Source organism: Poeciliopsis prolifica, unplaced genomic scaffold (genome assembly GCF_027474105.1).
Source record: "Poeciliopsis prolifica strain line A6 unplaced genomic scaffold, Auburn_PproV2 SCAFFOLD088, whole genome shotgun sequence".
Taxonomy (NCBI): Eukaryota; Metazoa; Chordata; class Actinopteri; order Cyprinodontiformes; family Poeciliidae; genus Poeciliopsis; species Poeciliopsis prolifica.
In genome coordinates, this window is record NW_026562463.1 from 1,075,208 (window position 1) to 1,363,565 (window position 288,358).

Genomic DNA, 288,358 nt, shown 5'->3' on the forward strand with positions numbered 1-288,358 from the left:
GCTCTGCTGACAGATATTGGCCTATTGCTCTAATGGCTCTGTGCTTTTACAGGAGTCTATCCGATAATCTGCATTATTATAGATGAGAAATCATCCTGTGGATAGCAACACAGGCGGTTATGTGTTGAGAAGGTCCAAAGCCGCTGGTAGTTGGATGATATTTCTGAGATAAAAAATGCAGTTGTGAGACTTCAGAAAGGTCTTGATCTTTCTATTCCACACAATATCATAAATAAACAAATCAATGTCGTAAATGTCTGGCTTTTACTTAAGTCAGGAAATGGTCCATGACTTGCATCCAGAGGAAAGTAATCCGATCGGCTCTTCCAATTGATTAATTTAAACAGTCCCATAAATTTCATCTAGTCAGTTAGACACTTTGCTGTCATGCGTTTATCAATTTAGTCAAAAGTTATTTTTTAGGAGTGATGAAAAAAATCCACAGAATTATACAAAACACATTTAGAAATGTACGCTTCAGAAGAAAGTTTAGAATTGGAAATGGTAGGCAAATTGGAGAACTTTGTTCTCCATTTTTTTTAAATGGTAGATTAAAATTGGTATCAATAAACCATATTTCAGTGGTTAATGCTACTTTTTACCATTTAATTTCTAGATGGTTGGTCCCAGGAATGAAATAATCTTGTTTTCCGAGACATTGACACATTAAATTTGATAATAATTGGGTTTATTTCCAATGGGGCTACAAATATAATTTCTCCTTTCTTAGGCTGCAAAAAAAAAATAAATATCAGCCAATTTTACAGGCAGCAGATCAATTTGGCTGTTTTGCAGGGTTTAAAACCAACGTACACTGAATGTTATCAGGATAAAAAGAAGAGATTACGTTACAAAGGAGCAGAAGAGGCATTGTACAAACTGACAATAACAGTGGAATGGATATCAAGCCTTGAGGAACTCCACTTGTTGAACAGGCTTTAAGAGAGAAACTTCTACTCAGAAATAAGAGTCCAAAGGAGAAATGTTCAGCCTAAAAACGCTGTCATCCAAATTCTGCACAAAACAATCTGCAGCATCATCAGCCATTGAAAAGAATAAAAAAAATTCAGCTGATTTTTCCTCAACATTTTCTAAATTACTTGAAGACTAAAAACAGTTCTACAGGCAACATGGAGTCCAGCTTTACAAGTCCTTACAGTACACATAACAGTAACCTTTTCCACCGACGTTTCACATGCAAATACTTTTCAAAAGTTTATTTTTGGCAACACCTTTTGGCCAACATCACTTTGAACGTTGGTCCTTTAAAATCTGTGCCATTTGTGAGCATGAATAGAATGAGTGAGGAAGATGTGTGTCGGAGGTTGGAGATTATGAGTTCCTCCACAATTTTCCACCTCGATTTGCACCCAGCCCGTAAATAAGAATCTTGATTTCCTAATGCAGAAGAACAAACTTTAATAGAAAAAGTTCTTCCTGCGGTTATCATAATGTATTTTCAATTTTAGATACAGACAGAGTATGTTTTGTTTTTCCCCCACCTCTGCCCAATTTCCACTTTGAGTCATCCAGATTGAAATGTTTTGAAATTACTCACAAGAAATAATACTGTGACAATCAGCTATCATGTCTCCAATTAAATTGACTAAGTATTTAACAGTATTTACAGGTTATATTGCTTAGCTTAGTGAGGAGCTTCAGAATTCAATGAATTAAAGGATATTTTAAATTGAGGTGACTGGCTTTCTTAATAAAGAATTAATTTCTTAATGAATTGGAAGAAAATAAGGGTTTACCATTTGAGAAAATATCTTCATTTTTGCATTTAAAACTGTCTGGTTGAGGGAAAAGAGGCCAGGACTAAAGTGCTTGCTAATGGAAATTTAAAAATGAGACTGGAAATCTGCTCAGGACTGTAATAAAAAAAGTAAGCCGCCTGTATTATCTAGTTATATATATGAATGAAGACATGTCTTTGAAGAAATGCCTAACCCAGTTATTCTTACTTGTTCTTCAATTTGGTGGACTAATATGAAGGCAATTACTTTACTATAACTGTTAAGCATATTAAATGAAGCATATTGTGAGTTTGCTGAACTGATAACAGATGGCTGACTTTGATAAAACACAAGATGACAAGCACACAATTTCCTTCCAGACTCGAAGACTTTGATTTCGAGAAAATTTACTGAATTTACCTTAATCTGCATAAGACCCAATATCAATAGGCAAACACTCAGTACTTTGTACTCTCAGCCCTTGTTAGCTGATTTTTTCAGGAGTTTTGCAACTGGAGGAGTGGAACAGTAATATGGATGGATTTGTGTGAACTGTTCTGACTCCAGCTCTGACTGTTGAACGGATTTTTGGTCACAGTTCTCACAAACCTGACTATAAATGTTATTTGTGTGCTTTTTTCCATCCAATCAACCTTTCATTAATATACTTGGATACATCACTATAAGCATGCAGCATTTTTAGTGGTTCACACACCTCCAGAGGGTATTTTTACTGACTTTGTTGTATTGCAGTGTCATAAAAACTGAATTTTGTGTTTTTGTTGAAGCTACAAGCCTTAATCAAACTGAACAGAAATAAAGGTTTTAAAAATATCACTCTGTGCACTGATTCCATTTGAGATTCACTTTTTGAACTGAATTATTAAAACAATCCGCCATTTCTCATTTACAAAAGAGGTGAAGCTTCTTATATTAAGCAGATCGAGTCCTGATGTTCTTTTAAATCCGGGTCTGGACGCTGAAGGATTTATTACGATCAGTCGGTGGAAAGACACATGACGTCACAGATCTCATGGGTTGCACATCTCGATCCCGTCAGTTTCCCCTCAGAGTGGAGGACGGTCCGGATCAGAGACTGTCACTACTTTGTCTTTCCACCTGCTCTCCATGGGAAGATTTTTGAATTATTATTATTTACTTTTTAAGATGTTGGGATATAATTTAAGCGCATTTGATGGACAATTCAAACTTTCTCCAAACCTTCATTAAACTCCGCTTATTGCTTCTCGTTGCACCGACTCTTTTCGCTGTTGTGCTTTTTAGAAACTTTGTTCTCTTCATGCGCCACTCAGTCGGCGCGCCTGGGCAGCTCGGAGTCAGAGCAGGCGGCACAGCGGCGGAGCGCAGTGGGAACAGCCAGTCAGCGCTGATTCATGACTTAGGCTACTTGTTCTGAGGGCTTTGCAGGAAACCAAACGAAACCTCCGGCGGATTCACGAGGCGGTGGTTTTATCCCAGAGTCTGGATTGTCCCTGTCGGATCTAACACGATGCATCGTCACTTCGACACACCTGAGCTGCAACCAGACGGAAAGTGGATCAGTCTGACAAGTTCTTCTCACAGTTTATTTTAATTCCAGCAACAGTTGATTAGATCCCGAAAAACATCCGAAAAGCGCAATGATTTTAACTTTTGTCTTTATTTTATCCATTTGGGGTAAGTAGCCTTTTCTTCCTTTTATTTAGACTCAACATTTCCATTAAATCCATCACATTGATTTAACTTCATTTTCTCGATGTAAATCCTTTTTTTTTTTCTTGTTCTGACTGATCAAGTTTGTAGCGCTCACTGTATTTTTTTTATGCCATCATGTTTTCCTTTTCACGCGCTGGCGCGCGTAAAAAGAGCCTAATGGTTTCCGATTATTCCCAAACCTCACTTGAGTTTCCCCGACTCTCAGATTCGGTGTTCACCTTGAAAGGTGACGGCGGCGCAGCCTCCCGTGCAGCCCGTCTGGACTGTGTGAAGGCCAGCGAGCACTGTCTGAGGGAGTACTCCTGCAGCACCAAGTACCGGATGATGAGGCAGTGCGTGGCGGGGAGGGAGAGCAACTTCAGCGCGGTCACCGGTCCCGAGGCGCAGGGCGAGTGCCGCAGCGCCATAGATGCCATGAAGCAGAGCTCCCTGTACAACTGCAGGTGCAGGAGAGGCATGAAGAAGGAGAAGAACTGCCTTAGGATTTTTTGGAGCATATTTCAGAGTTTACAAGGTGAGCTTTAAACTCCAGGGAAGCATCGTGCAAACAAAAATATGATTCAGGTGACTAAATCTAAATAACAAATGAAACAAATGTTTGCTGTTTTTTTGTTCATTGTAGAATAAGGAAGTTCAGGTTTGACTGTCTAAGTGAATTAGATTTTGAATAGGACATCCTACCAGAATGGAGTGGAGGTGGCAGAAATGCTTTGACTGAGATGCTTGGTCACAGATTTGGGCTAACAATGGTAAATACATCAGGGTAATGAGAGGGAAATTTATTCAAGATTAAATTCTGCAATATTACTCTTGGACACCAACTGGCTTTTCAAAGCAAGAAGAATTGAGCAACATTCAGCTCTGGAAAAAAAAAATTAAGAGACCATTTAAAATGATCAGTGTCTCTCGTTTTACTTTTTTTATGAATATGTTTGAGTAAAATGAACACTTTTGTTTTAGTCTATGAACTACTGACAACATGTCTGAATTTCCAAGCAAAGGTTTATTAGCAAAAAATGAGAAATGGTCAAAATAACCAAAAAGATGCAGTGCTTTCAGAGCTCAAATAATGCAAAGAAAACGAGTTCATTAGTATAGAAACAACAATATACTAATGTTTTAACTCAAGAAGAGTTCAGGAATCAATATTTGGTGGAATAACCAGGAGGTTTACAATGGGGTTCAGTGCAGTTGTTTCTTCTTTTTTTTTCCAGAGCTGTATGTTGGAAATGAAATAAACTGACACCTTTCAGTCTGGCAGGTTGTAGAATACTTAAAGCCTTGGGCACCAACGACTCCACCAGTGTCTGACACCAAGCTTGACAAAAAGGACATATTCATGTGTGATGGTTGCGATTTCATCAGCTGCCTGAATCATACTGACACTGGAAATGACCCACACAATGCTCCGCGATAGTGGAAATGTAATGACTTGAGACTGTGTCATATGAAGTCACGCTTGCCTTGATAAGGTAAAGAACCCAGCAGCCTCAGGATGTTGGGTTAACTTTGTGAGCCATCTTACAGTTTCACAGTTGTTTGTTTTATTATCATTACCCTAAATGTATCGCTCCAGAAACAACTGCAACATCTAATGTTACTGTCTGACTTTAGTCTGTCTTTTGTGTGCTGTACTACTCAAGCTGTTTCCTTCTTGTTGTTGTTTTATTTCTTTTTATAACAATAAAAGACATACTTAACCCTACTCTATATGAGGAACATACACTTTGCAAGTAAAGGTTGAGGTATGTCAGGTGTTAGAACATAAGAAAATAAGGTCATTTTTTCTCTTTTCCTGTAATTTTATGGCATTATTTTACAAAGAAACTCAAACTGTCCCTCATTTAGCTCGTTTCAATTTGATATTTTGTATTTTAAATGAAGCAGAGCTTCTAAAATTGCAGCAACACACATCTGTATTTTCAGCTTTTGAATTGAGAGTCAACTTTTTTATATTTTTCTCATGTCAGATGCACATTTCTTTGAAGTAGCATAACTAATGTAAGTAATATGTAATAATGCATGAGGTTCACAAGGTTATACTGTTGTTTAGAGGTCAGACCCAATACCTACACAAGATGAATTTTGATGTGTGAACTGTGTTGATGTGCATTTATAACCCTCAATCTAAAGTTGAGGACTAAGAAAAGCTGTGCAACAAAGTCAATGATTGTTGCATTCTGTAAATGCAAAAAATAAAACATACATTTAAAAGATACCTGAATAAGAGTCAGTTTCTATTAATACTTTATTATATTATTTCATTTTTAAGTAATATGCAGTACAATCTCATCTTAAACTCTGTTAGTAACATTCAGAGAGTTAAATTCTGGTCTCATCTGACTAAACATCACTGGTATTCCATTTATTCTGTAAATAATTTGCAGAAAACTATTATGCATAGAAGCTTTTGGAGCTGTGTGCATTTCACCTCCAAAGCTCTATATGTGGTCCTTGTCTCTTGGAAAAATCTTTTGATTGTAGTGCTTTTGAATCCTTTGGCAGATTTCCAGCAATAAGTTTCTGGCCGAGGCTTTTTTATGGTGAAATGAAAATATGTCTGTCCCCAATGCCGCCATCGCTGTATTTTGCAACAATACAATCGTGCAGCTCTGTAGAGAATTTTTGTCTTTTAACCATCATGAGTTGCTTCTTACGCAATAATAAAGCTAATAGGAGGAAGCACAACTATGTTCTATATTGCAGGTAATTTCATATACTTTTGTAGCCTCTTCTATTCATATTCCTAATTTTTATGCCCTCTATTACGCATAACTACATTTCTGGAATCATTTGTTTTGTTTTATGTAGATTATTTAGGTTTTTACCAAAGCCTGGTGTGAATTTTATGTAAACAAGAAAAAAAAACATTGAAATATTCAATAGTTGTCAGTCCCTCCATATGTTAAGCAAAATTCTGCTTCACTGATATGTGGACGATAAAATAAACAGAATTGTGCTTCATTTTGGTTGCTTACGAAATGATATGTTACTTGCGAAAACCGTAGGGAATGCACTTTCGTTTCCAAAGATACTGACGTCCCCACAGGATGAAAGTAATGACAAGGCCCTATTATGCCATTAAGACAAACACACTCTGTCTCTCTGTCTTACACACACATGCAATTTCAAGCACACAGTGTTGACAATCTGTTTTGTTCTGCAGGTAACGATTTACTGGAATACTCTCCATATGAACCAGTCAATAGCCGGCTCTCAGACATCTTCCGCTTGGCTCCCATCATAGCTGGTAAGAGTTTTGTTTTCTTAACCTCCTAAAGGTCTCAGTTTGTGCAGTGTTAAGTCACTGTTTATATCCCTGGTATTTCTCAGTTGCACTCCGTATAAGACACCACATCACTGCAACACGTCCGTCACCGTTTCTGACAACCGTTCTTTTTCTGCCGCTGTCTAGTTTTCAGGCTGTAGCTTTCAATGCCCATTATCAATCACTAAAGCTTTTATCTGCCACTGTGACCCATGGTACACAAAGCAGAATAATTCAGTATATTTGAGTTCCTGCGTTCAAAGCGATGATGAGAGGCCTGCGTGTTTTTCTGCTGTCATGGCGCTAATGCTGAACATCACATTTATCTGCTAGTTGTGAAATAATCATCCTTTTAGAGCCGAGTCTGATGTGTCTGAGTTCCAGGAACTCGTTAGAGCTGAATCCCTGGATTTAAAAAAAAAAAGGCTTGTTTGCTTTTGTGAAAATATAAATGTCATACATGTCCACAGTCATCAACAGTGGACCTGTGAGCACACACTTAGGCAAGCCCATATTTAGCTTTGCAGAGGAGCAATTAGCCATCTGTCTGCATTCAATTGCAATGATAGAGGAAGAGCTTTGTGACATGTGCAGAACCCTTTGGCGCTCCGCAGCGTTGGGCTTTCTGGCTGGAGGAATGCATCTGCTGAACTGGCCAGACACTATTTCAGTGGGAAAAAAATTGGCTTTTTTATTTTTTCTTGTTTTTTGTTTCTTGTGCTCTGCCTCCTGCTGTTTCTGGCTCTCGCTGTGGCAGAACCAACTTGCCATATTAGAGTCACTCTGCTCAGCATACTATGACTGAGTGTCTTAATGTATTTCAAACACAGAGTGGAGAAAAGATTATTAAGATCCACATTACTCTCCTGGGAAAATACTGAAATGATGAGGAGGTTTGGTGCCTGCCAAAAGAAATATTCCTTTGAACATTATATATTTTTCATGTTACATCCACAAACATTAATGTATTTTTAATAGGTTTTAATGTCATAGAAAAACAACTTAAAACATAGTTGTGAAATGGAAGGAAATATGCAATCATAGATTATGTATACTAGCTTTTCAAATTCTGAAACATTTCTGCTCATTCTTTGCCATTTTATAGTTGGTCTGGACTTTGACTAAGCCATTCTAAGAAATGAATATTATTTAATCTAATCCATCCTAAGATCTGTGGTACGTTTAGAACTTCTGTGCTTTCCTGTTCCTGCTAAAGAAAACTGCTTCCACCATGACACTATCATCACCATGTCTTAGCATTAAGAGGGGTGGTCCAGGCATATATAAGTTTTTATTTTCCAAAACATATTCTACTTTTTCTACAATGGCAGGCCAAGCAAGTAGAACATTAAGCAGAGAAAGAGAAAGCCAAGATGGCAAATAATGATCCAAAACGTGTGAAAGGGGATCTCTGTCAGGTCATATGATAAAAAAGTCAAATTATTTTCACCTACATGGGTAAATGGCCATGCCTTGGCTCTAACAATCAAAGCAATGCAATATTTTTCTCCTGCTTTACAATAAAATATATTGATGTTTTTGTTTTAAAACACAAAACAGAAAAAACTTCAAGGGTATGTAAATGCTGAAATCAGAATGATAAAAAATATTGTTAAAACTGTTCAAGGTTTACAGAAAATGTGACCAAGAGACATCAATAATCTATATTAATGTAGTACTTTCACTGCACAGCTTCCACTGCACCATTATATGCCTGAAGTAGCTTAGATGAGGCATCTGGCTGCATAAAACTGAAATTATTCCACTGAAGAAATGAGAAATGCTGAAATCTTGATCAAGAGATCATTTGGAAACCTGATACATGCCTAATGTGCTATTCCATCAAAGTCAGTGACTGGGAATATGGAAGTCTGACAGGGTAACTTATCAGCATTATGTGTTATCACAAAAAAAATCATGTATTACCTATATTATATGAGCGTCATAAGCTATGATGTTATGTAGCTGAAGATGAGTAGCAATTTTAACTTCTGGCTGTGTAAACAGCCACAGTGGCCTTAGAAAGAAAAAAACATAATTCACCTAATGGGTTGGATATCACAACTCCATTAACTGTAAGTGACCTCATTCCTGCCTTTTATGCACATATGACTCAAGATAGAACTGAGTTATTGACTGGATGGTTGTTGTTAAACATCCTTCAGTAAAACAAAGGCTCTAGGTGCTTCGACTATTACTTCCTGCTCTGTTTCTCCAAAATTACTTGAAAAGAAAGTACTGTATCACACACTTAAATCAACAATTAGGTATGCACAATTAAGCATTGCATGATATTATTCATGTTGTTTTCAAAAAAATAATGAGAAGTGAAATCCCCATTAAAAGGCAAAATCTGTATATGTAATTAAGGTAAGGTAATTATCTTTTTTTTTTCAATCATGATTTTCACAAACTACATTTTTTTTTATCCCAAACACTGCTGTATTGCACAAAGCTACAACACATATATTAGCATTAGCATGTAGCTTGCTATATCCAAACGGTAGTTTTAGAAATATTCTACTTAAATAAAATTAACTTTTAGTCAACAAGTCATATCTGGATATTTTGAGAAAATAAATATTTCTAAACACCTCAGTGTGTCTTTTTTGTGAGGGAAAAATGCAGTAGCTTTGTTTCAGCCTGCTGAGAGGTAGGCACAGCAACAGGTAGGGGAGGGGCTGTTCTGCTGTAATCTGACAATACAACTTTAAACACATGATTGTTTTCTGAGTTTAACCTCATTAAGGAATGGTCTAACAGAAAATAGTTGCAGTTTCAAAACAATTATGTATAAGACACTGGTCAGCCAGGAAGTGACCAATTTAATATATTTCAATTGTAGTATTAACTTACGACTACATAAAAGTATTACTGTAGTTATGCATAAAATGTATTCAAAATAAAAGCAATCTTCTAGAAGTGTAAAATTGTTTTTTTTTCTACTTTGGGTCTCCTGTAGTCATCACATTAATAATTCAGACCAGCAGGCTTGAAATCCAAACCACTAACTACAAGCATGGTTTCCAGGAACAGATGAAATTAAATGCTTATCTTTTAAAAATCAATAAACACAATCAATCTGTAAAGCTGCCTTTCAGTCACGTAATACTGAAAGACAGCTTTCAGAATTACGGGTTTCCGTAAACTGACAGACTGTTGTGGTTGAAGGTTTACAAAAGATGTCGAGTGCATAACTCTGCATGACTGTTTCAGATCATCAAACTAAATTTAAAACCAGGCTCTTAAATTTATGAGACTACTGTGATTGACCACATTTTGTTGTTTATCATCATTGTCCAGATCCAAACCTGTTTACGGACATACAAGTAGATAATGAAATCACCTAAACTGAACCTGTTTGACAATATGAAGTAGGTCAAACAAATTTATTAAGAAAAGCAATTCATCATACCCCAATCTAAAGAAAATCAAGAATGGTTGAGAGAAAATGATAGTGGCGTGTACCAAACAGGAAAGATTTTAAAAAGGGGGGTTGGACCCCAGTGAACAACAATGAGATTCGTTAAAGAAAGAAACATGGAACATAGAAATAGTAAACCTTCTTCTACACTAAAAATGTTCCCTATCTTATCCAGGAAGTTACAAAAGAAGCGATAAAAAACACACTTCTGACCTCAGTGAAGCTCAGTGTTCTTGATTCAACTCTAAAAAAAAAAAAATGGTGCACAACAGTTTGGAAACCAGCATCACCCACAACATCAATCCAACATGGCTGTGGAAGTGTGGAGGTCTGCTTTGTTTTTTGCTCAGCCTCACTTGATCAGAAGGAGACCAGCTGCCTCATCGTTGAATGATACAAAAAACCTGAATGAAAGTTTTGGAATGGCCTAGTCAAAACCCGGGTTTAAATCCAACTCAGATGCTGTGGCATGACTCCCAAGATAATAATCATTCTCAAAAGCCCTCCAGTGTGAATGGATACAAATAATCTTATTATGGTATTTTTTAACATATAGTTTGTTGTTTTTTCCCTTAATAAATAAAATCATTATTAGAAAACAGGGTTTTGATTCTTTTACTGGTTTCCTAATACTAAAATGTGCTTACTTAAGTGGTTCTAAACTTGTTATATCACATTTTTATAGATATAAGAGTAAATTATGTATTTTACTCATTTGATACCATTTTGTTATAGATGGTTTACCTTTTTAAATCCAATTTCAATAGAGAGAAAAATGCAGTTTTCCCCTTGAGGAAACTACAGAGGTTGACCCAATCATGAACAACGGTGCTTACTTCATATTTCATCTGTAGTCTGAGTTACTGAGCAATAAATGAAGCTCAACTTGATTATCTTTTCAGCAAGCATCTCTAAAATAATCTGGATTTTCTAGTTCCCTGAGGAAAGAGATTTATCCTCCAAAGCATGAGATTTTTATACTGGTCCAGTGTGCATGTGAACTGTGCATAAGTAGATCATTAGTTTAGTTTTTTACGGATAATTTCTCTGATTCGAACCTCTTTTCTCACTTCAATATTAGGACAAGTTAAATGAGCCTCAGAGGTAGAAAACAACTGGTTTGTATGTTCTGACGTTTTAACACTGGAGATGAAATTTCAAACATTGCAGTACATGGTGCTGCTTGTATGAAGCCAATCTTTTTATCTGCCAAATACTTCAGAGGATTGAGCTTAAATTGTGCTTTGTAATCCAAAAACATATTAGAATGCAGAATTTGTTTTTCCAAGAGCTCACCATGAGCTAACACACAAAATGTAGTTAATTTGAGCAAAACTGACTACTTAAAATAAGTCACGCCAAGAACATTATTAAGCAAATACAATTTTTAACATTAACTTCAGCTCGCACACACACTCGCACATGCACATTTGCATACTGGCTCACTAACTTTCACTCTGACATAAATAAATGGTGCTGGAAGACGAAGACTCGATTAAATGGCTTGAAAAACAGAAATTCCTCACCAAGATGAATGTACCTGATGGCCGAGCCATGACAGGCTGAGTACCGAAAGCCAAGTGGGTATGCATTCATTGGAAATGCAGTCATTGGCTAACCATGGCTTAGAAATACAAAACTAAAGTACCATTCACTGTAAGAAATGCACAATAATTTTTTTGGGCAACCATAAACATATTTATGCTAATCAGGTTCTCATATTTGTTACATCTTCTTTGCCAAATTGCCCAATCAGAATGAAGTATCGCCACAAATGAACACTGGACCGTTATAACACAAGTCGGCTTTGATCTACTCCAGCTTCATGTTTAGTGCTCCTGTCCCTTGGGAAAGTAAATCCCTGCCTAAGTGTCAAGTCATTTGCAGCATCCAACAGTCTTTCCTTCAGAACTTCCTGGTTTTTATCTCCATTTTCCCATCAAATCTGACCAGCTTTACTGGTGCTGCTGACGAAAAACGTCCCCAAAGCAGTTCACATGTATCCAAAAATGTTACATTTTGATTTTAACTGATCACTTTCTTCCAAATGGAAATTACTTAAAGCACACATTTAGCATTTTCTAGCCATATCACACAACACAATTTAACACAATAACTCATTTAAAAATGTATGGATTAATAGCTTAGAGTCATGTATCCTGCACAAGGACACTTCAAAGGAAGGGTGGGGGTGGAATCAAATTTACAGCCTTGTGTTTGTCTGACAGCTGCTCTTCCCACTGAGCTACATGTTTGCCATGCCCTTTCCATGGCTTGTGGCCAAATGTAAACAGGATATCTTGTGGTTTTGGATTTCCTTCCACACGTTCTGCACAATGGTTTGTTAAGATTTTCTGCCATTTCGCCAGACAGAACTGGTGGAACTGAGTCAGACTTGTAGCCCGCATGTTTAGCCCTGTCCCCATGTTCCTATTAGACACATTAAGACTTTGTGAGGACCACTCCAAACACGTAAACCTTGTTCTGCTGTTACTTCAATTTTTGTGTTCTTTTCTCATGACGTCATCTATTTTGAGGAGAAAACAAGCGAACATCTGAATTCCTAAATGACCTATTTTATAAATGCGTCAGAAAGTTGCATATCTCAGTGAAAAAGTTTGGCTTGCTCACCCATATACTGCAGTGATGATGCACCATATGTCCATTCAAGCTCACAGTACACCACATCATCACGATTAGTGAGCCAAACCTGAAGCAGAAGCTGTTGTCCCACAATGCGGAGTTCCACCAAGGTAACAAAATATCTGCTTGGCTTTAAAAGCAAGTAATTTATTATCTATAGGTGATTAAATGTTCTACAAAAGGGGAACATTTGGGAAACTTTCGCAGACTTCCACTATTGCTGACAATATTGCTGCGTCTGCTGGGTGCTTCATCCTCGCAAGTAATTTCAGCAAAAATACTATATCATTCCAGAATAAATGACTGACACAAAGATTAAGGAGCAGCGACTGCAGCAGGAGCTAAGAGGGATTTCACTAATTTCTTGGGTGTATGTAATAAATGGGTCTTGAGACTGATCATAAATATTAAGACTCTGGTGGGGATTTATACATGCTAGCTGGAGATTTGACAGAAAGAAGGGCAGCATGAGGGAAAGGCTCTGAGTGCTGGGTCTGTTTTTCTTGAATTGTGAAGGAACAAAAGAGAGCTTTATGGATGCAAAGGTTTAAAAGATTAACTTCCCTCCTCATTCACAGAGTAACATATTGGATAATGATATAGTCTGATTTGAAAGGATTGATTATTTTAATGAGGTATCTTAATTTTTTCATGAGTGCAATGACTGCAGTAGCTGAACAGGGAAAGTTGCATTGAACTTGCAGCATTGAAAAATGTGATCATAAATTCATTCACAAGAGGAAATACTTTTCATTCAATTAGATTATTAAGAATGACATTTTTTCTTTTAAAAAGTAACATAACATAATGATATTTATATTTATATACATAATTTAGTTCTCTCATTTATTATAATGCCTGTAATGCATGATTTGTTAAACTTTGCTGCGTGCAGACGAGATTTCTTCAAATAATCATGATAGAGGTATGTTGGTAGGGAGCTGGGCATTAGCTTGAAATCTTAGTATCCTTTAATCCAATCCTATAAGATTTTATGGTTCTTGTTACTGTGGGATTATTAGTTATAGAAAGAGCTTTAAGGATTATCTTGCAGGTCACTCACACTCTTGAGCTTCTCGAACAATGTCAGGCCTAAATCTTATAAAAAGACAAGAGGGTAAGTCCATAGTTGCATTTTCCTAATGCTCTTATTACACAGTGAAAGATAAGGAAGAGCTTGAGAATGTTCTTGTCGGACTTTCCACAGCTAAACCCTCAGAGAGGGAATATCTTCATTGTGTCCACTCTGGTAGCATCATGTTCTTTTTAAAAGTGGTCTGTGTTTTTCAGGACTTTTTTCAGTTGATGTTTTAAAAGACGTGGTTTTCATCGACTAATAGAATAAGCACAGCTGCAAAGCATAATGCTCCCACCTCCGTGCTACTCTGTGGGAATGTTATTCTTGGGTCACACTCACCATTTCTCTTCCTCTAAACATGGTTGAGGTGATGCTGAAGAGTTCAATGTTCCACGTTGATCTGATCAGGCCACTGCACTTTCTCTAAAGCTTTCTTTGACTTATTTAGAGCTTCACTGCCAAACTTTCACTGTCTGTACCTTCAAGATTTCAGGAAATCACATCACAATGCAACAACAACGGTGTTCTTGGTGAACAAGATCTCAGCTAACTCCAGATTATCAATAATCTCCTTAGGTTTCTCTTAGGTTGACCAATCTCTCGACTTTCTCATCCTCACAATCTTCCACGGAGTTCCAAATAATTTTCATATCTGTTTCCTTCTTCCCACTAATGTTCCTCCTGATGGTCCAGGTTTAACAGTTTTATTATTTGGTCTGTAGCATCTTCTGACAGCACTCTTATCTTGTTGCTGGACAGGTTGGATTGGAAGAAATGAATCTTGTAGGCAGGTATGCTCCATATAAATAATGCATTAAGTCAGGGGTATGTAATCTGTGTTGTGAAATTGATTTAAACTTTTAATTAATGTTTTTTTAGAGACTTTCTTCATATTAAAATGAAACTACCATCTAAATGAGAAACTGTTCATTGTGTTGTAAGTGAGAACACAGCAGGAGGATGAAATAATGATGTCCCCCACTGTAAAAGACAAATACCAGATCCAACTTCTCACTTTGTTAGAAAGCTTTTTAAAAACTGTAGATTGGATAACTGTAATTTTCACGTTGCCCTCGGAGCATTACTGAAATTAATTCCCGCTCCAGGAAATCGTAATTAACAACATGTTGGAACCATATTCAACCCCGACTGACTGACATCATTGGAAAGATCTCTTGTGTCAGCCTATTGAGAGTTGCCTGTAGGGTCAGATTCCTGTTATGTCTGCTGTGGTGGCCTTGCTCAAGGGCAGCAACCTAAGAAGAGTGGCATAGATTTGTTTTTCAAAGATTTTTTCTTTTTTTTTTAATCTATCATCATAACATGCTACAGAGGCACCCACAAATGACTTCTCATTCTTCATGTATTATTGAAACTCTGGGGTTTCACAAATATTAAGACTCTAATAAGCTGGATAACTTTATCAGATACTTTCTGATAAAGTCAGACTCTTGTGCACAGCTATCCATGCAAATCAGAACAACTAGCAACTTTAAAAAAAACCTTTTTATAAAACTAAAGTTGAAAAATAAAGTCAGAAAACAGTGAGCGAGTCAAGCACCTCAGAAGTATCCATCTCTTATTTTCATTTCTCTTCAGATTTTATGACTCTATAACTACATATGATTAAAAAAAAATTTTACAAATAACTGTGGTGTGCATTTGTTTTTTCAGTGCTCTTATATATCTAATGTTTATCTAGTTCGAGTTCTTCAGAAGTGAACTAATTAAAGTCAGAGTTGTTCTTGTCAAATAGAATTAAAATAGAGCTCTTTTTGCTTTTAAACACTAAAGTTGATTTCTGCCTATTCAAAGTTTAGTATTCACAACTTCATTCCAGAAAATTCTATTATTTGAGGAGGGTTTTTTTTTTAGTAAAGTTTGTCTGATAATTTCAATTTAATTTAATTTAATTTAATTTCATATAATTTCTGATAATTGACAGAAAATTCAGCTTGGCAAGATAAAAATCCTAGAATGTCGTGCTATTGGATGGTACTTGCAACAGCCAATCCTGGAGCGCCTTTCATTTCCCTTGGTGCTGATTGGCTGTACCCCCAAAAGCAAAGATAAGCAAAGCTGTGGCTGTGACTTTGTGTATTAGTGTTAAGACAGTTTATACTGTGTGTATTAATGCATATTAAAGTAAAACATCCGGGAGGACAAAACTCTGAACATCCAGCCAGATCAAAGCAAAGCTGAATGACTGAATACTGAATAATTTTTCTGCATGAATGGATGAAAAATGTGGAAAAGTTCAAAAAGCATGAAATCTTTTGCAAGGCACATCATGACATTAAGATGACCTTTTTAAATGCAAAAACACCCCAAAAGAAAATGCTTTGCCTCCATACAAACCTTTACTGTCACCTATATCTTCTGATTTCGCTCTCCTCTCTCTGTTAGCAGTTTGTATACATGTACAGACAAATGTCTTTTCATGATACCTTTTTTTTTTAAATGTCTTTAATTCAACAGCAGTGTGCATTTTGCCTCGGGGGTCACCTTAATTGGAGTAAAGCTGTCACACCTTTGCTCTGAGAGACACAAACAAGAACTCCAGGATCACAGCCCAGATCTCTGAGAACTCGTCATATTTAAGTAATGGATTCTGTAATATATGATTAACCTCAAGGTTCAAGAATGTATTCAGATTTAATCATATCTCATTCTGTGGTGCATTGAAGAGTTCAGTGCGCTTCAATTCCACCTCAAAAAGCAAAATTACAGAGCTCATTCTTCCATGTCGAGGCCGAGGATAGAGTTTGTTCTACTGTGCAGGAGTCAGTGGAGCAGAAAGGGTTTTAACTACGATAAATGAGAAATAAAAGGAAGTGAGAGGCATTCTGTTGACCACACAATGCTCTTTTTAGGAGATGAAAGTAAAGGCATACCAAAATGGAAGCAAATTTGAGTGAGCTTATTTTCATATGAGTTTGTAATATAGAAATGGATAAGAAGAACAAATCACACCATAAAAATGTATAAATGGCTTATTTTGAAGTTTGTGGATATTCTTAGCACTAACTTTCGACGCTTAAGGAACGCTATAAAGACCAGGGGCCTCATGCATAAAAGAGTGCACAGTTTTTACACTAAAATGTTGCGTACGGCGCACAAAAAAAAAAAAAATCGGATGTAAATTAGTATAAATTCCCGGAAATCTGCCACCACTTGAAGCAATAATCATGGCAAAGTCCTTGAAAGAAGCAGTGTAAGTATTTGTGATAATGATAATTGTATATTTTATTCAAAAAGTGCTTTGAGGACCTCACAAAAATAAAAATACATTTTAAAGAAAAACAAAATTCAAATTAAAAATATAAAAAAATAAAGAGATCCTGCAAACTGCCTGTTTGAACAGTAAAACGTTCAGTCGGGATTTAAAGACAGAGAATCACTGAGTGGGGAATGTGGACGTTTATTCTGAATAGTAAAATGCTTTATCAGGCGCATTCACAAAGCGGGCGGCTCGACTGAAGGATGACTGCAGCTGGACCGGTACCGGTACCGCACGGCTCCTTCAGTTTTGCTCAGAGCTCCAGGGTGATCAGTCTGAGCTCATAAACCATCATCAACATCTCCTCAGAGCCAAAGCGCGCCACAATTACGCGGCTCACCTTTGCGCGTCTACGTATGTACGTGTGATTGCACATGCACCTTGATCAGCTTAAAAATAATCAAAGCTATTGATTATTTTTAATCAGCAGATTTCAGTTAATCTGCTGATCCAACCCTGATTTCCCTTTAGTGAGAATGAAATGGCCCCACAGATGCATTTCATGCGCTTCGGACCGATGCGTTACAACTGTATGAGACAAAAACTGAGAAAAAGTACTATTTACATACTTTTATTTTCATTTTCTCTATTTCTTATTGTCTGAGGATAAATGCGGTTCAGTTTCATCGTTTGAGTTTAAACAATAAAATATTAAAATCATGAAAAACATCGGGTTTAATTCGTCTTGGCCTAAATAAATGTAGTCAGATTTCAGTGTATTAAGGTGAGTTTTAACGCTTTGTAGTTTGATATTGTCCACAGAAAAAGTTTTGCGTGGCTGCCGCACATTTTTTGTGCGCACGCACGCTTCATTCGTGAGCCCCGAGAAGCTTAATGGAAGCCTGATTTTTTACATTCCCAAAGTAATTTTGTTGTGTTTGCAATCATTGTCCTGTTGGAACATTCAGATTTCAGCCATTCAGCTGTGAGTTGAGGAAAACAGATATTGTCCTCCTTCATTAATCCATCCATCCACCTTGATCTTGCCTCCACCTTCCTTCACCACTGGTTCTGTTTCTGTTGTTCTTAAACGACCTTATCATTTTTCTTTTGTCTGAATGTCAACATCCACACAATAAAAATTTTGCGTAATAGATTTAAAAACCAAACAAGAGCCAAAAGAAAGGAAGTTGGATTTTTAGAAACTTTTTGAAATTAGCAACAAATGTTGTCATTCCAACCTGAAAAGTAACAATAAATTTACATAATATCCATTCTCCTGATGAATTATGCAAACTTGTGATTAGAATTGAAGTTCTAGTTATGTGGAGTTAGCGATATCCTTAATGAGGCAGAAAAAAATAGGGAGTCAAACTGACCTAACATATTTTTTTGGACTGTAAAAGCCACACATAATAGACTCAAGGCCGGGATGCAAACATAAGACCTTGCTGCAAGGAAACACTACTTGTAACTGTACCACTGGGCAGTCTATCATTTTCCTTTCACTTCAAAATTGTCCACTGCTCTGATGTAGCATGCTTCAAGAAAGCCTAGAATCTTCAGTTCAAAACATTTTTTTTTCTGTCCCAGCTGAGCCTGCATCCACAAAGGAGAACAATTGTCTGAGTGCTGCCAAAGCCTGCAACCTGAACGACACCTGTAAGAAATACCGCTCTGCTTATATCAACCCCTGCACTAGCAGGGTCTCTACTTCTGAGGTCTGCAACAAGCGCAAGTGCCACAAGGCTCTACGACAGTTCTTTGACAAGGTAATTAAGCATGCAGGTTTAAGAGCTTTTACTGTCTTCCATTTTGATGTCTGACGGTCAGCCTAACATTTCTCAAAATGATCAAAAACTTGCTTCTATCACAATTCTAAATGGGATTTCACTTTCAACGCAGTGCCTTTGTAAATATCTCAGCTGGGAAAATCTTGTAGCTCTGTATGCTGCAGTACATTACTAAAAACTGCGGTTTCATGTTGAGACTTTTATATTTTTTGTGTTTGTTCCAAAATCAAGGTTCCACCTAAGCACAGCTATGGGATGCTGTTTTGCTCCTGTCCAGCGGGAGATCAGATGGCTTGTGCAGAACGCAGAAGACAAACCATCGTACCAATTTGCTCCTATGAGGATAAAGACAAGCCCAATTGTCTTTCTCTGCAAAACACATGCAAGACAAACTACATCTGCAGGTAAAACAGAAATCTTTAACAGGGTGTCCAGCCTGTGTTAACTTAATCCTCTTCTGCACCTTGCTGGTTCTGGGTTGGATTTCCTTTTGCCTTCAAACCTGCCTTAATTCTCCATGGCATAGACTTAAGTGTTTACCAGAAGTTGATGTAGATTTGTCAGCTGCACATACACAATGTGAATCTCCTGTTCCACCACAGTTCACTGGTCCTCTGTTGGAATGAGATATGGTCACTGTGAACTCATTGTTCTGTTCAAGCATGGAGAAGATGTTTAAACTGAGATCACAAAGTGACGGGCATAATTTAGGTTGGTTTGCGGCTTTTAAATGATGCTCAACTCTTACTAAAGGAGGCCAATGAGTTTAAAACTCATTGAGCCAGGTTTTTTTGCAATTTGTATTTGTGGGCAGACCAACACACATAGCACCAACAACCTCGTTGTATTCAGTCACTTAACTTCTTCACCATGTGAAGCTTGGTTTGAATTTGACCAAGTTGTCTTCATTAGATGTCTAAATGCTTTGAATTGCTGACATGTGGTTGAACAAGTGTAGCTAATAAAGTGGCTAGTGAATGTATATATACACTTGTAATTGTCGACATCCCCTTCTATTGCCAATTACAAGATTTTCTGTGTTGCTACTCAGAAGTCTGCAACATGATGGAGTATATATATTCCTGAAGAATAAAGCAAACTAGTGTTTGTTTTTTCAGCATCGTTCCCTGCTCTTTCTCTCTGTCATCTTAAATCTTCCGCATGACGTATCCTAATCTTCGACCTTAAAGAGAGTTTTCAGCACAAATATTTTATTCAACACACGGAGGTCAAACTGAGAGTATCATCTCAGCCGTATATACTGTAGCTAAGCACAAAACTGTTTGTTCTCCTGGCAGTTTTAGGCATTCTGTTTGCTCCCTCCATCAGATTCAAGTCAGGGATGAACCACTTCAAAATGACTAGTTCCAGTAAGAAAAATAAAACATGATGGTAAAATTGAAAGATTACGGCTAAATCTGTCAGACATATGAAAATTTTACTGAAAGTTCAAACACCGTAAGAAAAGTTTACTTTATTTGCATTATTTAGAACACATTTTTCTACTTATTGCAAAACTGAATAATTTTTCATCTTCATGACATTTTTTATTGTTAGGGTTATGTGCATGTTTGTGTCTCCTACTTAACCGTCACTTTGCTCTAGATAAGTTGTGAATTTCCCCACTTAGGGGTATGAATAATTTTCAGCTTCACTGTGCAGCAAATCAAATGTTCAATAAAAACTTGTCCAGTTCTGTAGATACAAACATTTAATGAAATTATGTCCACTTTGATCTGATTGATCACTCAGTCTTTGCATTGTATCTTGTTCAAACATGAGCAAACTGATTCTGGTCATGAGCGATTCACCCTAAACTCGAAAGAGCTGTTCTACTAGAACTTTCTTTGAGAGTGATTTCAGAATTAGGACACAAAAAACATTGTTTTAAGAAGCTTTCATTGACAACATGTGTCATGTATCTCTATTGCTGATAGATCGAGGCTGGCAGATTTTCTCAGCAACTGTCAGCCCAAAGCTGGTTCCGTATCTGGCTGTCTTCTAGAGAACTACGCCAACTGCCTGCTCTCCTATTCAGGTCTTATTGGTAAGTTCTTCATAGTCCATGAATGTACTGGACATATTTTTCATCAAGGACCTGTGATCTTACTGAACTGTGCTTTCAATTATTGCCACACCTGTTAAAAATGTGGAACATTGTCTTCTTGTGGAAGCACAACCTCACATTAAACATTTTAGAAGAGCCTAGTATATATTTTTGTACAATGTTTCAGTGTGGCATAAAATAGTATGTACAAAAATACTCTTGTCATCATCAAACAAGAAATCACTGTGTTCCAGGTGTAGCGTTAAAATACATCCACAAGTTAGCCTCCAATTACCTCAAATGTCTTTGTTAACCTATCAGAAGCTTCCAAACCCAATACATCATCATCATCTGGACTTTCCTCCAATGTTTGAAGACATTAAATAAATCTCTGACATGTTCTTTCCCTCAGTATCGAGGCATTGTGTAAATAGAAATCATTTTGGTTATTCTAACTGACCTAGAACAAAAGAAGTTTGGTATGTTTTATCTTTAGATGGTGAGAAAAAACGTGTACAGTAAGTGTTTATTCACTGTATGTAAACTTGTAGTTTAACTCTACAACACAATTATTCACAGTCCTGTTAATACTTATATTAACCCCTTGCTCATAATGTTGAAGCATGCAGAGAGGGGATTTTTATTAAAGTGTGGTATTTGGAAAAAGTCTAAACTCCTGTGCATTTTTGGAAGTTTCTCAGATTCTCCATTAAAACTTTAGAATGGGATCAGAGTGGTTTTACATGCATTTGGCTTTTGATCAATTTTATTCTCACCTGACTAAAACACACAATTTCCAGCTACAGTACCAATAGTTTGTCCGACTCCACATGTTTCTCAGTGATGGTAGGGATGAAAAGTTGTCTTCTAACTGGCATGTAAATGTATCCAGATTGCTGTTATGCAGACATATTAAACCCATTAGTGCCCCTTTGAGATTTGTTTATCTTCTTTAGCTATTTTTCTCTGTGAAAATGAAACTTCATACTTTATTCTTGGGTCTTCACCCTACCTCGTGTTACAACTTTACTTGTTTTAAGCTTGTTTCTTTCTTAGGTTGAGCTATTTTAACCATTTGTAAATCAACACACATATGTCATCTTGCCATGTTCTCTGTTTTTACTCATTGTGAAGAGTAAGGACCCCCAAAGTTAATTTTTATACTCTCTTATCTAATACGTCACTAAAAAGATTGAGACTATTCTTAACAACCACATTATTTGTTTTTTCAACTTCCTCACACAATTGATGCATTCTTCTTCCATTCATATGCAGACTACATACATAAAACAGATCATTTGCAGGTGCTCATTGAAAAGCCAAGCAATTTAGCCTATGTGTATTCTGCAGAGCAAAGGTTAATCTGGCTGATCAGCGAGGCTGGCAAACACCTTATATTACAGCAACGCTGCAGTGCGAACATTTCACTGCAGCTCATTGTGCAGAAACAGATCTTGTTCCAGTCTTCCTTTCATCAGGGGGGTTTCAATACCCAGAAAGGAAAATGACGTCCCACAGAGTTTTTGAAATGAGATTTGAACACAGTGCAATGGAGGCCAATTGCAGTCTCAACAGGCATAAATTTCAATCTACACCACAGATATCATGCTTCACACAGTTTATTCCCTCTAATGCTTCCACCCGACAGGTTCCTGACGCTACACCGCAGAATCTGCTTGTAATTGCAGAAATCGAACCTACTCGGCCTCAAACTCAGTTCAAAAATGCAGACAATTAGTCTTTGCTGGATATTACAGCTTACTAAGGAATTTTGTCTTTTTATCACTCACTGCAATTTCCCTGGATGTTGTAAATGGAGTAAAACACAGAGTGAGCCCACTCTCACTGGCTGACTTGAACAATTTAATTTCGAGTAAAAGGCCGAAAAAAAAGTTCCTGCTACACCACAAGTGCCCTATTAAATGATTTCACCCGAAGTAGTAATGACTAACAGGGGTCCTATTCTGTTTTATGCTACAGGTACAGTGATGACTCCCAATTATGTGCGGTCTTCTGGCATTAGTCTGTCACCGTGGTGTGACTGCAGCAGCAGCGGGAACAGCAAGCCAGACTGTGATAAATTCGCTGAGTTTTTCACCAATAATCGATGTCTCCGTAAGTTCCAGGACTTTGTTTTTCATAACATGTACAATGCTTTGCTACAGTATTTATACTCCCCAAACTTTTACAGATTGAGCCAAGTTAGCATTTTTCTATACATTTCGAGGGATTTTATGTGATAGAGCAACACTAAGTAAGTAGTGAATAATTGGAATGTGATAATGTTCTACAAAAAAATTTGAAAAGTGTGGGATTGATTGGTTCCATTACTTTACTAAAAGTGACAGCTAGAATGTTCCTGCCAACCAGAATCTAAAGAATTTGTGGAAGTCCTTGAAAACTCACATCCAGTCTCACCGAGTTTGGGAGAATTCAATGTTGGAGGGAAGGGGAAAAATTTTAGTGTCCAGATGAGCAGAGCTGGTAGAGACATAAGTCAAAACACTGTTTCTTGTCATGTTTCGGTTTTATGATAGACCCAAACACAGGCAGATCATAAAGTGAAAGCTCCTTTATATTAAAAACACAAAAAGCGACAGAACAGGATCAGCAACCAGTAGAAAAGCAATGGACCAGAAAGGAAAGAGAAAAATCAAGAAGGTAACAGTAGAAACTGAGAGGCTTAAATAGGGGTGAGTTTGATTACAGGTGATTGGAAACAAGGTGCAGCTGTGACAGAAGGAAAACATGGAAACTGACTAAAGAGGAATAATTACACAGAAGGGGCTGAACAGAGAGTAAAACAGATTTAGAACTGAAGGGAAAACGCCTGACAAATCTAAAAGATAAATTCAAAAATGCAAGAAACATGCCAAGAACTTTCTAATGAAACCAAACATAGCAAGACCTGTTCAGCAATCACAGATGATCCAAACACAAATGAAAACAAATTACCTGTTTTTGTTACCAGCTACATATTTTTTATAAGAAAACTTTGAAAACTTCCACTTTACAATTATACACTAGTTTGTCTTTTACGTAGAAGTATACTGAAAGCTTTTGTAACCGTAAAAATTGTGTGAGTACATGCCCTTATTTATCTCTACATACGTTTAGGTAGTCTGTTTTTATTACTTAGACTTTTTAACTATGATACAATTGCATTAATCCATCATATCAAACACAGAGCAGCTGAATGAAAGTCATGCTATTTGTTGTAAATTTGTCCCACATCTGCCATGTTTTCTGTTTCCCTGACATGCTCCATTTATTCTGTCCAGAAAGTCAATAGGATCAATACTTTCTTCTTGTTTAGGTAATGCCATAAAGGCATTTGGTAATGGTACTGATGTTGGAGTATGGCAACCACAAACCCCCCTTCAACCCACTGCAGAGCCAAGCATCACTCGCAGGGGCAAAGCTTGGACAAACAGTGTTGTGGACGTCCTGACAGACGTGAACCAACTGGGCGCCAATAGTGACTCATATCACATTTGTGGACCCTTGCAGGTGAGGTTTGAAAAGACAATCTTAAATTTTGCTCTACAGAAACATTTAAACCTATTTTTGCTGAAATGTTTAATGAAAATAGGACATTGGGAATGTCTTATCAGGTCTTGGTACTTAGCATTCTATTTGCAAAACTTTAGAAACTTCCCCGAACTTGGAAACGGAAATGCCTCATCCCAACTTCAGTCCTTAGGAGGTTACTAAGAAATCCATTCAGAGCTTCAGTCTGACTGTCAGATGTCTGAATCTGTCACTGTGATAGATCAGGGAAGGTTTTATAACGGCATGCACTGAATCCCGCCTCCTGGGCAGAAAGTGGATATGTCAATGTGGAGTCACATTTTTTGAAGCTGTCACGTCAAAGCTAATTGGATGCCTCAGTAACCTCAGAAATGGCCTGGAGCTGCAGTCTGTTTGTGACAATGTTAGTGTGCAGGCGGGAGTTAAAGCCAAAGGGATCTTCCTCATATCCCCCCCCCCCCTCAATACTGGAAGGTCAGTTATTGGAAAGGACACTAGTCTCGAATTTTTTAACTTGTTCTCACTCGTCAGTTCTCTCACATGATCAAATTAAAAGTGTCTCAATTCCCCAAACCCAAATTTTCAGTTGCTATTTAGCACATTTTTAAATTCTAAAAATTCTGAACTGAGTGTAACAGACACAAAGCACCTTTAAAATCTACTTAAATGACTTCATGTTCTTAAGTCGCGAAACAAACAATGCTATGACAAGTGAGTAGCATTTTCTATTTATTTTGCTTGTATCTTGTTTGCAAAGAACTAAAAAACGATAATTGTCATGTTTTATTTTGTGCTAGAAATTTCTTGGTTTGGGTCTTTATTCAGCTTTGTTTGGCATTCAGTTTGTAGGTCATTGTGCAGGTCAAAGTGAAGAAAAAACCTTTCTGTCTGTACAGTGCTGTCATTACCTGCACAGTGCAGCTTTAATACCAAAATGAAGAGGATCTCCAAATATTATGAACACCTCGTTAAATCTGAGTTTCAAGAGATCATGAGAAAAGATTAGACAACGCTGATGTTACAAAAGCTAGAAGATTGTTTTTTCTTCCCAGTACTGGCTGTGTCGTTCATGTGACAGTAATCTCCTGGAACAGGATTCCAAGACAGAAACCTTTGCTTCGTAACATTCAGGCATACAGATGTGTTACAGTCAACAGTTCAACAGTTTTGATTTAAAACCTTCTCTTGGTTGCAAGAAACATGAAGATTTTGCTTTTCAGTGTAACAGTGGGACCAAACATACATCCAAATAAATGTAAACCAGGATAAAATGAAAATTTGGGGGTGGCCTAATCAGAGATTAGAGCTAATTCTGACAGAACATCTGTTGGAGTCACCAGAAGAAAAGACAAGAGTAAGATAGATTTGGAGAACTTTTGTAAGATGGAATGGATGATTATTCCCAATTATTAAGGCGTAATATAGAAGATTGAATACTGAAATTAAGTCCAAAGATGGAGCAAAGTGTTAGTTTAAGGCTATGAATCCTTATGCAACCAGGTGATTGCACCGTTATTCCTTCCAACAGATTTGCATATTTTTCAGTTGAGTTGTACAAGTTTTAATGTCATTTATTCTACGCTTCCAGAACCTGGCATTTTAGCAGAAGCATGTATTTTAAAACCCACTGCATCATGTTCAGACTTTTGTTTGCGTTTCACAAAGATCCAGTTCCCTGAATTCAAAATGCTATGTATATTCACCATTTTTATTTGTACTTAATTTTGCTTCACAGTCTCTGAATCCGCTGCAACTCCTTTGGACAGATTTTGGCCCGATCAACACACTGACAATATCTGCTATTCTCTCCTGATAAATACTTTGGGGCTTTTTTCTTATAAATGAGATCATATCACAGAGTCTCCTCTAACCGAAACAATCTATCATATTGGCTTTTAATAGCGATAATATGATTTATCACCCGTAAAGCATCCTTTAGGGGGAAAGACCTCCAATACAGCAATTAATCATTCTTCTCCATAACCCTGGTTTGGAGGATTTTTCTGCTTAAAAATCACCACATGGAGTGTTTATTCTGTTTCCAAACCACCGCAGATTCCTCTTATCATTTTCTGCACCCAAACACTGTATCTATGAGGTTGTATTTTATTTTGTTTATCTATTTGTATGTGCAAATACAGTTGGTATTTTTTTATATATATATGAATGCAAAGGCTTTGAGGAAACTGAAAAAAGTTTTAATGTAATAAACGGATGTAACCTTGAGCTGGCACGAACAGGCAGAGGGAAAATTACACCAAAAGTTTACACCAACGGAGTTTTGTGGGGATAAAACAGTCTGTGGTTTGTATCGTATCGTTTTTCATTGCCCTCGGTCGGCCTGTGGAGAACTTAATAAAAAACAGAAATCAAATTTAATGTATTTCTACCTCCTCACTCCTGTTTTATTTTCTCCCTTCAAGGTTCAAAATCTGGTCTCAAATCAAACAGCAAAAGCAGCTTTTTGTCCGGTAAGACTCCTTTTATTAAGGGCTTGAAGGTTCTGTGGTTCCCATCTGACCAAACAATCCTGGGTCTATATTTATTAGTTTCAGCTAAAATATTGAGTGTTACGTTTCATTCTCTATTTGTGTCTATGCAGTCTTTTAATTATCATTTGAGCTGCTTTTCCTTCCCCATTAGATCATTATTGTAAAAAAATAAACTGCTCTTAACTCTCCAGGTTAAATAAAAGGTTAAAAAATAACATTTTACATTTTGCTTTTAACTTCTCAACATCTTCGATTACTGCATTTCTTGGTTGACAAAAATATTCTCTAACATCTGTGGGTTTTAAAGGAAAGCTTGATTTTTACTGGGTTCTGTTTCGGTGACTTCATCTGGGTCTGCTGGATTTAATGATGTGTATCAAAGTAAAGGGATTTGATCACCAATTCATGCCAAGATTTTTGAAAACATGAAGTCCCAAGAAAATAGATTGAGCTTTATGATTGTGATGCAGAAAAAATTAAAGTTGTGTAAATACTGCAAAATATTGCAAGTAAATAATAAAACTTTCCACACGACAAAAAACTGACATACCACACTGATTTTTTAATTTTTTTTTTTCCTTCAGAACCACCAACTGGATGAATCTGGCACTTTGAATGCCATCGCTGGAAGTTCACCATCTGAACTGAACTCCTTGCATCGCTCAACTTTAGTCCTCTCACTGGCCTCAACAGCATTACAGCTCAAAGGTTTCCTGTTTCTGTAGGAGCCAAGAACTGGAGGTCAATTTTTCTGGTCTTAAGACGCAATCAATGTCATTTTAATTCAGACACTCACCGAACTGGAACCTCCAGGTTTTTCTGAAATCATAGCCGGTCGTGGGTCAGATTTGTGGACGACTGATGCTGAGATGTCAGCTCATTTGCCTTAGAAAAGCCCTGCGGAAGTCATTTGCAAAGACTCTGCATATTTGAGTGCAGGTGAAAACTGCTTCGAGCATGAAATCATGCATTCTCTACTTGATTTGTTGTAGCTGTGGGCAAGTGAAAAGCTAAACACGTGAGAAGCAAATGGGAAAACCATGGACATACAACACATTTCATAGATTCATTTGCTTATGATTATTGATGAGGTCGTTCAAACGTCCACTTTATCTGAAAATCTAACAACGACAAAGACAAATCTGCCGAAAAAGTCCTCAACGTTTTCTTCTACATGTTTGGCGTTAGGTATAGAGCAGCTCTGTAGATCTGGTCGTCAAGGTGGTCCGTGGCTTTTATCATGTACACACCTCACTTTGTGCATAGAAATATACAGGTGCAAACTCTGTTCCAGTATGCTGCTGTTAGCTTGTAAAGAATATTGTCTGTAACATTTTGAGAGTGTAAATTAGTACAGGTGACTGAGGTCCCTCAGCGTTATCCAGCCTAATTGTGATTTATGAAATGTGATGAGATGTGCTTCTTTTCTCATGTGGTTACAGATTTGACTTTGTTTGTGAATATATTTTGATGGAAAAGTGCATCAGTTCTCTTAGGTATCAAAGTATTTGTAAACACAATTCATCAAATTTACAAAAACATTTTAAAAAAAATGGCAAGGAACACACACTTTTATTTTTTCACATTATTATTTCTTTGTAAAGAGCAAAAGGAACAAGGGTTTGATGAATAAACAATGTGTAAATACCCACAAGCAGAGTTAATGTCAAAAGACAAAAGCCAGCAGACATTAATTGCCTGCAATTAGAGCTGGTCTGAAGGGACGGAAAGATAAAAACACATAGTTAGTTTGTACTAAATGGCTCGAATTAACGCAGACTTTTAAAGAATGTACAACATAATAAAGGCTCATTTCTAAACATCTTTAGCATTTCTAAAAATGCAATGTGTCTGTTGTAATTAATGATGTGTGATCTTTGTTGACAACTGAACAGATGGAGAGCATAAGAGGCTTTTTTGAATAGATTTTTGTTTTGATATGGGAAAAAAAGCATTATTTGTAATAATACAGTGCTTTGAGCTTGTTTACATTTTACCAAGTTGCAACCACAAACTTTTACGAACTTTATTGAGATTTTAAGTGACAGACCAACTAAAAGTAGTTTATTAAGTGAGAAGGAAAAGATTTGTGGTTTTAATATTTTTACAAACAAAACTCTGCCAAGCATATCCGGTATTCAGCACAGCACATTTTTCAGATATTTATTTATACAAGATTTTGATAACAATGAATTCCAGTAACATACATTGAAGGTTGCTGTGATAATAAGGTTCTGCAAGGCACAATTATTTTTAAAATATCTAACAATCAAAAGATGAGATAATATTTAATGTTTGTTAAGCATGACGGTATAACAAAACATCTTGGTTTATAGACTCAATAACAAACATATATCAAGGATCACGTCACTCTTCCTCCCTCCTCCCCAAAAAGCCACTTTATCTCACCTTTCCATATAGAAGAAACTCCTGTAAAGCAGGATTATAAGATGGCACCTGGCAGGCACCCTGCTATTGCCACTTAGATCATATCAGTCCCCGTGAGGAGTGACAGAAGCAGACAAGGACGTAACCTGCAGAGGACAGACTCGTCCCTGGACGGGGCGGGCGATGTGTGCTGTCACCTGTTTTGGGAACAGTGATGGAATGCACGATCTGGAGAGAAAGCCAAAGATTTATTGGACGTCTCGCAGAAACAGAAGGACCAAAATGTCCACCTCATGTTCTGCACAAGAAAGAAACAGTCTGTCCATTTTATCAGATGTTGAAGGAAAGTATAAAGTACTCGGTACGTTTTACATGAAGCACACGAAACTGCAGGATAGTAACTGTAAATTATTGCTTTTATATAGTAGATTGTCTGGGAGCTGCAGGAGCAAGACTATAAAATAAACAACATACATTTAAGATTTTTATTGTTAACCGTCTTAAGTCTTGTAGTACTTTTCTTCCACTTCACTGTTATATACTTTGTGTTGATCCAGAACATTTAATTCCAGTAAATTAACCTGAAGTTTGTGGTTGTAATGTGACAAAATGTGAAAAAGGTCAAGAGAAATACATCTGTGAGGTGCTGTGCATTTCTGTAACTTCAAATACCAAAAATTATATAAGATTTATGTTTTTTGTGTACATTTTTGTCATCTTAAACCAGCTAAATTATTAATGGGATTAAGTTATTCGCTTCTGGGCTAATAAATAAATTATAATTTTTCGTTTTTGTCTTAGTTTCTAAAATAAAATTCCTTCTCTAATAACTTCAACACATCAAATTTCATTTAATGTTGTCTTACTTCAGGTGATTGATGCCTTGAGACAATCAGCTGACATTAAGCCCATTGTAAATATTATTGCTCTCCAGATTTATTGTTCCCCTGTCACTGAGCTCTGAGCTCAGTAGGTTTCAACCCTTCCACACCCATAAAACCACTGCAAATCTTCACCGTCTGCACGCTCACCCTTGGCATGGATTAAAGTGGATCTTGATAAAACAGCACAATTACAGCCATGGCACCTCATATCTAATTACTGCAATGCTGACCTCTCCTGCACCGTTTTTCAGCCAGCCAGAACTTCTCTGTGGATTTCAACCTTTTCTATTAGCCAGGAGAGCAGAGGCAATTTCATTTTATTACTTTTGGGGGTTTTTATTGTGTCCAAATGTCAGTGTGTGTCTGACTTTTCACAGTAAACAACTATGAGTTACGTCAAGATACTTTGCTTCACATCTTTTCAAATTTGTCCAATGGACAGAGATAAGAAACATAAGAATTGATTTGATTAAATTGGGATTTTAGAGGAACAAACATTTTTTTTAAGCTCTAGAAAAGATGGATAAAGAAAACCGATTTAAGACGCCAGATAACGACCTTATGAATGTGTTTTTATCTTGACAGTTCATATTATTATTAGCTTGCAAAATGGTAAAAATAAAAAGTGAGATTCTTTTGAAAAATATAAAAAATAGATATCAAAAACGTTTAACTGCCAAAGCACAATAATTTTGCTGGTAGAAAAGAAAAAGAATTTTTGCACATTTTAATTTCATTAAAATGTGCAAAAATTTAGAAATGTCTTGTGGGGACTGATTTAAACTTTTACTATGTTACCTAGAAATCAGCTAAGTAAAATAGTTCCAGTGAAAAGATCCTCAATTATTAAATTACCAGTTTAAATCCTGGCCACTTGGCAACATTTTATTAATATGTAATTAAAAATAAAGTAGCTTTTGAAGAAATAACTCAAATGCTGAGTTGCATAAAACCCCTCAGCTGATACCGTTTCATCAAACTAATTGTTCCCACTTTAAGTCAGGTAGAACTACCAACATTTTTTCCATAAATACCAAAATATGTAAAGATTTTTTTCCTTTCAAAATCAAAATCTACATGCATTTCTTCATCTTTGGTTTTAGCTTTAAAATGAGAACAAGGTCTAATATTTTTTCTAGTCTTCCACAAGCCTCTGATAAGTTTGCTGTAAATTTGGCCCTTTTGGCCCATAGACTAACTTATATTGATCCATGGCTTTTATACTGTTTCTACAATGTTACCACATTCAGCCCACATCTTCATAAGGTTTTTTGCTTTAATTTGGGGGTTAATATACACATTTCACATCAGAACATGTTTCCTTCCTGAACAGTATGATGGCTAGATGTTGCTAAACCTAAATGAAAAAAATAAAAATACTACCACTACTTGGGTAGTTTCTAAACCTTTTAGTCTCCGACTGACGTTTGATGAAGGTCCTCGGATGGAATTTGCTTCCCACAAATCATATTTCTATGCTTTCAAGGTCAGTCCAGACGATATAAAAGGAAACCGTTTGCATGAGAGTCAAAGATAACAAAGTTTGCTAAATACACAGACTGAACCTATTGTGAAGTTAATACTCCAGTCATATTCCGTCTGTATGGTGTGCACTATCATTTAAGGATCTGCTGCTGGTACTGAACCCTCCTCTGGGGCACTAGAAGCTTTTTTCTCCAAGAGCAGCTGCAGCTAATGGGTACAGAATAAGTGAAGATTTCTTAAAGTAGCACTTTGGCCAACTGCCTACATCCTTGCTCAAACACACAGAAATGCCACTGGAAAAAAAAGAGCATGAACAATCTATAGGGAGTTAATACAATGAAGGACAAACCTCTTAACATCACTTTGAGCCTGGAAAAGATGAATGCAATGCGTTCTATACTTCAAAATAAACACTGAAAGCCCCAAGCTAATAAAAGGTAAAATACACGATCTATTCTTGCTACCAACTGTAAAATAACAAAATGTGAAATAGTCCAAGGGGGAAACCAAAAATCTATACATGTTAAATGCAGCAAAAAATATGTCTGTGGTAATTATTTTTTACTTGAATATACAGCAGTACCTAAAAGTTAAGTCTTGAATTTTAGAAATGATTTGGTGAGATCTGGGCTGCAGTAGCGCCTGTTGAGTTTGTGGAAAGGTTCGGGTCTTGCTGGACTGGAAACACAGGAAGGCTAACATTTTTTTTTAATAATATTGTTTGACTGGTATAAATTTAGACAATGCCACACTGCATTGCTGTTGGCTTGTAATTTCGAAACAAATAAATAATAAGGCGAGTCTTCATTGCTTCCCACATGAAAAAAAAGAGAAAAAGCCAATGGAAGAACACAATTGCTGAATAACCCCATATTTGTGCCTTAAACATTTCTCTCCAGAAAACTTGACTCATTTGTAAGGGCAAAATTGATGAAGAAGCAAATAGATGGTCTTCACCTCCCAACCTACAACCAAATGGCTAGCATTTGGTGCTGACCAATTTTATCCTCAAAGTGCCTAAACTGTCCCAACTAGCAGGCAAGAAACTGGGAAAATGATCAGACAGGCAACACTTGCAGATATTTTAAATTATAACAAAGCTAATGTGAAATCAAACCCGACAACAGACCGGAGGCCAGACCTTGAAGCTAGCAGGAGCACAACTTTTTTGGTCAACTCTTTCCTCTTCCAATGTTTGGTCCGCCTCATCTTCAATACCCCTTGCAAAACTAAATGCAACAAGAAAAAAAAAACATAACTTCAACACAGTGAGAAAGATGGAAGAAAGTTTACTGCAAAAAGCTTTTTTGTTCTGATATTTCTTCTTTTAATTTTCTGGCATGTTGTCCATCTTCCCAATACACTGACGATGACTGATATGCAAGTTTGTCATCTGTTTCACAGAACAGCATGAGCCTGATTCCTGTGCAAAGACACGGTTAAAGGATTACTCTACAAACACAAGATAAAAATAAGAAAAAACACATTAGCTGGCATCATGAAATTTATGACTTTTGTGACACAAAGCAGGACAGTTTATAAAGATGCACAAATAGGAAAAAAAGGGTCTGACATTAGAACAAGTGGTTTGAAGTCAATGAGAATGTGCACGAAAACAGGAATCTGTTAAATACAAAAACATAGGAACAGAAAAGCTCCTCACAAGTGTAGCAAACTGATAATTTATTATAGATATAATAGTATCATGTGACAAGGTCTGAAATTAACAAAAGGTTTTCACCAGTTCCATGAAAACCTGACGAAAAACAAAAACAATTGCGCAAGAAGACGCACATTTGTTCTAATGAGACACTGTACAGCTGTGAAACTCCTTCAGATCTTCATGCTCCCATTTGAGCTGATGAAGAGTAAAGGCATTCTTATTATTAGCACAACTCATTGTACTTAAAAGGTGAAATAAAGTTATAGCTTTTTTTTTTCCATATAAAACTTACAAAACAAACTGGTAAACAGCTAGAAGAGCAGGACTTCTCTGGAGCAGCCTCTTGAAACGTCCACCATCCCTATCTCAGTTCAAAAGCGTCAAAACGTCCAAAACGTTTTATTATAAACTACAGTAACTTCAGTGTTTTTTCTGTTTATTGAACAGTGACTACACCGAGAAAAAAAAATTAACATTACATTTTTCCCAGATAAAATGCATCCAACTTGTTCTAGATTTTCATGCCATAATTCAATGACGAATGATTTGTTCGTGGCTCCTTCACGTCTTCACCTGGCATTTCACGAGAAGGGACTCTCGCCTCTGCAGCATTAGTTCATGTATCCCACAGAAAATACAGACTTTAGCTTTTGCTGGGTGGAGGAGTCTTATGCTAACGAACAATTATGCTTAGAAATTGCAGAAAATGCTCAAGTTGTCATGGTTTGCAATGTAATTATGGGCTGTTAAGTTGAGATCTTTTCAAGTCTAAATCATTTACAACAAAAAAAAAAGACAGGGAAATCTGAATGATTTCTCACCCAAATGTACCACTTAATGGTGTGCAAAAGAAAAGTAAAAAATTATACAGGTTGCACATATTGGACATCTACCAGCCATTTTTGATCATATGAGGAAATTTGGTCAACTTGTGACATTCCCAAATGAGCATTTACATTTCCTTCATGCTTTGCAAATAAAAAAAACCTTCATCAGTCATACTTCAATGAGTCTGGATCTGCCATAATTTGTGGAAAATAGGACAGATGTTCGTTAAATGTAGACGGAGCTGTCCGAGCAAAAGTAAAGAAACTAAAGCCCGTTCTGGATCAGTCGCTGCCATGGGTTTCTGATGTCGGCATATTCGGAAATGAGGGACCGTGCTCACGCAAAGTGGGAGCTGTTGTGGTGAATGTTAGCAGCCAAAATAAATCTCCTACAAGTCACTTAGGCAGGTCAAGTCTGTGGAAAGGCTTCCAGTTGTGGGACCTGGAACATGCTGGAATGACGTGGCGGTCGGTCAGAAACAAAACCGCCGGATGGAGTCAGACGCAGGTCCCTTGGTGAGCTGGAGGAAGGGCTTTTCGGTTCTTTAAAGCTTGGGACTTGTCCTTGAAATCTGAGGGCTTCTGTTGCGAGATGTCTACCAACGCACTGGCGACAATCAGTCCTGTAATAAAGGACAACAGAGAGACGAATGAGATTAGATAGAAAGAAATGTATTTATGTTGATCTGCAACTGAAGAAAACCTAAATAAATGGAAAAGGACAGTATGATTTTGTTTATTTGGTCAGAGGAGAAATTTAATTTGCAACTTATCATAAATGTATAAAATGTTGCTCAATTTGAATACAACAATAGCGCTATCTGTAAATATAGCATTTGCTGCTTTGACATTTCCTTTACCAACTATAAAACTTGCCATGTTCAAACTTTTTACAGTTTCTCTTATGATGTGTTCACTATATGAAGGATTAATTTCGTACTCATAGGAAGAAAGCCTGTTTTTCTGTATTTACTGTATTGTCATTTTTTTCCCAGAGCTGTGTTTTAGTGATATGTCTCATCTGGTTGTGGAAAAACAATACAGAATTTATTTAAAACAAAAACTAAAAACAGTATTTGTAATAGGTGGAATTAAAAAAAATTGTAGTGCAGAGCCTGTGTAGAAGGTTGCAGACTCCTGCTTTGGACCAAAAAGCAACAGACTTTGTCCTTCCACTCAACATTCCAATAATGTGTTTGGATATCTAAGATGACCTTTGGCTCCTTTACTAACTGCCAAATCAGCAGTCTTTCATATGACAGCATATTCATAATAACTTACTTCTCAATTGATGGATCAATTAATAATTATTTCCGATTTTTCTGTCCTCTTTTATTCACTGGTACTGTTATTTTACTGTTTTCTAGTGTTTTATCATCAAGATTTTTTTTATTGGTTTGAAAATATGTTTTACAAAGGAGAAAAGAAATACGACTAATTTAGCAAAAATAATTCCTCTTGATACAGTTCTCTTTTGTGAAGGGCAAGCTGACACCAAATTTCATCAAAGATAAAAGGCTTTGCAAAAATATTTCAGCAAAAACAGTCGACGATGGGCAAAAAAGGATAAAGCAGCTTTTTTTATGAGGGCACATTTGACAACTGCTGCCAAGCCTGACAAGATGCACTGCAGCAATGCTGACAAGCAAATTAGAGCAAGAACTGAAATAAAACACAATCTGAGTGCTGACAATCTAATATTTACTCTGTCAGTGAGGTCATCTACAATTTAAGAATGTGTTTTCTCATAAGGCATCTTTTATAACTGAGTGGTAATGTTTTTGTTTTTACTCAGATGACTCCAGCATCTGGTCAACAATATCTATTTGGCAAGAACAAATAAAAAGCTTGACCAATCTTCCAAGTAAATCCTTTCCCTCTCTCTCTGGCAGGAAATAGCTCATAATTCATTTGTTAGTGCCTCAATTAAAGAGTGAAACAATGTTGCTTCAGGCTGAACTCATTCCCAGTTTGCTTGTCAACAGGTGTAGTACATGAAACACATTTAACTTCTCTATGTTGGATAATTATCCACTTTGATGATTATGACTGTGGTCTTAATTCACATCGCATTCTCTGGGGCTTATGTAAGCGATTTCAGAGAAATGGGATTCGCATGTCAGAGTGAGTTGCTTACCTGACTGTCCAGGTGGAGGCAGGTCAGAAAGTCCAGACGGGAGACGCATGAGGACAGTGAGCACAGCAGCCTTCCCTCCAAAACATGGCTCCATTGCAACTGGTTTTGGCGCACCCTTAAAAACAACAAAAGACACAAATTAACAGAATTTCAGTACTAATCAAGATTTTGTTTTTCTAAATCCGATAATATGGGTAAAACCAAAAACATTTAGTATTTTTGTTCTCGACAGACAGCATCAATAATTGCAATAATGCATTAACAAACAGCTTTCTCTGGTGGATAATACACCCTCGCTTTACCAACTAAGCTGAAATCAATGTTCTTTTCTGCTCTGGTTCAAGTCAAGTGATGCTTTATTTATTTTTTTAAAGGAACCAGCTGACCAAAAGTCACTCATGTCATCTGATGGAGCTGCTGCATTTAAGTCAAGACGCCCTCCTCCTGAGACAAATGGTTTGATTGGTCACACAACAAAAACACTTGTGTCCCTGTCAGACAGTCAGAGTGCCGAGGCGATGACCTACCCCTCAGACGTAATGGCCAGAACTGCTCGTATCAAGCGTGAAAAACATGTCATCCTGATAATGAATGTCAAGGGTTTCACAGCATGCTTTGGATGAAAGGACAGAAATTGTTGAGAAACGATGCGTCTCCGAATAGAAATGCATTTTTTTCCCGCTTTCTCAGCGTGGTGGTGTTTAAAGTAGAAACAGCAAAGTCAGAGTGAAAATAATAATAACTTTTAAGTCCCTATGAGTACTGACATTTTTAAGAAGATTCTTGTGACATTTGTGTCGACAGCCAGATCTTTAGATAATCCAGAGATAAAAGTTGAGAATAAAAGCTAATAAAAAAAGAAATAATTACTATCTGAATTCTTGTCTTTTAATTTCTAGTAAAAGACATACTGCACTTTTGTATCCACCAGACAATTTTAAATGCCATAATCTCAGAAGAACTGCAAGTTTTATCATTTGTTTTTGTCTTTTTAGAGCACAAAATGCAAAATGTTGATCTTTAATAATTTTGATATTTAACAGATCATTACTGCATTGCACATATATTTGTACAGCTAAAAAAAAAAACCCTTAGTGCAAGTCCAATAGGATTTTGAGGATGAACAGCTGTAGTGCTATTTAGTATTTTCAAAATATGAACAGTTGTAAATTTAAGTCAGTTTCCTTTTACTCATACAACCAGTCTTCTTTCTACCACCAATGTGTAAAACATTTTGGTTAGTGAGAATTCTAAGATTATTCAAAGTCTATTTAGATATTTTGCATTTGTAACACGGTCATTCATAACTCCAAAACTCATAAACACTGAAGCACAAACATGCTAATACATGCAAACACACAACTAAACAGTGAGATGAGACCTGGCAGTCTTTCCAGGACTGACAGGTCTCATCAATCAAACTAGCTGTTCATTACTGGTTCCATATGTCGAGTGCCTGCCATTTTGGTCTGCAGTTTGCAGGCCTGAGTCTCTGTCCAGCAGCTGCTGACATCTTGGTCACTAAAAGCGGAGCCCGACTTGGACGTTTAAGCCAAGCAAATGGAAAAAATGGGCAAAAAGGTTGCTGGGATCGTCTCAAACCAGTTGGAAAAGTAGAGATGCTGATGATATATGTGGAGAGATTAGCGCTTGTGGTTCAGTCATACTGGACCTAAATGTTTCAGTAAGTCAGAAACTTTCTGAGAGACTAACATGGTGAGAAATTTTTTCTTGATTGTGTTTTCAACCCATATTCATCTGAAGAAGCAAAATTTAGTAGATAACGCTGAAACAGAGTAGGCGAAATAAAGCCAGTGTCCTCTATGTCATCAAAAAATATTTGCAACAATTAAATGGAAGCAGATGTTGACTTATTAGTTGACACAGAGCAGAATTAGGTTGTTTTGAGAGTTCCCCTCCAGATCATCAATCATCTAATATATCTGTAAGTCATCCAAAAGTCCAATTGAATATTTCAAAATGTGTAAACATTCAACTTTAAATATATTTCTAAAAGACAAAAAAACATGTTAGTTCAAAAGTCACATGAGTTTTGGGATCAATACTTCAACTTTAATGAAAGAAAGAACATATTCTGATGTCTAATTCTTTATTAAGGTTGCAAGCTGTGGAGCTGCTACAACAAATGCATTCCAGTTTACCGCTGCAAATAATGTTTTGGCTTTGCCGTTGGATCAAAATGTCATAAAAATAAATAAATAAATAAATGAAAAATGTTGACATAAACTGAATATTTGTCACAGAATATTTCCTGTTAGCTTTACACAGCTCAGAAAATGTCACTTTGGTGCAAAGGAACACAAAAAGTCCTATGTGATCATAAATCACCAGAGAACAGCAAACTCATACTTTTACATTCTGCCTTCTGTGTTCCTCAAAATTAAGCCATAAAATAAAATGTTAATGAAGTCAGAATCGTCTCTGTCGTAATACTATGAGGAGCATTATTGTGTAAACTCCTTGTTTTGCTAGTAAATAGGTGTGGATTTTTCAAGATTTAAGCATAAAACCTACATCGATTTTGTTTTTCCTAAATGCTCTCTCGTGTCTGGTATATGCCAGTTAATGTGCCTCACAAAAAACACTTGAGATATTTATGAGAAGGTTAGAATAGATCAAACACCATATAGACCTACATTAGAGTGACAAGTATGCAATTAAAAGTACACTTTAATCAAGAAAAACAGGCCGTTTCTAGCCGTGTTCTGATCCAGACGGCATGATGCACTCACAGAGCCGAGAAGCATTGTTTTTCCTCCTCTTTTTCGCTTTACATTGCCCTTCAAAACACCATAATGCTGTGTGAGTACCACTCAGCAGAACGCTCTGCGCTAATGTGTTGCCTCTTTGCAGGTTGCCACAGTGATTTTATTCCTTGCAGGAGCAGGTGACACAGAGCCCGAACCAGGCTGAGAAATCACCACTGGTCTCTCAGATCTTATTTTGGGGACGTATCTCTTCATCTTGCTTTAACCAAGCAATATAGCATGCAGCCTGGAGCCCTATACTGAACTTGGAGCCAGACATTCCCATTTGTTTGAGAAGTATGAACAAAACAGGACTGACTGGACTGGACTGGTTTAATTCTAAGAAGTATATAAGAGAGAAAGCGACAGTAAAAAAATTAATAGAGACCAATTTTAGTGAACCAAGGCAAAAAAAGAAAAAAATTGAAGCAGTTTGAATACCTCAAAGAAATTATCACTGATTTCTTTTTGACATGACAAGTAGAAAAAAATGATTTGGATGACTTCATCATAATAGCTTTTAATTAAATAGAATTAAAGTAATAACATATTTTCTATCTCTTTAAAAAAAAAAAAAGAAGCAATCAAGAAGTCAAGGTTGTATAAGCTGAAAGAATAGTGTTGCTATTTCTACAGTTTGTATTTTGTAAATCGAAGTAAAAAAAGAACACACAATAAAAATGTTGCATGAAATGTGGGCTTTAGACTCACATCAACCAAAGGCTGCAGGACTTCTGTTAGCTCTCCTCTGGCATCCAGCGAAACGGCGACGGATGCAAATGGACGACTGGCCATCTGCTGGCGCTCTCTCATCAGCTGCTGTAGAAACAAACAGATGAAACGTGAACAAAACACAGTAAACATGATATTAAACATTTAACACATGTTCGCTGCCATTAATACAAACACTTCACCAGAGTTATAACACCGGTGCAACATTAGTATGATCGTTTAACAATTTTTCTCCAAAGGCTTCAAGTTAAGATGAAAAACTCTTTTCCAATTAGCGAAGCAAGATCACTGTTAATTGTTTTGTGTTTGTTTTGTAGAATTTAAAAGTAAAACAGATGGATACGAGAAAAACAAACATTTATGCACAAAATTAATTTGCTTGGCAGCTGCTTCTCCTGGAGGAGAAATGAAGGATTCCTACACAGTCTGGAAAAGCATAGGAAATGAAAATATGAGTTTGGAAAATTATTCCTATTTTCACACTATTGTTTTTGTCTAAATGTTGAATCTATCCATCCATCTTGTGTTCTCTAGTTCTTTCCTAGAATCCTTCTTTCCTTATTTTCTAAATCTTTCCTCCCTTGTCACCTTTATTGCTTTCTTGTGTCCCATCTTCTTTCCTTGCATTTTCTCTTTTGCATGTTACTTACGGTATGTTGCTTCTTTCTCTCCTTCCTTCCCAGTGCGCTACCTTCATTCCTTATGTTGTTACCTACATTTCTTCCTTCTATGTACCTGACTTCTCTTCATCTATCTCTAATTTTTTTGTGTTAATCAAAATTTTGATCAAAATAATCAGTCATTCATTCTTTCTCTATCTTGTGTTCAAAGTACAAAGGAAATCTGATGGCCTTCACAGATTCTCGATCTGAATAAATCCTTCGACGGATTTAAAATGAGTTGTGCAATTAAGGTGGCAAAAACCTCAACAGGAGAAAAATTATATATGAAAATCACATGAAAAAGCAGAAGAAAATAGAAAACAAAAATTTTCAACAAAACTCTGCCTTGAAATTTTTTTTAAATTGCCTGGTTTCACACAATATTAACAATACCAATCATTCTCACCAAAATTCTTCCAAACTCCCAAACTTTAGTAGCTACTAAAATTCAAAAGGGACATTAATAAATATGTACTTTTTTTAACCCTCTCAACACACTCAACATATAAAATTAAAACTGAGTAATAACTGATTGGTTAATGAGTCAACAACTACAGGAGAACTGTGATAAGGTATTTGGATCACATGGAGAGGAGACATGAATTCTGTAGATTGAGCAGAAAATGCATTTTTTCCCCCCAACTAATCAATACTGTACAACTAATGCCACACTATCATCAGGAACGCACCGTCTGATCAATATCTAAACAGGCGCCAAGGACATGACTGATTGGTATTGGGTTTGAGATGAGCTTAAGTGTGGCACATTAAGATCTAATTGTATTTCAGATCACAAAAACCCTTTAGTAGGTTTTTTTTTATGATGATTCTCATTCATGGTGCTTCTTCTGGACCTCTCCAAGTATCATGAAGTCCAGCAAACAATTACATTTCAAAGATGAGTAAAGTGAAATTGTACAAAAAAGCGTAACTCTGGAACTATTTTTCCTAAGCAAATGATCAAAAACAGATGCACATTTCATCATATTTTAAGATAACAGATTGCATTCAAACTGGATCTAATCAAAGACCATATAAATGCATTGAATCCTTTGATTGCATATTTATCTACCTAATTTTAACCTCCTTAGCTCTACTCTATAGAGCTAACATAATGCTGAAATTTTCTTAAAATGCGCATTGTTTCCTTGAGGTAAAGTGAAATCTGAAAATGTGGTTAAAAAGCTGAAAGTATCACCACCTACTGTGATGGATTGTGACAGGAAAGTGCTACACATTAATCGTTTTTGCACTTATTTTTTTCTGTAGACAATTCAAATTAATGGCCTACAAATAATGGGTCAACATAAACATTATCTGGTGCCTAAATTAAATTGAAAAAGTCTGATTTAAAACATTTTTCTAGGTTATAAAAAAGGACAAACTGACCTGAAAAATGTGGGGATTCTGTCTAGACAATATTGAAAATATAATATGGGAAACATGTCAGTATTATCAATAAATTTTGCACGGTTAATAGTGATTTATATTTACCATTTCAAACCTTAGATGTTCCTCAGAAATAATACATTCTGTTGGAAAGTTGTGACTCAAAAAGTTTTTCGTGAAGTTTCCCAGACTCAGTATAAATAATAGATCAACTTTAATAAGAATGTGCTTTTTAGGCTCTGTGGTGTCTTATGGTCTCATTCCTGAACACAATGTTCTCCTTGAGGTTGGACTGACCCTGACAATTCTTGTCTCTGGACCCCCAACCTTTAACACGGAGCATAATTTAGTATTCATTGGTCTGGCTGTTAATTAGCAAAAAATATTAAGAGGTCTAGAGAGGTTGACAAGTGAAAAATGAACAAGTGAGAAAGTGACCACTTGAATCAGTGTCTAGGTGTTTATCAAAGACAAATGGCAAAAAGACAAAGTCAGGCTATTATAATGACTCTTTGCAATTCTTCAGTAGCAGCCATAAGTTAGACAGCTTAAGTCATTTTTGGTTTTATATTAAAATACAGATCTGTACTGAAACATTTTAACTCAAAAATACTTTGTTGATCCCAAAGACAAATTAAATGATTAAGAATTCCAAATGCGAACAAAAGCATCACAACCTCAAATATTTTTATGTGTGTTACATTTCTATGCAAAACACCTAAGTTCTTTAGAAATAACTTCTGATGGCTTAAGGGTCTCACATATTTCCTTTGAAGTTTCAAAATCAACTGTCATTGATGGGGATGCTTGAGGAAAATTGTGTCATTTTGTACGCAGAGAGGCAACTACTTACCCAACTTGGGTCTACTATTTCGACAGAGCTCTGTGCAAAGTGTCGTGTGATTGGGTGTGATTGATCAGATGGTTGTTGCCATGTTTTATGCAGAAATGAGCTCAGGCAACCATGTGGATGTTTTGTTTAAACTAGACAGCTTCCAATGTGTGGTTTTTGTATCCAAAGGAGACATGAGAGCAAATAAAAATTACCGAGTTAGTTTTAGTTTATCATGCAATCAATTGATTTAGTGTTTATTTTGGCAGGCCTAAGTAAAAACAATTGGCTAAAACTAATGGATAGAAATCAAGACATTGTTGAACACTGAGAAAGCCATCTGCAGAAAATTGTGGCTCTTTCTCCATGACTGTTTTGTAAAATAAATAAAAAAAACTCCAAATGCGGACGTCCCACTGCCATGTGACTGTGTGTGAACTGTTCAGTTTCGGATGAATGTGATATACGTTACCCTCCAAGTATGGGGTGTGAATGACTATCAAATGACCTTTTTTGTGATTATATAGACTTTAATGTAACATTTAGTTAAAAATGTTATAAGTAAAAATACTTTATTGGTCTTATGCACTTTTAGAATTTGAAGAGTGTTGGATTTTCATTCCAGTACAGGTTAAAATCCTCCAAATAACTGAAAGAAAACGTTGAAATACTATTTTCGTGTGCTGAATCTATAAGAGTTGAACTTTCTAAAAGGAGTCAATGAAATAAATATTTTTACTAATATTCTGGTTTATTTAGATGCACCTATATCTTAAATGTTAAGCCTTAACTTAATCTAATGTGCCAAAAAAAAAGAATTAAAGCATTTCAGAGACCCCACTCAGTGCCGTGGAAACGTATTGGTACATGGTGAATAAGTGGAAAGTGGCACTGCTTTGTTCAATCTGAAAACCTTCCCTCGGGGAGGCAGTGAAAAAAATAACAGCACCCACATGAAATTGACATTGATCACCTGATTGATTTTTCCTTTTTTAAACTTTATATCTGATGCCCGATGTTAAATTGTTGTACATCTCTGCCATTAAACATCAAACCGACAATACAAAACCAATAGATTTGAGCTGCTGGGTCACAATGGGTCAAAATGAAAAATGTTGCCCTTTTCAAAAAAGATAAACGCAGGATGGGGGGGCCCAGAGAGGTTGTTCCAAAACAAGAAAACAGCTCAAGGCTTATTACGGTTTCCAGCACAAAAAGCTTCAAATCCAACAACATTCATCCTAAATGTCAGATAGCAGTAATGTTATTTATCATGTTGCAGAATTCATTTTAACGCAGCAAAGCACAAGATGGGAGCAAGAGCAAAGTCTAGCACCTGCCATCAGAAATGTGCCAAGAAAGCAGCGGTTAAAAAGGGCCAGCACAATACCTGAGAGACTGGAAATGAATGCTAAGTTAACGACAAAAGGCAAGGCTAAACTCTGTAAAACCAATTAACGTTTATGCAATGACAGACTGATTTTGTCTAGAGTACAAGCTGGAGCCATTCACAATTTTGATAAGGGTGGGCTTGCAGTGCATTGCTATGCAACTTGATTAATTTGGCAAGTGAGGGCATGAATTATCTGTCGAGTGAATACAACATTTTGTTCCCTTCATTGGACTGTATGAAGGGGTGGGTGTCATCCCGCCTCTGAGCGCATTTCGCACCAATGCAGGTCACTCTGTCCCTTTCAAAGATCACCGGTTATACCCACAGGCTGGCTCCTTTAAAGTCAAACAATACATAAACATGCAGTCAAATGTACATACACCATTGCTTTCCTCATAGTAAATATGTTGGTGGCAATTTACACCCTGCATGTGGTCGCTTCTTGGACAGTCTGAACACATACTGTTATTAATGGACTAAAGATAACCAGATGAAGATATCCAGTGGTGTCCTGCCACACTTTGCAAAGCTGATATGTCGCTGGAAAGGGGTTGGGCTAAGATATCAAATTCAGGAACAGAATATTAATTAATGGACCCAATTTCAATTGAAAGCGAGGGGCTAAATAGTGAAACAAAACATTTTCAAGGGTAACTTCTGAAGGATCCAAAAAGGTGCTAAATTATTTTGCACTTAAATGTTAATCTTGACAAATAACAACGAGTGATCTAACTTGACACTCAGAAAGGATTAGGAGGGAGATGATTTGAGACCTAATTGTCCTCAGGGGGACATTCAAGCCTGAACTAAAGCAAACACATAAGTAACAAAAATACCTGGATTTGAAGATTTGGGAGTGAAGAGTTTAGACTAGGTGGTTTGTGAAAAAGTATTTTTGGACTAACAGATTTCTTCTGTTTTTGGTGCTTTTATTTTCTTATTTTTCTGACACAGTTAAGACCAAAATTATTCATTCCCAAGTAATCTTTTCACTTGATGAACACCGTTCTTCTGATTAGAAAAAAGAAGACCGGAGAAGAAAACTATGGGACAAAAATGTTCTAAAGATTTCAGCCACAAGAAAACAGTTTCTATGTTCAACTTACAATATATTGATAAGATTTAAAGTAAATGACTCATTTCCATTGCAGATTACGAGTGTCTGAAAAATGCATCCCACTCAGTGCCGTGGAAATGTATGGGTAAATTAACATGAACTCTACCAGATGGCATGGCGGGCAAAGAGGAACGAAAGGACTCCAGTTGAGAAGATAAAAAAGGCGCAAGTATTGACCCCTGAGGCCTCCCACAAGTAAAAAAAGGTGAAAGAGACACAACAAAACCAAGCAACTAAAAATAAAACCACTTAAGAACTATACAGGATACCAACAGAGATGCAAAGACACTTATCAAGTAGAACTGGGGATTTAACAGAGAGCAAGTATTCAAAATATTTAAGATGGGGACAAACAACATGGTGTTTCTGGGGCTTTCAATTCAGGCTTTGAAAGCCCCAGAAATCCAACTAACAATAAAGAAACATCAAGTCCTCTATTAAGACAACCAAAAGGACACAGCAATCCTGAAAGTCATGCTTTTGTAATAATTCTCCACCGATGCATTGATGAGACTATATTAAGTAAACAATAAAGCCTTCGAAAATATAAACGCATCAACACTGAGCGTCACAGTTGATGTTTAAAGGTCTGTCTTCGCATGTGTGTAAAAGACAGAGGAGCTGCATTAGATAAATCCATGTTTGTGTGTGTAACATCTTTGCAGTTCTCTCTTATGAAATGTCAGCACACCCCTCCTTTCTCTTTTCCCCCACAGGTAGCGTCAAAGAGGTCAGCCTTTGTCCTCCTATGTGGCATTTAGAGCTGTTGTGTCTTCCTCCCTGTGGTCCCTGCTTAAAATCCAAGTCCCATCACTTAACTTCAACCAAAATTATCCAAATTAACTGGCGCACCTCTGTTATCATGTCCCTTTAAAAAAATAAAATAAAGCCCTTATCTAATTATTGTTGTGGTGTGGAGGACATCCGGCTCTTTGGAGATAAAAGGTAATTCAAGGAATTGCTGTGTGGTTTCATAAAAGCCTTCAAAATTGTCTTTTATTCACAGCCAATTTTCAGAAACAAAATGTGAAATGACTGCTTGCTTAACTAGAGATCTTTCTAATAAGAATATTACAGGAAAAAAACCCAAAAGAAAATGTGCTTCAAATTCAAGTCAAACACAATCCATAATTACAAACACCTTCAGTCAGTTAAAAAAACATTTCATCAGATGCCCAAATGCCCCATAGCTTCATCACAGTTTCATTATCAGCCCAGCCATTTCTGAAAGCCTCATTAAAACTCATTCATTCCATGTCCTTATAGAAGATGAGGGCTCAAATGGCCCCAGGACGAAACTTTCCATCCCTCATTTCACCAAGACCCATAAATACGAAGACAGTGAAGAAGAATCAGGGAACCATTTAGTTTACAAGTAAAACAAAACTGTCAAGGCTCAATCGACTCATTTATAAACTACGTGGGAATCACCTTCAGCTCATCTATATGTCCGAGTAAGCAGACAAACTGTGCATTCATTTCACTGTAAGCAATTAAACAACAAGCAGATGGCCTGGTTAGCACTAAAACCTCCTCAGATTGACCATCTATTAAATGGACCCTAAAGGGTCCTGAAAGAATCTCTATAAGTGATTTTACAGATTCTTGTATTACGGAAGAGTGGCTTTAAAGATTGCAACACGTGAAGTAGTTGAAAATCTATTTGCAAAGCGAAAGTACAACGTGAGCGGTGAAGGGCATCCTCTAGGCTGCAACAGCTATGAGGAAAAGGTTACCAACACAGATTCTGAATACAATGTTTCTTTAAAAGTAGGCCAACTGAAAATGCCACACCAGAGCTGTAGAAAGCTGTGTGTCTTAGTAAAGTGTTGATGTCAAGGATACAGCTAAGACCAAATTATTCAGATCCCTGGCTCATTTAGACATAAAGTGGTATTTTACTTTTCCCAACATGTCTCTTACGATTAACGTTCTTAGCATTCGAAGGTTAATATGGTAGAGGGTCAATGTGGGAAACTAAAGATTAGGGTGATGGAAAAGAGACCTTACAACCTCTGAGACATTGAACAAAAAACACTTGATTGCTAAGAATTATGTTTTTAGATGTGATATTCTTAAATCAAATTTAGCAAACTCAACCAAAATAAAAATTCAACATTTTTGAAAAACTATAATATGTTTTATTATCCTATTTCATCGGGGAAAATATGGTCTGATTTAAATTCAGACATTAACCATATATGTCTAAATTATGTAAGTAGAGGATTTTTACCAGTAAATATTTTCTATGATCAAACTAAAATCAAAGAAATTTCAGGAATGCTTAAAAAGCTTTCCCAAACTATCACTGCAAGGATAAACTGAAGTTTTGCAACTGTACAAAAAACATTTTCCTCTGAAGAATAAAAATTGTAATGAGAAACAAAAAAGAAGTTATGGTTGATTTAATCCTGATCTAACCAGTTCCAGAGTGATGAGTCCATCTGGGTAAAGAAAAGCTCAAGACGAGGTGTTGAACTCAAAATTAAAAAACTTTTTCTATCAATGTCTCTTTTTCTTACCTCACTGGAAGATGAAAATTCCACAATTCATTGGTCTTAAATTGTGAATGAAGAGTTCAGGGAGCATTAGAGACCATTTTCACACATGGATTCTTCCCCACAAAATCCAGAATTTAATCACTTTTAAAAACCTTTGGCTGTCACTGTAGAGAACTTTATGAAGAAGTTCAACTGAACTGTTTACAAGGCCAACTTTCTGACAAAAGATGTATCTAAATCTGTCATTATGGTGCAACAAAAAAGGGCATAATCAAACGCATTGACATTTTCTTTGACCCAGTAAAGTAAATTGGTTTTTTTGGTCAAGAACAGATCACAGACATGTCCAAAGCAGACACAAAAATAGTGACCATCTGCTGTCATTAAATTTTATTGACTTTAATTTTTTTGGACAGGCATGAGTCAGAGACACAGCAGTAATCATTTTTGTTTATTTTCAATAAATCAATTAGGGGGATATGAAATTCTGATTCGCTAATTATTAATGTCATTCCCAAAGTGGAAATGAATTGTGAGAGCTTCATTAACAGACTACAGGTCATGCAGAGAGATCAAAATTAAATTCCTGCTGTTAAATACCCAACAGCACCCAGGATAATAGCAGATTCAACCCCAAAGAGATGGAAATTACCATCAGTTCAGAAGCAGGAATTTTTTCCAATGCAGTTTTAGATTGAGAGCAGCAAGGTGAATTAGCATTTTTCCTCTCCTTCATATTCAGAACAGAATTCTTATGCCCTACTTTTATAATTTCCACTGCCAATCACCACATCTTTCACATCTTTTCATCCAAATCCTTTTCATTCCACCACTGAATATTAATCATTAATATTTCGGCTTCTTTTTCACCCCTACTGTCTGCTTGGTTCCCATTCCTTTCCACAAAATGTAAACCCACACTAGCCTTGAATAATTATCCACTTTCAATGAAATTATTTGACATCATAATTGATCCAATTGTAGAGCACAAGATTTTGCTGGCAGCTAATCAAAACTTTCTTTAGCAGTGGTCAAAGGCTTTTAATGAGATGTAAGGCCTTTTTAAGACTCAATTGTCCTGGCAGACTAAAACACATGGCTAAAACCATGCTCGCCTCTTTGCTTTAAATATGTTTCAAATCCCAAATGTTAATATCAAACATTTAAGTCTACTTTTTCAATACGGTCGCCATGCATTATGGGTTAACATGGGATACTGGCAAACCTGAATGAATTACACCAGTTCATTTGGAGGAACACAGCAAAATTTTAGCAACTCATGATGAGGATCTTGTGGGAAAACATACATCAAATCTGATCCAAATCATATATTTAAAAGGCAATGCTGCCAAATACCAATAAAACTTCCTAAACATGATGAAAGTTTGTAAAGTTTTTCCTGAAAATGATTTTGCAAATGGAAATATTTTTGGGATCTCACCTAAAACAAGGAGTTCAGTCTGATTTCATGTGGGTCAATAAAAAAAAGTCAGGCTGTTGGCTCAAAAGGGTAAAATTTGTATTATAATATCAACTTTCCAAAAAAAAAGGGGTAGATGAAAAAGATGTCAATTTTAACATTCGTACTATGTCAACTTTAGCTACGATTCCTCACATATTCAGTTCAGCATCCGACTTAAACATAAACGGCCAAGACTGCCAAACACATTTGATAAACTCAGATGGAAAAATACAAATAATTTTAAAATGACTAATATGCAGACTTGCATTCACTCACACGAATTTCATAGAAGTGCCTTAAAGGTAATTACTCAGTTCTGCTTTAAACGTCATGGACTTACTTCTCTGCGTCGTGACGCCCAGCAGGTCTGTTTGATCTTCCACACCACTGCTGCCACCAGGAGCAGAGAGAGAAAGCAACTGGGATGAAAAAAAAGAAGAAAAGACGAGCAGGATTACAACTGAATCAAAATATGTCTCCTTTAACTTATTTAGCCATTTTTCACATAGAAAACTTGGATCCATAATGAAGCAGACTGTAGCTATTGGATGTTTGTTTTTGAACTTCTACCCTTACAGGAGATTTCTTTATGCATTTTTACTGATCAGAAAATGACATGTTAATGAAAGCATGTCATTAACAATATCTGAAAGGAACATAAGGCAAATCCAAATCTGTAAAAATTTACTTTTAACTCTGAGAAACACAATTGGGCAAAATGATTTGAGGAGGTAGAACTTTAAAATATCGTTAGACTGAAATATTTTGGCCGATTACTTCGATTAATAACCCAACACTGTGATCATTAGTCAAGGGAAAGTCAGCAAGATCTAAGCTGATCTGGGAGGAGAAAATTGACTGATTGAGAGCTTCCACTTCATTATCCTTTAGATACATAATGTCAGGATGATTATCCACTAAAGAAGCAGTTTTTAAGAGCTGGCTAGAATGGTGAAGTTTGAGTTTTACATTAAATTTCTCAAAAACAGATTAATATTTTTTTATTATCATTTTGTGGATAAAACTGTCTACATTAGATTTCTGCTATCAAATTCGAATCAATCAAATGTTGTTCATTTAGTAATATAGTAGGTATGGGTTTGAAAAAAATTATGGTATTAAAATCACAAATATTTCTTACAGTTTTTAATAGGAGATCAATAGAATAAAGCCACAATGTTATCATATTCAATAGATTTTATTTAAAACTAACACAAACACATTATGAAATATGGTGGATTATTTTGGCAGCTGGATTATTTCTTCTTTTATTAAAGGCATTGTCTTATTTTTATTTTTTATTTTTTGGACAAATATTGTGAAATCACATTAAATGTCATCATAGATGGAAATATCAAACGAGCCCATGCTTTTACACCGAAACATCTTATTTTTTCCTAATTATCACTGAATAAAAAAAAAGGACAAAATTATTCTGTATGTCCAGAAATGGAGTCTAACAGCTGTCGGCCCAGCACCGTCCTTCTGTCTTAAGAGCCATGCTACACTTTTGTCATTTGCACTCCGATAAAATGAGCAAACATCTCACAGGAGCCAGACAACCATCTCCAATGTTATGAGCCAGTTTTTTGGAATGTAAACTTCAGGTCGCCACGTGTTCTAGATGTGTTTGATCAGATGTTTGAACAAGATGATAACAAAAAAACTGAAGCTTAGATCTGCTGCTTCAGTTAAACATTTTATTTCTGACACCACAAAAAAAGAGAAGCATCTGCTCCTTTAAAGACTGCTTATCAGATGCAAACAATTCAAGAAGTCTCTTAAAATGATAAATCACAAGAAAAAACATTCATGGTATTTGTCTGAGTTATAATGACTCAGTAACAGAATAATTTAAAGATGAAATACGCGTTTTGTGCACACACCCATCCTAAAATGTTTTGATTTTAAAAAATGGGTTGATCTTATTGAAGAAGAAAGAAATGAAAACATTAGAAAAGTTGTGATGTCCGTTCTCTGCTCCTTATCTCTCGTTCAAGGAGCTCTAAAATACCCTGTGGGGTGATTTGACATTTTGTCATCAGGCTGATTATGTTTCCTGCAGGTTCAAGTCTCCCCAAATCTTCCCTCACGTCCACAGACACACTTCGTCACACACACAAAAAACAGCTCATTAGTGAATCAGTGCTTTTTTCCTTTTTTCTTCTTCTTGGGTTTATGGGTCACTGAGAACTGGACAACACTGATACAGACAAAGGCTAAATGGAATTATTATGATCTGCCTACCAAATGGGAAAAACACAAATAGTTCACTGCATTCCTGTGGAACAAAATGCATACGATTAAGTGTGAGAAAATGAAAGAATAAGACTGCGTTCAAAGACTTGAACAGGTGAAGCTTTAAAAATAAAAATATTTGCAGTCTTAAACTGTATGTTTGTTATATAAACACAATGACTGACTAAAATAACATACAAATAAAAATATTTAATCTTTTAAGAATGTTTAGATTTTTTAAATATTGTTGAGTTTTCTGCAACAGAAAAATATAAAGTTGGTTGAACCCGATTTTCTTTGATGCATAAAACATGAGAAAATGAAGATATTAACTTCTTAAGGAATGGGAATTGCTGCATTTGCAGAATTTCATCTGAAGCCTCAAAAAGTTATTATCAAAGCCAATGCTAACTGTAAAGGACATGGCATAAACAAGCCAACCTGTTAACATGTGTCAGTTACTAAAGATCTGTAAACATCTTTTATGTTTTTTTTAATCTACTTTTGCTTAACTTTGGCTTTGTTAATATAACTGGAAACAGATTGGGGCAGACTGCGTGGTTTGGTTGATTTTATCTTTTTGCATTTTTCCCCTGCAAGTCTCCCATGTAGCTTTGAAATACAGTAATCTGTGCAACATTGGATTTTTTGTGCCATTAACTCTTATGAATGCTATGAATATATTATCATTGTAATTGTGTTTTTATTGAACCACTTTCATTCCTTAATGTTGGAATATCTTCTTATTTTTATGCTTTTCATATTCAGTATATTTTCATGTACTGTAACGCAACCAATTTGCATATGTAATGGAAAGAAACGGTTTTGATGCATTTTGATTTTGTATCCAAAATTTTGGCCAATATGGTAGGAGGATCAATTTAATTTGTTTTATGAATTTAATATATTCAATAAACAACTTTCCAAAAAATATGAATAAGTAAAAATCTGAATCAATGTTTCTTACAATTCTTGACAATTGAGGCTCGAATGGCAACCTATCTGTGTTTTGTTCGAATTAATAAATTACTCACCAACTGCTGAAATTTCAGTGAGAAAGTAGGCCCACTGTTAGCAATCACAGATAAGTGGATGCAAGATTTCAATTGTTTTATTTCTTCTCTTCTCAAGCTTCCTGTTGATACAGCACCATCCTGGGAGAAACAGTAACGCTGTATGCAAGAAAGCTGAAGGGCCATCATTGGACTTTCAAATCAATCCAATGTCCTAAGAAAGTTTCATAAAAAGTCATAGAAGATACTAGTTTTGTTACAGTGATGTGATTTAACCGTTTAAGGTGGTTGCAGTATGCCTATTAAACAATAAGTTGAAAGTATTTGTCTATGAGGAGTGGGCAGCAATTGTTAAGGTTCGCTAGCAGAAGCGAGAATCTGGCTATTAATCTGTGGAGTTTGGCTATTAAACTGACTTGAATTTTATTGTTAATGCAGGTCATAACAATAAAAGGGTGCTTTATTGGTAAAGATAGGTTGAATAATCAGACCAAAGTTGTTGTTGAAAGTGGAATTTTGTCTATAATTTGGAGAAACAACCTGCAAAGTAAAATTTGTTCAGATAGTTCATTTGTTCCTCTTTCATTCATTTAGCTTCTAGTTCACACATTTTGCAAATAAAAAACATGGCAAATTTGTTTTCTGATGTCTAACTTTGTAAATCAAGAGAGACTTGCCAATTATTTTCCCCCCTTATTTAACCAGGTAAAATCGCATTGAGACCAGATCTTATTTGCAAAAAGGACCTGGGCAGAAAATCTTCAGGACACAAGTAAAACAAATTAATCCATAATAACAATACTTGAATGAATTATATTCTTGATTTTTAGTAGTTTTTGTTGATGTTTCTTATTATATTCAGTTAAAGTAAACATTTTATTTGATCTAAGATTAAAGAATATTTTCCTCCCCTTCCCACCCCGCAAATAATCCTTCCGACTGATTTTGGTGGTTTATTACATCTAAAACTATTTAGATTTCAGAACTAAATATAAATGTACAAAAAACCTGCATTTTATCCAAGAGGTTTAGTTTTTTTCATATCCGCAGCTGTCCGCCTCAGTTTCACCTTTGAAGGATTCTAGATTCGTTCTGTTCAGACTGTAATATGATCACCTGGAGGCAGCAGCTAACTGACTGTGTGACAGCTTTTCTGGAAACGTATTGTGGATTGGGCGCAGATGGACAGCTGCCTCAGGGAACGGCTCTCCATTATGACAACACACACATGCACATACGCACGCACAATTTAAGCAAACCAGAACTGCACACCTTTAAACGCAAATCAACAAATGTAGAGAAGCCACACAAGACGTGCGTTCTTAATAACACAGGCAACAAACAAATGCTATGACGTTGGAGAGTACAGGTGTATTAAAAGCATGCAGACTTTATATAATTTCTTTTTACAGTATGTAATTGAAAGCATAAGTGCAGAAGTCACAAACGCATCATCTTTATGCACTCAGACATTAATGTGCGTTTCAAACAGCTCAACCTATTCATTAGAAACATTTTAATGATGAAAGACTTCCTTCACAGTTCTGAGCAGGAAAGAAATGATTAAGAGCCCTCATATCCTGATCACCCACGTCTTCTCTTTAGATGCCACTTACAGAGAATTATGCACATTCTTAAAGTGTTAGTGGTAGTTAATGTACCACTTTAAAACACGTATTAGTAATAAGAAACATGGAGAGGAGAATGAAGACATTGTTAATAATCATTTTTGACTGATTAAGGGGATTTAATGCATAGCTTATACAAACAAAGTACAGTTAATGTTTAAGGATCAGACCTTTTGACTCCTTCAAAGAAGTTGTGAGAAATGCTTATCCAAAGTTTTCTCTGGATGTTTTCAGTGATTTTGTGTGAATAAGCTGCTAGTTTGTGTTAAAAATACACTTAAACTAAAGGGATGGAAGGATAGCTGGTTTTTAATTCTGTTCTTAAAACTCTTCAGTGAAAATATTCTAAATATGAGGACAGTTTTCAGGAAGTTGATATGTTTGTTTAAATCATCAATATTTAAAGACAAGCAGTCATCTTTTTTTCCCCCTTATGGGCACGAGGGGAACATCCATAGAGGAATATGGATATTCCTGCAGGATTATCCTTCAAAAAATCTGTAGAACTAATTTTCAAAGCTTTTAAACAAAAACAATGAAAAGATTGTACTGACAAGGTTAATTAGTTTATATCTACTATATTTAATTTGTATCCTTCCAAGAAACATCTAAAGCGATAAGAAGACTGAATTGCTCAATACAGTACTTACCTGAAAAACGTTACAAAGAATTGGACAAGGTCCATAATACTGTTGTGTTGGGAGAAGGCAATCTATTGGAGAAAAACACAAGACAAATTAGGAATTTCTGAGTGATCTAGAAGGAAATTTGCAAAATGTGAGTCATGGTTAACACAATTATATCAAGAAGGGTAAAAACCACAATACAATTAAATTTTTCCATTGCACCAAACCTGCCTTTGAACATCCAAGAACCTCTGACTGATTTGCCCGAGTTGAAATGTGACATAGTGAGGAGGTTAATGTGACGTGGCACACATAGGTCAAGTCAGCGCTAAGAACCAAGCTGGCCTGTTAAAGGTCACTGATTCACTCAAAGACTTGTTATTAAAACCAGCGTTAAAAAAAATAAATAAAAACTCAACAGAAATTGTCTGATGTAATATTGTGGACAGAGATGAGAACAAGGTAGAAGTTTCTGGCAGTTGACATCAAAAGTCATTTGCTCAACTGGATGGATGTGGTGTGAAGGAACGGCCTGACCTGCAGCTAACACAGTCAGGCCACAAACTGCAATTTACTGAAACACATACAAGATAAAACTAGGAATGAACAATACATTTTACAATAAAGGTTATAATTAATGTGAGGTGGAAAGGCATTTTTAGTTAAAAAGGCAGGAACCAACTGGAACAAATTCTGATTACAATTACGTAACAAACACAAAGTGCAGCCTCTCGGCTTTCATGTTTCCATGTTCGGACTGGATGAAGAGTTTAGGAGTTTCAGCTTCTACACATGAGCCACCTTCTCTTTAAAAAGGGACCAAGTGAACAATTGATTCCAACACTATTTCATTTACAATTTCTTTATTATGAAATACACCTATGAATTCCAATGCGTTTAGGTGTTATGTGATCAGCAAACACAAATTGGTACGCATTTCTCTAACAAAATGAAAATGCACCGCTCTTTAAAAATAGTCAAAACTGGAGTTTTGACAAGTTTTACAATTTGTTATCTGATCCCCAGTATTCCAATGTTATTTAATAAATTGAGGGCTATAGCTCATCAAATTATTTAAAAAAAAAAAATAGCAGAATTATGGGAAGCTGGTCAGAGTCGATGGAAAGGCGAATATAGAGCAGAGGATATGAGCAGGACTACAGCTGTTGCTTTTAGAATCTCTTAAAGAGACAGTAACCTTCAACTGAGAACAAAACAATGCACCAACAATTACTGCATCAGTACCGTGTCTTCCGGACTATACTTAAAAGCGGCATCTTTTTCTTTGTGTGGTTTCCATGATGAGGGGGTTTGAGTTTGAAGATATTTCTCCGTCATGCCTACTGCTAGCATGTGCTTGTTCTAAATGAAAATTAGCGCTTTCTCTTTCCAATTTTGGAAATTTGTAAAATTTTACAAGTTAAGGTTTTATTTGTAAAAAAGAAAAAAGAAAATGTAAAAAAAATTATAAATTAATCAAACTATGGCACAATTCTGCACTACTTTCATATAAGTAAAATTCTAATTATACAGATTGAAGTTATTGGCCGTAACATGAAAAATGCAGAGGTTTCAAAGGATTTAATACTTCTGCATTTTGGATTAAACTAGAAGTCAACTAGAAATAAAAGAAGTAGTAAAAAGTGTTCAATATTTTTCAAAAATTTATAAAAACATATGTTTAATATAATTTGACAGAAACTAGCAGCATCTAAGGATATTCGCATATTTTTAAAAAAGCGAATAAGATGGATTGACTTAAAACGGTGTAAAGGAGGAGAAACAAATTCTCAGGATGAAGCCTGGAAACTGCCAGGCGATACAGGCAAGGAATTTTCTTATGGTTGATTTGTGAGCATTTACAGGCTTATCTGTACATAAACTTGAGGCTAGGTTTTAAATGAAAACACTCTAATATGGATTGGTTTTACACTTACAAATAGACATAATAAAAGCATACACAAAGATTAGATTGATAGGAGTCTAACTTTATACGAAACACAATACACCAGTTATTTTGGTGATTTGTGTATTGTTGCCTCAAAGGCAATATGTCCAGTGAATAATGAGTCAGGAATATGGTTCATCTTCATTAAAGGAGAGATTACAGACAGCCCTAGCAGCTAAATCATATATGATAGGCCACATCATGGTGACAAGTCATTATCTACTACAGATGCTTTGCAGCCAGTCTGCCCCGAAAACATTTAGAACCACAAAAACAATGTCATCTGCAGCTGTATTCAGTCTCTGATTGGCAACATGTAGTGCTGGGTAATGGAGCACAATTTTGCTTTTAGAGGTGGACCATTTGCGTCACATTTGTTGCTCTGAATGGCAATTTTGAAAAAAGTGGATGGTACAAAATAGCGAAAAGAAAAAAATAGAGGTTACCACAGGTTGTTAAAACAGAGACAGTTTACCAGCAACCAATAGTGGCATCGCTAATTTATATTTTCCATAACAATGAGCCACTGAAAAGCGACAAACATTATAACATTATTTTTCATTAATAGTGAAAGGGAAGAGAGTCCTTATTTAGGTTGAGAATCTTTAGTAAGCTGTTTTTGGAAAACTCCATTACCCTCTTAAACTTTGTTCACCTTTGGCTTCTCTCTACGTTATTAACAAAAAGATGAGAAGCACTGATCTGAAATGCGATGCTCACTGACACGCCTAACGTGAAAAGTACAAATGATTGTCTGGCTTTTTAATGAGTGGGACTCCTCTGTTATGTGCTTATACAACTCACAGCAATATATGTAGGGTTAATTTAATTTCAGTCTGTTCATCTCAGCCATTCATTTTATATGAAAACTTGATGAATGGTGCGTAAAGCACATGGTTCCCAAATATCTGTGATGGCAAAATCCATGTTTTAATTTTCCAATACAATTATGGCAGATACTTGTCAGGCTTTGAATATTAAGTTAGAACAGATGAAGATCTAATGATAGGAGGAAGAGAAGAAAAGAAAGAAGGAAAATGGATGGATAGATGGAAATAATGTCAGGATATAGAATACAAATATGTTTCAAATTTTTTTCACTTTCTAAACTTCTCCAGGGTTGGAGAATCCTTAAAATCAATCAGGTCATCCAATAACCCTGAAAGCAAATGTCAACTGATGTCACTGAAAAATCTCTGTCCATCCTGATTTACATGAAAACCGCTTATTTTAAAAGCTTAGACCTTACAAAACAAAGACTAATCTCTTCCAGATTTCTGCCTCAGCTCAACTGGGTCTCCAGAACCAGTCCAGCATCACATGGCCTAACCAGGAAAGAAGCCTTATCCTGTAATAGAAGCTATTTGCTTTTATGGCGTGGGCTCGGTCCATAATAAGTAAGTGACTGTCGGCCAGGAAATTTAATAGAAAACTATTACTGGGCCACCTCCACAGATGGACCATCCCCGAAGATGTTATTACCTCAAGGTGGTCTACTCATCTACCATGCGATGTGGTGCGACAGGATATAAAAATCAATATGTGGGAGTGGGCTAATTAACAAAACGGGCACTGTGTGCTATTATTAGTAATCACTACTCCTATCTGGAACTATCGTATTTCTCAGAAAAAGCTTTCCTGTCTTGCTTAAACAAAGACGGTTAGTAATACTAGAAGGGTTTCTTGAGAACTGGTTGATAATTTTGATGTTTTTTAAATAACCTGATGCACATGGTTACATACATTTTATCAGAATGTATCAATGAAATAATTTGTCTACCCATGTAAATTAAGTTGGTGAATCAAAATCAAACTAGCAAAACATAAAGGTAGTAAAATACAATGAAGTAAATTGGCTTAATCATTTATTAGAAACCTGCTAAGCTTAGCTGCTACAACTTTTGAATAAAGAAGTTCTTACATGTTTCAAATTCTCCAATTTTTATATCAAATTGACTATTATTTAGCCATAAATATATATCTTAAGTTTACTTTAATGCATTTGCTAAAGTATTTTTCTCTTACTTTTTATTGGTTAATAGCCAGGGATAATATCTTTCAACATACTAAATTGCAACATTTATCATTACATTCATCATTACTCAATGTGTATGTTGAAGGTAGTAAATTTAATCTATTTCTATACATGTATTTCTCTTTAGAAAATCTTTTGCAACATCTTAGCTCAACAAGCATCAATACATCTGTTTCTAATGCCCTTAATTGTTCATTTGTTTGCATCACACTTCTTTGCAGATTCTTTGCAATCTGCTTACAAATAGCTGTCTCTAATTTTAATTCATAATTAGACGCTGATCCTGAATATTATAATAATGTGGCAACTCACTTTGTGTAATGTTGGATCACTTCCCAAAAATAGATAGAGGATTTTTTTTTTACAGACTAATTGTTTAATTACACTTTCTTTATCTCCTTCCATTTATGCAGACATTTGGGGTTTGAAAACCTGACAGAACTAGCCTTGAAGAAACTTTGCTCTAATTGGACCTTAAGGGACTGCGTAAGTGGATGGCATTTTGTCTGCCATGCTGCCACAGGTTTTTATGCAACTCCAAGACACTTGGAGAGAATAAATACTATTTTTCCAGTGATAATTCCAGACCCGTACTATAATCAAATCCTCTGACTCATCTTTTCAAAGAAAGTACAGAATGCTAGACGGCATCTAAAAATAAGATTGTTTTTCACAAAAAATCTACTGCAAATTCAGCCGTCAGGTGCTTGTTGTTACCTGGATCTTGATGGGCCATGAGAAGTTACTGACGTACACGTAGAAGGTAATGTTAGGGTTGCTTCTGAAGGTGAACTTTTCACAGGAGAAACTGTCCCTGTAGTCCTTAATGTTCGTTTTGGACACAATGGGAACCTCCTCTCCAGAAATGGTCCCAGCTGTTGAAACAAAGTGTTTATTTTCAGTACAAAGCCATTTAGCTTTTAATATAAAAAAAAAAAAAATGAAGCACGCTTACACAGAGATGGAGGTGCTTTAGCTGCAACGTGTTATTATAAATGCATTAACGAGTTTATTTGTCCATTTCAAACAACAGGAGAGCACTCATGTGCAATTACCATTATTTCTTAACTGCATTTAACTTTGTTGTTGTTCAAAAAAACAGTATTGTAGAATTACACATGCCTATTATATTTTATACTAAAATGGATACAATGTGGGTGAAAAGCTCAGCTTGAACGACAAACATCCCTTTTCTGAACTCATGATCCCACTTCTTTATGCATAATGTGATGGCCCAGATTTCCCATTTAGTATTCACAGATTTCTGGTGAGGCACCAAATACATTCAGAATTCATATATGAAACAGTTCCTATAGTTTGAATGTTAGTAATATTGTTTTTGGGTGAGCATTGCATTGCCCATCTTAAAATTAAAGCAATTTTTAAAGAAAAGTGGTAAAAATAGACCATTTTCCATCTGTCTTAATGTTCCAAATCATTTCTTTTTCTTCTTCATGTCAGTGCTTTCTCAGCATTGATATTCCAATCCACAGCTCTAAAACAAAGCACTGAAAATGACAGCTTGAGTGTAGCTACGTGAGCATGTTTATCTTAATTGAAATCACCCCCCACACCGCCTTTTATCCCCCCCAACTAAAGGCGCCTCTTGCTCTTGTCAATTGTGAAGAGGCTTCTATTCCTTCTGAGACAAAACAACTATGCTGGGGAGAAGTGGGGACTCAAATTCAAATATTAACGACGGTGCACTGAAAAAGTTAAGGTTGGCAAAGAGAAGCGTGTGGGGTTAACGTGTTTTAGTGGGGAGAAAATGTCAGTGTTGAAGGAACGGAGAGAGAGCGCCAGACGACTTGGGTGGAAGAAACGCAAGGCGGGAGATAAACAGTGGCACCGGACAACTGCAGTGTCCTTGGGTGTCTTTCCTCAGGGGACGAACAGCAGCAGAGACACCGTAAATGCCAACAGAGGAGGTTTAACATTTGGTTTTGTTGTCTCTCCTTTAAAATATCCAATTATATGTTTCCTATATTGCAAAAATCAACAAAATCCCATACCGTGAGAATTCTAAAACCCAAGAACTCTGAACTAAACTATTTTATAAGGCAAATGACAGAGTAACAACAGAAAACTTGAAAATATTCAAAGCTTTAAAGCCTTTTCATTATTTTTTAAACATACAGATTTTAAAAAGCCCATTTCTGAAACAGACTTTTGGAAACCAAGCATCTCTAAAAGGAATTGCACTTTCATTTAGAGAGTGATGGAATGTTGTCTGAAACCCCAGACTCTCACCATCTGAGTCTGTAAACAGAAAACAGACTTTTCTGTGAACAGAAAACACTTCCTAGACGAAAAACCCCTTTCTAACAGGAATATGTCAGAGTGATCTGTGTCCACTTGTTGAGAAAACAAAAATAGGGAAAGCATTGTGAAAAATGAACAGCAAAAAATATTTTTCAACAACACTATATTCTCTGTGACAATGGAACGATTGTAAAATAAGATCTAAATAAGGAATAAACTAAATCGAGAGAAGAAGACACAGCACTGTTTATGCCACTGATATGACAAATCGCTCCAGCACTGAGTTGACAAACAGGTGATCTTAAGATGACTGTCGTTTGTGAGCTTAAAGTTTCTCAGGTAAAAAAATATATACATTTTGTTTCAGCCTTACGGTTTTTGCATGTGCTCTGTCGAGATATCTGATCAAAATGTTTGTGCCTGTCAGAGGATTGCTTTATAAATCAAAATTGATAATTATTCTGTACAAAAATCTTCCTACAAGCTCACAATAACTAGAGCAGAAAGTCATTTTCTGTGTCTGAGCCAAATGTATGACAGGTTCTAAATTTCTTTGATCAGTATTTTAGCTTCTATTGTAATATCCATAACCTCCTGCCTTTTGTGCCTTTTTCTTATTACTAAAAACATGGACATGGGAATCAATGTTGCAACCACAGGTGACAAGCGAAATGAAAATAAAGGTTGTAAAACTGATATAGAGTATGCCCTTTAATTATATTTCATACATGTATTTCATTCAATGTGAATTGTTTCAGGTGAAATTGGCTTCATTGAATGACCTGAGCTAAACTAAAGATATACAGTCTGCACAATTATGTGCACATAATAATATTTCCATGTTAATAGGAAATAATTGATAGTGTTCCAGTGACTTTTCTGCAAAATGCCATATAGGTAATTATTATTTGCAAAATCTAGTGTTGAATATACCTCAGAAAAAAAATACAAAAATTAATTTAGCTACAGCTAACAATCTATCATCTTTGTTTAAATTGAAAAATTATTAAATTCAAACTAATAGGACTGGAACCATTATGTCTACTTAATTTTAGATTGCATGAAATAAAAATGATGTAAACACAAACGTACCTGTTGAGCCCACGGACCACGTGATGTTGAGGTTAAAGTTATTTGATGCATTGATGGACATGTCTAAGTTCTTGTTTGCCTTAAAATGAAAAACATAAATCCAGGCAGATCTTGTCAGGGAGACAATATGTACAACAGCAAAAAAAAAGCATGTCAACATTTTATTTCAGAAAAGCTAAACATCAACAACTAACTATAATCATTACTTATAAAGATATTTGATCTAAAGATCAAGATCTAGAGCTAAACAACTACAAATATAATCCTAACCCTACCTGCTCAGGTGAGGCCATGAAGTTAATGGCAGTGTAATGCTTGTCATCCTCCTGGATGAGGCTGAATGTGAACTGGTAGTCAATCAGGAGGTTATCTGTTGAAAAGACGAACGTAAGAAATATAAATGTGATTAGCCAGGAAAAAAAAACACAGGAAGCGTTTTGAGTTATTTACAAGTTCTGAAAGTATAGATTCTAAGTTTCCTAATGAATGTGAAACACATAGAAATAAAAAAAAAAACATTTGAATACTGACACTAACAAAATATCCCCATACCCGTTTCATCACATTAAACTGCAAGTTTTAAATGCGTCTCACAAAAGCTCTTCAGTGCTTGCATTATAATCTATTTCTTCAAAGAATAGTAGTTGTGAAGTTCATCACGTGAGAAACTAAAAAGTATTTCTGCAAATATGAATGCCTCTGATCATATCCTGAAGTGTTTTTTTTTTCACCTGTATCTTTATGTTAGATTTTGTCATCTAAGAACCGTACATCTGTTAGCTTCAGAGACGTAATTATTCTAATGTCCTGCCGCCCTCTTTCTGCTGTCAAAGTATCCATCCACGCATTGCACTCTGGAGAAACTTTATGGATGCACAACAGTTCCCTAAGTGGAGAATTTTCTTTTCTTCTGTCACAACATTTACTTATGGATCCACTCCTATGTTAAGCAGCCATGTGTTTGTTTCAAACATGCAGCTCATTGGCCAAAACCAATAACAAAAAGTGTGTGAATAGACAAAACCAAGCCTTGTATGTTAATAAGCTGTACGCTTCTCCACCCAATTAAATGGCACAGATTTACTCAGTAAACAAGTTGAATTCAAACACAAAGTTTACCATTTTAAAATCTCTGAAATTGTTTTTTAAAGTACACAGCTTCTGTGAGTATATATTGCAAAAAAAAAAAAAAAAAACATTATTCAGAAACATTTTTTTCCCCTCAGTTTCTGCTTTGGCGACTTGTTTCTAGTTTTGTCATGGCACATCACTAATTAATCATATTACACTGCACTTGATGTTTGACATAATATATTTGACAAAGAAATGTGCTTAGGATGAGTAGGATCAAGTAGAAATAAAATTTCTAATCAGAATTATTATTTTTGCTGTTAAGTCAATATTATTGTAATATGAATTCAGAGAAACTTGCTGATGATGTCAAATTCATCCAGACCTTGCTGTGAATTTAACTGAGATAATCTTCAAGTTTTTGTAAATGTGTAAGATTTATCTCCAAGACAAACGCATTAAACTGAATTTTCAGTTCCTCCTTTAAATACATGAGTCTGGATAGAATGTCTTTTATGGGGACAAGATAGGATTATCAGTCAGCATGCTTCAAAACTTAACACAAAGCAATCCATTACAGAAAGAGCTCACTAACAAATCCTGAGACAAAGCTGACCACTGTCACACTGAGCATGCTATATTAAATCTGTGCTCAATGGCCTTTTTGACTGCAGGTAGTGTCGTGTTTACAAAGCAGAATAACAAAGCTCAAGGAACTCCGGTGGTGTCCAGAGGTTAAAACAGGCTTCGGGCTTCTAGTTTTCTGTGTCCTCCTTCTCCTCAATGAGCCTGTTGTCAGGCTATGACATTTTAAAAGGGACAAAGCCTTGGCAAAGGCTCTGAAGTCAGTAGCAGAGTGCTGAAAGACATAACAAATTACAAAGTACTGCTGCAGTGTTGTGAAGGACACCCCATCATGCAAATAAACACAGGCAGCAGCATGAGCAGGAACTGAAGCAGACGTGTGCATTGTGCACCTCCATAGATGCTCTTCTTATTTAAAAGTTGCGCTATCCTTTCGTTACCTTTCTAAATGAATAAATGAATAGGTGTGAGATTGAGTGAGTAGACAAGTGGAGAATTTTGACTCCTCTGTCTCCTTGATTAGCTCAATCACTCACTCCCTGTGATGCACTTGACATTTTCACGACAAGTCATTCTGTCATCGAACAAGCGCCCCTGGTGCCAAACTGTTAAGATGTGCCATCTGCCCAGAGCGGAAGAGTGTAAGAAGAGAAGTGGGAAGCAACGAGAGAATAACCCATAAAATGTGGATGTGTGTGTGTGTGTGTGTGTGTGTGTGTGTGTGTGTCCAGTGGAGAATTACTCACAGTAACAGGTTCCTCTGAGTGGATTGCCAAGGTAACGGTTTTCTGAGTCACATCTGCAGCAAATAATACAGGATAGAGAGAAGCAGATGAAGATGAGCACTAACAGATTGAGAGCAAAAAACAACGCCTCTTGTCAGGGGCGGTGTATGCCAAGTGCCAGCGCATTAGCTCCTGCTGTTGGCACCTCATCAAGCCTCTTAACTTCTGACATAAAGGAAACAATCTGACAGCTGATAGAACAGACTTTTTCTCAACTTTGATTAAACTTCAACAGTGACGAGAAACACAGCTCATCTCCCCACAATTGCTAAACAAAAAACGTGGTACAGAAAAAATATAATTTCAACATCAGTTCTCAACTAATTAAGAAACAAAATACTACACTGACATTGGAAAGGGGGTAGAAATTAATTATAGAAATGCCTTGGAAACAGGTGAAACTAAATGTAGGCATACACTATATAAAAAGATGCCCAATCTTCTGCACTAAATGGCGACACATCTGTGGATATCTTTTAAGGCACATCGTTTTGATTTTGTGAGAAATTTTTAAAGAAATTTTAAGAGATTGAAGGAAGAAAGTTTTGGACCAAGTCTGGTTCATTCTTGGATGCAATTTACAAATGTGTGATGGTGATGTATTCTCAAAATAATCACAAACCTAATGGAAACATAGGCCTGTGATTAGCAAACAGATATTTATCTCACAATTCTCAATTTATGTGTTGTTTGGATTTAATCCTGATGTAAAGTTGCAATACATAGATACCAGGAAATATCTGTTTGCTTTTTTTTTACTAAGGAAAAAGCTGCACAGTCAGTGGCAATAACATGGAAGGGGAGAAGCATCGCTTCCTATAGCCAAACACCTATTTCTTTGGATAAAGACAAAACAAAAACTGTCATTATCTTCTGGGCTTAATAGATTTATAATGCTTGATTTTGCAGAGTGATTTTCTACCTTTAAATGCATTTGAAGTTATTAAAAGGTAGAATCCAAATGGGAAGATTACTATTACTTTTTACTAAAATAAAGTGTCCTTAGCAGTCAGTGATGCTGTTGGCTCAAACATCTGCAGTTAGTCAAATTGTGGACTCAGCCAAAACAGGCCAACTTTAAATATGAAGAGCTGCCAAGTAAAAATAATTTGTTTATATCCACAGAGGGACGTCAACAGTTCTGAGAATATGTGTGCACATTAGTGTGTTTTATCAACCTCATGGCTTTCCAAAGCGCTCTAATCAATCCAAGCATATGGTCATGTTCACTGAACTGCATTGCCCTTTATCTTATTTGAATGCATCTCTCCTCTCTGAATCTCGGTTGTTTATGCCCCGAACTCTCAACAATTCACTGTGAAGTGAAGTCTTTCTCCAAAGCATTATCCTATATAAGCCAGAATTGTACAAAAAAAGTGGAAATGGTTCTAAAAATTACCTCTCTCATTGCACCAACTATGCTTCGCAGTTATTTCATCTTTCAGACGACTAATTAAACTTGTTAGAATGTGAAAAATCAGAGGTGGTGGTGAGGAGTCAGAGAGGACGGCAGCGGGCGGGCGGGAGGGAAGCCGACTGAGAGACAACAACGCCGCCGATGATGATGATGATGAGGAGGCGGCTGTGAAGCGGCGTTACATTGTAAAATGATCGACTCCGGTTCTTAAAATAATTCGGCAACACTTCAGGAAAGCTGGGGGGAGTTTTGCGTCACTTCTAAAGACTCCACTTCTTTCGCACGATGAAAGAAGAACTATTCAATATTCTTCAGGAACTTGAATAGTTTTTTGCTGTTCTCGCTGATTGATCCTAAACAGGTAGAATGTTTTGTTCCCTACAACAAAAAAAGAGATGAAGGACAAATGCTGCCACAGGCTACTGGAAGCTTAGAGAACGTTGTTGAGTATTTAAACTTTCTGGCATTTAGAGGGCAAAATCCACACACCCACTTGCTCATCAGTATAATTCAGCTCCTCGACTCATTCAGTATCTTAATTTAATCTACACCGGCATGCAACCATGCACGCGTCCAAACTTCAGGCAGTCCCTCTTCTCTGTATCTTAATTTGATCTAGACTCAGCGTGAACCTTTGTCTGTGCCCGTGCAACCTATAAACGCAGGCTACGTCAGGCACAGAAGCGTTCGCTACCGCCGCTGCCTCCTGCATGAGAAATTTTTCTCATTAAAGTATCCATCTAAATGAGCAAAAAGAAGAAAAACTTTCCCGATGTCTGATCGTCGTAATGCCGCATAGACAAAATCATTATCTTTTCCACCCTCAAAACAATTATTATTCTGCACCAATGCACTCTTTGCTTCATTAGTACAGCTATTATTTCAAGTCTTAATAGCAGCCGTGGCTTCAGTGTAAGCACAGGTGGAAACCTGCATCTGTGTTCTTTGCAGACTTGTGGTTCAGTCTGCTAATCACTGCACTGGACTGCATTTTCTGGAAGAAGAAATCAATGTGGCACTTTGTCGATTGTGCAAAGTGCTATATATTCAGTATTACAGTTGACAGAAAGCAATGAGGATTCACAGAGGTCTTACTCTCCTGCAGCCCCTCTTCATTACCTTCAATACTTCATAGTTTGCCTCAACACTAATAATAACATTAGAAACCACAAAGCAAGATTTAATGACATTGTTTGTTGTTCAAGCATTTCACAAGTGTGAAATTTAGTTGAATTAAAATTATTTGTTCAAAGAACTGGGCAGTAACATTACATGGAGATCTTGGTCATTTTAACCAAGATCTGCCTTGAATCTATCTTGGTTTTATCAGACATAAGCCAAAATGAGAGGACAGTATGATATGCTGAGCTGCTAACATAATGTAACATATTGTTTGTTACTGTTAAAATAATAGCCCTGGTTTGGCTAGAGGGCCTTTTGGTGTCCTTAAAATGCATTTGTTCAGCCCCTCTGACCACAAGTCAAGTCAAAATTTGGCCAACAAATCAGAGTACGATTAATAACCCCGAAGATTTAGAAACTGTCTATTTTTTCCTTCAATTAATGCAACAGTGTGGGACTGTTAATTTAGTTAAAATGGAACTGAAGAAAATACGTATTGTGTTTTAATACATTAATGCTACAAAGACTAAGAACTGTAAAATGATTTTGTTCAGGTTCTATCTCACAGGTATAAGCATTTTAGATTTTAAAATAAATGGCAACGTCAATATTGTACATCAGCATTGCATATCAGCAGCATATCATGATGCTTTAACATTATTCACAAAAAGTTCATGCCTCGTCTTTGACCCAGTCACTGTTTCCTACCTGAATGCCAAAATATTGAAACACAGTTTAAAAGCTTTGGCAGCTTCTTCTATGCAAATTTAGAAGAGGATCTACATTTGCATAGAACTTTCTGACTCAAGAATTATTTCAGAAAAGAAAAATGGTGAACTTTTTTTATAAAACCATATCTAATTACAATACAAAAAAGGAAAAGTTCAAAAAGGCAAAGTCAAAAATGCAACTACATAAGTGTAAAAATGATAAATAGAAATACAGGATAGTGCATGAGATTTAATTTTCAGCCAGGTATTGGCAGCCTTTGTGCAAAATAACTCAGAAGGAAAACGTTTTATGTTAAAAAGCATGAATGCTTGTTCAGCTTTCCCTGTGACCCATCCATAACTCTTATTGCATTATCCTGCTTACAGCTGTAAAATCAAGGCTTAGAGGAAATGGCCCTCCCACACAGCTGGAATCCACCGGATCAGCACAAATCACCCTGAATGTGGACTTTCTGGGCGATAATGCAACCCCCCATCAAATCAGCAGCATCACCGCATCCGGGAATTGTGGTTTCCACAAGAGGAAAGGGGATTGGTTCACAGAGATCTGACATCAACACTCAACACCACGTCAGGAGAGCCATGAATCACCCCGACAGAATTAATCACACACATGAATCTCATTGTGTAATTGAAACAGGGCGGCTGGCAATCAGACGGTCTCAAAATGAGATTTTGTTGGTTTTCTTTGATGCACAAAGAGCTGTTTACATAAACCTGATGGATAGATTTGTTTCTGACCTCAATATACTAACATTAATGCAGAATATTTAATTATTCATTTTCTTATCTAGTCATACAATTAAGTAAGAAGTTTATCTAAAACTGAGGTTTTTGGGGGTTTTTATAGGTGATTTCTCATCTATGTTTTTAAGAATGCCAATTTTAGTCTGTTCAGATTGTAAATGGATAATATAACATTTTATAAAAATTGTATTTAAAAAAGGCTATTCCTGCATAGCTGCGGTGAGCCTTCAACTACTTAAAGGACACAAAGTCAAACTTTGTGTGAGGAAGCAGTTGCTGTGAAACCAGTTTAATAACATTTTAAAAGAAATTACAAAATAACTTGAGAGTATATCATATTTTATTAGCAATTGGTACGGCATAACCACCTATTTTCTCAAATCCAACAGGTTTGTTAAGAGAGGCTAAAAGATCAAAAGGATAGATTAGACCTTAGTAATAGTCTCGATATTTAGTGAAGAAAAACATTCTTATTTTCATATATTGACCATTTCTAACTATGTCGATTTATCCCAAAAGACGCCTTGATGGACGTTGGAAGCGAGGGATGGCAGAATTGAACTGAGCAACTGCGCTTATTTTTCCAATTTGGTTTTGCCAACACTTCTTCTATTTGTTCAAGTCTGTGGAAGCAGCACGCCTAGTTGTGGTTCAAAAACCGTGATAACGAAAACTAAAAAGAACAATGGCAAATGCTGTAATGTTTCCTCATCGAAAGATTTACGATAAAATGACAAGTTTGGGTTTTCATCCTTGTCTGTTTGCGCAGCTGATCGCACAGTACCCTAAAACCATTTTTATAATGAAATTAACTAAATAAAAGCGATATTAGGCTACCCATAATCTCCATATGGAAAAGCTTTACAGGAATTAAGAAATATTGGTTATTTTGACGTCTGTCATGTAGGAGTGGACTTCTTTCTGAAAAGAGTAACAATATGTGCAAACGGCTAGTATCAGCAAAGTAATGGAAACAAGCTTGAGAATATAGGAAAATATCAAATAGAAGGTAATTTTTACATTAATTTCTTTTTAAAAAAGTTAAATTTCAATTATAACCTTTCATTCTTTATCAATATTTTCTAAAAACAGCAACAAGTGTTTTGTTTTAAGCTTTTTGAGAAAATATCGTCAGCCTGTCTTTGGTTTTTATTTGTTATTTTTACCCTGATATTGAGCTGATGTTCATAGAACAAAGTGAGGCTTATTTTGGCCAAAACCAGGATATGGGCTTTCAAAAACTGGAGAGATAAACCAGAGTGTGTGTTTAGATTCAGATTTTTACTGAATTTGTTGTACTCACAGCTGGCACTGGTCTCCTTTGATCCCCTTGGTGGTGCAGAAGCACTTGCCCGTTAACACCTGGCATACGTTTGCATGACCGTTGCACTTACAAGCTGGAACAGGTGAAGAACAGATGGGGGGAAAGATTAATAAGAACGAGCATGAAGAGAGAGAGAGTAGACATCTATAAATAGATTACTGAAAGTTCAAAATAATCTATCCACAAGAAGTTGCTACAAATGTTTGAATTGAAAAATACCTGAGAGAGAATTCACATCCCATCATTCCTACAGCCTTAACATTTGTTCTTTTCTTGGACTGTTTATGCTAAGCTAGGCCCCGGATTCTCGCTGTTGCATCAAACACACGACGGAAATTGATATTGATCCAGGAACGACGGTAAACAAAAGCCTTTCCCAAAAGATTGGGTGAACTTTAAAAATCTGACAGACAATTGAGAACCTTCCCCACACACCTTACCCTCAGCTGTGTATGTTTGAGACTCCGTATGTGTGAGAAATGGAAAAGGTGCAGCAATAGATGGGTGGACTGGCTGCTAAAGTGCTTTGACAGAGGCAGGCTTTTAGGTTAGCATTTGAAGGAAAATGAGAGACCCCTTTATTTTAGTTCACTGAGTTTAAAACACTGAGAAGACAGATTACTGAGGGGTCAGTGGTCCTTCTACCCCCATTCCCAAATTCTAACATGGTGCATATAAATATTTTAGATGACTGGAATGCTTTTAACAAACTTTCTAAGTTCTTGCTTTACGACGTATTCGTATTGACACTGACTGCAACTTAAAGACACCATCCAGATGGGTATTTTTTTCCACCAACTATATGGATAGTATAGATTTTTACTGGAGGGTTTCACAAAAATACAGAAAGGTGTAAAAGTTATACTGAAGGAAAAAATTATGTTTCTGCTTTGAGCGCATCTTGTTTGTTGACATCATAAAAGGCACAATAATCGAGCCACTTAGCTAGCAATGGTAAGTAATATGCAGACCAAATTCATGACAGATTTTTAAATATTAAGAAACTTTTGAGTTGCTAGTATTTAACCCTTAAGCTGTGATAGATTCTGCTGAGTTTGGAGCAACTGGACGAAACTGTGACAAAGATTTCTTTTGGATCTTTAACTTGAACAAATCAGTTTTTCATCTGACTGATTTCTGTGCAGACTGCATGGTGCAGCAGATGGTAGCACTGTTGTCTTTGAGCAAGGAGTTTGTACGTTCTGCCTGTACATGTGTAGATGATCTCCAGGGACTCTGGTTTCCTCAGACAGACCAAAAACTTGAATGTTGGATCAGTTGGTTTTTCTAAATGTTTTTTGTCTTATGAGCTCACCCAAGCAGCTTTGCTTCTTTCTGACTTCTGACAGGAATTTTTGCTCATTTCCTCACATTTTGCTTGTCCAGAATGGATTGCAGCGAAGACTGACAGGATGATTCAAACTTTATTTGAATGCACTATATCATAATATAATTCATCTGTGCTACATTCAAATGATTTTGATTCTGGCAATATAATTCTGTAGAACTGATTTGATGACACATTTCTGTATAAATAAATGTGAGTTTTTCTTAAGTGCCCTTAGATAAAATACATAAACATTCTGAACAGAAGTTGAATTTCCTCTGGTGCTCACTGGAATGTGTATGCACAACAGAGATAACTGAAGAGCTCATTATTAGATAGCGTTGCACAAAGTCAACGATTTAAAGCAAATAAATGGGATTCTCAACATATGAAATGGACATGTTTCTTCTGCCAAAAGCCCGGAAAAGACATTCGTTATGAATTTGTGCAAGGTGAACAAATTAAATAGAATAACAAATGTCTGATTCACTTTTTTTTTTTTATTGAATCAATGATCTGATCAGCAAAACTGATCATTGAAATCTGGGCCAAGAATCTGCAAAGGTTTCTGGAATGCAGACAGTTTTAATTCAGTATGAAGTGAATTAAAATCATGCAAAGAAAGAGGAAAGATACAATAATCCAACTGGATCAACTCAAAAGAGAAAATTATTTCAGTGTCTGAAGAGAAATGTGTGTGTAAACTCCTGTTTTTTAATGTTTTGTTTGGGAGGAAGGAAATCATCAATTTAAACAGTGGAGTCATAGACAGGTTTCAATGACAGGTCTGGATTCACTTCAGAAGAAAATGAACAAATTCCAGAAAATTTTAAAGGTGCTTTGTTTATTTTCACTTTGCAGCTTTACAACTACATTACATGCATCAGAAAATGGTCTCTAGGAATACAGAGCTCCCACGGCAATATGTTTTTGAATGTGAGTGTGCGTGACTCCTGCATGCAATACTTCAAGCAAATGCCTGAGTATAATTTCTCAGGAATTCTTTTTATATTTCATGTCAAAACACATGAGGGGGAAGTAAATCTCATCTTTACAAGGAACCTGCAAAACCGTGGTTCAACCAATGTTCAACTCATTCAGTTGACAGGTGCAGAAAGACATCAGACAGCTTTGCTGTTATTCCTTTGACTTAGTGCCAAATCCTGTGGTGTGACTGTAATAATTCTACACTTTAAATTTAGTAGAGAACACAGTATAATCATTATCTACATTCAAGCAGTCACTCTGTAGAACGTATAGTTTGCAACAACTGAAGAATAATTTTCTTCATTTGGCAACAGGCTTAAGATATAAATCTACTTTTATCCTCACCTGAATAAAAACGTCTTACAAAACAAGGCAAAAACTGAGCACCACACCTAAACAATCGGAAAAGGAATGAAAATGAGGAGCTTTTGTCGAAACTTGTCTCACCGTTTTCAAAGTGACTTTGGATCACTCTGAAAATTATTGTGTACGTTGGAAAAGTATCTGAAAATGTGTAAAACTCACCTCATAAATTACTTACATTTTTCTAATGAAAGTAATTTAAGCAAAGAAATGAACAATGAAACAGATTTCCTACAAATCCTTGATTTTATCATTCCTTACATTTCCAAACTGAAATGTTTTAATTTTCTGTCATTTTTGCAACGTTCTGGACATTTGAATAGAATACATTTCCCATATTGGGTTGGCTTATATGAATGTTCCACAAGCCTCAAAACAACACAATACGAGTGAATCTGTTGACTGTTTATAAAGGCTGCTTCAACCAGCCTGGCTTAGATAATCCCACCCCATAGTTTTTTTTTTTAATAATCAAACTTGAAATGCTTTGTTTGGATTCAAAACTAGACCCAACGTTGGGGCAACATGTCCAGATTATGTTCGCCGGTTCAGAGGAAAATATTCGCAACTGGAAGCACAAAATAAATAAAGTCAAAGGAGACGCAGCACTCACCCTGGCATTTGCCGCCATTGGTCGGGTCTCCGTGGTAACCTGGCATGCAGGTCTCACAGTGTGGACCGGTGGTGAGGTTGCGACACGCCTCGCACACACTGCCGTTCACACACGTGCTGTGGCCGTTACACTGGCATGCTGACAAGAAAAGGAAGTGTTGGTGAGAAACAAGGCGGACAGAAGATGGACGACTTTAAAATGCTTTTCAATACACCTGAGTGTCATGTGGGCGTCGATTTGGAATTAGGCATTTTGCAACAGCGGTTGTCGTTGTTCCCCAGAAATGATAGAAACCTGTTAGTGCTGTCAACAACTTGTGTCTGCAAAGTCCTATCAATTATTTTTTTAATCAGTGCTGTCCTTTGGAATTTGCTTTATTTGAACAACTTTTAATTTAACATCTACAACTGGAATAAATAAAACTTTAGAAAATTAGGTCATTGCCGTTCACTTTAATGCGGAGCTTTCCAATAATCTGCAGCGGAAGCACCATTTAGATGATCAAATTACCACTTTCAAAAGGGTATATTATTATCATCCGCTAATGTATAGAGAAGAAGCGAACAAAGAGGTCACATTAAAAAAGAAATAGTAGCATAAGGTTACACAGAGTCATCAGGGAGGTATTAGTTGCATTCTGCAGCTGAAACAGGATTCCAGTATGGCGATATCATTTTCAAACAAAAATCAAAAACCAAGAATCGATACCCAATAATGCAGCAGATATACTAGAACTTTAACAGGACGGCACAGGGTGTAGCTTACTCACCAGGGCAGTTAATGAAGGCCCACTCGAAGCCTTTGTCTTTGGGGCAGCTGGCGGGCTCCAGGTTCATGTCCTGGGATTGGGTCTGCTGGCCTTGCTTTGCCACTCTTTTCATGGGCCCCCGATAGGAGCCCTCCATGCAGAGGCCCTTCCCTGTGCTGCTGGGGTCCCCACACCAGCCACATTCCGGCTGGTCCAGGCACTGGGAGCACGTCCGCAGTCCAGAACAGTTCTGAGCTGGAGGGGAAAAGAAGCATAAAGTCACTATTTCATATGCTTTAACTCATTGCTGTAATTGATATTCACTGCAAAAATAAGTATTTTTGGTCTACTTTATAGTGCAAGTATCTTAGTGCACTTGAAATGCTTACTTACAAGTAACTTTTCAGCAAGATATAGGGGCTAATTTTAAGTAAATAATTCCTTAACAAAAAATACTTGTTACATTGGCAGATTTCACTTATAATAATAATATTCATCAATATTAAGGAATTATTTACTTATATAAGCTCCTATATCTTGCTGAAAATCTACTTGTAAGTTCACTGTGTCTTATTTCAAGTACAATAAGATATTTTCTCCAGAAACAAAGATTACTAAGACTTTGTGTTTTTGCAGTGTTTTTTTCAACAGTGGATTTTCATTTATAGCTGTCTTGTTAAAGTATTTATATTTTCTGAGTCTATGTACATGTTAACATTACAACCGCAAACCTCAGTACGAATTACAGAACATTAGTCGACAAACAGATTCATGAAATCTGGGGAACACAGTGGGCAGGCCAGAAAGAACATTGTGGAGATGCTTAAACCAAAAGACTCTCTACTTAAATTGCACAAAATATTGACTAGAAAAGAGAGACGGCTCAATATAAATGCACATCACATTTGCCCTACTTAGTGATAAAACACACAAAGATTTGAAATATTGATGTGACACAAATTCAGCTTCAGAATGTCCTTTATTGCCACAGACCTCATCCTACTTGCAAAATTTCATTTAAATTTTTCTAACACTTGAAGTTTCAGAAGACTGAAGTTTAACACAAAAACACAAACTGGTTATAGAGTGAGGCACTAAGAAAACTAATCACAAAGAGATGAGGAGGCCGATGGTGTCCGAACCACAGACAGTCAGACAGATGAGAATGCGTCTGAAAACACTGAAACTTTCACATTTCAGCAAAGTGTCAGAAAAGGGATTAAATGTGCTGCATATCGTGGCACTTTACCCTAACTTTAGAAACCTGAAGGAGAAATGCTGTTCTGGCATCGAAGAGACTCTTAAGGACACTTCGATTGCTTGACAACTTTTCAAAGCCACCACTCGGCCACTCAACAGACACCTCAGCGGAGAAATGCCACCACTATTTTAAGACGACAAACATTGAGTGCTTTTACCTCAGTTTATGTCAAACAAATCTCCAGCTATTCCGCTAATGGGTGTGAAACCATGACAACACAAGAGCAATCAGAACAAAGTAAGGCCATTTAAGTTTGCTTTCACAACAGGCCATAAGAGGAGGATTTCTGCGGAAAATGCTCTCGGAAAAAAAGAAGACGTTTGGATGAGGACTCTTGCTTTGTCACAATATAAAAGCATGTTGGAATACAAAAAGCTCTATTTACACAGATCAAATGTGACGGCTGGAGGAGTCTACAAAAAAAAACAAAAACAAAATAACGTCTTAAAAAGATTAGATAACAAACTCAAGATACAATAAAATAGGCCAATTAACTTTGTGAAAACGGCTTCTTATGTTATTTTCTATTGGTTGAGGACAGAAATGTTAGCTTTTGGTTGCATTACATTTTCATAATGAGTGATTTAAGCTATACATCTTTCAATTCAAAGACAGAGAGCTTAAATTTATTTTGGGGTTTCCAAATTTTAAAATGTCTAAAATCTAATTTCTTTAATGGTTGTTGGTTTAACGTCTTTCAGCCACACTATTAGGAGACCCGTATTGCCTTGTTATGGACAGTCAATTATTTTAAAAAATTAAATAAAATAGTTTTGTACTTGCAAAAACATGCAAGTTATGCATGTTATTTTGTCAGTCCAATAATTATGGGTTCTGCCTTCTATCTATATGTCATAGCCAAACATGAGGGCTGCACAATATATTGTGAATAAATCTCCTGGTCAAGATTTCCTGATGTTGTGCAGCCCTAAAAAAAGAATAACTTGAATACAATCAAAAATTATAGTTGTACTATTCACAAAAGCATAACCTAAGGTGTATGTGTATACATATGTGTGCATATGTGTATATTGATGTATATATTCAATATATATCAGGGTTAGAGGAAAAAAATCACAATATCATTTATTTCCTCAATATCCTACAGTTCTACTATGCACCAAGAAAATCAGTTCCTGACTGGAATCACTCAACTATATGGTTGACAAATCTTGATAGGGGCTGATCCAGTTAGAAAAAGTCTGACTTTCTGCGATCAGATATATTTTTTGTCTTTATTTTTATTTTTTAAACACAGAAGTAGAGACCTAATGGTCTAATTGGGGTGTGATATCACCTCCATTAGTTGCGATCACAAAGCTACCTGAGAGTTTGTAGAAAGCAGCCTACAATTTATATAATTTAAAAATGTTCAGAAAAGAAAACAAATTAATGACACTGTCTGGAGAACTTCTTTTGAAGGTCTTATTTGCATGCACTTTTCTGGAACCACACTGAAATATGCTACAGAAAATATCAACAAGTCATATCAAAACAGAGAGAATAGCAGCATTAGCACAGCACTTCAGTGAACTGTGAACACACCAGCAGGATCAAGACGTGAATTATCAAAGTGAGACAATTAGCTTAGCTTTTTCTCTGTAGCTCCTTTAGAGCTGTTGTTCCTCATTACCATGTTTTTTCAGCATTTTGCAATCAGCACAAGACAAAGATTTAGATGTTGCTGCAGCAAACTTTAGGGAGAGAAGAACAGTGCTCAAACACCATTCCAGTAAATTGAAGCAGGGAAAACACACTGCAGCAAGATAAACTCAATATGGCTTTGCATGTTTGAAATTTACTTTAGTATATTCAGTTTTTTAGAATCCATGTTGATGCAGAAACTACTTTTAGTCTAATTGACTCTGTGATCTGAGGGGGAGCCCAATTTTCCAAGGTCAAAGGAATTTCTTTAGTTGTAAAAAGTTCCATGTTTCTGAAAAACAAATAACTACTTGTCCAAGTAGTCTGCAAAAATAGCATTTTCTCCACTGAAAGCACCAAATGCAACAACTCTTATAAACCACAGTAATCATCTGTGCCACTGCTGCATATTTTTCTCCTGCACTTGTGGTTTCAAATGCGTTTATATACAATACCCAGCCTAAGCAATACATTAAAGCACACACTCAAAATAAAGAAAGAACAAAGAAAGTAAGCACACAAATTCAAAATCGAAACAGCTTTCCGACCTGAGGGGGAAACAAAGGGAATTTTTAGAACAACCTTCCTTGTCCTTCATGCCAACAGAGACTAATTCCTCAAGACAAATATCCACAGCAAACAGAATCTCTGTGTTGCCCAACACCAGCAGACACAAATGAATTTGAGACAGCATTCCTGGGCTCCCTAAATTTGTTACTCGCTAAACTGATCAGAGATTTTTCTCAATGTGACACAACGGTGGAAATAATTCATACATCACGCACCAGCCACCAAACCAAAATGTTTTGTCGACCTTCAGGTGAAGGAGCTCCCCAATCAGCTTACTGCTGGGTAGTCAAAACGTATTTTCTCTTTTGCATGTGTCTGGTATATAATCTGGCTTGTTGCTTTTTCTTTTTTATGGTAGATTCTATGTGTGTAACCTTTGAGTAAGACTAAAGTTTAATTAAATACTCTTTTATTTGTTTATGAAACAGGAGTTTATAACACCACCATAAAGAGAATAAGCGTGCAGATTCAAAAACTCAATCAAAATCAAAGAGCTAATAACTTAGAAATTTGTTAAACTGAGGCTACAAACAAATGTTCTTCTTGAAAGAAGGTTAAGAAAGGACATAGCTAGTTCTGGCTGAGATTTTCTAACCCTGTTAATCTAGTTTTTAAACAATCTAGAGTTTATTTCTTTTAATCTACCCCATCTTATCTCAAGGCAAGTTCATCAAGAATGAGGGTATAGAATTTGCATAATGACTATTGAGAAGTAACAGGGAAAAAGTTACATTCATTAACATTTTTAAAACTAGTGTGCAATAAAACGGTGACATCAAAGTAAAGAATCCAGGAACGTCTGAGGAAATATTTCTGCTCAATGCCTGAAACCAGCCAACACAAAGCTCTTAAATCCTGAGGTAAGGCGCTGGTTTTATAGGTCTCCAAGCTACTGCACTTTCAGCATTTCACCTAAATGAGAAATTGTGGTATAGGAACAATTGTAAACCTTTTTGACCCATGTTTCTAAAACTAGTCAAACTCAATTTTCAATCACTCATCAAAATTTTCATTGGTCTTTTTTACCAGACACTCATTACCTCTTTAAATGAGTCTTTGTATTTTCTGCAGCACTTAACAAAACACAAGTACAGATAAACAACATTCACCTTTGTTAAAACAAAACCATTCACTGTGTCTAGAAAAAAAATCCCCTTTTGCCTACTTTCCATTCCACTCCAGCCACTATTTCATCATACAAGATTACTTAAAGGCATCTTACGGTAAAGAGTCCATCTAAAGCGCAGTCAGCAGGGACACCAGCAGTAGGCCATGAGTTTATATGCAAAAGTAATTGACCATTAAAAGCCAAAACAGCTTCCAAAGTCAATCACAAGAAACTAATGCGATTTTCCCTGTGAATCAAACACCTTCCACTTTAAGCCGTTTTCTTCCCCGTAACCTCTTCTCTCTCTCTCTGTGATGAATATCGACCGATTACAGAAGCCAATCTAGGAGAACTTATTGTCCCTCGCATTAATGTCAGACTTCCAAGATGACTCTCCAAGATTAAATGCATGGTGAGACACTTACCCATACAGTCTGCAGTCTGCCACTCCAAACACTGGCCATAGGGGAAGGAGATCACATATGCATTGGAGTCCACACAGCGCCGTGTGCTGCCACACCACATGCACTCCATTGCTTGGCTTGTACAGTTGGCGCAGTTTGTGTGCAACGAGCAAGGCTTCTTACAAGATCCACGACTACTCTGATTGGGGTTCCCTGCAAAAACACAAAACAGTGAGACCTTAAGAAAACTTCATTTAGGTAAAAACATTTAGTTTCATAGGATCTGACAATACTTATCACTAACCAGTGGCTTTTTCGCAAATGAGGCCATGAGCAGTCGCAGTGCACGGATTGGCCCGGAGGCCTGAAACCTGAGGCTCCTCCAAGTAGGCACAAAAACCAGAGTCACTGGGCTCTCCAGGCAACCAGCGCAAGCTGCCATTGGTGAAGGGGGACATGTCCTCCCAACCCCAGTATGACACGTTGATCTTCCTCAAGCCCACCCAGGGAGACAGTCGCTGTGGGAACAGAGCTGAAAGTTACTGCATATTTAAAAACAAAAATATTCCAAATGCTGTTCAGTCACGCTATTATAAAAAAAATAATAATAATAGGAATAATTGCTCCATTTACACCTGGGAAGCAAAAACGCCATTAAAGGTCCGCTAAACATAATTTCACAGATATGATTACTTATTTGCCTCCAGGATTCAGCTTTTAATATAATGGGAAAATAATGTGGAACAGCACATCAAGGTTCTGCTAGGACCAAACAGCAAAGTTTGAAACTAAGCAGACAGACTGCAATTTAAATCCTCATGAATACAACATGCATGACAAACTCATTAGCGGGGTTTCTCAACTCTTCTTCAGCTGAAAGAAAATGTTGTTGTAAAGTCAAATAAAGAATTTGCAAAATGCCCAAATTTTCATTGGCAATGAAGAGATTTAAAATATAACATTGAGAGATTCAAAAATGAAAAATCTATACATTATATTTGAAGAAAATGTAAAAACGTTGGGTAGAGAAGTTCTCGTTTAGGTAAGTCATGAATATATAATATTAAATACACTCATGGGCGTGATTTAAGGGTGCACCGATCAAAGTGTTCTGGCCGATCACCAATCTTTAAAAAGCTTGTGCTGATGAATCCGACTTTGACCAATGCCAATTTTATTTTGAAACTGACACTGTCTGGTATTATAGGAACAATATACCTTCAACGTTACAGTCTCATTTTATTGAAAAACATCAAAAAGTGCTCTCAAAAATAAATGAAAAGATTAGACATAACCAGGTGGGCCAGCCTGTCAGATCTTTTATTGCAGAGCAAAAAAGGAATGGTGGCTGATTTCCAGACCTATGCAGAGGAAGAAAAAATTGGTCTCTCATGCAAGTATCAGTCAATCACTGATCACCCAAAATTAAGGAAATCCGTGCAATAATTACAATGTAAATAGAGAGATCAATAAATCCTTTCTTAAAACAGAAACTAATCAATCAAACCTTGCAGACTAACATTCAGTTTCTGGAAATGAAAATTTGTGGACATAGCATCACAGCTTTCTGGGAAAAAGAAGCTTGGTGATTACAACAAAAGCATGAGATCATGTTGCTAATGGATTTTTAAGTAAATCTCAGTGGGAGTGCATGTATACATATATACAAGTCTATATGAATAATTTTGGCTGTGCGGATTTGAAACAACCCACAATAAATAGAAATGTATGCAACAGAATTCTTGATGAAACAAAATCAATATTTTATACTATATAATGAAAAAAACTAATTCCTAAATCACTATGAGAATCACCTTTCTTACTCAAACTGTGAATTTTTAATTTTATCTTTACCTTCTCTTGCTGCTGAAGCTTTTTAAGCTCCTCAAGTACAAAGTTGACTTGCTTGGAGGTGGTGAGTGAGGCAATGTTGCCGTTGAGGTTCTTGCAGTAGTGTTGGGCGTTGTCGTAGCTCTCACGGCTGGAGTTGATCCTCAGACAGGCATCTCCCACCTGGCTCCAACCCTCACTGCACTGCTGGGCTAGAAGATAGGAACATAATCAAAATTATCATTCCACTATGATGCTTTACTATCATTTCAGTTCAACATTTGTCCACAAAAAAAGTTGAGCTTCATTTAGTTAGTAAAGTTGAGGGGAAAAATTAACATTAAAGTCTCAATGTGTGCTGTATATTTAATTTTCTAATTTGCATCCATTGGTCTTAGATGGGCTTTTTGTGTGTGTGTGATCGGCAAGTCTCTTTCATGCACGACAAATACGCACACACACGCAGCGCACAAACACACGCACACACACATGTTAAACAGATATTATTTGCAGCTCCCACCGCAGTCCCCCTCAGGCGACAACTCTTCATGAGCTGAAAATTACGGATAAAGTGACAGCACCATTTCTTCAGATTCTGTCGACGTCAACAACAGGGCTGGGTGGGAGGAAGTAGCTGAGAGGTAAACTAAATGCACTGGCAAAGCTGATAAACAACATCAGGATGACAGATTGAAAAACACATTTACAAAAAGACCAAAAAATAAAAATCTCTTCTGCTGTGTTTAAAACATTCACTCCACAGATAGACTTACTTATTCAAGTTACGTGAGCTAAACCCTGACGGCTAAATTCATAGAGTATCTGCCTAAATTACGTATTTAGCAGAGAAAGTCAACGGATCTATTTGTAATTTCCAACAAGGAAAACATCTTTCACTCAAATGTGGGAGAAAAAAAAAAAACATCTGATCAGCATCCCATGCATGCATTAGTGTTCTTTATGCTCCACTGTCAGGCTTACCAGGCAAAGAGTGGCACTGTGAGTGATTCTGCTCCCATTGACAGTCGAGATTCAGCGAGCAGCTCTTGCAGTTGGCGAGCTTGCTGCACACCTGCTCGATGCGCACCGGGCACTCAGTGAAGTTCTTCACGCCCTGGAAGCAGGGCAGAGAGAGGGCAAGGGTGAAAAGAAGAGTGGCTGTAATTTCAAGATAAAATGAGGGAAAGGCTGCATCTGTTTGGTGAAATTAACTCGTTCAACAGTATCGTCCAGCGTCTGCCATCATGTAGTGGATTGGACAGGGGAACGGCTTAGTAAACAGCTATAAATATTCACAACTTGCATGTTCTGTTTGGAAAATCTTGGGGAGGAAAATATGTTGTGTACATGTGTGTTTCAACAAGCTGGATTAAAGTGCTTTGCTGCCCCCTGTTGATACACTTACAGTGGTGCAGTTGCTGGAGGCAGATATACACTTCTTGTCATCACACCACTGGCAGCCTTTGGTGTTTGCCGCACAGCTCCCACAGTCCGAGAACTTATAGCACAATTCATCCACTGTCACTATAAAGAAAACAAATGAATTATTTGGAGTGAGTTTTTTCCTGAATTGACTAAATATTGTGAAAATACGGCGTGATTTGTTGGTCGGTGTTACCTGTTTTATCGGAGCAGAGAGGTACTGGAGAGAAGCTGCCGTTGGGCATGCTGGGCTCCCAGGGGACACAGCGGCCTCTACTCCAGATGCAACGGACCCCCGGGCCGGCTTTCACACACCCCTCCTCTGCCATGAAGGCCTGGCAGCTGGGAGGCCGGTACACGAGCACGTCATTCAGCAGGACACTGGAAAAGCCCCCGAACACATACATAGACCTGACAGAGAAGACAGACCACTTCATTTAATTATACACCAAGATAACCAACACAAACAAGTTTCACAAGCAAAAGGCCAAAACAGAGTTATTAAAAACATTCCACTAAGATTTTATGCCACTTGACATAATGTTTCACACTAATTTAAACTCAAGTAGGTTTAAAATTTGCTTTCACTATGCACAAAAATGTAACAAAACATGATTAAAATAGCATTATGTAATAATCTACGCAGAATTCAATAAAATCCTTGAACGCATTTTGCAATTCATTCTTCCACTTACATAATAACATTATTACATTTGCGCCAAATTGTTGCAGTAAGCTCTTTTTTTTAGAAATGACAATGTAATCATGTGGCGTATTATGAAATAAACAAACTGTACACGTTCATCCTAATCATTATACTAAATAAATTTATAGATTCTATATGCATTCAAACTGAAACCTGTGTCAATAAATGCCAAACTTTTGGTCATTTAGTTACCTTTTCAAACTCTCAGTATTAACCTACATGTCATTCAAGGCAAAATGATTCAAATGTGTTCAAGGATTTTACTACACTTCCATCTACTATGATATAGTGTGGTTTTAATTATGTTTTATAGCATTTTACTCAATTATTACATATTATGGTGTTCCTAATCCTGTCGGCCATGTAGAGAAATGGAGTGAATACATGAGTTTTAGAAACGTACCCGTTGCTAACGACAGCCGAGTGGCCGAAGCGGTTGACATCCCTGTGCAGGTCTGGTTTGGGGAGGACTGTCCACTTGTCACAAGCTGAGGAATAAATACTGGGTCAATTTTCAATAAACGAAAGCATTTTGTGTGTTAAAAAAATTCCTCGTTCCCTAAAACTAAGAGAAATTATTAGACAAAAGGTTAGCTTCTGCTTAGTAAAAACATTTCTTTCAACATATTCCAACATACCGATGTCATATGCAAGGAAGTCAGCAGAGAAACACTTGGCCCCGTTGCTGAGTGATGTGTCATTATGCGTGTTGCCACCAAAGACGAGCAGAGTGCCACTGAGAAGCGCCGCAGAGTGCAGGTACCGTGGAAAGCCGCTTTCTCGCAGAATGAACCTGCGAAATGTGCGTAACAAATCTGTGTCAGGGACAGCTGTGGCAAGAAGCCACTGTGGCACACCGTGTTGCACACGATTATGATGATTTACCATGTCCTCGTGTTCACATCATAGCGGTAGAGGTCATCCACAAGGCCGTACTTGCCAGCTGGGAGAGCTTTATAGCCTCCATGGACATAGACGCTGTTGCTGGAGCTGTCAAGTGTGCTGCTGTGGCCGTAACCTCCCTGAGGGACGGCACCTTTTGTCTCAGGTACCAACCACACTTTGGATCCTGAAAAGAAAACAAATGGAAAGCTTTGAAGAAGAAGAAGAATTTACTGTCAGAAAAAAAATTCAACAAATCCACTGATTACAAAACAGTGACAAGAAAGATATAAAATTGGAAATGCAGGTCAGAGTAGTGGGAAGACTGTTGAAGATAATTATAGGGAAATCCTGATAGAAATCTGTTAAACTCCAAAGACTCAATGGTGTTACAATAAAATTATCTGTCATTGACACTGACAGATAATTTCCAACAGCGTTCACTCAACTTTGCAATCTGTAAATATCTAACTGAAAACCGTAAATCCTACTATTGCAAGCAAGAATACGTTTCAAAATTGAAACTTGAAGAAAAATACATATATATTTCAAAATTACATTTTGAAAAACTATTTATGAAGCACTTCAGAGCATCGAGTCCAAGCTGACCAATACTAATATTGTTTCTAATGTCCACTGAGACAAATAGAAATGTGTCCCAAAAGAGTGAAACAGAACCTGTAAAACTAGTCGAAAGGAATGTAATTAAACAAAATCAACTTTACATACACATAATAAATTATTCTAAAAACATTTTTAATTTAGATGATTTTCAAAGTTTCACTTTTGCAATGCATGTTTTTTTTATTTATTTTACTTTTTGAAACATGTTATATACTTGCAGTAACACTGGAACAAATTTATCTTCATAGAAAATGACTGTGTGTTGGTTTGTTACGTAAAATTCCAATCATGTGGTTGTAACATGACTAAATGTGGAAAAGGTTTTGCCTTGCGAAATGTTTGCAAGGCAATGCAAGACTGAAAACTAACCTGCGTAGTGCAAAAAAAAAAAAAAAAAAAAACAAATAAAAATTCTTTACTGAAGCAATGTATTAACCATAAACAAAATAAGAAAAAAATACAAATCTTAAGACAATATTTGTCTGGATTTAACTGATTGCCATTTATTCTTCATGTCAGCAAGTCGGCAACAGACAGAAACAATTAGTCAGCAATCAGTGAAATAAATATCAGACATGATTAATGCCAGTCGTTTTTCTGTCATCCTAATGTGACATAAACGTTCAAGATGAAATTTTATGCTGTTGATTATTGTAGTTGTTTAGTTAATGCTGTTTTCCACCTTCATGATTATTTTATCAATTGACTGAATCAGAAAAAAGTGACTGTTCCATTACTCTTCACTATTCAGTGTAAGAGCTTTTAAATTAGAAAGCGGAGCCTGGTTTTACCGCGGAGCTGGGACTTACTCAGGTTGTACTCCTGTACGTTGCTGATGTAGCTGTAGATGGGGGAATAACCAAAGATGACCAGCATGATGGTCTCGCCGCTGTCCAGCTGCACGCAATGGGCCGTGTGGCCCTCCACAGCGTAAACATGAGCCTGGGCCGGCGAGCCAACGACGGGGTTTCTGCGTTGCCATGACCGACTTGGTATGTTGAACACCCAAAGCTCGTCTGTCACGTTGCCCAAGCTGGCTTCAAGCTTCCCACCAAACATGTAGATATCATCCTGAAAAGCAGAGAAGCTTGATTGGTTTGTTACAGAATGTATGGGAGGGAGAGGATACGGACTATCAAGGAAGAAAAGATTGTTGCGAGATTTACTCTCAAATGATATTGTTTTTACAATATTCAAAAATATCACAAAATCAAGTTGCCCTGGTACCTACGGTTTTTAGCTATGCAACTCGTATCCGACTTTTTCATGCCCAAAACACCTGAGGTAAAATTTGTTATGTATCTGACAATTTTATGTCATTGAAACGTACATCATAATTCTGCACAGGAAGAAGCCAGACATGGTAAATCTGAATGGCTCAAGTGCCAACACTGGATGGAGTTTTGATAACACTATCAACTCCCATTGTTCGATAACTTTAAAGTCAATGAATCCATCATCATTTATGTATACAGCATCTACATTCATTCTAAATGCAGGTTGCTTTAGGGTTGTAAACCGTTCACACAAAAGTCTAATAGCAATCACAATTTATTAGTAGTATTTCAGCAAAAAAATAAAAATAAAAAATGGACCCACTTTGTGAATGTAGATTTAGTCATTCCTTATATATGATGAATGAAGCTTCCTGTTATGTAACAATTACTGTGATTTAAAGTATGTCAGACCTGTAAAAGCAACTATGCATGGCAGAATGCAACACCTGTGTGTCTGTAGTTGTTTAGATACCTGGAAGGCAGCAAGTGAGTGTCCGTATCTTGGCACAGGGCCACCAGTGATGGGCACCGTATTCCAAACGCCGCTCTCTAGATTGTAGCTGCGCAGAAACAAACGTCACATGTCAACTAACCCTACAACATGTAACAAGAAATCCCATTGAAAATACTTATAAAATCCACCAAAATACATATGCAAATTTGCAGTAAAAGTGACACTTTTACTGCAAGGCTGCACTAAAATAAAAATATAAAAATATAAAACTTTGCACTTTTAGTGCAAAGTTACATTAAATTTTATATTAAAAGTCCATTAAAAGTGTCAACTTTGCATTAAATATGCTATTATTTACCAAATGATACTTCATGACAAGTCAAACATCAAGACTCCTTCATGTTTATTAAAAGTAAAAAATAAAGTGTTACCCCATATTCTAACAATAACAATCAATACCATCTAATAAATGAGTAGTAATATGAGAGATGGTTGCTTTTTTGCTACCAGAACGTACCCAAGTATATGCTTGAATGTGACAGAACTGCTAACATGAGACATTTTGCCTGTGTTTTATTTTTGACCATTATAATTATCAGAAGGTTCCTTGAGATAAAATCTTCCGAGAAAGACCTAGAAGCAGTCTGACAAGTTTCTATGGTATGAAAAGCATCAATACAACCAAAGAACAGAGATGTAACTTAATGTAAACTGCCACAATAAGCACAGAAGGCATAAATAGTCTGCACTTGCAACTAATTTCCAAGAAATTAAAATTGCCTATAGTTTCTAGTAAATAGTTAAAAATCTGGACAAAAGGTACAATGTGAGTTCAGCTTGAAATAAAAGCAAGTAACTCATTTTAAAAGTATTTTTTATTTTGTAATACTTGTATTACAAAATAATACAATTATTCTGTATTATTGTGGTGTTTTTCCAAATGCACCATATTTAATTGTAAGCAATTTTTTTAGGACAACAGATCAGAAATTAAGTCTCTCTCGAGAAGAAGAAGTTCAACTATTATACACGCACCGATAAACCTAGTTTGTCAGATTAAAAGTGATTTCTGAAAATACTTTCTAAGCAGGTAGTGAGCTGAAGTTGCTTTAAACACATATTTTGGTTTCAGACATGTGTTTTATAGGTTTGATTTAATACTCAAATCTTAAACATCTTGTATTCATTAGCTTTAATCAGAAAAATTAACAGAAATAAAAGCTTGAAAACAGCCTGTGTGTAATTAATCTACATAATGCATTTCACTTTCTTAATATAGTGTAAATAAATATTCTTAAACCCTTGAATGATAGGTTGATACATTCAGAATCAATGGAGGCTTTTTTCCATTCATGTTGGTTTGGATTTGGTCACTAGCACATCAACCGATGTTTTATTTGTAAAGAAGTAAACAATGCTTTGGTTCAGCTGCAGGCTCTGCACAGTGATGAGTGCACATAATTTACAGCTTGTGTGCAATAAACAGGAACACCTGGTCACATCAGTGCTCTGTTATTTAAACAAGACAGAGCAGGAACATCAGGAATCATCACACCTGGTGATTAATAAACACTGGGCAGAATGTCAATGACAACAAAAAGCCGTTCAGATGGAAACACAAAGACATTAATGGACCAAAGACCCCAAAGAAGCAGTTTCTACTACAAACTGCCCACACCAACCTCTGCTCTCTCCAAAATAAATCAGAAGAAAATTCAGAGAATAGTGATATTGGCTTCTCTGGCAAGTACCATCAATAACTAGACAAAGATCCAAAGTATTTTTACAGTGTTTTCTATTGCTATTTCTTTAAGCTGCCTAATTTTAAGAAGATAAATGATTAGGTAACTCAAAAAATATGTATTAAATAGAAACTTACTTGAGAATCATCTGGAATGAGCTATAGTTGAATGTGTATCCACCCACTACCCACATGATCTTCTCCTGCACCACAGCCTTATGGGAAGCCCTGGCGAGAGAGGTGCCAAAGGGCTTGACGCTTGGGAGGATCCAGAAGGACTCGGTTGAAGGTACAGTCAGCGAGCAATCTGGGCCTGCAGAGATAAGCAGAGCAGAGAGGTAAGGCATTATAATATACAAGTTAAAAATACAATAACGCAATACAACAAGGTCTTTGTAACACTTTGTAACCTGCGTCTTATTTAATCTCAGCAGAAATACAACCAGCTCTGCAAAGGCCTCGAACAACATCTGAGAACAAACGACATCATGAAGATCACGGAACACAGCAGACAGGTCAGGGATAAAGTTATGAAAGTTTAAAGCAGGGTTAGATAAAAAGAGCATTGTTCAATTTGTCAACTGAAAATGAACACAGTATAGGAGAACTGCGAATCTAACACACCAAAGTTTTTTACTGTAATACAACATAATGTAAAGAAGATCAAGTGATGTCAGTATTTTTCAGAGTATCGTACTTCAAGGCAAAAAAATAAAATACATGCTCCTAAAGTTGACCATTTCTAGATGCAAACTGTACTTGTATGGAAGGAATATTTTCTGCAAGCAACTACAAGCAAGCCAAACCTGAACATAAGCCTGAACTAATCAAATGCAAGAAGATGCCAAACATCAGTATGTGTTACTGAAGGGCATGTTGAATTACTGTCAAGTTCCATCATGCAAAAGCTTTTGCTTCCTTCCAGCTGGAAAAATGTAATAAGGCGCAGTCAAAGGGCTTATCAGCATGATAGCAATCAGCGTTACATTGTGTCATAACACAACACAGCTGTTCCTGCCTTCCCTGGTATCATACTGTTCATGACATCACCAACAATTTAGCACATGATGCAGAAAAATTCTGTCAACATTTTGAAAGAGGGCAGTTATCACAATAGGCTGGCGCCTGAAGATCCAGATCTGGTTCATTTTTAAACAAAATCATAATTTTGTGCTCTATGTACAAAAATACTTTAATTTTATAGAGGAAACCTCATTAGAAATGTGGTAATTAAGATAGCACGAATGACAGTCGATTTTATTCTAAATGTAAGCAGTAAGAAAATGTCTTACTTCTTAGACTTTTTTGTAAATACCATGAGACCTCTGTATTTTTCCTCAAGGTTAGCATATAGTGAAAATCGAAAATCCATACCGGCCTATATCAGCATTCACATACCACCCACTTGCAGAAGTCACTTTGACTTATAAGCATCATCTTCTTCTCTTCCCCCTCGGCTCTCACCTTGCCAGCTGTCGTTGCAGACACACAGCTTCTCGCCGGTGAGGTCGCAGTAGCCGTGGTCGGGGCTCCCGCAGTTGTTCCTGCAGTAGGGGATGTCACACGCCTCGCCCTTCCAGTACTTGTCACATTCACAGTATACTCTGCTGGCGACCGAGTTCCCCGGCGTGCACTTCCCATGACCAGAGCAGTTATTGGGACAAGAGTTTATCCTGGAAATAAAAATAAATGAATAGAAAAGATTGGTTCAAATAATTATCAGATGAAATACAACTTAGCATCAAATACTTACGAGTAGAATATGTTAAATCCTGTCAGATTGTAGGCAGCGTCACTGAAAAAGTGTAGCAGTGCATAGCCTGAAGTCGTCTCAACTTCTGGAACCGTCTCGTTACCTCGTGTCTCTGGTACGATCAGGCCACTGTGAAAATATATGCACAAATTAATTTAGCGTTTTTAAATACTTCTCGAAAAATGTTACAAAAAATGATAAATCTGAAACAGACCAACTGCAAACTAGTAAAAAAGCATTTTCTTGTGACATTTAGATGTGTGCATTTCGACTGATCAATCTGGAGCTTCTCACCTGAAAACAGCAACCAGAGGAGCATAAACAGAGTCCCCATCATAGACGTACATGTGGTCCCAGCTGCATTCTGTAGCAAAGTGGTTGAACCTTAACCGCAGAACTGCATTAGGGCTGAAAGAAAGAAAACAACCAAGCGTTTCTGACTGACAAGTGAGAGTTGGAAGAACGTTTACAGCTTAATTTTGGAAGAAACACACAGCAAAAGATGCAAATAAAAATCTCAAATTGAAAAACTATAACTTTAAAAGTTATGTTATGCACCAGAAATGGGCAACGGCTACAAAAAATACTGACATTTAAATTCATAGGGCATTTAACTGCTGAAGTAGTTTTTATTTATTTACTTCATGAGAGGCCTAAAAACAGAAGCATCAAGTAATTACACTCAGCAATTTGAGTTCGTTATGAAAGAAATCAATTTTGTATTGAATTTACAAAGCAAATATGAAGACTTAATGATTTTGTTTTGGTCTCATAATGCTCTTAGTCCACAAATACATCCCAAGACCAACTGGAAATGAAAATAGCAAGCTAACTTTGGCTAATTATATTTCTAGTTTTAAAAAAGGAAGCTCTAAATGGTGATTTGAGTTGGCATAAAAATTAAAGGTCGCTGAAAGTTTAGAGGTTCTTGATCCTTCATAACAATTATCGTTTATGAAAGAGTAGCAGAAACACAATCACACAGAAACTTTTGCACTTTCTGTTTCATATCATGCCATTTTAGCATCATTTGCTTTTAAAGGATGACTAAAGTTAAGTGGGCACTCCACATTTGTGCCCACATCACTCCACACAAAAAAGAAGCCATGTGTTACAGGAAGTTTTGAAGATTCTTTGTAACCTTGTTTCAATTTAGCCAAAGACTGTCAGAAATTGTTGATTGGAGCCACAGCTGTAAACATATTTTAAGGCCACATCTGGAACTCTTTGCTTTCTTATTTGATACCATGACAAAGTCAGAAAAAGAACTGTGAAGCCCCATAAGTCTGGTTCAAGCTTGGGAAAAATTTAAATGGTTGAATGTGTCACATTTATCTGTACAAATAATTCTATGCAAGTGCAGACATGATGGGAATGTCCAACCATCATACCGCTCAGGAAGGAGATGGGTTTCTGTTTCCCAGACATGATTTTTTTAGCCTGAAATCGGTCAATCAATTCCAGAAAAAAGCCAAAGGCTTTGTGAAAATGCTGGCTAAAGCTAGTAAGACAGTGTCATTATCCACAGCGGCATGTGTCCTGTACTGAAAGGCCATTCAGCTAGGATGAATCCATTATTCCAAAAGAAACAGAAAAAAGCCAGACTTAATTTTCCAAATGCACACAGGAACAAAGACCTTCATTCTTGGAGGCATGTCCTGTTGTGGAACTGTTTGGTTATAATACCCAAACATTACATCTGGAGTAAAAGTATAAGACTGGGCACATCATCCCAACTGTGCAGGATGGGGGAGGCAGCATCATGTGATGGGGCTGTTTTACTGTAGGAGAGATTGTGCACTTCTAAAATAAGATCCATCATGAGGAAAGAACGTTATGTGGAAATATTGAAGTAGCATTACACAGGAAGTTAAAGCTTGAGCACAAATGGGTCTAAACAGAAAATTTTCCTACAATCTACACATACTCTCTGTCTGTTATAAGAACATGTGACTAAAAATCACAAATAATATCTACAGTGAGGAGTTTGGTTGTAAGTGTTTTTGCTTGATCAGGCCCTTTGATAATATTTCATACAAGTTGACCACCGTCCCAGGATTGAGCCTTTTTAAACAAACTAAAACACTGATTAAATACATTTTTAACCACATGGTTTGTTTGTTTACCAGTTGGGATTCATTTGGGATAAAATAGCAGCAGCTGAGTAATAGAAATGACTGCAGCAAAGGGACAAATTGTCTTGAAGCCTTTTTACTGTCAGGGTAAATATCAATAAATTCTCAATTTTGCTGTGACTGCTCAGCTTCAGCGTAATAATCGAACGAAGGACTCACTAGGCCTCAATGAGCCAGGTGCACTTTGTTTTGAACTTGTAGTTGAAGGGCCCATCGGTGAGGTAGCCTGAGGGTTCTGTCAATCTGGAAAATGAAAAACAAAACAACATTAAAAATAAATTGTTTCAGTGGATTGGTATGCACATGGTGGAAAACATATTAATGAAACAATGTAAATGCTTCATCCCCCCTGTGAGAGGATGTGGTGACTCAGCTATGATCAGATTTTGTTGTTATGGTTTTCTCCCCTTAGAGGGAAGGGTGACCGAACATCAAAACATAAGTTCTGTTTATGATCACCTTCCCCCACCCTTGTGATGAAGCATTTCTGACCAGATGGGAGGGGACTCTGCTGTGGGCCCACACACATCCACATGCTTTCCGAGTATGTAGGTTAAAAGAACTGCATTTCTTCACAAAACGTTCAGTTCCATAATTGATTAAAAGGCATAGAAATCACGATCACATTTCTCTGTTTTAATACTAAACCAAAACAGATTTTTTCCAAAAACTTTAAAAAAAACTAAATTGCCCAAAAAGCCTAAATTATAACTTCACAGTGTGCCTTTAGTTCTGCAGATTAAAAAGTCAGCATTAAAGAAGCCCAGTGAGCACAGGAAGAGGCCCAAGCAACCAAAAGATACCATTTACAGTCTTTAGAAAAAGGTCCTTTAATCCTTAGAAAAAGAGCCTTTAAGTGACCACTGACTGCTATGTTTCACAACGACAGAGGACATATAATTAGACACCATCTGTAAGAAAGGAGCCTGAAAATGATTTTCCTCTCTGATGTTTGGAAGCAAATGCATTACAAAAACATGGCAGGCTCATTGAAAAGTAAACACGAGCTGACTGCTGTACTATTAGACCCTCAGAGAGTTTTAAACTAAAGTAGTTTGAAGCTGGGGGGAACAACACCTCGGAAAACTATTAAAGTCCCTAAAACTTTTCAAATTCTTCTATGTTAGGAACTGAAAAATTTGGTGCATTTTCTTCATATTTTATGTCACAAAAAAACACAATATAGTGAAGATTATTGTTTTACAAAGTCTGAAAAACACGTAAAAGTGGAGGACCTGCGACTTTGCTCCAAGTCAGTCAAATATTTTATTTGACAAAACCACAAAAAGTTCCCAGGACATAAATTCTTTTTCAAGATCCTCACACTATATTCCTTAAAAAAGAAAAGGGTTTTACTCTGGCTGCTTCTACTGGAGATGAGATCTTATGAATTAAGCATGCAGCCAGAGAAGACAACATCCTGAGGATGTGTAATTGTCCAAAAGAAAGGATTAATATTTCATGTTGCACCTGAAGGTACAGTGAGAAACACAATCTGTTTGGCAGCCACATCGGTTTACAGAACTGTGACACCACACACACATAAACCTGAATGAAGACAAAATTTCCAAAGCGTTTATTATCTTATACATATGACACATGTTTTGGACATCACAGTTCAAATGTGTCTTGTGTTTTGAAGAGGCATTACTCCACAACATGACTGATGAATACCAGCAACAAAAACATGTAAACACATTAAGTACAATGCTACTTACAGAGATCGAATTACATCTGTGTCACTGAGAGTGGGTAAGCTAAAATGAAAGACCATCATCCCACACCCTTACCAAGCTGGCAGTCATTAAATCTGCCATTGCATCCTATATCTACCATATTTGTTTTGTCTTGTGTCGACACCAAATGTTACATATTCCTTGCTTTTGAGAATTCATCCAAAAAAGCACTGCTGTGAGAGAGGAGAGGTTTATGGAGATTTAAGTAGATTACAGATGTTTCCTCAGAGTGGGTGTTCACTCTTGACACAAAGCCAAACTGATTTATATGTTTGGGGATTTCATTGAGAACTTTTTGGAACTTTGAGTCAAAAAGCCAATGTATAGGAAACTATTATTGGTTTAGAATACGTGCTGTGATGCTGAGAAGAGACAAAAATCTGCTATTTGGAAGATCTGATGACAAAGACCTCTAAACACTAAATCAGGAGAATAGATTTGGTATGAAATAGTGTTCGCATTATCTAACTTACATCTTTTTTATGGCTGAATTTGATGCTTTTCTTTGCAGAGATTTCTAGAGGACCAGAGTCATTTTAGCTTTTATTTTCCAAAACATAATGCAGATGTTTGCTATGTATTTATAAGAGATATTTCTGCAAGACAGAGGGTGGATGAATTAACAACCAGATGGATGATTAATGCATGGACATATGTATGAATGCATGGATGGAGAAACAAAATAATATAAAGAAGCATTGGCAAATGACTTGGACAAAAAGCTGGCTACGATACTGAACAGTGCAAAGAAATAAAAATAAAAAAATAAGACAGTACAAATTAATACACAATGGTGACTGCCCTCACAAACTGCTGAAAAAAAAGTAAACTTCCTTTGAAAAAAAGAAGAAAACTCTGAATGTGATAAGACATATGTCCAACACACAAGTGCCTAAATTCAGTTTGTTCTAGCTTATTACAGCATAAAAATTCTTTTTGGTTTTCTACTTGAGCAGGAAACATGACATTAATTGGTAAACCTCAGATTTTTAAGACGCTAGTAAATAAATTTGACAACTTCTCTGAGCCATTTAATGACTATAAATAATTTTGGCAATACTAACTAAAACAAGAAAAGTTTGGTCTGATTTAAATTTAGACGATGAGAAAATTTGTGTCTTGTTATTCAGTGCAGCTAAACTTTGGTTTCAACTGTAGTTTACAATTATTCCGTACCTTGTGTTGATTTATCACTTAAAGTCCTAATGTAATACCCTGAAGCTTGGGGGCCAATTAAAAATGATAAGCTGGTGTGTTTTGTAGATCACCCATCAGAGCCTGCTATGTTTTTGTGTCGCTGCCAAAATTATTGCGTTGGACTCTGGATCTTGTTGTGCTGTAAACTCAATAACAATAAAAGGCTTTTGACTTTTACGTGATGGAAATAAAAGATTTACAGTTGCTCAGTCAGTGTTTGCTAAAAAAAAACAAAAGTATGAACCCACAATGTTAAAGATAGTACAGCACATCATGTCGGTTTTGAAATGAAGTGTTTGTGTTAATGCTGTGGGATGCATTTGCAGGTCTGCGAACTTTTTCCACAATTACTGGTTTTGAACAGGACTCATCCTATTACGCAGTGAGTCAGCAGGAGTGTTTTTGGTCATTTGCACAAGCAGGGCCCACACATATGTTGTTCCTGTCTCCTGATGACTTTCACTGACACCGATTTCCTAAATTAAACAGCAGCCTCTGGATGCTGCTCACCTACTGATCCCTGCTTCCCATCATCCCTAGAGAAATTACTGAGAGGATTTCGGCCACTTACTTGAACCTCCCCTGGCAGTGCTGGCATTGATCCCCGACCCATCCTCGCTCGCAGACGCAGGATCCGTTGATGCATTTCCCCGAGTTACAGCTCTTGTCACAGGATTTCCCCGGGGAGGCGTGCGTTAACAGCACGAAGGAAAACAAAGCATACACCACCAGATATTTGTGGATTCCCCTCGGATCGCTCCTCGAATCTAGCTTCGGCCCGAATAGAAAATGTCTAGTCTTACATCTTCCTCCAATCTCCATGGTTCCTCTCCTTTCTTCCTCCCCTCCAGGTCGACCAAGCGGGGCCTTCTCAGAGAGAAAGCCTCGACTTCTCAGGACGCTTCAACTACAACAAAGAAGTCCTGCATGTTTGCTGAGTGGTGGGCATTCTCGATTAAGACTTAAAAAGGCCTAAAATAATTGCAATGTGTGTCTGCTAAAGCTGCTCGGTTAACCGCATGCACAGACTTAGGATTGAGAGGAATTCCCTTCACCACGTCTTCCTTGGAAGCGCCTATTTAAAGAAACAATAAACGTTCAATCAAAAGCTGCTGTTGGCTGAATATCCTCATAGGCCAAACTAATACAGTTTGTTAGCCCGAGTAGCTCATTTGCAGTTTTATACGTTGAATTAGAACCAGTCTCTCCCAAACACCATCTCAGCAGCCATTTTAATGCGTTAACAAACCTCCACACTGAAAGCGGATAGTTCCTCTTGCAGCTGGGTCTTCACCTAATCTTTTTTTTTTCCACCCAAATAGTCACATATAAAAACCCAAAAGTGGTTGAAGCCGTTGTAGTCGCCACAGTCAGAGAGCAGGGTTGCCGCAGTGGATGTGCTGTGATGTGGGAACCGTGAGGGCTATTCTTGCCCCTCTGCTGCTGCTGCTGCTGGGGGAGGAGGGAGTATTTTCAGCGAACAGTTTAGCTATTCTCCACCCAAACAGTCGGTTTCCACTGCAGTTCCAGACTTCCTCAACCGTGGCTTTCTGTCGCATTAACGTCTCTTGCCAACTCCTTCATATTCCAGCTGGGGGAGAAAAAATATGTGTCGTTTCTCTCGAAGCGTCACAACAACAGCCAGCGATGCGAAGCTAGGCAGCCAGAGCTTTTCAGGTTGGAGAAAACTAAACAGAGTATGCGCATGCGCACTGCAAACAAGCTCCACTTAAAGACACAGCGCTCAGAAACCGACGCAGTTGGCCAATGCCACAGTCATGTAGGTCAAGGACTTTCCAAAATATAGATGCCTACTTTTCGCCGTTGAAGTAATTTTTATGAAAGCGTTTATTATCTGATAATTATTAGTTGCTTATGTGGACGGTCTGGATTATTTTTTCAGAAACCAGTGATAAAAAAAAGAAAGAAAGAAAATGCATGTTTGACTGGTTTTTAAAATACACGTTTAGTTATAAAACACATTTTTAGTGATCAGAAAATACACACACAAAAAAATATCTTGATTTCCTTCTGATAGGACGAAGAAAACAGTTCTCTTGTGGTAGAGAGAGGAGTGTGTTTTAACCCAGATTTTATACTGTGATAATAGATTATGGCAACTTAAAAAAACACCATAAGTTACTGAAATAGTTACTGTCTCCTTGATTTATACCAACAAAATATTGTGAAATATTCCTGGAAAAAATGTACAAACATAACAAACCAAAATATTGATGTTGAAGCTAAGATTTATAATTGTGGATGTAGTAAATGATTTCCTGTCTAATGTCCAAATAATTTTTACTGTTTACATGACTCAGGGTGGATCAGATAACTGAGAAAAACAAGCTCTGATTATTCTTATAGAAGCAGCACCACAAACTAAGGGTTGTATTATTTTAAATGTGTTCTTGTACAGTTAGGCAACACATAAATACACAGGACAAACAACGATGTGCCCACTTATACCTAGAGGCGAATTAAGAGAGAGCAGTTAACAGTTAGCAGCTATGCTTTTGAATTGTGGGAGGAAGCTGGAGTCCCTGGAGAGAACGTACATATGGGAGAGCAAACACTGACATACAGTGGTTGTTTGATAAAGGCATTACAAATAATAAAATTTACAAGAGCAACTAGTTTCCATTCAGACGGTTATTAATATTAGTTTTATACAAGTGCAGTAATATTCACAGTTAGAATATTATACTTATTTATTGTGCTCTGCAATCATTTTGTTTGTGGGTTTGACATATAAATAGTGTCATCTAACTTATTCTACCAATGGAATCCCTGAGGGGTTTTTCTTAAGACCACTTCCAACTATCCACTGTAAACATATTGGAAGTGGATTTAATACTAGTTTTACAAATTCACCACTTTTCAGCATTCACAAATTGAGTTTTCTGTTCCTTTATTTACCTAAAGCTCTTTTAACTACATTCTGTTTGATTAATACTGAACAGTTAAACTAGTTAAAGGAGCCGAAATTAAGAGGAGAATTTAATCACTTTGTCTCTTTCTCTGTCATATCAAATATTCAGATGTAGAAAATGCACAAACAAACTGAGATTTTATTTTGCAACCAGAGGGATGCTTATGGTTGCATGATTTAGCAAATTCCAAGGAGCTTGGGGTACTCATAATTGTGAAGTTTTAGAACTCACTACCAATGTTATGCTTGTGTTGAATGCTCTGATGCACAGATGTGTTTGAATTCAGAAGGCCAAAGCTGTTCAAGTCTAGTCTTTGAGAACTAGTACACTGCCGTGCAATTTTTGGATGCATTTTGAAATGCCTTGCTGAAATGTGCTATACAAATAAAAATTGATTTTATTTTGATTTGATTTCTTCTGAAGACACCAGAATCAAATGAGTAGCTTGTTAAAAGTCATCTGCAGATTTGAATGACATGCTGATGAGGGTATTTAGCCATTTGATTCAGGTGTGTTGGAGAGGGGCTGAATCTTATAATTTGCAGAATAAAAGCTCCTGAAGGCAGAACTTGGACACCTCTGATGCAACTACACATATCGGGTTTGATTGTTTTTTAGTTCTGTCTCAACTCGTTTCCAACTTGTTCTACTCTCTGTCTTTTTATCCTCCTTTGGTTGAATAAAGTACAAATGTGGAGTTGTTGACTGTTTCACCTGTAGATGGCAATGTTGCACAGTGCCACTAAGGATACCGTCACACTCCATGAAGTAAAAACACCTTAGAAGAAAACAAGAAAAAATATATACTTTTTATTTAATTTAATAATACCGAAATTACATTAATAATACCGAAATTACATCTATGAAATAAGTTTTTTGAAAACAAAAAAGATGCCTAACTTTGTAAAAGTACTTTACCTTAAACTATAAGAGTCTGCTGGGAAGTTTCACTCAGTGCAAACATTTCAGTTGACATTTTATATACAATTCCATGATAGGAAGTTAAATACATTGGTGAAAATAGTTATTTTTTTCCAGGGTGATCATGTTTCATAAGTTAGCATTTGTAGGTGTCAGACCAAACACTGAATTCTGAAGAACCAGTGTTTGTTTTCCACAGAGGCTGCTGTTAACCAGATCACACCTCAACTAAAAATAATATTATCACACTTGACTTAGAAGTCCCCATCTTGAACCACTGGAGTATGTGCAGTTAGTCAGGTATACCCTGTGTATTCTCAGACTAAATGTTATTAGGAATATAAGAAGGTGCTGTAGAGTCAGTGAGTTCTTCTTTTCTGTTGTCGTATTTTTGGGGATGAAGGTGTTTCCACATGAAAGCACATGGTTTGGGCTACATTTATTTGTAATGACAACAGAAATGGGAAGTCTTTGTTTAGGGAAGTAAGAAGCCCCATTGTGTGTCTCTACATCTGTGTGCAAACAAAGCGAAGAGCCTCAAATTAAACAGGGAATGGTGTTATTTTGGAGTTGACCTTTTTCACCTCTGATTCACAGCCGAGGAATGCTTTTTGTCTCATCCTAGAGTACGCGCCTTCAAAAGCTTTGCACACCTCAACTATCTGTGTTGGCCGTTTATCAACACTTAGCAGTCTTTTTTTCTCACCTACTTAGAATTCACTAACAAAAATGTCCTTAAGCCGCCCAATATGAATGTAAAAGATGTCCAAGTTCCAGCCCAGACAGAACTCTGCATGGGACTGCACAAAAGGAATTCCCCTGCTGGATTAACAGGACCGTTCTTCAGCAGTGGGCTCACAGACAAAGAATGAGCAGAGGCAAGAAAGTCCAGACCACCCTGGTTTTCACTTCTTGCTGAGCCATCATCCTGCCTGACTCACACTTGCCTTTCACTCAAGTCTTTAGAAAAAGGAGCAGAAAATCTTGACATCATCTGCTGACCTTCTCAGTCGAAAGGTGAAATCTCCCCAAAGATAAGACTTCAATTAATCCAGAAAAGATAAAAAGATAAAAGAATCTGTGTTTTCAAGCAGCAAATAAAAATCCAGATGGAATCAGCTTGAATGATATAGCTTTGGGCAATATTCAGGTCACAGTATGATATTTAACCAAGATACCTGACAAATCTTTCAAGGATGAGTGAAATGCATGTTTTTTTTACCTTTTCGTCTTTAATTTTCTTTCAAATGATTACATTAGTATGGATCACACACAAAACATCATCCAGTTATATTGGAAACAGACTCTTCAGTATGACCTTGTCATTAAAACAGGCCCTAATGAACTGGAGTGACTGTAAGAATTCCAGCAGAATGAGCATCTTCATTCATTCATGAGTATGAAACTAAACATAATAGTTCATGATGTAGAGCTAAAAATCTAATTTTATTGTGAAGACAAATCAGTAAGTTCACAGGCGAATCCATGATCCTGTTCAACAGCTGTAAAAGCTAAGTGAAGCTATGGCCCAATTTAATGGAGTCAATTTTTTTCTGTTAAAATGTGTACAATGGAAAAAGCAAAGATTTTTCACTTTTGTGGAGGTTAAAAACATCAGTGGGATTGAGCATTTCCACCACATTCTACATTCAAAATCTCTATTTGGCTTAATGTAGAGTTTTGATTTTTCTGGTGTGCAATGGTTCCAACTGTTTGATAATATGCTATATGGACAGAGCTTTCTCGAAGGATCACTAAACCTGGTCTCTAACAGGAAGTTGGAGCTCCTTCTTGTTACACCTTCCAGGTAATACAACTTCTTCTCACAACCGACAAACATGATTTGTGGGTTAACTGGAGATTCTAAAAGGCCATTTAGTTTGAATGTGTTCATAGCTGCCTGTTATCACTTTGACTGTGATGGGCAAGTGATCTGTCCTAGATACACCATGACTATTATCGATATGTAACTAAAGACAGTCAAAGAGACTCTGCAAACACTGTGCTGGTATGTAAAACACAAGATAGCATCGGTGGGTCTGTGTTTATATTCCTCTCTATGGTTCAACAGGTGAGAGGATGGTGAAATGTTTGAAAATGTAATGTCTTTGTGCACACTCTTCAATGATTTCCTGTCTTCTTTCTTGAATTGTCTATTCTTGTTTAGCCACTTCCTCTTGACCTATTTACATGTTTGCTATAGTCATAACTAAAGCCTAAAAAAAACAACAGACAACATTTTGTGTCTTTGTTATTTATTGGCAGGATTTTATGTTGTTTATTTAGAAAAAAAGTCAAGTTTGGAGACTTGTTTCTTTTTCTGAAGACTTCTAACATTTCTTATTAGCTATTGCTACATTAAAACTGTTGGTTTGTTTCTTCTTATTCAGGTTTTGATTGTCTTCTATTTCTTGAATCACGAGTAACACCATCTGTTTTCAGCGCAAACTCAGCAGCTGAGTGTGTCTGTCTTCATCAGAAAGAAAAAACATTTTCATTTGGAATAACTCATGCACCTCTCCTCCTTGAGTCATTAAGTGGCATTAGATTACATCAGATCGTCGGATCTACCTGTGTGTGGCCTTTTTATTTGGGTGTGAGTTCATCATTTGAAACACAGCTATGACCAAACCACAGGAATTATCCTTGTCTGAGCTGCTAAAATTAAAAAGTTAACCACATGTTATGAGTTGGTGTGCACGTGTCCTCTCTCTCCTTAAATACCGGTTACACTGACTGCCTTGTAAAAAAAAAAAGAAAAAAAATAGAGGAAACACTGGGATCCATGTCATGCGTTTTAATCATCCACTGGAGTGTGTTTTGTTGCTTGACATTCCTCTCATACCTCCACCCGGTCACAGTTCTCCCAAAGGGGTGCTGTATTGTGAAGGTACTTCACTTTTCTGTATAAGACAAGGGAAGGGTTTGGAGTCTTTCTTAAAAGACTCATTTTAGATCTGCTGAAGTTGCTATTAGCTGCTTCTAAAGTTCCTAGAAGTCACAGATAACTTGCTTTACTAACTATGTGCAAGTATCTGCAACTTTACTGATGCTTTTTCAGGACACCAAAATGTTGAATGTCATCAGCCAAATGGGTTTATTATATCATAAAATAATTTTTGAAAGTTCAAGTTCAAGTCACATTAAGGCCTCCAACATGAAAAAGCAAGAAACCTGACAACATGAAAGAAATTTCAACGCTTGATCTAAAGAAATTAAAAAACAGGCTAGAAACAGTCATTGATATCTGTCAGTGTGGGAAGGTTTGCAAAACCTTTTCCTTGGTGTTCCTTAGTGATTGCACTGAACCACACTGAGATCTATTTCTAACTAACATAAAAATGACAAGTTGCAAAACTTCCAAGGAGTGGCTACCTACCAAAATAACTTCAAGAGTACATAAACATTTCATCTAGGAGGTCACAAAATAATTCAAAGATAGAGACTGGGCACGCATTGCATCCATGGCAGAGTTCCAAGGCCAAAGAACACAAAGACCCTTCACATTTGCCAAAAGCCACTTGATGATCCCCAAGACCTTTGAAAATAAATATGCTGTGGACTAAGGGGACATAAGTGGAACTTTTGGGGATATGTGGCTTCCACTACGTTCACACTTCAGGAGGAAATTAAAGTGAAAGGGTTACGTAAAATTTAGTGGTAGGGTGATGAATAACTTGACAAATTGGGTGGAAACATTGTACTCTCAAACAGAAACGCTGGAGGAGCTTGGCTCTAGTGCCAAGCAGCAAAACAACGATCCCAAGCACACCAGCAAGACCGCTATCAGCAACAGTTTATAAATGTATAGAATTACATTAACCATGTAAATATATTATAACGTATGCTGAGTTGTGTCAGAGTTTCTGAAATGTCCAGGGCTTAAAATTGCCATCCATGGGAAGCAGTGTTTTGGTTAGTGGAAGGTGCAAACAACTGAGAAAAAGCACAATGGTTGTTAACCAATGTCTTTGGTACAGTTTAACAAAATAACTTCAAAAGTCCTCAAATGAGCATGCCTATCCAGTCTTCCGCCTTCTGCAAATTTGTGTAGCTTTGTTTTAGACGTTTCTTGTGTTGTTTGTTATTGCTGCTGCTATGTTTGATAGCAAACCCACACATCATTGTAATTCAATCCATAACAAAAATTGGCAGCTATATTTTTTTTTCTTTTTTTTTGAGAAATAGTCAGTAAAGAAATGGTCTGCAGACTAAAAAAATATGGTAGCAATGTTGTGAAATTATAATTTTATAGTCCCTTGTGATCATTGTTCCTTTTGTGATGTCATTAATAATTGCTGGCATTTGTCTTCATTGCGTATTATTTAACAAAACCTTGTATCAGACAAGTCGTTAGAAAGCAGTATCTATATTTTGTGCAAGCTCATTATTGAAAAGTGCATCAGGCAGTGTTCCCTTGGAACTGCATTTTTAACGTGAATCGCTCTTTAACACGTTTTTATCAATGAATGCAGTCGATCAAACTTTGGTAAAAACCTGAATGGCTCCGATGAGGATCACCACAGTGAGTGAAACGACCGATCTTTCTGTTTTCTGTCTGGATGGTGCAGACCGGGTGGAGGAGGAGGTGCGGCACAGAAAATGATTAGGAAGAAGTTAGTGGGAAGCGCTTTTCTGCGTCTCAACAGTCTGAGTGCAGTTCAGTCAGTCAGCGTTGTGGGCTGAGCAGCACCGGGAGGTTTCGGGTCCCGTCTTCTCGCTCAGAAACTTTTCGGATTGCTTTTGTTTTTCGTTGCATGTTAGGAGCAAAACGAGGGCGACGTGCGAACGTTTCTGAATGGAGAAGCACAAAGGTAGGTGGCGGTTTTGTGAGTTTGCATGTGAGCGTTGACTTGCTGGACAGTCGCGGACAGAGATTCCTCATCAACTCTGTGTGTTGCACTGGACTCTCCGCGGTTCGGGCTGTAGATTCACTAAAGCAACATGGCATTTTTGTGATTTCAGTGCAGTTGTGTAAAACTGCAGCAGCTGCATTTTTGAAGCATTTTCATGTGCTGATTGTATTTTAATGGACATGTCAGCCAAGCTCCGTTAGTTTGTCATCTGCCAACACCTGTCAGTCAAAGTACTCCACTTTATGGTAAGCCGTTTATGTAAATATTCCAAATCCCAATGAGATGGCCAATTTACTAATAGAAGGGACAACACTACACCAGCCCAGGGGTGTCTAAAGTGTGGCCCGTGGACCATGTGTGGCTCGGGAAATTATTTTGTGCAGCCAGTAAAAGTGAAGAGTTGACCTGTCGGTACATAGGTTTGATGAGGAATGTAAATGTTAAACATAACAGGAAGTATTATACTTAACATGTTAACTGATGTTTTTTAACTTACATTTTAATTTCATAGTAAGTAGGGCCACAATTGTTGTTTTTTTTTCTGATTTGAGTGGGCCCGTTTTAATAATCTTTGGTCAATATTGCAACAGTTTTGAAAGAGAGTGACCTTGATTCTACTTTGTTGATTCGTATAGAAAATTAGGACTCCCCAAAATTGTGGCAAATATTTATTTCTTTTCAAATGGCATACATTCAGGACCTTTTTTAAATATTTTTGCTCTACAATGATTTATGGGCCTATTTTCTAAAAGAATCAAATTATGTCATTTGTTTCCTTAAATTATTGTACTTCATTTAAAAAAATAAAATAAAAACGATTACAATGTAGTAATTTTTGTATTTTATGCCCAATGAATACTTTCAACTTTGTGATTTTGGTCCTTATAGCTGAAGGTTTCTCACACTACTTCAATACTTTTCTATACATGCTAAAACACTCTTGACTTGTATGACATTTTTTGCCAGTTAGTGACATTTTTATCCAACTAGTTGGGGTAAAAGACTTATTAGCAAGTCAATTATTTGACACAAGACCTACTAAATGGGGGTGATTTAATACCACATCGTAAAATGTTGCCCTAATTTACAAATTAGTTCTCTACCGACTTTCAAATATGCAGACTGCTCAACTGGTTTACATGTAAAGTAGTCAGTTTCTAGAACATAAATGCTCACTACTTGATTAGTTATAACCTTTAAGACAAAAATCTAAATTAATATGTATTTTAAATACGTCGTTAACGACTCTAATTAGCATTATCTAGCTTTACTAGTAAGACCAAAAAAGTGTCAACAGGTATCAAAACTTTTATGATGTTAGTTGTCAACTAGTTCAGATTAGTTGACTAGTGCACAAATGTAAGGACCAATAGTGAACTCGGATGCAGAATTTGTATAAACTTGTAGACGTGTTGCCAACTTGTTAACAAGTATGACATGGTCAACAATTACATTGGTCTAGTCATCAACTAGTGTGTCAAAAAGCCCACAACTTGGGACTGGAGCAGCAATTAGGCTTCTACTACTTGCATTAAAATGAGAAGTAATCAAAAGGGTTACCAGTTAGTTCTTTTTTGTTTGTTTGTTTGTTTGTTTTTTTACCAGAACAGATAAATATTAAACCAGTGTATAAAAATGTTCAACTAGTAGAGAAGAAATCAGAAATAGCAGGACAAAATGACTGTCGATGTCAAGGGAACTCAGTATTTGCACAAATGGTTTGCCATACAGTTTCACATCAAACCGTTGTTTCCCTTGGAGTACATTATGCATCTCAGTGGGGTTTGCAAAATGGCTTATATTGTGGCCACTGATGAATTCCAAAAGCTCCCAGATCCATTCTCACAGCATTCCTTAAATTCCTGTGGCTATTTATTCATTAAGGATAAGCAATGGAAATCTAATACTTCCCTATTAACAGTTGAGTTTGGACCAAATGACATTAGAGCCCTTAGTACACTAGTGCATCTGTATATATCTGTACAGGAAAATATTTTGTTATGCTTTGCAGTAATCTCATATGCTTTCTCAATCTCTAAAGTTAAAGGGATCTGTTATGGACCCCCTCCGTGTTCTGGTCCAGATGGGCAGCAGAAGCAACTTCCTCAAACTGGGAACAATAGCCACCAGTCAAACCGAGATGGGATCAGCAAAATTTGAAAGAAAACAGTCTTGCAGCCACATTCTTGTTCACCAGCTGACCAGATTGCTCAGTCTATTTACTCCCACTCTCTCACAGAGTAAATAGTTCATGTTGCAAGAACCCAAAGTCAGAGGGGCTGTGAGTATGTTTTCCTGTGAAAGCTTTTAATTGTCAACACAGGCTCGGTATCGGTCATTGATCTGCTGATCAAATGAGTGAGGAATATAATTTGCTTGGATGAAGAATTTAAGGTTCCTATGAAAAGTTATCATATGGAATTGCTAAGCTAATGGATATTAACCCAATTTGTATTGTGGTTTAGCTATGAACCACTTCTGCATCATCTTTTCATTCTATGATCTACATGTTCTTTACGCCTTGCAAATCAACTGAACATTGAAATAAATCCACCAATATTATACCCCAAGTCCACATCAACAAGTAGTAAAAACCCACAGCCACTATAAACTATAAACCGTTGGAACTAATGGGGGATTGTGGAACAAGTGTGATGTAATAACATGAAACAAATCAAAGGGAGCAAAACCATTGGACAATAATCAGTTGTCTGTCTGATCTGAGAACCCTGTTGGTCAATATAATAATGTGTTGAAGATGGCACACAACAAGTTTTCTTGTTATTAAGGGATTTAATCCACTTAAATACTCTGAATGAACACACAGAGCTCACATGCATCTCACACATCTCGCTCAAGTAATTGCTGCAATTTTTTAGCCACACCCTCGTGTTTTGTAATCCAAGCTGCACAATCAGAAAACAAATAGAGTGTGATCTCTGTGGATTGATTTGAATAGCACAAAAAACTAAGGCACGTATGGTGGGATCGTAACTCCGTTTAATTTTGTTAAATGTATTCATTTTTCCATTTGTTGAATAATTGCTGTATAACAAAGTGGTACTTTAAATCATTCTTCCATTGTCAGTGAAGATTATCTCTGAATTACCACATGCTGCCATCATCACATTTCATTAGAAGATACACTGTAAAAAAAAAAAAATTAAGGAGAGTTTGCCAGTTCACAGTAGTTCTTGATGAGGGAGTACATTCAGTTCAAGTGATGGTGCTTTCATACCATAGTGCTTTTGGTCTTCTTTAAATGGACCAGGGTTTGTCTTGCTAAAGCAGTAGTGGAGAACATCTCAACTTTGGTCTGAACAAAACAAACGACCTTATGTCTGCCTTAATAGTTGGGTCTTGCTTCACTTACAAGTGAACCCTGGTGTGGCTTACATAATGCTAATCAACTATAAAGTAAAACCAAGAAAGAAGGTAAACCAAAGGGATAAACTGTGATTTACGGACACATTGACTTTTAAATCTTTACAAATTGTCTTTTTGTGTCTGGGTCACTACAGCAGCAAGTAAGAGTGTTTTTCTGAACTGCTGCATCATCCCTTTCTAAAAGAAAATCTTCCCTTGCTGGTTCTTGTGATGTCGCTCCAACAGGCAGCTGCTGTGACCACATCCCGTTGTTCTGTGGCTTAATTTAACAGTTACCCAAATCAATAAAAGGTTTGAAAATAAACAGGCTGGTAAAATTCTGATTTAATTCAAACACGTGAACTGACAAACTCTTCCCTCATGTTATTTAATGAGATTTTAAGATGACATTTAAATCCCCTAATATTTGAAATACAATTTTTCGTGTTCATTCGTGTCACCTTTGATATTAAAATTTGCTAACTTAGTTATGGCCAGAAATAAACAAAAGCAGAAGAATCTATAATTAGGAAAATACATTTACACAGCATGGTGAATTAGTTGCTAATTAAGTCCCAAAACAAGAACTCCAATATCTCATTGTGTGAGTGTTTAGTTGACACATGGTCACAATTAAAAAAAAAAAAAAAGACAGTCTTCTTCTCAGCAGATGTCATCACCTGAGAGCTAAAGGTTAGAAGGGAGCTTTAGCAGCACTCATTTATTGACAGCTGGACTGTTTGTCTGAGACCAGGGACTGACATTTAAATCTGGGTCAAATTGCATGTGTAGAATTGGAATGTAATTGATTGGCAGTCGGAGTGACGTTGAAAGTTCTGCACCTGCGAGTCACAGGCTGCAGAGAAAGAACGGGTGTGTTTCAGCTGACGTCAGGAATGGACTGTGCTTGTTTGGCAGCTATAAGCAGCAGCCACACATTAAATCAGATGCTAAGAACTCCAGGCAGTTTGTAAAAGAGGTACTGTAAAGGGAAACCTGGGTGATCTCATGTAGGCTGGTGAGAAGGAAAGGACTGTTCAGTAGGTTTGATATGCTCTGTGTTTCTGGAACCTGATCCATGCAGCTGTTTCCTCACAGCGCTCGATTCCCCTCCTTTTCTCAGGGAACCAGATGAAATTAGTGAAAGCACCTGCAGTTTTTTTATTCAACTGATCTCTGTCATGACTCGGGTTTATTGTTGGTTTAGTGTTTTATTGTGCTTTTACAGGCTTATCTGCTAACATTACATAGCATGACAATCTTTATATTAAAACAGAAATTTAAAACAATAAATCATAAAACCTTGACTTATTAGTTTGCACATAAAGAGATTGCATAATTGCTGTTTATTTAGATTTAGATACCTGGACTTAGTCAGAATAATTAACAAGTACTGATTTTACTTATATTTTCAATTGCATGTTGCTAATATCGCCTTTTTTATTATTCTGCTTTTAGGACAAGGTTGTGGTTTTAGTTGCTCTCTCAGTGCTCACATAGGTAGCCTGCTTCATAGAGCCGATGAAAACTTCAGTCATCCAGAAAGTTTTTTGGTAGCTTATTAAAATAATTTTAAACTGTATGAATGGTATAATGATGGTCTGATTGAGTCTTTGTTAGGTTCTGAAATTATTTAAAATACTTTCTCCTTTAATATTTTGCTGTTTTTATTGGTTTAACAAATTGATCATTTTCAACATAAACAAGGGTAGTAAAACAAGGGCTATCGTGCTATAAGGGAAAATGCTCATCAGATATGATGCTCACTTATTGTCTCTCAGTGTCATTGGAAATTCCTCCTGATGGTGTTTCATTATTATGAGACATGTCTTTGGTTTCACGTCAGTCTGTTGTGATGTGGCTGGGGTCTGTCACACCAGACCCCATCACTCAAATGTCATAGTTCACTTTAGATGGTGTTTATTGTGCTCATCTGCAGGTGAAAAAAGTTGGAGAAGCTGTGCAGTATATTTCAGATGGAAGTCCATGCTGGTTATAAACAACCACAAAAGACCTTAGCAATTCCTTCATAGCAGCTGAGAAGTCCACCACCTTTATGTAACTTTTGCAAATCTAAATTCAGACTGACTCCCAGCGCTCCATAGCCCTCTTTTATAGTCACATGCTCCGAAAAGTATACAAAATAAACAAAATAACCATTACACTGAATAAAAGAAACCTGTAGCCAAAAATGTAATTTAAAAGAAAACACAATTAATACAGCCTCCTGATGGTGTCATCACATGACTCCCTCTTGGTGTGCTTTAAACCGGAAACAGCTTTGTTTTGAATATCCGAACATTTATGAATCCATAGAGTAAGTTATGTTGGGTGTGCGTATGCTTGTGTATGTCTTTGCTAGCTGGTGTTGCATCAAACTCATTATTACATGTTTAGCTCAACTTTTTACAAACCACGTTGTCAATTTTTGCTGCCTGTTCAGAGTCACTGGGTACACCTTACACTGGTCTCCAGTCTAATAGAGTCAACATAATAAAATAGAAAAAATAACTATGCAAATACTTATACAGTTGATTAATCTTCTTTTTTTATGTCAACATGAATGTTTTTGGCTGGCATAGCAGGAGATCAGATGTTCAACCATGAATTCAAACCACAGTAGAATCTGTTTTACAATTCTTGTAAAATGTATGAGTGCAGAAAACTCCTGCTGTGTTCATATGTCAAATTATATTCTACAGTTTGGGATATAGACTAAGCAAACATGTACATTTTTTAAGAATTTTTGATGATAATATATTCTATCAGAAAATGGAGAGGGATGTATGGTAGCGTAGGATGTACTGTTTTGGTCGTCTTCAAGTTCTTATTTATTCTAAGTACGCTGGCTTATAGACACCATCTAAACTCCCACTTAATGTTTACTGGAGACTTTACCTTGACTTTGGAGGTGAATTCTTGGTAATACGGCATTTGATTGCTTGGTTGGACTGTGATAGAATAGGGTGTGCCCTGGGAAAGCCCACTGGCTGCTATTTGGGTCCAGTAACCCAGGGAAAATAACGCAAAGACAAAGTTTCAATTGAAAATGAGTGGATGACCAGCGTAAACTCCAGAACATAGAACCAAGGTTAGAGTAGTCCTAAGGGGAAGCTATTCAGAAACCACAGGGAACTTGGTTGAAAAAAGTGCAATTCAACGCAGCACGACAACAGAAGAGTCAGTGGGTCCAGCGGCTTCAACTCGCCATAAACTCAGCAGTGGTAGGCTTAGATGTAGACCATCATGGCTGAGAATGAGGTCCTCTGGTTCACTTGTATGTGTGTCATGGGATGAACTTGCCAACGGGGAGTAAGTTGAGTGTGGGTAATGCAGGAAGCCAAACTGGGTTGTAAAAATGATGAAAAGAAAGACAGGCTTCCTGCTTTATGGGAACGGGGTGCTCTGTGTGAGTTTGGCTCTTTTTGGCCTCGGGGTCTCCCCACTCTCGCTTGTTTTCGACACATCAAACGTACCTTTGATTACTGGAAACAGTAGCTCCAAACTGGACATGTATTGTGTTTTCCTCTCAGCAGGTTCTCTTTTGACGAGAATGCTGCTCAGAACGGGATCTTGCTCGTAATCACGTACATATGACTTTCCTGACATGTTCACTTCCTGCTATCCCTCTTGTTACTTCTGTTTAGGAAGTTTTTCTTCAGTGGCTAGTTTTGATTTGCCTGCTTGTAGTCTGTAATTTTGTTTTTAAACCAATTGCCGTGGAGGTTTTTTTAGGCTTCCCCTTTTGTTAAATCTGAAACTGCCCATCAAGGCGCAGTGCATCCGAATTTAAAGGTAGCTGATGTTTTTGTACCTGCACACTTCTGCAACACGTGCATACTTGAGTCTGCAACATTTTGAAAGATGTTTGGAAAAGATGTTGATGGAAGGATGCAGACATGGTGGTGGATTAGGAAGAGGATTTGGAACCACACTGAGCCTCCCCCGTCTCATGACCCGAGGCTGACAAATTTTTCATTTCTGTCACTTTGTCAGCAAAGAAATTGAGTGGGGGAAGAGATACAGAGGTGTTTGTTTGCAGCAAATTTACTGCCACAAGGTGTTCATCAGTTTCTAACAATGCAGAGTGATACAATAACTTCTTGAGGTAGTACAAAGACCTCTAAACATTTAAAAATGATTGCATAAAACACAACAAATTAGTTCATGACTTTTTTAAGTTAATCAGACTGTCTAATTTTTGTCTGGTGTGTGTGTAAATATGATGAGACATAAAGATCTGTTTCTGTTAGCTTCTTTTTTTATTTTAAAAGATAAGGCAACATGCAATTCTAGGAAAGGAGAAGTGTGTTGAATCAGAAAATGATAGCTACTAGACAATATGGATACAAACTTGTCCACTGCCATTTTCAGAACAGTAATTAAAAAATAATCACTCTGATGAGGCTTATGGAAAGATCCACATTAGTGCTGCCTGGAGGACAGTAAAGCTGTTTTACACTTTTTTCTATCTTGCTTCCGTATTGTGTTATTTGGGCGTAAAGCATAATACAACAAAGAAGGTTTTGGAGGACATATATTTTTACTCATGTTTGAAGTTAATGTGCTACTTCTGCTGCACTCTTTCTGGAATTGCATGTATATTGAATTCACCGTGTTAAATTTTGTCAGGAGACATTACATTACTTTTACTGTGTTGACACTATATCTATGTATTTCCATATTGAATTCCATAGTAAAGATATTCTACCACCTGGCAGCTTAATCTCAATACTGCTGCTGTGCACATGTTACAGAATCTTTTGAGTGTTCAAAGAATCAGGCTCTTAAAAATATCTGGATCTGGAGCCATGACAACAACATGTGGGGTTTGTAATCAAATTGTTTAGAGGCACAGTAGTTTTAGTGAACATCACACTTCTGAAATCAAAGAAAGTTGTAGTTATGCTGATATTAAGCAAATCCAATGCTGGTGATCCGAGAAAACCAAAAAATAGCTAACTAAAAGTGACACTAAATACACTGCATGTAAATAACTAGTGTGAACTGTATTTTAAATTAAATTGCAAAATTGTAAAGTATCAGGTCATCTCTCACCTAACACTTTGAAAGAGTCAGGAAGCTTAAAAAATAAGTAAAAATAGGTCATCGCTTAAAACCTCAACTCGATAAGTGTAAGTATTAGAGGCTAATTTGTGCAAAGATGTGTTCTGTAATTTTGACCTCGGTAATCACAGTCGCCATCTCCAAATGAAGTGCTCAGGTATTATTTTCATATTAAGTCCTTTCTGTGATCTTCAATTAGCCAAAGACTGTTTGAATCTCCATAATCAAATTTTGTTTTTATTAATAGCAGAAATATCTTACACAGCAGGACCAAATTTAACTTTTGTTTTTTTTTTTTTAAATAAGCCACAAAGTAAAAAGTAGCTCTTAGGAATTAATATTAGCTGTTCAAATTAAACATATAATTTATTTTTGAGACACTTTTACACTTTGAGTTGTGAAAAACTGTGTCATTTCTTCTGTTACTATGTGTGAGTCTTAGTTCAGCTTAGATCTAAAGAAATAACCTGAGCTAAATGAAGGAGATTATTCAAAAGTTGGAAGAGAGGAAGTGAAAACAAAACAAATATGAAAAAGATGGTTGCAGGCTCCTCAACTGGTAGACATCATTTATTTTTTGGCAGTTTCTTTGGCATTCGTCAAAACAAATTTGAAAAGGAAACCACGTTCTTATTTGGATGCTGCTTTGACCAAATTCAACCGTAAAGTGGTAGCTCAGATATTTTGAAAGATGGTTCTGTTAAAACCACTAAAATTGATCAAACATTTCTAATGTTCAGCTTTGGATAGTTAATTAAAGAAAGTTGATTGAGAATTTGGCTGCACACTGAATCTGACCTGTTCTGTTCAGACTGTCATGAAAAGATCAGATACAAGCTATGTAAAATAAAATTATAATTGGGTCACTTCAGCCTGCAGTGTGAACGCAGCCTTAGTTCCAGTGTGAGATGGGTACCGTCTGTGGCTGCAGCAGTAAACACTCATAAAATTTGTGACAGAGCATGAACTCTGCCTGCTATGAAGGTGTGATTCTTTTTGCATGTATATTTAAACCACATGCTACTTTCACAAACCTTTGAGAAGAGTTTATTCGAAGGGAAATTTCTGATGTGGTCAATCATGCCTTGCTATAAACAAAACATTAAAAATACTTTCATGAATTCCTAAGTTACCTCAACATGTTATTAAAAAAAATATGATGTCTTATTTTTATTTTATAAAAAAATTATAGGGAATATTGTTGATTCTCAATAAATTATCGTTTTGCTAATTTCTTTCACTAATTCAGTTTAAAAAGCGACACTAATACAGTTCTGGAAAAAACGGAGAATCCACTGCACTGAACCCCATTGAAAACCTCCTGGTTATTCCACCAAATATTCATTTCTGAACTCTTCCTGAGTTAAAACATTAGCATTGTTGTCTCAAAATTAACATGAACTTGTTTTCATTGCATTATTTGGGCTTTGAAAGCACTGCTTCTCTTTTGTTATTTTGACCATTTCTCATTTCTGCAAATAAATACAAAATTTTTGCCTGAAATTTTGAAGACATGTTGTCAGTAGTTCACAGAATAAAAAAATAATGTTCATTTCACTCAAACATAAACCTATAAAGAGTAAAATCAGAGAAACATTAAGAGCCGGCCTCTTAATGTTCTCCAGAGTTGTACATAAACTCCAGCCACATGTCATGTCTTGTGAATCTCTTTAAAATTTCAAACTGGCTTTCCCTCACAATCCTCTCCATGTCATGTTATCCCTGTGGCTGATCCTTTTTTCACACATATTATTTTCCTTCTACTCAACTTTTCATGTATATTCTGGTGTAAAGCATGCTGTTAAAAGCCAGGCTCAAGCGGTGGCTCCTCAATCACACTAAGATGAACAAAGTAGTCATGATGATAGTCTTCTGTCGGTTAAAAACCTGCTTTGAATATTGGCTTTATTTAATGTTATGTTATTTAATGTTTATTTTATTCATTAGCGATGAGGCTTAATCACAACAAATAGCAGAAATAAGAATAAATTTAACTTGTGATCTAAGTTAAAGAGATGTTGATATTATTCTAATGTACATAAATACACTACTCCTGTATTTGTTATATGCATGCATTCTGTTCAGCATGATGTTTCGAAAGTTCTTGCAATAATAAACTGATTCCAGTTACTAGTTAATTTAATAATTTAAGTAAATGAAATGTATGAAGTTTGAAATTAGAAGTTATTTTCTCATCTAATTAGCTTAATCAATATAATTGTCTCCCACATTGTTTCAGTTTCTGGTTAATCAATTAAGATAAATTGAAAAACCAAAGAAACAAAGACTGTACAACATCATTCAAGAATTATATTTCATCATATTTTAGAACTTTTTATGTGATGGTAAAGTTTTTCACTTTGTTCTGGACATACTCATGATGGAAAAATATTGTTCTCATAAGTGAAACTTCTTTTTTTGCAATGCTAAAATTTTATAGAAACAAGTTGGTCTGATATTAGACTGGAAACAAAGCATTGACTTGTAATTTCTGTAGCAGCTTTTATCTTTTACTCTATCTTTTGCTTTGCATGTCCACTTCTTTAATTGAGTACTGACAACAGCCTTTTTCTGTCATCTGTCTAATTCCAGATTTATTTCATTTTCAGGATTATATAGCAATGAGATCAAGACACAGCTTGAAATAATCAGCCATGTCAGCAGCACAGTTTTACCCTGCAGTTGAACCCGTCACGATTCAGTGGAAAGGTTTCTCCCTGCCAATAGAAATCAAACGCCAATCGACACAGTTTTTAATCTTTTATTCAGTTGCTGCCATCAGATGATAATCTGCTACTTACTCTGGATCAAAAGCTTGCTGGAAGAAAGCGATCACTTGTGGTGTTGGTTGACCCCCACAGGAAAAGTTACATTTTTTTATAGAGGTTTAAATCCCCAATAGTTTCCACTTTATTATTATTTCAACTGCACTGTGGCCTTCCACTTTATAAACTAGAGACAATATTATGCAGAAAAAATTTCCTGTGAAAATGTACATTTTAAAATAGGCAGCCTTATTTGAGGGTCATTCAAAAATTTGTTTATTCAAATAAATGCAAAAGTATTGGGAGCATGTCAAAGCATGTTATTGTAATGACTGTTGAATTGATTAGTTGATTGATATATACTTCATTTTAATTGGCTGCAGTGATGTACTCTCAACTGTTTGTCAAAAATAAAAGATGAAAGAAAAAAATGCTGAATATTTAATGTAGTTTGTGTCTTTTCAACACCTGAATTATGCACAAACACAAATTACTACAAAAATCTTCAAATTCAACCATTTCTACTTTACTATTACTTTGAAGTTGATGATTTATTTAACATTTATATTGTTTAGATTGTTTAGCTGCAGAGATGTGCTGCAAAACTGCTCTGTTTTTGTGGTTTCCCTCATGCACGCTGAAGCAGAAGCTTCTTCAGTCCGTGTTAGACCAAACTTCACTACCATCCAATCACTTTGATGTGAGGTCTGGTCACTGTTGGTTGCAATTCTCCTTCTTGTTACCACTTCCCATTTGGATGAAGTTACACCTCAGTTGACAGCAGTTAGAAGGTGCGGTGATTTCATGCATTTGACACTGTTGGTTTCACATCTTATTTTAATGCGAATTCTGTTTATTTTAACAACATCGTAAATATATTTAGCTGGTCCTAACAGTTAATGCTGTTAGGACCAAGATTAACTTGTTGGTCCTAACAAACACAAAGTTTAGATTGGGAGATCTTATTAATTTTGTATTAATTATTATCTTAGAACTAAAACCAGAATCAAAGTGACATAAACAGCTCATCATACAGCTGCAGGACTGAGGTGCATGCAAAATAAATCCTAGCTATAACATAGAGCTTGCATAAGAATGGAAACTGAGAAAGCAAATTGTTTCCCAGTTGCATGAACTCAGCCTGCTTCCGTTTTAAACTAATTTCTGGTGCCAACATGAAGACAAACTGTGTTGAATGTTCCATTTTTGAACAACCTGCTGTGACTGTGAGTCATGGGATTTGTGAAAAGAAACTGTCCTGTCATTTTTTTGTAAGTAGGGAGTAGCTGGAAAAATGAGTTCACTGATAAAGAAAATGCATGGAAAGTGAAAACAGAACCTTTTATGAAAATGTTTTTAAGTTGACTTCAGCATTCAGCTGCAAAGAAAGGAACACAAGCTTATTTGCAACTGTTTCCAACATCTGCACCACATCCCAAAATATGACTGTGATTCACAAAGTCGAGGAAGTGTCCCAAACAGACCTCAACCAGCTGCTCCAGGCTGGAAATCTTACATCTCAGCTGCTTCTCTTGCATCATCGAGTTGAAGCCGTTGTTATGGAATTACATTGTTTTATTTGACTCTATTCCCTTTTTTTTTTTTTTTTTTTTTTTTTTGGTACCAACACAGGGAAATACATGGTAATGAAAAGTGTAGGCCTGAGAAGAGGGCATGATGTACGGATAAGAGAAAAACTGCAAAATGATCCCAGTTTCTGTTACAAAATTACAAAAATAATTTGTAAAAAGTAAAGATAAACGATGAAAAATTATTTGAGATTAATTCTACTGTCTCTATCATCTGTTTCTTTGCTGAAATGTTGTTCTATCCACTTAGGTTGTCGTTTTATGGCCCTTCCTGCATCTGTGAGACAGTCTAACAGGACTTTATTAAGGATATATTTACCCCAGATAAGTTTGTTTATTTAAGCTTTGAAAAGAAACGCCTGTGATTACATTTGGTATGGAAGCTGCCTTTCCAAAATCAGAGGCCTTGCCTCCTTTATTTGATTTAAAACCTGAAGCCTCTCAGAACTGGAAATTCAGCTAACGTCCTTACAAGACATCCTTGTTCAGCTGATGGTCAAATTAAAGGAATGATGGGAAAAAACTCGAGTCCAATTCCCGAGCTACTTTTGATCTGAAGGTAATCTTTGAGAAGAAGATGGATAATTGGTTTTACTTCTATTTTTGTCTGCAGCCCTAATTAAACAAAGTGAACAGATGCTCATTAGCCACGTGTTTTAATTGCTTAACACAAATAATATGCAAACAACGAGCGCAATTGCTGAGAAGCGATTAGCTGTAAGGAAATCTAACTGCTAGGAAGACATTAATATGATGTGATCATTAATGTTGGCCTGAGGAGAAAGAAGATTGTCTTTTTTGTTAAGTAATGAGTCCAACTTAATTGAAAACAGACACAGACAATATAGCACAAAACATTTAATATACAATCAGGGGTTAAATGTGTTCAGTAAAATATGAATAATTCCCTCTGGAATTACAAAAGCTCTGATTCTGATTTGATGTTTTGCTAAACTTACCTAAAAATGAAGCCATTGAATACTGCATACTCTAAAATAAATCCTGACTTTAGACAAAATTTAATTGATTTTGTAAATCTGCAAGCTCATCACCAACACAGTAGGCATATGTGTGACAAAAGTAAATAAGAGCATTGTCATATGGTATGAAGCAAATCAGGAAGTCTAACCGCAGCAACACGGAAGAGAAATTCTGCTTTGACATGCTGTCAAGACACAAATAAATGTAGGATTTCACTCATTGTTAACAGGAATTTGGTATTTCGTTCCCACTTGCTGAGGGTTTACAATAAAACTCCCTGCAGTAGTGCATCTCTCTGAAGGTCTCTCTGGTTCCCTTTAGCCTCCCTGCAGGGGTGACTGTTTGTGCTGCATGGCTGCGGTCACTCGCTGCATGTGCGTCGGGCATCTGGCCAAACCGAGGCTCAGAGAAGACAGGCGGGCTGCAGACCTCCCTGTCCTGTCAGCTGACTCCGTTTCCCAGGGTCCTCGGATGCAAAAGGCCATCTGAGTCAATCTCTGCAAACACACAAGGAGGAGAGACTGGAAAAATGTTTAGATTCATGTCCGGTGGCCAAACACTAGCTAGAAAACAACAGTTAGAATCGCACATAGAGACTTCTGTAGTCATGTTGCCAACACACTAATCTGTTGTGTGCATAAATAATTTTTTTCCATGTTTTCTTGAACCTACCAGAAACATTGCTTCTGGTAGCTTCAACAATTGTCTTGTCATCTCCAAGAGGCAAAATTTTGCTGAGATCTGACACCTTATTCTTTAATATATTCCTTCTTGTACTTATTTAGGAAGGAGAGGAGAGTTCATGAACATACTCCCAACCCCCTCTAGGCTTAGTGATTAGTGTGAGCCGGAAAAAGCCACTAAAATGAGATATTTGACTGTTTTAACAGAGTTCAAAAAGGCAGGAACAGCTTTCAGTCCTTGTAAAAGTTTCTTGTAGGGTGAAAAGTGAAGTTCTTGCAAACTTTGAGAAGTTGAGTTGTATTTTCAATTTCTGGTTGAGTAAAGTTATTTATTAGAATCTCTACTGGTGAAATGTCACGCTTTTGTGTTGCATCTTCAGACTAAAATAAATTGCATAAAAATTTGCTTCAAAATATATACGACATACTCATAAAACTGTAGTGCTAATAAAAAACTGTAGTGCTAATAAAAAGCTCACACTTTTAGCTGACTTATTCAGCTGCCTTCAGTTCACACATACCTTCAGTTTTAAAGAATGTAATTCAACGTAAATAAAGTTAATCTGTTCTCTCTGTTCCAGACATTTCCTCATTTTCATCCTTTATTAAGAGCTGAAATTTGTGCAAAATTTTCAGGAGAATGTGCAGAGTCAGAGTCAGAGTATGTGGCAGCCTTAAGAGTACAGTGGATATTTTGTATTTCTAGGGGTTATAACTACTTGAGAAGCCTTCTAAAAAACCTACAATTGCTTATTTTATTAGTTCAAGTTCCAAATATAGTTTTATATGCATTAATACACAGGGTGAAAATGATCTTAGAACTACTGCAGAAACTAATATCAATGGTCATCCCGTTCTGCTCTCTTAGGAGCAAAGCCAATCAGAAATAAGTGGCTCTCCTTGATTGGCTGCTCCACAATCTTTGCCCAATAGTATGTCAAGTGGCATTGCACCTAGAGAATGTGAGTGGTCGTCTGAAGAGGATTGTGGTTAAGATATGTCTTCACAATCTGATGTATTTGGAAAGAGGGTTTCAAAATAAACAGGCCAATATCCATGTGTGGGATGTTGATATACTAGAGATTAGTTTAGGCAACCAGGTTTCGCACAAAGAGATTTCTATTAGTTTTTCTCTGCTAAAGTGTACAGAATATATTTCACTAAAGTTGCTTGAAATCCTTATTTTTGGTGCGTTTTGCTCCTTTCCAAAAATCCGGCATCTTAGCAGGGGTTAACGTAACATTTTGAATATTAAATCACTACGTTCCTAAAATCCCTTTCCTTTAGTAAAACTGCTCCTCTGTTACCCTCCTTATGTCTCTTGTCTTGCTGAGGAAGTTCTCTCGCTCTGAGGCCCACTGAAGCAAGGGGCTTTATTCATGAAGCCGAGAGACAGTGAAGGGAAATACAAAGAACTCCCTACACACCGCTAGTGAGGGCAGCGAGCTCAGCGCTGACCCCTAAAGGATGTGTGTGGGCTTCATGCAGACAGGCTTAGGCTCCTCCCCCTCTCTGAACTTGACCTTTTACTGGAGTCCCCCAAACAAGCACGAAACAGACTTTCACTGTCGATGCAAACGCATTGAGAGAAACGAGATCAATGGCTGCCAGAAGAAAACCTCAGAACAGTTTCTCCCATGTAAAACTCTGGCACAAAACATAACATTGAAGAAGCAACAAAAATTATCTCAGTTTTAAGTGAAATGTTCTTCAAATGATTGGCGGGAAACTTATACGTTTTCTCTTTGCGTTCCTTTTTCTTGTGCAATGTGGAAACTGTGATGGACGTGTCCTTAAATCACTTATGCAAGACCAAACATTCCCATGCCAATCAATGTGCAGCAAGGTTTAAAGGAGTTTTAGTTTTGCAGTAAATCTGAATTCCTGCTGTCTGTCTGGGCTTTTCAGTGCTGGACCAGCTCCTGATGGAGCTTCACCGCTTCCTGCTCATCCTGGACAGGGAAACTCTGAGCGGGAATGCCACCGTCCAGAAGGGATTGCTGTCGGATCTCCTGCAGTCCTACAGAACCTCAAGTGGTAAGATGAAAAAATATTAGAGAGTGCTCTTTTCAAACATCTTTATACATTAATGATAGCAAAAACAGAGTTTTATATAGTCCTACTAAGGGAAACATCAACTAATGGCTTTAATTCAGACTTTAAAAGGTAAAACAAAAAGGACAATCTATTTCAAGATCTATTTTCTTGCATCTATAAATTCCCACCGTATTGTTTATAGATGCAGGAAACTTCTAAATACTGTCAGACTTTATCAGTTTCGATACTGAAACCTCTGGATGCCTTTTTTGCTTCTTATCCAGGAGCTGATGTTAATGGATGTTTTTGTGACCAATCTATATATATTTAGGTCCAAATAAAGCCCAAAATAATAAAGCCTTATCGGTTCTACCACCAGAGTTTAAAAAAAATATATATACCTATATTGAAAACAAAAATATTTAGAGGAAGGGAAACTTGGCATACCAAAACAAAAAGAAAACCAAGTGCAAAATCTTTATTTTTACTAAATAACAGTTTAGTGTTGTATAGTTGCTTCAAAGTGTTTGCATTTTTTTTAAATAAACGTGATGACAACAAGTAATGTGTAATTTTTTTCTGAAGATTAAGTCACAAAATTCACCAGTATGAGCAGTTTGAGAAAGCAAGGAGAAAAGAAGATTACGAGAATATTTTTGTTTTAAGGAGCCATTTCTTTCACTTTCTCTCCCCACTGGGTTGAAAAAGCCAGTCGAACTTAGCTCTGCATCTTTCTCAGAGACTTGCCCTCTAACAATCACACAAGCAGTCATGATTTTCCATGTTCAGGTCTTGGACTCCTCTCTCCGTACTTCCTCTTCTGGCTCCAGGCTGTATCATTTTTCCAAAGCTGCATTTATCCTCTGGGGGATGCTCACTTCCTTTGCAAAGGAGCTTATAAATAGCCTTTCAACTCTGTTCCCTTTAAAAATCTGTTTTCACTGTACAGGCAAAACATCGCTTTCTTCTGCTGCTGTTTGGTTTCACCTCACGGTGTCAGTTTCAAAGGAGGCGCTTCGTGAGAGTTTCACCCCAAGGTTGGAGTTTTGTTTGATTTCCTCTCAGGGTAAAATCTTACTCAGCTCAAATATGCAGTTCAACCAAACAGCTTCCCTCAACAACTGGGCTGCAGCTTCGTGATCAGTTCCCAGAACACGTTATAATAACCAGTTTTGCTCCGCTGTGCTGCAACCTCAAGGTTTGTTGTTGAAGACAGAACATTTACTCTGGCCGTTTATGTGGTAAAGTTACGAGCGTTTTATTGTTCCTCCACCACTACATATTTCTTTGTTACAAAGTTTCATCATCTAAACCACTATTAGAGTGCGCATACAGGTCAAGTTAACCCTTTCCTGCAGATATTCCTGCAATGATTAAAAACATGATTTTTTTGTTTCTTACCCTGTATTAATTAAAAATGGATATTATTAACATTTTGCATTAAACTAAAGCTTAGATAAAGGCTGAATGAGAGCAAGAATAGTGGGGACCTTTAGTGTATCTGGTTGATCTGGTTTTGAACTTTTCAGTTTTATTTAAGAACGTCACAGAATCCATATACCACATGTGTCAAACTCGAGGCCTGCAGGCCAATCCGGCCCATAATAGCTATTTTTGTGGCCCGCTAGACTCTCAAGGGCTTCAGAAATAGAGCTTCAAAATATTATATCATTCTTAAATAATATTTTATCAGTCAAATCAAATCAGTTTAAATTTGCATGTGTCAAACTGCATTAAATGCAGCGAAAGCTATAATATGTTAACAGTTTGTTAATAGATAGTTATGATAACTTTTTACCAGTTCTTTCTAAATGATATCTAGTTGCACTATTTTATAATTTCAACTGAACTGGACTATCAGTTCGATACAATTCAATTTTTATGTAATGTGTATACCTACCTTGAGATTAGATTTATTATGATTAGGAAATATATGACTAAGAGGAAATGAATTATATTTTTTTTGATTGTTGGAAGCTCCTGAAACTTCCAGATAAAACCATAGCTCCATTTGTTTTGCCATCTGCTTTTTGATCTACATAAAACTCCTCACAAATCACATCATTGACATTACATAAATCACATAAGCAAATTATTCTAAATCAGGCCTTAATCCTATTTTTGTCAGTGAATGCCTTATTTAACGACATACATTACAATAAAACACATTACATCATTGTTGATGTTCAATCCACCTTCAAGCCTCATCTTTGCTTGAAATAATCCAAACTTGTTTTTATGAGTGTTTTTTACAGATTAAGTTTAATAGTTACATTCCAAAAGTAGTCAACAATCCTCAAAACTTCAAAAAGGGGAGTGGCACAAAGCTGTATCTGTGCAAGCGAGGAGGTCTCTGACTAATGTTTGATGAATGCTTACCCTGGTAAGAGTGGGTGTCAATAGTGATCCCATCTGCCTGCACAATGGTCTGATTGTTGGAATGGAGCGCCCTCTTAAATCCTGAACTTTAGTCAAACATCCTTAACGTTTGTTTGGCACAAAACTGAGATCAGATTTTCCCACATTTACTGCAAAGGAAGCAAAGGAATCTCAACATATAGTTGATTAAAAAAACAAAGACTGTCCTTAGAATCTTGCAATACAGTTGAAACCACAGGTTTACGTAATCTCTTATTTTAGGTCAACTTTTGATCACCAACATTAGTTATATTTGCTAAATGTCACAATAATAACAGAGAACTGTTAGATCAGATATAGATATTGTCTTTTAAATTAGAATTTTGCATACAGAATGATTAATTTTTTCTTTAAATAACGAAGGAACTTCTCGAGGGACGCCTGGTAGAGTATTCACAAGTCATGCCTTCAACACACTTTCTTGTTTCACGGAAAGGGAAAGTCCAAAGAAATCAGCCTGGAAATCTATCGTGGAGCCACACAGGTCCATTGGGAACCATTTCTGGATGCTTGAAGATGCATCCATAAATGTTTCAAAAACAATTAATGTTTTAAAACAACTAACTGCTAGTTTAGACTTGATGGGAATTTCCAAACATCGTATCACTCAGACGGGTTCTGTGTTCCAGAGAGGAATGTGTTTTGGTCCAAAATGTGCAAATGAACCTAAACAAGAGCCAGGTGATGATGCCAGCCTGAAGTGTAAAGAAAATACAGTGAAAACACCAGAAAATTCAGTTTTTGGCAAAACTGAACACATGAAACACTTTTTAGAGATGTTTTAATGTTTTCAGTGACGCAGTAACCTAAATGTCTGATACATTTACTTTAAAACATAAACATTTAGAACCAGATCAGTTTGTCTTGATTGCCTGAAATGCTCTGTTGTCTTTTAACTTGATATGTTCACATATTTAGAAAAAACACTTAATTTCCTTGTTTTTATGTCTATGGATAGTTCAGTGAAAGAAACAGTGAAATCCTATTTTGGAACGTATTTGCCAGACTTGCGTAGCTTAATGAATGTTGGGAACTTTTCCCTGTGAAATCCGGATATCAGGGTTTTAAAGAAAATGCTGAGCAAATATGCTTTCATTAATCTGGGTTCTAATCTGTCAAACTAAATGTTTAACTTTAACTTTTAAAGTCAAAGTTAAACCATGGATTACATACAATAACTAGGAATAAATGGTTCAAAACTGTAGATATTTTTGTTTTTATTGTTGTGTCTTGCATTACGTATTCTGACATGTGGGACAACTAAATTTTCATCTGAACAGTGACCTTATTTTTCTGGTTCTTGTTTTTTTTCCTTCTGTTTGTCTTTACAATGTTCCTTACACTTGTGTTTTTGTTTGGTTGAAAACTTGTGTGGTCTGAGACGATCTTTCCACCTGTGAAACTGTTAACCACTTTTGTTGTTGTTGTTTTACGCAGGTGGAGATGAGGAATACATCTACATGAACAAAGTGGTTGTTTCTGGAAAAGACAAAGGTGACAAAGGTAAGAGATGAGAAGTGTTTTGTTGCTAAAAGGCGACAAGTCATTGGGAAAAATTCTGTCTTATTTTTATATTTATGCAGACTTGTGAAGACCATTTAAGTGGTGAAGCCATAAGGGGGTGTACTTTCTTTCTATCATAGCTGTCGTAATCTAACAATTGATGCCATGCATGCATTACAGAACAGTTCAAATGACTTAAGAGTATTCATTTAAACCTGCCAGCTTGTTAGCATTTGATTGCCGATCATCTTGTGTTGTGCAGGATTACATTTCATAAAGTCGTCATCTAGACATGTAACAGTTATATTTAAACGTTTCAGATAACCACAACAATCAGTTAATAAATTCAAGACTGAATGCAAAGTAGAGTATTCAAATAAAGATTTTATTTCTTCAATTAGAACAGTGTGAAAAGGTAAATGTTAAATCACTTCAGCAAAACCTTTCTGACAACATGAAGTAAGCTTCATCACATTAAACTGACACGTCATGCACTGATATAAAGAAATTACAGAACCTATAAGAAGCAAACTAACTGAAATCTGTCAAACTGGAAATACGCACAAGGCATTTGTACGGCTTTGATAATACTCCAAACCACACAGTGTTGCTTCCCAAAACACATGAATCACTGGTGAACCTTCTCAGAAATTTCTGGTCTACCAAAGTTACTCCCAAATATATCAGTGACTCATCAAGGAGGTCACAAAAGAACCTACAACATCTAAAGTTTTGGTATTGTCATTTGTGTGTTATGTTTAGTGTTAATGACTCAACGATAAGAAAGATACTGTGAATTCAAGAACCAGACCCATGGCTGATCACAAAGACCAGGATCGCATTTGGCAAAAAAAATAATAATTAATATATAAAACCAAGACTTTTGGGACAATATTCTGTCTGGACAACATGCTGAAAACTTTAGCAGAAAATTTTGTAGGAAAATCAGTTTGTGACCAAACCACTCCAGTAAAATGGCATCTGAAAAAAAAGTACAAAAAAATGGCACAATTTTTCACAGCACTGTTTAAGAAGCTGTATTTTAGTGTTTTGTTCAGTTTTGGATATGTATGTACAGCACTGTTTAAGAAGCTGTATTTTAGTGTTTTGTTCAGTTTTGGATATGTATGTATGTATGTATGTATGTATGTATGTATGTATGTATGTATGTATGTATGTATGTGTGTGTGTGTGTGTGTGTGTGTGTGTGTGTGTGTGTGTGTGTGTGTGTGTGTGTGGTGTGTGTATGTATGTATGTATGTATGTATGTATGTATGTATGTATGTATGTATGTATATGTTGAGTTTTAGACATCACTTATCTTTTTGTTTTTTGACCTTACATTATCAAATTCATCTTGTTTAATGTTTAACTTTAAATGGAATGTTTGTGATGAAGTTTTAAAAGAAAAGTTCTCACCTGTTGGACTCTTGTATTTGTTATGTGTTGTTGTTTGGTCTACACAGTGCACACAAACACCATTATCACATCTCAAAGTTAATTTAGAGTGAAATGAATAGCAGAAAAGATAAGCTGCTGCAAGCAGAGGCGCCCCTTCACCCGTCCTCCTCCCACGCACCATTTCCTGTCTGTTTCTTCGAAGTCTCCTCACCATCTGAGAAGGACCTGTTTTGTTTGGACAGCGATGAAGAATGTGGTTTGAGCAAGAAGCAGATTTAACACTTATATTCAGTGGCAGCACTAGAAAAGCCACACGTTTTCTTTTACAGAACTGATGGAACGCTGAGATGTGAGAATAGAGCTTTCATAATCATCAGACGTGTGTTTTAATCTAAAAATCTTCAAATGCCAATGAGAAAGGAAGGGGCTCAGCACCTTTTTCTAGGGGCAGTAAATCACGCAACTTAACTTGGCGTCTTTGAACCTCAACCGTTGATGTCAGAGGAGAATGACAGACTGGTATAAGATAATAAGATGGGAACTGTATCTCAAACACCCATTCATTACAACCATGGAATGCAAAATACCATCTCTAAGCTTGACATGTTGAACCTTGAAGAAGAGAGGTTTCAGCAGTAGAACATTATACTATACTCATAGACTAATAACTGGAAACTGAGGCTACAATTTCCTCAGGTTCACCGAACCTAACAAAAAATAGGAAAAACATTTTCTGATCCGACGGACCAGGCAACATTCAGATACTAGGCTCAAAATGTGTTGTGAAAAACATAAAAGTAAGGATTCAACGTGCTTTGTGACGTCAAGCTATAGGTGGCCATTAAATGATATTTCGGTCATTAATTTAAACACTACAACCCACCCAATTATTGCTGCATGGCAGAATATTCCAAAATGCCTGAGGAATGTGTCCATATTGTTTAATCAATGCTAAAGATAATTAAGACAAAAGAGGATTACCAATTTTTACTAGAGGATGTACCCAATAAAATTTAAAACATAGGTGGGACTCAAGCTGTAAAAATAGCTTAGCCTCACATATTGTCATCTCAGATGTAGACTGCAACCTTATATTAGCTATAAACTATATGATAAAATATTTATAGCATTAATTTAAGCTCTGGCCATATTCTCTTTTTTATATATATAAAGCTTATATGTGCAATAGAGTAGCAAGTTCATGCAAAATGTTTCTACATATGGCTTTTTTATTCAGTATCTGTGATTGAACAAAGAAGATTCTGTTCTCAAAGGACTTCCAGAAAGCATTAGTTCATAAGAAAGTAGTGAAACATCTGGAGATTGAGTGCTTGATAAAAAAATATATATTGCATCTACATTTGCATAATGCTCAAGTTATTTGATTTCCCACAGGTTTTTAAAATCAAAATAATCAATATAAGTACAAGATTTGAAGATAAATCTTTTTTTTTCTTCCTTCTGTGCATCTGTGTAGCAGATGACCATTTGGACGCCTTTGTCAATGGAAAAGGAGCAAAATTTGTCCCAGTGCCACAGAAGAGCCTTCCTGACCTACCACCACCCAGAACAGTAAGTTATTCCCAGCTGTTCCCGTTCCATCAAAGTAAAGCAAAGAATTAGGAGATTTTAAATTTAGCAGATAGCACTGACATCCAGAAACTGAATTTAAATCAGGTGGAAATTATTAAATTGTCAGGTTTGCAAAATGAGTTCAGTGACATAAGTGTCTTGCAAAAGGTTTACACACTCCTTGAATCGTCTTAACATTAAAACTACAAACTTTGATTGTCAGTGAACAAAGTTTCAACTCTTATAGATTCTAGGTTAGATTTAGATCTGGACTTTAACTAGGCAACTCTCACACATATGATGATGTAGCAATCACAATGTTTCAGCTTGGGAAACGCATAGTGACTTGCATGAGTTTTGGTTCAGAGTGACCAGAATACCTTCTTCCACATGCTTGTTATTTCTCCATTGAGGCCCAATTATTGTACTCTATGACTAATAGTTGTTCCGTCAACAAATTCTCACCATTGGCCCTTTAGCTGCTTATTTGATTATTGCTCCCATTAGTCAGTCTATCAGTTTAGGTCAAGGGTTGGTTTATCCATCAATGAAGTCACCTGGCAATTATCTCAAATACTTTCTGCACTAAAGATGTATGTTTTAAATTTGAAAATGAAGTGTAACTTTTCCTCCACTTGAGTTATTCAGTCATTTTTATTGTAACTTTACAAGCAGTAACAACATTCAAGGTCTGCAAATACTCTTGCAAGGCATTGCAATAATAGGCGGTACTATCATTAATATAATGCAAACCTAATAATATTTGCTTTTATTTATCTGAAACAGGCAAGAAAAAAATTCTACAGTGTTTACAAGCCTATAAGTCACAGAAACAAGTGACCGCACACTAAAGCAGCAATTGCTCAGGAGTGTGTGAGTGGTAGGCCTTTGTGTTGACCAGGAAATTACTGGTTCCTGAATTGGCCCAGTGTGACTTAGGGAAAATGGCAGAGAATGAGAGGCTTAGAACATCCCATCAACCCCTTTGAACTTTACACACACAGACACAGCGGCCTTTCCTGATCTAAACCACAGTAGCAGCTGTTGCTAATCAGACCAAATCCTTAGTGTCAGCACATCTTTGTGTATGTGTTGTGTATGTGTGTAAGTGAATGTCTGAAGAGCATTTATCTGTTAAAAATGTCCAGAAGTATTCCAATATTTTTTATCTCTTAGACCTTTTATCATTCTAGCACAGTTGGAGTAACTTCACATCTGTTGTATAGCATCCACAAATCTTTCTGAAATGTCTGGCAAAGCAATTTCTCTTTGTCTCTCATCCACATCCAGTTCTGGTGTCACTGGTCCAGTCTTGGGGAGTCTAAGTAGACAAGTCCATAGTGAACCACTCTTTGGGAATCCTTTCATCTGTCTGTGGGGTTTCCATCCATTTGCCGTGATAGTGTATTCAAGAGTCAACATGTGCTTCACTGTGAACGCAGAGTCCCCTCTTGTCACCGCAGTGAACAGCGACCCTTTGCTGTTTATGTAATGCCCGGGCATGGCAGTCCACTGACCAGTCGTAATGTTGTAGCAGTCCATCAGGCAGCGCAGGAAGTCATCGCAAGGCCCGTTCCTCATCACATACAAATTGTCCCTGTGGGCCACCATACAGTGGCCGTAGCTTTGCGGTCTGATCATGGTGGTGGTGAGACTCCACTTATCTATCAGTGGAATGTATTCATAGATATCTGTAGTGTCAGGGGGTTTCCAGAAGCAAACAAACATTCGCTGACGAGCAATAGCACAAGCTGCTGATGCTACAGGTCTGGGTGCGTGTTGGATAAATGTCCACTCTCCCCTTGCTGCGTTGTACTTCTCTGCTGTGGAAATGATCTGTTTTTGAGCTTCTCCACCAATGGCATATAGGCGCCCCTCATGCCCAAGCAGCGTAAAGTCGTATCTTGGTTGCTGTGGACCTGGAAGAGTTGTCCATATCCCTGAATCTGGATTGTAACAGAATGTTCTGTCCACTGTGTCTTTGCCATAGCCGTAAATTCCTCCAACAATGTACAGCCGATTGTCAAGCACAGCCACCCCAGCCCTGGAGGTACTGCAAAGAGTTGGCAGGTTTGTCAGATGCTTCCACTCCCCTTCCTTTTCATCAAGGAAGCAAACAACCCTGAAAGTGTCCTGCAGCAGCTCCATTGATGGCGTATGGGTACCGATGGCGATATAACTAGCAGGGGAGAGTGCTTGAGAGTATTTGAGCAGCTCTTCAGGAATTGTGCTTTCTGCTGCTTCCTTGAGGTCATCAAAAGCATCACAAAGAAAGAGAGCGGCATTCTGAAACAGTCTGTGCACTCCATAGATGGAAGCCGCGTGGTAAAGCAAGAGGCAGTTATCCGAGTCTATGATGTCGCAAAGATGCCGAGTCAAAGTGGGAATCTGCAGGAAAGCAGCGCACTCTACGGCTTCAACAAGCTCTTCTGGGTCCCTGATGGGGGGGTTCTCATCCCTGCAGACAGCAAGCGCAATAAGGAAACCTCTTGCGTGCACTCCTCCTCTCAGATATAGCTCCCCTTCCAGGCTTTCTTTCATCCCTGAGTGAAAGAGAGCTCGGAAATAGTCGCTGTGCCTTACAAGAAACCCGCGGTTAAGATGGAACCAGCTTTCCTCCACTCTCACTCTCACCCAGTCTGCCTGTGCTTCCTCCAGATCAACAGTTGGATTCCCGGCATTGATATCCTGGCTGATTCCCAGGCTCTCGGGTGCTTCCATGATCGTTCAAACCAAGACCTCATCTTTCTAAAACAGGCCCCAAGTAATTATTTGGTGCATGACCTGAATGTAGATTAGCCATTTTCCCTCTAACACTGCATGAGTTTAAGTATGAGCTGAACTGCGTCCTGCCTGCCTGGTCTGAAAATAGATCTGGCTATAGATAGCCACTGTGTCACTTGCAGGCATTGGGCAGGAAAGAGAAACCATTGACATGCACTGTGAGTTGTGTTGCTGTTTGGAACTACAGTGCCTTGCAAAAGTATTCACACACTTAATTTTTTTATGTTTTCCACAAACTTCACCTGAAATGTATTGGGATTTCATTGATTTATTTAAAAGGTGGGAAAGTAAGGAAAACAGTTTTTTAAAAAAACAAATTAAAATCTGCCAAGACTCGTTCATTTGCACTTTATGCAACTCAGTATTTTGTAGAGGCAGTTTTTGCTAAAATTACATCTCTGAGCCTTTGCTGGCAACGGTGGCAGGGGTTTGTTCAGGGGTTTGTTCTATAATTGGTGGGTTGCTGGTTCGATCCCTGCTCTGTCCGACCCTGACGTTGTGTCATTGAGCAACATCTGTTGAGTCCTTGGGTAAGCTACTACACCGCCTTGCCTGCTGGTGGTGGCCAGAGGCGCCGGCATATGGCAGCCGCTATACAATTACAGACCGTTTACCATTTGCTCAGTAATATTGTCTGTAAATAGTCATTTTCAAGTCCTGGTACAACACTCTCAGTCTGATTTAAGTCTGGACTTTGACTAGACTGTTTTAAACATGGTTTGATCTAAATCTTTATACTTCCGATCCAGTGTATGGAAGCCTCGGAGATTTTCCTCCAGGATTGTTCTGTTTTCAGCTAAATGCATTGTCCCATGGAGCTGTGATAAATAATAAATCAATTAATCGCATGATAAATTAAAAGAAGTTCAATAATTTTCATTCGCTTAACTTATCGTTTTTCTCTTTTTTTCCCTCTTTTTACCAAAAACTTAATGATAGAAGTATTCAGTCTGGTGCTTTAGTCTCAATTTGCCCTCTTTGTGAAAGATAATTTTATTTACAGAGACTTCTTTATTCATTGTATTTGTTGTTTTCTGCATTTATTTTGGATATTTACAATATCTTCCAGTTCCAGTGTTTAAATATTCATTGGAATTTAAAGGTTATTGATCCTTAAGAATATGTTCTCGCATTACTGTGTCATTATTACTATTTTATTACTTGAGCTCAAAACAACAATATCATTGTTTATCATTGGGGTAATTTATTGTCTAACAAAATTTGTTATTGTGACAGACCTACCCATTGATTCTGACCAGATTCCCTGCCCCTGTTGAATCATCCCCACAGGATGATGCTGCTACCACTGTGTTTCATAAAGGGGATGCGTGTTTCGAGTGATGGACGGTGGCTTCATCTCGTTTGAGCACCTTCTTTCACATGTTTGCTGTGCCCTCTATCAGGACTTCTTAAAGCTTTTTTTTTTAAACTTTTTCTCCTCATTGTCCTGGGATTTATTTAGGCGTATCAATGTAATGGGGGTCATGTCAAACTTTCCAGATTTGTATTTCTAAAAAAAAAAAGAAGAAATGTTAGAAACAAAAACTGTTGGAAACTCCCCTCATTTATAATTTTTTTCTGGTCAGTCACATAAAATTCCAAATGAAATACACATAAGTTTGTGGTTGTGGCATAAAAAAATTTGTGGAAAAGCAATAAACTACTATTTACTTTCACAAATGCTGAATTGGTCATAATTGTGCATCCTTTTAAATCTAATTTGTTTTGTTGTCAAGTCTGACCAATGTGGATTTCCTGTAATTTTGCATAATTTTTGTTTGGGTGTAAGAAAAAGTTTATATTTTACAAATCGGAAAACATCCCTTTTCCCGAGAAGTCAAAACAGGAAATAAATGCAGAACGTATACAGACTGACTTATGAGTTTTCCTTACTGCCCTTGGAAAGCTGAGCCGCACTTTTCTATTTTAACTTCAATAGGAAGTGATGAGAGTGGCAGAAAATATAGGATTTCTGAGAGTTATTTTTTCTCTGATAATTTTTATCACCAACCCTCTGATCTGCTATGAGTGCCCTACAGGACATCAGCTCCTCTGGGTCTCTGTGTTTGCATGTGTTTTTGCTGCAGCAGATTTTTGGCCTGGGAACCAGGGATTTTCCATGTTCCTCAGAGTGTTCGTCTTTTGGGCTCTTTTTCCCACTCTCCCCTCAAAGCCCCTCCACCACACCCATCTCCCTCCCCCTCTCTCTCTCTCTTTGTTATTTATGCCCCAACTCCTCGATCCATCCCGTCTCGTCTGTGTTTCTGTGGTGAGGATGTGTGCATGTCTGAGTGTGAGACAGAGACAGAAGTGAAAGCAACAATCTGAATCTGACTGGAGGGACGACAAAAAAAAAAGTAGTTGGCATGTGTCCTTTTTTCTCTTTTCTTGTGTGTCTTTTCCAACATTCCAGTTGGCCTTCGCCCACACAACAAGGAGATTTACTTTTTGTGAAGATGACAGAAATGGAGGGAGAAGAAAGGAAAACAGATAGAGATAACAGTGGGTGGGCGGTGTGGATGGGGGGGTTGCTGCCGCTGCTGCTGCCGCTGCTGCTCTGGAATGCTTGTCGTTTTCTTTTTTTGTGTGTTTTGTTTTAATTAATAACAGATGCCTTCACTGCTCTGTGTAATCTGTTTTGCAGTCTCATTAAGGGGATGTTTCTTCAAGTGAGGGCAAAAAGCATTTAGACCCCTAATTTGAAACATGAATTTCTAATTTAGTTTAGCTGTTTCTGTAAAACTCTGGGTAGGTTTCTGACTAATCTAACCCACCCAAATCCTCTTCTGAAGAACCAGAGTGGGCTTGGACGTTCCTGTTATTTTACTTTTTTTAAAAGAAACTTCCCTCAGCCAGTTGTTTTAGAGAAAAATATCACTATTTAAATGTTTTTTACCATTACTTTCATTTACTCCGTTGCCACTTTGATTGAAAGAAAACGTGTATCTCAGTTATGAGACAGCTAAGTCACAATATTAATTTTATTAGGAAATAAAACTATTAGAACTTATTTCTTATTGAGTCCAGGCTTTGCACCATTTATATCGCTGGATGATGACCGAGGATCACCACCTATTGCTTTTCTGTGGAACATAACTCAAATTTATGTGGGAAATTTGTCTATTTATGTATTTTATCAAACAATGGAGGATGTTAGTTTCTGTGGTAGTATTAAGACCGTTTTCACTCTGCGTATTACTACATATTAAAGCATATTTGGTATTTGAATGATTAAAATAGGCAGTTATAAGCATTTTGAGGGCGTCTCAGGTGTTTGGATTTCAGCTGTTTGTGGGCAGATAATGGGTAAATATGTAAATACTTTATTGACATTGAAAACATGTTATTGAAGGAGACAGTAAATGCATTTTTTATAAATTACTGAACAAATTATATAGTATAAGAAGGGAAAAATATATTAAAGTAAAACATTCATCAGTTTGTCAGTTTTTTCTCTCTCCATTGATTGTATTTGGCTCAAGTGCAACATCCATACCTGTTAGGCTCTTTGGTTTTATTGAGATTAAATTCAACTTCTGGGTGTTTGGTACAATGAAAGCCTTAAACATTCATTTCAACAGTGTCAGCTTTAGTTTCTCCTTTAAAGTTCTTCAACCGTCTTTCAATCAACTGACTGACTGGTGCAACCATAATATATGTTGCAACATCAGGACTGCCTCAGAAAATGCCTGTTGATGTCATCATTTTCCAGCTTATTAGTTGTTTGTTGCATAATATAAGTTCCTATCATGTCATATGGAGGATTTTGCATAAGATCTTTTGATATACGGATAGTATGGGGAAACAAATGACATAAATACAAAACCTTAAGCATGGCGCTTTTAAAGCAAACCCAGAATGTCTTCCTAATTTGGCTTTCACATGACTTTTAGTAATTAACGTTATTCATTCCCAATTTAGCTTTATAATAGTTAGCCTAACCCTAATCTTTTATCTGTTGTAATTAATGATAATTAGTTTAGTTTTTGTTTGTATTTTTTTATTTTGAGTATGTGCAAAAATCTGCTTCTTTGTGTCTCAATATCAATATTATCTGACCCTTAATGTGAATGAAACTTGCACGGTAAATAATGACTGATTCATTGATCAGCTGCCACACCAAATCAATTTATTTTTAAACAGTTTCAGGCTCCACCTTTAAAACTGATTAATAACCAAGATACATACATTTTCAGAAAACAAAAACCTGAAAGTGACAGCTATACATTTGCTGATGTTTGCATTCTGAACCATTACAGAACCCTCAAACATAAAACTGCTGTTCTCTTCTTTTTGCTGTGATGAAAACATTTTTCATCCCACGCCCGCCTTTGGTGGATCCATTCCTGCATGTTCTGGCATGCGGGGTATTGAGCCCAGTCGTCGTCACTGTGACTGTGCGCAGACCGTGACATGACGCCACGTATTATGACAGCTTGCTGCATCTGCTGTGCATTACTGGAAATGTGTGAGATGGTTGACCTGATATTGTGGGAACAGCTCTTTAACAGGGACCTCTCTGATTAAAGGGAGTGACATGACGAGTCTCTGACAGCCCACATTAGAAATAATGATTGTTATTCATAGAGACAAATATGGTTTGTTTTAAGTATGTGACTCAATAAAAAAAAAAAAATCTAACATTTTACAGATTGGTTATACACCGACCTCAACATTTTTTGCATCCCTGTTAAATGTGTGTTAAAATCCTTAAAATGCATAAAACAAAATTATCAGTGACACATTTATTAAAGCCTTCAACAATTCTTATTACATAAAAGTAAGGAAATAATATTTAAATTTAAACCTTGTCCTGGCACTTTAAATTAGAAATCAGCAACTTTTATTTTCCTAAAGATAATGTGATAAAGAGACCCTTTTCTCTTAGCCACAAGTTAAGCTGATCTCTCCACCACAAACCACGAGCAGGATGGTAGGGCAGGGAAGGGGAAAAAATCTCCAAAACTCAGGGTGAAGTCTCCATAACAACAATTAGACATCATTACTACAAACAAACTTGTTTGGGAGGCATCTGGATGAAAAAGCCATCTCTGTCAGAGTATATAAACATGTGGAGCTTGTTGAACTCTCCTGGAGATTTTAACTAGAGCCTTGGCCTCGGTCATATGAGACTAATTGAACATTTCATTCAACAAAAATCAGCTGAATTGGTCATGAAACGCAGGATGCATATGCAGAAATGAATGAACAATAATTCTTTGAACAACCTGGACATTTGAAATATAAAATTGTTTGTCTGCCAAAAAAAACTGAATCTTTGTTTTTTGGTATAGTGCTGATCAAAACCATGCGGCCAAATTCCACATGTGGAAGTAATTTCAAGTGTCACCAACAAGGGTGCTAATAAATGTGACACTGGGGAGTGTGGCAAAAACGTCTTCTTTTAAATTAAGATTGTTCTCAGGATGAAATGTTTTCTCTAATTCAAAATGTTCAGAATAATCATTGATTTCAACCACCTGCGTTTCTGATCTGAACCAAATATTTCAAGTTTGTTCAAACCTAATATGTCCTGTTCAATTATCAAACCTTCTCTGTGAGTTTTACAATGATTTTAAAGTCTTACAGGAACTCAAGCAATAGTAAAAGAATGCAGGAAGTGTGTCCAGACATTAGTGGTGGGAGGAAAATAGTTTAGAAATGTCATTTAGGGTCTCTGAGAGTTCACTGTAAATCTCTACAAAAATCCAAGCTGCCTGCATCAATGCTGGCTTTCTTCCGTGCAAACAGATTATCTGAAATGTTTTCAACCTCACATCATTCCTCTACACATTTGTGTATTTGATTTATATCTGGAAAATACCTTAATTTTTTATCATATCACATCATCATAAAGGAAAGAATAGATTCCACTTTTACTTGAAGGTTTCCTCCATTCTTGTTTTTATGCCTGCCAGACTAAACTTGTGTATCTCAGATCTTCTTGCCACTTCAGTTACCTCATCCCATGAAGCCTGTGGACACAAGTTGAAGGGATAAACCTTGTTTTCCTGTGACGAGATGTGAGAGTTATTCCAGCACAGAGTGGGAGTGAGAAAGTCATCTTTGAAGAAATGACTAACAATGTTTTGAACTGAGAGATTGTTGCACAAAGATAGGTTGATGCATACAAACATCTGTGTGCAATGTTGCACCACAATAAGCGTTGTGCAGAAATTCAAGGAAGTATTTTTCATGCCTTTTGTGTATCTTTCTATGATTGTATCTTCATCCCTGCAGCAACATTTAGATGTTCTTGAATCACAAGTTATGTCAGAATTTGCTGCCTTAAACAAGTAAAGAAGTAAAGTGTGCCTGAGCATTATTAAAACCAGGGAACACGCCAGTCAGAAGCTCATAGTAACGCACAGGTGTTGGCAGAACAACTTTTTCATCCATCCGTCTTTTGTCTCCTGCTTAATCTGGGGTTGGGTCACAGGGGCAGCAGTAGAAAGGCCCAGACTTCCCTCTCCTTAGCCTCTTGAGCCAACTCCTCTAGGGGAATCAAACAGGGTTCCCAGGCCAGCCGAGAAACTGCCGTTCACGCCATAAATTTGGCCTTTACAGAGAGGTTGTGAGAAGAAAACCTTTAAAAGAAAAACAAAAGAAGTCACAATTCCAGGTTGCTACAATCCTTGTAGGGGACTTAGCAAACATGTGGGAGAATGTGGGGTGGGAATGATTTTCTTCAGAAGAATAGCTGGGAGGAGTCAAAGAAGCTTGTTAGAGGGTGCAAAAGAATTGAGCCAGAGGCTTAAGATCACCTTTTGACAGAGAGATTATGCAAAACATTCAACAATAGAATAGTGCAGATCAAAACACATGCATGGATTAGAATGAGTTGCATTAAAAGTGCCATCTTTACGTTAAATAAGGTGCCATTCCAAATGCATTACGTCATCATCTCTCCTCCTGCTCACCACTCATTGGTCCCAGAATCTCAGGAAACCAATCCATATGTGAGAACAAGTTACGTATTTTGATTCTCATGTTGCATCCATAGTTCAGAATGTTGACCTGATTGAGCAAAACCAGTGTGATTTTTGGATTCAGCTCATCAAAATTACCCTGAAACAGTTAAAAGATCCTCTGACAATTTTTTGCCCGTTGGCCAATGTAATGCTTGCCTATACTTTCCAATTGATCTCAACAGATACTCTTCATTTCTATCCAATATGACTGTCAAATGAATAAAAATATATTTTTCTGGATGTACACAGCTGTTAAAGATGATACCTAGAAAGACTTGTTAATCTTAGAGTATTGACTCAAATTGGCTGAACACACTTTTCAGATTTTTATTTGTGAGAAACTTGGCAGACAAGTATAATTTATCTTGCACTTCACAATTATGTGCTTGTTTCTGTTGGTCAAAATGTAAAACAATTTGTGGTGTGAGTACTTTTGTAAGCCATTGTATAGTCTAAAAATCACAGCTTGCTCAGATTCATCCATTAGGGTGAATTCTTCAAGATTTTCCACCCCATTATTCCTTGGAAAGGCGGAATAAGATAGATTCTTGTGATAACAAATGTCTGTGAAATGTGTTTTGGACCATGTAGCTAATTTACTGTCTTTGGTTGAGTGCTTGGCATGGGGCAGACAGACAGTCTGCCACACAGGAGTTGACAAGAGAGACAGAAGTGAAGCCAGACTGCTGATTGATTTCAGGAAAACCCGCTGGGTGCACATACACACACACTCGTGCACACGCACACGCACACACACACGCGTCACACCTCCTTCTCCAATGTCTATGCTCTCACACACTCTCCCCTGAAGGCAGAGTTTTGCTCTCTAGTCCACGGAGTCAGACAAGGATTGGTTACATGTGGAATTCCCTACTTACTCCTAGCTGGATTAACGATAAGTTCAGCCTACAGGAAACAAAACATGATAATAATAAATGCATGAATGTGTTTTTTTTTTTGTTGTTGTTGTTTTGTTTTGTTTCTGTTCGTTTTGTTTTGCTTTTGACATTCATTCACCGTCCACACATAGTTCAGACGTAGTGATGACAGATTAAATGGATACACTTTTACAAAGTATTTCAACTAACTAAATTTCTCAACAGATTTCTCTTGTTTGTCAGGGCGTCGTGGGTCGGGAACCGTTCCCCTTGCCTCCAGTTCCAGCCCCAGCCTGTATAGATCCTTCAGAGAGTTACTATGAGGAGGCACAACCTTATGAGGAAACAACCAATGGTAAGGACCTCTGCAAAATATTTCAACCAGTTGCACTTTTTAGCATTTAGTGACATCTAGTGGCAAATTAGTATAATACAACCAAATAAAATGCGACATTTGGATCATTTAGAATGTTATGTGAAGCTGCATTTGATTCTACTTCAAAGAAGAGTCCTTTTATTAAAGATTTTGCTTATGTAAGCAATTTTCGCATAATATTTCAGAAAATAGCAACAAAAAAAATTGTTTTGTCAATGGAAGACTCTATGTTCATAAAAATGTTACCGGTCACAGTATGTGTAGATAATGAATTTGTAAATTCATTATGTTGGCAATAGATTTTTACCCACACATCTACTTCTTTACTGAACTGATCATATTTATTGTGTTTGCACGAAAACAAAACAAATAGATAAAACAAACAATGCAAATAATAAAACACCAACAACTCAAATATAGTTGAGCTACATGCTAAGTAAAGCTTATGAGGAAGTTTGTTTCGATGTAACAACAGAAATAAGCTGAAATAAACAAAGGTATACGTCTTAAATATTAAAAACTTGTTCTATTAAACCCTAAATCCAAAGTCGAGTTTCGAAAAACTCGAGTTTCCTCATTGTTTCTACACTGGTGTCCTTAACACATTATGCTTTCAAACACTCTAGCTACAGATGTACCAGCAGAGGTTGGATCTGATTTAATTATGCATAAATAGTTAGAGGTGCAGATAAACTGTTTATTAATACAGCTATCACTTTGTTTTATAGACTCGGCAGCCATATTGGGATTTTTAGCTCTGGTTTCGAGAAGAAGTAATGGATTTTAGATAAATCACAGATTATTGCTACCCTGGCCAATAATACTTTACAATTCCTTTAGCCAAAAGGACAGCACTTGGTTTTCTGTAACACTGGGATCATTGACCACCAAAGGAGTCTTGCTCTCCTTTTCAACTCATCGTTTTCTATAGTGTTTGGTTCTGGAGTCTGAGATAATTATGGAAAATTTTGCTTTTCTGTTATTGGAACCATTTCTGTGTTAATTTGATTTATGTTCCAGCTGAAATATCCAGAGATAACCCTACTTTTGGTTTTCTTGTACACACCATCAGTTATTTACCTAAAATTTCCGGGTGTTTCTTTGGTTTTGCGCCAGAACCACCTTCAGTGGTTAGACTATAAAAACAAATTTTAGTCACATTTGACCGAAGTCCCAATTAAAACCCCAGTATGAGGAAGGAAACTCCACTGGTTTGGATTTGTTATGGTGGCATAGAAAAGGTTTTTTCCTGGCATTCCCACAAACAACTGGTTTGCGCATTGCATCTTCTGGTTTGGTTGGCAGAGTTGGCGATCTTGAGCTGGCATTCATAGTTGCAGTCCTCTAACACTGGAGATTTTTACTTCTCTTACCATCCTGGTCTCTGTGCATATTTTCCAATATTTTATATGTTTTTCAATTTTCCTAAATTACTGTTGAACATTTTTTCAAGACATTTCTTTTAGAGGATTTTACTTAAAATTACTTTTCACCAAAATAAAATTATCTTTTTTTAAGTTTATAATTTCCTAAAATTGCAGAAAAAGTACTTGTTCCAGATTATTTGGCAGATTATTCCACCTATGACAAGACATTTTTCACATAAGTGAAATGATCTGCAATATTAAGGTATTACTGACTTAAAACAAGCTCTTACATCTTGCTGAAAAGTTTCTTGGAAGTAAGTTTTGTCTTATTTTAAGCGTAGTAAAATATTTCCACTAGAAACTAGACCAAAAAACTTAATCTACGATAATCATGGGGTAGGTTTATTAAATCTACTTCATGTTAGACCTGTATTTTTTAGAAATGTATTCTCATGTTCAACTGATACTGTTTTGAAGAAAACATCCCATATTTTCTGTCTTCTTCTGGGTTTTTTTTGATACTGTGCAGATCTGGTGCGATCTGGCCTGCTCTCTGAGCCCTGGATGAGAGTGCTCAGCTCAGACTGTGTGGATTATGCTGTTATCACCGGGGGTAGATGAGACTCCTGTGTCTGTGTGGCATGTCTACACTTGTTTTTATTTTGCCAAAACATGCATGGGGAAACCAGCATGGTCGGAGCTGCCGCCATTAATCAGACTTATCAGTTTCCTGAATGTGTTCTTTCGACTTGTCATCATTTTCCTGCCAATCATCCATCTGTTGTTAAAATTAATCCGTCATCTTACGTTTTGTGAGGATATGCTTCACTCAAGAGGGTCAAGAGATCGGACATTAAGATCACTAACTCCTTCAAAATCATCCAGCCCTTTCAGCTTGCTTTAAACAATCTTTTAAGCGACGCTCCTTCCAGAGTTTTAACTGTTGCCGTTGCGTTTATTTCCTCTTAGAAGATGGAGACGCAGTCAGCAGCTCATACGAGTCGTACGACGAGGAGGAGGTGACCAGAGAGAAGTCACCATCAGCTCAGCACCAGTGGCCGTCAGCCGAGGCGTCTATTGAGCTGATGAAGGATGCTCGAATCTGCGCCTTCCTGTGGAGGAAGAAGTGGCTTGGCCAGTGGGCCAAGCAGCTCTGTGTCATCAAAGACCATCGTCTTCTGGTGGGTTGCACACTCAGATAAAGACTAGCAGATGTTCTGTGTAGAACATCAGCTGAAGTGTGTTTCCCCTCTGTAATTGTACAAATTTTAGATCAAAATAATGTGTAAAATCAGCCTGAAAACCTTAATTACAAAATAGAATTGACTTTTCTGCTTGTATTGAAGTATCATGATGATTTTCTGTAAACAGTATTTATTTTGTCATTTCTGATGTAGAACTTCAAGAGAAAATCTTGGAAAACTCTGCAAGAGATTTCATTGTATTCTTCTGTTATTGCTGGTCAATGTGCATTTCTTTCTGACAAGGTCTTCTCATTATGCAATCTTTATAATAACTTTTTATCTGTAAACTAAGGTAAGTTTGCTATTGTACATAGAAAATGGTTAATGAACTCATGCCCAATTAATTTCTGAACAGTTTTAAGGCACACTTTAATTATTTAAAGTGCAAAACAGACAAGTTCTGTTAACTTTATTTCAGTTCCCATAATCATCTTTCAGAGAAGAAATGACCACAATTTTCAAGAGATGTCTTGATAAAATAGTAGATAATTAAACATATAGGTCAGCCTTTGACTATGTCTATCAGATTAAACATATTTAAAATGGTTGCAAGATGAATGTTTCTTCTCTTGAAAAGCAGTTTGTCGGCATAGCTTCTTAGGTTTGAGTATGTGCTTCTGAGGTAAAGACATTTTGAACCTAACCCTATTGAACATTCAGCTTAAAGCAGACAACTCTAAATTAAAAAAGACTGACCGTTATTCACAGTGTATCAAACTGCATATCAGGTCAAAGAACAAAAAACGAGGTGGTCTGGGCTTTTTTGCTGCCGTCAGACCTTTAGTCCATCCAGTCATGGTTGGCGATGGACTAAACATTTTACTCAAGTGTTTTAGAGTCAGATGTGTGACCATCTCACAGCTGAAAATTTGTCAAGACATCTGCTACTCTGTCGACTAATAACGTCCCATTGAGTTTATATTTAAGTCACACAGCCATGGCTAAATTAGTGACCCAAAAAGGCCCCATTTTAAATTTGTCATCATTTGTCATATTAAGTTGTCAAAGGTCACACCAGTCTTTCTAAGGCTGCTTATTAGTCCCCCGAAACAATAAAAACAAAATAAACCTAATCCTCCCAGACCAAACTTAAAAATTTTACGTTATGCTGCTAACACTTAGCTTTTGTCAACAACTCATATATGGAAGTGCAAGCCCTGCACAACGCAAATAATGACCCGCCTAGAACACGGTGCGCTAATTAATAAAATACAGTTAAACAAAGCTTCGATTCGTTTCCTCGAATCATTCGAGGAATCGTTTCAGCCCTATACTGAATTCTTGAAAAGAAAAAGTATTTTCTTTTAAAAAAGAATACTTTGGAGTGCTTAGGTTTATCAAAGTTTTCTCAACGAAATAAAAACCACAGGTCCCCTTGGATAACACCTTCAGGAGAAATAAGACCAAAGCAGGGCAGCTTGACCACAATGCACATCGCCATGTTTGGTGAAAACTAAGCTGCATGCAGCATCAAAGACCACATGCTACTTGTAAAGCACAATGGTGAAAGGGTGAGGATTTGGGATGTTTTTTTGTTGTTTTTTTTTGCGGCTATAAACCTTGACGGATTTCCTGTTGGTGTTTAACCGTGAACTACAGGAATATTGACCAAATGTCACCTGAAAAACAATTTGGATATCAATAACTTACAGTTGTTCCCTGCTCTGCAGTGTGTTTCTCAAAGTCCAAAGCCACAAAGTGACTGAAATGTAATGAAAGATCCTTGAGAAAGCTGAGTGCAGACAAATGCCCACAAACCTCAATGAATTACTGTTGCGCTGTAAAACTGGAGAACATGTTGTCAGCACGCACCGGAGAGATGAAGTCACCCTGGTTTCTTTATTTTTTTTAGTGCTACAAAAGCTCCAAGGACCAGACACCACTTCTGGATGTGAGCCTGTTAGGCTGCAGTGTAATATACAAAGAAAAACAGCCAAAGAAAAAAGAGCACAAGCTGAAGATCGTTCCAGTAGGAGGCGAGGCCATTGTGTTAGGCCTGCAGAGCAAAGAACAAACTGAGCAGTGGCTTAAGGTGACCAATGTTCTGTGTTTTTCTGCAATATTTTCAATTATTTTAAGGTTAAAGGGTGGGGAAAAAATCACATGGATGTGTTTATACATGTTAGGTTATTCAGGAGATAAGTCCCAAGCCAGCTGAAAACTGTGATCCTCAACATTCTGCATCAGACTCCCCAAGGCTTATTTGCACTAAGGTATGCTTGTTTTATTATTTTTTTACATGTACTAGACCTCTGGAGTTTTAGCTAAACCAGTGGGATCAAATGTATATATATATATTTGTAATTCGCTTTTTGAAATTAATAAATTGTTCATTCAAACACACAGGGGGATCTGAATGAGAGACATTCGCTGGCATCAGAGAGTGGCAGCAGCACAGACAGCCACACAGAAACCACAGAAAACAAAGATGGTGAGTGGATTTTACTTTCATTGGATTTTACTTTGATAGTCAAAAACACCCAACATTGGTTCAGGAAGCCAATTCTTGTATTTTCACATAAAAAATATATATTATCTTTTTTTATTTGTTGCTATAGTGAAGAAAAAATATGGCCCAGGTTTAATGTTCAGCAACCTGATGAACATTGGGAAGAAAAAACCATCTTCGCTGGAAAGCCCCGAGAAAAGCATCAACACTTCAGGTAACCACAGATCTACTTCACTTTATGCTTCAATCGTGCCTCTAATGTCATTCCAGTTTGATGAATACCGACAAAAGTATTCTGCTTCATTCTCAACTCATATTTTTTTCTAAGCAGTACTTCTTTTTTGTAAAATTACAACTTTCAAACTGCAGCTTGAAGTGACTCAATTACACTTTTTGTCAAATCAGATTCTTTTGGGCCGTGACCGTTCATTTCCAAAAATAAGACTTGTGTGTGTTCTCCAGTGTGAACTGCAAAGGACCTGAAAGTGTCCCGCATGCGCTGTAGGGGGCGCACTAACGCAGAGCGCATGCTCAGTGTTTGCAGAAATAAACATGGATGCTAACGGGGGAGCACAGCTTACGATTTTAGAGTTGTTGTCTGACTGGATCCAGCATATTAATAAATTAATTGTCTTAATCCTCTCTATATTCCGCCATGATTGTTGTTTTCTTCCCGAACTATTAGAATACGCAATTATAAGTGTTTTTAGAGGGATTCTCCAATATTTGTTGGTTTTGGTTACCTGGAAAACCAAATATACACCACTGTATATTGTTCTCAGTTCTCATGTTACATAAAAGCAGCATTGCTTTAACATTTTATGTAAAGATAAATCATCCACAGTCTTCATGAAAAGCAGCAGGGGCAAGATGTTCAGGGCCATAATACTAGGCTTGTGCTAACAAGTTTTGATATGACTCTTTGATTTTTCAGCTTGTAACATCATAAATTGTGATTCGGGTTAGTCACAAAGCATAAGAAAATAAGAACTTGTGTACCTGTTTCATAAATTTTGTGGTTTGCTTGAATGTCATAAAATTTGAATGGACAATGTTTCAGCTGCTTTCCCCCACAGTGACAGTCATTTCCTGAGCTTTTAATATTTTCAGTTGTAAACAGATGCCTCCTGATGAAGGCTTCATTTCTTTTTTTCAGGTTACCTGAATGTTCTGGTGAACAGCCAGTGGCGGACCTGCTGGTGTCTCATAAAAAACGGACAGCTGTGGTTTTACCAAGACAAAGGGAAGAACAAAGTGAGCCAGCCAGCGGTGACCCTGGAGGGCTGCAGCGTTTTGCCCGACCCCACCCCCGAGCACCTCTACTCTTTCAGGATCGACTTGGACGGCACACAAATTGCAACATTAGAGGTAGATAAACGCTGCACTTCTCTCAAACAGGAGATTAAATAAACGCATCAGAGTTTGCACACTTTCTGTTAATTTTAACCTGACCACAGCACAGCGGTGTTTCGCTGCATGTGCTGATTTAGCAAAGGTTATTGTAAATAGATCCTGACACATGATCAGATGTAGTGCGTTTCCTCTCCATGGCCCATTTTCTCATAAGAGCTGACTGCTTTAATGCTGATCCGACAAACAAGCAAAGTCTAAAACAATCCCTAACACCAACTTATTTTAAAAATACACATTCTGCTGACATCTGACTTGGTGTGTATGAGATATGCATTCACACAAGGGTGGTCCCATGTGCTGGTGTGTGTGTGTATGGATGGATGTGAAGGGTGTGGTTGTGCTGGGATTTCGGAGACTGAAGCTACACCCTCTTTCATTAGACCTTCAGTACCACCCAGCTGCCGTGTGTATTTGGTCATAGGCTTAGGAATTTATTATTTAGTCCTGAGGCCTCCTCCTTTTTTGTTTTTTCCATTGTAACCATTGGTTCAGAGAAACTGTATGTAGAGACTCGGAGGGAATACTTATGGTTTCATATAGTTCAAGCACAAGGATCACTAAAGGTTAAGCGCTTGATTTGTATATATATATCTGGTCAAAATCTATTACACCATTTTTAAAGCATGAAAACCTCTACACATTTGGGGAGATTTTATTATGTCATGTGATAAATCTACGCAAAGTACCAAAATGGAAGGAAGCTTTTGAAAGTATGACATGCAGTTCAATTCAGCCTCCTATGAACCAGACTTTATAGAGCCACCATTCACTGCGATTAGACTACATTTACCTTTTCTTCTTCGTGAAATGGCTGAACCTCAGTGATTTTCAAATAGGTTTGTGCTTTGATGTAGGTTATTCTGAAGTTGCTATGTCTGATTCTGTATGTTTAGGATCATGGTGTTGGAAATTGAACCTCTGCCTTAATTTTAAGTGTTTTTTTCTGCATTTAACTAGCTCTTCTCCTATATTTCCATGTATTTAGCTTCATTCATCTTCCCGTTTACTCTGCCAAACTTCCCTGCCCCTGCTGATGAAACCATAATGCTGCCACCTCCACATTTCAACTTTAAATGATAAACCATACAGTTTTCTTTCTTGCCAATCGAGTCCAATTTGGTGGACATCACGACTTGTAGTCGTCTTCTTGATAGATTCTACCACCTGAGCTGTGGATGTCTGCATCTCCTTCAGAGAAGCCACATCAATGTTGAAATATTGCTTAGGACGTTATCCTGCTTTAGATTTCTCCACATTGTTTCCACAGTCCTTTTTGTTCACTGATGCTCATTAAAAAACACGCAGATTAACTGGATTTATTCAAGAACTTCTTCATTTTATTTAATGTTATCACATGATCGGGGCATAAACAAATGTTAACGCAAATTTTTCATATTTTTATTTGTGCTCAACTTTGTGTTGGTTTCCTACATAAAATTCAACAAGTTACAGTGAAGTTTGAAGCTGTAACATTACAAAATTTGAAAAATTTGAGGGGTATGAATAGTTTTGCAACATGTTGTAAGTAGCAAACTGTTCACATCTTAAATACTGTTGTAGCAATCATTTCATTAATCCAAAGCGATGGATGGCATGTAACATAAACCCATGTGGCTTTAGACCCAGGATGTTGCAAGTGTTTGTTTTGCATTGAGTGCACATTCCTTCTTTTCTCCTCCCGTTTTTCTCCCAGGCGAAAACTTCAGCAGATATGGGTCACTGGTTGGGCCTCCTGCTGTCGCAGACAGGAACCAAAACGGACCCGGAGGACCTGACGTACGACTACGTTGACTCTGAAAGGGTCTGCACCATCGTCACCGCCGCCAAGACTTCATTTCAGTAAGTTATTCACCCAAGGAGTCGCAGTTCTTCATCGCCATGAAACTTTTAGCTGAGATTTTTGTTTCTCTCCAGCTTGATGCAAAGGAGATATTCAGAGTCAAATACGTACATAGACACACTCCCTTCTATTCCTCAAAACTCTGATGAGATTTATGATGACGTGGCATCAATAGCTGATCCAGAGGTAGGCTTGGAAACAAATAATAAATGCGTTGTGCTATTTTCGGTTTCACTTTGGCAACAATTAAACATCCTACTCCCATGCCATGCAGGATGCGGAGGAGGATACCCAGCCGAGATGTGAGGAAGAAAACAACCCCCAGGATCACAATGCAACACAGCCAGACAATGCCACGGAACAAGAGAGCGACAACAGAATTTACCTGGACCTGGTCCCGATGCGCTCCTTCCTCCATACAGCCTGTGGAGCCAAGGCTTCTCCACCTCTCCAGGAAACTCCTAGAGTTTGTCCAATCCCAGGAGAGGGCCAGAAGGATTCCTCTTGCCAAGTTAAAGAGGTAGATAATCAAAGATTTGTCCCAGCCCTCATCCGCAGAAAGTCTAAATATCCAAAACAATAGATGTCCATGGGAGGTAGACGTAAAATCCACAAAAACAAGGTCTGGAAGCTTTAAAGAAAATCTTTGTCCTGGCATACTGATACTCCACTTTGGACAGTTTAAGGTAGAAAGAAGTAGAAATTATTCTACAGGGAACTAGAGCTAGTTTCTAGAAACTCTGGAAATAACCAGTACAAAGTCTACCATTGAGGGAAAATGTTAAATAAGTCTTTATTACGGCATTCAGAGCTTTATATGTTAGAATGAAGATTTTTATTTTTATTTTGAAAGTAATAAGTAGCTACTTGGTTTTTGTTGATCTTTTATTTTTTATTTTTATAACAGGTTTGTAATAGTTCAGTCTGGATGTTAGAAATTAATTCACTAGTTTTTCCACATGAGATGTTTCTCATTTTAGTTGTTTAGGTGGAACAAGGATGTTCTAAAAAACTGATCATGATGGTAGATGCCTCAGAAAGAATAAGTTTCTTTAAAGCTTACTTGGAAATTACTAAAATAATAATGGTTCAGCAAGTTTGTAAATGTTACAATAGATAGGAACTGCAGTTGGCGCCGTTATTAAATGTCTTTGTAGTGATAATTGTTGAGGTCAAAAGCTGAAATGCTTGGGAACTATTTGTCTGAACAAATGGATTTATCTTTTTTTTTAACTATAGCTGAGTATTGTTAATGTAGTCATGGATATTTAGCAAATGTTAAACAGAAAAGCTGAAGGTGATCATTCAGCTATTTTATGTAATTTTGTCAGGCTGAATGTCATCAACAGAAGAGTGAACTTTTATCCCATGATATCAAATTAAGACCTTTAGGCCTTAAGGTGGGATTGTAGTATAGATACCTGAATAGATAGTTAAGTTTTAGCAGAAAATCAATTATTTATTCTGTGCCTTGGCATTTTTATGAGTTAATTTTTGTACATTTAGATTAAATCGATCCATGCTTCAATCTTCAGGCCACTTCAACAAACCGCACCGAGCCAGATTCCAGCCTTCTGCTAAATGGGCCAAATTCAGCGTCTTCCTCCAGCAAAGCAGAACAGCGGCGGTCACGGAGTCCCTCACAATGTCAGCCTATCAAGACTCAAAGCCAGGAGACGTCAAAGAGGAGCAGCCTGGGCGTCCCACTAGCCTTCAGTTTGCCTGGAGCACAAAAGAGTCCAACTGGGCTCCCTCACAGTCCACAACCAGCACGGCCAAAGGCTCACACCATCGGTAAGTTCTAGCAATGACATCCAGATTTAGAAGTGGTGCTGAGGCAGAAATGGTCGCCTTGTGTTTCTGAGTGGAACGGCTCCATCTAGTGGAAGGATTCACCCATTACAGCTTCAGGCGCTATAACCCAAACAACTGCAATCATTATTTTCCAGAGTTTTTTTTTTTGTTTGTTTGTTTGTTTTGTTTACTTATTCTTTTTAAAATAGAACAAAAGTTGTTTAATTTACCAGGTCAACATAATGTGCAGTTTTTCACTATATTCAACATAAAAATGACTGGTGGCGCGAAGAATATTACTGGCACTCAAGATCTGCAGATTTTGTTCAATCCCTTCCTTTCTAATTTTATTTAGGAAAGTATTGACAAAGTAAAGGTTTTAATGATCTGCCAAGTAAAATCAAAACTAGTCAAAAGTGTTGCTGTTTGTTTATTTTGTATAATTCTCTCATTGTACCACATTTGATATATTGTTTGGGGCAATACATAAAAAAACAAATTTTACAGCCGTAGTACATGATACAAGAAAAGCTGTTTGAATACTACATGAAGTGGGATATTGAGAATTCATTTTTTAAAATTCTGGGATGCTGTAAAATTTAAAACCATACCATTCATTTACAGTAAGAAACATCAACTTCCACACAGTATAGACAATATACAGAATTTTTTTGTGACACAGAGGGGCATGTAATTTAAGAGGAGAAGAAAATTTTAATAAACAGTGTATTAGAACAACCAAAAATAGTTTTGATCAGTGTGTGGAATAGATTTATGGAATGGATTAAATGATGAGTTCAAAAAGGTGCAAATGCAAACCAGCTTAAAAACCTTTTTAAAAAGGAGCTATATTGGACCAAAAATGATATTGAAAATGTATAAATAATTGTACATTGAAGAATGAGAATGTGAGATTTAAGTGACATACAATGTCACTTAATTCAAGTTTTGGATATTTAAATATCCAAAACTTGGAATATTTAAATATCCAATTCAAGTTTTGGATATTTAAATGTTTATAAGTGGCAGAAAATCATAAGATCTTCTTCCTGCAACTTTTCAGACAGATAATGTAAAGTTGCATGTCAATTAGACATGATTTATTTTAATTGATGTATTTTTTCTTTTGACTTTTTATCTGCTCGAAATAAATAAAAAAATATAAAACATACTTAATTTCTTGATGTAGAGATCATTTTATCAATGTGCATGGAAAATGTGTTACCACTAGGCCTCTCATAATAATCAATAAATCAATTAACCGCCTTATAAATGAAAACAAACTCAATTATTTCCGTTAGCATGATTTATCATTTATTTGGATGATAAAAGTCTTCAGTTTGGTGCTTTTATTCTTCAAAACTCAGCCTTGTTTTGAAGAATCATTTTGTTTGTTGTTTGGTTTATTTATTTTGGATATTTAAAATGTCTTTCAGTTCATCTGAATGTAAAGTTTACTAATCATTATGCCATTTCCATTATATTACGTAAAATGGTCTCAAAACAGCATTATTGTTTATATCAATAACTTCTGAAAAAATTTATCGTCCAGAAAAATTTGTTATTGTGACCGGCCTAGTTACCACATAAAGTAAAAATTGTTTGAAGACCGCCTGGAATTAACAAACCTGCCGAACAAATCCCGAAAATAGCTTGAAAAGTTTCCACCGTGACAGGAAACAACTACAAGGATTCTCTTTTCTTTTTAGTTGTGATATTGCTAACAAATACCGATGCTTCATTCTCAGGGAGCTCCAGTGCCGTTGAGATCAAACTGGGTAAGAACCGCACCGAGGCAGACCTGCTGCGCTACATAGAAGAGCGCGACCGGCTGGAGAAGGAGAGGGAGGAGGTGAGGAGCAGCCTGACCAACCTGAAGAAGGAAAAGAGGGAATCAAAGGAGGAGCTGAGCACATGCCAGGGTACAGCTCGATGTTTTATCATGTGAGATAAAATGTGAGATTTTCTGGGAAGGTTTTGACAGCCAGTCGTCTGGTGTGTTCAGATCCTAAGCGGCAAGCTCAGCTGGAAGCCTGTCTGAAGCAGAAGGAGGAAGCATGTCGGGAGGCGGAGCGCCGCAGGGTGGAGGTGGAGCTCCGCCTGGTAGAAGTGAAGGAAAGTCTGAAGAAGGTGGAATCAGGACCGTTCACACTGGGAACCACACTGGACAGCAGCCTTCAGGACTCCCCGGCAGTGAGCTTCGCCCGCTCTAAACACCCAGGACTCATCGGTTTGGTGCATGAACTCAATGCTTTCTCCATCATTTTTGTCTTTCAGACTAAAGCTGCAACCCTGCCTCATCCACAAATATCATCATTATCAATATCAACACAAGCAGCATCACCACTGCCATCATCATCTTCGTCTTCTTCCCAGCCCTCCAACAACAGCGTGAGTGTAGATTGTCCTGTAAACTCTGCCTCGGCTCTTAAAAACAGGCCCACTTCCATCATCGCCACGAAAGGAAACGTCCTGCAGAAAGCCAAGGTGAGTCTGGACTACAACAAATGCTGGAGCTACAGCTTCAATGACCAAGTCATTACTTTGAGTTAAAGTTGCTTTTGTTTTCTTTTTATAGGAATGGGAGAAAAAATCCACCACTTAGGTGGAAACTTCTTGAATCTGCACAAATATTACAGCCATGTGGAGTTAAACCTCCTGATTTCTTCCCAAGACTTTAACTAGGCCAGGAGACCGAAGCACATGCTGAAAACTTCTTGAACGCCACGGGATTCCCTTAATAACGTGACTTTTCTCATTTGTTTTATTTTCAAAGGAGCAAATTTAAATAACTCCATAAAGGCCAGTGTTGCAGAAACAAGAGAGCAGCACATTTTAAAACCACTAAATATTTTAAACAGAAAAAAAAAATCCCTTTACTAAATTGTCTATTGTGTAAAATTTAGATTGTAGTTTGGTTCATGTATGCTGGTAGCCAAGATGTAAATAGATGTACACCATTTATTCAGCCTTTTGGCTTGTATTGCTAGCTAAAACTGCACTTTTTATTCAAATAAAAAAAAATGTTCTGAAAAAAAAATACTGCTTGTTTTTCATTTTATATTTTCAATCTTGTTTGACAAAAAGTAGATACAGTTTGTCTCAAATCGTTACTATTTCATTTGATTTTTTGAAACCTCTGGTTTCTTTAAATAATCTCATTTTATTGTAAAACAACATATTCAGATCAATATTCTGTCGAGTGCTCGAATGTCCTTGAGTGGTATAGTTTTAGCTTCACTTGGGTCAAATTCAATAAAGAAATGCTACAAAACTGCATTTTAGACAATAAAAAGTGTATTTTCTTAGTTAAAAATGGACTTAAAATATTTATTTGCATTTTCTAGTATAAAAAAAGTCATAAGCGGTTGAATAAAAATTTGTCAATTTTTTTATTCAATTCGTTAGAATAGTAAATTACTAAACTAATTGTTAGGGAAAATAAACAGAGACTCGTACATAACCATTTCTGCCCCAAAGTTGTGACCTGAACCCTGCTGACATTTTGTGGACTTTCTTCATAGGCCAGGTCTGTGCCTGGAAGCCAACCATATTTCAATGTTTAACACTTATAAAAGAAGTGGTTATTTATATTTATGCAGCCATAATTGTGTTGTGTAAAGTTTGGATGACAGTCGATCATGACTGCCTGAACTGAGGTGAGGTTTTTAGCGTCAAAAGCAGAGAAACATTTTGAGATTAGGAACAAAATCGGGACAATGATGATGTTAGAGTTTAGATTTTTAAACAGCCAGCACAATTATTATTCAGTCAGCATATAAAGATATAAAAAAACAAACTTTACAAAAGTAGAGCGTCCAACATTAAATACTAAAAAAATAAACATAGGGTTTTCCTGTACTCCAAAAACATCCCTGGTTTTGAAGTGGGTGTTTTTTTGTTTCTCTGTATTATTTGTGTTGTCAGGCAGCGTGTCTCCGGCGGTGAAGTTTATAATGACGCAGGAGTTCCTGGTGGCTCTTTCTCTGCCTGCTCTTCTTCCTCAGACCAGCAGGCTTTGGAGCATCCCCTCTGGATGAGTTTTTATTACTTCCTGAAAAGAAAGAAAAGCACAGAACAGGTCTTGATATCTGCAGTCATGCCCAAAAGATTTAGCTTTAACGCAAATGTAATCTGGAGGAGTCGGAAATTTGAAGCATTTTCCATTTCTGGATGAGTATTGACCCTTTGCACGGGACGTCGCCGCTTCAAAACCCGACTCACTCCAGTATATATTGCCCAGTAAGTATAACAAAAAAAGTTGAAGAATTTGAGAAATAATTAAGGAGCTCATTCACTGCAAAAACTCAATCTTTCCAACTATTTTTTCCAATTTCTTGTAATCTTGAAATAAAACCTAACTAAATTACAAGTGACTTTTCAATAGCTTCATTTAAGTCAATAATTCCTCTATATTGATTTAAAAAGAAGTATTAGTGCCACTAAAAGATTATTTTACAGATAAGAATTTTTTTCCATGTTTAAGTGAATAAATTTGGCAGAGAAACTTGTACTTTTTAAAGAAATTTAAACAGATTAGCAACTAAAAACAAGCTCCTTACCTGTTTTGTCTTATTTCAAGTGTACTGAGGCATTTGCATTAGAAACTAGATCTAAAATGCTTGGTAAGATTAAGTTCTTTTTTTTGCATTGTTAGCAGCACTTACGTCTTTCGCAGTGTGGCCCTTCATAGTCGTGGCACTGACACCTGAAGCTGTCTCCTGACAGGGTGCAGATCCCATCATGCATACACGGGTTTGGCTTGCACAGGTTCACAGGTTTCCTCACCTCTGGCAAAAAACAAAACAACTATTTTCATGCAAGCAGATCATCAAAGCAAGTAACTTGCCATTTTTAGGTGGAGAATAAAGAAAAAATAGGTATAGTTTCAAAACCATATTTTGCATAAGAACTTACAGAAAAACTGCTAAACTGACAATTTTTTATTGCGTCCATTATCAAAAACATTTTCGTTTTCTGTTTCTGTTTGTTGGAGGGACCAGAGAGCTGCATGAGGCTCTGAGCTTTACAGAAACAAGACTTAATCATGCAAAATTCAAGAAAAGTTATTATATCATATCTGTTTTAGCAGCTTAATGTGTCCAAATGGTTTTTCAGTATTTTTACCTGAGCACACCATCTGAACCAACACGTCCTCAAAGTACTTGAGATCCTCATAACTTGGTGCAGAAATCATGTATTCCTCTGAACCTGCGATCATCAACAGTTTGTCTCTCTGCATGTCTCCAATGCCGACTACAAAAACCAAAACTCCGCTGTCTCTTATCTTCTGAGCTGGGACGACGGCATCGTCCCCACCCGAGCCGTCGGTCACCACCACCACGGCCTTGTTGACCCCCGGCCTGGCACCGTTGGCTTCGGTCAGGACTTTGGAGTAGATGTGGAGCAACGCCGCGCCGGTCGACACCCCGCCCCCCATGTAGTGGGCTTCCCCCACGGCCTTGAGGATGGCAGAGCCGGACTCGTGCGCGTCCAGGCCGAAAACGGTGGTGGCTCTGCGGTTGTAGGCCACCAGGGCGACCTGAGCCACGTCGCGGTTCACGTCAAACTGGACAGAGATGCTTCGCACAAAGTCCTGAAGCGTGGCAAAGTTCTCCCGGCCGACTCCAACGGAGGCATCCAGGGCGAACACCAGGTCTACCGCCTGACCCAGACATCCTGGGGAAAAAAAAAAAAGAAGAAAAGGAGTTTAATTTAAACATGCATACATAAACTTTCTAGTAAACACAAAACTGTTTGCAAGCTGGAATCAATTAAAGTGGATTTAATAGATTAAACATTAAATCAATGCTGCCGCATTTTCAGTGTTACTACATTAATAATATATATGTTGAAACAACCAATCAGAGCCAGGAGGAAGGTGTTAGCGCTGCCAATTAAGTAGCGCTAACTATAGAAATATATGTCATGTATTTCTATAGTTAGCGCTGGGAGAACGCAGAGGAACATTTTTTCACATATCTGTTTCGTGCCACATTGTCATGACATGGTGACAGTTTTAAAAAATAAGTCAAATACATATTTTTAATAAAAGTATAATAAATAAAAGTTAAGTTTCTACATTTTCAAATGAAAAATAGAACATGTTTAGTCTTTTTGGACATCTTTACCAGGCGTGTCAATAAATTGCTGCGAATCGTAACACAGATTGCATCTGGGCAGCGTTTACCTTGCGTATCCACGCTGCAGATCTTGGCCTTCAGCTCCGGTATCTTCCCAATCAGCCTGTCCGGTGACGAGTACGTCAGAGATCTCTGAGGATTTCCTGTGATATTATTCAGCTCCACCTTCAGTCTTTCCGGTCCAACCCCTATTAAGAAGATCTCTCTGTCTCGCGCATATTTTGAGGCCTCCACCACGTCATCAGCAGCAGGTGTGGCGGCGAGCAGCACCACCACGCGGGGGAGGTCATCAGAGACGTCGGCGAACACCGGCTCGCTCACAAAGCCGTGACGGGTCACATGTCGGAGCGCCTGACCCGTCAGGGTCAAACCACCAGGTGGTTGCAGAGCATCCACTGCCATCAGGAGATTCCTCGTGTTTCCTTTAAATCTCCCAACCTGGGCTTCCACTCTGGTCTCCCCACCGAACACGGCCAGGCCGACTTTACTGGGGCTGTCGGAGCCGATGACGGTTTGCAGGAAGCGCTTCAAGAAGGATTTGAGACGGAGGAAGCCCTCTAAAGTGAGCGTCGCAGAGCCCTCCAGCAGGAAAAGCAAATCAATGGAGCAATCCAAGGACAAAGCAGGAGCTGAGGAAGCATCAGAGTTCAGAAGTAACCAGTAACTTTCGTTTAAGTAACTTTTTTACTAAGCTGTTCTTTTTACTTTTACTTGAGTAATTTAATTAGTTGAATAAAATTTCTGGATTTCTGGAAAACATGTTTATTTTCTGGAAAAACAAACATGTTTTAACTAAAAATTCACCAAACACATACCTGCAGTTTTCATTAAAGTTTTTCTCAGTTTTTTTTTTAGAAACTGATTTGGAAAAAAATATTTTGCCTGATTTTATTTTTCTGATCCATGAATTATTGTCATTTTTGCCCTTAAAATAACAAAATTTCCACTTAACTTTGTACTTTTGTCCATTACATTGTGTAATTTTAAAATATTTCTACCAAATATTGCTTACTTTTTACTTTTACTTGAGTAAAAATATTTTGACAGTGTTACTTTTACTTGATTACAACTTTGGGGTTCTTTACCCACCTCAATAGATTTATGGTTAAATTAGTTTGATAACAAAAGACTCTGAGCTCGGGATTTTACTGACCACAGTGTGGATCTGATCCATAGCCAGGTGGACACACGCAGTGGTAGCGCTCTAGACCTTGTGATACACAGGTTCCCCCGTTGAGACAAGGCTGAGAGTCGCAGGGATCTAGTGATGATGAGGAGAAGGTCGGCACCATTAAGGAAAGTAAACAGCAGCAGGAGGCAAAGGAAAGGGAGGATAAGTTCACCTGAGCAAACGGTCCTATGGCAGACGGTCTGATGTCTCCTGTAAACTTTACTATACCTGCGAAACACGTGATGGTTGTTCACTAAAGCTAGTTAACAAAGCACAACATTTCTACGGAAGAAGGAGAGGGTCAGTGAAAAATAATAACTTTGACTTTTGAACTAATTCAATTCAAAAATAATTTATTGATCCCAGATGGGAATTAAATGTTGTAACTCATATTGAGTCAAATTCTTCAGTTATTGTGATTGTAATGGCAGAAAAGTACCAAAAAGTTGTAGCAGTCTGTGTTACAGTGAATTTGAAGAAGCTTCTGACTAAAGACACTGTTTTCCCAAAGCAGGCTCTTTAAGAGGACAGTGTGAGGAAATCCTGCTGTGAACATTACCTTATGCTTCAAAAGCAATTAGTTATAATGAATTTCATTAAATAATACCATGATAATAAAGGTTGAATAGAAACACAAGTCATGCTTCCAAGATTTTTATTTGTAAAACTGCTTAAATAAATCATCCTTTTTGTTTTAACACATTACGGATTACTTTTGTTGAAATTTTAAGGAATAGTCATGAAATTGTTGAAATAGTTTTCAAGCATAAAATTACATACAGTTTTCAACAACAAACTGTGAAGAGTTTTTTAAAAATATTTTTTATTTCAGTAAAAAAAGTTTTCATGCTGGCTTACCTGTAGAACGGGCAGAGAGACGTGTGTGGGGCATATCCCTTAGAGCCTTTCCAGCATATGAAATTCCCCTGCAGCTCTTTCACCGTCTCCAGTGTCTTCCTCTCACAGGGGAAGGACTCAGCCTGACAGCCTGCAGGACAAGACGAGACACGACGAAAGGCAAAACACCGAGGATAGGTTGATGAAAGGGAGGAAACACAACGACACATCAAACCTCACCAAATGAAGAAAAAGGTCTGTAAAGATTTAGAATCGTAAACTTTCCAGCGCTCCCACCTGCCGGTGTAGCGCTGCAGAAAGAGAGCGTGCTCAGCGTGGTGCACAGGCCGTTAACAGCGTCATGGAAATGATTGGCCAAGAAGACATGACTTTCCACTGGCTCACTGGCAAGTGCGTGTAATTCTTCCCATCTGTGAAACAAAGTGAGTTAGCTGGTTTCGAAACTTTATCGCAAATTACCAGATGTCCTTGAAAGTGTCTTTGCATGTGATTACTATTTTGCAGATATTTTTCTTCCAACTGGTAGAATATCTTTTACACCACATAAAACTTTATGATCATGTGCAAAGCTTACTGAAAACTCTTTCCAAAGTGAATATAGAAGTGATTTAATATTACAGAAAAACTTTTAGATAAGAGAAACAGGTTTGTTTAAAAAACTAGAAGCGAGAAGTGCAGTTGTTTTGGTGTGCTGTGAGGAGTTAAATATTTGTTTTTTACTATTTACATATATGAAAATATAAAAATGATCTGCTAAACAAATACAAGGTTTGATTATGTTTTCATTAATGACTTTTCCTACAGATAAACTCATACAAGTTTGGAAAAATACACAGCAAAGATTCTACACTTTTTTCCTATCTACACTTTGTGCTCTTTTCTTGGACAAAAATGTAAATATTATTTATTTCTCTATTAGTTTGAAATTGTTTTTTACTTTTTTCATTATGTTTTTTCCCACCACACTGTGTTTTTCTTTTTTACTTGTCTGTGGAAAGGTTAAAAAATGACCGAAATTAATAAATATTCATCATCCTCACTTTGGGTACCGCAAACCGACGGCAAACAAAACCACGCCTGTCTCTTTCAGCTGAGCAGCGGCCTGGACCACGCTGCCCTGAGACCGGCCATCGGACAGAAGGACGGCGACGCGCGGGACGCTGGAGGAGTTACGGCCGCCCGGAAAACCTTTCTTCAGGACGTATTTCAGAGCCAGGCCTGTCTGGGTGCTGCCTCCTCTGAGAAGAGAACGGTTTAAACAGGATTAATCGAGTTCAAATTCAAAAATACTTTTTTAATCCCAAAAGGGAAATTAAATCAATTCAGCTGCTCCCTGGTTGAAAAATAGAAAAGAATCTCAATAAAAGCACAGAGCTACTCCAACGTGCTGCCACCCTGAGTGGCGCAATTTGCCCAAAAAAAATGTATGAAGTCTTTATCAATGTTTATGACTGTTGTCATAAAGTGTCATTTGTTAAATAATGACATTTTTAATGCAAAGTTTACATTTAATGGGTTTTTAATGCAACTTTTAGTGCAACTTTGCATTAAAAGTGTCATTATTTACTTTTGTAATTGAAAAATGCCAAATGAATGCTGGTGACATGAAAAAGAACAGAGTGAGGACTCTTTCTTATTTCCTCCAACTCAGCCGCTATCTTTGCTTCTAGGGAAGGAACAGAGGCAAACAAGAAGTTTTCACACACCTGTATGAAATCTTCTTTAAGTGCTTCTTCAGCTCCTGCTTGTTGGAGAACGAGTCCAAAGAAAACTCAAGGCGAGGACTGGAGCCAAACTGAATCACACCGACTCGCACCTGCACCAATCCAGAGAAAAAAGCGTTGTTGATTGATTTTGATGTAGAGCATGAAGAAGAAAACAATATTTTGATGGAAAAAGAACCTTGTCAGGAGCAACATCTAGGGCTTCGCAAAGTTTGACTGCGTAATGCTTGGCCCTCTCGAAGGAGCCCTTCCCGATGCTGTAGGAGCCATCCATGAGAAAGAGGATGTCTATGACTGCTGAGCACTGCATCACTTCCCATGAACACAAAAACACACAAAAATAGTTTCCATGTAGACATTCCTGCATTAAATCAACTTCCTCACAGATTCGTGTTCGTTTCACGGTCCAGTAAACCGGGACGCTGCGGTTATTGTGCTGCTGATAGTAAAGAGAGTCTAACATTGAGGTCATTGGGGCTTTTTTCTCTCATTAAATCCATTTTTGATCAAATTTCACTTGCTTCAGTAGTTTTAATTATATAAAATGAGCTCATCTTAATGACGCTTAAGCAAATATGATCAGAGCTTTCAATGCTGTAAGAAAGGATCCTAATTTATGTTATGATGCTTGTGACATTTGCTTTAATCTATAATCAAATGTCGAACAGTGATAAAAACAGCCCTTTTTCATCTGAATGCCTCTCTGTATTTTTTTACTTGTTGCTTATGAATTTGAGATGAAGTTTTGGTATTGCTCTTGCATGTTCAAAACTTTCCAAGGTTTTGTTTATTTTAGTTGGATGCCATTCAGCTCAACCTCCACTTTTTGGTTTCTACATTTAAAAGTTTTACATTCACCACATATTTATTTTTTTTACAGCATTATATACTCACTTTCTGCTGCTGAGTTGATTTTTGCTATGTTGTCATGGCTGGTCTGGATCTCCTGCACAGAGGACGCCTGTGTGACTGGGAGAGACATGGGACATGAAGGTACAGATAAAAATCTAAATTTCTTTTGAACATGTAATATAGAATTAAAACCCATTAGATTTTTGTGTCTGAACCACCATTTGTCCAAAATGGTGACATAAAAATACTATCTTGGAGTTTTTGTGTCAAATTTGTTGAGGTATTTTGAATAAAGTTCCTCAAGTTAAATCTGACACAGATTGCGAGAGGAATGAAATACAAAATCAGAAAAACCCAAGTTCTTCTAACTTAACTCTCTTTTTTTGTTTAATTGAGTAAAAATAAATTTAGCACACTTCTGAAATATGCAGCTCGGTTCCAAGGACATACTTCAGTGGCGCGTTCACACCAAACGCGCCTGACGCTCAAACGTGTTTTGAGCATCCGGTTTGCATTCAAAGTCTATGTGGGGTGTCAAACGAGAAGGACAAACTCGACACGTGAAATACTCAGAATGCTCCAAATGGTTCAAATCGCGGCACGTTCGTCACTCAAAACGTCTCCACATACACCGAATGCTCAAAACGCGTTTGGTGTGAACGCACCATCAGGGTTCTCATCTTTCATTATTCAATTTACAAAAAATCTTTGTGTTTTTTGCATTTGGTGAGATAGTTGTTGCTTTCACTGAAAGCTATCAAAATAATTTAAAAGTCTGTAATATAGCAAAAACAACAGAAAATCGGGTGCAAATACTTTCTGGTGTAATTTTATGTGCCGTTTGATTCATGAAAGCTACAAAAAAACTGATTACATATAAACCACATATCTTCACATTAACTGCGACCGTCACTTTACTGATTGTAGCAGTAAAAATAATTTTGTATTTGCACTATGCCAACATATATTTCCTCCTGATCTTTTCTACATTACTGAATACTGAAAGCAATTCATATGGACAAGTACACAAGACCATTATTTTGCTTCTTTCACTAACATGTAAAGCTCGTAGGAGAGGCTGGATGCAGACCCTGTGATTGCCTGAAAACTAATTGCTGCAAACTTTTGCCTGTAAAGCTTACGGCTATATGTCTCTGTTCAGTAACTCGTAGTGCACATAATGATTAAAAGGAAGAAAGAAAAAGAAAATAAAACATTCTTAAAGGTTCAACATCAACTAGGAGACGAAATGAGGGAAAAAACACAATAGGCGTATATTTTAAGGATAACCTTAACTACTAGTTGATACACTTTATTACAACCCTGAAAAATTATCAGTTTCTCTGATTTTACTCTTTATAGGTCTGAGTAAAATTAACATTGTTGTTTTATTTTATGAACATGTTTCTGAAATTCCAAGCAAAAATTTAGTATTTATTTGCAGAAAATGAGAAATGGTCAAAATAATGGAAAAGTTGCAATGCTTTCAGACCTTAAATGACGTTTATATTCACTTAGAAACAACAAACGTTTCAATTTAGGAAGAGTCCAGAAATCAATATCAGGAAGTTTTCAATGGGATTCGATGCAGTGGGCTCTTAAGTTTTCCCAGAGCTGCATATTGTTTATTCTATTGAGTGATATTTGCCCATAAACTACCATATTATTTTGTTTCTTAAGGGTGAAAAACTAACCAAACTCAAAACAATCAAACAGAAACCAAAGCGTGGCTGAAAACACAGGAAGTCTAGAAAAACAGCCTGAATAACAGGGACAACTTGGAGAAAAACCCAACCGCCAGAACAATGAACAAAGACAAAGATCCAATGGTGAGAAAAGAAAGGATCTAATAAAAAGGAGTGTCACTGAACTACCAGCTCGTGATAAAAAGAAAGAAAACACATTACACAACAATCATGATGACAATAATAACGTCTGACTACACTGCCCATGACGTTAGTCTTCCTAAAATGCCATAAACCAGCAGCTCAGGTGACTAAAAGAGCCAGCGATCATTAGAGGGAAGCGCCACCTGCAAACCGGCAGCCTGCTTCGACCTCTTCAGCACACTGACCCCGATTCCAACATCATTCAAAGTGAAAGCTCAGGGGCCGCAGTGGGCAGCTTGTTCACGGTCAGAGAGGCCTCAGAACAAAAAGCTCGTCTGTTCACCATAGGTCCTCTTGTGTCTTTACTATCTGCAGTAATAATTGCAGTGGATTTCACATTAATTCCATCCAAGTCTGGGAACTTTTTGCTCTACAGATTTACCTTTAAAAAAAAAAAAAAACATCTCTGTCGTACATCTAATTTTCTAGTTCTGAATTATTTCTGCCATATGTTGCCAACAGACTCACAGAAGAGGGTGAAGCAGTCTGGTTCTGAAAAGTTCAAAGTCTTCAAATGACCCATCATAAATTGTTGCTGCTAAAGCTGTCATTTTTGAAAACAACTTCGAGATTATATTTACCTCTAAAGCCCTCCTTTTCCCTCAGGCAAATACCAATACTTCTTACTGAAAAGGAGCTACAAAGATGAGGCAAAATGCAGCTTCGTCATTTCTATAACTTCTTTGCACATCTAGATATCAAAAATGTTGCAACAATTTTTTCTAGAAAAACAATAGAAATGCAGGAAGTCATCTGAAATGTGATGCAGTCTTTAATGATTTTGTTGAATAACTTATCTCAGCATAAAACTTTATTCCTGACCTACTTTGTTTTTTCCTTGGTCTTTATGTTGCTGTTTGTTCATTTCTATGCTCCATCATGATTGTATTTACTAATTGGGTGATTTAATCTGAAAGGACATTGTTGTGCTAGATTTTATTTAGTGGTAACAGAGTAAATTGGATTTACACATATGCACTTCTTTTAGGACTTGATGAAAAACATCAAAAATCAAATATTTATTACAATTCCATTTATTACAAATCTTGAAGTTGCCGAATATTTCTCTTTAACAGAAAAGTGACGTCTATAATGTTAACCATTCCTCCACAACCAGACAATAATAAAACGCAAAGCAATATAATCCATCAACTGACCTTGAAGGAGCAGCAAGATGAACAGAAGGACAGTGCACATATCACGGTACATTTTGGGACACCTGCAATTACAAACAAGAAAACACACTTAGATATCAGCAAAAAAAATACATGATGAAAGCACAGAAAAATAAACATTTTATAAAAGATTCCGCTGACATACCAATACGTTCACATTGGTATGAAACCATTACCGTCCTATTAGCATAACTTTTTCAACAAAACGTATCAGTAAAATAAACCAAATCATTTCATCAGGTGTGAAAACAAAGCTGACTTCTTACAACCTTTTAACCTCTAAAAAACAAGAGTAGACACATGAAATTGTTTTGACTAGGCCTTAAAGCAGGAAGAGTGTTGAATCTGATAATCTTTGGGAAGGAGTTCTGAGGAATGTGTGTGAAACAGGCATTTCATTGGTGAGTTAGTGCAACAGCGCTTTGCACAAGTATTCTTAATCTTTTCCACATTGTGATACATTGAGTGTTTTTTTATAGTTTTTTTTTTAGACAGAATAAAATGTAGGTCACAAATGTGAATTGAAAATGTATTACCACACCGTTTACATTTGAAAAGATTTTCTCTGTCCAATCTGACTGAGTCAGAGTTAGAAGAATGAGCCAAAAATTCTGAACATATTCATAGCTGGTAGAGACTTTCAAATAAACTCTGTATTTAACACCACTGTTTTAGTTTATTGTTTGAATTTGTACATTTCACTACTAATAGTTGCTGGACTTTCACATTTAATTCCAATAAAACACATTAAAGTCAGTGGTTTTAAAGTGGAAAAAACTGTACAACTATTCCAACTCATGGTAGATTTTTGTCTTTTATTTACTAAGATGGGTTTGCACTATTAAAAACTTTGCCTTAACTTGATGGATTATATCTAATTAAAATACAACATGAATGTATTACATTTAAGAGAACTTCCCCTTTTTATTGAAATAGAGCTGAATAGGTTAATTTGGTGAACTGATGGATGGTAGAGGGATCCAGAGGAATGCTTGTGAAGAAGCTGCCAACTTTTAAGACAGGTGTGTGCAATGTCAATGTAGACACGACTATCTGCCTCCCATTGCAAGCATGCATGTCTTAAACTGCTTCCTCAGTGGAGAAAAATGAAATCTCTTGTCATCAGGTCGTAGCAGAGAGTGTTCCACGGTGCGTCCGGGTCCTGAGATGATGCTTATCGTCTCTGGTCTTCTCGGCTAGCCGTCGCCACGTCCGCTCTGCAGATCTCTATCAGAGACACCGAGTCTCCTCTTAAAGCGACGTTCCGTCCTGCACACAATTCTATCTCTGTCTCAGAAACACACACGCACATACAGAGGGCCTCCCTGGCACGTCTGTCCTCTTTGCCTACTTCTGTGTGTTCAGCTGAGTGGCAGCCAGGATATTATGAACCAAACTTATCAGCAGCCAGAGTTAATCAGACCTTATCTGCAGCTCCTCAAACTTTAATGTGTGGCCAACAACGACCAAACAGTAAACGGAGCTGACAGATGATAGATGGAGTTATGAGGTCGGGTTGTGAGCTCAGTTAACTTTTTTGCTTAACTCTTGTAATCCAATCAGGAAGGGGGAAAAAAGGTTGTTGTTCATACTTTTAATTCTGCTTTCTAAGCACAGCCGGTTACTTTCTCTAGTGTCGTTTTTGTCTGTAAACATTAAAAGATCACTGAAACGTTTCAGAGTAAAGTATTCAAAGACATGAGTGATTTCCAACAATTTTTTTTTTTTTTACCATTTTATTAGATTGCCAAAAGCTATAGGGAACGAAAAGGATTCTAAAACGATCACATGCTGCTGTAATAATAACCACTATGAACATTTTCACATTTTAAGTTAGGTTACAACAATATAGTTATTAAAGATTTAAGATTTTACCTTGTTTCTCTGTGGGGATTTGTTTATCTCATCTGACCTTCCAGCTTTGCACAGTATGCTAATAAATACTAGTGAGTACTAATAAGGTCATTTCAAGAGGGAACTGAACTGCAAAAACCCAAACTCTTGGGTCTACTCTCATTTTGGCCCTAACCTGAAATAAGACAAAACTAACATAAAAATAACTTTTCAGCAAGATATATATGCTTCTTTTGAGTAAATAATTTCCTAATTGTTTTTAAAGATTACTAGTTCTTCTGGCATATGACAAGACATTTTCCCATGTTATAAGTAAAAAAAAAACTGCAAGTGAATCTGATACTATTTCAACAATATTAAGTAATTATTTACTTACTATAAACTCCTATATCTTGCTGAGAAGTGTTACTTATTTCAAGTGGGTTAAGATATTTGCGGTAGAAAAATACAAATATTTTGTGTTTTTGCAGTGTGGTTTCACTGGTTAATGTTAGAGTCATTAGAGTAAAGAGGGCTAAGGATAAAAACACCTTTCATATTATTTCTTCCAGTTAAAAATTATGCACAATTGTGCTTGTCTAGGACATAAAATCACAAGGAAATATATCAATAGGGCGCAAATAAGGATGTGCTGCCGGTTTTAAACGACTCTGGAGTCGGAAAGTGCTTCCACACTGTATGCTGTAATTACAAGAAGTGCTACTTCTTGAACCGACTTCATAGAAAATCCAGAGAACTAACCTGTATTTGTGGCACGTGTTACTTTGAGAAACATCCTAACGGTTTCAATTATTTTAGGATGACTCAGCGGAAATAACCACGTTTAAATACAACAAAGACGAGCGTGGAAATTCTTTTGTTTAGCGCAACATCTGTCTGATTAAAAGGTGCAGCTCTAATTCACGGCATAATAATGTAGACCGACGCCGAGGAATGTGTTGCAAAAGCAGGGTGGAAACCACACACAGAGAGGGATCAGTGTGCAAGGGTAAAACTCACTAAAGGTTAAGAAATATATATAAAACTTCACATCAAACATAGATTCATGTAAAACGTTCAAATGAAAAAGTTGTCTGTCAAAATCTTTGAAATTAGATCACAATTTGCAGAAAAGTCACTTAAAATCCAAAGAAAATTAAATATGAGGAAAAGCAGAAACATTGTGCAAATTTGCTTAAGAACACTAGAAATAGAAATAATATTCTGCTTTAATTAATTAACAAAGTAATATAAAATCACCTGAAAATAGGAATTTGAATTATTTTAGCGGCATAAATGCAGATTTTGTGTAATCATTACACTCCAGCTGTCAAACTAAAGCATTAAAACACAAATATGCATTTTCCCTCCCTGCCTGGGGTGTTTTGTTTGATGTTGACTTTCATGGTTTTACCTTCTGGTTTGCAGGTTCAGGTCTGTCATAATTGGGTCATATGTCAGGGGTCAGCACCAAAATGTTAGGGTTAGGGTTAGTTAACTCAATCAACTAACCAACTGGATTTTTGTTACTTTTTTTACCCGCTCAATTTATAACGTTTAGTTTTTATTCTGTGTAGTTATCCACGAGTTTTTATTGTTGTTTTGAATTCGGCAGCAGTGAATCCCACATGATGAAAGGGGCATCATTTGATTGGCGAGAAGCCGTTGGATTCGATCTGTTGCTAACTTTGTTTAGCTTGTGGCACTACAAGGTCATTATATTTGCAGGGAAACTTTTGAAGGTAAAGTTTAGAAGTTTAACTTTTGCAGATTTTTTTTTGTAAAATGGAATTACCTTTCTATGCAATTCTTATGTAAGTTTTGTGCTGATGTCCAACTCCACTCCTGTCTCATAATATTTCATAATATGGCCTCTGCAGAATTTTCCAACACAACAAGGAGGTAATTCAGCTACTAATTCTTCTGTTTTGGAGCAAAGACACATCTCCAACATGCAGGAAATCCCCAATTGTTGATAATTGTTGCTTCTCAACAATTGGGGAAGTGGTTGGTTTGAATGCAACTTTATTAGCTGTCAAGCCATTTTGTTGGAAAGTGAGGAAACTTCAACAAACAATTTAAATTGTCCTCTTAAAGTAGCCATTCTGCGTTTCTAATTCAAATCAGCTCCTCTCTCCACAGAAGCCCAGTTATGATTGACCTTGTTTGGGTTTTAATTGTATTTATTGTTATAATCAAGGCAGATCACACAACAAATGCATGCATTGGAAATTTACAGCTGAAAAAAAATCACCTGATTTTAAATGGCAGCAGTTAAACTTGAACCTCCTCAGAAAATCTCAAGTCTCACCTGAGTAGACATTTTAAAATGGCGCAAGACTATTTAGAAGTTTTTCAGTTTGTAGTTGAAAATGAGAAAAATGTTTTCATTGTCACTGCATGACTGATTGAAGAATGTAGTTGATATTTTTATGATAAATCTCAATTTGTGTTTGATATTTAAAAAAATATACAGAGGCGAAGTTGGAGGTTTGTTTAATCTCACTAAATATAAAAAATAGCCTATTTCAATGAACATGTTGCTGCAGTGTCTGTGTTGTGTACAAAAAATAATAATTATCTTGTTAGCTTTAATTTCTAACAGCATTTAGCCCGATTATCAAGCAAAACAATTGATTTTGAAGTTTTTGAGAGCCAAATCCACATTTGTACACCAGAGAAATAAAGAATACATCATAAACAGTCACCAGTGATCACTTTCCTCCATAACACAACTGTCAATACTTGAGTTCCACTAATAAACTGCGCCACAGTTTGAGAACAATCACTTTAAAGGACCAGGAAACACAGGACTGCAACTTTACAATCTATCCGCGACAACCAGGCGATCAAAACAAACGCACCCCAGAATCCACTCGGTTTCAGGTTGATGTATCCTCACCTTGCGCTGCGCCGTATCCACCTTCCCTCCCAGGACTCCTCTCCCAGTTGCTGCTACTGGCTTTTTTTCGCTTCAAAGAGCACCAGCTGCACCTCCTGCTAATGAGCACCTCCTGCGTACCTGCGTGTCTCCTCTCATCCCGCGGCGTAAAGCCGGGGAAGGGGCGTAACCCAAGAAACGCGAGCCCACTCCCTGTCTTGTTTGTTTTTTTTAATTGTGCGTAAAAGCGAAGCAGCGCGTTGCTTTTTCTGTAAAGTTAATGTCCAGTGATGTTGCTCTTTCCATTAGAAATAGTTTTCGATAGCAGAAATACAAAGGTTATAAATGATGCATAATAATAATAATTGTCACATCATCTGCACTTTACCATAATTGGACCTGCTGCTTCTTCTTTGGTGTGGTTGAGTGCCTTTAGTTAATTTTAGTTGTATATATTATTATTATTATTGTGTGTTTGTTTATTTAATATTGTATATTTTGACTTTTTGCACGGGAGTTGCAATAGAAATTTCGTTGAATTCTGTTCAATGACAATAAATGCTATTCTATTCTATTCTAGGCCAACCCCCCACTGAGTTTTTGTGCTGACGTCACAAGAGGTACAACAATGTCACAGCATACATAAGATAGGGATATTTGACAGGATTTACATATTCTGAAATTAAAAAGAGGTTCAATAATCTTCCACTTATTTCTTCTATCTATTTTATCAATTAAAAATATTGAAATCCTATAATCTGGTTGATTTAACATGTTACTGTTTATTCATGACTCACAAAAGCATATCACATTCTAACATGCCTTTCATTTAATGAATATGCATATTTTCCTTTCTTGAATGTAATTGTTTTGAATTTATTAAAATCAATAACTAAAAACAATGGCATGAAGAGTACTTTTATGCCATTGTTCTGTAGTGAACATACAGCTTAAAAACAAAAACTTAAATCTAGTTTATCCTTGTTTTTAAACAATTCTGGGGGGGGGGTTGTAATTTTTTATCAGTTTCTAACAGTAACATGTTGTAGGTTCCATGTTGCTGGTCGTGGATGGATGGGATGACCAAACTGACCACAACACCTAAGATTCTTGACCAATCGTTCTTTACCCTGGTCCTCTTCACAAACCTCTTCCATGTTCTTTGTCGTCACATTTTCCTAATATCCATCAGCAATTTAGTACAAATCAAATATTTTTCTTGAGTGTGTAAAATGCAGCTACTAAGAAGGCAGATAACATGAAAAACAAGGAAGCAATCTGCATGTAGAACTTTATTTTTAGAAAGGTACATCTTATTGTTCATTGTTCCTCTGCAAAAGCAAAGGAAAAATTGACCCATTTATAGAATGAAAACATTTTATTCTCATAACCTTTCAGTCAAACTCAAACATAATGCAAATCAGCTGAACTCCCTATATGTGCATGTGAAAATAGACGGCAGCACAACTTGCGTAAGCAGGGAAGTGGGGACTTAATGAGAACTGAGGCTGAACATGCCTTTGGTTTTTGATTTTCACACAAGTATAAAACAATCTGGTGCATCCTGAGATTTTAAAACAAGAACCAAACAAAACTTCAGGTAAAAAAAACAACAACATAAAAACCAGGACTATTGTGCACCATAAATTATAAAAAGAGAGGACAAAAAAAATACATTAAAAAAAAAAAAAAAAAGATGAACAAGTTATGTTAATCTTATTTAATCTGTCCAACCAACTGCTTGATGAGAGCAAGCTGCAGCTGCATCACCTCCTCCAGATTACTGATCTGTTGACAGTAAGCAGAGGATTACTAAATTTTACATTTTCTAGCTTGGAATTAATATTTGTTTTACTTTATTACCAAAAACATTAACCTGACCTGTTTTTTGAGGCTCTGACAGCAGCAACCATAGACTTTATGATCTAAAAGTAAGAAAGAAATCTATATTTTTACGGAAAATGAAACAATGTGTTAACTTTGATTTTGTTTTAATCTGTACATACCATAACCATTCAAATGATTTTGGTACAGCGGCTCCATTTGGTCAATAATCTTCTTCACTGAATTTTCTGAAAGGGAAAATAATCTGATTAAAATTCACAACTCTTATAGGTGCATGTAGCAATAGATTCATAATTTATATTTAAGAAGTGACTTTTTTACACCAATTTATCTCTAAATTAATTTTGGTTTAGTTAGAAAAAAAAAAAAACAAAAGCTTCCGTTTGATTACAAAAGTAAGAATTTTTCAAAATCTGACTCAGATCAGCAGTCTGACTCTCCCTGTTCATTTTTTCACTGTTGAACGCAGAATAAGACCAAGCAACGCTTCAGGGTGAAGAGGATTTTAGGCCAAATTAGGTCTAAAACCTTATTTTAGACCCATTTATCGTGCATTAATCATGCAGATCAATGCATTGCGCGTTAATCTGCATCATGCAATATTAACACATTAAAATTTTTAGATTAATTTTATGTATTAACATTGACAGGATTAGTTTTAATTTTCATACAAACTGAATTTTGGGGTTTGAAATTAACAGAACACTTGAAATATTTCACTGGAGGTAAATGATCTGCTCCTTGAAATTCATTTCTGACATTCTAACTTCGTATACCGCAGACTGGTGCTCCAGAAACAATCTGCTGAGATTTATCCTCTGTCAGCTCAGGCAGCTTTGTAGACCCAGTGGCATCAACTGGTGCTGGTTTGTGTTCCAGCTCTAACTGGGGCTCGGGGACCAGTTTGGACTGGGGGCCGTCAGGAACACCTGGAGTGTCGTCAAGCTTCTGGTTGGTGTCTGGGTTGCTCTTGTTGAAAGCATTCAGCTTCTCCAGAACCAGAGAGGTCAGCTGAACTCCATCTCTCTCAGCAGGCAGAGTGAGAGACAGAGCATTAGCAGAGCCAGAAAAGGACTGGACTTTGGCTAGGACACCATTCACCAGCTCAGCTCGACATGCCTGCAGCACTTCTTCTGGCCACTCTTCTGGAAAGTTTTCTCCACCTTTTAATGCAGGACACCAAACAGTTACACGAGTGAAATTACTTAGAGATTAGGGTTAGAAATATTCAGGAGAACTTGAGCCTTACCAGCAAGGGTGCAGCGAATTATCTGGAAAGGGAGCTGCAGCAGGTGGGCAGGGATGGGCAGGATCTGGGAGGATGGGACCTTCTCAGTGTTCCCATAGTCGGCGTAGATGACGCTCACCTCATTCTCACCAACGTCCAAGATCACAGCACGGTACCAGTTTTTATCACCTGGGATTAAAAAGCCCATCATATTTTAGGTTTGTAAATCCTAAAATTACAACAGAAATACAGAGTTGTTGCTTTTTTCCATCTTTGTTTAGTATCTTCCTGCCCAAAAACCCAATAGATAAAGACCAAAAACCTCTTGAAACAGACCCTGCGGTTAGCTGGCTGTGGAATGTGCGCTAGACCAGTTTCCTACCTGTATGCTGTGTTTAAAGCAGCTACTACAGTCACTACATACACACTAGTGTGTAATTATATCTTCTCAGAGACGTGGTATTAGCAGCTTAGGTTTGCAAAAGCAACAACTGCAGGTGGAGTCTTGAAAAAGAACAGAAAAGATGTGAAAAATAGGAGAATGTGTTCCTGAAGCAAAACAGCACTGATCCCCATCAGGTGAGTTTTAAACGTTTGGTGTTGGAGGAGTCGACTAAATTATATTAAAGATGGAAGCACAGTTTGCACATTTTAAAATTATTGCTCCTGGTACATATGAATTTCTACAATGAGGAACAATAAAGGATATTTATTCTCTAGGGCTTGACAACAGGGCTGAAAAGGATACAAGCGTTTCATATCAGTCAGTATCAATAATTGATTAGTTTATTTGTTTTAAATATCTGTAATACTGCCAGACTGGTGGTGTGATCTTTCCTCTTATGTACAGTTTTCACTCCACACTGCCCAATGAAAACCTCCTGGTTTTTCCACCAAATATTGATTTCTGAGCTCTTCCTGAGTTAAAACATTAGTATCATTGTTTCTAAATGAATATGAACTTGTTTTCTTTGCATTATTTGAGGTCTACTGTATTGTTAGTGATCTGTCTGTAGTTTTATGTCAGCAGCACCCTGCAGAGGAAGCCAGTTTTATAAACAAATCACAGCAGATTTTCATCTGCTTGGCCTACAGTTGAGTTTTGCAAGTCATCCATATTGCTTTTTTGCAAATATAGACAACAAATAAGTAAGTTGAAATTGATTCGCCCTATCTTCACCAGAAAACTGAGCGCAACATGCTGCCCCGACAGACGGTCTGCTCTTCATCCCTGGGGATAAAGTGCTCTGGTAGATGCTGCAGTAGGCAGCCACTTCCATCATCACCTCCTGAAGCTTTTTCTGGTCGACTACAGAAAAGAAATAGTTACAAAAAACAACAACAATCCATTTAATTGAGTTTCTGTTTTTAGCAACAGAGTGGATGTTCTCACTTTGAGTAGGGCCGAGGACGTAGAAGAGCGAAGGACTAATGACTCCTGCGATGTACGGCTGAAAGCTCTCATTCAGAGGCAGCTCCACTGTCTTCCAGTTAACTGGGAAACCTACAACTGGAACCAAATACAGTATGTCAAAAACACAATCTGGAGGGAAAAAGAAAAAAGGTTCAGCATTTTATCTCACCTTCTGATGTCACATCTGTTTGAGTTCCACCTGCCACTTCAATGCTGTCCACTTGTTCATTCCCACCGTTTTCTTTTGTCGTCGTGGATTCTACCTGTTCACGCTTCTCTCCGACAGGTTCGCCGATCGCTTTGGCCATCTGCTCAGCAATGAGAGCCGCTGCGATGTTCTGACCTCTGCTGATGACATCCAGGCCATAGCCCTGCTCCGTGACAGAGAGGACCCGGGTGCTTAGCTGCTCCCCATCCAGCAGGTTCTGGAACCAGAGCAGGGCTTCGCTGCTCCACTCTGACCCAACAGGATCCACACCTGAATCCACACAAATCCAGAAATATAGCATGCATGCTCCCATCGAGCTATAATAAGAAATACATTCAAAGGAAAAAATGCACATCAGTTTAAAATTTTGATTTTAGGGTAAGAACGATAATCATTTAAGTCATGCTGTCTCAAACTGGTGATTCACGGGCGCCCTCTAGTGGGCCGCAAGATACTGCATGTAGTCAATCGCTTACATGCTGTGAACTGAGCTCAAAGTGCGACGCATACAGCTAGCTTACCAAACGTTTGCGTTTAAAAACTATGGATAAATGGCTTAAAACCGGGTCACTCAAAAGAAAAGCTGAAAAAAACAAACCATGGAAATAAAACAACATGACTTATGACTGGAAGAAGTCAAACCTGCTGAGAGTATCGTCCTTCACGAGTGATTCGACTCTTTGAACGGCTCTAAGCCGTGAACAGGTCTCAGTAACAACTTTGTTTGCTTATAATATCAGCTATTGTTATTTTTATTCAATTAAAAGGTAATTTAATTGTCAAATAAATATAATTGATAGAAATGGGCAGACAATTTTAAATTTAATGGTGCAGAATAGCTTTTTTTTTCTTCTTTCTAAATTACAAATAGCCTTAAATGATGCTATTGCACACAGTACTTATTTCTATGCATTTGATATCATTGGAAAATGTAAAATCTACACCTTTCAGAATTTGTAAACAACTCAAAAGAACAGCACCACTTCTCATTAGTTAAGATACTAATAGTTTTATTTCAGGTTGAATATGTTTAGATGTGTGTCTGAGTGTTTGTTGAATGGGTAAAAACCCAGATTTAAGGTAACAGAAACTAAAGCTGTATTTATAATTCACTGAAAGCTTTAGCATGGTTTATATTCAATAAACATTTATCACATGTTAACTCTGATAGTCTGCTGGTTGTTATTGTTTTTACCTGCAAGCCAGCAGCAAACAGCCTGGAAAGGGAGTGTCAGGAGTTTAGGTGTGATGGAACGAAGGTGGCTGTTTTTAGCTGTCATGCTGTGACCGTAATCCACCAAATATACGTCAACATTGTCATCGGACAGTCCGTTCACCAAAGCGCGGCACCATGCTCCACTGCCTTTGTGGAAATGAAATAACACATCAGAAAAAAGTTAAACAAAAAATATTTGAACTGGAAAGCAAATTAAAGATGCAAATGATGAATCACAATTTTCTACTTTTTTAATAAAAATCTATAAAATCAATGGGATCCCCAAATATGGGTGAAAGATTATTACATTAATGGAAATGTTTGGATTTTAGTGATTTAGTTTAACATTTAATACAACTTCCATAAATAAATAAAAAAAATAACTTGAGGTGCAAATTTGAATCGGCTGAACACAGATGCTAAATTATGAAATATATGTATGTATATAGCCAGGAACACCTTGACAAGTAGTCAATAAGCTTCAATAAGTCAATAAGTTTCCAGCACTAATATTTGACCAAATATATTAGATATTGCCATTTCAGGAATGGAAAAGAACATCATGAAGTATTTCTTTTGTTGTTGTTGCCTAAATAATCTTTTGGCATTAAAAAAGGAGAGATTATAAAAAATTACTTGTGGAAAATAATGACTCAGGTCGTTATTTTACAAAGGTGACCATTTCCATCCTGTTCTGATTGTATAAAGACGTTCTCACCAGGAAATGGTACACAGCACGGCTCTCCCACTTTAGGAAAATAAGGAGAAGCTTCCCCCTCACAGTGCTGCTTTAACTGAGCCTCCAGCTCCATGAACTTCTTCAACTCTGAAAAACAAATAGTTTGAATCCCAGAAGACACCCGGCTTCAACTTGTAGAAATGTAAACTTTGTTCACAGAGGCTTTTTCAGTCAGCATTAGACTTATTTTCTTATTAATCAGCGTTGTCGGCCCTGTAAAGAAGCTCCACCTGTTGGATTAGCGAGGCGGCAGTAGAACCTTCCAGGGCTCTCCACAATGCTGGTGAACAGTGTCACCGTCTGGCCATCGGAGGGAAGCTCAACAGAAGTCCAAACCAAAGGTTCAGGCACAGCAGGAGGCACTGAGGAGATTTCAAACAGAATTATCACACAGATGCAGGAGTCAACTGTTCTACAAGACTGTAAATATTACAATCAAAATATAAAATTAATAGTTAAATAACATGCAGCATCACATCATCAGTTTATAGCCTGGCGATGCTGCATGTAATGTATAAATAAAACAAAGCATTTCTCAAAACAAAGTTTTTTTCCCCTGTTTTCTCAATACAATTCAAGCACTTTTAAAGCAAATTCAATGCAGGTTTTCAAACTTTTTCAGCACCACCAAACAGATGAACTAAAGTGTTTAAATTCAGTATTATTCAACATTTATTGATGTTATTCTGCATTCTACAGCAGAGACAAGATAACTGAAAATACAACATTTTGTTTTGAAGTCTCTCTCACATCTGACCGAGAATAAAACACTAATTTAACAAGAAAAATCCCCCAATTTTAATAACATAAAAGTATAAAAACACCTTCATTTCAATTACACAGATTAATAAATCACTGAGCCATTACGAATAATTTTAGTAATTAAAAACGATATAGACAAATTGTGTTTACGACAAATAAGCTTGCTCAAATTAAATGCTAAAACAGTACACAAAGCAAATTACAAAAAACATCTCACATTTTCTGGCACTTAGCGAATAGAAACAATTATTTTAATTCTATCTAACCTAAAACAATAAAAGTTTGGTTTAACTTCAGATAGTGAGAAACTTGAGCTGAAAATTTTATTTTTTTTGTAAAAATATTTTATTTGAACAGTAAATAATGTTTTCTTATTTTAGGCTTTTAATCAACATTCAATTGCATTTTATAACCAAACTGAACAGTTTGAATATGAAGCACTTTCCAAACCTTTGAAGGGATTTCAAGCATCCATTCAAACCCTGAACTAAGAACAGTTTAAAGTAATTTCTTTGCCCACCACTTGTCTCTGCAGGTGCAGTCGTCTCCTCAGCCGGCAGGTTAGCAGAGGCAAAGTTGGAAGCAGGTGTGGCGTAGCACGTAGTAATCAGCAGCTCGGCGAAATCAACCTGAGGATCACTTGCCTCATCTACCACAGACACCAGCGTCTTTCCCTCGTGCTCTCCATGAATCTTCAGTCGAAGTAACCTGTTTGACAGCTGACACTGCAGCGACAAAATGCAATCCCTCGACCAGTTCTCCCCAACAGGATGGACTCCTTAAAGAAGAGCAAAGATTATTTGTGTCAGAATAAAATGTAATCAAATGTAAATTAAAATGTTCTGATATTACCTGCCAGAGCACATAGGATAGCCTGCATTGGGATGGTCAGGAGTGCAGGGGTAATCGGGAGCAACTGGCTTAAATCGACCTCCTCAGAATTGCCAAAATCGAGGTATGTGACACACACTCGTTCCTCTGATGGATAAGCCAGAACTTTCGCCCTGTACCACTGCTTGTCCTCTGGAAAAGGAGAAATTCTCAGAAAAATTAAAGGTGCATGTACATATTTACATTTCATTTTAAATAAACATTCATTACAGATATTCCAGTGTAAAAACAGAACACTACGATGCATCTTTAATGTAGTACTACAGTAAAACGCATCCTGGTACACAATCACTGACTCATATGTCAGAGAAGAGTAGGATAAATCAATTAACTTTTTTGGTTTTTAAATATTTTATTTTTAGAAAATCTGATTTTTTTCCTACAATGCACTCCATGGGTGTCCATAGTAGAGTGATGTCAGGGCCGCCATCTTGTTTGACAAGCATGTTCTGCAGCTTTGTTTTAATTCAGGTCAACTCTACAACAAAATAAGAGTTGTTGTAGCATATAAAGAATAAATATTCCTTATTTTAGTAAAGAATGCAAGAAAATACATTTTAAAAACAGAAATCAAACCTAGTGTGATTTATTTTTTTAACCCATAATCACCCACTAGAATTAATCCTTTTGCATCTTCTTTCTTTAAATCCTGTAAAAATGTACTGAAATCAAATAAATGAAAAACATAAAAAATTAAATAACCTGATTGCAAAAGTGTTCAAACCCTTAAACTAAAACTTTGCTGAAGAACGTTTCAATTATATGTCATCATCCTCTTACGTTATAACCTTATAGCATCCCACATCTTGATTTGGTTTTATTCCCCCAGTCTACTATGTAAACATTCTCTACACTCATCAGATTGAGAGGATTACAACTAATCTGGAACAAACTTCCAGAAAACTGAAAAACGGCCAAAACATTGACTTCTTATAAAATGACTTCTTTTAAACTGACAGAAATCCTGTTCCAATAGTACAATATGGACTCATCAACATATCTGATGTGTATTTGCTTGGTTATTTTGATGATGGCGTTTGACAAAATTTAATTTTTATTGCATTTTGTAATAAATGCAATAAAACAAGAACAATGTCTTCCTGACTGAACAAACAGAACGGCAACATCTGAAGTCTAGGAAATGTTTAACAAAGAAGCAAGAGGGACCTAAAATAACTTTTGCATAATAAGACTTAAGTGAATAAAAAAAAGCGATCTTTTGCTCAGGGCAGCAAATGCGCCTTGTCGCACATTTGAGCTAAAATGTGCGATACACATAAACTTGGCATCTCTTGTTCCCGTGATGCTAAGGGGCAGACGAGCCTCACCTGAGAACTGGGCACAACAAACCGTTCCAGGAGCAGGTCTGAAGTTCTGCGGGGTGGTAATCTGAGCGCAGTGATCTCTCAGCTTCAGCTGCAAATCCCGGATAAGTTCTGCAACCCAATATTTTAGTTGGATCAAGCGGCACTGGCTGCAGATGTTCGGCTTTCATTACACAGATAAAATGCGATTCACCTGCGTTCTCCACCTTCTGCACTACCAGATCACTGGGTGACACGAAGTGTGTGAGCACAACAAAGAACTGGTCTCCTACTGCCTGTGTGAGTGGCTCCGGTGGTTGAGCCCATTCATTGTCATCCTTTCCGTCAGAGAGGCGCTTGTAATTTTCAAATGATGCGCTCAACATGGCAACTTAAGGAAAACAGATCCTGTAACTCTTCTTGCCAATTGCAAAACGATGCAAACTGAAGAAGATATGCAACTAGCGTACTTATGTCTTGCTCAGTTGGTGGCACACCGGTGGTTTCTTTTTGTCCAAAGCCATTCTTGATTAGGAATGAGCTCAGCATCATTCCTTAAATACACAAGAAGAGAGTTTCTTTGAAGGATTTTACCTTCTGGAAATACGAAACTCAAATTAGATCCACCTCCATGATACCCACTCATTGACAGCACGATATCCGCAGCGTGGACTCCTTCTTTCTCCGTCGCTTCCAACAACTTCACAGTGACAGCCTTACCAGTCAGCATCTGTCTGACGGTAATGCAGCATTCGTCGGACCATTTGTTAACCACCGGCACCACACCTGCAATTCTGCACTCCATTGCCTGTGGTGAATAATAAAAGGCGTAGTGCTACTATCATGGAGATAGTATACACACTTCTTAAATGTTCAATTTCCACAATTTACGGTTCTTTTTAGCTAGTTTCCTAAAAAGGGTTTGGTCAGTTTTAAACTGACAGAAATTAACATCTTAGCCCAGCACACAATTTCCAAAAATATCTGGACATTAACTGCAAATTTTACATTTTTAGTTTGACTGGGGAATTAGTGTAGCATACAAACAATTTGGGGGTTTTTAAATTGAAAGTTAGCTGCCAGTAGTGCTAACCAAGAAATAAAAACACCAAGAGATACTCACACATGGGCAAAAATGTTGAATATTAGCAGGGAGGGGTTGGATCCTTTCAATCGGGACTTTCTCTTCATTGCCAAAGTCAATGTAAAGGATACTAGCTGTTTTCTTGTCAGCAGCTACAGTCTGGACCAAGCCTCTGTACCAATTCTAAGAAACAAAATCAAGATTATTGGATAAAAAAACTTGCCAAAGATATTATATTGAGACATGCGTCTCTCCTAATTGCATTGGGGAAACTCTTCTCACCTTGTCAACGGAAAACTGAACAGTGCAGACTTCTCCATCACAGGGAACGTAAGCTGTTCCTGAGGAGCTGCTGCAGGTTTTCTGAAGCTCTGTGCTTATTATTTGTAGAGCTTCCAGAACCTCTGGGACTTGAGGAAGGATGAAAAACCTGTCAGGGCTGCAAAACTCAACAACAGTGGCCTGAAAGAAAAAAGTGAAAGAGACTCTTGCACTATGCAGTAAGCCAATTCATGCTCAAAAGCAAAGTGCAAGCAGAGTTTTATTTTTACCTGAATGTCCATCCCACTGGTGATTTTAGAAGCATGTAAATCTTTTAAGTAGACCTTCTTATAGCTGGGTGATTCACTAGCCTTCAGTAATCAAATAAATAAAGAAGTATATTATTTAGAGTTGTATTTTATAGTTGAAATGTCAAATTTCAAAGTCTTAAGTGAATTACCTTCAATTCTGCGAGGTTTTCCCTGTTGCCAGTCCCTGGTAAAGCCAGGCTTTCCTTGGGTTGCTCTCTTCAGATTAAGAAAAACAAAATTAGAAATTAATCTGGAAGTTGGATGTGAATTAAAAATCTCAGACTTTTTTCATACCACATGTGAGTTTAATTAATTTTTCTCACTTTCTTTTCATAAAAAGAAATTATAAATGAAGAATAACATTTTCAAAAAGTGGCTTTCATGTCTGTGATTTGTATGATGAACTATTAGGGTTAAGATATAAGGATTTTTATTTCATTATGAGAACATAGTCTTGATATAAGCAGAATAAACATAAAATTTTACTAGAGGAACATCTTAAAATTATGAGAAAAATCATTTTAATTAAAAAAAGCTTGGATAATTATTTTTGCAATTACTTTATTCTGGTAATCTGAGCACTTCATTCTTGTATTATTTCAACATTTTTCCATACGATTATTCTTGTTTCACTACGACTGTCTTCTTGTAACATTAGAACATTATTCACATTAAAAAAATAAATAAAACTTAGCCTCACTCTTAAATTTTGTCATAGTCAATTGGAATTCAAATAAATATAAGCTATGAGACATGCTTGTCAAACAAGATGATAGGCTTTTGGTGGGCTGACATCACTCTGAATGTGAACTATGGAAACCAAAGCAGTGCATTGGTGAAAAATAAAGCCTCAATTAAAAAATAATCAATTAATTGATAAAAATTGATTTATCATCCAGCCCAAATGGTGACTAAACCTGCCTTGCCGGCTCTGGGTCAACAGGTTTACAGATGTGTCTGTGTTCCTTCCAGTCCTCCGTCTGACAAACTGCTGAGCAATAAGGCATTTTCTTGCAGCGCTTGCAGCGGAAATTCCCTGTTGGACACCAGAAAATATGATTTTACTGAAATGCATATTCAAAAGTCTGCACTAAACACCACAGATGAAATGAGTCATACCACAAAAGCAATTTTGAGCCAACTGTCCGTGCCAAGACAGAAATTACAGAGCAATAAAAATCAACAGCACTGAGCAGCCACAGTGTAAAACCCGATTAGAGTTCTGTGTAAATACCAAGTTTATTGGGTAACGAGAATCTGGACGTTTTTGGCTCAAGCGTTACCTTGCTGACCACAGAAGTTGCAGAAGTACATGGCAAGGGCTGGAGGAACCAATCCTGGCAACTAGAAACGCAGAGGGAAAAGCTGCATTGAAATAGAAGTTTAATTTCAATTAAACACTGACAGAAAAATGGCAGTTAAGATAGGGAGATTAGTTGTACTACTGAGACAGACTGCACAAGATTTGGATTTCTAATTTCCCATTTCACAAAGATCACCAACAAACAAAGCTAAAGATAAAAACCAGCAAACTCTGAATTAAATTTAATTTGGTGCCCAGGACAAATACAAGCCTCATTTTATTCCAAAAAACAATTTTTTGTGTGTTTTCTTCACACAAAAAAATTAATCAACCAGACAACAGTTATCAGAAGTGGGAAACTTTTTCTTTCTTTATTTAAAAAGTTTAGTAACTCCTCTGAGAGCAGCACTAAATTTCTGAATCAGTGAGGCAATAAGATAAAAGTTTTTTTTAAAGTTATTTTTTAGTTTCAGTTTTTAGAATGTTTTTCCCCCTTATTTTACTTCATAAAATAAACTGAGGCATGTACAGGATATTTTATAGAATATTTTAAATTTGGACTTGGTAATAAAATAAATGTATTTGAATATAAACAGAAACAAATCTTGGATTAATAGTAAATTATTATTCTTAATTATTAAAAGCTGCATAACCCAAACATTGATGCAATTCCTGTGGCATGACTAGGCACTTGCAGATTCAAAGTACAGTTATTTACTGTATTTATTACAATAAATAAATAAATAATGTAAAATTATAAAAATTGGGAGGAGGGGGGTCAGGCCTTGGGAACCATGAATCAAATGGCTAAGAGTGGTCCTGTAAACAGTTTTTATTGCTCTAAGCTAATTGCTAAAATTAACTTTTGAGTAGTTCTTAATGTGGAACCTAAATAGCATGCATGCCGCATTTTGCTGGTATTGAACAATGCAATGAAAAGAACGGTGCATACTGTTGAACCGGTGACTGTGCTTGCTGGAAAACTGGCGGGACCTAGAAGAAATATAATTGAACAAAGACTTTTTAATTCAGTATTTATTGCGTGGCTGTGGTTTGGAATTCACTAACTAGCTGTTATCCGGGGATTTACCGTTTCCAGCGGGGCGCACGGGCGCAGCGGCGGACATGCTGGGGAATCTCGGCGGATTCGGTGAAGGCAAGCCCGGACTGGACGAAGGCTTCCTCAGCGGTCGGTTGGGTCGAACAGGGGTTGAAAGAAGAGTCGTTTTCATGTCGACGGCCTTAACTATAAAATAATTTAGATTTAGATACTTTCTTTAAAAGTACGCAGCATATTTTGCCACGTCTTTTTTTTTTTTTTTCATGTGGTGCTAGCCAGCTAACTGAAGGTAGCTTTAAAACCAACAAACACGGCTGGAAGCTAAAATTACCTCACAAAAGCTAATTTATAAGGAACAAAACTTTCTACATAAGTTTCTACATTCAACAATAAGATCAAGTATTTGCAGGATTAAAGAAGTTTAATATTTAATGACCAACCTGCCTTCACGCGTTGCTTGAGAAGAAAAAAGGGCTGTACGTGCGTAATGACGTCAGCGAAAGGTCAAACTATTATCGCGAATGTACGTGGCCAAATTGTTTTTTGTTTATTTTTCCCCCCTTTGTTTTGTTATAAATTTGGATTTTTGTATGTATTTATCAACCTTGAGAGATATTGTGTCATATAACTATTTAAAATTTGTTTTAGAGTACAATAGAAAACAATGAAACGGTCCTCAATGGGGAAAAATAACAGAGGCCAAAAGAGACGCAGTGATAAACACATTGAAAGCATTATAAAAGTTGAAAAAATACACTTTATCGTAGGCAAAGACAAAAAAACAAAAACAAAAGAAAACTGTGAACAACATAAAAATGTGAATCTGAACACAGACAGCTGAAACTGTGTGCTTTTCTTCAGAAAAGAAAAACACACAGTTATTCCATCCTTTTGCATTCCAGTCCTCGTGGTGTCATTCAATAATTTAGTCCTCTTCAGAAGATACTCCTATTTATTTTCTTTTCCATAGGCACCCTGAAGTTTTGTTTTTTCAAAGAAACTTAATTTCTTTCATTGAAGTTGATATCTGACATTCAGAACGGTCTTTGCCTTTGAAGCCTTTTTCATGCAAATCAACAGTGACAGCTCATGTTTCCATAACCATGGCTGACTAGAGATGAATGAGTTTTAGGCACCTCTCCTTTGTAAAACAACCACTCTGTACTTCAAATGTAATCTGAATATTATAATAATATCAACCTGCAGTAAGAATGAGAGTCTCAAATGATTATTGAAGGTCAGTCTGCTTCAATGCAAGGAAGGTTTATTGATTAGGTTAGTTGCATTAAATCATTATAACCTATATCAAAGCCAGGTACCCCCAAAAACAAAACAAAGCAACTTTCTGCAAACCTTCAAACCTTTAGCTACAGCTGTAATGTGGCTCACCTACATTTACCTGGTGTGGATTTCCTCAAAAATACTGGGCAGACCTGCAGGTGTATCTGTTGTTTGCGTTAACGTCAGACTGACGTCATTTGTCACTTGGTATTCATTGGTTTCTCCTTCTCCTGCTGTGGCCATATTTGTTGATGTGTCATAGCATTTGAGTAGTTGAGCGATCAGCTGGATAAATAGGGAGCTGTGGCCGTCATTGCACGGACATACAAGATGACTCGTTGGCACCTGGTGGGTATAACTATCTTTATTTGGCTTCACTTTCTGTCGGTGTTACACGCTAGCCGTTGGCCTCAGTTAACGTATGTCTTATCTGGGTTAGCTTAGCTAACTAGGTGAATCAGCGACGGCCTTTTAACATTAAAATATGCCAACCTAGAGCTTGGTAATAATCATACATTATTGTTTGATAGTGTTTTATTATAGCATTTTCTGTTTTAACTCGTTTTGTAGCCCGACAGTAAGCCCTGATGCCATGTCCCTGATGCTAGCATGCTAACATGTACTGCTAACGTCAAATGCACCGGAATGTAAATAAAATGTCAAGCGCTATTTAAAAAAAAAAACTAATCGAGCTGCTGCCTGTTGTTGCACACCGATTTACTGTACTCTGAAATGCTTAATTTTGGAATGAAATAATACATTCACGATGTTAATAACTCCGATGTTTGTCATGACACCTGTCAGAGGAGCATCCTTGTACATATGCTTGCTAAACCTTTCCCTTAATGGAAGCAGAGAAAACATTGTGAATGTCACAATATTACATCTAAGGGGAGAGCTTAAAGCTTGGTTTGTTGTTGTTCAGAACCCATATTTTTATGAAAGAACATATAAATCGATACAAGAAGATGGACTTCAAATGGGCGAGGTTTATGCTGCTGGGAAGGTGTGGATTCCTTTAAAAGCAAGTATAGCAGTAAAATGGTCGTGTTGCTGAATGAAATGTGAAGTTGAATTAAGGTTAATAAGTTTTCTACTCAGTCTGAATCATCCCATTAATTAGTAACACAGTAAATGCTGACACAGCCCCTTTCAGTGTTCAGTTAGAGGTGAAACCATTTAATTATTTACTTTTTTTTTTACAAGTTTAGCATGGACTTCTTTGCATGTCACCTGTTTTCTATTTCCATTATTGTTTTTGTGTGTTTGGTCATAGCATACAATTTTCTTTTCTTTATCTTTTTAAAAAGGTTTATAAAAATAAGGAATGGTATTGGATTTGGAAATGTTTACATTAATCTGAATGCCCTTACTTGGGTTGAGAATAGATTAAAATGTTTATTTTACTCCTTGCACTTCATCTGTAGAGTATTGAAGAGGAAGAGATATATTTATAACAATTTTACGCTCTTCTGAAAATTTTATTCAAGACAAATTTAGTCCATGTCATAAAAAATTTAATAAAAACAACCAAAAACACCTTATTTAGTGTCAAACCAAATAGCCTAACAAACAGTAAAACTTAAGATCATTTTAAATAAAAAAGAAAAGTATCCAGATAGATGATCAGTGTAAAAATGAGAACCTGAAGTATTAAGGGAGCTAATGGAAAACTAGATGTAACATAAACAGAAAAATATAAGGCGTTCAAAACTGTAAACAGTTCCTTGTGACATATTTTGTTCCATTACAGTCTCATATATACTGCTACAGGATTAGCAGGTTTTGTACACTATCATTTTTATGCTTTGAGACCATTATTAATACTTCAAAAAAGTAGAAAAATTATGCTAAATGCTAATATTTGCTTACAGTTGTGTCTCTAAAAAAATTTTTATTTGGTTTTGAATGAAGCTCTGTTGATATGTTAATCTTGAATGAGTATCAGTTGTGTGACGTTTGCAGTCACACTCCTTACAGAAAAAAATTATCTTGTCATTGACGTGGCCAACAACACGCCTCTTGAGTCTGTCTGTGAACATTCCTTAAGTATTTCCTTTGCTAATCAATGATCTAAGCACATGAAGTGCAGATCAGGATGCAAATGGCACAGAGATGCCACACAGATGACTTCCAGGAACTTTTAACTACCTGCTGATAAATGAAATACTGAAAACATTTTGAATTTACTTTTCTGTTTTTGTTTTCCTCGTTGCCAGATTTGAACTGTAAGAGGAGCATGAAACATCTGGCTCCGACTACAGCTGCGCAAAAAATGGAAGGATCGCATGATAAATTAGCAACAGAAGAAATACGCTCTGGAGACGAGTGTCATCGTAGTACGGCAAATGTCGAAGAGGAGGAATTAATCTTTGAAAACAGTGATCATGCCGTGAAGACTTGCAATCAGGTGAAAGGTGAGAACCAGCTGGAAAGTGGATTAATCAAGACTGAAGAAGGAGCTCAGATAAGCAGTCAGCACCATCATGATGTGAGAGAGACAGCTGCTGATGTTGAAGGTGATGCTGGGAAAGTTTCCAGTGAAACTGATAGACTTCCACTTAGTCTTTCAAATGAAGCTGTTGCTGCCAGTCAGGATGTGGCAGAAAGTCCTCCTGTTATCAAAGGGACAACAAAGACCTTATTGACTTTTGATGCAACAGCTCAGCATGACAATGAGCCACTGTTGCAATCACCTGCTGTCGACAGCAGTCCTTCACCCTCTTCTGTCCAAAGCACTTTCAAAAACTCCTCTACAGACTCCTCCACCTCTGGGATCTCTAATGGACCGTCCACTCCAAGCTCCGACACACTCAGCTTCTCGCCGGCCTCAAGCCCGCAGACCACCGCCAACGTCTCCATCCTCTTACAATCCTCGTCGAGTCCTTTTGACACTGACTGCAGCCGAAAGCTTATTTCCCAGATCCAGCGCTCGTTGTCGCAGGAGTCGCTGCTGGATGAACTGGAGTCGGAGCTTTTAGCTTGCGGGTTGTCTGAAAGCGAAAGCAAAAGGAAAGGGAAAGGGAGCTCCCCTGTCAACGGACTCCCAGGAGATCAGGAGGGCTGCATGGACGTCTTTGAGAAGTGTGTGCAGTACAAGTACACTCAACAGGAGAAGGCTATTCAGAGGTAAATTTTATACACACATCCTTAAAAAGTCTTAAATTTATGGAAGAAAATGTGAGTTGGCCTTAAATACTTTGATCACAGGTCTTAAATTTTGTTGTGGCAGGACTAGTTACTCTATATATGATAAATTCTTTTTTCTTATGGGACTTGCCTATTTAGCAAAAGTTGGAGTTGCTGACAGACATCTTCATTGCATATTGTGACTCAAGTTGGTTGAACTTACTGGTAAACAGCTGTGAATATATCCTTGCTAAGTAGCAATACAGCAGAATCATCTGACTTTTCAGTCTTAAATTTTATCCAAGGTGGCATTAAAAAGTCTTAAATTTGACTTCCTGACATTTGTAGATACCTCGTTTACCGTTCAAAGACGTAATGCACCTAAATTCTTAAAGGACTTCAAGGGTTTAACATCTATTTGAACCTTTTTGCTCAGGTTGCTTGAGGAGAACAAGAGACACCAGGAACTGATTCTGGGTATCTGCTCAGAAAAAGACAACATGAAGGAAGAGTTGAAGAAAAGAGCAGAAACAGAGAAGCAACACATGAGCTCCATTAAAAAGGTAAGATGTTCTCTTTTTGGATTTGTTGAAGAGAGATTTTGCAGTAGCTGTCTTTCCTGACATCTACATGACATGCAGTAGATGTCATGTTGTCATGCGTTTGTGAAGAAGAAATCCTCATCATCATGTGACAGTGATGTTTTTGTGAAGCTGCAGCAGCAGTACCAGTTGCTCCAAAATCACTTTTTCTTGCTTCCTATCTTTCTCATCTGGCATTGTAAAATTTCTAACACTGAAATCTTTAACCTTAAATCTCTCACCTGTGTCAGGCCTAAGAAAATGAGACCATGATGAATCCCTACGAGACCTTTTCCATCTTTAATGTGACATTTAATCTATATAATTAAACGGAAAGTCAAACAAACCTGTTAGAAGCAAAGGTTATCTTAAATAAATACCACAACTGTTTGTTTCCAGAGGTGTGCACACCAGTAAGCTGAAACTTTGTTAAAGGAAAGCGTTCCCAAGGTCTTCCATATTTTCCACAACTTTCCAGATTTTGTTTTGGATTTTAATCTGAATTGTTTATTGGTCACTTTGAAAATCTTTTCATCTGGAGAAGTTGTCTCTTTGACTTCAGCTTCTTATGGAATTTTATGTGGAAATTGAATGTGTTTATAATCCTTCTACAAACTCTTCTTTATTTAAAAGATTTCAGAAAATTTCTTCTAGGACATCTGAGCTTTTAATCAAGACTTAACAGATCTTAACAGCAGTTTGTAGACTATATGTTTATGTTTTTTTCTGCGTTTATCTATGATGAAGGTGATTGCAGTCTTTCCTTACTACATATCACTTTCTTAAATGTATGTAGATTCATATTTGCAGTATTTGTTGTATTGATTATTGTACCTGTCACCTGAGCTATACTGCTCTAAAGACTTTAGTTTATATTTGCATTTTTAAAATATATTTTGCATTGTGACTTATAAAATATGTAACTGCTAATTTCTCTTTTGTTTAAAAAATAAATTTCTTGACCAAATATTAATTGCAGACAGGGTACAGGCTGAGTATTACTCACTGTTAATATTTAAACCGAGTAATTTAGCCTGCTCTGACTGTTTTGCAACCCAACGGCTAAATCTTGTTAAGCTGCACCCGTCACTGCGACTTTCCAATCCAATTTAATTTATTCCAGAGTCCTGTTCAGCTGCTAATTAAGGACGTCAAACAAAGCAGTCTGGAAGGGTGGAGAAAATGATATTGGGATCTTATCACAGATGACTTCATTTGTGTATGTTAGATTTTTCTAATTTTTTTTTTAAATCAATTTGATTAGATTAGCAAAAACTCAAGTGGTCTACTCTTATTAGAACCTAATGTGATGGATTTTTTTTATGTGTAAATATGAAGGTACACAAAAGGTATATACTTTTCTTTATTTTTTGTTTGCACAGTGTCTGATTAAATTACCTTTTGTTGTTCTTTCTAATCTGATGTATACATTGGAGAATTTTATTTTTTCAATAATGAAGATTCACACTGCAACCCGAAGTGATCCAATTCTGATTTTTTTTTTTTTTTTTTTCCCTTATTGCAACCTATATCTGATCTTTCTATGTCAGTCTGAACAACACAAGTCAGATTTTTTCAAATGCGTCCCAGGCCTCTTGGATATTCGATGCATCTGTGATCTTTTCAAATGAGACCTGAATCATAACGGCCAGGTCCTGAATGTCAATGATACTCGACAAACGTCACTATTCTGATAAAAAAGCTGATAGAAAAACAACAACCATGTTGGACTATAATGAGGATTAAGTTGTTAATGCTGGCTCCAGTCAGCATTAACTTCAAAATCACAAACTATGCTCCACCGTTAGCATTGTCCACTGTTTATGTCTGCAAACACTTTGAACACACTCTGACGTTTTTGTGCCCTTTACCCCTCATGCGGGGCAGTTTTAGATCTTTTGTAGTTCACACTTTAGATCATATGCAAGTCGCATAATTGAACAACCACGTAGTAGAAATCTGATGTGGCAAAAAATCATAATTGGGTCACTTTGGGCTGCAGCGTGAACGTAGCCTTACATAATATTCAGTAAAGTTTGCCCATGCTGTGTAATTTAATGCAAATCTTCTCAGGGAAATTCCTTCTTTAACAGAAAGTGTTGGTTTCGTTACTCTGTGAGCCTGATTGTCCTTCAGCCCTTTCATTCAGCTGTAATCCTGCCGAGCCGGTTAGCTCAGGTTTGGGTTGCTCAAGCCGTGTTCTCCCTGTTTTTGCAGTTGGAGGGGCGGGTGGAGGAGCTTCTGAAAGAACTGAAGGAGTCGCGGGAGAAACTGATCCACCAGGAGCAATCGGCCAAAGCTGCTCTGCAGCAGCTGCATAGGGAGACCACTCACAGGATAGAACAGGTTTGACTGGATATGAAACTAATCTCAAACTATATCCAAACCTTATTTTGCATTTCTGGCATGACTCTGCTTTCTGCATGGCTTTCAAGTTCGAAAAAGATTACCTATTTTTAGCCAATGTTGGCCCAAAAATAATAATTCTGCTGCCACGTCGTTTATGGATGTTTGCACAAAGCTGTCAGCTGAACGTTCAAGGTCATAGCTCACCAAACTCCTCTTGCTGCAGGTTAAATCGCTTGCTAAACAAATATTGCTGGCGGAACATTGTTCATCCTGATTCTGCTCACCTGGTTAAAGCCGTGCTGGCTGCTGTTCTCTTGACAGTTCTGTCACACTTCACAATTTTTAATTTCACCGTCCACTGAACAGTATGCGTTACATTATGCTCCAAATCCCTTTCAGGGCCTTTGCTTGTATCATTCAGCACTGACCCAATCATAGTCGACTGTTGCTGCCCCGAGGTTCAGATCATTTGTTTATGTTAATTTGTTGAAGCTTCGAGACAATAACTGAATTTTTATATTCCCAAAACTAAAGTAGAATAATGATGATTACTGCTTTTACCACAATGTGGTCTAAGATGTTATTTTTCTATGTTGTGAGAGACATGCATCAAAATATTGTATTTCTTCAAAAATATTTTGAAATGTTATTTTGTGTTTTTATGTCATTCTTTCAAAGCACGAACATTTCAAGCAAAATGCAGGTTATGCATCACCTTCGACATCTGCTATGTCAAACTAAAAACTCAAGTTTTTAAGAAAATAGCAGCTTATCAATTAATCGACGGTCGATTGATAAGATCGGTCAACTTTAGATGAACTCATTCATCGATAACCTGCGTTCTTAGTTGTGAATTTCCCTTAAATTCCTGAATTGGTCATGAATGGGCTTTACATGACCAATTCTCTCAAAGCAGCATTTATCCCTATTTGTGCACCTCTTCCTACCACACTTTTACCTTTCACTCAACTTTGTCAATATGTTCGAATGTAGCACACTGTGAGCAGCCAGTTGTAGTAACAGTGACTTGTTTTTTTTCTTTACCTTTCTTGTGGAAGCTGTCGATGCTGCAGTGCTGTCAAGTCGATGTTCATCCCAGTTATTGATTAGGATGTAACACAACATTCATACAATGTAGGTGAACAAGAAGTGTGATGAGGCCCGACAGGAGAAGGAGGCCATGGTGATGAAATACGTGCGGGGGGAGAAGGAGGCTCTGGACCTGAGGCGGGACAAGGAGAGTTTAGAGAAGAGGCTGAGGGAAGCGCTGAAGGAGGTGGACCGCCAAGCGCTGCGCGGGAACCAGCTGGCTCAGGAGAAGGGGCGGCTGCAGCAGCTGTATGACGCCAAGGTCAATTACATTTTAAATGCTTTCTATTTGAAATATGTATAAACTTTATCTGCATTATTTACCCCTAAACATTGAAAAGGATAAAGTTTCAGATTCATGCTTTCAATTTCACGATGGAATATAAACGACAAAAGTGTTTTTACTGTCTTGTTTATATCTTAAGTAGAAACAAATCTCGGTTTAACAAAATATTTCATCTCAAACAGCCATTTTACCTTAATCAGCATTTTTTTTGTCATTCAGTACTTTAATCAAGTCCCATTCGTTTGCTCCTTTATTCACAGGAGGGTGAGGTTGGCCGGCTGGCAAGAGAAGGGGAAAAGTTGAAAGAGGAGATTAACTCTCATCTGATCAAAGTCAAATGGGCCCAGAACAAATTAAAGAGTGAAGCAGATGCTCATAAGGTAATGTTATAAAGTTTGTTTTTCTTCCAACTGGCTCACTCTCTGTTGCCAATACAAGCCTGGGTTCAATCTATGCAAAAAAATAAAATAAAACTTGGCACCACAGGGTTTTTTTGTTATTCTTAATTGTAATACTGTAAGATCCTTTGTTTATAGATTTTCTGAAATTTACATCCATCTATAGTTTTAAAATGTTTAATTAAATGGGTAAAATAAAATAAAGCTTGTGTCAGTATTCTGCAATGGTGTATTGGGGCCATTTTAGAGTAAAATTGAGTAAATATTTGCCAAAAAAAAGAGGAAACTTTGGAGTTTGAAAACTTTTTTTTCTAGAGGGTTTCTGAGATTAATCAATACATTTCTGAATATTTTCAAGCAAATTTTTGATATATCAAACTCTGAAAGTGTCTTGTTTTATTGTTTGTTTTTTTTATAAATTTTCTGAGAATTCTTGGTGTAAATTTACTTTTCCTTTTTTTTTGTTAACTATATTCTATCCACAGTGGCCCTAATACACCATTTAAGTGTTCAGATACATGTGAAGTTGTCTATATTTTATTCATTATGATTCTTGTGGTCAAATGTTGGTATTAGGATTCCATTTTGCATTTTAAGTTTAAATTATCATCGAATCATCTAAATGTTTATGTTCTTTTGTGTGTTTTCAGTTTTTACAGTCACACATACCACCCTGTATAATATAAAACATAAAAAAAAACCACCTGGCTAGTTGTTGATCTACGTCAGCATAAAAATGATCACCTTCTCCAGGCTGTAAAATAACATAATTAAATGTGTGATTTGGGGATGAAATGAAATAGGAATTGCACTGTAATGACCCTGGAAGGAAATTGCTGTTGTAGCTGTTTTTGAAAAATGGCTCTAACAAAAGAATAGTTTCATTTTTTTTCCCACTCCACTAAGCAGATAAACAACAGTAAACAAAAGAGGGTGCAAAAGCTCAGGAGCTGCTGAAGGCCACATAGATCTGGCTGTTGTTTATCCCTCTGCAAAAATGGTAGAAAAGATCAAAACAAGTTGGTAATGAACATTGAGGTTTTAACCTGAACCCTCTGAGAGATGGGAGGCTTTTTTTTTATTTTTTCCTCTTCAAAAGCACCTTCATGTTTGTTTGTGTCCAGGAAACAAAAGACAAGCTGAGAGAAACGACATCCAAGTTGGCTCAGGCCAAAGAGGAGACAGAACAGATCCGAAAGAATTGCCAGGACATGATCCGAACATACCAGGTTTGTAGTGTGAAAGTTTGATCGTGATCACAGCAGAAATTATTGTGTTGATTTTATTGTTAAAAGTTAAGGTAAAGGTGCAAACCTGACCAGACTGAATTTGGTTGAATGTGCCAGATGGTGGCAGTAAAGAGCCACGATAGTTTTAGACTCTTCTAGAAAAATGAATCAGAACTACTAATTGTGACTTACATCACAACAACACCAGACAAAGATTTTATAATTTGACACAAGAACATATTAATGTCATTTACTGTTGTTCCTCGCGTTTTATACTCCTGTATTTAAAACTATAATTTATGTCCTCTTTAGGAATCAGAAGAGCTCAGATCCAACGAGTTGGACGCTAAACTGAAGGAAACTAAAGGAGAGTTGGAGAAACACAAGCAGGAGCAAACAGACCAGTTAGAGGTGACGCACGATATCTAACCTAAAATAACTTTTTTTTTCACATATTCATCTTCTTTCTCAATGCGCTTTTTCTTCCTTTTATTTCCTGACTGAAATAACTGATTGTAACATTTCAGCTGGCAGTGTGATCACTGTGATACCTATAAAGAAATAACAAATAAGAAAAAAAATACTGTGGATAAAATAAGCGTATTCTGGGTTCCGATCTATTTAATATGAAGATAAATAGATATTAATAGAAGATGGATCCTTGGATTCTCTTGTCCTTGCAAAAGAGTTGCTACCACTTGAGCTTTTATAGATTACAGAAATAGGTGTTTTTTGTTTAGTTTTTTTTAAACAAACTGGCTCAATCAGATTGGATCCAGATCAGTCTGTTGGGTTATCAGAATAAAGGAGGTTAACTATAAATGCAAGGAAAATTTGAAATATTTATTGCTAAACATTTGGAATAGCATTTTCCTTCAACTTTGTTATTATGCACGCAGTCTAAATCTGAATCTTTTTGTAGATTAAGTAATCACATGTTTTCCCATTTGATTGTCCGTTAAGAGACAAATCACAGCACAGGTTCCCTTTATTTTTAAGCCTATTATTGACGATCCTGATTTAAAGCTTGTTTCTCCATGTTTTTTTCTCAGCTTGCCTTAAAGTATCAGTTGCAGTAATTTTGCCGCTGATGCTCTGCATGCACACAACCGAACGGATGGACTCGGTCCAAACACTGTGGCCTGTTTTTCTCAGTGCCACACTCTATCGGGAATCAGACTTTAAAAATAAATGGCCTAGAAATAATCAATATTAAGCCTCGCATTTCAACAACAAACCCAGAAGACATCACCTAGTTAGATTAATTGGAGGGAGTGCTTCATTTTTTACAGGTTGTTGACAGCTCAGTGAAAATGCCTCCAAAAAAAAAAGAGAAAAAGTCCCGACGTTTGAATTTATGATGTTTGCAGCAGCAGAAAGAAGAGTCCAATTTTTTGATAACAAAGTTTTCAACAAAAGCTGCCGTCTGTTGTCACGCCGTTAAATAAAATTGCTGACCTGACGCTCTTCAAATTTTTTTCCGATCCACTAATCCCTCTAAACCTACAGTATATTTATTGTTATGTATCTCATACACTCATGATGAAGCAACCTAAATCATAAATTATGCAAACAAAACTGTTTCCATTACTGGTTGGGAGATTACATTTAAATTGGATGCAAAAGATGAATGGATGAAATAGAATTTACCAGAACCCCCATCACTGCTGCGTCGTCGTGGATACCGGAGGCCTTTAATGACTTCTTGGAAAAGTTGACAAGCGGCAGCACCAATAATGAGTTTGTTAAAAACATGAGGCAAAACATGGGGAAAAAAAGCACCATTTGTTTCACATCCCTAATGAATTCATAAACAAACAAACGCAATACATGGCTTACAAGGAAATGTATTTGTTGTGTAATGACGCTACATAAAGTATTGACGGCCTTGTTTTCTAGAAAAAAAGAACACATGAAATACATTGCATACAAATATGAAATAGAACCTCATTCCTGTTGTAGATGCATCGAGCAAAGGCTAAAGAGCTGGAGGACCTGAAGAAGAGTTACAAAGAAAGCATAGATGAGCTGGAAACACTCCGCACTAAGGTTTGTCATCCGGAGCGATGTTTGTATAGCAGCAGCAAGCGCGAGTCCTCTGTCTAACAAGGATGTCTGGCTTCTTAGTTAAAGTGTCTGGAGGACGAGCGGCCGCGGTGGGAGGATGAGCTGAGCAAATACAGGGAGATCATAAACCGGCAGAAGGCTGAGATCGGCCGGCAGAGAGAAAAACTGGAAGAGGTCACTGCACTTCAGGAGCAGCATGAACGGTAAAGATACCAAAGTTTTTATTGTTAAAGCTCAAGCAGACACACACTACAGAGATGAGCCCTCTGTGGAAATCACTTCATAACCAAATTGCAGTTGGAAACTGTTTTAGCGAAGTGTTTAATTAAATTTTATTTTAGCTTTCATTTTTTCCAATAAAATACCCACGCTTTGATTGCCATCTGCTGCGTTTCCACTCACCATATAATTGTCCAACTTGACATTTTCAAAATAAATTCACATATGGAAACGCACTAATTTTGAAAAAAAAAAAACATTTTTTGATCAAATGTTTTGGCACTAGAATGATGTGGGATTTGTTGGCCATATCAAATTGTCATATTTCACAAAACTGCAATGAAAAAAATTCTTTTTTTCTTTTTTGCATCACATGAGTCACAAGATAAGCAACCAAATGTTGCCACTGGTGCAAATTACGATCATTGCATTTTTTTAATGACTTGTCAGGTGAACAAAGTATTCATGTGATTTTGTGTTTCTTATTTAATGGAAACATTGACATTAGCGGAATATCGACAAAGTTTGCACACATTTGTTATGGAAACGCTGGTGATAAACGTTGATTTGTAGTATTAGTAATAGTATTTAGCATCTGCCTATTATATCCCTAAATGATAAACTGGACAGATTTAACACACACCTTCATGTTGAGCACATCTTGACTTAATTAGAGCATTATGTCTTCTTTAGTTCACGTTTCCCATGATGGTAGTGAATCTGATTCCTGACTGTTTGTCAAACAGAACCCTTTGAGTTCTTCTTTCTCTCTCCTTGAAATTACAAAAGGAGTTCCGCAGGTCACTTCTTGGACCGCTTTTATTTTTTATTTGTATAAATAACTTTAGTGATAATTAGCCAAATGCTTTTTATCATTCTTATGTAGATGACTTGTTAATCGATTGTTGCTCTTCTTCACTCTCACATGATGTAGAGTTTTTACAGTCTGGCTTTATCGGAGTTCAGTCTCGTTTACACACTTTGAAATTGTCTGTGAATGTGAATAAAACAAAAACAGTGGTTTTCTCACATTTCCAAAGGCTATAAGATATTTCGATTGATTACCACTGCCCTTGGTGAGCAAATTGAGCTTACTTATTATAAATACCTGGGCTTTATGGATAAAGATTTGGTACAAAAACTGAGTAAAGATTGGGTTTTATTGTAGCAATGGATCTTGTTTCTCTCAAAAAGCTAGAAGAAAATTGATTTCAGGTACTTTTCTACTTCTGCTGGATTGATGTCTTGAGTATAAATTTTCTCATACTTTATAGCATGTGCTACTTTAATAGTTGTTTCAAGATTTTAACACGTCTCACATTTGTTATTTTATGAAGGGACAAACAGGAGATCACCTCTCTCCAGGAGGAAGTGGAGAGCCTGACCAGTCAGATGGCCGACCTCCAGCGCGATGTTCAAGGCAGCAGGGAGCGTGAAGCCGAGCTGCTGGGCTTCACTGAGAAACTGAGCAGCAAGAACGCCCAGCTGCAGTCGGAGAGCAACGCACTGCAGTCTCAGCTGGATCAGGTCAGCAGCAGCTTCACTGAGCTGCAAGAGAAGCTGAAGGAGACCAGCAGACTCCTGGAGGATAAGGTAAGGATGCTGAGAGTGGACACACTGAGACATGGTCTGGGGTTGATGAGAGAGATGTTTTTATACAGCAAACACATGCATAATGTCTTACTAGGAGAGCTAGGTGATTTGGCTGAAAAGTAAAAATCTAATTTTTTTTTTTCATACCAGATTTCTGATTTAAAATTTGCATTCTTTCGCTTTAAAAAGCAATAACAAAAACAAAGCAAATGACAGAAAATATTTTCTAGATGGGTTTTTTTATTTAATCATCCTTTCTTTGAGTTGTATATTAGATTATCAAGCCCAGGCTACAAGAATCTTTGTTTATTTACTAATGTATAGTCATAATTTTAAGGCTTTGTTTCCAGTAAAATGTCCTTTTTTTAATTATTATTATTTGGATATGAAAAAAGTTGTTTTCATGAAGCTTAGGTATTAAGTTATTAGGATCTGACATGAAAGATCTGTCTCCTTAATACATGCAGACGTTTCAAAGTCCTGATATTGATAATAAGTTGATATTGACATGTTAAAGGATTGAGTATTTCTTTTAAATATTAAGTATTATCTGTAAAACCGTGTAACTTAAAAAGATGCTCAACATTCCTCATTTTAATTTTTTGAATTTTTATGTGTGAGTTCTCATAAAATTGCTACTTTTTCTAAATAATGACTTTTTTCTTTTAAAAAAAGAAAAACAAATACCGGTAAATCTTCAACTCGCTCTAACATTCCATCATAGAACTGACTTTTGTTCACAGTTGAAATAAATAGAAACTTTAAAACACATTTGTTAAAGAAGATCACTCTAATCTATGGAAACCCAAGATCATTGGTGAAAAAAAAATCAACATTTTCCAGAAATTAAAACTTCAAAAACTAAAAATTCAATTAAGCGATTAAAAACGTCATTGCACACAAAGTATTTCCACTATATCATAACCTGCATTCCTATAAATCTGCAGTCGCGACAGCTGAAACAGGAAGAAGTGATGAGGAGCCAGGAGGTGCAGGGCCTGCAGGACGAACGTGGGGCGCTGCAGGCAGAGGTGGCCCAGCTGAAGACCAGAGTGGAGGAGCTGAGGGACGAACTGGTGACCCAGAAACGGAAACAAGCTGCCAACATCAAAGACCTCACAAAACAACTAACACAAGGTTCGATACTACATCTCCTGAATTTAGCAAAAAAAACAAACGTCTTACTGGTCACTTAAGTTTTTTTACATGCAGAAAAATGTCATAATTTCAGTGTTTGAGTTCTGTGCAACTCTGTTTTGTTTTGTCCTGATTTTATGATGTTTTCTCTCTGTAGCCCGTAAAAGGCTGGAGCAGTTTGAGAATGGCGGCTGCGACCGGGATGCCAGCAGTATGGGCAGTCGCTCCAGTTCCTCAGGTACTACTCTGAGATTTGGTTAGTATTTAACATTTAACGTTGCACTCTTGATCTAAATCTTTCATACTTTCTCACTTTCTTCCCACTTTATTGGCATTGGGTTGTATCTTAATTTATTAAAATAATTCATTTCCAATATAAATGTATACCAAGCTTTTGCTTCAGCTCACAACTAACTACATTTTCAGAAAATTGGACGTGTCTGTTTACTGAAAAATATTTTGAGCTGTATATGTTCTTAGTGTTTAGTTTGGACTCCATTTGCATAAATTACTGCATCATTGTGGCGTAGCGTGGAGTCGATCAGCCGGTGGCTCTGCTAGTGAATAAATAAATGACGATAGCAGCCCTCAGCTTGTCTGGCTTGTTCTAATTTCCACTTGTCAAAACATTGTAGTATTTGTTCTTTGATATTGTGGTGATTAATGCAACAGTTGTAGTTCTGAATACAGTTCTGTATTTGGTGACTTTTGAAGCCCTGGGTTCAGCCTTTTGAATCTCCTCCCAAATCTCCTTTACAATTCTCTGAAGCCTGCGTTTACACATGTTTTTTCTTTTTCTCCCCTAGTGTTTTCTTCCACTCAACTTTCCTTAAAGTTGCTTGGGTACAGCCAGCTTCTTTAACAGTGGCTTCTTATGGCTCATTAATGATCCTTTTTTATTGCTCTTATGTTATGTTAAAATTTTCAGGTAAATATATTTTAGGTAATTGTTAACTTAAAGTGAGAATCATCAAAATTAGAAGACATAAATTCTTAAAAAATAATGTTTTTTTAATATGTCCATTATAATAGTTCACATTTTTAACTGACTTTGTGAAACATGAGCTCTTCTAAATTTCTTTGCACCCTTATGTAAATTTTCCAGCTGAAAATTGCACTAAACACGCAACTTTATTTATTTTTTTGCTAAAACGCATGAAGTTGTTGCAAAACCAAGCCAGAATATTGTAATAGAAAACATCTGGTGTTTCCAATTCTCAATCAGGTTCCTTAAACGCACGTCAAGGTGGGGGCAGCAGCGTTGAGGAGCGGTCGCCAGAGAGCCAGTCCGGTCCCTCCGTTATGGTGGTGGACAGCTTCCCAGAGGTGGACAAGGCCGTCCTCGTGGACCGGATTGTCCGTCTGCAAAAGGCGCTGGCGAGAAAGCAGGAAAAGATTGAGTTTATGGAGGATCACATTAAACAGCTGGTGGAAGAGATCCGGAAAAAGACTAAGTGAGTGGCGTGGTCCAGTTGTTCTAAACAAAAGGTTTTGTTTCCTAAGATATACAAATAAATCATGCAGACATGATCAATACAGCTGTGTGTTAAGTGTGCAATATCGTAGGCTACAATAATAGAAAACAAAATGCCAGAAAAGCTCTGGTTCAGGGTTTCAAAGCTTGCAGCGGCTTCTTTAGCTGCATGAACCTTGAATCATGCTGCGAAGACGATTTTTGTGATCTGCCTTTAACAAAACTAACAGCCCTTCCTGAGATAACATCAGCTCCTCATTCCAGCAGTTTTCTTCCATCTATGTCGATAATCTGGGGGACATTGACTCGTATGAGAAATTTACATTTTCCTTGTGTGAAAATTACTCTTATTCGCATAAAGTTATTGTCTCGGGTCGTCTCCTGAACCTCACCTCTGATTTCTTGCCTTTCTACACTTGAATCTATTAGGCTCAACCTACATTTAAGAGTTAAAATTGAGGACGAATCCCACGGTTCGGTGCTAAATTTAGCTTGGCAGAATCTCAGCAAAGCCCGGGGGGTGTTACACCACCCAGAGTACGGATGTGAATTTGTCCTTTATGCCTCTCTGTCCCCATCCTCTCCAGGATAGCCTGGTGAACATTGACAAGTCTGAATGTAAAACCTGAGAAAGATGATGAATAAAGAAACAAAAACTGTAGAAAGAGAGGATCAGGAGCTGTTAGGGTCGGGAAGCAAATTATTAGTTTACAGTTTCTCCTGCACAGCTTTGTGTTCTGTCATTGCATTATATTTTGCAGATTGTTTACTAAATATAAAGTTGCAAAATGGGATGCTGGCTTTCTTTACAAAACATGAAGTTCAATCAGAACAAAATCTATTTAAGAATTGGGAGAAAAGTTGGGGCGTGATGTGGTGGCGCATGGGGTTAGCACGCCCCACATTTGGAGGTCTCAGTCCTCGACGCAGACGTCGCGGGTTCGACTCCCGAGCCCGGCGACCTTTGCAGCATGCCTTTCCTCCTCTCCTTGCCATCTTTCCTGTCGGTCTACTGTCAAAAAATGCGAGCCACTAGCGCTGCTAAAAAACTCTTTGGAGAAAAAAATGCAAAAAAAAGAATTGGCAGAAAAGTAAAGAAGTAAGCCATACTCTGATTTGTAGCAGTAACTTATGGCGGAAGATTAGGATCACTGCAAACAAAAAATAAATATATTTAGACTTTTTCCCCTCTAAATTCTGACTTTTTTGTCTCTGAATTCTGATTTTTTTTTCTGACTTTAATTTTCTGAGAAAAAAGTCTGGATTTTGGAATGGGTTTTATTTTATAATCACCATATAACTTGCCTTCCAAAAATCATTTTGAACACAATTTACCTTTGCATTTCCTTGAAAATGTACAAATTTTATTTGAATATTGTGCAATACACCAACATAAAGCAGCAACTTTATAAAGTGGAACAGGGGAAGATTAGGGTAATAACATGTCCTAGATTTTAAAATCTTATGCAACCCTGTTGAATTTATCATCTGAAACTGAAGAGAGCATGACAGAACCGTCAACGTACCACACCTACAACATGGCTGCCCAACTAAGCTTACAAGATGGGCCAGGAGAGCAATAATCTGAAGTAAAATCAGACCAGAGGGTTATGGTTTCAGTAGATTAAGTTAATCACAGTACAATTATTAGCTCCACAAATCTGATCTCTGTGGAAGAAGAAAGACAAGAATCCCATCTGTGGACTAAATGTTATTTTTCCACCTACACACTGCCTTCTCCACATGTAGCCAGGTCTTTTTGAAAATAAAAATCTCCACCACTTTGTTTTTTAAAAAAAAGGGTTTGGTTTCAGAACAGTTTTCATCCACATGAACTCACATGAATCCGCCATAAAAAAAAGCACATTCTCAAACCCCATTAGTCTGTTCAGGTGACTGGAATCGATTGGATAATGTTGGGAAGCAGATGCTTTCTGTTCAGGATTCCTATCTATCGTTAGGGCATTTTATCTTTTCATCACTGTTAATTATTTTGAAGCAGATGTTAAAGTTCAGTGTGTTTCATTTCTTTTTTCCTGTCATCAAACTATAAATCTGACGACTGCAAAATCAGTAGCTGGTAACCTCAAATGCACAAATGAGCATCAGATACTTCTAACATTACTTACCTTTTATATTTATTGCTAAAGGCTCTGTTACTCAATCAATTTCAGATAAAATATCACTATTTGATTCCTTTTGCAGTTTTTTCATTTTGCCCCATCTCTCCGTCTTTGCATCTTCTTGGCTAAATCATTCCCGCCATCTCAATGTGCGTCCGTGTGTTACTGCTTTCTAAAAGGGAAAAAAGGAACTGGAGAGTTACATTTTTGTTAAATTGCCATCTTGCATGTTTCTCTCACATCTGTCATCCTCCCGCTGGTCTCTGCATGCCGCTTCTCTAATCATGTAGCCATATGTGTAATTTATGTCACTTTTTTTGTTTTATTAAAAACTATCGTGATGGATTTGGGGTCCATATATGTATGGACCTTTGAAAGCCTAGTAAGGTAAGTTTCATTTCATGTCTGTGCTAGCTCAGGTGTCGTATTTGTGAGTGTGAAAGTGGATGGATGAGGAAAGTATATGGTGGCAGCTTCTTTTGCTTCTTGCATTTTTCTGCTTTTTTTTTTTTTGCTACACAGATCTACAGATATCTCAATTAACTAACATATCACTGAAAAGTTAAATTCAGTCAAGAAAATGTGACAAACACAGAATCATTACAAAAAGAGAGAAAATTACAAACATGTATTGCTTTATTCCTTTATTATGATGTACAGCTGAGAGCTCCAAATTGTTTTTTCTCTAAAAACTTGAAATATTATGTGAGACTAGTTTTGAAAGAGGAAGGAAAAGGTCAGAAAGATGGCTCTTTATTGAATAAGAAAGAAGTGTGATTGCTTACAGAAGCAGTGAATATTGTGTTACGAACACATTTACAGACACTGAATGAAAAGACATTTACACATTTTGTTAATAGAAATTTTGGTAATTCTAATCAAGCTAAAAGTTTTAGTTGAAGTTCACATCAGACAGTGAGGAAAAAATTTGTGTATTTTTATTTGGTTTATATAAATATCTGGTTTCCATTGTAAGTAGATGTCAGCTGGTCAGAGTTTTGCATCCAAGCATTTTAATTGAAAGTTGTGTGGAAGGAAAAAAATGCCTTTACATAAATCATTTTTGCATTTTATCTGGAATTGAATGTCACAGTTAGGAGGAAGAGTTTGTAAGCACAAAGAGTCAAAGTTGCTCAGCCCAGCCAAAATTTTAGCTTGCCTCTGATTCAAAAAACCTCATATGATTTCATTTACCACACTCATATTCCCAAAACTAGCTGCATTAATGACCATGATATCACTGTATATCACTGAAATGCCAGAGGAATCTATTAGAGACAGCAGAGGCAGCAATGCAGAGAAGCTAAAGGTCATTATTAAAGCAACCTGGGCTTCCTCAGCCCTTCAGCAGAGCCTCAGGCCGATTGCATCGACGCACTAATTCATGCAAAATTAACCCCAACCAAGTACTGAGTGCAAAGTATCTTTCTCTTTTTTTTTGGTCTAGTTTCAATATACCAAAACCAAAGTAACTTGCAAGTAACTTTTCAGCAACATATATAATCTTGTTTTAAGTAAATAATTCCTTAATAGGGAAAAGTGCTAGTTCCAATGGCAGATTTTTTTTATTTTTTACTTATTACTTAGGGGGGGAAATGTTTTGTTATAAGTGAAAAAATCTGCCAGTGGATTGAGTACTTTAAGATACATTGAAACAAGATCCTATGTCTTGCTGAAAAGTTATTTGTAAGTTAGTTTTTTTTCTATTTCAAGTGTAGTAAGGTATTTTCTAGGCATGCACTGATTTATTTGTGCTAACTTTCTTAATTTTTGAGAGATCAGTGATCGGACAAGTTTTACATGTGACGTGGATCTCATCCACCGATCTTCATTTCAGCAACTTTCTTGCTATATTGAGCAACATTTCAGACAAAATATTTGGTATCGGCCAGAATCTGAATCTGCAAGATACACTAATTAATAGATCAGTGATTGGCCAGAAAACTGGCCAGTCACATTAATCAGTGCACTCCTAGTATTTGCACTACAAACTTGACAAAAATACTTGATAAGATTTTGTTTTTGTAGTGCAGTAAGTAATGTGAATTGCTTAAATTAACTTTTTTGTGACGATAATTTGATTTAAGTTCCACCTGTATTTGCTTCAGTCATTAAGTTGCTTCTCAACTGCAGGGTTTTAGATTTGTGTTGATCAATCTTCAGTTATTTTTTACTGAGGGACAGTATTTTCACCACACAGATTGTGGCTGCATGCAGTAGCAGGAAGGAGCTGATTAACTGCTTGCATGTTAAATATAATCGTCCTCTTGTCAGAATGAGTCAGATTTGGGCATCTGCATGCGTATCCCTGTTGTGACCTCCACATTATTTGCATGGGATAATAAAATCCTGTTTTGCATAAAACTCTTCCAAGATCGCCAATAAATGTAAAATTCATATATTGTGTAAATTCAAATTATTGAAATCTTTTCTTTTATTCAGGAGGAAAAAGTGCCATAGTACCAAAAAATTTACAGCTTAGTTGAAGTACATACTTTTTTGCTCTCAAGTATTAAGTAATGCTTATTTAGCACATCTACTTCATAAAGACATTAAAACATCCTTAATTAAAACCTGTTTAAAAAGACAGTGAACTACTGTCTTCCACTGCTTATTAAATGAGTCCAGACTCCCAAGTTGATGTTAAGACAAAGCAAGACCGTTTCACAATTGAGCAACTGTGTGGAAAATTGCAATCCCCTCCAGTTTTATTTCTGGTCCTTGGTGACTATGAATAGGTTTTGGTTTGAGGATGTGGCTTTAACAATTCCACAATAACGGAAAGAGCTTAACCACTCAGAGCACTGAAAGGTGGTGTGGATTTTTAAAAGAATTTGAAATAAACTGGAGTTATGTAAGTTCTTCTGTTGGTTTAGTTTTGCTGCAGAGTTTTGGGCCAACTGAAGGAGATGGAGGGCCTATTTTTAAAATAAAAGTTAAACTGCCTGTTTTGACACAAAGTATCTTAATTTTTTTTAATTATTACTATTTCAAACAAGTTGTTTCTGATTTGCCAGCAAGAGAAATCGCAAGTTTGGCTTCACTGCTAAGTGTAAAAGTCATAAGTGTTGCCTGATCAGACGACTCTCATATGCAATGAACACACACTGACGTTTTTCCAACCATCTGAATGTCATTTCAAAATGTATTAATGGTCTGTCCAATTGAGTGAAAACATAGCAAAAATAATTGATTAATAAAAAATACCGGGCCCAGGACAGAACCTTGAGACACCACTGATATAATAGGTCAATGGAGTCTGAAATGACAATGTTTATACAGTCAGTGAAACTTCTATTTTACAGATTCAAACCACTTTAAATGGTTTGTGTATTATTTAGTGACGATTATCTTTTTATACTCTATTATAGTTCCATTTTTAGTTAGTAATGATAGCTGCAGTAGCTGCTCCTGTTGTGATTGTTTTGTATTCGTTTGACCCTCCTCTGCTCTAATTCTTCCTTAAACCTTCACATAGTCTCCCTTTCTGTTAACTTTCCCTACTGCGCCACCCGAAAATACACCGATTCTTCAGCTTTGATCACAGCTCTGCAAACTAATTATCGTAGCAGCGAGTTTTGTTTTTACACTTTGAAATCTACAACTTGCCCCCTGTCTGGTTTGTGATATTTCTCATGCAGAAGCTCAGCTACGATTGTCTTCAACATGTTTGGAGGTGAGGCTGATGAAACTGTTAGGACACCAATCAAGTTCATCTAAATAACATGATGTGAAACAGTTTCCCCTTTTTGTCTTGTTTGGGTGTTTTTTATTATTATGTTTTGTTTTTGTCTGCTACCTATGACCAGATGCATGAAAACCGAGCAAAGCTTATTCCCCCGAGGGGATGTTTTTCTGCCTCCAGGCAGATCAAAATATACCTATGAGAGGTGATACGTTTTTTGGTCCCTGAACTGCAAATAAAGATGTTTTTGTTGTCTGCTTGTCTCGCTCAAGAAATTTAAACGAGTGGAGAAGGAGTGGAGACACTTTATATTTGAGTATCAACTCAAACGTATTAAAACTTCTGTTTTTGTTTTTTCTTACATAAATAGAAATTACGAAAATATCCTAATATCTTTAAAAAACTGGCTTTTGTTTCATCCATTCCTTAAATGAATTGACCTGAATGAAAATGAACATAGATTAAAATGATACAGCATGTTTGTCAAAAAAGAAAATGTTCTTGGGTGGACTCATGTCACTCTGTATGGACAAGAAAATTGGTGAAAAAAAAAATTAATTAACCAGAACAGAAAAATTGACAAAAATCAATCAATTTGATATTTTCACAATTATTCACTGCTTTGTCTTGGTGCATAACATAACTCCCAATATATATGACTGAAGCTTGTCATTGTTGTGTAAAAATTGTCAACATCTTTCTGGGCTCATCCTTACCTTTGAAACATCCAAATTGGACTTAGAACAACACCAGTGGTGGCGACTGGTTGTTTCCAGTCTTTCGTGTCTGAAAGGCATCATGCTGGATTGAGCGAATTTTAAAATATTGATTGTTGAACCATCTGAAGAGCAGGAGATTATTGGTGATAATCTCCTTTTCTGTTGGACTCTGTGATGCACTCACTTCTTTTTTTGAGCTGAGAGCTGCAGATGGGAAGGAGTTTTGCAGTTCTCGTCCTAAGTACAGAACAATTTTTTTTCCATCTTTATGGCTGAGATTGCTCACGTCAATTCACACGTATGAATAGCTTTTTGTTTTGAGTTGCATGTAAGTCTGTCTTCAAATTATTGTCATCACTAGCTATGTTTCCATAACTAATTTATGCAAAACTTTAGCGATGTGTCAAAAAAACACAAAATTAGGTAAGAAAAGCAATTAAAATTACAAAAGAATAAGTTTAAGTCATTACAAATCATCATTCTCCTACCACTTCCTGTTGCCCTCTGTTTTTTGCGCCAGGAGCAACATCCAATTGTTGTTTTCTTTATAAAGTTGAAATTTTGTGTGTTTATTATGTAGCCTAAAGCACCTTGAGCTGCCTTGATTGAATACGCTTGATTGATTGGTTGATCACGACTCGTACTTTTGATGCAGCTGAAAAAGTACAGTAGCTCATTGTTGCGCATTTTCCAATGTTTCCAGTAAATAAATTTATTTTTCGTAATTCCGGTTTCTGCGATTATATAGTGAATAGAAACACAGCTGTTGTTCGCTGAGAAAAATAAAACAGGAAGTTTGGAGCTGCTAGTTTAACTTCCAGCTGTTATTGCGATGAAACCTCATCGTGTACGTGAAGATTTATCCCCCTGCCCCTAAACCGAAACATGCAGTTGATTAATTGAACACTGCAGTGTATATTAATTCTTCCATTTTCATTACCTTTGCTCCTCCGATTGACGAGCACAATAATATTCTTTCTAACTATGACTGAATGGCTCCGGCTCGCATGGGTCCAATAAACGATCCCACCCGGAATAGCCATTCCCGTAATGTTCCCCCAGCCTCCGCTGCTACAAAATGCTTTATTGCTCTGTTGAAGCTCTCTGCTCTCTAACTGTGAAACCTCGCTTTTCGCAATTTTCTCCCCAAGCCGACACCACGCACTCACTTTGTTTCGTCTCTTTTATCAGAGAGAGGTTTGACTCATCGCTTCCTCCCTCCCTATTCCTCTTTTTGCTGCCCACAGGATTATCCAGAGCTACGTTCTAAGAGAGGAGTCAGGGGCCCTCTCATCAGAGGCCTCGGATATTAACAAGGCCCACCTCAGCCGGCGGGGAGGCATCATGGCGTCGCTTTACACCTCCCACCCAGCGGACAGCGGCCTGACCCTGGACCTGTCTCTGGAGATTAACAGGAAGCTGCAGGCAGTGCTGGAGGACACGCTGCTGAAGAACATAACTCTGAAGGTAAATTTCCCCTCAAACATGCCTCACATCACTCCTCCTCAGAGGAGGAAGAAGCTGAATGAAGGTCTGGCTTAGTGCCGATGATGTGAGCGTATTTATTTCTTCCTTCCCTCCTTCTTCTCCTTTTTTTCTTGTTTCCTTCCTCATATTTTTTCTTCTTGTTTCCTTCTTCATATCCATTACTCCTTCTTTCCTTGCATCCTTCTTTGCTTCCTTCCTTCCCTTCATTCTTTACTTTCTTTATGATACTTTTCTTTCCTTCCTTCCTTCTATCCTTATACCATCTTCCCTTTCTTCTTTCAGGAGTAATTTATGTTGTAAATTACTTATTTATTTATTTTTTAGTTATTTTTTAAAATGTCTGAAACGATGGGGATTTCTGATTATGAAGAACTTAAACATTTTTTTCTCCTACGTTTCCTACAGAAAGCGTCTCGCATCATAGCCTGCGTCACATAATGAACCGTTTTATCTCCAGACAATAATAAACTGTTTTGTTTTTAAAATCACTTTTAACAGGCCCGTCTGAATGAAGCACAGGGAGCGTTAGCTTAGCAGACGATTTACCTACGTGTGAACGACTGAATGCTGTCAGAGATCGATGAAACCATTAGTGGTCCCGGCTTATCGCGGTTAAAACAGCTTCAGTCCTCTCGAGGGGGAGGGTCAGATTCAGAAATTCAGCGGACAACAGGATGCGTCATCGCTCTCCCTCAGCAGTTCAGCTAATTTGCAGAAATGCACAAATGTTGTTTTGAAGCCGTGCTCAGGTTTTTCCAAGGCTTTTGAAAATAGGACTGCTTGTTTTTCCCCTCTGTTTCACTTTTTTAAGATTAGTCTTTGTCTAGAATATTAAGCGCAGCTGTTCAGTCCTCCTTCTGTCACATCAGCCCAGAAGCCAGAAGGAAGCTTCAGCTGTCAAAACAGAATATTCATGATTCTTTTGGTTAATTTCTCCCTTTGTGGTCCTGATTCTCCCTTCAAACTAACAAGAAAGGCTTCAGTTTGTAGATGTTAACAAATTAACTGCATTCGTTTATTTACCTTTCCTTTTGGTTATTAGATTGTCTTTTGATTCTTTGACAAAATAAGCTTCCCATTAAAAAATATTTGTTAATTTTTATATTTGTTCACATTTATTCAATTGTGTATTCATTAGTTGTTTATTAATAGTATTTATTTATTTTGCTTAATTTCAAATTAAACGATTTTGCTTACAAATAACACAAAAAAACAAAGATATTGCTGAAAATGCCTCATTAAAACCAATATTCCTTACACTGAGCGGTATCATTCATTTGGGAAGTGTTGCACACATATTGCATGCTTCAGGACACCCAGCAGAGCTGCTAAAACTAGCATGTTTTAAATGCTTTTAAAGTGGGCTAGTTAAAGTCCAGACGTAAATCCATTTTCCATCCAATGTGACGTAGCTTGAAGTGCAATATAGCAAGACAAATTTAGCCTGCATGTGTGAAAATCCCAATAAAAAGTAAATATTTTTGCAACACAATGCTGAGATGCTGTTGGAGATTTTTTTTTTTTTTTTTTTTTTTTTTCCCCTTTCAGCAAATAAAGGACGATTGGCACAAAGCAGGGGAGCAATGATATGAAACACTCACTGGGAGAACAATAACAGAACAAAACGAAAAAGAAAAAAAAATGCCCCGACAAAAGGCAAATCAAAACTTCACTTTTATTGTTATGAATTATGGAGCTTTTCAGTTTCCAGGTCTGATTGTTATCATTCTACAAACTGCTTCTGTTGTAAAACATTTTCTATACATTTTTGTTTCTTAACCAACTTCCTGTCATCTTTCTTTTCTTTTTTTGTTTTGTTCTCTTTTGTGCAGGAGAATCTGCAGACTCTGGGCTCTGAGATTGAAAAACTGATAAAGCAGCAGAAGAATCCAGCAGACGGAGTCAGGAAGAAGTGAAAATGAACTACTTGAGCAACTTCTACTTCTATTCCCGACAAATGAAGGAGCGTTGTAAGTGCCAGTGAGACATGGGACCTCTTGAACCGTTTCTGTCTATTTAGAGGAAATGTCTGAGCTTACTTGAACCGTTGCTACTCCATCCACATTGTGTCACCTCTATTTATAGACTCTGACACGAGAACTTCTCTTCTGGCCCACATTTTCTTCCCCAAAGCTTTGCCAAGAGAACTCTTCTGGCTCTTCGAACTTGAACTTCCTCGCGGCGTTGTTGTGAATGTTGAGCTAAACCTCTGTGGAAGCTAATTGCCAGTCAAACGATTCAGGGTTCCTATCCATTTTGGAGAGAAAGTGTGAAATCTGGTTTTAGTATTTTGCCAGGTGTGAATTAATATGGAAAGAGAAGAGCTGAAGAAAAATATTTATTTTCAGACTTTATTGCCTGGCCCGCTTTTAAATGATTTTCTCTCGTGACATTTTTGCATTGTGCCATAAAATTCTGTCTCTATTCTGTCCTCTCCTTGTTCGTTTTTTATTCTTTCTATTCTGACTTTTGCCCTTCCTCTTACTTACTTCCATTTTCTTCTATTTTCTTTCATGTATCATCCTTTCTTCTTTCTGCCTTTCTTCTTTCTGCCTTTCATCCAACTTATCTTCCCTTTCTTACTATTTTTTTCCTTTCTTCCTTCCCCACGTCCTTCCTTCTTTACTTACTTCCTTCCCTGTGCCCTTCCTTTTTTATTTACTTCCTTCATTCTTCTTTTCTTCCTTCCCTGTGTCCTTCCTTCTTTACTACTTTCCTCTCTTTCTTCCTTCTTCCCTTACTGTCTTGTCCTATTTTTTTCCTTTTGTGTCCTTCCCTAATTACGCCTTTCCTCCCCTTCTTCCTCTCTATTGTTTTCTCTTTCTTTCATCCTTTCTTTGCATCCTTCTTTGCTCCCCTGCCCATCAATCCTTTTTTCCTTCCTTTCTTCCCTGTGTCCTATTTTTCTCCTTCCTACCTATTTTTCTCTACTTTCTTCCTTCTGTGTCCTTCCTTCCTTCTTTCATTATTCCTTTCTTCTTTTCTTTCCTTGTGTTTTTTCTCACTTCCTTCACCTTCTTTGCATCTTTCTTCACTTGGTTTCCTTCCTTGTATCCTTTTTTTCGTCCCATTAAACCCTTTAATTGTAGAAATGTCTGCCATAATATAAACTTTAATACTTTTAAATTTGAAAATGAATCTAAAGAACCAAGACGACTGGAAGAGTATGTAATTATTTCCAAAGACTTTTAGGAATCCTGAACATAACTAAACTGAATCGGTCATTGCCAGCATCCCATGAAGTCTATCTACAAGTAAGCCAAATATGTTTTTGCTGACTCATCTGAAGCAAAACAAAACAAAAGCAGATAAATTTTTATTTTAGGAGAACCTCAATTCTTCTGCTACATTTTTCTTATGTTGATTTTTTTTTATTGTTATTATTATTATTTTTTCCCCACCCTGCGCAGCACATACAGCCAGTGGAGCAACGTATCCTCTCATCTGTGTGGCGCAGGTGGAAGCATCTTTGCAATGTTCCCCTGTAGCCGGCAGCATAACACCACCGCCTGTTCAGCTGCATTAAGCTGAAATCGATCTGTGATTAAACTTAAAGTCCAATGAAAGGTGAAAATGTGCAGCTGGTCTTAAATTCTCCCACAATGAATGTATTTTTTCTTCTTCCTAAAATGTATCTGTTTTTTTTATTTAATTGCAGTTGTAGTTTTTATTATCCTCATTACTTTTTTTGTTCTTAAGGGAATGTTTGAGAATTTTGAAGTGAGTTTAATTATGACTAAAAGGTTATAAGTCATAATGCCGTCACTGTAGTTAGCCTCTCTGTGGCTAGGAAGAGATGCTAACACTCCAGACAGCTTTGTACACTTACAACGCAAATTAAAACTTGAACCCAATAAAGTTTGATTTGATGTCATTTCTAAATTCAAGTTCTTAAGTAAAATGATTTTTTTTTTTTCCATCCGCCAGTTAACCTGCCTGGAAACACTTGACAGGTTCCACTTAGTGTGCGTTTCACACAGGAATGTAATTTATGGCGCACCGCGTCAAACTTCCATTTCCTTTATACATATTAATATCAGTTTCCACGTAAAAAAAAAACTAATGAACACATTCGACTAACGCTTTAGAAGCTGGGGGAATGTAAATCTCATGAACCAGTCTGACATTTTTCAGATTGTGTTTGTTTTAAGAAGGTAGTTGTCCGCTTTTATCACGGCCCCCCTCCGAAGCTAGCTGTTAGCTTCAGCTTCTGGTACAGGCTAATCGGTATTCATCCAAAACTGAAGATAGCTGCCTCTAATCTTGAAGTGATTAGTGCTCCAAACTCTTATTTGCTTATCCTCACTAAAACCCTGTTCTGGTTAAACCCAACATTTGTTGTGACATCTACGTGTAAATGTTTTGTGGCATTTTAACCATTCCTGGTTTTACACGTTGAGCACAAAAAGTGTATTTGCACTCTTTGTTGGATGTGACTTCTTTTTTTGTTGTTGTTGAGAAAACAGACATATTTATGTTTGTACTCCCCTTTCTCTTTTTGTAGCCCCATTACATTAAATGGAGAGTAGAAGAAGAATCAAAGGCAGAGCTGGAAGTTTGTAGCCGCAGCTCAAGAAAGCAAAAAAAAAAAGATACCCAGGGACAAAGTGCAATCCATTTCCACTTGTTTTTTGTGACTGCTGGTGTATTGTTTTTATCTTTGTTTGTGAGACATTTGAATATTTCAATTATGCATGTGTGCCTTCTTTAACCTCTCCAGCTGTTGTGTTTACACCCGGTGTACATGCTTTAGCTGCCCAGGCTTGTTAGAGGGACCATTAAGGCCAGTTTTTTTCCTTCCAGAGTCGATCTGCCACCATGAGCATGCACACGCCTGCAGCTCTCTGTAAAAAGAAAACCATATTAGCGTTATCATTCAAGCCCTGCAAGATGGAGGTTAAAGAGCAACTTTTGTTACACAATGCTTGGTTTCCGCTCACCTCATCTGATCTCATTTGCTGCAGCGCTACAAAAGATATGTCTGCCCTTCTTTTGTTTTCTTGTTTTAAATGGACATGAATGGTTGTAGGCTTATCCTGTCTCCATTTCCCCTGAGGCTATGCAAAAGTGGACCGCTACGTAAATAAAGATAAAGATGAAAGTCTCGCTATCGAGGTCACAGAGACCTTAAAGCCTCTCTTCTGCGGCAGCAACTGCCCTGCATTTGATGGAACTTCACGTTTATTGCATCCGATTTCCCTTCTTTACGAAATAGGATCAATTTGAAAACCTGCAGGCAACAGAAAGCTTAAATTTAATCTCATATTGAAACAAAACAACACTAACATTAAGACAAAAATAAAATTTCCCTTAAATTTGGCTTTGTTTAGTGCAAAGTTGGCGGATTGCTTCACAGATGAATTCTCCTTCAAGGTGCTCAGTTGTTGTTTTTTTTTCAGTCTTGCTGTTTGTTTTTGATACAGAATTGAGGAGCTGCCTATGCAACAGACTGGCACAGGGCATTCCAATTAAGCCCACAACTCTGAGGCTTTCTAATGGGCTTTTTCAGATTGTTCCCCTGCTTCCCCTTCAAATCAGGCTGGGTATTTGCTGATCCCAGATTTGCTGCGTTACTTGAAAGCCTTGAAATGAAGCCATGCTGCAGCTTTGTGTGGATGAATGGATCATGTTTTGTGAAGAAAATGGTGTTCAGTTTGTGCCGATCTGTGAAAGGAAAAAATAAATAAACAAATGAGGTGTTTGTTGTTCTTCTGCGATGATTTCCCCCATTGCTATTTTGTGGAGTATTTAAACTGTGATCATAATATATGCATTTGTAGATAATCCCTGTAAAATGATAAGATGTTTTTAAAGAAAAAAATATGAATCTGGATGTCTGTACATACTGTGTTTCCAGGGAATAAAAGAAAATGAGTAAATTTTTCTCCTCTGGTGTCTTTATTTTTTTATACCTCATGACAAGTTTAAAATGCATAACAACCCCAATCACTCTAGTAATTTCTTAGTTGTGCATCTTACTTCTAAAACAGCAGTGTTTGAGGTCATCTATACGACTGCACTGTCAGTTAGAGCAGAGGATTTAAAGCAGAATCGCTTCTGCAACTTAAAAAATAAACTCGGAGAATTTTTAACGCACAGCTTTCTAATTGTTTTTCTGCAGCTTTAAAACATGACTGCTGCATTAAGTTTTCCTAAATGTTTATGAAACCAAATCAATCATCTGTTTTCAAGAGAGTCAACGTATTTATACCTTTAGCTTTTTCACAAGTAGAAGGTATTTCAGAAGGATTTCATGTGGCAGACTGACACAAAATAGCATTAAACTACTTCAGATTATTCTTAAATTGACTCCATTTCCAGTTGGAGGTCACCTAATAAGTAGACAAAGAATCCGAATCAGTTTCATTAACAAAGTTTGTGTCCAAGAACAAGAAATTTGACTTCAGTTCTGCTTTGCTCTCAAAAAAGAAACTGAAAATATGATTATGTATATAAAAAATAAAATAAATCTCTTAAGTCTGTATGTATTTTTTCACAAAATAGTATGAATTAATGCAGATGTGTATGATATCAATTTTTAAGAAGTCTGTGTCCAGGATGTGTGGGGTCTGCAGTGATGTTAGCTACACTTTTCAGAATGGCCCAGTCAAAGTACAGTTGAGAATCTTGTGTGAGACTTGAACATTCATCCTCAGAGATCCTCATTCAATCTGACAACTGTTTCACAAAAAAAACGAGCAAACGTAAAACTCAGGTTTAAAACAAATGCATGCCACACTTTTCAGATTTCTATTTGTAGTATTTGATGAGAATTAAAACTTTTGCAAGGCACAGTGTGACTACATCGTACATCAAAAGTGAATTCCTGAAAAGACAAAGATGAAACGGTGTCATTCATCAGTCTGAGGTTGAAAACTTGAAAGCCTTAAAATGGAAAAAAAAAAAAAAAAAAGTTTAATGAAGTGAATTTATCCAAATTCCATCGAGCCGGAATTGAAACATTGAAACCGTCTCCCTGTCTGTTGTTTTGCATCCAAACAGCGGCCATCAGAGCAGTTTGGTGAACAATACACTCAGTCACCACGTCAGTCTGCTCCCATTAAAATTCACCACCGCGCCTGTTGCTTCATTTATTCCTCTTTCCCCACAGATGAGTCTGCAGACATTAAGGGAGAAAAAAAACGCCTCCGCACCAACTGACAGCAACCTGCTAAAAAAAAAAAAAAAAAAAAAAAAAAAAAAAAAAAAAAAAAACTTCATTCAATAGAAGAGAAATTTGCTTCCTCGTAGATTCTGGTCACGTCTTGGTGAATCTTACCGTTTTCCACACAGCCAGCAGCGGGCAATGGGTTCAAATCTCCAATCCAGGCCGGTGGCTATTTTTAGCCCAGAGAAAGGCCCCTATCAGCTCAGATGCCCACCCTTGAATTCATAAAGCACCGAGCGTGTCCTTTGGGCTGAAGCTGCGAGCATGATAGCAGCTCTTTGAGGAGCAGATAACAGCCTCGTCCGGTTAGGGTTAGGATAGAGTTAGGGTTAGGGTGAAAGGAGCCTCATCATGAATGTTATTACAGTATATTTTACCTTCTGTCTTATGTAACTCCATGGTCAAATATAAGCCCTTTTGAGCTGAAAATATTTATGTGGCCGTCTGGTCCATCCCACCAGAGTTAAATAAAACTAAACTCATTAGAGTTTTTGTCTAATTTAGTTAATTTTTAGAGTGTGTTTGCTAATTTTTTGGGGTTTTTTGTTCATTAAACATTGTTTAAAAAGTAGATTTTTGTCTATTTCCAGATCAAATATATTTGTACACTTGAAATGATACAAAACTAACTTAGAAGTAACATTTCATAAACATGTAGGAGCTTGTTTGAAATCAATAACTCCTTATTGTTGATGAAAATATATTTGTTCCATTGGCTGATTATGTCGATTACATGGGAAAAATGTCTTTATTAGTGAATTTATCTGCCAATGAAGCTAGTACCTTTTCCATCAATATTAATAACTTGTTTATTTAAAACAAGCTTTTACATCGTGCTGAAAATTATTTGTAAGTTTGATTTTCTTATGTCAAGTGTACAGTTGACAAGATTTTGTGTTTTTACAGTGTAATGTATTAGTTTGTTTACACTTTTACAAAAATGAAAGATATTAAATATATAGTTTCATTATGTTTTTGTTTTTTAAGAGCACAATATAATTCAAGTTAGTCATTCCCCATTAATTACCAGTTTTATTTATTTCAGTGAAAGAAAAATGTTTTTTCAATTCCAGTTTTTGTTATTTTCTTAGATTAAGAGATTTAGTCAACCTTGCATTGCAAAAATCCAACATATCTCTCCGAAGCATTAATAAACTAATCAAAGGGACTTGCTGTGGCTCCGGTGTTCTTTAAATTTTGCTTCATGACAAATTTGTCAGCAAACTTAAAGAACAAGACAAGTTCGTCAAGTTGAAGCTGAAACTATACGTCCCCTGCTTGCTGTGTGTGTCTGGAAAATGTCTCCTGTTTGTTTGTTCTACAGAGGACTGACAAGTTAAAGCCCTGAGTTGACGCTGACTGAGTCTAAAACATGAAAGGAATCAAGTTTTTTTTTTAAATTCTTTTTATTAGTTTCAGCTTAGCTGCTCAACAAAGAGGAAAGAAACAAAGTCACTGAAAAATCTTTATACTTCAAAGTAATTTAAACGCTGCTGGAAAATAAGTTTGCATGTTGTCATCATGTTTCCTTCTTTTAGATTCTAATATATTTATGTTATTTATTTTAGACTGAATAATTATAGTGATAATGGCAAGAACACATTCTCTAAATTCTATGAACATTTAAACACTGGGACTGGACGATTCACAGAAACAACAAATAAAATTAATTATGAAGTCTCTGAAAACAAAATTATCTTTAAAAAAAAAAGTCAAGTTGAGAGCAAAACACCAGACTGAAGACTTTTGTCATTCAATTTTTGGTAAAAAAAAAAAAAAAAAGAGAGAGAAAATTGATAAATCAAGCAAATGAAAGTGAAGGGTTTCTTTTAATTTATCATGGGATTAATTGATTTCTTAATCAATTAAAGGCCTTCTCCATTGTACAACTCATAGAAGGGATGATTGAAGTAAAAGTCAGTTTTTAAAAATAATTTTTGTAATCTAATTTTTAGAAAATTTAGCAAGCGAAAAAAAAAGAAATCAGAAATCAAAAATTTAATGAAAAAAAAAAAGTCAGAGTTTTTATATTTAAGCCCAAATAGTATCTGGATTTCATGGAAAAAAATATTTCTCAAACAAAGCAATGGTGTAGGCGTCAATGTGCTTTGCTCTGAACCTCGGTTCACACGCTGGCAGGTCATTCAGTTTACATTATGCAACTCAAACAGTGTCTGCGGCCGACCGTGTTCACCGGAGCTCCATGAGAGCCACAGTGATTCCATCTGAGCCAAAACCAGGCAGATGGAGGCCACAGAGGACCGACTCCGCCCGGGAATCTGAGCAGATGGACCCATGAAGAGCAGCACCTGGTTTTGGCTCTAAACTTTGACACTCTGTATGAAATTAAGCAACAAAAGGAGAAAAAAAAGGTTTACTAGTCAATATGAGTCAGAAAGAACATGACTAATTAAAAAATCTGAGCCTTTAAGCAGAAATATAACAATTGTTTTCTGCTTATGTATAATAGTGCAACATGTACCACTTTATGTTTGCATATTTATTTTAATTTAGCGTCTCTGTTGGGGTCTGATAGGGTTGTGATGATTAGCAATCAGCAGTAATTATCTTCAGGTGCTGACATTTATTGTTTGGACAAATTGCAGCTACCCTTTGCTCCAACTAAACCCCTCTGAAGAAAATTACATTTGCATAACGTCTTAATGTCTTGTTTCTCTAAATCAGTTCCCTGATGGTTCTGCTACCTAAAAGTTATTTAGATGTTCTTTCAACACCTTCAGTGAGAAGTTTGAGATGCAGGACTCACTGGATGAATTTAAATAATACAGATGGTGTCTGGTAAGTGGCAACACATATTTTTGTGTGAGATTATTTTTACTGCAATAAATGATTAACTTTTTTCACAATTTTGGAAATATTGCCAAAAAATGGCAATATCTGTTAATCTACTATTCCTTAAAAAAACCCAATAATTAAAGTATTTTAAAAGAATTACTGCAAATTTCTGTTATTTTCTTATTTGTCACACATGACAAATGCTCCAGCATGAATCCGTTGTGTCCTGTAAATGAAGACATTTAATCTACATTTACTGACATGTTACAAACTTTCTAATAACTACAGAAGCTTAAATATCTAATCAGCCCCACAGAAAGTAATTCAGTTTAAGCCAAAGTGCAGATTAGAAAAGCGGTGCAAGAAAACTCAATTTCCACACTTGAGCAATCCCAATATGTGTTGGGTTTACAAGCAGTTCAGTACAAAAATAAAATACACCCAAAGAGCAGGATTTAGATCAAGAAACACTGAACTTACCAGATTAGTTAGTTTCTGCTGCAGCTTCTCAGATGGAAGGACAAATATTGGCGTCAACAACATGAAAACTGTTTTGTGTAATCAGTTCACGCTGCTGCTGAGCTTCTTTTGGCATCTTTTGGATTAATTACAACAAATTTAAATGCCATCGCCCACTTCAGCGTTGGTGCACCATGTGTCGGTCTTGTAATGACTTCATTGTTCAACATGAAGTTTGAATCAGTGAAAAAGGCTCGTAAAACATCTCATTCCCAGGCGATAATCAATCTAACAGAGGAAATAACTCTAAGCATCGGCAATAAGACGTATACAAAGCATTTGACACAATAAATCCTGACATATCATCTATATCGGGTGTCAAACTCATTTTCGTTTTGGTCCAAATCATGATCATGAGTCCTCTTAAAGGGCCGGTTGTGCCAGAATGAATTGGTAAAAATATCAATGAATTCTTAAAATTAAATATTATTGAACATCTTTTCAGTTCCTCCAGGATATCCTGATTCTTCTTGTGATTTTTTGCAATGAAAATCAAAGTGTTTGTGGTACTAACTTGCAATAGTGATGATAAATTAAACTTTTTATTACTCCCTGGATAGATCATGGAATATAATCTGACATCAATTAAGGCTGAGGCAGCTGTTTAGAACAAGTAAGAAAGTTTTTGACAATTTTTGAGAAAAATTCCTAATGATTAGCGTAAAAAAAGTGGTGGGATTTGTTGATTTTGTGTGAATTTCCACAATAATTCTCAAGAAACTGGATGGACTAATTGACAGAATTTGGCAGTAAACAGATAAAAAGTGCATTAATTTGATTGAAAACATCATATTTAGGCACACTTAGTGTTCAGTCTATAATCTAGGGCCATATAAGAAGCATTGGGGTCCGCATTTGGCCCACAGGCCTCAAGTTTGACACCCGTGGACTTTGGTAGGGTTTTGGTATCCACAGATGTGGTGTAGAAATGGGTAAAAAGTTAAATTATGAATAAGCAGAAATTTGTGGAAATGGTGAACTTCTTAGATATTACTTGATGTTTTGATCTAAACCTAAGTCTGCATGAAACCAAATTTATGACATGTGGATGGTTAAAAATACAGAGGGACACAAACTATTGATAATACATATGTAAATGCATCTCTAGGTATAATTGTACATAAGAATATTTTTTAAAAAAAACAACAATAAACAGTGTGTTCATACAATAAGAGTGAGTTTGTGGATTTTGGTGGAACTTGGAAAAAAGTTCAAATAAATTAATTTTAAAAACCAAAGAGACTTTGGGGAGCTAAAGATCGAGAGTGGGTCCTTGTACTGTTTTGCCATGTGGGATTCAAACATTGGTTGCTATTTTTCACAAATCTTTACTGTAAAATATTAAAATTTGGAATGGAAGTGTTTGTTTTACTTGTGAAATAAATGATTTGAAGATCATTTCATAAAAAGAGACTGATGTTTTTTACTTCTTCCTATTCTACCTGGACAGGAAAGTCTGTTTTGAATATCTGAGAAGTTTGTTCTTGACCAATAAGCTTGCACTGCTATAAATTGAGCTCTCTTTCGGGATTTTACTATTTCAGCTATTTTCCAAAACCTTCCTGGAAGGATTTAACGGATAAGGTGCAGCGTCTCACCCTGAGTGAGGTCATGTTGATGGTAATCAGTTTACTTTCCCTTTGAGCAGTCAAAATGTCTGCTGATACACATGCAATTTAAAGCAATTACTCTTAAAGCAGCTGATTAGCTTCTCCATCTGGGAGCTCAACGCCAAATGTAAAGTCCTGGCCAAACAAACAAACAATGGTCAGTGATAATGCACGTCTCTGGCAGGAGGCCATCGGTGTTTCTGCTTTCAGGTTGTTGTTTTCCCCCCAAAAAAACAACTGGGCCTCATTCGCACTCATTACCTCAGCAAATCATGTCTAAACAATGTTCTGAAGCCAAAACAGCTGAGCTCACTTTCATTCAGTATTTCTTTTTTTTTAAGGTCCTGATTAAGATGTATGGCTCACTCCTTTTAGGAGGGCGACATTAGCATAACACATCACACTAATGCATTTTAAAGGTGCCCAGCTTAAGGGTTTATTAATATTCCTCAGAGGGAAGAGCAAATCTCTTCTGTAAGAGCCACTTCATAACACCAGCTGGCATGATGTTTATTAAAACATTTTCTATTGGCTTTTAGAGCGACGCTCAGGGGAGATGCTGCTCTGAGGTCAGCATCAGGGAGGATTCAGGTGAGAGTGAAAACACCGGATCGTGCATCAGCTGCACAAACGTTAGACAAACGCTCTCTGTGTCCAACAGGCAACATTTGAAACAGAGTTTTTCTTTTATGTCCTAAACCTCATTCAGCTCGTGTTTGCATCACAAACAGAAGCTGAAAAGACAAACCTGTTATTTATGGATAGAAATGTAATCTGAAAGAAGGCGCGTACATTTTCACATGCCTCATTATGATTCAAATCTTGTCATCCATAATAAATTTAAGGACTCAGGAAAAAAAGGTGTCACTTCTTCTTTGGTCCTGATTTCTGCAGCTTCTAGACTCAAAAATGGCAAATATATGAAATGCTGCACTTTTTCGGATAGGCATCTTTTAATTATTGCATTTCCATTACAAAAATGCACAAAACGTAGTCAATATTCCATTAATATCAGAAAAACACAATTTTATAATTGCAGTATTTCCATTAAATAAGAAATAAATGAAACCACATGATTCAAAACCATGCTGTGTTATCATCCTCCTACCACTTCCTGTCGTCTTTTCCTCCAGCCTCTTGTTGATCAAAATGACTTTTGTGACGCAAAAACAGCGCTTCCATTGCAATTTTGTGAAATACACCAAATTTGATGCAGCCAAACAACCACCTCCAGAACTTTTCATCAAAAAATGTATTTGATATCTTTGTTTTCAGAATTCCAATTTGCATAATTATATTGTCAATGGAAATGCAGTTACTGCCACAAACCTGACAGCAGCATGTGGCGGCCAGCAGCAGGTCTGTCACAAGAAATAATATATCAATTAATCACTGAAAAAAACCCATTAATTTTGATTTGCTTAATTTATCATTTTTCTCCTTTTTTCTCTCTTTGTACCAAACTTGGTCTTCAGTCTGGTGCTTTGGTCTAATCTATTCTCTTTTTGAAAGACGAACACTTCAGTGGTCATTTTATTTGTTGTTTCTGTTGTTTTGGATATTTCGGATATTTCAAATAACTTCCAGTTCCAGTGTTTAAATGTTCATCAGCATTTTAAGTTTCTGATTGATCTTTGAGAAAGTGTTCTTGCATTATTCTTTCATTATCACTATCATGTTTCTTGAGAATTGTCTCAAAACAACAATATTATCGTTTATCACAATAAATTGTGGGACAATTTATTGCCTGACAAAATGAGTTATGATGACACCTAACTAGCGCTGCACCGATCAATTCCTGACACCAATTTAGCAACTTTATTGCTATATTTTGAGTCTTTTCCAACCTTTCTAATTATGGTGCATTCACACCAAACGTGTTTTGCGCGTCTGGTTTACATTCAAAGTTTATGTGGATGTGCGTTGATAGCCTATTGTGATGTGTTTCGTGCAGCAAAATTTGGAGCGTTGGATGCATCCATCCTGTCCGACAAATAGGTGAGCAGCAGAAAACAACGCCTAGAGTATTTTTGATGCATCTCCACAGAGACTTTGAATGTAAAATGCACCTGATGCACAAAACGATATTTGCAGAGCAAAATGTCTGCAAAGTGTAAACACGTCTAACTTGAAGCGACAGATGCGTTTTTAACACGTGTCTGGTGTAAACAACCATTACCTTTAAACTTTACAACACCTGCAAGTGTTAATTGTTTTTTTTTGTTTTGTTTTGTTTGTTTTTTTAAATATCAGTATCGGCAGATCGGGACAGATAACTGCGATCAGTGCACTTCTAGTTACAACCAGGTTCATGAGGCAACAACTTTTCCACGAGGTGCCAAGTTGGTTCAGACAGCATTTCCATTCAGTAAGTAAATTACAAGTGTTCAGTTAATTAGAGAAAACATCTCATTCAATTGAATCCACAAGAAATACGTCTTGAATGATCTTGAAACTTCCTTTTATTTTCACAGACGTTAAAGCACCACCTCACAGCAGCTCTTAAAGCCGGAGACGGACAGCAAGAGAGAGGCTCTTCATCATCATTTCATCACTTCGCGCTGCAATATGTACAACGGGCGTCCGCCCCGCAAACACTCTCCTCACTTTAAAAGACACGGCGGAATAAATACACGTCTTATTTTACATGATGTTTAATATAAACAAGTACCTGTCATAGTACAAATTGCACTTGCCGACGGCTGTGAGGTAAAAACACATTGTGAGTTATACAAGACAAATGCTTTTAAATATCAACCAGCTTACCGGAGCGGTACCGTAAGCATCATGATGTGGGATTATCTGAGAGCCAATCATCATCCTCATCTCTGCAGACATGGAAGTGACTGCTTATCCAAGTAATTTAGACAAAAAATAAATAAATAAAAATATTTGGGGGAGTAAATTACAAGACAGGGCGTGCGTTTTTTTTTTTTTTTTTTTTTTGTTTTTAGTTTTTTCTTTTAAAATCTGTGTGTGCTGTGTTTCTCAATCGCAGCGCTCCATAGCCGGACCAAAGCTGAATGAGGCCCGGGGCCGATTTTTATCAAGGGCCCACCAGTTAAACCACTCTGCCATCAGGGGGCTCCAAACATATTTCATCTTACTTTTTTGCATTTTTGTATTGATGTTTGTAATTTTTTGTTTAATACATTTAGAGCTTAAAAGTTAATTTTTTAATGAAACAAACCGTCCACTGTCGCCACATACTTGCTCAGAAAAGTTTATGACTTGATGCTGGTCTTTCTTTGATTGAAACTTTTTTCAAATTGACATCATAAACTGAATCTGAAAGCTTTAAATCATTATTAGGATTATTAATAATGTGCTCGACGTTTTCTGAATGTTTTTGTTTTGTTGATTCTGTGTTGATAAACCTAACTGAAAAAAATTCAATACAAGTTAAATACATTGAATTAATGAGCTAATGATTAATTAAATTGACTATCTCTGGATGTGTTAAGACTGGAAAGAATGACTCAAATCATCTGTTTAATAAATAGAATTGTGTGAAAATATGAAATTAAATGGTAAAATCTACTATTTTTTTAGGCTATTAATGAGATTTTTCTGCTGTTTAGACAATTTCAAGTAGTAAACAAAAACTGCTATACTAAAGTAGATACACATAGAGAAATTCAATTTAAAATTACCTAATAATTTTGTAGTCCTAAGGGTGTAAAGATGTGAAATATAGACTTATTAAAATCCTGAATCATAGTTTATTCTCTAAATTCAAACATGACAGCGCATGTGGTTAATCTGTAAGAAAAATGCTTTCTAAACTCAGAGAAAACATAAATGATTAAATTATCTTTTAATTTGAACTCTTGTTAACTCAGTGGACATTTTATGGTTGGAAATCAGTCTAAACAATGTCTATTCTTACTTTTGAATATCTAGTATACAACATGAAAGTGGTGCATCTAAAAGTTGAAGATGAACTGATCCTGGCTGGTATGACATTTATTTATTCAGATCTAACCTCAGAATGTGACTTATAAAGAAAATATCATATAAAAGAAAAAAAGTGCTGCGGATCTACAATGAAAGAATAAAAAATACTTAACATGCACTGAGATTAAACTAGCAGTTTTGCCAACATACACAACAGCCCAGCTGCAGCTGCAGCCTTAATGCTGAAATCGGGCTCAGTGGGAACTTTTAAGCCTTGAAGGTTTTCCTCTCTGTTAGAGCAACTTGTGTTCTCATTGAATTCTTACAGGTGGTGTAAGAATTAAATTTCTCTCAGGCCCAGCAGGCTAGCAGGGGGCGCTAAGCCGTCACAAACACAGCTTATATCTGGTGTCAACAGAGATAAACCCCAGCGTGTCTGAGGCCCAGCTTGGATTAAACCCAGCAGCCCCTGCGGCTACTTAATCCTTTAATCGGTTTCATTTTGTTTCCCTGTTGTCTCAGAAAAACTGCAAAATAAAAATAAAAAAAGAAAATAAACCTAAAAAAAACAAAACTACATTTATTTGAAAGTTTTTGATAGTTTGCTTTCTTAATGTGATGACAAATAAGACGTTTTGATGCCCGTGTTCTAGTAGTCTAGTATGCTTGGGGCGCCCCCTGGTGGTTTGGAGTCCCAAGCAGCAGCTTTGCTTGCTTCTGCCACAGGCTGCTGGCATCATGATGGGGGATTGTTTTAAAACCTGCTTTATATAATCATCTCTACAGATAAAAATGAGACTGCTTTTCCAATAAATTTAAATATTTAGTTTTTGTGAATGAATCCCTTCAGTAAGTGTGAACAATTTTATAAGAGCAAACTATATTCTGTTAGGTCTTTACCTGCTGGTAGATGTTTTAAAAACACAAGAAAACTTTCTAAATCCTCGTTTTTCATCAAAAAATTTAACTTAATAGGAACATTTTAATGACTTCTTTTATAAATTATATTCATAAATCCTCTGAGACATTTAAAAGTAGGTCCATAGCGAACTGTAGAGTGTTGATTAGGGTTAGGGTTATGTTTGGGATCCTAACCAGGAGCTTGGTGCACTTATGCTTTGGGCCGGCTTTAACTGTAAAAATCATGGTAGATTTTAAAACCCACCATGGATAAATATGTGATTGCTTAATCTTAAGAAAATTAGGGTTAAAAAAATACTTTTAGGAATAAATTAGGCTGGTGGATGTGCTGTTCCTTTGGGTATAATTTACTTTCAGACATTTTACAACCAGAAAAATGTCTGTTTTTCCTTGATTTTCTCACTGACACATCATGTTATATATATATATGTAATCTCACTTAAAAGTTCTTAGGCATTTTCTACATCTACCAAAAGGAATAATAATTTTTTTGTGTGTGTTTTCAAGTTTCCTGAAATTTCCACTGAATGTCAATCATCAAAAAATTAAAAATAAAAATGAACAATTTTAAAGGTTTTTCTTATTTACATTAATTCATCTGACAGTGAAGCTGTTTTTTTTTTTTTGCACTCTTGAAAATAATTTTCAGAACTTTTGTTTTGCATCTGAAACAAAACGTTCTTCTTCTTTTCAACTTGAAATTCAGAAACTTTTGGAGAAAAATATAAAAGTAGCATCATGCACTTTCAAATAACTAATGGAAATTATTTAAATGTTTGCTTTTGTGACAAAAATTACATTTGCAAAAAAGATGACAAATTCATAAGTTGTCAAGACATTTATAAAAACGAATTTAAATCATTTTAAATTCAGAAACAAATGTGAAACGTTGAGAGCCCCCTGTTGGCCACGGAGTGCATAGCAGCAGCTTAGATCGCCTCTGCCTTGGTCCGGCTCTGGTGGGATCATTTTAAAATGCACTCCAGGTATAAATTGGGTCATTTATCCATTGCGTTTAGAGTAAAAAACAAAACAAACAAAACCACAATATTTTAGTAACTAAATAATTGTTTAAAAATATATAACAAAAGCTCACTACCTTCTTTTTTTTTTGGCAAATTTGGATTTTAGATTTTTTTATATATTGAAAGTGTTTGGTTCTGCAGGATTTTCCAAATTTCGTCTCTTTGTTCAACATTTTTGAAAACACCTTCAAGGAAATTCCTGTCCCAAGATGACGATCGATTTGGTTTTTATTCACACAGGCTGAAGGCTTTTTGTTTGTTTTTCCTTTTTAAGCAATAACAATAAGTTAATTTCACTATTTTCCTTCACATCTGGGACTCAGAGTGAGACAGTGTCCCGGTGCCCATCAGGCTGCTGTCGCTCTTGTCCAGCGCGGCGCAGTCAGACCACATCTCCAGCGTCCCGGGCTCCAGGGCGGAAACAAAGCCGCCGGAGCACCGCGACAGATCGCAGGAGCTGATGTGCAGCCGGCGGTCTGCCTGCCTCGGGCAGCACAGCAGCCTCTTGAAGGCCTTCCTGAAGTCCGGACTCCGGCAGTAGATGATCGGGTTGAAGGCGGAGTTCACGTAGCCCAGCCAGTTCAGGAACACAAACAGGTTCTTGTCCACCACCTCAGCGCAGAACACCCGCACCACGTTGACGATGAAGAAGGGCAGCCAGCACAAGGTGAACGTCCCCATGATGATGCCCAGAGTCTTGAGCGCCTTCTGCTCTCTGAGCGCCAGGATCTTCGATGGCCTCTTCTTGCACTTGGAGGTCAGTCCGGTGAGGGTGTTGTGGAACCTGCCCTCGCACTTGTCGATCTTCCTCAGCTGCATTTTGGCCTCTCTGTAGACCCGCGCGTAAACAAAAATCATGACCAGGAGCGGAATGTAGAAGGAAATGATGGATGAGGAGATGGCGTAAGCCCTGTTGGTCACAAAGTCGCAGCAGTGGGGGTCGTTGTAGCAGGCGGTGTCCACGCTGTCGCGGGACCAGTGCATGAGGATGGGGAGGAAGGAGACCAGCCCGGAGATGCCCCACACCACGCACACCACCGCCCTGGCGCGGGCTTTGGTTAACAAGCTCTGGTAGCGGAAAGGTGAGGTGATGGCCACATACCTGTCGATGGCGATTACGCACAGAGTCTCTATGCTGGCGGTGACGCAGAGCACGTCCACGGAGATCCAGAACTCGCAGAAAAACGAGCCGTACGTCCAGGAGCCGCGCACCTCCAGCGCCGCGCCAAATGGCACAACCAGAAGCCCCATGATGAGGTCCGCGCTCGCGAGCGACACGATGAACACGTTGGTGAGCGTCTGCAGCCGCTGCGTCCTGGCTATAGCCACGATCACCAGGATGTTCCCGAACACGATGGACAGGACGATGAGACCCATCACCAGGCTCATCCCGGCCAGCCAGTGCTCGGACGCGGCCGCAGCGGAGCCCGGCGCGTCGGACGCCTCGCTCCCGGTGCCGTTGTGGAGGTTCACCGGCGAAGACGCGCCGCCGTCCCCCATGACGGGCAGCAGCTGCACTCTGAGCCCTCACGGTCCGAGTTCATCAGAAGACCCGCAGCTGTTATCCCATTGCGCGTCAACTCCATCTGGAGCTCCTGCGCGGATCTGCGCCTGACGCCTCACCGGACTGGGACAGCGAGGCAGGCGGTGACATCACCGCAGCGCACCGGCCAATCAGGGAGTCCGGCTGGGTCCCAGCGGCGAGGATGAGGAGACAAAGCTGCACCTGAGCGTCAAAATCCTTAAAACAACAGTTTCTCTCCTCTGATTGCACATAAAGGCATTACAGAAAACTTTGAGAACACGTTAAGCACATGACAGGGGCGCATCCAGGATGTCTTAAAAGAGGGCGGCCCCATGGGGACAATAAGGGACTGTTGATGTTGGAAAAGTTAATATAGGGAGGAGTAGTTTTGTCAAGAAAATTCAGTGGAAGGAAAAACTGAAGCAAAATCTGTTCAACAGCAGCTGGGCTCAGGGATTCAGGAATTACAACAAAGATGTTTTTAATAAATGGGCTGAAACTGTTACATTTCTTGTTATTGCCTCCATGTCACGCTGCACTGATGCAGTAATTCATGCAAAATGAGAATTGAGGGAACAAAAGGCACAGAACATGAACATACTGTTCAAAAATATAAGATTTTAGTTTTTAAAAAATCTATTTTTATTGATTGATTTTAATATTCTGTTCCAGAAACCGGTATTTTTATTTTTTTTAATTATTCGTAAGCCAAAATAACAGATTTAAGGAAACTCCTGAAATATGTCACTGTACATAAGAAATATATTATACATAAAATGTGTTAAATGGATAACAAAGAGTTTAAGCAGAAGCTACATCTAAATATGCTTTTGTTTTCACCTTATATTTAATGTTTATAAAATCATCTGGTAGCACAATAGGCAGATATTTAGCAAATAGATCTATATTGAACTTAATAATAGCTGACGTTTTTGTGCTTCTGTATCCAAATATTGCATGTTTATAGCTTTTAATTAGGTTTACATTTTATTTTAGGCCCTTTAAATGCAGTTTAAAATGATTTGATGTCCCAATATACCCCAGTTCAGCCTGCTTAGTTTCTTTAAGTAAATGAACATTTTCTAGGATGAGTGGAGCCGTTTACTCGTCTCCCTACCTGAATGTTGTACGACTGTTTGGTTAAAACTCCTTCAGACTGTGGGAACATGCTCTGCCCGAGACATTATGAACCACAGAGTTTCATCACTTGCCATCACAAACAAGATTTGTTTTCCCACAGGCCCAATTTATAATCTTTTATTTTTTTTCTTTATCTCCCAGAATACATTCCCAGCGCATGAGATCCATCTCATTCACGGACCTGTGTGTTGCTTCACGGCAGCTGTGTTGCAGCAAAACTTACCCCAAAGCAGGGGTAAGTAAAGCAGGCAGAGCTCGGCTCTCAGCCGGACGTTTCTGAACATCGCTCATCGTTAAATACCAATGAAGAGGTTCAGGTGTGAACTGGGAATGGACAGCAGAGAATCCACCAGAATAAAAACCATTACTCTCGCTTTCAAAAATCTGTTTTCTGGAGATTGAATGTTTTTTTTTCAACTGAATTAGGACTATTTTGCACTACTCAGTCCAAAAATGACATCCATTTTTCTCAATCGGGTCTAATTATATCTAATTTGATTTTAAAAAATCTGATCTTCTGACTAAATTGATGACATTTTTGTGACATTATCAGTTCATTTCTGTTAATATTTCTGATCCAAAAAAATGTTATATAACAGACTGTATTAATTAAATGATACAAACTTGTATTTCTGTAAATTGAATACTAACCTCTGATAAGGGTAAGTACATGTAAATTGAAGATTAAGTCTTCATTGTGCAAAATATGTAGCTCAGAAAGTTTACCTGATTGAGCAAAACCGAAAGGATTTTTGGATTCAGCTCATCAAAATTACTAGAAAACAACTGACAATTTGACCACTGCCATCATAAGCACCGGATGTTTTCTATAGCTTGAAATGAGGAAAATGAAGTGATGAAGCTTTTTTCTTCCTGGAGGCTTGTTTCTTTATCCATCCATTTTCTTCCGCTTTGTCCCGTGTCGGATCGGGTGGGCAGCAGCTTCAGGAGGGAGGCCCAGACTTCCCTTCACCCCAGTCACTTGTTCCAGCTCCTCCAGGGGAATCCCAAGGCGTTCCCAGACCAGCTGGGAGAGATCGACAGGCGCCAGTCCACCTGTCGATCTCCCCGCTCCTCATTCGTGAACAAGATCCCGAGATACTTGGGGCAGGAGTGTTTTCTTTGATTTTCAGTAAGAAACACCAAAATATTGGGTTGACGAGTTCAGAAAAATCTACAAAAGCATTACTATTCCTGCAGTCTTTTTAAAAAGAAACTACAAATTTCATATTTTAGTAGAAATTATGCATAATTCAGACTGAAAATGCACAACAAGCCTAATATTAGCTTGCTAAACGCTGTTGATTGAAAAAAGCAAACATGTGGAAGTCGATGAAGTGGTGAGATTTATGGGTCGAATACAAACCACACGCTAAATGGTTCAAATTCTTAATTCAGTGAAATATTTAAGAAAATAACGAAATACTTCTTTCCACTTCAAAATTAATTTCTGTTGGTGTATAAGACAAAATAAAATAGATAAAATATTTGTGGTTGAAATGTGAAAGCAGGTTTAAATTTTCATGCAGTACCAAGATTTTAAGCCAAAATATTCAGTGGAGTGTCAAATTAATGCAAGCAAAATGATTATCTAACAAGTTTTGGTCAATAAAAGTGACATTTTGCATTAGTTTTAATTGGTCATTCTTTCTTTTAATTTTGTAAAGAACGCTGGAAAAGAAACCAGAGATAAATCATGTGATTTATCAGAATGAAAAACAAATCAAACAGTCTCTGAAAGCAAACTGCTGAGCCTCCAGATCAATAAAGAGTCAGACTGATTTCATTAACCAACATGGAGCAGCAGAAAGCAGGATTGTAAACTCTTCTGATGAATCCATTCGGCATGGATTAGATTAACTTCCATCGATCCAATTCAAGTCTTTTGGCGTGAAAATATCCGTGGAAAAGCTTGTATTGTGTTCACTTCCTTCTTGCTTTCTTTGCATTTTTCCCACAGCCTGGAAGAAATATTGTCCACCGCTCTGAGTCTGTTGATTCTCTGCACTGCAGCTTTTGTTTGCAGATATTCAACAAAATTATTTAAGCAAACGCAGTAGAATTGGTTTCCTCTTATGCTTAAATATATTCTAGAGTTGAAAGAAGTGCAAAAATGGACTTTGGAGAGCGTATAGGTAGCTAAAGTGGCACTTTAGAGAGTTTAAAAATATTGTAGAAAGAGCAGTAGTGAATCGAAATGTTATCACTTAAAGCCTCATTTGACGCAGCTTGTCATTCAGTACAATAATTCGCCCACTTCCACCAGAGCATCCTTCACCACTGAGCAGCTATAGCCCACATTATTCTGACGTAAAATCAGCGCATTGGCTTGAGCCCAGCAGAGCGGGTTGTGCTTGACCTCAGCACTTGACCCCGTGTGAATGCAGGCAGAGAGTCAAAAGTTTGAGTTTATCATCTGCAGTGACGCTTGTCTAAAACCCGAACCTGAGAAGGAGAAACAGAGAAGCTACAAGAGAAATGTTCAGCTTTTTTCAGTGTCACAGTCGGGAAATGTGTTCATCTGTTGCAGAGCTTTGATTATAATTTAGTCACAATGAGTTTTCCCTGCAGTCAAATGCATGGAGAAATAAAACTAGAAGTTTTCTTCATCACATTAATAGTTGGAACATTTAATCGAGTCTGGATAAAAGCCAGTTTTTGAAAGCAGCTAAAGTAATTTTTTCTCTTACAGCTTTTGTTGTTTTTGAGATAATTGGAAATCAGTCGTTTCCATCTTTATGAAAAATTGAGATGTAAAGGACTAATTGCACTTCCTTTACTAATACTAATACTAATTTACCACACTGACTGTACTTACACCAGATTTAAGTAGGCAGGAAGAATAAAAAACAGAATACAATACAAATTAAAAAACAACTTTAATCACAGACTTCCGACTTTTTTCTTAGGATTCTGACAGTTGATTAAAATCATAATTCCGAGAAAAAAGTTGGAATTTTGAGAAAAGACTTAAATTTTTGATTAAAAGGCTTAAATTGTGAGAAAAAAGTCGGAATTCTGAGAAAAAAATTTAATTTTTGAGAAAACAGTTGGATTTCTGAGAAGACGTATAAAAGTTCGGTTTCCCCCCCACTGGGCCTCGTCCTTTTCCCCACCCGTCTGCTTTGTAGATTATTGGATCTTTGCGCTTTCATTTTTACTCTTGGACAGTTATGATGTGTAACCATGGAAACACGCTGTTGCTGCGACCCCAAAATCGTAGTTTGGGATCACAGAGAGAGAGACAGAAAGAAAGAGGAAAACATCTAATTTTGTTGATCATATGGCCAGACAGAGGTTTAAAGAGAAGCAAAAGCAAATGGGGTGGATTAGCAGTGCTTGCCAACAGCTGATGCCGTCCTCCAGGACATGTCACTGTAAAATATTGTCTCTTCTGCCCAGAAATTGAACTGTTGGCCGTTTTATTTTGATGTACAAGCAAAAAACCAAATGGATCCAGTCAACTACACACATCCCAGTTTGATCCCAGTTATCAAACAATGCAGTGAAATTCAGTTTATTATTCAAATTGTAAAAAAGAAACAAAAACAACAACTACTTAACTTCTCCTGTATAAACATATACACTGCAAAAACACACAATCTTACCAAGTGTTGTTGGGCTATTTTCCAGTACAAATATCTAAAATACACTTGAAATAAAATAAAACTAACTTACAAGTAACTTTTCAACACAATAAAAGTTTGTTTTAAGTCAGTAATACATGATTAAAAATTTATATATATATATATATAAGTAAAAATCTCTCTTTGTGCAACAAGATATTTTTTCCTTAAGTTGAAATATTTTGTTCCATGAACATATTATTTTATCAAAATTAAGGAATTTTTGATGTGAAACCAAATCCTGTCTTGCTAAAAAGTTACCTGTAAATTAGTTTTGTCTTATTTCAAGTGTATTTAAGATATTTGCACTAGAAACCAGACCAAAAATACTTTGTTAGATTTTGTGTTTTTATAGTGTAGAGACAGTCTATCCTCTACACTCCAGTTGTATCATCATCCTTCATATGAGCATCTTTCTGATGTTTTTTCCATTTATCTCATCATACGCAACAGCATGCTTCAAGTTAATCAAGCCACTGTGTGTGTGTGTGTGTGTGTGTGTGTGTGTGTGTGTGCGTGTGTGTGTGGGGGGGGGGTGCGTGTGCGTGTGTGTGTGTGTGTGTGTGTGTGTGTGTGTGTGTGTGTGGCCTCTGGCAGTGATGCCAGCAGTTGGAATCAGACAGGGTTAATGATGCTGTCAGAACAACAGTGAAGGAGGAAGACGGGGGGCAGCAGCAGCAGCTCTTCTTTTATTACTTGGTTTTCACTCCGTTGTCTTTGAAAACAGATCAAAGTTTGACTTCAGAAACTTCCCACTCCAGACTCACACTTGGTTCTTTCTAAATAAACCATTGGGTCCATTCCAATCAAGATACAACTTTTTGTAATTACTTCCTTGGCTGAAAACTGATTTTGATGTGAGTGCTTTGAAAAAAAAATTAAGGTAAGAGAAGAAGATCATTGGCTGAACCCAAAAGTTTACAGTTTTAGGTTCAGTTTTAAAATGTACAGTCATATTTTAGTACCAGCAGGTAGGAAGAAATAAATGTAAAAGGCGGCTTTTCAAAATAAAACAAACAACAAAAACACCAGTAAATAAAGTTGTAATATTAGGACTTTATTCTTGTACTATAATGATTTTACTCTCATAATATGACTATTTTCATACAACTTTATTCTTGTATGACTTAATTCTCATAATATTATGACTTTATTCACATAATGTCACAACTTTCTTGTATCACTTTATTTTCATAATACAACTTTATTCTTGGATGCTTTGATTCTTTCAATTTTATAACCATTTTCTCAATTAAATGTTTTTTAAAATTATTTTATTCATTTTCTTAGCATGGCCCAATACTCTGTCATAATGGTAGCAAGTTTTCTGAAGTATGGTCACTGCAAACTCTTTAAAATACATTAAATCTGTCATCATGCTGTTAGTTACAGTAAGAAGTTCCAGATTAGTTTGCAAAGATTAAAGTGTCTCCAAGAAGATTATGAACTTTCCTCGTATTAGTTTAATTAAACACAGTCAAAGTTTCAGTTGGGAGTCTGGTCCAAAAGTGTGAACTTTTATGTGTTCTCCTCTTCCACCTTCTTCCTTCAGGACATTTTGGATAAAGTACCAGCAGTACCAACCAAAAGACACCGAGTCTCCTTTGTGCATATTGTAATGCTTAATAGGATGAAACCTGCAGGTCTGCTGTACTTTCTTCAATGCTGACTAATCAAATGTGTGCTGTTCTGTTCTCTGCTTTGCTTCTTGTACTGCGTATACATTATGTTATGTATTAGTGTTTTATTGTGCTCTTCTTTTGCATTGGGCAGGCTGCAAATCTATTTACAGACAGAGATAATACAGTTACTACTGACAATTGGAAACATCAATATATCCACGGCAACCAATTAACAAAAACTAGCTTCATGTGGACAGACTCTCACAATCCTCCCAGAAACCAAAAGGATTCTAGAAACATAAAATCTGACAGAAAAGATCCCGATCTGTAGTAAAGAAATCAATAAACTACTGGGTTACTTTGTTTATAGTAAACTGTAAGATTTGACTTCAGAAATGTGGGTCAGTTTGAAGTAAAATGTTAGAATAAAAAGCTAAATTCAAAACATGGTAACTAAGGAAGTATTCCAATTTAAAAATGTTGTGATTAAGAATTAAATAAAAGAACTGGAAATATAAGAGGAGTGGGTGTGATGTTGTTTAGGTAAATATTCTGCAATAAAAAGCAAACAAAGAAACTCCAGAATAACTAATTACAGATTCATCGGTCATTTTGTTGTGTGCACTTTCACTGAAACCCCACAATCATCAGCAGAGCGAGAAAATGCCCTGAATCACACAAATCCATGAAGCAAAATGATGATAAACTGACAGATGTGCAAACAGTTATGCTTCGAGTGTCTCCCTAAAATGTATTAACATTAACAAAACAAGAAAGTTTGAACATAATGTCCTTTTTTCAGAATGACATGAATTGGTATTTACCGCGTCACCCTCTGTGGAAGTCACTATGTTCTTTCTTTAGGGAGTTTCTTTCAGCAAAATAAATTTAAAAAAAACTGTTTGAACACTTTTGTTTTCAAGTCATTATATTTTCTTTTCCTCGTTAAAGCGGAGCCGAAACGTCATTAGGTTGCATTTTAAAACACGACAAAAACAAAGTGAAGCCTTTGGTAAAGAGGGTTTTGGTTTGAGTAAATAGTCATATTCTCACTTGTCGAGATAATCTAAAACTTTCATTATTCAGATTTTTCTTTCTTCCTCAATTAATGTAAAATACCATACAATAAAAAATCTCTTGATAACCAGATAGTTTTGGATACATGACCGCAAAATGAAAATGAATAGAGTTTTAATTAGTAATCAGTGCATCATTTTGCTTAAAGATCCTTTCATTACTACTTGTAAAGTCTTCTATAGGAGAGTTGAACTGAAACTGTCCTTAATTTAAATATTTTCTGTTCAGTTTTTTGGGAAAATAATATACATTTGCTTGGTTTTCCAGCCTAATTTCCCAAAAGAAAAAAAAAGTTAAAATCTTGCAGATCTCCCTGGACCAAACTCTAGCAAAATTGGGAAGTTGATTGAAAATAACACTCGGTTTTCAGCTGAAAAAAAAAAATCTAAAACTATGGCATTTATTTGTACCGATCCCCCGATTACTTGACTAATCCTAAATAAAATCCCAACTGTATCAATAATACTAAATAAATTAGTAAGGACAGTATAATTTGATATACAGGCAAACAGTGTGTAATTTAATCTCAGGAGAAATGCAGCTGTTTTATGGCAAAATCTACTTTTCAAGACTTTTTAGGGATATTATACCTTTTTAAAAAGTGTAAATATTAAATTTGACTGGTTGATTAGATACAGGAAGGAAAAGTTCAAAAGCCTGCAACAAATTCTCACAGTAACAAAGAGAGGGAGTGAATTAAAAAATAAAGCAGGGAAGAAAACAAGAAAGAAAGGATCAGTGAAAGAAGAAACTGATATTCAAACTGAATGAATGACAGACAAACACATAGTTGCAGACAAATTGGTGGTTGAATGGGCAAAAAAACGGATGGATAAACAAATGTGAACCATGAATGGATGAATGGGAAAGAGAATAAAGTCTGTAATCACAAATATCACTCAAAATTTATTCAGACGTGGAGAATTCTCTTTAAATTCCAAACTTTTCCAGAATGAGTAAAACCTTTCTGCGGCACTGACTCACTCGGCGCCGCTGGATTGGAGTCGGGCTCCACAGACGAGGAGAAAATGAGCTGGCTTTGAGGAAAAGTATGAATACTATCACAAATCAGAACATTTCTGAAAACCCGTCTGCACAAAATCTCAGCAGAGGTGCAGCTTTCTCGTTTTGTTACGGCTCCAGTCGAGGTGGAGAAAATCCGGTTTCTTCGCCAACTCTCAGAAGACAAGAAGTAGATTCCAAACAGAGTATATAAATATATTTATTAGGTATTATTTGCTTTAATTTGTGGACAGTTTAATGCATTAAACGAGTCTAAAAAGTTGGAAAACAATCTCACCAACTGCCATTCGAAGCTATTACAATTCATTAAAAAAATATCCTGGAGGGATGACAGAGCCGGAAAACGGATCAGAAAACTTGAGCAGCTCATTTCAAATAAATAACATGAGGGAATAAAACACTTTCTCCTATTACAGTATATTGTTATTGCTTCAGATGCATTTAAGTGTCATCAGATAGACCTTTGGAAGGCACTTGGGCCGAACGATCCAAATAACATAACCAGATTATGACAATAACGCTACACGAGGCGGTGATAAAAAATAAAAATAAGAAAAACACCCCGAGGTCCGCTTCCAACAGCAAACCGTAACTTTGAGAAGCAATACCGACAAAATAACAGCGTCCACATTATCATATCTTATTGCATAACAGAGAACTGTTTCCTTATCTATCTAATGAGGAGATACACTCCTTATTAGAGTCTATCTTTTATATCACGCTCCCTTTGCGAAGCAGATGAATTGAATGAGACTTTGTCTTCTTGGTGTAATAACGCACAGCGTGGCAGAGCAGGCGGCAGACTCGAGGTGTCATCGGTTCACAGGGGGGACGCCTCAGCTTTTTGAAAACAGGAACTTTATTCATCACTCAGATAGCAGCTGGATTTTAACGGTCTGAATCAAAGCAGCGCCCCGTGACACGGATTTTATCAGTCGCACAGATCCCGACGTCGGACAAGTGCGACCATTCAGACTCTGAGAGCTGGTCTGCGGCGATGCATGGCGTTAAAAAGATAAATATTTACAGTCGCAAGATTGGCACGCAGCCGGAAGGCACTGCAGCACAAAGAGCTGCAGCAAACACTCACAGGGCATTGTTAAAGTCTTCACACCACGTGAACTTTCTCACATTTTGTTGCTAAAAAACAAACCATAAAGTATTTTATTAACGTGAAACACAGTAGTGGCAGCATTATGGTGATGGGCATCCTTTAATTTCCAAGCAGTGATTGAGAAGGAAGGCGTTAAACACAGAACAATACTGGAAGACATTTTGCTAGAGGCTGCAAAAAGAGTTCATAGGGTTACCTTCCTGAAGGAAATTTCAAACAGAACTTTATTCTGTTTTATGGGGATTTTATGCAATACATAATCTCCTTGTGATGCATAAAATAAAGCAGAAGGATAATTATAGATCATTTGTTTCTCCCCTCCCAGCAAAATAAATCTGGGAAATACAGAGGCGATTTGGTGAATTTAGAGCGAAACTAAAGTTTTTGGCTCCAGATCTGAAGCAAATTGAGAATCTGAGGCTGATATTAAATAGTAATCCCATCCAATCTGAATGAGCCTGAACCATTTTGCCAAAAGAAATACTGACTTCAGATTGAACATAAAAACACACCAGAATTGTTTTTATTTATTTTTTAAAATAATTTTTCTTCTGGGTCACAAGTTTGTGATCTAAACATGACAAAAAGTGAAAAATGTTCAGAAGGTGTGAATACTTTGCCTTGGCACGGCAAATATAATTACATTAAACAATAAAAATGTAACTGGAGTCCCTTAACATGATCAAATGTGAGTCTGCATAGATCATTTTAATACATCATGGGTTCATAAAGTTTACGTCTTTCATTTTGATCAGATTAAACGGTGCAGTGGATATTTCTGGTTTCCTACTCAAACACCCCAACGAAAGGCCCTGAATTTCATTTTTTTTCAAGTTAGGAAAATGGTCATATCTCCATATTAGTATTCACAAGGTGTTCTCCGACAGTCAGAGGCAGAATAAAACCAAATCATATCTCAGCTTGATTAAACATCCCTCTTTTGTCGTTATTCCTTTTTTCTGAAAAGTTAGTCAGAGCTGACGAAAAAAAAACTCAGATCAGGTTCTGGGAGAAATGGGCTCAGAAACTGCTCAGTAATTACATTTTAGTAGTTATGCAAAATATTCTCTTCACAACATTTACATGTAAATCCATCTGTTATGGAAACAAAAGCATCTTGACGTGGATTTGAGTAAAGAAAAAAAAAAGGTGCTTTACAAGTGTCTGAATTTTTGCTACATAAATATTATGGATTAAATGGAAAATATTATTTCACCACCACCTGCTAAATACATGATAGAAAATCCAAATCTGACAGATTTTCCAATTACTAACATGAAATATTGTGCTACAGTTAACTCAGGCTAAACACAAACCTATATTATCAATGCAAAGCAATTGTTTTATGTTTACGTCTAGGAAATTCTGAGCAGTTTGTGTGCCTGAAAAATAAAAATCACCATTCTTCTTTCAAAACTGTAAACAAAACCTTAACATGGGTTTGATCTGAGAGCCGTGCGGCAGGTTTTAGAAGAAATGGGCAAACGCCACAGCGACCTCTCCGTCTCCAGGACTGGCGTTTATTTGGAGAGGCTGGCTGAACGAGGCGGCTTTCATAGTGCAGGCTTTACCTTCCTCCAAGCAGTAAAACAGCCACACGCTCAACCTGAGGCTGGGGTTTCCGTCCGACTCCTTGACGGTGGCGGGAAGCTTGGCTGACACTCGGAGCGGCTGCGTCAAATCCACGATGTCGCCGGATGCCACCTGGTCTTCCAGCAGCCACTCGTTACCTGAAAAACAGAAAAAGAAAAGTCACAATTATGAATAATTGACTTCCTTGAAGCTTTAAATCCATCAAAAGTCATGTAATTTGGCATTAAAGTGTAGGCAGAAGAAGTATTAATAAAGTCTTGGATTTTGTTTTTTGAAACCTGGTCAGATGTAAAATATATACCTCATTCTGAGTAATTTTAGACACAAAAAAGGCCTAATAAAAAACATTCAGCACATCTAGACTAATACAAATTGAAATTAAATGAAATCTTTATTTCAAACAGGTAGAAAAAATAAAATAAAAATCAAATATAACCCCATGAAACCTTCATATACAGTTGAATAAATCCCACCCCTAATTGTCTCGTCCACATATGTTCCATGCTTTATATACATAATTTTTACTTATATCACAAATCCTACTGTTTCCAAATTATATCTACATGATTAATTCATTATTATGCACTATACATAGTATGCATATCTTTCTGACAAGGTATTCTAATTATTTAATCGTTACTAAAGAAAAAGGACATCCAAAAATATGAATAATAACACTTAAATGTTTTATAACATCCTTTTTTCAAAGCCAACATTCATACTAGTGCAAAAGAGATTTGAATGGTGGTTCGTGTGTATGTAAAATTGAATAAAACTAACATAAAATGCAGTGTGGGAATAATAGCAAAAATAGAAATAAGACATTCCGTTTTCTTGAAAAAGGTGAAATTACATTTGGAATTAAGATAAAATCTGCTTTCAGTTATTTCATAACAGACTTTAGTGAGAACCTGAGAAGCTTTGTAGAAGTTTTCATTTGCCACAATCTGAAGTTTAAGGGTGGTTTGTTTAAGAAATATAAGGCAACAATGACGACACATAAGAAACAAAAACACAATAAAATGGTAAAAAAAATAAGTTGGGATCCTCGATGGTGCAGTCGGGGTGATAAGCCAGCTGGGGCAAATCAAGCAAAGTCAGTCCAGGCTTGATATGAGGTTTAATAAGCTGCTCAAAATCATTCATTATCCTGGAGTCAGTCAGACTGGGTAGGGGGCAATCAGGCAGAACAGATTTTTTGTGCCTGATAGGATTAGATAAATGCACTTGTATGCATTTATCTAACATTGTACTCAAGCAAGATTTAAAAAAGTTTGCTGTATACAGAGGCTACTTGAATACTGAGTAACTGATGATAACATCAGATGGAGAAAAACAGCTTTGTGTGCAAAGACTAGAACAAAAGCAATTAATCCAACGGATGATGATATTATACGGTTTCATGGGTGTTCATGGGTGTGCAAAATCAGCAGTGACAACTTCCGCTCAACAACAAAATGCCTGGCAATCATTACAATCTGGGAATATAAATATATGCCCAAAACATGATGGTACACAACAAACGGTCGCTAAATTTATCTCAGGTGGCGTGCCAAACCTTTGACGGGTCCCCAGAGATGCTCTGACAGCATAATGAAAAACAAATCCAGTACAGTTCAGACCAAGTTCGGTCTGTGTGAAAGCGCCGATCTGCCCCACGTTTAGATTTACTGCGCTGCCTGTTGACTGGAGCCCCAGTGTTTCCCATCACTGCCAAACGGAGCAATAAAATGTGTAGGAACATTTTTTTTTCTGACACAATGACTGTACTTTTACAAGCAAACTCACATTTTTAGCGAAGGAAAATGAATCAGAAGTTCAAAAGAGAAGGCTGGAGTTTCTATTGTTTCTACTTTCTCCATGCCCACAGTGATTAATGAAGCCACAGCCTTACATGAGGTCTCACAGAAGCCATTTCTAAAAAGCGTTTTTTTTTTTAAAAGAACAATTTAGATCTGGCGTATAGCGCTGACTTGATCCATTAAAATTCCTGCCTCGCTGCTGATCCGATCAGCGGAAGTCTAGACTGTGCATAATGGGACAGCAGAGGATCACATAACATAGCCTGGTGGCTAATTATGTGAACCGAGGCATGTCGCCTTATCAGAAAGTCCTAAAAATAGCCTGCTGATATGGCCGACTGCACGCTGCGTCACTCAGAAAGATGGAAACAGTTTAGTTACGAACCTAACGATCGGATCGTCAGCTGTCACTCGTGTTGTATCTAAAAGCATCACCTCACACCTGATTCTGGGGTCAAACTGTGGTTCATTTCCTCCAAAATATGCTGAGAACTTACAAAAAAACAACAGAAAAAACACCCAAAAACACATAAATCTTCATCTGTGGTTCAGAAAAGTTATTAAGTAATCCTCCATCCTCTGACTGAGAGTCCCAGGTGTAGGTTGGGAGAGAGAAGCGCTGCTTGTTGAACGGTGAAATAGAGGTTAAGCCTCATTTCATGTCTACTTTTCTGTTTTTATAGACAGAATCATAGAAAACGGACCAAAATAACAGCATGTAGGAGAACGCGGAACTCTACAATAGGGTCGTTACAAAATAGAACAGCTTTTTAAATTTCAACTTGTTATGTTATTCTTATCCAACAAGTTAGAAGGTGTATTTGTGTATGATTTATTTATCATGAGGTCAGAAAGAGTTTGGGTTAGAAAGACCACTTTAAATAAGGGAAATAAAATAACACCAGAGAATAGAAATTTAAAGTTTGCAAGACATGATTATAAATCTTCCTCCACATGATTGAAAATATGTATAAAGCTCTAAAATAAGAACAAATGTTTGTCAATAGAGGCACAGATGAGGGTTTTTTTTTACCCAGGATGTCCCCTAGTGTATTATAAGCCTGGCGGGCCACCAGGCTTTACTTGTGCTCCCACCAGCCAAAGTACTGCTTGTTTATTTAAGACTTTTTTAAATGTTTTCATTTTTAAAGACTTTATAGTTGGTGTCCAGGTATTAATCTTCCAATCTTTCAATTATCAAGTGATATTTTCTAATTTTCTGTCAACTTTAGACATTTTTTCACTCAAAAACACAATGGGCTGCTGGATGAACGACTGCACCCAACCAGCTTTCTGGGGAAAACCTTGCTTCCTAATACCGACTTTCACTTTTCTTTGAGGTCTAACTAGCTGGTTACTATTTTGGACAAATAAGATTTTTCTATTTTGTTTTCCAACTGTAAAACATAAGAGCAAAATGTGCTAACAGAAAATTAATGTAATCCCTGATATTTAATCTGATTATTTTTGCACTTGGCTTATATGTTCATAGTGCAAAAATGATTTTTCAGTATTTGATCACCAACAAGAGTGTTTAAGAAAAGAAATAAACATTTCAATCTCTAGCTTAAGTCTATCTGTGCTTTACCTCTACTAAAACCAGATTTAAAACCATTATGAATAAAATTTTAAATCTGGCAGGAAGACAAATGTGCAAAAGAAAAGCAGAGGACTTAGAGCCTGAAATTTCATGGCTCTAAGCAGCAGCTTTGTGCTTCTCACATGGCATGTAGCTCTCTAGATTAGCAAGATTAGCAGCTTGTTACTGGTAGCCTACCGCCTTGAGTCACAGAAAGCACAGAGTGATGTCTGCGCATGACTCAAACTTTTGCCCAATAAAAAAGTCCAGCAGTCTAAATACATTAAATAGTCCTGCCATGACAAAATTCAAGATCTGTTTTTAAAGTATTTAAGGCCAACTTACATTCTCTTTAACAAATTTAAGACCTTTTAAGGTCTTAATTTAGCATCCTGCTCAATGCATGGTGACAGATAAACATGGGTCAAAACCAGTTTGTCATGGCTTCACTTGACAAACATTTTAAACTTTCAACTTTTTCAATTTTGCTTTGATTTGATTTGATTTGGATAGTCTAGGCAATGTGGTATTTTCTTGTGATAAAAATTTATGAGCAGAAATAAATGTTAATTTTTCTTCATTGTTCATTAGGGATGCGCAATATATCAGCACCTACATCTGTATTGGCCATATCATAAAACTGTTAAAACAAACAACTTTTATTTATTTTTATCCGTTTCTGGTTGGGTTTTTTCCAAATGTCTTGGATGTAGTGAAATATGTATTGGTTAACCCCCATAATGCCAATATTAATATCAGCCATAAAATATTGGCTCAAATTTTTGTATTGGTGCATCCCTAATAGCAGCCCTAATATTTGGGATTTACACATGTCCATTTTAGTCATATTCATTCAAACTCTTTTAAATAAAACACAAAAATGAAGAGAAATACCTAAATAATCTTGCAGAAGCGCTGTAAAAAAATTTTATTGAGAGGTGGATTAAAATCTACTCCAAATCTTAGAGTTGAGCAAAACAAAACTTTGGTTTTAAATGCATTTTAAACAATGCAATATAAGGATAATTATTTTTTCAATCTGAAGTCAAAGATTAGTAGGAATAAAATATTTTTTTCAAAGAAAGAGAGATTTTTTTTTTTTACCCTCAGCTGAGAGTGCCCAGCAACTGGGCGCCTCGTCGGTGAGTTTCACTCCTTCTGGAAGCGACATGGTGAGTGACAGGATGACAGTCTGGCCCGCAGACGCCGTAACTGGAGGCAAATCCTTCCTGGCAGCTGATTTAGGCAGCCTGGGGACTTTGGTGACTCCCAAAGGTTTCACAGATGCTGAGTCTGTACACTCAGCGGAGATGTGGAGCTGGTTGAGAGACAGATTTAAGTATTCGGATTAATGCAGAGCAAGGAGAAAGCTACTTACGCTCACATTGTTCTTTTCTGTGTCACCTTTTACCCAAACGCAGAGGGCAAAACCCTTTTAGGAAAGATTAATTACACAAAGACAGGCAAAATGTAAAAGTCCTTGCTCAAGGTTACAGACACATACTCTTTTCAAACACACACACACACACGCACACACACACACACAAGTCTGACCAGAGAGACGCTGTTGGAGTCCAGGTTGAGAACTTTGATTTTGTGGTTGTTGGTGTCGGCCACGTAAAGGAGGTTCCCGCTGACGCAGATTCCTCCTGGCTCGTTGAAGCAGGTTTTGGTGAACTGGGGGCCCAGAGCGTCTCCAGCTTCTCCTGTCCCTGCTAACGTAGCGCACTGCTTCGTCTTTGGATCCACCACCTTGATCTGAGCAAATTCAAGCAGAGTTAACCTTAGAGAGGGTTCCAATACATTCCCAAAAGTTAAAACGTTTTAACAGTCAAAGTCAAGCTCTTAGCACACTTTTGGCTAAATTTTAGAATTTAAATATTAATGTTCTGCACAAATTTACTGCTGATGTTTTTACAGAGGATAGGCTTTAAATACCAGCCAAAATAAAATGAAAAATGTACATGAATGACATGAGGAGAGATGAATGAAGGATGAAAACAAGGATGGCAAGGGCTGAGAAAGCGATAAAAGAATAAACAAAGTGAAAGAGCAAAACAGAAAAAGGAAGACAGTGAAAGAAAGGAAGACAGGGCAAAAGAGTGAAATAGTAAAAGGAAGAAAAAAAACAAAAGAACTGAACAAAAGACAGAAAAAGAAAAAGACAGAACAAAAGTGAGTGAATGAGAGTAAAAGCAAAAGAAACAAAAGAATGAAAGAAAGAAGTAAAAATTAAAGACAGAATGAGAGGGTAAAATAAAAAACTAAACAAAAAAGAAGAAAAAGTAGAGCAAAAGAAAAAGAGAATAAAATATAAAACAAAAGAAAGAAATAGTGAAAGTGCAAAAGAAAGATAAAAAAAATAAGGAAAGAGAATAATAGGATAAAACAAAAGAATAAAAAAGACAGAACCGATAGACAGATGCAAAATTTAGACAAAGGAACAGAGAATACGGGTTGTCCTTTTTATTTATTTTATTTATTCAGACCTCAGAAATACTTTGAAATTCTACACTTCTTAGGACTTGTTTGCAAGCCTGCTTCAAAGTCAATTTATGATGCGTTGAATGAGAATTAGTAACTTTCTGTAACCTCTCAGGCCCGAAGGAACCTGGAATGACGCCAGAACCGCTAAACGTACAAAGAACGCTGATGGTGCGGCCTTGTGACGAGCCTCGCTCACCTTGTGGTTGTAGGAGTCGGCCACATAGAGCCGGCTTTGTTCGGCAGACCAGGCCACACCGAGGGGATGCTGCAACTTGGCATCCACCCCTTTCCCATCGACGTCCCCAAAAGCAAAAAGGTTCTGGTGGACGAAAGACAAAATATTCACAAAGTCAAATCAAAATCCAAACGTAGGAAAAGGTGTGAAAAACAAAAAAACTTTCATGATAACCAACATTTTTAAGATCAGTGGAAAGGTATTTTAGTTTTATTAGTGCAAGTCCAAAACAAATCTGAGGACCATTTGGACGAAAAATACAAGTTACCTTTTATTTTCTTGTAGTAATTTGAGGAAATGAAGAAATTCAGAGTGACAACAGTGTTGATGAAGCAACATTGCTTCTAAATATTAACTCGTTTGTAAGAAGGATGACAAACAGATTGCAATTTATTCTTGGTCACTCAGTTCTGACAAAACTTAATTCTGTAGCTCAACAGTGTAGAGAGAATATTACGTCTTTGAAATTTCATGAAACAAATGTTAGTTTAAATGCAGCAAAATGGTTTTATTAAAAGATTATTGAAAAAATGATAACTGGATGGATAAATGAGGAATGAAGGGATGGAAGAACAGAAAAAGATGGACAGACGAACAGATGAACACAAAAAGGATGAATAGATAATAATTTGATGGATGGATGGATGGATGGATGGATGGATGGATGGATGGATGGATGGATGGATGGATGGATGGATGGATGGATGGATGGATGGATGGATGGATGGATGGATGGATGGATGGATGGATGGATGGATGGATGTATGTTTGTGGACTGATCAACTTCTAGTAAATTAGAAATCAGTGATTTCAAATTTTAATATTTGGTGATTTCAAAGCACCAAATATTTCAATAAGATTGATTATATTTCCTCATTAGCTGGGTTCAATAATCGAGACATGAAACTGCCTCTCTGCCTCTCAAGGTCTTCATTTTTATAAAAGGTAACTTTAAATCTCACAACTTTGTACAAATGACATTCAAAGTTACAGTTCTCGAGTTAAAGAGAACTCACTCAAGTTATTGTGAGGTAGAGTAATATTTCAGGTTACAGATTCCTCATTAAATTGTCTTTTGCTTTGGAGCTCTTTGTTATGGAACAATGCATAAAAGCCAAAAATGAAATGCAGCTTAAATTGCAGGAAAACATTAAAACCCCAAAAGTTGTTTTTTCAGGCGGAAAACAAGCGAGTCTGTGTTTGTCTGTTTGTGAGCTTTTTGGTTTTAAATCAATACCTTCTATTTATGGAAGGAACAACCCTGAATCCTTGTGACTGCCTACGGCTTACAAAGATTTCTACAAAAGTTTCCTTCAAAACAGTGTAAATAATTTTTAGAAAGCTGGAAATGTGTGCGATTGATGTGCAACTTTTTACAGCTTTTCAAGGCTGGAGGCACAAACAGTTATATCATCGATAAGAACAAACATAATTTATGACGTTTCAGCTTCCATCAGGACGACGCTCTTTTGCTTTCATTTTTTTGAAGTTGTGTAAAAAGTCTTACTTTTATAGAAATCACTTTTCAACAGATAAAGTAAAAACTTACCCCTTAATATTTGGTGATTATAAAATAAAGAGATTAATGAATCGGCGTTTCGACAAACGATTATTTGAATTATCGATTAATCGGCTATTCTAGCGATTAATTGGAATATTCTGCAGATTTTTCATTTAACCTAATTTTTTAATAAAATATTAAAAATACATTAAAAGATTCATATACATAATTAATTTTAAATATGGAAATAAACATTCTACTGCCTAAAAGGCAACAGAAGTATTTGCTTCTGTCTGTAGGAAAAGATGAATCACTAGGTAAAAATATACTTACTAACGTCAACATTAGAAAAACTCAAATATTTATTTTTGACTTCATACAAAATTATTAAAAAATAACCCTAAGCCTTTTCATTCAAAAATTAATGTCAACATCTTTAAACTATAAATTAAACAAACAAAAAAAATAAATACAGTGTAGGACATTTACTTTCTGTATTAACCAAATTAATAATTTCAAAAGCAAAAGGTGCTTATGAGACATTTTTTATATTGTTCTATCTTATATATATATATATATATATATATATATATATATATATATATATATATATATATATATATATATATATATATATATATATATTTTTTTTTTTTTTTTTTTTTTTTTTTTTTTATTTGTTGTATGTTTTGAACCCACCAACGGATCCCTCTCGCCTCCGGCCAGATGCTTGACAGCTCCATCCTTCAGGGCCAGAGTGCGGATGGAGCTGCTTTCGCTGTCGGCCACATACAGGCAGCTCCAGGGCTCCTCTGCAGCCAGAGCCAGGCCTGACGGCTGGGCGAAGCTCGCCTTGTGAGGGTAGGCGTTGTTACGGTTCTCCTCACTGCCGCTGCCCGCCCATCGCACGCATGTTCCCGCCTTGTAGTCACTGTTGCAATTGTACACACAAATAAATTGATTCTCTGCCCCAGTTACAATGACACAGAGCTGTAAAAAAAAAATCAGTTTTTACTTACAGGTGAAATAAATTTAAATATCAGGTGAATATAACCTGAATAGGCACAATATGGATTTTCTGTTTCAAATCAAAAGCTACTATAGCTGTGTGGTATGGCATTCAAAAGAAATATCTCTGATTTCTTCATATCTAATCCAATTTTAGTCCATTTCTGTTCTTGCTTTCTCTAAAGGATGTATTACAAATGACAGAAAACATTTTCAAAAGATTACTTACTTCCATGATTCATTCTGTGAGTTATACAACAGTATTAGGGACTGGCTACAATCATTTTTATTTAATTATGAAAATACAGTCATCGTATTACTATGACCGTATTCTCACAATTTAAAAAATATATATGTCTAAACCTGACCTACACTTGATCTGAATTGAAAGACCAAATAAATAGAAGCTTTAAAACAAGATGGTGGCCATAGGTGTGCTGACATCACTCTGAGCTATGGATACACAAGGAGTACAATGATGAAAAAGGGAATAAAAAAAAAACAATTGTAATCTTGAAAAACTAAAAATATGGAGAATCTGGCCCTAGATAATAAAGTAATCACCCATAAACCAAGTAACTAGTTGTGCCGACATCTGCCATTAAGCATTTGCAATAACTGGAAATCAGACTTTTTAAATCGCTGTAGATGGATTTTAATCCATTCTTCTTTGCATAGGTGTTCTAATTCAGCCACACTGGAGTGGTTTCAACAAAGAATCACCTGGTTAAGGTCATGCAATGAAATTTCAGTCTAATGAGGTTGGCATTTGTTCAGGTGAGTTTGGATAGTTTCACCAAAATACATGCACTGCGTTGCCAAAAACAAACGACACCAAAAACACACTTCCTACAATTTTGTTGACTATTTAGCGTTAAGCTTCAATAGATTTATTGCCATTCAGTGTTGCAACCATTTTTCTTACTTCCAGTTTTTAATAATGCGTTGGACAGTTCCTAACCCAAGTTTAGTTTTTTAGTTTCTCCAATCTTTGCTTGATGCAAACTAATGGTTTGACCCTATTAGACCAACATCTTTTCCACAAACAGATGATGTGGTTGTGAAATTAGGAGTCCCACACCCATTTGCTCAGTTAAATCCAGGTGGTGATTACTTTTGGCCATACTGTACAAATTCCTCATTCAAAAGTTGCTTTTCTGTTTTGTAGTTATGCAAGTTGAATTTATTTGAGGATTTGAATTTGTCTAAGTGTAGCACAAAAAAGCAACAGAGATCTGCAAGTAGCGAATACTTTCTCTCAGCACTGTCTGTGCTTAAAATAGAGTTATTAGTGTCTTTTTAGCAGATATGGGAAAGTGACCAGGTCTCTCACCCTCCTTTGGGCAGCTTTCCATCCTCCAGGAACAAAGCCCAGATCTGATGGGTTCCTGCCATGGCTATCCACAGCACGTTGTCTTCAGCACCGCCTACACATAGGATTAAACCCCAAAACCAAAAAAGAAAAAGTCACATTAAAAAGCTGTAAATTTGGACACCAAGAATGCACGTTTGCAGTCTTGGTGTCCTAAGAAAGCAGATACCATCAACCAAATACAGTTCCTCTCATAAACGGTGACACATATGTCTAGATTTTTTTCTTTTCCTCTTTTAATGTATCAAACCTTATTAGCTAAAGTAAAATATAATTTTTTGGTAACACTTTATTTAAAAGAGTGTCCATACGATTGGCACAACTTTGTCATAAACACCTGTTATGAACATGAGAAAATCTTTGTAAATGTTTATGACTGCTGTGATGAAGTGTGATTTGGTAAATAATTACACTTTTGATGAAAAGGTGACTCTTTTAATTAAACTTTTAATGGAAATTTGCATTAAAAATTTTATTATTAACCAGTTACAAGTCATGACAACAGTAATAAACATTCACGACGACTCTTTCATGTTCATAAATTGTGTAATGTCATTCATGACAGTGTCTTGACAGTCTTATGCACATGCCTTCAAATAAATTGTCACATTATTATTTGTCAATACGCTAAATTTGTATGCCAGTTTTTTGTTTTCCTCAACCGGTAAAACACAAACCATCAAATATTTTCTAAAAATGAGAGGCAAAGTGGAATTGGAATGAGATAATCACAGAGTAAATAACTAAATAATCACAGCCCAGATGTACATCATGGATAACATTCGTTTTCAAAGACTTCTGCTCATAAAAGTGTAGCAAAAACGTAACAAAAAAAATTTTATGCACTATTTTCACCTTTCCAGTTTTCAGAAACAGTTAAGTAACAATCCTGAGAAACGGAGGAATAAAGAGAACTTCCTGATAGATTTCATATTTACACGTGATGTATGAATCACACGCCCTTCATGAACCCATTATATTCTGAAAGGCAGAATATAAATCTCAAAGTGGTCACTTCCAATTGCTAGCAGATTTTTTTTCTCTTCACCTTCAACTATCTGCATAAAACCTGATCTGCAAAGTAACAGGGCTTAATAAAGCCCTGTTACTTTGCTTGATAAAGTCTTTCTGACTTTATCAAGCCCTGATACAATATGAGAGATCAAATGGATTTAGGAATAATTGATGGATGAGAAGTGTGTGGAGGGAATACAGAATCAGGACAGAGGCGAATCGTCTGGCAAGCAATAAGAGAAAGGTCAGAAGAAGAGAAGGAGAAAAAAAAATTACCCATCAATTTCCAGGCATAAACTCACCGGCACTCCCAAGCGTCACGTCCCACGGAGAGCTGATTGGCTGCTGGGGTCCCATAGCTCCGCCCTCTTTGTCTGTCCCCTGTGTCCCTACGCCAGCGAGAGTGCTGACTCGTCCCTGCACCAGGTCAACCTACAAACGAAAGCAGAAAAGCAAACTTTTCCATGTAAGCATCTTCACAAGCTCAGCAGCTTTCCAGGGACGGAGGCAGAGAGGAGCACTACCTTTCGAATCAGGTGATTTTCAGTGTCGGCCACATACACAGCATCTCCTTTGATGGCAACGCCCTGTGGGGAGTTGAAGGAAGCTTCGGACAGGATGCCATCTTGTCTGCCTCTTTCAGGTCCTGTAGCAGAAGAACCACAGTTAATTCACAGAGAATGACTTCTCCTTAAAGCGGGGAAATGCAACTTTTATTAGAAAATAGTACATAAATATTTGTTAAAAAGGTCACTATATTAGACAGTACAGCATGAGACAGATAATGTCTGAAAAAAAACTCAAGTTACTCTTCCTAATCCTAGTGCTAACTACAGAAATACAAATCTCAGTCAAAAACAACCAATCAAAACCAGGAGGAGAGTCTCAGCTCTGTCAATCAAGCCTGTGTACGCGCCTCTCAAAGTCTCCTACTTGCTCTTTGCAACTACAGCTTCTCTCCGTCAGCAGAGGCTGTCATGAATACTCAGGCTAGTTAGCATAGCCACGAGGGGATAAACAGTCTTCCTGGTACGGTAAGTCGTTTCTCCGCCATTAGCACGCTGAGCAGCACATACACAAGATTTATTGACAGCACCAAGACCTAATTTGTTGTTTTTAGGAGAAGGAGGAGTTAATTTTTTTTTGAAAGATTATCTGTCTCATATCATACTGTCAGAGGAGGACATGGTGACTGTTTATTTTTATTAATTTATTTTTTCTATAAAAGTTAAAAATCCCAGTATCTGGTTGAACTATGTGTGATTTTCGTCTTACAATTATGCACGACAAAGAGGTGATCTTTTTCAAAACCCATTGACATTCAGGTTGCAACATAAAAATAAAGGGTTGTGCAGTATTTGTGGATGTAATTGCTACATTGCTAATTAGCAGGTGGCAGTTTCTCCTAAATCTCTCCACAAAGACGAGGTAAATCAACACAAAAATAAACTCAGTCCTCTACTTTCTTTTCTCGGTTGTTCACACTTAGGTCAGTGCCAAAATGGCAGCATGTTCTCGACTCTGCTGCTGCCAACCATTCTGCTGGTCTGAGGCCAGCACAGTCTACAATGTGGTTCCATTGAGAGGCACTGAGGCAAAAGCCTCACCTCACCATATACAGTATATATATATATATATATATATATATATATATATATATATATACTGTCAAAATACAGTTTGACTTAATTCCTGCTCTTTGTATGTTGTTTCTTCAACAAATGTATTTTTTTTTCAGCATCTATTCTCCAATTAATGATTAATCGATTTCTAAATTATTATTTCAATAGTCAATTATTCCATTTAATTGCTTCAGCCCGACTTCCATTGAAGTTTGGTTGTATGTTTGGAGACTGCAGGACTCAAATGGCGATGAATATAAATGAATAAAAGTCCAACTTTTCAAATATTTGTAAAAGAAAGACATGGATCATTTAATTTCACAAATACACTCTACACATAAAATCCCATTAAAATAAATTCAAGTTTCTGGTACACAAAACTGAGACTCTGTACCTCCTACAACATGTAGCAGCTCTCCAGTGGCGGAAGAAACCACCAGGATTCTGTGATGGCCCGTGTCTGCTATCGCCAGCTTCTTGTTGCCCTGATCCAACGCCACCTTCCCCGGAAAAGAAAGGATGCTGGGAGGCAACGAGTCCCTGTACAGCTTTATCCCCACTGAGTGTGTCTTCAGTTGTTCCCGATAATATCGGAGTGCGCCGTCGGCAAAGAGAGTCAGCCGCTCGCTGTGGCCTTCGCCCACCAGGGAGAAGAGTAAGTTGCCGCGTGGCCCCAGTAAGACCAGTGTGGGCCAGCAGGAGACCTCCAGTTGGTGCCACAGAGTCGCCTCGTTGTCGTTGACCACTGGGTGGCAGATGTTGTAGCGGAGAACGGCGCTCTGGATGTTGTCCAGGACCTTTGGAGGTTCAGAAACAGACACAAAGTGAGAAAAAGATGAAATCCTTACTGGGAAATTATTCATTTTATCTACGCTTCATAGATACTTTCTTTCTGGTCATACACTGTTTAAAACTTGATTTTAACAGTTTAAACTGTCATCTTATCAATATATTTTTCTACAACTAGAAATTACTGTTGAGTTTGACACACCTGATTTAGGAATAAAACGAGGATTAATGAGGTTCCATATGGTACGATAAGAGGTAGAAATTTATTAAAGCAGTTATTGTAATAAAATACTCAAAGTTTCTATTTATATATGAAAGCAAGAATAGTATTTTACCCTAAACTTGTTGGTTTTATCTCTAATCTTCCCGTTTCTAATGGCTAAAAAGATTTATTTGATTTATTATAATAAAGCATAATCATCTAACCTTTAGTAAAAAAAAATGGCTAAAAGGCTTTAAAATATGGGTTACCTGTATGATACCTTTCATTTGAGAAGATTTATTCAGTGGAAGGAAAAATCCACCACTCTAACAAAAACACAAGGGCCACTTATTGGCTCCCCTGCTGTTAACGCTTTGTACACCGATCAGGCACAACATTACGACCACTGACAGGTGAAGTGAACAGTACTGATTATCTCCTCATCGTGGCACCTGCTGGTGGGTGGGATATATGAACTCTTGCATTTTCTTTCTTTTCAAAGTTGATCTCTTACAAGAAGGAAAAATATATAAATTATATTTTCAGCTACGTCTTGTAATGTTGCGTTTTGAATAGAATTTAGCTCTTAAGACTGACTTGGAAGGTTAGTTTTGCTTTAAGTGAAGCATTTTGTCTTGATTTGCCTAAATTATCCTGACGAAAGACCAAAACATATTAAAATAAACCTTTAAGCAGGTAATTAACATACTTTTCATTCATCCCCCATTTCTGTATTAATTATTTTTCATTTGTCTGACAATATTTTCACCTTAAGTGTTGTGATTTCATTAGCAGTAAGTAGAATATAATCACAATTTACAAAACTTTAAGGCTCAAAAATATTAGTCTGTGCATAATTAATATGTATAATGCATTTCACAGAGTGCCATAATTTAATTTTTAATTAAAACTATTACTGTAGATAAGTGCAACTTTATGTGAGCAGCCATTTTTTGGATGCAATTTTCAGGGTTTCCCTCAGTGTGTTATAAGCCTGACGGGCCACCAGGCTTTACTTGTGCCCCCACCAGGCTTAGCATTGCTTATTCTTTTAAGTTTTTGTTTTTTTTATTATTTTTGCATTTCTTAAAACCTTATAGTTGGTGTTAAGGTATCAATCTTTCAATAACACATAATTCTCAAGCGATACTTTGAAATTTCCTGTTAACTTTAGACATGTTTTAACTCAAAAACACAACAGTGAATGACTGCCCTTGTGCTCAATGTTCTTCTGTCATTCCCATTTTGAGATGACAGGGCAAAATAAATGTTCATGTTACATCCTATTTATAGGCAGGGAAACAGAAAGTCATGGATTATCAACCAAACATCTATAGATATTGATCAATTTGAAAAAGCAGGAGTTTTTTATTACAAGAAAATCAAAAATGTCAAAAAGTGAAATTTAGTAATAAAAAACTAAGATAGAAAATTTCTCTCCCACTTCATAAATGCACTAAAATTAAAGTTTGTATTTTTCTAAACTTTTTATTGGAGGATTAAGCTACTGTTATGCGAGCTTAACTGATTTTGGCAGTTTTTAAAATGCAGAAAAGCTTTCCCAGACCAGTGAGCCCAAAGACCAACAAACCACGACAACACTTACTTTTTCATTGGGGAATTTGGCAGAGTGCACACCGACAATCACCAGCCCATCTGCGAAAGGGATTAAACAGAGAGAAAATTATACCATCCATAAACAAACATTAGCACGAAAAGCAGGGTTCAAAGCATAAAAAGCACATAATAGACATAAAGGATGTTTAATACTATTGAATATTAACTACTGATTAATAATAATTTGTAAAAAATTTATTATTGTTACTGTTTTAATGCTCTAGGATTTTTTAATCATCATCAAATGTGTTTTACAGACAGTAAGTATCATGATATGATTTACAACTTGGCCAACAGCATCAAAGTTTTTCAAGCGGGTTTGAGGGAAAAACCTTTCTGCAATGCTAGAAATCTCATGGGAGAAACTTCAAAGAGCACAAACCAGGTTTCCTTCCCGTTTCTTAAGGAGCGTCAGACAATGTCTTCCCACATTCAAAAGTTACAGTCCTGAATGTACATCTGAAATGTGCCTCATCGGTAGGAGAGTTTTACTGAAAGTATATGTTCATCCAAGTGGCAAAAAGTGATAAAATATATTTTATAGGTAAAAACCTGTCAAATAGAAGAAAAATGTCACCATGGGGAAAAACTATTAAATATTGAAAGCTTTCAAGATGAATAAATTGTAACAAGACATTTTAAATATACTTTCTGACATGCGATGGCTACGAATAGTTAGGATTGAACAGGAAGAAAACATTAACCACTGAACCATAGAAGGTGTTTTTAAACATAAAGTTTATAAGGTAATAATATGTTTGTTAATCAACAAAACGTTTTAATATTGTCATTTGTCAATGTCGACTGATTCCATACAACCCTGGCATGGCTCACTTTTATAAAGCAGGATATTTTGGCAACATATCAGAGTAAAAATGAGGAAATTATATTGTCTAACCTGAACACTTCCAAGAATTAGTTTTTACTTTTTTTCTATAAGTAATCATTTCATCAATGTGCTTCACTACAGGCAGACCAGGCTTATAAAAACTCCTTATTATGAATTTTAGTGTGCCGGTTGGCTAGATCACCACGCCAATGCTCTAAAAATGTCTCTTGATTACTGATTTATGTCGGTATATTTACACAATTTTCAGTAGGAATAACAGTCAAATCAAAATAACAAAAAAATTGCCACAGCTATAATTGAATAAAATGCACCATAAACTTCAAATAAATAAGAGCATACTGATTATGTTCCTCTAAATTTGTCTCAAATACGTACAGCAAAAATGTGAGTGCATATGAAATTTTTAAATCTGGAGTCCGTTTTTGAGCTATTCTTGGCTTTACGAACCAAACTTTATGAATCACATACTCTTTTAAACCCAAATTGGTTCAGTTAAACTGGCTCTTTATTACAGAAATAATAACTTCCACTGTAAACAGATCCAACAAGCCACTTCCTGAGCAGCTCCAAAGGCTCCACTCACTTCTGTCCCTTACAACCTCTGCCAAACAGTGTAGTACCAGTAACAGATTGTATTGACAATGGGAGGGTGAGTGAGCAGACTGTGGGAGTGAATGAACTGGGTGGCTCCCACACCTCCCCGACCAGAGCTGCAAACAAAATGTACCCGAATCAGTGCCAAAGATAAGAGCAGCGCTGACATTGTGCTCCGAGCGCTGCCAGGCTCACAACTCAATTATAACATGCCGCTCAATGAGATGATCTTTGAAATTAAGTTTCTGCTGGATTTAAGAAAGTGCATTAAAAAATTATATTCCATTGACATTTAACAGCTGGTAACATGTTCACATAACATATCTTGAGTAAAATTTAAACAAACAAGAGAGCTTCGGGGTACATTTTTGTCCTCAGTTCACATCAAAACAAAGACACGTGGAATAAACAGAGGACAAAACATACAGATTCTACAGTTTTGAAAAGATCTGTCCAGATATAAGGCTTCAACCTGTCAAAAAACATTTACAATTAATAAATGAAATAAGAAAAATGGTTACTACTACTATTTATTTGTCATTGTTAAGGTACAAAACAATCAAAACAGATTTGCTGATTGGTGCCACAACATTTAATTGAACGGTTATCTCTTAGCAACGGCCATATTTTTTTATTTAACGCACGTCTCCCAAGAAAATCAACAAATAGTCAAAGACAGCAGACATTTCCCGATATATTACATAACATGTAAACCATCCGATCACCGTGTTGGATTCAGGAAGGAAGTGGGTTTTTCCTACTCCGTGCACACCGCTTGTTATTCCTCCCGCCTCCGCTCTGAACACAGATGACGAAGTAACTGACACCGGAAACGGTACCAATGCGGAACTCAGTGTGGTAACTGATCCTGAACAGAACCCAATAACACATCTTAGAACGTATTATTAACATCACCAGCTTACCTGTAACACATAAATAACTCTATAGGAAGTACGGTCGCTACACATCGCTTATACACAATCATCTTAGCAACGGCGGAGCGATACTGACCCCTACTGGCAACTACGTGAAATACATAATATGCTCTATTTTTATAACCAAACTTATCAAATCTTTCTGATCTAACCCCAAAGACACAACGAGCAAATGGCACACAAAGACACAAAACTATTTTAATCTGCATAAACATTCTCAGTTTGATCAAAGATAGATGTAACCATGACCCAAATGTTGTTGAAACTGCTTAAAGATTGAACGTACATTTTCTTAACTTTGCAGTATACAATCAAACACACTTTTTGAACCTGTAATATATTTAAATTTAGGATTTAAAACAACAACAAATATTGCAAAAGGACACAGAAGGTTTAACTTTTCAAGCAGCTGGTTGTATAAGTTCATTACTATGCGCTACAGCAAAGTGGGGAGTTATGCATGAGGTCTGCAGTAACTTCCACAGCAGCTGGGAATTATTTTTGGTTACCATCTCTTAGCAGCTGAGATAAGGGCCTTCCTGCTCTTGGAGAAGAAGCAGACGGTTTTACTACAGTTCCCTTTCCTAAGTGGGCTTACATATGTAATGCGTCGTGTTGAGTTATGCAGCACAGAACAACACAGAAGCACATTGCTTTATTTAAGGCCTCCTCCATGTTTTCCATCAAAAAATTCATGATTTCTTTTTGGGTACAAGTCAAATTTTAATGTATTTCAATTGATTTTTAGATCATTTTGGTCATGCAGGTAGAAGCATTTAATTCAATTTTGAATCAGTTTTTTTTAAGTGGGGTTAGCATTAAAGTGCTCCAAACCATTAAAAGATGCAAAAAAGATTAAAGAATGACAAACAAGAGATATAGCACTATAACAGCTACTATGTTGGAAACAAATTTCATAATTAGTTTATTGGTAAGACGAATTAGTGACATTGGTTTGAGTAATTGGGCTTTTGAGGTTACCTTTCAAACAGAACAATGTGTTTCTGCATATAGAGAAAAGTCAAAAATTTACAGGAGTCCCCCAAGGCTCAACCTTAGTCCCCATTTTATTTGATATATTTATTGGTAAAATTAGAAAGATTATGTCTTCTCTTATATTGCTTATTTATGCAGATAATAGTATATTTTACACAGTTGGCACTACTTTATGATAGCATGTGTTACTGTATAGCTTAGGATTGGCTGGATTTTAGAAGAAAATTAAATAAAACTGAATTATTAAATACTGCTGAAATCTCTACCTTAGAATGGGAGCTTATTAAGAGAATTATCCTATAACTATTTGGGTATTTGGTTGGATTATAACCTTTTCTTTTTGCATATTGAGCATTCAGTTCCCTGAATCAAACACTGTTGACAAACTGGAGTGTTTTCATGTTTTCATCACACACTTACAATAAGATCTGAGAGGAAATTATGTCTTGTTCTCAATTAACATTGAGCCTGCTTGTCTAAGATGTGCGGCACTGAAAACATAGCACCGCACATGTTTTCTGGAATAAATTTAGGAGTTTCCAAGATGAATCAAGGAGAAAAGAATTTCAAAAGGATATTGGCAGAAAGGGAAACATTGGGCTCATTTCAATAAGAGCAATCTCTGATCCCAGAGAAGTATGGCACACTCTTTAATAAAAAGGTATCTTAAAAAAATTAATTTTAGTTCATCTAAAAAGTGGCACTCTCAGTAAAAGTGGTTGCATTAGGTAATCCATTAGATTGTCCTCTTACAGATCTGTATTTAAATTAGCCAGCATGTGGCTGTAATTGCACAGACACATGCTGTGCAATTACAGCCACATGTTACAATTGTAACACGCTCATATAAACCTTTGGCATCAAATTCATCCCAGAGGAAACAAAAGGTATATACACCATGACAAGTACTGCATTTCACTAGGAACTACGATGGAGAAGGCTAATTTATATCCTACACAATAAGAAAAACCCCACAACCCTCCATCAGATGTGCAACTCTTTAATATTAGTATTTGCACAAGATTTTAAATATCTACAAACCGAGTAAGAATGACGAAGCTTGTTGTTGAAGGCTGCAGAGTGAGATTTTAGTCTTTTTGTGCTGTGGAACAAAATGTATTTCAAGAAAAAAAAACATGAGTTTTTATTCATTTTTATCATAATTTCAGTTTTCACATTATCAGGACTCAATTCAATATCCTTTGTGGATAGTACAGAGGGTTTTTATCCCGGTCTTTTATCTACAAAATTGGACGCCCTTCACCCATCCCCACCTGCAAGGATGCTTCCTGCCATGGTCTACCTTTTCTTACCATCATAACCACAGTAATAAGCCCTTTTCATGGGGATGCACACACACACACAGCATGCACAGACCTTCAACAGAGTGTCTCTTCTCCAGCTGGTGCAGGTCAGGGAGGATATGCATGCAGTTGATGCAGCAGTAAGTGAAGAAGTCCAGCAGCACCACTTTGCCGGCCAGCTCCTTGTTCAAAGACAGAGGCTCTGTAGTGTTCAGCCACTCTAAGCCTGGAGGAAATCATAGGAAACAGTAACGCTTTTGTCTTTGAGAATCTTTTTTAGTTTGCTTACTACTTGAGCAAAAAATAGCTATTTTCACTCTGCATTTAAGTCACATGAGTGCATCTCTATTAAAACATTTTTTTTATTTCTGTGATACGATTTGGATAAATTCACAAAAGTGTCAAGGATCCAGTTATCGCTGCTACTTGTTTATGGATTCCCAAAGTCACCAAAAGTGGCTCAACTTCCCCAAACCTTAAAAATTTACTCACATAAAAAGAAAAAAAAACAAGTGAAATATTTCCTTTGACATTTACGTCAAATGTCTGTTAAGCTAAATGAGTCAATTAAGTAGAAAAAATAACTAGCATCTATATTTCTTGAGAGACAGTGGAGCTCGTTTGTGCTGAAGATCTCCACCTGCTGGTGTAATGAGACGTTGACAACATGCTATAATAGATTATCCCAAATTATTAAGATAAATAATGATTATACTGGCCTAAAAAATCAACAAACTGACTTTTACTGGAAACTATATTCATTAAAAAATAAAACTCAAAACTAATCACAGGGAGAAAAAAAACATACTAGAATGTTTCATTTATTTTCTTCAATCATTTTCTACTCATTAAAACTTGACTATTTACCAGCATGCAACCTAAAGGTAGTAGGAAGGGTTTGGTACCAGTTTTCAAGCCTTTGTTGACTCATTTCAAATGTTTTTGGACCTTTTCCACAAATAATGAAAACAATCATACACATAAAAGGCAACAGTAATGATGGTTCATTTCCTGAATGTGTTGCCACTTCCTATTTATCACAAGTTAGAAAACAACTTGACCGCAAAAAACTACAAGCCTTGCAAAAGTTTTCATACCCTCTGAAGATTGCAAACCATGTTTGCAAGAGTCTGAATGTGATACTGAAGTGCTTGGCTTTCAATTTTTCTTTCAAATAAAAATCTAAACTGTTTAGTGCACATTTATACTCTAATGCCCCCTAAATTAAATTTATCCAATTACATTCAATAGTCAGGCTAATAAATAAGTAAGAAAGGAAAGTATTAAACAAAAAAGCAGTGAAGAAGCCCCTGTAATATCTGGGGGAGGTGCAGTTCAGGTGTGATAATGTGTCACCATGACAAGCATCAGTCATACACTCCAAAAATCTGGCCTTTAAGGAGGAGAGGCAACAGAAGATGTAGGGGCCGTTGTTGAAAGAAATTTCTGTTTCTCCATGTTTGATAGACGTCCAAGTACGGGACAAAGAAAACCTGTAATGTAACCAAAACTGAACTTTCTGGCCATTAAGTATTTAGTGGTGGAGAACCAACACCAACCCACAAAACATTATGGCAGCAACATCCTGGAAGACGGATGGAAAAGGCTAGAAGAAAACCTGAAAAGGGCTTTTAGAGAGTTTCAACTGGGATGAGGGTTCACCTTCCAGCAATAAAAATACCTTTTATTTTGGGACATCGGAGTAAAGTGGGCTCTTTGCAGTTTTACACCACACTTTTCAGATATTTTTGTATAACGTTGTGTTGATTTAACAAATAAGATCTCAAAAAAGAGGTGAAAGTTTAATGAAATTTGAAACAGCTGTTGCTATGAAGACTTTGCAGGGCTCTCCATCTATGGGCTTCAACATCCATACACTGTTGACAACCCTATAATGATTATAATGTCAAATCAACACAAAGCAGCTGATGAGTTTGGTCAATTATTTATTTTATTTATTTATTTATTTATTTTTGTGACTGCTCTCAGATGACTGGCAAGAAATAAGAATCCCAAACAACTGCTAAAAACTGGTGTTTAGATTGCATTTAAGCTCCTTCAAAAACATGTTGGGAAAAAGCTATGAAACTGTTGTTGAAAGCCAGGCAGAAAAAGGAGATGGTTACTTGAAAATAAGGAGCATTTATTTAATTAAAACAATTAGAATCGTAAGGAAAATTACTTGTTCAACTCCTGTCAAAACTGTTCTGAAGGGAGGAGATTTGCTAAGGAAGCTAAAACTGCAACATGATCTAACCTGTCTGAAAATCCGGTATCTTCAGGTCTTCCCTCTCGTCTATCTTTTTCAAATACTGGTAGACGAGATCTTCCTTTTCTTGTTGTGTTGTGGCATCGTCTAAAGCGTAATCGAGCTGACTTTGAATGGGAAACAGTGTAACGAGGCTGCAGTGGGTCGCCATGGTTGTCCCAAAAACTACAACATTGACGTCGGACAGCGTCTGTACTTCCTTAAGGCAACAATAGCCAATCACAGCAGCCGCGTGGCCAAAACGACCAATAGGAGCGACGTTGTAGATTCGCAACGTTCATTTCAGCAGAAAGATAAAATACGACACTTTTTTAAATGACATTTTTGTAAAAATTCGAAAATTATGTACGTTTTAAAGCAATTTCTGTGTCATTTGGATTTTTTAAGATGTTCTACTAAATATATTTAAGCATTTTACTGTTATTAAAAAATGTAGAATGTGTGGCTCTTTTTGTCATATTATGTTTACCTAGTTCATCGTCGTGTTGTGGCGGTAAGGTAAGGGTAGCTAACAGTTACAGCAGAACACGATCAAAATATATGAAAATATTTTCGAAAGCATGATTAATATTTTATAAAGTGAATCATTCGGTTAGTGAAATGTCCAAATGGGATATCTACGCGGGAAATACTCAATACATATAGGTTTGGTGTCACTTTTGGGTCTGCAGAGGAATGTTACCAAACGTTAGTCGTTCTTGTGTAATAGCCTGTGTTTTGAGGTGACTCTTCCTAAGCTAAGTTCGCTGCTGCTCCAAATGTCACAGAAGGATGACTCTGAAAATGACATTTGGGAATATAAACCCCTGGAGAAGAAAAGAAAGAGCAATAAATCTCTGTGCTTTTCCAAAAGAAGGTGTACTGCCAGGAAAACGTCAAAGAAGGACAGCTCTCCCTCTCTCAGGTCAAAAGAGAAGAGTACAAAAACCAAAACATCTGAAAGTGGAGACTCCTCTGCTGTTGGGGAGGCAGTTGAAAGCAAACTTTTATCATCAAGTGAATTATCCGTCCAGTGTTCTGCTACAGAGGTAATCCAAAGTGACAGCAATTCAACCCAGAGGCAGATGTCTGAAGACTTCTGTCCCATCTGTCAGATGCCTTTCCACATTCTGGTTGTACAGTCTCAGAGATGGCATGTTGCTGAATGCCTCGACAGCCCCAGGGACCAATGCAAAGGTAAACATCCACCATGTAGTTCCTGTGTCCTGCAAAAAAAAAAAAGTTTAACTTCTTCACATTTTGCCACTTTACAACCATAAACTTCACCCTTCACAATATGTTGGTGTTGTGACAAAAAGTAAAAAAGGTTCAAAGGTTATACATACTTTTGCAGTAAACTGTATATGTGACACTAAATAAAGACTGTAGTCATATAGTAATTGTATAATTGATATATTAATCTCCTAATGGGGAGTTACTGCTGCAATACAATATTTCAGTGTTTCCCCAGTGTGCTATAAGCTTGGCAGCCCACCAGGCTTATAATTAGCAATTAGCATTACTTATTTAAGTTTTTTTTTTTTTTTAATGTTTGCATTTTTTAAGATTTTATAGTTGGCCTTCAGATATTAATCTTCCAATATTTTAATACCTCATAATTATCAAGTGATATTTTCAAATTTCCTGTTGACTTTAAACATTTTTCAACTCAAAAACACAGCGGGTTGTTGGATGAATAACTGCCCTCGTGCCCAACCAAATCTTGGGCAAACCTTGTATTTCAACATTTTATTATTTCTTTGTTATTGTAAAGAAATGTAATCAGATGCTCTAGTTAGATGCAATTTTGTGTGTTACAGAGTAACATTGGAAAAATGCAGAAAACATCCAGAGCCCCTTAAAACAAACAAAAACTTGCCTGATAATTAGTTTTTATTCCCCACCTGATGTAATTGTGTTGGACAGATGACTTTGCCCTGTGTGATTTATTGTGTTTTTGCCCTTTTGAGTACCTTTATTGTCTCTTGTCAAACACTTAAGTACTTAGAGAATGCTTCAAAGTCAGTGACTCAATGCAATCAACTGGATGCCTATTGGGAGATTACATTTCACAGGTTTCCCTTTAAGCCTATTTAAATAAATTTGTCATCAAGTCACATTAAGAGTGTGCAATCTTTAGCAAATTGTGTTTCTGAAAAGTTTGAGAGATTGTTTAAAGTATTCAATTAAAAAAGGTGATTTTTGATAGAAGCTTTTAAAAGTATATATGTATATATTTACACCATATAGAAAAAGAGCCTTAAATGATTGTTTTTCTTTAAACATAATCTTTAATCAAGTTTTCTGACCCTATAAAAGAAAATAGTGGTGGGTCTGGGTTTTTTTTAGTGCCAGTTCAGATGCACAATATTAGATTTTTGGTCGATATCCAATTTTCTAATATACTAAAACTCATTTGGCTGATAACCGGTACCTGTACCGATATTTTTTTGTATATCTACTTACTGAAACTTTATGGCATTCTCTACTCTAGTTAAACAGCAGTCAATTTAGCCTGCTGCCAAATGCAAATGCTAAAAAGGAGGCTGAAAAAGATGCAACACTTTTGTTTCTAAGACAATGACAACACTGAAGAAGTGCAAATTTGACATTGTGCTGTGCTGCAGGCATCTGGTTAGTCATATAAAACAATGCCTTTCATATTGGTGAGTTTATTTTGACGGAATGTCCGATATGTTTTGCAGATAATATCGGCCCATACCATTAATATTGTGCATTCCTAGCTCAGATTTGTTGCTGAAAAAATGGGATATTCAGCTTTTTGATTCAATGGCACAAAACCAGATCAAATGTAATTTAACCACAAGCACAAAACCGTGATGAAAAAAATTACGTAAGTCTGATTTACTTTTGTTTGCTCTTTCCAGAATGTCCAGATGCCCTCCAATGCTCCTCCACCATTCCAAACCATTACAAGAAGTTCAACCACACGCTTCTCGCTGAAACCCGTGCAAACGGCAACGCCGCGGCCCCCAGTCTGTCCTGGCAAAAAGAGACCAGCGGAGAAGAAAATCTCCAAGAAATTGAGAACAATGAAGCGCTCAGCTTTCCGTTAGATCGCTCTCAGGGGTCGACTTCCTTCCCTTCTTCCTTTTCCAGTCTGAATCACACTCCAACACCTCCCACAAAACCTCGAAATGGCCTTTTGTTGCTGCGTTCTCCAGGGCCTGACGACTTTAAGAAAAAGAAAGGCTGGTTGGGGAATTATAATAAAGCTCAGAAGTCAGTTTGCGAGATTTCATCCACTCCTGTCAAGGAGATTCTTTCAGATCAAGCTTGTGAAGTTTCAACAGAGAAGCAGACGTCTCTCAAAGATGATGATGATGATGACGATGGTATCTCCTACTCTCCGCTGTCTGAGCTCCCTCCAGAGTCTGAAATTAACTGCAGAAAGTCTCTTTTTCTTAATGAAAGCTCTGGTAATGAACACTCAGTGATTCTGTTCAACGACAGCTTCTCAAGTGAAGATGAAATCCTGGCTGAATTCATAGACAAGAACTGTGATGAAGGTGCAGCGTTTGATGATCCCCCCTCTTCCTCCTCATCTCAGCTGGATCCAGTTTCTTCATTAGCACCTACTAATCAGCAGGCTGTAGAAGCTCCTTGTGTATCTGGGAGGGAAATCAGCGGCAGCAGCTTTCAGTCCCCACAGAGTGTTGTTTTAGAGCGACTAAGAGAAACTATTTGCTTAGAAGTGCACAGCAGTCAGATGCTTAATTCTGCTCAAGTATCTTCATGCCAGGATTCGTTTGGGTCAAATTATCAAAACATGCTGCCCCAGAAAGGCCAAAGCAAGGCAGTCCAGGGCTCTGGACTGAAGCAGACTGACATCGGGGTGTTTTTTGGTCTCAAACCGCTCAAGGATACAGAAACTGAAAGTTTACAAAACAACCTGGACGCGTCCTCTGTTGCAGCATCTAGTAAGAACCTGGAACGGCAAAAACAGAGGAAAAGAAAATCTGACCCAGAGACAGAGGTAGCGCAGGCAGCGGCGATGGGAAATGACTCTGTTGGTGCTCAAAGTGACGCAGGTAGAGGTGGGAACAGAGGATGGAGACGAAGGTGGAACAAAGTAAATGCAGAAGGTCAGCTGCCCCGTTGTCCGTTTTATAAGAAGATTCCAGGTCAGTAAGCCAACAAAGTTAGAATACAATTTAATGACATATTTCTGTTGAAAAATGACAATATAGATGAATTTATATATTTAAAATCTATCTTGAAAGTATTTTTGATTATTGTGGCTTACAGTTGATACTGACTTAAAATTCAACTTTTCAGATTATGAAATTATGTAAAACCATAAAGAAAACTGAATGATAAAAGATCTCAATAGTGTTGCATTATCTTTTTACTTTATTCTGTTTCTTGTTTTACTGTTCATTGTACTCAAACATAACTATAGAGTGAAATCAGAGAATCAAAGAGATTTTAAGTGGTCTCTTAAATTTTTCCAGAGCTATGCAATACTCTGTCTGCGTAGAAAATCAACAAGTTTTTAATTGTATTATGGAAATAAACCTTTTAGGGATAATCTAATGTAGATAATATCTCGATTGAGGGGGAAACAAATAAAAAATTATGTTGCTTGTGATGTGAGATTTCCCTCAAATGTTCTCAGGTACGAAGTTTGTTGTCGATGCGTTCCATTATGGCGAGATTGAGGGCATAACCTCGTACTTCCTGACACATTTCCACTCGGATCATTACGGAGGCCTGACCAGAACCTCCACGTTTCCAATCTACTGTAACAGGGTAAGTCCAGCTGCGGCGGCACGTCAGCAGCTCCTCCTGTTCACCTCTCCTGATGCCTAATTTATTTTCCAGTGGTTAAATTTGTCTGTGGCTGTTGTGCAGTGAGTCATGATGTCATATCACTCATTTGAAACTGTTAGATATTCGTCTGCACAAGGCTTTAACGCTCTCCTGGAACAAAATGGGGTTAAAATGACTCAAGATTTTTGATCTTCACTTATTTGGGCAGAGAATACAATTGACTTGCTAAATGCTTTTCCATTTCTCTCAGTAAAAATGTAAAAGTTATAAAATGATCTGTTTTGTAAATGCATTAAACTTTAATCCACTGTTTTTCTTCAATCATTGAGTAATGAAAAATCTGCTTGTGGTCGCAGCAATGAAAACTGCTAAGTTCAATTACATTTTAAAAATATGTAATTCTGTCTTTTGGTCTCTTTAGTTGTGCAGAAAAAATGCACCATGTGCTGGAAATTAAATTTTTCTGGACCTCTGACAATTTTTTTACAGTTCAGGTGTGAACTGTATTGCTGAATACAAATTAAATTTATTGTCCTGCTGTGAAATCTAAAATTATGTTTTGAAGCATAAAAACAAAATTTATTACTTGCTCTGTCATGTAATATTTAATAGCTCATATTAAAGTCAGTGGTACCGCAAATAACAAATATCTCAGTCTTTTTAATCGATTTTATTCTGATTAATTGGATTTAAAAAATGGCCCCGTTCTGTTTCATTGTTTATGAAGTTGTTTAAAAATGCAATAATAGTTTTCCTGTTGTGAATTTGCTGTTTTACCTTGAATACCTCCTAATCTGACTCCTTTCATAAAACGCACTGTTTTTATTCTTTTATCAATAACGTTAGTTTTGGCCTGAACAAGGTAACCGACCCATTTGCCTGCTTCCTGTCAGATCACGGGGAACCTGGTGAAGAGCAAGCTTCGGGTGGCGGAGCAGTTCGTCCACATCCTGCCCATGAACGCAGAGGTCACCGTGGAGGGAGTCAGGGTCGTCCTCCTGGACGCCAACCAGTGAGTCAATGGGGAGAACCCGCTGCCTTGCTCAAGGGTTAGGACTGTGACAGGGTTGATATAGGAGCTTGAAACCCTAGAGAATGCTTGACTTTCAATGAGGTGTTTTTAAGGTTTGGAAAGCGCTTGATTTCTGTTTTAAAGTATTTCATTTTTGTAATAAAGTGCAATCCAAAGCATGATTTTTAAAAAAAGCAAAAATATGGAAAATGTTATTTTTATAACCCTAATGAATGGATGCACCTTTTTTTCTCACGGTTTGATGTCAAATTTCACTAAGATTTTCCAAATATTAGTTTCTTCTTATGACACAAATCCATCTTTCCATCTTTCTGTCCATCCATTCCTCCCTTCATCCATCTGGTTTTTAGTCTATTCATCCGTCCAAACATTGTTTTTTGTGAAGAAAATTCAGTGGCGATGTTGAACTCATTGAACTTTACTTAAAATCGTTTTCAAACTACTGAACATTGAGCTTTCTATCCTTCTTCCTTCAGTTGTCCAGGAGCTGCAATGCTGCTGTTCTTCTTGCCCGATGGACAGACGGTTCTCCACACCGGTGACTTCAGGGCCGACCCCTCCATGGAAACGTACCCAGAGCTGCTCAGCTGCCGGGTTCAGACCCTCTACCTGGACACAACGTCAGTATCTGAACATACTCTGCGCTTTTCAGTTACTTTGAGGAGGTTTTAATGGCTGCTTGTCGTTGTAGCTACTGCAGCGCCGAGTACACGTTTCCCAGGCAGCAGGAAGTCATCAGCTTTGCAGCCAGCAGGGCCTTTGAGTTGGTGACTCTGCACCCGCGAACACTCGTGGTGTGTGGCTCGTACTCTGTGGGGAAAGAAAAGGTCTTCTTAGGTATGTGGTTTGGGATCTTATTTAAGAATTTATATGACCTATATCTCAAATGCAGTGCAATTCAACAATAAACCGAAGGATGAATAAACTAACACCAGAATATAAATTAGAGTATTACTTTAAATTTTGCTCTTATGATAAGAAACATCTTGCTCTCGGTATGGAAACGTAGTGCAACCATATCTATACCAAACCGGGTTTTTTTTTGTTTTTTTTTTTCCACAGTCTTGATTCGCTTTCATCCCGTTAAAATGTCACCTGTTATTAAATCTATATTGAAACGCGAGTGCAGAGACACGGGATTTTGGGAATTGTCTGGAGAAAGTAATAAATATGTGCTGTCCTCTACTGACATTCAAATAATGGGCTGCAACTGTTTTTTTTTTACAGAAATTCACTTGAATTTTTTCTTGAATCAAAAATGTGTCAGAAAGCTCTGCATGATGAGCAAAAAGTCTTTTTATTGAACAATACCTCTTTTGTTACTTTAGTAAATGTTTATATTACGTATGACTAACAACTATTTTAGTTATCAAATATTCAGTCGATTGATTGGATAAAAAAAATTTACATTATATAGATTTTTTTCAATCACTTAAGTCTAGTTTTATACACTATAATACAAATGCATTAAAAGATAAAACAATATTTCCACTTTTATACAAGAGAACATTTTATTGGAGAAAATGCATTAGTTTTGCAATGGATTTAGCTTTTTAAGATAAAACTTGTTTATATATGTATATGTACAGCGTTTGCCAAATTATTGTTTAATTGCATTTCTTTTTTTTGTTTGTAAACTCCAGTTAATGATTAATCAGTCACTTAATTAATTGACAATTATTTCAACAATTGACTAATCATAATTGGATTAACCATTTCAGCTCTAGAATAATATGAGCGTTAAAAATTACCCATTTGTATTTTACACGTGACAATAACTTGGGGGAGAGACATTTTGCAAAGTTACAACCACTGCGACCATTAAAGTACGAAAGTTTCTGGTCGTGAATGTTGAAGAGATATGAATACTTTTACAACGCCCACTCCACGTTCTTTTTGCAGTGTGTTTCTGCAAAGGTAAAAACTGGTGCTTACACAGCTAACGTTGTGATTTATTTGCAGCACTGGCAGAGGTCTTGGGGTCAAAAGTGTGCCTCTCTAGGGACAAATACAACACCATGTGCTGCTTGGAGTCTCAGCAAATCAAGGAGCGCATAACCACCGACTGGAAGGCAGCCCGGGTTCACGTGCTTCCCATGATGCAGCTCTCCTTCAAAGTGGGTACAGCAGTCATTTTGATTTCCGTGGTCGCCGTAGCAAACATTAACCTTCATATTAAAGGTTGTGATGAGCAAAACATTGTCCCTAGTGAGATTTAAATTTGCAGTCCTGGAGTTTTCACACGACTGGCTGCAGAAAAGCCGACTAATGTCGGGTTGGGTTTTAAAATGTCTGCTATAAGGCAGAGCTGATGTTTGCAAAAATGCTGCATCCTGAGCCTTAAACATAAATCTTAAGGCATTCTAATGCACTTCTTTTTTTTTTTTTTTTTTTTATGTTGCCGTCTCTGCAGAAGCTGCAGGATCACCTGGCACGCTTTTCAGCTCAGTATGATCGACTGGTAGCCTTCAAGCCCACTGGCTGGACCTTCAGCGAGCAGGTGGAGTCGGTGGAAGACATCCAGCCACAGATCAGCGGCAACATCTCCATTTACGGTAAGTAGAAATACTTAACCGAACAGATTCAGGTTTAGATGTTATGGAAATGTTTGTTTTAATGCAGAGAGAGCAGGATGAAACATCAGACTATTGTTCATCATGCTCCAAATTCTGACAGAAAACATGCTGGTTTCAAACCAAAATGACAGTGACTGAATTGCTTTGACTTAGCCTACAGCGCCCTCTATGGGGGATCAAACCATGTCAGGCTTCATCATAATCAGGCCACAGCTTCCATTTTCAGCACAGCTGGAATGCTGTCTAGCTTGAAACCCCTCTGGCGACATTAGTTGTGACTTGATTTTCATTAGTAAATGAATCCAGTTTTCCTTACAGTTTTATCTCTGAAGTTCTGGATAGATGCATCAGCATCAGAGCCATCTGCCATGTAACCTACAACCACCAGCTGGAGGCTTTTGCCACCAATTTTAACTTTTCACTCCTTCCACTTCATGTGTTTTTGTGTCACTCTGACAAATGCTAATTTTCCTCCTCTCTGCTTCTTCTCTGGGCTCCATTTCAGCTGCGTCTCATCAGAGGAGACCTCATGTTAACTTGTAAGATGATTGAAGGCAAGACGAGAAAGAGGCAACGTCGCAGTTTCTTCTTTTAGAGGACAAAGGGATCCTTTTATCGTATTTTCCACTGAAAGATTTTGCCTCAAGATTTTGCCGACTTTATTATATTTTATAACATCTGGCTTCATGTCAGATTTTTTTATTTTTTTTTTTTACCTCAAATGTAATTGCTCCTCTGTTTACCGAAGGGGTACAAAAGAATGAATATCAAAATGAACCCTGAAGATAAAAGATGTTAAACTTTTCTATTTCTGTGACAGGAATCCCATACAGTGAACACAGCAGCTTCCTGGAGCTGAAGCGTTTCGTCCAGTGGCTCCAGCCTCTGAAGATCATCCCGACTGTGAACGTTGGCAGCTGGTCGAGCAGGAAAGCCATGGAGAAATGTTTCAGCGAGTGGCTGTCAGAAGCTAGAGCGAAACTCTAATTGGGTTGTTCTGAAGCTCAGATTTTAGTTTTTGAAAGTGGTTTTAACGCTAATAATGTACATTCTGACTAAATATGCACTCTTGGACTGGTTCAGTGAATGAAACTTCAATTCATTCCTGCCTTTGGTTGCAATGAGCTGTTTACATTAACATGTTTACAGTGAAATTAAAGGTATTTTACCTGCTAAATTATCTGTTGTGACCACATTCCCTTTAACATGCTGCTTTTTAAACTGTCCTTTTTGTTTTATATTTTTATCCTAAAATAAGATATTAAATATTCTTTAGACCTTTTGATTGTTTACCTCATTTGTACCAGTTTGGAATAATAAAAAATCATGCTTTTCAATATAATTTCTGAAATTATTTGATTATTTTATGTAATCTGTGCCAACATTTGCAGCAATGGCTTTGAAAACGTAAAGTTGTTGTTGAAGTGTGACATCATCTTTTTGGTGTAGAATTTAAAGCTAGATTTTCAGTTATAGTATAACCAAGTTGGGGGAAATGATCTTAAATCTTCTGGATGATCTTGGGAGAATCTTATAAAATGTTTTAAAAGGTCTTCAAACTACATATTTCCTTTACATATTGAAAATGGTATATTTTCAAAGCTGGAGGTTCTTGATCTATGTGGGTAATTCAAGGAAAATGGGTTTAAAAACTTTTAAATGGTATTTATTTTTCTGGTTTTGACCATCTACAAAAATGGGGTTAAAGGACATCATGAAACACCTTTTCATCAAACACGTGGATAAAATGTTCTGTCCAAATGTTTTTTTTTAGTGCCACGAATATTGGCTACAATAAAACTTAAATCCAGTTTTATTTATTTATTTTTAATTATGGAGGTCAAATGCTGGTTTGTGGATAGCCTGTAGCAGTTTCAGCTAACAAAGACTCCAAAAAGCACATAGAAACAACAAAACAATAGAGAATTTGTTACTAAAAGATAATCAGCTTTAAGATTGCATAATTTTTATATAAAGAGCTCAGGAGTGGTTTCAGGCTTGAATTATGACAAACATAGTTCAAGCATTGTGATGGTCCTAATTCACTTTGCTGCTTCAGGACCTGAATGACTTGTAACTGATAAAGGCATGAATTTGGCTGCGAAGGGGAAAATCCTCTAGTGTGAGTCAAGTGCAATTAAGTGTGGCACTAATTAACAACCAGAGATCCTAATTTGAATACCTAACTGTTCTGCAATGCCTCTGGAAGTCTCCAAACATGAATACTTTAACAATTTTTGTATAGGAAATAAAAAGACTATTTAATAAACAGAAATGCTTGTTAATTAATTTTATTCATAATCTTTTTACACAAAAATGACATTCATCTTCCCAGGACAAATAAAATTGCCAAAACCTGTTGCAAAGAACTTATTTGATGTAAAGCATTCATATATTACAGCATATGTATATATATTTCACAGTGATTCATATAGGTTACAAACAATAACAAAATTGGCCAAAAGAAAATTTTTTCCAAATCAGTTTCTTTCAATAAAAAAAACGTACAAAACTTTAACAAAAACCACAGGTTTAAGGGTTAAAGCATGTTTGTTCTTCATTCAGAGGGTAGAGAATCCGAAAGTTTCACTCTAGTAAGAGTAGAAACACTCATAATACAAGTACTCAGGTAAAAGTAAAACGTACAGCATGGTAAATATAATCCTAAAAGTTCTTTTTTTTTTCATAAAAATTACTCAAGTAAATATAACTAGTTACTATCCAACTCTACGCTGGACAAAATGCAAAAAAACTAAGTTCCTATGATTCAGTTAGATCTTGTAAAAAGTGCCTAAGTTTTTGTTTTGTGTGTTTTAAAAAAACGTGGCACATAACTGTGAGGCATGACACGATTTTATCTTCACGTTACCGACCCCTAAGTGAAGACATGTAAGACTGTTCTCTTACTGTACTTTTCACTGTACATCACATCTAATTGCTGAGAGGGCGTATCTAAGAAAAACACAACAATGTCACACTCAAAATCAAAAGTGTGTCAACCTTTCTTCCTGTTATACTTATCAACAAGTAGATATGCATAACATCTCGTTGGTTAGCAAACCTGTCTGTGCTACTGGGAGCAGGGTATTTACTGGGTGATTGGTTAGAAAGATGTCTCAACCCCATGGAGAAGAGCAGCATAATGCATGCAAAGCAATCTTAACATATACTGGGATTCCCTTTTAGTTGAAATTAAAAATGAGGAAATCCTATCTGTGGTTTCACTGTACAGGAAATTCTGACTGGCATTCACAATAAGCAGAAACAAATGGGACTTTCCATATTGACAAGAGATTTTTTCCTTCTTATTGTTTACATCTATTGTGATGTCAATCAAAGAAAGCATGACTGGAGTAATGTAAGTTCCCCTCTGTTACTCTGGAGCTTGCGTAAAGAAACTGGTATTTACAGGAAGTATATTTCTGCATGACGTTTACCTGTTGAAGACACAAACAGACATAAACTGCAACAGCAAGGAAATAGAACAAAAAGCATGATGATCTGTTCAAATACAACATATAGATCATGAATGTTCTGGTTGTGCCAGAATGTATTGATAAAACCAGTTAAAATATAAATAAATTCTTAAGATTAAATAGTAGTGAACATCTTTTTAGTCCCTCCAGGATGTCGCGATTGTTTTTTGTTGTAATTTCGAAATATTTGTATGATGCCAAATGCGACTTTTTAATCTCGCCGTATTATTATGGATTATAACTCGACATAGGTAAGGGCCACCCAGCTGTTTAGTAGAAATAAAAAACACTGCCACCTACAGGTGGGAGTGAATTGTCACTCAGATCCAATGTTTTTCACCATTTCTGTGGAAAATCTGCAATAAACTCACATTAATGTGAGAAAGTGCAGGGAATTTTTGACTATTTGTGTGAATTTTAATGATAATTCACAAAAAAACTGAAGGGACTAGTTGATGCAATTTGACAGTAAACAGATAAAAATTGCTTTGAATTGATATTTAAGCCCTCTGTTATTATGTGTCACTTTAGAGTCTAGAGGGCCACATAAAAAGCTGTGGCGGGCTGGATTTGGCCCCCGGGCCTTGAGTTTGACAGATGAGATCCTTCATTTTAACTCATTGAACTTGTCCGTAGTGATCAGCCTGTGCCTCAGTCACTGCAGGGAGAGTTTGACCAATGCAGAGGCTGGCATCCACGCTGGCGCTGGACGGTCACTTTCACCTGAAGTCAGATTCAGAGGCGTGAATGACGCATGCAAACCCTGATGACCTAGTCAGTGTGTCTGTTGCGAGCAGCGACTTTACCTCATCCTTCATCGACTTGCTGATAAACACGTAGAAATCCTCCACGCTGTCGGTTTGGAGGTCATTTATCGCCACGACTCGGTCTCCCTTGTGGAAGAGGCAGACGGACTGCGGCTGTCCAGTCCAGCCAGACACACTGGCACATACATAAACAAACAAATGCTGAGTCACAGTAAATTTAATGCTTTTTGTTATATCAAAATCATGAATCCTCTTAAAGGGACGGTGGTGCCGAATGTATTGATGAAACCTGTTCAGACTGTTAAAACATCAATGAATTCTTAAAATCAAATAATACTGATGAACATCTTTTCAGTCCTTCCAGGATTTTGTGATTCTTTTTGTAATTTTTTTCCCAATAAAAGTCAGTGTTTGTGATACCAATTCGGAAATATTTGCAATATTTGCGCCTATTTATGACAGGAAATGCGACTTTTTATTACTCGCTGGGTGGATCATGGACTGTAATCTGATATCAATTAAGGCTGAGTCAGCTGTTTAGTAAAAGTAATAAAGATTTTGACAATTTTTCAGAAAAATCTGCAATAAATTCCCCATTATGAGTGCAAAAAATGATGGGATTTGTTGATTTTTCTATGAATTTCCACAATAATTCTCAGGAAACTGACTGATTGACATATTTAGCAGGAAACAGAAAAACTGTATTCATTTTATTGAAAACATAATATTTAAGCACAATTAGTGTCTGGAGGGCCACATTAAAAACTATGGCGGGCCGGATTTGGCCCACGGGCCTCGAGTTTGACACTTGTGATTATGATTTTTGCTGCAGATTTAAATCTTAAGACAAAACCTTAATATTTATTACTTCTAATGTAATAAAAAATTGCTTTGGTTTTGTAACATAAGCGTCTCGTTTACTTTCTTATGTTTTTGCATTATAAATAGTGCGACATGTTTTCATGAAGGTAAAGCAATCATTGTTAATCCCAGCATGAAAACAAGCTCTCACACAATACGTCTGAATGCAATGAACAGAAATCTCACCCACTTTGGGTTTTTTTTTTGCATTGTTAGAATAATTTTTTTCTTCATACAGTGTAAAGCATTTGAAGGAGATTTAACATGAAAATGAAAGTTCACTTTCAATAAGAAATTTTTTTTGGTTTTAATTCAGAAATGTAGATTTAACAAGAGGCAAATTGACTTGTGATTTTAACTTAACTCTGCAATTTAAAACAAATAATTATTTCACAATATGCAAGAAAAAATTGTCCTCACACAGTTTTCTCACAAGATCAAATTAAAATAACTGCTTACTTTTCTTCAGAATATTTTAAATTCTTGTTTTAAATTGCATGAACAAGATTTTTGATCTGATAATGAATTTTATTAAACATGTTAATAAATCCTGTTCAAAAATATTTAGCTTCACCAGGACATTAAAATAAACATTTGCCTTAATAACGCAAGAGTCAGATCAATGTAACACACTTCCATCTGATGATACAAAAATATGCCTCAAAGCATTCTGGGAAATTGTTCCCACTTTTGTTTTTTTATCTAAAAAAATAAACCTAAAAACTCCAGTTTATTCAAATCTGGGAAGATTGACAAAATTAACACAACTTCTGCTGTAAGTTTATCTTTCACAAACTCACACATTTAAAAATCTAAAACTCGCTAAATTTATTTGACTTAAAGAGTAGAAGATAGTAGACACAACTTAATGCGGCTCAAATGTTTTACAGTGTACGTACACGGGGTACGTCAACTTGAGTAACTTTTTGGTGTTTTAGAGTTTTGACAAACCTCAGCTTTCCTTCCACCTCTGTCAGTGTGAGATCGTTCTTCAAACCATCCAGATTCATCATGAACTCCCTCATGTCTGGCCTGAGGCTGCTGAGGGTTGAAAGGAAAAAAACAGAAGAGATGAAACTGGATATTTTCACCGGAAAGCAGGATATTACTAAATAAAAATGCTTTCGGTACACATCATTGGGTCAAATCTTTGTCTTGTTCTGCATTTAAAGTCACTTCAAGATATGCTGGTGTCATGTCGTGCTTTACAAAAGTATTTCTGCAAGCAACGTTTTTACAAATTGTCATATTACAGCCACAAACGTCAGTGTGTGGCTCTCATACAGTTTTACTGCTTGACTTCTAATGTAAAAAGTCTGCATCTGATTTTATGTAAGGGAATAAAAGTAAGCAATAAAACCTAATCACTTGAAAATCACTAGTTTCACTTGAATTAAGACAAACTAATAGGAGCTCATTTTAAGTCAATAATTCCTTAATATTGGTGAAGTTTTTGTTCAATTTGCAGATAAATTTATTTTCCCCATTTTAGGAATTTAAATAATCTGCCAATATCTAGTTCCATAGAAATATCTAGTTCCATAGAAATAGAACTAGAACTTTTTCATAAGTATTAATGAATTATTGACACTGAACAAGGTATATTAATTAATTTTGTTTTATTTCAAGTTTACCAGAAACTTGAAGTTCCTCCTAAATCTCAACTGTAGAGTAACTTGTTTTGGCCTCTTGTGTAAAATTCCTACAAAATCCTTTGAAGAAACTATTGATTAACATTCTGTGTAGAAGCACAAAAGGACAGGAAGATCTGGTTTTCACCTGCAGTCTGCATGCTTGGGAGTGTTTTGCACAACTTAATGACTGTTTCTTACTGTTTGATACAACAGTTGTGCAATGCACCATGCTCTAGAAACCATTCCAACCGGGCCAGCAACATGCCGGCCGTTTATCTAAATGAATCTAAATGAATCACTCAAAATGCCAAGAAGCCCTCTGGCATTTTTCCCAAATATTTCCGGTAGCTGCTTACAAAAAGAGCAGCTCGTTAAGTTGAACACAACATGACCGAAATCAATTTTGTTAAATTCTAGATTTAAATTACATTCTACGTAAAGATTTTGTAAATCTTACTTCTCAATGGAGCCTCGTCTTTCCGAATTCGGCTCCAATACATCAACAGGTGAAACGGCGCCACTGGAGCAGGTGCTGAAATCTGAAGACTGACGTTTGTCTTCTCTGGAAAACACAATGCCACCATTTTCAGATGCTTTCAACAGATACGACAATCGAAAATACAGCGAGAGAGTTTGCAGAAATGAAGGAAATGAGCCACGAAAAGACTTACATACTGCTAACATGCCTTTTAAAAGATTTACTTTCAGTAAAAAGTCCCCAAAAAGAGAGAAAAGTGGGCAAAAAATGCTTTGGATGAAGTGAAAAATATTAACAATACCTTTATTGTACATGCAAAATCATATTTAAACAATTCTGATAAATTGTGAGCAAGTTCAGTTTTTGTTAGGGTCATTTTCTGCTGTTGTGTGCCGCAGATTTCTATCCTGCAGAACAAACCAACCTTCACCAGTTAGTAAAGTAACCAGTCTAAAAACAAGAAGTAACCTCTCATTGTAAAAAAAAAAGAATGCAAATAAATACAACATAGAAAAAAAAGAACATAAAATATAAACAATGAACCCCATTGAAAACCTCCTGGTTATTCCAGTAATGATTTCTGAACTCTTCTTGAGTTAAAACATTAGTATTGTTGCTTCTAAATGAGTATGAACTCGTTTTCTTTGCATTGTTTGAGCTCTGAAAGCACTGCATCTTTTTATTTTGATAATTTCTCATTTTCTGCAAATAAATACAAAGTTTTTGCTTGGAATTTCGGGGACATGTTGTCAGTTGTTCATAGAATAAAAGAACAATGTCTATAAAAAGTAAAATCTGAGAAACTGATCATCATAAAAAGTCTCTTACCAAGTATTTTTGGTCACGTTTCTAGTGCAATTACTTTAGTTTTGTTTTATTTCTAGTGTGCTAAGACATTTACATGAGAAACTAGGCACATAATGTTGTGTTTTTGCAGTTGTTACATGCAGAAACTCTTCAGGGTGGGATTCAAACCAGTTACCTTCTTGTTGCAAGGTAACAGGGCTAAAAACTGTGCAGCCAAGGCAAAAGACAAAACAAGAAAAATTGAGAGGAAAAAAGAAGGAATCAGTGGTGAATGTTTGGTTTGATCACTCAGTGCATGAGAACTGGTGAAACAAGGACAAAGAAGATTTTTTAATAGTTCATAGGAACAGCCTGGAGGCAAAAATAACGTGCAAACTGCTGCCAACAAGGCACTGGTGCATTTTAATGAACAGCCTTTGCCAAACACAAGAGAGAGGGCGGTTTTATTTTTTATTGATCTATTTTTTTAGTTAGGCAAATTAGCAGTTTACCACAGTTGGCTGGAAATCACAAAGATTTATTACACAGTTTGACATCAGAGGAAATTTGGTGAAGCAAACAGCAGCAGATGATAACAGAGTAAAAGAAGAATAAAGAGCTGCTGGGTGTCCTGTCTAAACATGAAGGTCAAAGGTCACCTGAAAGCCTGCTGTCCAACTGACTGAAAACTAGTTTGGCAAAATAGTTCTCATAAAAGTGCATGCAAACAATTTAAGAAAACATTTGTTTCCTAACTGGAAGACCTGTGCATAAACCTGCAGGACTGGATTCCTCAAGGTTGAGGATTTCCGCAGCCCTTTGAGTCAAAGTGCACAGCAGAGTTTTTAACGAGAAGAACTTTGAAGTTGTCAACAGACCTGCTTCTTCTGTTAAGAGGCAGGTTTTAACCTCTTCCACCCTGTGTAAACAAATGTAACATTCAGGACCCTTCTTACATGGGAAGACCACTTCCGGCACGCCGCAGATTGGTCAAAGTGTAAAAATATTCGATAATCCCAACAAATTCACATAAAAAAAACTGCAAATGCCACATTCAATCTGCTGAGGGTAGACGAGGAACAAAAGTCTTGATGTATTTCTGCAGACAGGCATTAATTGTCTCCAGTCAGATGTGATGATAACAGCATTTGGGGACGTTTGTTTCTGTGACGGGTTGGGAGATCGGATAAAAACAGACTGATTTACATTGACAAGACCAGGAAGCTTTTGATAAAGAAAAGGTGTCACGCTTTGCTGATTTCCTTAGAAGGTTAAACTGAGAGCGGGTTTAACTTTAACCTTTATCTATGGAAGAGATGCTCCAACAACTCATCTGTGTTTTGTTGTTGTGGAGAATCACCTTAAATCAGGGCGAAATCGAAATCATGAGTCCTCTTATAGGGCCAGATGTATAGATAAAACCTGTTCACAAACTGTTAAATATCAATGAATAATATTAATGAGAATATTTTCTGGATTCTGTGATTCTTTTTGTGATTTTTAGCATTAAAAATCAACGTGTTTGTGGTACTAATTTGGGCATATTTGCGCTTATTGATGACGGTAAGTGCAACTTTTTATTACTTGCCGTTCAGATCATGCACCATAATCTGATATCAGTTAAAACTGAGGTAGCTGTTTAACACGAGTAATAAGGTTTTTGACCATTTTTGAGAAAAAGATGCAATAAACTTTCAGTTATTATCACAAAAAAGTGCTGGGATTTGTTGATTTTGTGTGAATTTCCACAGTAATTTTCAAGAAACTGGAGGAACTGGTTGATATAATATAGCAGTAACAGGTCAAAACTTCATTAATTTGATTGAAAACATAATATATAAACAGACTTAGTGTTTAGACTAGAATCTAATGGGCCACATACAAAGCCCACTAGACCCAGCCTGTCACTTTAGGTAGACGTCCTTTCCTTTTCAGCGGCGCTACACTGACTCCATTTTCGTACCTCAAGTTAAAATTTTATGACTTTTATGACATTGTGGAGAAGCTTTCAACTTCTCCACAATGTCCTGACCTTTTCTGGTGTAATCCTGGGTCTCTGCGATGCTTTTTGTTCACTTTGGTTCTCAAACAATAAAAAAAAAAAAAACATGCAGAACAGCTGGATTTATCCAGACATGAAGTTGGGATATTTAATAATTAGGGAACTTTTACAAAGTGGTGTCTATGGAAGAGGTTTAGGGCTGCAGAAAGGAAAATTCTCAGAATTTTTACTTTTTATTTTCCCTCAGAATTCTAAATTTAATCACAAAATTTCGACTTTGATCTTCTAAGTTCTCAGAATTCTGAGATGCAATTCTGAATTCTGGGGAGAAAAAAAATAAAAAAGCAGATTAAAGTAAGAATGACAACAAACAAGTTTAAAATCTTAATTTTTTCTTCTAAATTCTGACTTTAATTTCATAATTCTAACTTTTGTCGTCTGAATTCTCAGAATTCCGAGATTAAAGTCAAAATTCTGAATTTTTTCTCTAAATTCTGACTTTAATCTCAGAGTTCTGACTCATTTTTCTAAAATTGTGACTTTTGATCTCACATTAAAGTCTGTTTTTTTCAGTAACCTTAATCCTCTTCTGTGCCAAATGTGACACTTCTTAGAGTTGTATATGTTGTTCTTTTTCTTTAAATTTCACAAACATGTACTGCTTTCTGTTGGCCTATATTCCAGTAAAAAAAAAAAAAAAATTGACGTTTGTTGTTATGCAGAAAAAATTGGAGAAAGTTCAAGGAGCGTGACTGCTTCTGTACGCCTTTATGTAGCACTTCAAAGTACCATAAATGGTAGGAGTGATCAGTCCAGTGCAGAAATCGTGTTAAAGCATAAATGCAATCGAGAATAGGATTACAATCACAAGGCTTGTGATTGTAAGATCACCTACATAATCTGTAAAAATGATCAGCAGCGCAGAGAGTTACGGTGAAATGATTCATAACTTGCTAAACAAGTTTTGCCTTTTCAAGATTCCTCAATGAATGCCAACACTTGTGAGGTGTTAAAGTAGATAGTGTTGCAATAATCCCTGTGTTGATTGAGCTGCAGGTTGTTAGCATGTAGCACTAACAATAAACAGTGGACATACCCATTTTCAGCAGGTCCTTCATTTGCTGTCAGAGGTGGAGATTTCTCTGCCTTGTATTTGATGTAGACGTCAGTGATGGACCTCATCAGGGTGCTGTTGCCAATCACTTGAACTTCACGATCTCTAAAACATCACACACAAAATATATGTATCTGTATATATCGATAAAACAAAACCCAAAACAAAGAATAGTCATAGCAACAACAAAAGAAACGTCACAAAACTTACTTTGGCTCAGATGCGTTCAGCATGCTTTTAAATTCTGTCATCGATTCATACCTTGAAGGGACGCAGGTTTAAAATGTTAGCTTCTGAATTTAATTTATTCTGTACAAATGGGAGCGTTAAGCAGAACTCACAGTGACTCCATGCTGCCTGCCCGCTTTACACTCTCTCTCTTTTCAACGCCACAATGAAAAACAAAGAAATATACAAGCAGAACTTCAGTATAAATCACAGTTTGCGACTTTAGGTTATACGTGTGCCACTAAATGTCACATTTAGTGAAGTGCTTAATTATATTTAGGCAGAGTACCACAAAAAAATTTTATTCAAGTATGAGTAATCGTACTTCAACATATTTTACACAAGTAAAAGTGGATTGAAGCTGAATTTTTAAGCTCAATACTTTGGAAGGTTTGAGTCATTCCAGAAGCTTAACTGGACATTATTATGTATTTTCCAGGCATGTTGTGCCATTTTATAGCACAATCAAGTAACTGTGCAATACTATGTTGTTATAAAAATGGTATATACAGTGTATACAGTCATCACCTTCCTAAAATAATCACCTTAGTAATTTTTTGGGTCAAAAGTGCTCTATTATTTCAGGAAGGTGACAAAATAGGACTTCAATATTCAAGGCCTTGGAATTGGGTCTCTGTCTCTTTAAAAACTCCCACTCTTTCTGAGACTCCGCCCACAGGAAGTTATCACATCCTCTATTAACCCTTTAATGACTGAGACCGAGTGTTAAAACTTGTTTAAAATTTGCAGCTGCCCAAAGAGACAAGCCAAATTTATTCATGGATAGAAAATATGATCAGATGAGACTAAGATTAATCTATTCTAACTCTAAAAAGAATTCTTTCTAACCAACTAGACAATAAAAAAAAATCCCAAAACTTCTAACTGGAACATTAAATAGCCTTTTTGTTGACTTTTTGAATAAAAGACAAACATTTTAAGTTCTAAGAAAATTAATAATCAACATAGCAAGCTACCTTTCGGCGGGACTTGGGATAGTCATAAATGTTACTGACAGGCTCAGAGATTGGTCTCCTGGAATTGTCTTCCACCTGATAAACAATCAGAAAGCAGCATGACTTGGTGTGGATAGGCTTCCCAAACTAAATGTAGCATTGTGCACAAGCTGCAGATACGAACCGGCTCTTCAGTGCCCCCTTCTGCAGCATTGGAGGAAGGGTCCGAAAGTGACCTAGCCTTCACCGGTGACTGGAAAACAAACACAATAATGTTATTTAATGTGCCTAATATTTATATGCTTTTTATGCTCATGTTGGCACAAGTCAATATAAAAACAATTGCTTTCTGATCATAAAACACACTAGCGTGACCTTGGAAGATGGGTAGAAAAGTAAAGGTATACTCACAGACGGCAACGAGAGTTTGCTGGCATCATTCTGATCTTCTTCTTTTTTTGCAAGGAAAGGCACCTGCAAACCAGCAAGTAATTGTTTATTACATTACTACAAAATCACTCGTTTGAACTGCATGTCTTTCAAGAGAACCAGGTTTGTCACATTTTTAATAATTTCAGACTTTAACCAGATTTAAACTCTGAACCTAAAGCATTTTTCTACAATCTTGTGATGAGCATGTGGAGGAAAGTCTGTTATCGTCGTTTTCATAGAAATATCAACATGTGCAGGAAGTCTTTGGGTTTTTCTCACACATGGTTGATTCAGTCCAATTAGTTGGGGAACAAAATTGTTACATTAAAAAAAAAATCTGCTGCTGCAGCTCAATATCAAACTGACTAAACTTATGATCAACCTGCTGCCCACTCTCCTCTGGTGGCGCAGTACAAAAACCCACTGAATGAAACAACGTGAAAACCACAGAAGAAGACACGAGCGCAATTCTTTCTTCATGAAATGTAAACCAAAATCAAATGGTGTCAGATTTTAGCATTTAGGATTTATCTTTCTGTCTTTCTCAAAAGGCTGCAAGCCATTTCTGCTGCTAAAATTGCAACTTTCTTTTGGTTGTATTTACCCAGAATGCTTTGCTTTTTAGACCGAGCTCACGTCAACCAAACTGAGACTTGGGTTTTTAGACCGACTGGAGTTCGCATTTTTGGCTCCCAACAGAATTAAATGACGCATTTTCACCAAACGAACCAGACTTTCTATACAAACAAACCTGATTAAAATGGACTGAACAGACTAAATAGTTTAGTTTATATCTTTTTTGGAAGATATAAACATTTGCTTGAACTTAGTTCCTGGTTAAAAACACTTTTAGAGAAATTATTCACCAAAAAATGTTGAATTCTACAGTCCTGATGAATTAACAGGACATAGTTAAAATGTTTTTATTACATCTGCACTAACCTTTATCTCTGGGGCAGAAAACTTTCTCCGGTGAATAGGGTTTGAAATTGTCTGATAGAACAGGAAAAGAAAAGTATTTTTATTTAGAATCTGATAAGGATCTGATAATACGTCAAGGAACAACAGTTTGGGGAGTTTTTTTTTGTTTGTTTGTTTACAGTGTACAAAAAAAAATTGATTGGTGAGTTTGAGAACTGAGAAGGAAATAAAACGAAACCGCAGTTTCCAGACAAGGAAGCGTTATTTAAGGAGAAGAAAAGCTCTATTGTCAAAAAATCAAGTACCTGAATTATACGGCTTCACTACAGGATTCCCTTTTCACATTTTGTTACAACTACACATGATAATGTGTTTCACTGAGATTTAATTTGCTGTAATCTGAATAAAATCAGCTGTTCTGCGAAAATCAGGCAAACAGCATCATTAAGTCTAACATTCACAGCAAACAGGTGAAAAAGTTAGTAAAACCAGGATTAGTTATGTAACTTTGACCATCTTAGGAAAAACACAAATGTACCAGAAATAGCTGCTATTGTGGAATAATTAAACTTTTTTCTTCTGTTTTACTTTGTGCTTCTGATTTTATATTTACTTTTCTTTATTTTTATTATTTTTAAACTGTGCTGACTTTCTTTATGCATTTATGTGAGCTAGTGCAACATAATTTTATTCTGCATTGTGTCTTAAAGTACATTTTGAAACTAGAATTTACTTTTAATATTCAATAAAATGAATGAATAGTTCAGTTTTTAAAACAATAATACTTTTAAATATTTAAAGCATTTTTTTGTTTTTTTAAATACAGATTAAAACAATTATTAGATATTTTATTATAACATGTATTGTACTATAATAATTATTTTATGACTATTAGAAGAAAATAATAATTATTCCAATAATTATTTTTATTGGAATTATTATAACAAAAATAATTATTTGAACTGTTTTTCATATAGAAAAATTATTTGCGAAGTTTTATGTGCAAGTGGTCCTGCAAGAAAAACGTCAAAATAGGTTATTAACCCTGGTCCTCATATTAATCACCGTAAAATACATTTTAGAGAATATTAAAGCTGCTCTTGAATATAATATAAAATAAACTCCACATGCTTACTTCAATGACTGGTTGCCCGTTGCTGATTTCCTATAGGAGAAGGATGAATAAATAAGCAACGTGGCATATGGAAGTGGAAATAAAACTATTCTCAATGCAGCAAAAAACATGAGAAACATGGAAGAAGTCGTAAAAGCTTAATGCACCTCTGATTTGAGAAATTTATGAGGGCGATTTTTCAGGGCTTCAAACAGGTCAGTGAACCAGCCGTCCGCCTCCGAGCTAAAAGGGAAAGAAGGCAATTCTGAGACTCAACAAATCACATCGGTGACATTTTAATTTCAAATCTAATACCAAAAATCAAGTCCAAGGAGGGAACGCGAACACTTAGCAGAGATTTATTTTGTGGAAAAGCCATTATCAGATGATTGCCTTAGTGTAAAGGGGAAAAGAGCACCATCATTTGTATTGGGCTGGTTTAAGTCTAAAAATAGTAATTGGTGAATAATGTTTAAGAAAGTGATTCATGGAAATACACTAAAATGATGCTAACTGCATTCACACACAAAATGATTCAACCACAATTTGAGCTGCACCGACAAAGACGTCAAATTTAGGTAAAACATGGACAGTACAATATGTGCAAAGCACAGATCTGCTCACTGAGAGATGTGTAGAGCTCCAACTCAATATAATTGTGCATAATTTAGGTTTGCTGCATGATCACAATTTTATGTTTTAATTTAATTTAACAATTAAAATGTTGCAGTGCAAGTAAAAAAAAAGTAAATTTTAGTTAAATGAACATTTTATTAAGAAATGTTACTAAAAATGAAATGCACAAACATATTTTCCAAAATATTTATTTTATTTTGTAAATAAAATATTTTTTTTTCCTTAGTTGAAAAAATTCAAAATTTTAACTAAATACTCATTTAGTAATTTAAAAAAATCCTAAATATTCATTTAGTAAAAAATAATAAACATTCTTACTAGATGTTTTATTAGTAAATAAAAGAAGGTGTCTATTTAGTAAAAAGAAAATAAACATTTAGTAAAAATCTTCATTTTTACTAATGCAGCAACATGCATTAAAGTCAAAAAGGGTTAAAAAAAAATCCAAACAAAAACAGAACTTTCTCACCTGGTCTCCCCAATAAGAAAGTAGTCCCGGTTTGCTGCCCTGAGGTACACCACACATGATGGGGAGCATTTAAAACTCTTCTGCACCCACTGCCATCTCTGGTGGTGTTCAGGGTTCGCATATAACAGTGAGACTCTATCAGAGAGACACAGGGAGGTTATTTTAACCTCCCTTAAGCATTTTAAAAGCAGCAAATTAGCCTCAGATTGATGCAACGAGCTGAAAATGTGAGAACGTACTGCGTCAGGTCGATGCCTCCGAGCTGGCTGACTTGCTCCTCTGCACTTTTGTAGTACCTGAGCAGGTAGTCGTTCTCTGAGGTTTTGTAAAGCACAAAGAAACGTCTCTTCCACTGCAGGAGAAACAAGAAATAAGGCATTTAGTTAAAGAAAACAATTTAAAACTGCACAGAGTTGCAATAAAGGTGAGAAAAAGTTCCTCACCTCTGATTTCAAACGCAATTGAGGAGGCGACTTAAGCAAGTATCCAGACCTGATTTCTTGTGCATTACTTATTGAGTTGTAAAACACTGCACCTCCTGCATAATTAAATAACTATTTAGTGATAAAATTCTGTTTAATTTAATTTAAAACAAAAAACTCGTCAGCAAATATTAGATTTAAATAATTATTAGTTATTCAGAAATAAAATACATTAATAAAAAAAAATACGAATGACAACATTCAGACTTAAGTCTTAGTGACAAGTAAACTTTAAAATATTCAAGTCAATGCATAAATTTAAAGTTAACAGAAAAAAGCCTGCAAGATTTGCTAAAAAAAATTACAGAAATATTTTATCTTAATACAAATGACAACATTCATACACACTTTAAAATATTTACACTAAAAAATCCAGAAGCAGTATATTACCTGATGTGCTCCTGTCTCTTTTATGCATTTTGATAAATTCCACCTAAACACAAGTAACATGAAATGACTTTATCAGAATTGCATTGTTATAGTTGATATTTAAAGTGTAAATTCACAGTAACTTCGCTCATGGATACTGGCGGGAAAGGACAAAAATAAAAGTAAATCAAGAGCAAAAGCCAGGTGAACATTCACAATGAAATATAACAACATTTTTGCACAGAATAATGTTCTACACATATAAAAACGCTGAAGATGAAAGTGCTTTCAGATTAGAAACAGACAGCGTAACAAAATAAAACGCATGTAAGAAACACACGTGTCCTTACCTGTACAGGGATCCGAGTTGCTGCACTGTCTTAACCAGAAGAGCAATCTGGTTAAGACAGATTGCTCTTCTGTCTTATTTCTGCATTTCTGCACCTGGCAACCAGTGACACCATCAGAGTCAGAACTGGTGTTTCTGGTTTTCTGCCGCCAGCTTGTTTCAGACTCTACCTGCATTGTTTTCAGATTTCAAAAACGCCTCGAAGGTTTCATTGAGGCCCAGCTTTCCTGTGGAAAAATATCCCTCTATTCCCCTTAATTCGACCGGTTGCTTGTTTCCAGCTGAACTGTGTTTCTCACACAGGCATGGATTCCCTTTAGCTGTGGTTTTTATTATAAATGGATAATATGGTAACTTTCCAAAGCATAACAGAAAAGTTGTCATGTACCTTCAGGGTTTTAAGATTTTGAAATGAAACCACAAACTTTAACATATTTATCAGGACTTTTAAGACCAAAACCAAGCAGTATTTATTTATGAAGTTAGAGGAGGTTGGAGGTAAAAACTAGTGAGAATTACATTTTACTTTTAATTGAATAATTTTGTTATGTAGTATTTCTAGTCTTACTTGAGTAAAATTTCAGGAATTTCTCCCCACTGAGTGAAAATCAAACATATTTTAACCAAATGTTCACACACCTACAGTTTTTGTTAAAGTTTCATAAGTGTTTTTTTTTTTTTTTTGTCTTTTGAAAGAAACTGATTTGGAAATAAATATTTCACCTCATTTTGTTATTTTTTACTACTTGAATTAATGTCATTTTCATCCTTAAAATACCAGAATTTCCATTGAACTTCATAATTTGGTCCGTCTGATAATGTCATTTTTAAATATTAAATAACTGATAATTTGATCAGTTACTCGGTACTTCAGTAACTGATTTATTCGTCTTCCACATAAAATCCCCTTCAAACATGTTGACATTTTTGATTTCCTCACTAACATGCACGGAGTTAACGACAAACATGGCTGCAGGCTGTGAAGCAAACAAAATTAAACGTTGAGGAAATTTCTGCAAAGTGGCAGTTCCCTAATTAAGACGCTTTCGTGCAAAAACAGGGCATGTCAGCAAAACGCCAGTGAAGTTACAGTCAGTGCTGGACCCGTCCCGCTCCCTCTGTGCCATCTGATTACAAATATGCAGCACATCAGGAGAAACGGGGAGATGGAGGTCAGTCGGGGTTCTGTGCTGCAACATCAATATTAATTTAAACTGACGTCACTGAGGGAGATAACTTAATTTTGGTGTGTGTGACGTCTGTCTGCTTGTGCACTGGCCAGTTTTTGCATGTAAAAGTTTCTGGGTCATGGCAATAAATTAAAAAAAAGTAAACAGCAGCAATGGGACTCAACAGCTGCTCACATGTGAACTTGCTATAATCATGCAGAACAAAGTTTGTACGTGACCCACAAAGCAGCATTCATGTCTCAAAAATACTTCAAACGGCCCTTTTTACATCTTCATGTAGGTCACAATCAAACATTCGCTGATATTAATAGAGCTCTGGGCTTGATCTTTAGTAGGACATGGCATCTCTTTTTCATGCAAATCTGACAGTTTTTATCAATATTTGTTCTTATATGACTAAAATCTTGTTCCTGCTTGTCTTCAAAGTGATTTGAAGACAGGGCCTCTCAGGGCCTGAGAGTCCCTCAGAGAGGGCCTCTCAGGGCCTGAGAGTCCCTGTCTTGAACTCTCACTTTAGACCCAGTGAGAGTCTAACGTTGTCCATTGTTGCACCCATGGACTGAGAACTTTAACTTCCTTCTCTTTCCAACATTTACAATAGTACATTCTGGATGCAGTGTATGGTGCAGACCATTCCATAAGCAGATCTTGAACTCCCTCCACTTTCCACCTGTCTGAGTAAAGCCTCCCTAACATGTGCGGAATAAAGCACATGTTAGAGAGTTGGCTCCCTCACTGACACTCTGCATACAGACTATGCTTCGCAGTGTTCCGCCTGCAGGTCTTGAACTCAGACCCATCGGAACCGCTACGCATGTCTTTACGCAGTGCGCCAGCCGAGCACTGACCCATCAAACTGCTCGAACTCCTAAAAGTACCTCAAAGTCGGTCTTCCGTGTTTAACTTCAAAATTCCAGCTATCACTCTGGATAAAGAGGGTGCTTCGGACCATTCCGCCTGCAGGTCTTGAACTCAGACCCATCGGAACCGCAACGCATGTCTTTACGCAGTCCACCAACCGAGCACTCACCCATCAAGCCGCTCGAACTCCTAAAAGTACCTCAAAGTCGATCTTCCGTGTTTAACTTCAAAACTCCAGCTATCACTCTGGATAAAGAGGGTGCTTCGGACCGTTCCTCACCCGGGTCTTGAACTCGGACCCATCGGAACCGCAACGCATGTCTTTACGCAGTGCGCCAACCGAGCACTCACCCATCAAGACGCTCGAACTCCTAAAAGTACCTCAAGTCGGTCTTCCGTGTTTAACTTTAAAACTCCAGCTGTCACTCTGGATAAAGAGGGTGCTTTGGACAATTCCGCCTGCAGGTCTTGAACTCAGACCCATCGGAACGGCAACGCATGTCTTTACGCAGTGCGCCAACCGAGCACTCACCCATCAAGCCGCTCGAACTCCTAAAAGTTCCTCAAAGTCGGTCTTCCGTGTTTAACTTTAAAACTCCAGCTGTCACTCTGGATAAAGAGGGTGCTTCAGACCATTCCGCCTGAAGGTCTTGAACTCAGACCCATCGAAACCGCAACGCATGTCTTTACGCAGTGTGCCAACCGAGCACTCACCCATCAAACCGCTCGAACTCCTAAAAGTACCTCAAAGTCGATCTTCCGTGTTTAACTTCAAAACTCCAGCTGTCACTCTGGATAAGAGGGTGCTTCCGTCCGTTCCGCACCCGGGTCTTGAAGTCAGACCCATCGGAACCGCAACACATGTCTTTACGCAGTGCACCAACCGAGCACTCACACATCAAGCCGCTCGAACTCCTAAAAGTACCTCAAAGTCGGTCTTCCGTGTTTAACTTTAAAACTCCAGCTATCACTCTGGATAAAGAGGGTGCTTCAGACCATTCCGCCTGAAGGTCTTGAACTCAGACCCATCGGAACCACAACGCATGTCTTTACGCAGTGCGCCAACCGAGCACTCACCAATCAAACTGCTCGAACTCCTAAAAGTACCTCAAAGTCGGTCTTCCGTGTTTAACTTCAAAACTCCAGCTATCACTCTGGATAAAGAGGGTGCTTCGGACCATTCCGCCTGCAGGTCTTGAACTCAGACCCATCGGAACCGCAACGCATGTCTTTACGCAGTGCACCAACCGAGCACTCACCCATCAAGCCGCTCGAACTCCTAAAAGTACCTCAAAGTCGATCTTCCGTGTTTAACTTCAAAACTCCAGCTATCACTCTGGATAAAGAGGGTGCTTCGGACCGTTCCTCACCCGGGTCTTGAACTCGGACCCATCGGAACCGCAACGCATGTCTTTACGCAGTGCGCCAACCGAGCACTCACCCATCAAGACGCTCGAACTCCTAAAGGTACCTCAAAGTCGGTCTTCCGTGTTTAACTTTAAAACTCCAGCTGTCACTCTGGATAAAGAGGGTGCTTTGGACAATTCCGCCTGCAGGTATTGAACTCAGACCCATCGGAACCGCAACGCATGTCTTTACGCAGTGCGCCAACCGAGCACTCACCCATCAAGCCACTCGAACTCCTAAAAGTTCCTCAAAGTCGGTCTTCCGTGTTTAACTTTAAAACTCCAGCTGTCACTCTGGATAAAGAGGGTGCTTCAGACCATTCCGCCTGAAGGTCTTGAACTCAGACCCATCGAAACCGCAACGCATGTCTTTACGCAGTGCGCCAACCGAGCACTCACCCATCAAGCCACTCGAACTCCTAAAAGTTCCTCAAAGTCGGTCTTCCGTGTTTAACTTTAAAACTCCAGCTGTCACTCTGGATAAAGAGGGTGCTTCAGACCATTCCGCCTGAAGGTCTTGAACTCAGACCCATCGGAACCACAACGCATGTCTTTACGCAGTGCGCCAACCGAGCACGCACCAATCAAACTGCTCGAACTCCTAAAAGTACCTCAAAGTCGGTCTTCCGTGTTTAACTTCAAAACTCCAGCTATCACTCTGGATAAAGAGGTGCTTCGGACCATTCCGCCTGCAGGTCTTGAACTCAGACCCATCGGAACCGCAACGCATGTCTTTACGCAGTGCACCAACCGAGCACTCACCCATCAAGCCGCTCGAACTCCTAAAAGTACCTCAAAGTCGATCTTCCGTGTTTAACTTCAAAACTCCAGCTATCACTCTGGATAAAGAGGGTGCTTCGGACCGTTCCTCACCCGGGTCTTGAACTCGGACCCATCGGAACCGCAACGCATGTCTTTACGCAGTGCGCCAACCGAGCACTCACCCATCAAGACGCTCGAACTCCTAAAGGTACCTCAAAGTCGGTCTTCCGTGTTTAACTTTAAAACTCCAGCTGTCACTCTGGATAAAGAGGGTGCTTTGGACAATTCCGCCTGCAGGTCTTGAACTCAGACCCATCGGAACCGCAACGCATGTCTTTACGCAGTGCGCCAACCGAGCACTCACCCATCAAGCCACTCGAACTCCTAAAAGTTCCTCAAAGTCGGTCTTCCGTGTTTAACTTTAAAACTCCAGCTGTCACTCTGGATAAAGAGGGTGCTTCAGACCATTCCGCCTGAAGGTCTTGAACTCAGACCCATCGAAACCGCAACGCATGTCTTTACGCAGTGCGCCAACCGAGCACTCACCCATCAAACCGCTCGAACTCCTAAAAGTACCTCAAAGTCGATCTTCCGTGTTTAACTTCAAAACTCCAGCTGTCACTCTGGATAAAGAGGGTGCTTCCGTCCGTTCCGCACCCGGGACTTGAAGTCAGACCCATCGGAACCGCAACACATGTCTTTACGCAGTGCGCCAACCGAGCACTCACACATCAAGCCGCTCGAACTCCTAAAAGTACCTCAAAGTCGGTCTTTCGTGTTTAACTTTAAAACTCCAGCTGTCACTCTGGATAAAGAGGGTGCTTCAGACCATTCCGCCTGAAGGTCTTGAACTCAGACCCATCGGAACCACAACGCATGTCTTTACGCAGTGCGCCAACCGAGCACGCACCAATCAAACTGCTCGAACTCCTAAAAGTACCTCAAAGTCGGTCTTCCGTGTTTAACTTCAAAACTCCAGCTATCACTCTGGATAAAGAGGGTGCTTCGGACCATTCCGCCTGCAGGTCTTGAACTCGGACCCATCGG

General features: G+C 37.0%; 11 protein-coding genes across 19 annotated transcripts; 4 read left to right on the forward strand and 7 right to left on the reverse strand.

Annotated features, from left to right (window-relative positions):
* Nucleotides 1-2,823: 2,823 nt before the first annotated feature.
* Nucleotides 2,824-28,775, forward strand: gfra1b (gdnf family receptor alpha 1b). Its single transcript, XM_055022653.1, has 10 exons — nt 2,824-3,416; nt 3,661-3,969; nt 6,622-6,705; nt 18,682-18,860; nt 19,113-19,285; nt 20,819-20,928; nt 22,909-23,043; nt 24,245-24,438; nt 26,883-26,930; nt 27,536-28,775. The coding sequence occupies exons 1-10, from the start codon at nt 3,380-3,382 to the stop codon at nt 27,674-27,676; spliced, it is 1,410 nt and encodes a 469-aa protein (XP_054878628.1). The 5' UTR covers nt 2,824-3,379; the 3' UTR covers nt 27,677-28,775.
* A 4,599-nt stretch (nt 28,776-33,374) lies between these two features.
* On the reverse strand, nt 33,375-96,280 carry atrnl1b (attractin-like 1b). Its single transcript, XM_055022642.1, has 29 exons — nt 95,169-96,280; nt 91,824-91,907; nt 89,824-89,937; nt 89,530-89,658; nt 89,241-89,449; nt 87,915-88,089; nt 86,054-86,141; nt 85,114-85,375; nt 83,684-83,867; nt 83,437-83,591; nt 83,202-83,286; nt 82,289-82,503; nt 82,076-82,194; nt 81,652-81,784; nt 80,695-80,882; nt 79,145-79,358; nt 78,862-79,053; nt 73,875-74,108; nt 73,106-73,243; nt 69,795-69,888; nt 64,436-64,488; nt 62,309-62,403; nt 62,034-62,112; nt 59,397-59,554; nt 54,721-54,782; nt 49,532-49,610; nt 39,815-39,922; nt 36,336-36,450; nt 33,375-34,821 (listed from the first exon to the last, which is right to left on the reverse strand). The coding sequence occupies exons 1-29, from the start codon at nt 95,417-95,419 to the stop codon at nt 34,697-34,699; spliced, it is 4,137 nt and encodes a 1,378-aa protein (XP_054878617.1). The 5' UTR covers nt 95,420-96,280; the 3' UTR covers nt 33,375-34,696.
* A 6,832-nt stretch (nt 96,281-103,112) lies between these two features.
* On the forward strand, nt 103,113-150,839 carry afap1l2 (actin filament associated protein 1-like 2). 6 transcript variants are annotated; one of them, XM_055022643.1, is made up of 20 exons: nt 103,113-103,265; nt 119,667-119,795; nt 123,651-123,716; nt 126,595-126,689; nt 137,548-137,677; nt 139,595-139,678; nt 140,035-140,246; nt 142,162-142,341; nt 142,436-142,522; nt 142,656-142,740; nt 142,868-142,972; nt 143,915-144,126; nt 145,865-146,010; nt 146,086-146,197; nt 146,286-146,531; nt 147,547-147,805; nt 149,554-149,727; nt 149,811-149,998; nt 150,083-150,292; nt 150,384-150,839. In XM_055022643.1, the coding sequence occupies exons 1-20, from the start codon at nt 103,250-103,252 to the stop codon at nt 150,408-150,410; spliced, it is 2,763 nt and encodes a 920-aa protein (XP_054878618.1). In that variant the 5' UTR covers nt 103,113-103,249; the 3' UTR covers nt 150,411-150,839. The 6 variants fall into 6 exon arrangements, with proteins under 6 accessions (XP_054878618.1, XP_054878621.1, XP_054878619.1 ...); XM_055022646.1 differs by having other exon boundaries at nt 137,566-137,677; XM_055022644.1 differs by having other exon boundaries at nt 126,598-126,689.
* On the reverse strand, nt 126,850-129,535 carry LOC129353361 (kelch repeat and BTB domain-containing protein 13). Of its 2 annotated transcripts, XM_055022652.1 has the most exons (2): nt 129,324-129,392; nt 126,850-129,232 (listed from the first exon to the last, which is right to left on the reverse strand). In XM_055022652.1, exon 2 carries the CDS (start codon nt 129,228-129,230, stop codon nt 127,899-127,901), a length of 1,332 nt encoding a protein of 443 aa, XP_054878627.1. In that variant the 5' UTR covers nt 129,231-129,232; nt 129,324-129,392; the 3' UTR covers nt 126,850-127,898. The 2 variants fall into 2 exon arrangements, with proteins under 2 accessions (XP_054878627.1, XP_054878626.1); XM_055022651.1 differs by having other exon boundaries at nt 126,850-129,535.
* A 395-nt stretch (nt 150,840-151,234) lies between the features above and the next one.
* Nucleotides 151,235-166,396, reverse strand: vwa2 (von Willebrand factor A domain containing 2). The gene is made up of 14 exons (XM_055022650.1): nt 166,353-166,396; nt 161,600-161,661; nt 158,596-158,670; nt 157,880-158,013; nt 157,684-157,793; nt 157,018-157,215; nt 156,254-156,387; nt 155,978-156,107; nt 155,292-155,347; nt 155,102-155,209; nt 153,996-154,577; nt 152,933-153,484; nt 152,473-152,595; nt 151,235-151,859 (listed from the first exon to the last, which is right to left on the reverse strand). The coding sequence occupies exons 2-14, from the start codon at nt 161,649-161,651 to the stop codon at nt 151,729-151,731; spliced, it is 2,385 nt and encodes a 794-aa protein (XP_054878625.1). The 5' UTR covers nt 161,652-161,661; nt 166,353-166,396; the 3' UTR covers nt 151,235-151,728.
* Nucleotides 166,397-167,608: 1,212 nt separating this feature from the next.
* Nucleotides 167,609-180,435, reverse strand: tdrd1 (tudor domain containing 1). Its single transcript, XM_055022640.1, has 26 exons — nt 180,398-180,435; nt 179,988-180,143; nt 179,850-179,890; nt 178,878-178,938; nt 178,516-178,630; nt 177,744-177,810; nt 177,574-177,654; nt 177,305-177,484; nt 177,062-177,205; nt 176,581-176,746; nt 176,409-176,492; nt 176,153-176,329; nt 175,963-176,070; nt 174,596-174,766; nt 174,264-174,521; nt 173,212-173,343; nt 172,961-173,068; nt 172,222-172,389; nt 170,988-171,296; nt 170,798-170,914; nt 170,585-170,713; nt 169,426-169,593; nt 168,953-169,339; nt 168,338-168,403; nt 168,213-168,256; nt 167,609-168,119 (listed from the first exon to the last, which is right to left on the reverse strand). The coding sequence occupies exons 2-26, from the start codon at nt 180,127-180,129 to the stop codon at nt 168,048-168,050; spliced, it is 3,495 nt and encodes a 1,164-aa protein (XP_054878615.1). The 5' UTR covers nt 180,130-180,143; nt 180,398-180,435; the 3' UTR covers nt 167,609-168,047.
* Nucleotides 180,436-181,450: 1,015 nt separating this feature from the next.
* ccdc186 (coiled-coil domain-containing protein 186) lies at nt 181,451-210,673 on the forward strand. 2 transcript variants are annotated; one of them, XM_055022618.1, is made up of 16 exons: nt 181,451-181,586; nt 183,458-184,367; nt 184,804-184,930; nt 187,166-187,294; nt 188,436-188,648; nt 188,933-189,052; nt 190,195-190,299; nt 190,612-190,710; nt 192,262-192,348; nt 192,427-192,569; nt 193,923-194,178; nt 195,126-195,315; nt 195,473-195,571; nt 196,541-196,769; nt 204,564-204,783; nt 206,637-210,673. In XM_055022618.1, the coding sequence occupies exons 2-16, from the start codon at nt 183,478-183,480 to the stop codon at nt 206,718-206,720; spliced, it is 2,991 nt and encodes a 996-aa protein (XP_054878593.1). In that variant the 5' UTR covers nt 181,451-181,586; nt 183,458-183,477; the 3' UTR covers nt 206,721-210,673. The 2 variants fall into 2 exon arrangements, with proteins under 2 accessions (XP_054878593.1, XP_054878594.1); XM_055022619.1 differs by having other exon boundaries at nt 195,473-195,553.
* An 8,668-nt stretch (nt 210,674-219,341) lies between these two features.
* On the reverse strand, nt 219,342-224,508 carry adrb1 (adrenoceptor beta 1). Its single transcript, XM_055022641.1, has one exon. The coding sequence runs from the start codon at nt 224,238-224,240 to the stop codon at nt 223,047-223,049; it is 1,194 nt and encodes a 397-aa protein (XP_054878616.1). The 5' UTR covers nt 224,241-224,508; the 3' UTR covers nt 219,342-223,046.
* Nucleotides 224,509-232,934: 8,426 nt separating this feature from the next.
* On the reverse strand, nt 232,935-257,994 carry nhlrc2 (NHL repeat containing 2). The gene is made up of 12 exons (XM_055022634.1): nt 257,625-257,994; nt 255,441-255,593; nt 250,678-250,727; nt 248,475-248,877; nt 246,983-247,104; nt 246,761-246,890; nt 245,406-245,499; nt 243,764-243,995; nt 241,525-241,647; nt 240,396-240,599; nt 239,946-240,159; nt 232,935-235,597 (listed from the first exon to the last, which is right to left on the reverse strand). Exons 1-12 carry the CDS (start codon nt 257,785-257,787, stop codon nt 235,335-235,337), a joined length of 2,151 nt encoding a protein of 716 aa, XP_054878609.1. The 5' UTR covers nt 257,788-257,994; the 3' UTR covers nt 232,935-235,334.
* Nucleotides 257,995-258,112: 118 nt separating this feature from the next.
* On the forward strand, nt 258,113-267,901 carry dclre1a (DNA cross-link repair 1A (PSO2 homolog, S. cerevisiae)). The gene is made up of 9 exons (XM_055022635.1): nt 258,113-258,812; nt 260,504-261,760; nt 262,255-262,388; nt 263,303-263,421; nt 263,919-264,062; nt 264,134-264,279; nt 265,405-265,559; nt 265,856-265,997; nt 266,839-267,901. The coding sequence occupies exons 1-9, from the start codon at nt 258,395-258,397 to the stop codon at nt 267,003-267,005; spliced, it is 2,682 nt and encodes an 893-aa protein (XP_054878610.1). The 5' UTR covers nt 258,113-258,394; the 3' UTR covers nt 267,006-267,901.
* A 2,090-nt stretch (nt 267,902-269,991) lies between these two features.
* On the reverse strand, nt 269,992-283,155 carry LOC129353353 (pleckstrin homology domain-containing family S member 1-like). 2 transcript variants are annotated; one of them, XM_055022637.1, is made up of 18 exons: nt 283,094-283,155; nt 282,765-282,807; nt 282,336-282,430; nt 282,132-282,244; nt 281,893-282,027; nt 280,955-281,030; nt 280,809-280,838; nt 279,695-279,745; nt 278,732-278,794; nt 278,505-278,573; nt 278,342-278,416; nt 277,478-277,515; nt 277,347-277,397; nt 277,119-277,241; nt 273,214-273,318; nt 272,074-272,163; nt 270,301-270,436; nt 269,992-270,217 (listed from the first exon to the last, which is right to left on the reverse strand). In XM_055022637.1, the coding sequence occupies exons 2-18, from the start codon at nt 282,790-282,792 to the stop codon at nt 270,146-270,148; spliced, it is 1,350 nt and encodes a 449-aa protein (XP_054878612.1). In that variant the 5' UTR covers nt 282,793-282,807; nt 283,094-283,155; the 3' UTR covers nt 269,992-270,145. The 2 variants fall into 2 exon arrangements, with proteins under 2 accessions (XP_054878612.1, XP_054878613.1); XM_055022638.1 differs by lacking the exon at nt 279,695-279,745.
* Nucleotides 283,156-288,358: the final 5,203 nt, after the last annotated feature.

Excerpts from the sequence above, each read along its gene's own strand:
- nhlrc2 (XM_055022634.1), bottom strand. The coding sequence starts at position 257,787 with ATGGCGACCCACTGCAGCCTCGTTACACTGTTTCCCATTCAAAGTCAG. Across the intron at positions 248,878-250,677 it reads CCAAATTCCCCAATGAAAAA|GTCCTGGACAACATCCAGAG; the intron begins GTAAGTGTTGTC and ends GAACCTCCAAAG. Across the intron at positions 241,648-243,763 it reads GAGGCGAGAGGGATCCGTTG|AACCTTTTTGCTTTTGGGGA; the intron begins GTGGGTTCAAAA and ends TTCGTCCACCAG.
- tdrd1 (XM_055022640.1), bottom strand. The coding sequence starts at position 180,129 with ATGAAAACGACTCTTCTTTCAACCCCTGTTCGACCCAACCGACCGCTG. Across the intron at positions 173,344-174,263 it reads TGCACCTGCAGAGACAAGTG|TGCCTCCTGCTGTGCCTGAA; the intron begins GTGGGCAAAGAA and ends AAATCTCCTCAG. Across the intron at positions 171,297-172,221 it reads TGTTTGCTGCTGGCTTGCAG|GTGTGGATCCTGTTGGGTCA; the intron begins GTAAAAACAATA and ends GTGTGGATTCAG.
- LOC129353353 (XM_055022637.1), bottom strand. The coding sequence starts at position 282,792 with ATGCATAAAAGAGACAGGAGCACATCAG. Across the intron at positions 277,398-277,477 it reads GCAGGCAGCATGGAGTCACT|GTATGAATCGATGACAGAAT; the intron begins GTGAGTTCTGCT and ends CGTCCCTTCAAG. Across the intron at positions 270,218-270,300 it reads GCAAGTCGATGAAGGATGAG|GTGAAAGTGACCGTCCAGCG; the intron begins GTAAAGTCGCTG and ends ATCTGACTTCAG.
- dclre1a (XM_055022635.1), top strand. The coding sequence starts at position 258,395 with ATGTCACAGAAGGATGACTCTGAAAATGACATTTGGGAATATAAACCC. Across the intron at positions 261,761-262,254 it reads GTTTTATAAGAAGATTCCAG|GTACGAAGTTTGTTGTCGAT; the intron begins GTCAGTAAGCCA and ends AAATGTTCTCAG. Across the intron at positions 263,422-263,918 it reads GTCCTCCTGGACGCCAACCA|TTGTCCAGGAGCTGCAATGC; the intron begins GTGAGTCAATGG and ends TTCTTCCTTCAG.
- LOC129353361 (XM_055022651.1), bottom strand. The coding sequence starts at position 129,410 with ATGGAAGCACCCGAGAGCCTGGGAATCAGCCAGGATATCAATGCCGGG.
- atrnl1b (XM_055022642.1), bottom strand. The coding sequence starts at position 95,419 with ATGGAGATTGGAGGAAGATGTAAGACTAGACATTTTCTATTCGGGCCG. Across the intron at positions 83,868-85,113 it reads CGTACAGGAGTACAACCTGA|GATCCAAAGTGTGGTTGGTA; the intron begins GTAAGTCCCAGC and ends TTTTCTTTTCAG. Across the intron at positions 62,404-64,435 it reads ACTCAGAGGAACCTGTTACT|ATAACCTCCTGATTGACTAC; the intron begins GTGAGTAATTCT and ends TCTTTTCAACAG.
- ccdc186 (XM_055022618.1), top strand. The coding sequence starts at position 183,478 with ATGAAACATCTGGCTCCGACTACAGCTGCGCAAAAAATGGAAGGATCG. Across the intron at positions 190,300-190,611 it reads ACATGATCCGAACATACCAG|GAATCAGAAGAGCTCAGATC; the intron begins GTTTGTAGTGTG and ends TGTCCTCTTTAG. Across the intron at positions 195,572-196,540 it reads AGGTACTACTCTGAGATTTG|GTTCCTTAAACGCACGTCAA; the intron begins GTTAGTATTTAA and ends ATTCTCAATCAG.
- vwa2 (XM_055022650.1), bottom strand. The coding sequence starts at position 161,651 with ATGTACCGTGATATGTGCACTGTCCTTCTGTTCATCTTGCTGCTCCTT. Across the intron at positions 158,014-158,595 it reads AATCAACTCAGCAGCAGAAA|TGATGCAGTGCTCAGCAGTC; the intron begins GTGAGTATATAA and ends GTTCATGGGAAG. Across the intron at positions 152,596-152,932 it reads GGTTCAGATGGTGTGCTCAG|AGGTGAGGAAACCTGTGAAC; the intron begins GTAAAAATACTG and ends GTTTTTTGCCAG.
- afap1l2 (XM_055022643.1), top strand. Across the intron at positions 146,532-147,546 it reads CCTCTTGCCAAGTTAAAGAG|GCCACTTCAACAAACCGCAC; the intron begins GTAGATAATCAA and ends TTCAATCTTCAG. Across the intron at positions 149,999-150,082 it reads GCCTTCAGGACTCCCCGGCA|ACTAAAGCTGCAACCCTGCC; the intron begins GTGAGCTTCGCC and ends TTTGTCTTTCAG.
- gfra1b (XM_055022653.1), top strand. The coding sequence starts at position 3,380 with ATGATTTTAACTTTTGTCTTTATTTTATCCATTTGGG. Across the intron at positions 18,861-19,112 it reads TACGACAGTTCTTTGACAAG|GTTCCACCTAAGCACAGCTA; the intron begins GTAATTAAGCAT and ends TCCAAAATCAAG. Across the intron at positions 24,439-26,882 it reads ACATTTGTGGACCCTTGCAG|GTTCAAAATCTGGTCTCAAA; the intron begins GTGAGGTTTGAA and ends TCTCCCTTCAAG.
- adrb1 (XM_055022641.1), bottom strand. The coding sequence starts at position 224,240 with ATGGGGGACGGCGGCGCGTCTTCGCCGGTGAACCTCCACAACGGCACC.